The 245,799-nt window shown below is 33.4% G+C and overlaps 13 protein-coding genes, 1 long non-coding RNA gene and 1 other non-coding gene across 17 annotated transcripts in view; 4 read left to right on the forward strand and 11 right to left on the reverse strand.

Annotated features, from left to right (window-relative positions):
• The window catches only part of LOC134241824 (C-Maf-inducing protein-like), a 28,997-nt gene extending 1,280 nt beyond the window's left edge, over positions 1–27,717 (reverse strand). The window contains exons 1-19 of the mRNA XM_062723848.1: positions 27,132–27,717; positions 24,414–24,542; positions 20,492–20,542; positions 16,438–16,509; positions 16,097–16,186; positions 13,639–13,746; positions 13,373–13,453; positions 11,308–11,411; positions 10,996–11,097; positions 10,466–10,552; positions 10,234–10,299; positions 9,688–9,714; positions 9,427–9,583; positions 6,260–6,373; positions 5,567–5,707; positions 5,001–5,195; positions 4,781–4,886; positions 3,756–3,826; positions 1–3,454 (exon numbers count right to left, since the gene is read on the reverse strand). The exon at positions 1–3,454 is cut by the window's left edge and continues 1,280 nt beyond it. Coding sequence (XP_062579832.1) covers positions 3,401–3,454; positions 3,756–3,826; positions 4,781–4,886; positions 5,001–5,195; positions 5,567–5,707; positions 6,260–6,373; positions 9,427–9,583; positions 9,688–9,714; positions 10,234–10,299; positions 10,466–10,552; positions 10,996–11,097; positions 11,308–11,411; positions 13,373–13,453; positions 13,639–13,746; positions 16,097–16,186; positions 16,438–16,509; positions 20,492–20,542; positions 24,414–24,542; positions 27,132–27,491 — 2,115 coding nt within the window. The 5' untranslated portion in view covers positions 27,492–27,717 and the 3' untranslated portion in view covers positions 1–3,400. The remainder of the gene's footprint in view (positions 3,455–3,755; positions 3,827–4,780; positions 4,887–5,000; positions 5,196–5,566; positions 5,708–6,259; positions 6,374–9,426; positions 9,584–9,687; positions 9,715–10,233; positions 10,300–10,465; positions 10,553–10,995; positions 11,098–11,307; positions 11,412–13,372; positions 13,454–13,638; positions 13,747–16,096; positions 16,187–16,437; positions 16,510–20,491; positions 20,543–24,413; positions 24,543–27,131) is intronic.
• Positions 27,718–85,749: 58,032 nt separating this feature from the next.
• Positions 85,750–90,129, forward strand: LOC134241826 (kelch-like protein 24). Its single transcript, XM_062723850.1, has 2 exons — positions 85,750–85,906; positions 88,230–90,129. The coding sequence occupies exons 1-2, from the start codon at positions 85,880–85,882 to the stop codon at positions 90,087–90,089; spliced, it is 1,887 nt and encodes a 628-aa protein (XP_062579834.1). The 5' UTR covers positions 85,750–85,879; the 3' UTR covers positions 90,090–90,129.
• Positions 90,130–101,069: 10,940 nt separating this feature from the next.
• LOC134241827 (plasmolipin-like) lies at positions 101,070–110,620 on the reverse strand. The gene is made up of 5 exons (XM_062723851.1): positions 110,542–110,620; positions 105,249–105,386; positions 104,598–104,765; positions 103,379–103,483; positions 101,070–102,900 (listed from the first exon to the last, which is right to left on the reverse strand). Exons 2-5 carry the CDS (start codon positions 105,363–105,365, stop codon positions 102,736–102,738), a joined length of 555 nt encoding a protein of 184 aa, XP_062579835.1. The 5' UTR covers positions 105,366–105,386; positions 110,542–110,620; the 3' UTR covers positions 101,070–102,735.
• A 4,941-nt stretch (positions 110,621–115,561) lies between these two features.
• LOC134241828 (serine/arginine repetitive matrix protein 2-like) lies at positions 115,562–119,886 on the reverse strand. 2 transcript variants are annotated; one of them, XM_062723853.1, is made up of 4 exons: positions 119,628–119,886; positions 117,218–119,475; positions 116,710–117,166; positions 115,562–116,255 (listed from the first exon to the last, which is right to left on the reverse strand). In XM_062723853.1, exons 1-4 carry the CDS (start codon positions 119,848–119,850, stop codon positions 115,681–115,683), a joined length of 3,513 nt encoding a protein of 1,170 aa, XP_062579837.1. In that variant the 5' UTR covers positions 119,851–119,886; the 3' UTR covers positions 115,562–115,680. The 2 variants fall into 2 exon arrangements, with proteins under 2 accessions (XP_062579837.1, XP_062579836.1); XM_062723852.1 differs by having other exon boundaries at positions 115,563–116,255; positions 116,710–119,475.
• A 1,182-nt stretch (positions 119,887–121,068) lies between these two features.
• LOC134241830 (uncharacterized) lies at positions 121,069–123,786 on the reverse strand. The gene is made up of 3 exons (XM_062723855.1): positions 123,672–123,786; positions 123,077–123,451; positions 121,069–121,383 (listed from the first exon to the last, which is right to left on the reverse strand). Exons 1-3 carry the CDS (start codon positions 123,688–123,690, stop codon positions 121,235–121,237), a joined length of 543 nt encoding a protein of 180 aa, XP_062579839.1. The 5' UTR covers positions 123,691–123,786; the 3' UTR covers positions 121,069–121,234.
• An 86-nt stretch (positions 123,787–123,872) lies between these two features.
• LOC134241829 (RCC1 and BTB domain-containing protein 1-like) lies at positions 123,873–133,959 on the forward strand. Its single transcript, XM_062723854.1, has 15 exons — positions 123,873–123,996; positions 124,352–124,562; positions 124,722–124,829; positions 124,941–125,107; positions 125,587–125,677; positions 126,473–126,540; positions 126,823–126,930; positions 128,568–128,710; positions 128,972–129,162; positions 129,473–129,528; positions 129,638–129,708; positions 129,857–129,910; positions 130,101–130,198; positions 131,930–132,060; positions 132,203–133,959. Exons 2-15 carry the CDS (start codon positions 124,394–124,396, stop codon positions 132,341–132,343), a joined length of 1,596 nt encoding a protein of 531 aa, XP_062579838.1. The 5' UTR covers positions 123,873–123,996; positions 124,352–124,393; the 3' UTR covers positions 132,344–133,959.
• Positions 133,960–137,130: 3,171 nt separating this feature from the next.
• On the reverse strand, positions 137,131–147,711 carry LOC134241837 (beta-1-syntrophin-like). Its single transcript, XM_062723864.1, has 11 exons — positions 147,208–147,711; positions 146,476–146,858; positions 146,089–146,231; positions 144,752–144,989; positions 140,336–140,412; positions 140,014–140,152; positions 139,321–139,484; positions 139,120–139,209; positions 138,572–138,684; positions 137,797–137,865; positions 137,131–137,522 (listed from the first exon to the last, which is right to left on the reverse strand). The coding sequence occupies exons 1-11, from the start codon at positions 147,659–147,661 to the stop codon at positions 137,389–137,391; spliced, it is 2,004 nt and encodes a 667-aa protein (XP_062579848.1). The 5' UTR covers positions 147,662–147,711; the 3' UTR covers positions 137,131–137,388.
• Positions 147,089–154,294, forward strand: LOC134241832 (gamma-glutamylcyclotransferase-like). The gene is made up of 4 exons (XM_062723859.1): positions 147,089–147,097; positions 152,141–152,247; positions 152,451–152,596; positions 153,887–154,294. The coding sequence occupies exons 2-4, from the start codon at positions 152,143–152,145 to the stop codon at positions 154,161–154,163; spliced, it is 528 nt and encodes a 175-aa protein (XP_062579843.1). The 5' UTR covers positions 147,089–147,097; positions 152,141–152,142; the 3' UTR covers positions 154,164–154,294.
• An 861-nt stretch (positions 154,295–155,155) lies between these two features.
• LOC134241831 (ADP-ribosylation factor-like protein 2-binding protein) lies at positions 155,156–159,869 on the reverse strand. 2 transcript variants are annotated; one of them, XM_062723856.1, is made up of 7 exons: positions 159,819–159,869; positions 158,411–158,465; positions 158,157–158,218; positions 157,801–157,907; positions 157,537–157,622; positions 156,814–156,910; positions 155,156–156,423 (listed from the first exon to the last, which is right to left on the reverse strand). In XM_062723856.1, the coding sequence occupies exons 1-7, from the start codon at positions 159,847–159,849 to the stop codon at positions 156,265–156,267; spliced, it is 597 nt and encodes a 198-aa protein (XP_062579840.1). In that variant the 5' UTR covers positions 159,850–159,869; the 3' UTR covers positions 155,156–156,264. The 2 variants fall into 2 exon arrangements, with proteins under 2 accessions (XP_062579840.1, XP_062579841.1); XM_062723857.1 differs by lacking the exon at positions 159,819–159,869 and adding an exon at positions 159,307–159,466.
• An 8,833-nt stretch (positions 159,870–168,702) lies between these two features.
• On the reverse strand, positions 168,703–168,774 carry Trnag-ucc (transfer RNA glycine (anticodon UCC)). Its single transcript has one exon. It is a non-coding gene; the product is annotated as a tRNA-Gly (tRNA).
• A 245-nt stretch (positions 168,775–169,019) lies between these two features.
• On the forward strand, positions 169,020–183,470 carry LOC134241835 (WD repeat-containing protein 7-like). The gene is given in 26 exon segments (XM_062723861.1): positions 169,020–169,145; positions 169,689–169,864; positions 170,175–170,281; positions 170,623–170,701; positions 171,429–171,615; positions 171,799–171,869; positions 171,988–172,104; positions 172,541–172,686; positions 173,303–173,329; positions 174,239–174,326; positions 174,543–174,711; positions 175,237–175,319; positions 175,632–175,791; positions 176,092–176,309; positions 176,678–176,873; positions 176,996–177,313; positions 177,677–178,427; positions 178,599–178,836; positions 179,247–179,460; positions 179,777–179,977; positions 180,311–180,497; positions 181,007–181,277; positions 181,510–181,592; positions 181,844–181,946; positions 182,512–182,616; positions 182,810–183,470. Coding segments are annotated over 25 exon segments (4,467 nt in total). The 5' UTR covers positions 169,020–169,145; positions 169,689–169,702; the 3' UTR covers positions 182,996–183,470.
• A 2,339-nt stretch (positions 183,471–185,809) lies between these two features.
• LOC134241834 (ras-related protein Rab-2-like) lies at positions 185,810–197,293 on the reverse strand. Its single transcript, XM_062723860.1, is given in 9 exon segments — positions 185,810–186,156; positions 186,158–186,208; positions 191,576–191,644; positions 192,542–192,653; positions 192,948–193,040; positions 194,195–194,277; positions 195,846–195,913; positions 196,321–196,392; positions 197,157–197,293. Coding segments are annotated over 9 exon segments (657 nt in total). The 5' UTR covers positions 197,203–197,293; the 3' UTR covers positions 185,810–186,093.
• A 2,661-nt stretch (positions 197,294–199,954) lies between these two features.
• Positions 199,955–204,709, reverse strand: LOC134241840 (GTP-binding protein GEM-like). Its single transcript, XM_062723867.1, has 5 exons — positions 204,639–204,709; positions 201,046–201,287; positions 200,801–200,896; positions 200,464–200,700; positions 199,955–200,285 (listed from the first exon to the last, which is right to left on the reverse strand). Exons 1-5 carry the CDS (start codon positions 204,707–204,709, stop codon positions 200,098–200,100), a joined length of 834 nt encoding a protein of 277 aa, XP_062579851.1. The 3' UTR covers positions 199,955–200,097.
• A 17,352-nt stretch (positions 204,710–222,061) lies between these two features.
• On the reverse strand, positions 222,062–223,299 carry LOC134241841 (uncharacterized). The gene is made up of 3 exons (XR_009986734.1): positions 223,177–223,299; positions 222,313–222,430; positions 222,062–222,224 (listed from the first exon to the last, which is right to left on the reverse strand). It is a non-coding gene; the product is annotated as an uncharacterized LOC134241841 (long non-coding RNA).
• Positions 223,300–237,424: 14,125 nt separating this feature from the next.
• Positions 237,425–243,431, reverse strand: LOC134241843 (turripeptide Ici9.1-like). Its single transcript, XM_062723868.1, has 3 exons — positions 243,300–243,431; positions 237,845–237,965; positions 237,425–237,576 (listed from the first exon to the last, which is right to left on the reverse strand). Exons 1-3 carry the CDS (start codon positions 243,346–243,348, stop codon positions 237,516–237,518), a joined length of 231 nt encoding a protein of 76 aa, XP_062579852.1. The 5' UTR covers positions 243,349–243,431; the 3' UTR covers positions 237,425–237,515.
• Between the last annotated feature and the right edge of the window lie 2,368 nt (positions 243,432–245,799).

The raw sequence follows: 245,799 nt of genomic DNA on the forward strand, positions 1-245,799 counted from the left end.
GCACTCCAATGTGTTAACCATATTACCTAAAATTTCATAAAATAAAATAACTCTATGTGTATGCAGCCTATTAAAAAAAAGTTGATTGAAATAAAACACATATTGCCACAATTAAAAGGATAACACATTTTACCATGATGGATTTTTTTCCTTCTTTTTAATCAGAGTAATAAATAAAATGAATTTAATGACAGAAGTATGAAAATTAAGGCACCATATAGACTAATAGAGCAACTTGTAGTTTATAAGATCATGTGGAAAAAATTGACTAGAAATGCAATATCAATGATAATGCTTTAAGATTTACACAAAACACCACATAGTTAACAGTAATTTGGAAAGTCGGTGATGATATTGGTATAACGACAATAATTTGTGTTCTGTGCATTATCCTAAATATTTTTGGTTTAATGCCTGATTGATTTAGATAAAATATATGAAAGTCTTTCTAAAATAATTACATCAAAATACTCTTGTGTATACATATTTTACGGAACAAGTTGATAATGGTGTAGAGGACAAGATATGGTAATGGCCGAATCTAGCCCTTTATTTTACGCAAAAATCGGAAAACATTTCAAATTGTGACAGCTTGTAGTTAAGAACTTAAAATGATACTCATTTTAAAAACTGTACCAATATTGATTTGAAACATACACGGAGGGCAAAAAAGCGTGCAGAAGTAAGACATTTTTTAAAAAATTTCCTCAGTTATGTTGGAATTCCGTCAAATTTGAGATACTTTTCACTTTGGAAAACATAAAGCACAAGCTTGCCTATGTGAGATTTTTATACAGAAGATGCATCTGATACTTGTGTATAAAATATTTAAATTTGTTAGATAGGCAAGCTTGTGCTTTGTCTTCTGAAACAAAATATACTGCAGAATCGAAAATTTGCATAAAAATGAGAAAATTCAGAAATTGAGATATTTTCTGACCTTCCAGTGACCACGGTGCATCCCATGACTTGAAACCAACACTCATTTTGTGGCAGGGACAACAATAGGTTTTTATTGATAAATTATTGCATCACTCTAAAGAACACCCCAAACCAGGAGGCACAAATAGGAATCTTAGCCTTGTCCTTTGCTGGATCATTATTGCATGCTGATCAACTTTTTGTTCCTTTTTATTATAATTTATATTAAGTGAGCACAATTATGCCAGAAATGTAAAGCATCTTCATAAAGAAATTGGTAGAAATTCTATAAAATAAGTTCTTGGACTTGGGGCAAGTGGGAGAAATCATGATGTTGCTGTATACAGAATCTGTGTAAATCCCTGTATAAATCATATAGAAATGTGTCTGTGTGATAGCTTTGCTCAATCATTACTGCACTATTAAATTTAGAATGATCATAAAATCATACCTTTATATTAAATAAATATACTGATAGTACATGTTGGTGCCTAGTATTCCATAATTCCATAATATACAGCTGTGATAAATTATTTTAGTATGCTGAAATAAATTACTTGTACAGTCTACCCCCTGTAAAATCTGTAGGACTAGAATCAAATGAAAATAAAAGATGAGCATTCCATAACATTAAAGCAACACTGATATAATGCTTGTACATATAAGATAAAACAAGACCAACAATAAACACAAATGGCTAGCTAATGAAGCCTTCAAAACAATCAGTCACTCAATGAGCTTATATGTAAATGGGTACATTAACACTATCAATCAAAATGTCACAAAAAAATGCACACATTCACCCTTCTTACACAAAATACTTTAGATCACAAAGAGGGGGGGTTCCATCAACAATAAGCTATACACTGTATATACACCTGTATATTACCACGTCACAGAGGTTTCCAAATTGACCTAGACCGACACCCTATTGGTCTGTCCCATCACACACTCTGACAACAAATCTGGCATTATGTGACTAGATAATAATAACAATCAATTCTATCCCCAAAACTGAGGAAGAAAACAGAATTACATGAAATGCACTAATGAGTTTGAATGCTCCAAAATGAAATTTGGTTCTGAAAAAATAACTACAGTGGACCTTCAGGTATCCGGATACATCAGTACCCGGACGATTTTTCATTGGAACAGAATTTTTAAATGTTATTTTGTCTTGTTTAACTGGTAACTTAGGTATCCCAACACTTCACATATCCGGACAAATTGACAGGGAACCAAAGCGTCCGGATAAATGAGGCTCCACTGTACTTGTGAAGAAAATACAAGAAAAGACCATACTGTATTATGGTAACTTTGGAGTTATTTTTTTTATCAAATGAATGGTACATTGCCAAAAGTTTAACTTGAAACAAGGAAAATAAGATATTCTGAGAAAAAGATGAATAATGCGAATAAACTGAGTTTGTAAGCCCAATTTCAAACTATCAAAAGTAAAATAAATTTACTCTGTTGCAAATTGGCCCCTTATTCCTTCTGTTTTGTATTGGGAAATGCTTTTTAAAATGTAAATAATTTTTTGGTGAAACAAATAGCACTCTTAAAGAATCAGCACCTGATAAAAAAAGAATTTATCATAGAGACAGAAAGACAATACTTAATATGCGCGATAAAATAAGAAAATCAACATATGGCTTCCGAAAAATATAACAACAAAACAGACACAAACATAAGATGTTTTCAACAAAAATATTTCTACTCTTTAATTTGCGTAAAAAAGTATTGATTCTAGTAGAAAAATGTATCCATGAACTGTGAATAAAAATTGCATGTATTAGACATGTTGTCTAATCCAGGAAAAAAAAACTTAAAGCATATTAAAACTGGTATAATTTTTGCTGAAGTACAGAGAAAAATAACAATTTATCACTCTGATGACAGTCATGAAATTGTACACATTAATAACGTCATTTACAGCTGATGGTAATGAAAGCTACGTACAGAGATAAAAATAGTAACACTACTCTGTCAAAAGATAACAATATTTGTTGACACTCGCTTCAGGCACCTCCCTGTGTATTGGAAAATGACACCGACACTGAATACAACAAAGGGGGATCTGAGCACATTATGCAAATAAATATACATGATAACTTTCTAATAACAAGTAGTTTAAAAAAATCTGTAACTAAATTGAATACATCATCTCCATGAAGCACAGTAATGATCAGAAAACATGACCTGCTGCTTATTATGTTCTTGTCATCAGTGAAGGGTAGAGATGGGGGCCTTCCCGGAGGTATTTCATGGTGGTAGAATCTTCTTCCTTTTCCATTCTCCCATGTTCTATCCTACGGAATACAGCGGAACACATTCAGTTGTAGGGAGTTCTGATTCCTGTTGAGATGACAAACTGCTGGCCGTCTTTTGTTCACTGTCACACAACAGAGGGTGGTCACATACAGGAGACATGAGATAGTAAGTATGACTGTATAAACTGGGGGAGGACAGGGGGACATCACCAGGCATCAGTATATCTCACATCACATTCCTGTAATGCCGGCAGCTTCTCCTGAACAGAGAGACAGGGATACATTTTTAATAGATTATATGTAGGGGCACACAAAACTCAAACAAGTTTACGTCATATACTGTAAACCAACTTTTATTTGTGGTGCGAGAAATTTTTGCATAATTCGCAAAGGACTTGTCATAGCAAAAATTTCTTGCTGCAAACTGATCCTTAAAGTCTCTGTGTCTATTAACAACAGATAAAAAGGCTTGATCGCAAAAATTAATCATTGCAAACTAGTTTAACCCCAACATCAGGAAAGCATTATTTTCTTCTCTTCTTTACTTTATGTTCAACTTACCACAAGTCCTTCAAATGTTAATTTGGATAAACTGGTGCTGTTAAGATTGAGTTTTCTGAGATTCTTTAAAGCTGAAATAAAAATTTAAACATTGTTAAGTACTGAAGGATATTCCAATATGTCATACTGTAAAATCACACATTTTCTAGAGGTCAAATTTTCGAGGTTTGGGTAAAAAATATTGGTTTGAGGGATTTGATTTTCTGGTTAGAAAATGTTGAGTAGTAATGAACATGAAAATTTACATTTCACACTGGTCATAAATTCATGGGTGTCTCAATACCTTGAAAACAATGAAATTGTGAAATTACCCCCCCCCCCCCAAAAAAAAAAAGAGTGATTTCACAGTATTTAGTATTGAAAGCTGGTCACCCCTTGAGATAAATGGGAAATGATCTTAATGCTGAACTTGACCTTGCATCTATTCACAAAACAGACATGATTTGATGTTAATCCCCAATCTCTACCCAGAGTTATAGTTTGCTTTGCTACATTACCTCTGTCAACGTCTAAATGACAAGATTTTTGGCAAACCTTACTTTTACATATTGCATCATAAATTATATATGTAAAACTTCTATACTCTTGCTTAACATGTTAAATGTAAGTTTATTTATGAGAATTAGAATCAGATACCACTTATTAACAATATCTCATAAGAGATTATTTCTCGGCAGGATATTAAGAACGTGGAAAATTTAAAACGCATTGCTGTTAAATATCAACATGGTTTAGTTTTTATACACAAACAACTTGCAGCATTGACACATGTATAGAAATGTACAGGCATTAATCTTCTTGTGGGCCATTTTAAACAACATTTGAAAAATAAATCACGTTCCTCTGCTTTCGTACTACTTTTTAGACGTTGACAGAGGTATAAGTGGAACAATAACTCTGGATAGAGATTGGTTAACCCCCTTCAATTCCATCCCACTCCCTAACCACAACTTTGATTGAGTGTTAATTACAATCTTCAGTTGGATTACTATATCACAATATGTTACATGTAAATTGTTGCTCACTTGATAAGCATGTCAATCCTTTGTCTGTTACAGGTGTTTCACAAAGATTAAGAACTTGTAGTTTCTGTAGATATTCCGATATTAACTGAAGTCCATTGTCTCCAAACTACAAAATCCAATATACATGTATTACAACTAATAGTTCCAATTTCAAAATAGACAAAAGCCAAATCTAACACGTTATTTTATTATCGAATTTGCTAGATGTGAGGATCCTTACTTGTGTGGACCAGAGGTTAAGGTAGCGAAGTGATGGCAGTTTGATTAGGTCGTTAGCACACGCGCTGGTGACGTGTGTGAAGGCTAGACTGAGACACTCCAGATTCCCGAAGGACCCTGAACTCAGCATCTTAGCTAGGTCCGAGTCCGTGGACTTGGAGGGCAGGGTCAGTTTCTTGGGTCCTCCCTTTTGTTGCTGCAAAAAAATATTCACTTTGTTCAAATCTGCCTTGATAGGTAAAGAAAGTCAATCTTCCCATCTGCACAGCATACAAATAATTGTATAAAAAGTTCTTACAAAGTGATTATTAATATTATCTAACTACATGTACTGTACAGGTGGAAAATCAGATGTGGAAATTTGATGTACATACGTGACTCAAAATCTTTTCTGTTTTCACAAGTCAACTTTTATATTCTCATTAAACAGCATTGTTAAAAATATGATTAATTCATCGTAGTTTTCAATCCCCATGTTTCAAAAATATGAAATTGTCAAACTTTGTACCCTTCAATATATACAATGTTAACAGTATCTCTGTTTATGGAGACATTTCCTCTACTTACTAGTTCTCTGAGAGCGATCTGTCTCTCACACAGTTGAGCGTACATGCGTTTGCCTTTACAGGTGCTCTGTAATGTTGTCACCATTTGTAGTTTTAGATCCTCATTTTCTACAACCTCCAGCTCTAACATGGCACAAAGCACCTGTTAACAACAGGAATTCTTCAATAGTTAATTGCAACAAAGAAAGAAGCAATATACCATGTATCAGATTATATTTTAACTGGGAACAAAACTAGAGTTGAAATACTGACACTCAACATTTTAGCAGATTTTCACTGTAAGACTCTCTGCATAATTTCAGTAACTGCATCATTTTTATTTTTGAATGTTGGTGCTTTAATTTTTTGCACCTTTTTTCCTCTATCCATCAAATGACCCACTTTTTTCACCCAATATACAATACATTGTATAATGCCCTGTCGTACATACTGGTACAAGTTAATTAAACTTCACACTACTTAAAAAGACCTTTAAAAGCTTCCTTCTTAAAATATTTTACATACTTATTATACTGAACAAAAACATGGATTTACATTAATGCCCATTAAAATTTTAATTTGACATATAAAAACAAATACTGGATAGAAAGCAATAAAGTTGAATCAATCACCAGTTATTATTCAATGCAGATGCTTTTTAAGAGTTATTTCTCTTAGCTCATGAAACAACTCGTTTTCTAGATTTTATACAGACCTCCATGGCTGCCTCATTCTCTCTCAGGGCCAGCAACATGACTGGACCAATCATTTTATTCAGTTCTGTCAGAAACTTCTTCCTCTTGCAGCAACATCTGATCAGAGTTTTCAACTAAAATGAGAAAATATTCGTTGACATACTGGTACATGTATTACTGTATTAAATATATCATGTACTATCATACAAAATATTCAACGACACAGGAACATGTAATGTAACATAAAACATACCTTCTTACAGACATATTTTATTTCTCCCAAAAAGTAATTCAAAGAGAGAGTAAAACAGAACTACGAAATTATGTACAGTACAAGCCGTTTATTATAACACCGGTTTTATATCATACTCCGTTTTTTATCATAGATATTTAAAACACAAAACCATTTCTTAATAATTCAATGTTAATTTCTAACGTTATTATCATAGGTAAAAGTGTGTACTTCGGTTACTATAATAGAAAATTTTCGTCCGTAATATTTTTTTCACACCTTTTTCACTCTCGAGACAATCAACAAAACAAAAGATAACAGCTGTCAACACCTGTGGTCCATGCACTGTCGCTTATCTATACACAATGGCTTGACTGAGGGGGATTTAGGGGTGTGCAATATTACCGGTATATCGGTATATTGCGGTATTTTCCACCACGATAATATATTGCGATATGAAAATCAGATACCGGTATTTCACGATATTTATAAAAATATATAAAAACTTTAATTATTGTAGAAACTGCTGAAATAATACTTGTAACTTCCTCGGGCTTTTTCAGACTCTTAAAAGAATACTTCGTCGGCTTTCTCTGAGAGAGAGAGAGAGAGAGAGAGAGAGAGAGAGAGCTTGTGATTCAATTAAAATAAATTTTAAATTAATAATTAATGGTAAGACTTTAAAATAAAATTAATATGAAAGAAAATATATAAAACATTTCTACAAGGTGTATACCATGTGGTCTGTGGTTCTCAAAATTTTGCATGGAATCTACACGATGGACATCGCGATGATACATATTACAACGTCAAGTAAATGGTCATCCATGTTTTCACTTGTAGCAGTGTTGCTATAATTTATTTTTTTTAATGACTTTCATGCCATTTTAAACACTGTCATGCTATACCAGGAGCATGTAAATTAAAACAGCTAGCAGATATAGGCCATTTCCTGATCGATGACATAATGTGTAATTAGGTCGGGTTAGACTAAAACACCAAAACGCACGAAAACAGGTCACAATATCTCTCTGGCTTTAATTTTATTCTGTAACATTAATAAAATTATATTCATCTTGTATGTAATGTTTTAATCTTAAATAACATTTTATGCTACTTCACTGAGACAGAACAAAAATAAAATTATACTAAAAAAGATATATTATGTATAATTTTTTTTTCAATTTGAAAATTCTCCAAGAGAGTTTTGTTTTATTATCTAATTAGGTATTGATTAAAAGTAAAGTGTTATTATGTGTGCAATTAATCTTATCACTCCTCCCCCCTTTAAAACTTACAGATAAATTCAAATAGTCTTGTAACTTGACAGCAATTCAAATATTCTGCTCAAATTTATTAATGATAATTAATCAATATTCAAAGTAAAATATTGCAATATATCGCAATATGGTTTTCACTCGCAATACCCAACTCTAGGGGGATTAGTCACACTCCAGCGCACTTACCTGAGCGATGACTCGAAGTTTGTTTATTTCACAAAGTACATTACACAACAACAGGAAACCATTCAATCTTATTTTCTTCTTTTGTTTACGTTGAATTGTACATTGATAATAAATGTGTTTTACCAAAATGTGTTGAATCTAAATTTAGTGTCAATTAACCCAAGCTTTCTTACGCTTGTTGCCTGATCAATGTTCATAATTAATCAAATTTATAAACTGTCCAATTAATTAAGAAGTGTTGTGAAATTAACTTTTTAACCAGCCTGTCCAAGCGGCTTTGATTTACATGCTCATCAGTGTATCAATTAATTTCAATTATACGGCACCATTAAGTGTAAATAAGCGCTTGGGTGCAAAGAAGAAAATAATTGGGCTTGTGTTTGAGATGATTTTTCCCTGACACTTAAGGTCAGACGAGACGTTCCTCAAAATCTGTTTTTTATATCTTCGTAATGTATGGAAAATATTCAAAATTTTAATAAAATTCTGATTTCTAAACCAGTTTCTAAAAGTTTTTAAAAAATCCAAACACTTAAACATTTGAAATTGGAAAATTATTTTTCATCCCCAAAGGATTATATAAGAAAAACTACCCCTGGTATCTTGCAGAAATGCCTGGTAAGATACCTCAATTTTTTGTGAGTAAACATGTTTAAGTAGCAATACTTCAATGACAAACTCCTAGAAAAAATTATCTATTATTGAGGAACGTCTCGTCTGTCCTTAATAGCTTGAATATTACTTCCAGGTTGAAAAAAAAAAAATGAGAAAGAATATAATTAATTAAACAAACAATTTTAATGCATGTGCTGTTATGTTGTAACATTATTTTGATACCGTAAATATTATGTAATTGGTAAGCAAGTTGTGTCATGCTGAAATGTTGAACTTACATCTTTGTATCTGAATGTTTTTTCGTTTGTACTTTTTTTTATATACTATTTATTTACTTTTTATAGACATTTTCTCTTTTAGTTGTGTTTTATTAAATATGCAATGGAAAAAAACCCAACGAATTATTGATAGATTGAATTGATCATAGAAATAAAAAACGAAAGTAGATCAAAATGAAAGTGAACAAGATGGATGCCAAGACATCTAGAAGATTGAGTTCGGAGATTATTAAGCTTTAGGAAAGTGAATTTATTTATACAAAATGTTGAAACAGTAAGTAAAAAATGTAAAATGATATGTTAGCTACCTTGTATTTCAAAATAAACCTAAAAATATGAAATTACATACTATAACACTTATATAAATATAGTGTAAAAACGGCAGGCATCTTATTTATTAAGTCATGTTCATGTCAGACCTCGGAGATGAATTTCAGCTGTCTATGGTTATTATCATAGTCGGTTATTATAAAGTTTTGGCCTGAAAAATAATCTATGATAATAAACGGCTTGTACTGTATCACATTTCTGTTTGCCTTCATTACAAGTAAATAAGAGATTGAAAACTCCATTCTCCATTTATTCGTATACAATACCATGATGCCCCAGAGTTCGCCCTCGTCATCACAGCCTATCGTCCCCGGTAGATACAGGTGGAACCAGCCTTCCTTCCCCTCACGGATCCCCAGGATTGTTTGATGGACGTCACACTTCTCATCTGAGGCTATGTTCTTCAGCACATTCTTCATTTTGCTTTAAGAGATGAAAAGTGATTTAGAATTTTATCTTAAACTCGAAAAGCACTCGCACATATGCATGTATCATTTTCACATCACAAAATTTAAAGTAATACTTACGATGTAAATAATTCATGTGCTAGGGCACTGTAAAAGAAATATTTTGAAATGTTTGTTAATAGTCATCAATAGTAAATGGTTATGCCTCACTGGGTAATCATTTTTAAGTTGACCAATTACATTCTTGTGTTTAACGTAACTTTCAAAGACTGGATAACTCATTTTTCTAAATAAATTCTCACAGACTACATGGTCTATAAATATCATAGGACACACTTAATATCATAAGAAAACAGCATTCAGCAAAACTCGGTTATAACGAAGTCACTGGGACCTATGAAATTACTTCGCTATATCCGTAATTCGTTATGACCATATAAGAAATTCATTAAATTTATATAGCTGGGGATTCCAAGATGACTTTGCTATATCCGTAAATTCGAAATATCCATGTTCGTACTAAACTAGTTTTACTGTATTTATTTTGAAACAAATTAGAAGCAAAGTGCTTACTCGCAAAATTTGTAACACAAAATATCATTGTTACAGCAAACTCTTAAGCTAGCTTACATACAAATAAGTTTGATAAGTTGATAAAGCTCTTACTCATTTGGAAATGGAATTGGTTGTAGAAGACTCCCTAGTACTAATCGCCAGTCTGAGAATGTGGACCTATATCAAAATAAGCAAGGGAATTTTATCACACTTGCTTAAATGCAAGGTTTTAATTCCATGATTCTCAATTTTTATGATAATTAATGAAAGGAAAATGTCAGCCTGTTAATTCGTAGTTGTAAAACAAAAAAAAATGTTTGTTTGCTTTGCATTATAATCTTACATGGTGTCCAACATTCCAATATAGCAACAGAGTTTATTTTCCCACTCCTGCACATCCAACACTACGTTGGTGTTATCCAGCATGGCACTGTAAAATAAAACATAAATTTAAGTAAACCACATCTATTTAGCAGTAAAAAAAGAAATCCAAGTTTTATTTATCTCCCTTGGCAACTGTCATGGAAACAAAAGCAGACATGAACTGTATGCATAAATGTTATAACTGTGATCAGATGTCAGATCAAGAATAAAAAGATTCCAATAATGACTGCTCAAAAATATGCATGGAATCTGAATACACAAGATACGTACTTGTTATGTTAAAGTTTAAAGTGTCAAATAGTCTGATATATTTGTTATACTTCAATTCTATGATACATTAGATTCCACTGTATCAGATTCTTGAACATTTTAGTAATTTCTTTCACAATTCTGATCAAGAATAATTCACTTCAGTATTAATTAACAATAGTCAAAGTATGCATAGATAATAAAATACAATCCTAGACAAGATTCTGGTGTCTCACTTACTTTTTCTTCTCCTCAAAACAGGAGTAGATGGCGGCCAGACACACGGCGACCAGGTTAGGGAGAACACGGGGGTGTGGACAGGCACTGGCCGGGCTGTGCATGCTGCAGAAACAAACACAAATATATCAAGCACTGTGTAAAATATAGGTCAAATGTACCTTCATGTACATTAACATGTACCTTTAAACATACAGTACTTTTCATTTCCTCAAAGTTGTTACAATCACTATCTTTTTTTTAGTGATTATTTATGAAATATACATGGAGTACTTCTGAAATAGGATTAGTTTTATCAGTTAAATTTTTACAAACCTTCTGACAAAATTTTGAACCACATCATAGCCGCCATTTTGACAATTTAAAGCCTGAATGTACTCCTGGACAAATCCACGCATTCTGGGGTATTTTCCAAAGTCCTAAAATACAAGCAAATGAAGATGTACTTCATCAAATGCACAGTGTTACTCACGATTACAAAAATTTGCCTTTAAAGAATATCATCAACATATTTTAGCAAATTTGTCTTACAGAAATTATTGATATCTGACAAAGAAACAAAGGACATTGCATCCCTGCACGTTTGGTCAATGCTCTCTTAAAACTCATGTGTAATCCTACTGCATATTTTTTTTTTTACATTTATGATGATGTAGATTATTATTAGAACTACATGTAAACATCCTAAGAGTCATTAATACCAGCAAGTTTAATCAAGCTGGGGGGGCTAGAAATAATTCATTGTTAAAAAAAACTAACATGGAAATGCATTGTCATCAATTCAGGTAATGCAAAAAAAAAAAAATGTTTCTCTACCTTCCACCGAAAACCATTCAATTAACTCACAAATTTTTCTTCACTTATGATATCATACTTAAATTTACCTGCAGTAAAAGATATACTTAAGCATACTTGCCAACCTCCAGCATGTAAAAATCTGGTCATGACCAGATTTGGAAAGTAAAAAATCTGGTCATAACGCGAAACGACATTCATGACATATTTACCATGATTAAATTTTATACATATATATACAAAGTATTTGTGTAATGAGAATTCTTTTATTGAAAAAGGATTTAATTTACTGTGACAAAAAATTCATACATAATTTGATTTAAATTCATGTTAAAAATGAAAATTGAAGGTTTCATATTACAGTATTGTCCTGAAGTAAGTGTGCATTTTTCAAAAAGTCTTTTCAGTTTCTGCTAAATTTTAAAGTATACCAATTTCGAAATTCAGTTTTGAAGTTATTTTTCCTCTCTCTTAATTAATTAACTACTGCAATATGTTTTAAATGTGAAGTTAGGCCAACACTGTTTTCGATCACTTTATTTTATCTAGAATGAAAGTTTTTTTTTCCAAGATTCCTTGATATGTACATACATGTAAATATCGTTTCTCTTTTTCTTGGTTCAATCAGAGACATGTGTTTGGTTCAATTAGTTCCTGTTGGCCCTGATAACGATCTAGTTCTATCGGAAGCCATTTTAATTGACTTCAAACATGGATTTGTCAAAACAACACCCAGTTAATTGTTTACACCTGCACTGATAATTAATCCCTCGGCATTGTTTACGTAACGTTAGATGACTAGATGGGCCAGATCTAAGCTTGGGTTGTAACTGGAAGTTAAAAGTGCAACCTAATTGACGAACCAAATCCGGAAAATCGGGAGATTTCCGGGATATTCGGCAAAAATCGGGTGATAAGCATGACCCGCCGGGTCATAAAAAATAATCGGGTTACAGGTTGAAAAATCAGGTGTGACCCGACGAAATCGGGTGGGTTGGCAACTATGCTTAAGGAATGTTTTTAAGTTCAGTGTGAGTTACTGGTGTGTAAATCACACAGACTTGTCATGTAGGCATGAAGCGTGCTTCGCTTCGAAACTGGAAACAACTGTTACATATTATGTTTCAACTCTTCTAGCTGACAGTTGTTTATGATTTAGGGAAGGTTTTTCCAGTAAATGGTTATCCCTTGTAAAATTCTGATTGCCTTTTGTGTCCAGACAAACTTGATACTTCTTTACATGAGGATTTATTCATATCAGTACAACTTTTCATTCCTTTGCTGTTCTTAACAAGATATATAAACTAACAGATATTTTTCCTACATATTCCTATGTAAAACTTATTTTCTCTTTGTGGAACAAACATCATAGCCCTTGTGGACATGATTTGAACTAACTTGAATCTGTTAATTCCAAATCAATATGACTTATCATGCCTTCGGCTCAGGTGATTCCAGCAAATATGGAGTCATGGCCATGATGAGGCAAATAATTCTTTTGGAAAACAAAACCTACATAACAATTTCACAGATATTTTTTTTTCTCTCACCAATATGTGTATAACAGAATGCTTCCTATACTTACAGTGTTGTGTTTGAGAATCCTCTGCACCACAGGAGTGAACAATTCTATTACAATGCTGGAACGAGGACTGTTTTTACAATGCTGAAAATAAAAGTATCATAATTTTGGAATCCAATGCCAAATGTACAAACACAACAGGCTATTTTTGAAATAGGTTCATTTATTTAGATTTTTTCTGTGTGGTATAATGCATTATATGCTTGATTTAAGAAATAACATTTTAATGGTTTATGACAATAAAATATGACCGAGACAATCCAACCAACCTTGCTGAAAAATTCACAGATCTCTTGGGTCGGATGGTTGTTTTCCAGAAGAGGGGCTAGAGCAACAATGATGTTTTCATGTGCCACTCGCGTAATAAAATCAGCATTCTGCCAATCAAATTTGAAGCATAAAAATCAAATATCAGCATCATAAAATCAGGATTAAAATACTGTATACAGGGAAATTTCCGCCCCTGTTTTATTTTCGCCCCTTTCACCCTCTCCTTGATTGGGTGAATTTAAAACAGGGTGAATTCAAATTACACATCATAATTTCTTAAACAGAACTATGACTGGGTGAATTTAAAACGAGGCAAAATTGTTCAAAAGGCGAAAATAACACGGGGCGAAAATAACCCTGTATACAGTATATCACAGCTTACATAGTTCTCCTTCTCTTCATTAACAAGTTTATCAAAAACAATTTTGCAATATAAGTCAACATGTCCTTATCCAGAATTTGTGATTTCAAAAGGTTGTGTGGAGAAATATGATTTCATGCTTAATTTTAATTAATGAAAGCATCATGACTTCATTTAATTGAAGTATTGACATGTTAAGATTATTTTCCTAGATAGACGAGTAGGATGGAGGTTAAAAACTCGGTGGATTTTCCAGGATTTAGTATACCAGCACTGACAAGAAAGATTAACTTCATGTAGATCTGCAGTCATCTTTTTGCCAAGCAAATACACAAAATTTGTTTGGAAGCTTGTCAAACACTTCAACATTTTTTTAAGTTTCACTTGTTTAGATAAGCACAGCAACTCCAAAGTTACGCATTCTTTTAAATAAATAATAGCCTGAATAGAAACACTTCATGTATAAGCAGTATTAAAACCTAGAGCGTAACATTCTCCTCTGAACAATTTGTTATTTAGGAAGGAAAATATTAAACCGGGATATATTCAGTACTACGAAATGGAAAACTAGGATCATTGTGTTGATAAACTGAGTACAAACAATTCTGTGCTTTATCACTTTAGTTAACAATCTACTTCATGATTAATATAGATTAGGATTTTTATCATGATCTGTTGCCAGCATCTAGAATCATTTTTTTTTATGTCAAATTACTCCTAAACCTCTATGAACTCTCAGCTAACACCTCAATGTGTTAAACCTACAGCTGTCCAATATATGACACAAATCGGCAATAATCTGAACTTAGAACTGATATCAATCAACAGTTGTCCTGTGCTCCAGACAATCTAATTGTTTTATTTGTATTGGTGGTCATTACCCTTTTATCCACAATTCAATCCTGATAATAAAGGCCCCGTCTTTAATAGAAAATCAGAGCTGGACTAATAACTGCACATACTAAAAACAAGCCATTTGTAATTTCCAATACGGGAGCTCTGTAATTTTACAAAAAATTGACATTGTCAATGCATTTAGACCTGACTTGACCAAATGTAGATATAGTTTATTTTAACTCATTATGATATGAAAAATCCCATTCATTATGATATGGAAAATCCCATAATCATAGGCAATATTTGCCCCAAGTACAAACATTTTAAACTTTGAATTTAAAAAAGCAACCTCTTCACTTCACCTTTCTGTAGGAATGACCTCTTCCACATGCATGGCCTTGACTGAAGTTCATTACAAAATCTACTGTACTGCAGAGCAACAACTGAACAAAATATGTCAGACCTAAACTTCTGTGTTCAGAAGTACCCTCCAGCCCCCTCCATTTTTACTTGTTATGGAATTCATGTAAAGGAAATAAGAAATTAGAAAGCTCACTTTGGCCCTATAGGCTTTGGTAATCTAAAAATCGTGGATCTCATCTCAAGAAGCACACAAGTCTATATATACTGCATATAAGCTACCTTTGGCTATGGCTTGATGATGACCCATATCTAAATATCAGATTCAGTTTTGAAAACATGATCTAACACTTCACAACACGACTCGACTCTATCTTTGCTGATTTGTATTCACCACAGACAATACATTATATCAGATTTTATTATTTCCATTTTGTTAATGATACAAAAATTCAATCAAACCCTTTGGGTAAATGATGACTTGTGGTATCGAATTAATTAATTTTCAATCAATTCATGCACTCAGTATTGCTGTATACGAAAAATCCATACCAATGCAAGTCATTGCATAAACCCAGGAATTCTGATGAGTTTGAAAAATGAAAGCAACTAAACCTTTTTGTTTTTCTAATGACTGACAATTATTGATCAATGTTATGAAAAGATGCGATTTAATGATGGGGAAAACTCATTACTGTAATTATCTAATGACTCGATTTAATTGGAGCCGAAATCTAATCATATGCACTGATCTTGAAATAAGAACTGGATTATCTGAAACTACAGTAGCCAGCCATAAACCTCGTCTGAATATCTTGTCATGGGAGGAGAAAGGGGATATTCTACATGCAGTACGACACCTGGGTAATTTTTTACGTGCTGTAGAAGATATACTTTACCTGCTGTAGAAGATCAGACACAAGGTCCAGAGGAAACTGATACACACTGGCATCCTGGATGTTAGTGGTCAAAGAAACGTCTATCATGTTCTGAAAAAGATCAATGAACACAGTTCAAATAGAGTAGCAGGGAACATGATCAACTAACGTGGACACTGAACATGGCCTATAGATACGAAAATTCTTTCTTACATTTGACCTTTGTCCACTGATTTTTAACACAAGTGCATGTGATTGGGCAAATTTAAAGATAGGGTGAAATCAATTGTTAGAAGGGCAAAAATGATCCTCTGTTCATTGTATAATATGTTTTAAAGATGGTCAAAAAGGTCTTGGTTTACCTTGATCTCCTTGACAAGAACTTCAGGTCGCCTTGCATTCTTTAGTAATTTTTCACATTTGTACATATGTTTCTGAAAGAAAAAAAAATTGATGTCCATGTATTATTAATATTTCATACGTCTAGTCAGGATGCATAGATTTAATAGGTTACTTAGATTTTGTACTTAAATCCACTGTGAACTTAATTCAAAGCTCTGTTACGATGAGTGGAATTAAGAAAAGTGCAATATCTCTTTAATCTCTGCCTTTATTTATAGATGTACATCAAATTAGCAAGTTTGAATTTTTTCATAATTCATCTCATTAGTACAAGTCTGTTACTTTAAAGCCTATTTAAAAGTTTACGCTGCCATTAACCAGGAAGCCTTCTGACATTCATTATTAATGCTAACCTCCCCCTCCTTTCTCTCTCTCTCTCTCTCTCTCTCTCTCTCTCTCGGGTTTTATGTTTTGTACTGACATATCACCAAATTCACATCACAACTTCTGTATCTTATTATATCCACTAGGGGGTGTCCTATCCTGCCCTTTTGACAGAGGGGAGAATTTAGCTGTCAATCATTATTGTAATGAGAGGATAAAGAAGGGGGGTGTTAATACTAGATACAGAATGTAGAAGGCAACTGGGTGAATAATAAATGTGCCCAATGTATTATTGCTTTCAGGACAAAGTTTTAATGAACACAAAAATCAATAACTGAACTGAGAAATGACAAAGTACCTAGGGTTTCAGAATAGCCTTATGATGTGTACAATTAATATTTTTTTTTGTTTTTAATCCCTTTGCAAACCAGTATGGTGTACTGACAAGAAGTGCATGCTCCATAGTTTTATAATTTACTAATGTAACTTAAGAGGTATGAATATAGATATAAAATGTTGAGATGTAAAAGCATGTGTGAGACAGAAATTGATATAAACCTTGCTTGCTGTGTATAGAGCTTCATGGTGATAAGCCAGACAAATGTCTCGTAAATAAAATAAAAATCATATCTAAAAGGACTTTCCTACCGTGCTGTCTAAAATGCATAGGACTGCGGCTTAAGAGGAGTGCGACTGTATGCAGATTGATTACAAATGTAAGCCACCGTGATAGATTTTTGTGCAAAATGGAGCATTTTCCTTCAAGATGTATTACAAATCAATTGTTGAATGCCAGTTTTCACAAGATAAATTGATTCAGTGCAGTTTTATCTTACCAAATAGATGCATTAGAGTAACAATTAATGGCAGGAAACTAGAAAGACTAATGGCCTATTAATTAAGTAGTATTTTTCAAAAATAAACTGGATCTGTCCTCATGGAACTAAAACTCTGTAGGGTAAATAAAGAAAAGGTATATTTTCAAACACACAAACCCCACCCCAAGAGCATTAATTGTTATCTAGATGGAAGTATACCGTATAAGTGGAAATTTTAGTGAGACGCAAATTTAACGATTTATCCTTAAAAATTGGTATTTTATTTTTAGCGAGATGTAATTTTAGCGATTTTAAAAAGCTCACTAAAGAAGCTATTACAAATAAAGCGCAAGTAATTTTTAGCAATATTCAATTTTAGCGATCTTGGCACCCTGGCTAATAATGCCAAAATTAAATCCTCACTAAAAATTCTGCTTTCAGCACTGAGCTCACAAAATAATCACATTATGATGTCATTTTTCTCAAGTCATGCAAGTCTGTTGAAAAATGGCAAAAAATTTAAGCTGTTTTCCAATATTATCCATAGAGACCAAATTGTGATCCAATATGTTGAATAATGTAATAAAGAATTGTTTTTCAAGATTATAACCATTGATTTACTTTTGAATTGTGGGGTTAACTATTTTAATACTCTTTGCCAAAAGTAGTCAAATAAACCCATTTTCTATAAAATTCAAGAACATATTGCAATTTTACAAAACCTGCTTTTCAAAACCTGACTCTTAGAGGAAACTTTTTCATAGGAAATGAAAGCACTAAATCTCTACTTTGTATTGGTAAATGCATTTGAAATGAATAAAGTGAACCTAGCTCTTTTTAGGTCAGAAGCACCATTTCAGGAATATATGCATTAGACTATTCATTCTAAAAATGGATTAAATGTTTGATTTGTTTACATGTATATTGAACTTTTCGTACTCTGGTTTCAATCATTCTCCATTAAATAAAACACTTATGCCCCCCTCACCCACAAATTGGAATTTTTCCACAAATTGGAATTTTTCTAAGTCCAGAAGGGCATAACTCTGTCAAAAATGGTGTGATCATACCCAAAACATACCTTGACCAAGATATTCATCTGACTAATCTGTATACTAAATTCCATTTCAATATATGCAACCTCTCCAAAGAAAATGAACGGAAACTGCAAAAATATGGAATTTTTCTAAGTCCAAGGGGCATAACTCTGTCAATTATGGTGCGATCATACCCAAAACAAAACTTGACCTAGATATACATCTGACTAATCTTTATACTAAATTCCATATCAATATGTGCAACCTCTCCAAAGAAAATGAGCGGAAACTGCAAATAATTGGAATTTTTCTAAGTCCAAGGGGCATAACTCTGTCAATTATAGTGCGATCGTACCCAAAACAGAACTAGACCTAGATATTCATGTGTTATACCTGTATACCAAATTTCATTTCAGTATGTGCAACGGTTATGAAGAAAATGAACGGAAACTAAATGGACCGACAGACCGACCGACAGACAGAAGCAAAGCAATATGCCCTCCCTTCTTCGAAGGGGGGCATAAAAAATATCTGCTGTGGAATCATTACTGTTCGTGTAGGACCACTGTTTGTGGATTTCATTTAACCACGAATTGACATCCCCTGAACGCTTATTTGGTAAACATACTGATTCTTTGAATCTGTCGTAAAAAAAGGTAACCCACAAAATTATGTCCCTCAAACAAGTACGTTAGAACTTAGGTATCTCAAACACTGATATCTCGATCGAATACTATGGATGTGTCGAAGTGATGTGGAAGTCCCAACCACTTATTTTTTTTAGCATTTTACCCTCGACATCTGGAATCTTCGGATATCTCAAAGTTTTCTCTTTGGTCCCATTCAGTTCAAGACAACAAGGGTTGACTGTAATATTTTGCCTGCCCATGAACATTGGCCCCAAATACATTAAAATGATTCCACAGTACCTCGTAATACATGCAATTTCAGTTATATACCACGGTACTTTTAATCCACAAATTGACGCAAATTCTAATCCTATACACCCTGCATAAATGCAGCCGATGTTTACACCTTTGTTTGGAAAATGAGGTGACAGATGACATGTCATTAGCTAATTGGTTAAGGGCGTTATTGCATTGGGACCACATATACTCTAATAAAGCTCTGCTGCAAATTGTCTGTTCAATTATTGCCCTCAAGATAATACAAGTAATTTTGCCAGAAAATTTCATTTGAGTGTATAAAAACTAGCTCCCTGGATTTGAACTGTAAGTCATGATTATGTCAACAAAGATATGGGCTAAAATAAGCAAAATTTTTTTAATCTTATGTTGCAACACTAGTATGCATGCAGGGAAAGACAAAGATCGACTCTCTACTTTGAAAAAAAAAGTGGTACTGTGAGAATTAAGCAAGCTACGGGAAGGAAGTACATCCTTTTTCAGCATATACAGACCGACGTATCTTAGAACCAGGAAGAATTGAATTAAATTACATCGAGGATAAAAAAAAAATGAACCAACACAAAAAAAAACTGAGAAATTAAAATGATTTACTAATTGTTCTACTCAAGTTTGCAAGAAATTTGTCCTAATATTGTAACAAAATGACATGACATCAACTCATCATTCGCTGATTTACATTTGACATCCAGGACATGTGGATAACACATTTTTTCCTCACCCTGCACCTCAATAAATGTTTTTACACAATCATTATATAAATTTATAATATACATTTCCAGCAGCCTCATTCAGCTAATTACCCTGCTTTTTGTGACACTTGGTCAAAACATTAAGCAGAAATATTTCAGGTCCTGTCAAAACAGTCCAGTACATACAGGGGTTACTATACAGCTGTGAGCTACGTACCTTCCAGAGAATTGAATGAAGCCACTGGTCTCGTATGTATGAATTGTGAGCCTGAAAAAAAAAATACACATACGTAAAAAAATCAGGTCTAAAAGAAAAAAACATATGCATAAAAATCAGGTCTAAAAGAAACATGCAATGGTCAAAATGTGGCTGATCTTTCATAAAACTTTCTGTATAAGTTAAAAATTTTTTAGCAATTTTTTTGTATACATTTTGATATGGTCTCGGATGACAGTATGTTTGTGTCACAGAACGTTTGTCAGTATTTCACTATGGAGCAATATAGGCACCATCCAGAATCACACAAATGAGATCTATATACTTATAAATTGAAAGCAAGATCATATTGACAGATATGTGTTTTGACTGCAAGGACTATATTTTAGGCCTTATATCTGTCAACTCAAACATCTTTAAACTATTAAACTAATAAACTATATTGGTTTCAAATACATTTTTAAAAAAATATGATATAACAACTGGTTTTTTTTTACCATTGGCATAAATTATATTGATTTTCTGTTTCAGAGAATGACGTTAGGATGGTGTATTTTACTATGACATATTTTATGTTGTCAATACCTCCTAATAAAGTCACTGAATCCCTTACAATGGGTAAAAATTTTCAGTTGTCATGGAGAAAATAGGTTTATATTTCATTTTTTTTTTCATATTAAAAAAAAATCTTTTCTATAAATAATTGATTTTTAGAACATTGACTTTTGTTCAACAATGCATACAAGAATATTTATCCTTAAAAAAAGTAACAGCTAGCATTCTGCAAGCCCCAAGAGAATGGAAAAATAATTTTAACAATTTAGGATTCAACTTACTGCTTGTCAGCTGTCATAATTAATTGATAAATGGCATGTTTGGGCAAGTGTATTTCACAGAGACAGGAAGTTATGACATTATAGTTACCTACATACATATATATGTATGATTTCACATAACATTACCTGCCTACATGTATGCATTGACAATTCATATTTAGTAATTTGTAAATCATACATTTAACTCATACTGTATTAGTACATCTATACTTTGCATAAATCTGAAATAAAGTTTTGAAAATGACATACAAGTTTCGAGACAAAATTCAATCAAAATTGAAAGTTCTTAATGGCAGACTGATTCTGACCCAGCATTGATAGAATTTTCTGGCCACAGACACTTTTTTACTTGAAGATGGCAATAAAAAAAGAAATTTAAGGATTTATGTGTATTGTAGAGTTCTTGAAACCTTTTTTCTGCTTTCGGCCATTTAGACCAACAACCATCTGGGGCCCGTTTTACAAAAGAACTTACGACTATGACCAAAAGCTTCAGATTATTGTAAAATTTTGCAAAATTAATAGATCTTTTTGAAATTGTTTGTGTAAAAATATCTTACCACATTCCTTTGAAAAAGTTAAAAATAATTTTTGATATAATGTTAATTAAAAAGTTATATGAAGAATTAAATTTGGTCTTAAGTCGTAAGTCCTTTTGTAAAATGGGCCCCTAAACTTTGTCAGTCAACACATATTTCCATCAGTCAAAAAAAATTCCATGACAATTTAAGATAAAAACTGTATTTGAATTTAATGATCATGCCAATTTGATCATCATGTAACAACCAATCTCTCCCCCAGCCCTTCCAATTTTCTTTGAATTCATGTGGGGAGCAATATTCTTCCAAAATTTTTACTTTATTCAATTTAATCATTGGATCTTCCTGCTTAGCCCAATCAAAAACTTTATCGGCCATACAACAGTTTATTGATCAGTTTGACATCTGCGCTCAAAGCCGCTCATTGAAGAAACCATCATGAGGTACAGAAAAGCATTCAACAGATTACGATTTGTGGGTCAAAGGGAATTTGTACGAAATTTAGTCTGATTTTTACAAGTTGCTCTGTCAACATCTACCGGTCATTTGGACTGACACAGAACCTACAGTAATCAGTCCTTAGTTGTTTTTATTTGTCTTGCCGACAGGACCAAAAAATTTCAAGAACATATTGGTATTGTAGCAAATAAAATTTTGGACTAGCATCGAAAAACAATACTTTATATTTACATTTGCTATAATTTTCTTCTAAGCCAAAGTAAGTTTGTGAAATTGATTTGTCAATACCATTTTTGTGTCAACGCACGCGTAGAAATACACATGGAGAAACTTGTGCCTACATGACGTCAGAATGAGCTAAAGCGACGTTAGTAAAAATGCAATGATATAGGACAGTGATAAATTCAAATACTGAGCATATTTTGGGGGCTAACAAATACGTGAAATCTAAATATAAGGAATGTTTTAAAGTTAAGTGAGAATTATTAGTGTGTAAATCACACAGACTTGAAAGCTAGCACGCTTCAAGAAATAGGCCTACTTGACAAGTCTGTGAGATTTACACACTAATAATTCACACTTAACTTTAAAACATTCACAAAAAACTTAAAAACATTCCTCAAATATACGTCACTTGGTAGAGGCTGTTCTTCAGGTCTCTCTATACACTTAAGCAAAATGTTTTAAAGCATTAGAAAATGATATTATGCAAAGGTAAATATTGGGTATATCTATCTTATTTTCAACATAGGGTAGTAATCTTACAGTTTGAAACTTCCCTTTGAGAAATAAGCTTGCTTATGGGGAATGGAATGTTGCTGACTCCCTCATTGATTTAATTAAACTATATTGTCCAGAACACTATTTATTTAGGACAACACCTCCAAAGAGGCTTCTAAAATGGAATCCCAACCATATGTTTCCTACCCAATACTTTAGAATAAATATGTTCATTTTACAGGCGAGCTTTCCAGACCAAGGAAATTCAGGGATTTATCAGTCTATTTTGGGAAACACCATTTTTGGAGAATTAATTATCAACTTTTTGATGAAATTAGGAAATTTGAAATTAAAAGTTGCTGAAATCATGTATTCAGGAGTAATTCATTTAAGAACCCTCTCTACATTGCACACTAAAGAGTTCTGATTCTGGGGTATTTTTTGCAGTTAGAGTAATTCTGTCCTTAGATCTAAATTCAAAAAAAAAAAATAGAAATTGACAGCATATTACACAATTGGTAATCAATTCAAGTATTCTTAACATTTTAAAAGGCCAAGATAAATTAATTGAATATGTTATTTATATGTACTTTCTCCCTGGAAGTAAACAACAGTGATTTCTATTCACTGATACTGTGTAATGTGTTTGATTATTTTTCTTGGGAGTAAATGCCATACCATGTACCTTATATTAAAAATTAATGAAAGAAGCTTAATATTAACACCTTTAGAGAATATATTTTTCTCAATATCCAAAAAAACATTTGCACAGGTGCAGAGAAGGTCCTTAAACACTATGAAGTACACATTTTCTCAAGGTCCCCTTTTAATCTGCATTGAAAATATATTTTTCTATCTGAAATAATGCATACAGTCCTATCATACACTGGTAGATCAATAGGTGGAAATAGCTTAATAAATTTCATATAATTACCAAATATCACCGTTTACAGAAAAGCGCAGGAAATTCGGATTAAAAATTGGCAATGTTTTTGCAATACGTGTTTTTAAACATGCGTTATGACTGTAGCTTTGTTAAATGAGTTAAAATAGATGAAAATTACAGACAATCTGACAATTTTACTTGGTGTTTTTCCAAGATAATTAGTATAAAAGCATTGTTCACCAATTCGGGAAAAAAACTGCCAAATTGGGAAAAACTAAACTCAGTGATTTTCAATTGGGAATGGGTCCAAATTTCGGCCCCTGAGAAGGTACATCATAAATTCCTGTACACGTTTGCATAATGCATGAGATTGATATTGTCTCTGACTTTCTTATTAAACCTTCATATAACGAAGTTTATATTAACACTGACATTACAAATAACAAACCTGTACCTGCATGACCACTCCATGTCATACCCACCTGAATGAGAAGAGAGCCATCTGGTACAGTGATTCTTATACAGAACTTCTGGCCAGCATCCCACCGCGAGATGATGTGCACATCTTCGATGCTGGAGTAAGGAATAGGGTTATCCATCATGCCACAGGCCTACAAACATGACAATAAATAACCAAGTTATTTCAATGAAAATAATGCATAAATAGAGCTATTCTGAAATGATTAGGGCTTTGCAGTTTTCAATGCGTCATTCCCCCAAAATGATTATTAGCAGCATGCATGCTTAGTTCAAACAAATCTAATGATTAAATGCACCTTTGCTTTTAATTTCATTTATTCATTTCTGAATATATATCATGTACTTATGAAAATGGTATTTACTAAATGCAATTCTTAGGAAATAAACCATCTTTAATTTTGTTTCTACATTCATTATATACTGGCAGCAAATATTAAGTAAAACTTTTTCATGATCATAAAACATATTACTAACTTAAAATATCTTCTAATAATGAGGTTATGGAATGCAAAAATGCAAAATGTACTGCAAAAAAATGCAGTAGATTTAAATATTGAATTATTAATACTGGTAACCTTGATCAAAATTGAATATGTAAATTAGTAAATCAATTTAAAACTAAATGCAAAATATTTGATTGCAGCTATTTCCATGGACCTCTAGCACCATGAAATGTGATATAGATCAGAATTATATCAACTTATAAAATCAAACACTGACTTCAGGTTTTGTATTACATCAGAGCACTAAAATCTGGGGAGCAACTTTTTTCTGGCAAGTCCAGAATCAATTCAGTAAATGAGTATTATGCCCAACTCTCCATTTAAAAAAAAAATATTCTAGAAGAAATTGAATTATAATATTCTTTATATAAAGGCAATAGCCTTTCCATTATAGATAAGCCATGGTCACTCAGTAACTAATTAAATTATTCACTAATTGGGTAACTTTTGGATACAAAGAACCCCTATTTATCAACATATACATATATGCTTTATCTTTCTATTTTCATCAGAATTGTGTACATCCTAACCTAAAGAAACAAGTTGAGGAAAGTTTAAAAAGTACACAAAAATTATTGAACTCTATAATGAAACATGCCTTGCTAAATACTTCGTGATGTAAGAATGAAGAAAAAAGATCTAACATGAAGATAAGTTCAATGTAACATAGCTTGTAGACTACAAGATAAATTGAAGCTGTATTTCCAAGAAAGCTGATTACTTCACATTTTGTTTATATAAATAAAATGTTGGAATGTTCCTTGGACATTTTGTTTTTTCTAAATTGTCGAATCTAAATCCAGAAAAAGACCTAGGAAACAGGTCTGATGAATTCTGAATATGTAATTTGGAATATTCCTGATACACACCAACTTTCACACAAAATTTGTAGAGTTCTCACATTTAAAAATAGTGTTTCTGGGCTCAAAGCCAGTGAAATATTGACATTCAGTCTAAATTTATGGATTTATATGTATTCAATATTGGATAAAAATCAAAAATCCCCCAAAATACATGTTCATCATGAAAACTTTAACTTTAAATGAAGAAGGTTTTAGTCAGATATCATAACTAATCAAAATTACATCATGGAGAATATATTCATTTTGTTGACGCACCCTCGTCTAGGGGTGTGTGGTGGCATCCTTTGAATAAAATTGATTTTTTTATCAAGTCAGGAACTGAGAAAGTTAGTTTTCATTTTTAGGTAAGTCTTATTGAGGGACCCTCTAGTTCTGAAAATCAGCAAATTATGCCAGTAATTTATGAATTTACAGAGTATTAATGAATACATTTATTCAAGTCTTCAATATTTTTTCAAATCGGAATGAAAGCATTGTCATGCAATCTAATTGAAATTTGGTCAAGTATATTTAATTAAGATAAAAAAAAATAAATTACAAAACAGACTACACTATTTTCATACATATGAATCAATAATCAATTGTATATTGCTTTTTGGACTAATTCTCTCAAATTTGGTTGTTGTACTAATATTTTATGTAAATATTTTGTACTTTTATGTCACCTTTCTGTAAAAACATTTCTATGACCCTTCTAATGGGTATCTGTTTGAATAAACTTGAATGATTGAATCCCCTTCACTCAGAGTTACCCTGTAACAATAATTAACTATTTTAAGTCTAGTAAAATTGACTTATTTGAATCTAGAGAAGAAGACAAAAATGTGAATAGTTTACATTTGACAATTAAAAGACAAAGGACACAATTCAACCAGATAAGTTGATTTTAGTTTTCGATTTCAAGTGAGCTAAAATGTTAATATATCAATATAAATTCAATATCAATATTGTCACTCTGTGACTCAGTGTTTTCATTTAATTGTTTCATCGATGACAGCTGAAAAAATAGTTTGAATTTTTTTTTTGTATTCCGAGTAAGAACAGTTTCATAGGGGATGGAAATGTTCACTACACTGTGTTTCATCTTTCTACATCTCCACAAACACTCTACTGACCTCAAGCATTACCTCTTTATCGAACATTGACATGTGAGCAATTTGTTTTATGTTTGCAATGCAATGAATTATCAATCAAGAGTGCTGAAATAAATCACAATAAATTTTGACAGTTCTTGGTTGTAATAACAGTTGAGACACAGTCATTATTACATACAATGATAAACTGACATAACACAATATCAATATCTTAAAATATAAAAAAAATAATGGATTTTGCTTTGTTTACATTTACTTACAGTGCATGAGCGGATCTCATTTCTGTCCAAAACAATACGATGACTCTCCCATCGCCGAAGATATTTTGAGTTCATTATTTTACTGACAATAGTTCTGGTGTGATTAAGACGACAAATCTGTATATCCCCTTCATGTATCAGTTTAAAACGGGGTCCCTGGAACGGCCGGGCAGAGGTGGAGGAAAGTTTAAGACTATTTAAGCTTGTTCCACTATCATTCCGTATGAACGGCGCTGGTAAAGGGGGTGTCTCCACAGTCAACTCATCCCCAGAATCCTGCAAATAACCATTAATCTGTTCGTTAGTTATAAATGGATCCGTGGAGCTACTATCTTCACAAACGTCCTCGATCGTCGCCATGTTGCAGTAACGATCGCTCGTCTCTTCACTTTGACGTTTAACGCCAACCTCAGAAAACACTACACCTGTTCTACAATAATTATAAATACACGCCAGTTTGATTCTTTATGCACTTAATCAAACAACAAAGAATTTGGAAACCTATTAATTCCTATTCTTTTGTAAATGGTATTGATGAAAGATAATATCGAGGATTCCATTAAAAATGGCAAACATAGTCACGTGACTTTTTCCAAGGAGCTTCTTCCGGAAGAGTCAGTGACGCGTTGCGACGTCATCATATTCTCCATCAATACACAATATACAGATAAGGACTAGAAAAAATATTATACATGTAATTATAAGATTAAAGTGTATTATACTACAAAGAGAGTTAAAACTTCGATTAATTGTTATGACGGAATCCGCATCTAGAAGCCATTTATACTTTTACATGTTTTAGCTTTTTTTTTTTAATTTCAGTAGGCTTAACGTTACACATTTTTATTTGAAATTTCAAACAATACGAAAGTTTCGAGATAATCTCCCTTGGTGCGCTCTTTCGTTGAGGAGGGGAGTTTTGTTGCCACGTAAACAAACAGGTGGGACAAATATATGATTTTATATATTGGATACATTGAATCATCGATAATATACTGGTTTATCATAACTACATGATTGTCAGGATGCACTCTACATTTCGAGAATAACCAAATTAATTTAAAGACGCCATTTTTTAAAGCAAAAAAATCGTAACAAAAAAGAAAATGGTGGTGGATGTGAGACTTTTCAGACGAGGGAAGAAATTTGGACCTCTAATAAAAACGGTATACATGCAATGATCATTGCACGTAGGCGATCTAAATGACACATTGATTCTTTTCCTTATTATAAGTTCAAAAAACCCACAAACTTTTGTACAATAAAGAAAATTGGTTACTTTTTATTAAGACTACGACGTTTCTTTCGTTTTCAAGTACCTATAATTTAAAAGTAGATTTGTAAATATGCATAGTTGAACTTGATAAAATCATCAAATGCATCACTGCTTAATATCATTATCTTTTAATAACATTTAATAAATTATAAAAGCCATAAATATCGTTCATTTATATATGTACGTTTGTATACAGAAACAACCTGTCCCACCTCCCTGCCGAAATGGATACTTTTTGTGCCTCCATCGTAGGAGAGTTACAATCTCGAAACTGGCGTATTGTTATAAGTTAACAGATGAAAAGTTAAGAACTCAATAAAATGAAAATCGAAATGAATGACATTGTTCACATAAGAATTAATTAAATTATCTGTAGAAGGAAATGAGAAAAAATTATTGTAACAAAACCGGCTACTCAGGTGCTCTATTTACTGAGTAAGCCAGGCCGATATCCAAAAAACAAATCATTACACGATGATAATGATGGAATGTTTCAAAGATAATTAAGCAAAAGTTAAAATGTTCATAGATAATAATTATACAAAATTTTAAGGCATATAATTTCATAAATTTATCTGCAAGTCCGACTAATTTTATGATGGGAGTTCGTGTCGTTCTGTATGCATTGAAAATACATTCACGGGCGCTTGGCGTTTTTAACCTTCTTTTCATAAATAAAATGATATTCCCTACACTATTATAATTATAGTACAGGGGATATTTTTATTTATGGAAAGAAAGGTTAAAAACGTCTTAAGCACCTGAGATTATAAATATGACATGCATTTTTATAAAAATGAGTAAACAGAAAATGTTAACATCTGATAAAGAACGATACTTACATAAATTTACTCTCTTAAATTAAATATTTGGTCATCTGTTAAAACATATATCGCCAACCCCCTAACTACGCCAATACCCTAATACTCCTTCACTTTCGGGAAACTTCACGCTGTTTGTACAGGAATGCGATTATGACGTCATTTTTTTATGCCCCCGTAATTGAAGATTCGGGGGTACATAGTTTTGTCGTGTCTGTCCGTTTGTCTGTCCAGCTGTCTGTTTGCAGGCACGTAGCAACAGGGGGGGGGGGGGGCAGGGGGGCCCCCCCCCACTTTTCCTTTGCCAACAATACTTTTACTATTGAAAATGTTCGCCGAAAGACTGGTCCCCCCCCCCCCCACTTTATACTAAAGTAAAGTAATATGAAGGAAAAATATAGTATTGTAAGCTTATAAAATGGATTTTGAAAGGAATTGGAAGAACTGAAGTTAAAAAATTTGGCCTCTACCCCCCCCCCCCCCCCCCAAGACATAGGATTTTCAAATTTGGACAATTTTCCTTTTTTTTTTCCTTATAAACTTTTTCAGGTAAGAAAAAAAAATTTCTGTGGCTGGCCCCCCCACTTTCAAAATCGATGCTACGTGCCTGTGTTTGTCCAAAAAACTTTAACCTTGCCCATTACTTTTGCTTTCATGGAACTATGACTTTCATATTTCACATGTGTATTCCTTGAGACAAGACCTTTCTTTGTGTACCACCAAAGACCTTTGAGATTTCAGTACTTATGGTAAAACTTTAATCTTGGCTATGACTTTTGAACGGTAAAGACTAGGGCTTTCATGCTTTACATATACACTCTTAAAAAAGTTTTACTTAGTAGTCATTTTTTTACTTGAAATAACAAAGATAAGTAATAGATCATTACTAAGCATTTACTTAAAATTTTAAATCAATTACTGAAATATATGTCAATTACTAAATTCAAATGTTTTACTTGATTCTTGTATTTTAAACAATTGTTTTACTTACAAACTAAAAAGTTTTACTTAGTAATTTATATTTACTTAAATTTGTGTATATAAGTAATAACATTACTTGGTCTTTACTTACATTTTAACACTATTTACTATATATATAACTATTACCAAAATATTTTTTTAAATTGTATTTAATTGATTTACTTATAAAACAATTATTTACTGAATCAAGGAGAATTTAGAGCAGCTACAGTACAAATAATTACTAAATTGCATATAATTTTACACATTGTTGATGCATGCGTGGTGTTGTAAATTTTATAACTATGTACCTATATGCATTATGTAGGGGTACTTTAAGCCATTTGGATATCCATATGGTATTGAATAATAAATTTTTATAAAATTACAAAGCTGTTTCTTCACATAATTAAGGGGTCCCGACCCTCTGCTATAAATTTCACTTTAGAAAATTTGAAATTTGTAATATTGATTTTCATAAGCAACAATTACATTAGAGCCACAAGGAAAATAGTTTAAAGTATGAAGCGCTGCTTATTTTCTCAGAAATGATTTTTATGTCAGATCATAATATGAAGAAATTGAACACAGAGAACAGAAAGATTAACGATTTTTTATGACATTAAATTTAATATATGAGGTGCATATGAAAATAATACTTAGTATCATACCTATTAAAATCATGTTAGAAAACATCATGAAGCGATGCTTCCTAAGTCAGAAAATCGCAATGTTGTATGTGGTTGTAAGAAAAAATACATCTGTGAGGAGGAGTTATCTTTCTTCTAAATATTTCTTCATGTGAAAAAAAGTCATACTAATCAAAATGTTGTATTAAGTACTTGAAACATTAAACCATTTTTAAAATTGTCCTTAAAAAGATACAACTTATTCAATTTATAAGGCTTTTGATGTTGGATTTAAATGTTTTATTGTTAAATATAATAAAACAATTACAAAGAAATAGGCAAAAGAAATAGAAAGTATTGTTTCCAACACACACATATATATATATATATTCTGACAGACTACTCCGACTTCTCAATTAGGAAACTATAATCAAGAAAACTGTGAGCAGTATTCAGACTTTGAACTTTGAAATTTAAAGTTATCTCTCTTATCAGAGGGTCGGTACCTTGCAGTTTTTCTAGTAAATAATGTGGATATTAGTAAATATGATAGGTATTTCATTTACTTAGTATTCTTTTAAAGAGGCTGGGTGGTCGATCGTGGCCATTTTTAGACTATTCTGGTCTCCTTTAGAAGAAGAGCTTCATATAAAGATATAATAAAATGATCAAATTTTAAAACTAAAATTTATAAAATTTTTCTTTGCCAAATGATAGTTGACAGCTCAAGATATCATATCTAAAAAAATAAGTTATATCTGGTGGTTAATAAATAAAATAATCTGTTGACCCTCTAGCCTCCTTAAGTAATAATATTCTAGATTTTAATATATGTCAGTATTACATTTACTTAGCAATAATTCTTAAAATTTAGTAAATAGAAAGCATATAATCTCTAAATTAAGTAACAAGAGGCCCAGGGGCCACATCGCTCACCTGAGCAATTGGCTAGGAAAAAGCACATTTCAGATCAGAACTGAAAGTTTACTGAGGTTGGGGGGGGGGGGTTATGATTTGAACAAACTAGAATCTACACTTATATTCCCTCTAAATATCACTAGGCATACCTGTGAAGTACTTGAAAAGAAGATTTTAAAAGGTTTCCCTATATATTCCTATGTAAAACTTTTATCAGCCATTTGCCCCCCCCCCCCCCTACCCCCAGGGGAAAATTTGAACAAACTTGAATCTACACTACCTGGGGATTTTCCACATGAGTTTCATCTTTCCTGGCCCAGTGATTCTTGAGAAGAAGGTTTTTTTTAAAAAATTCCTAAATATTCCTATGAAAAACTTTGAACGGCCATTTTGGCCCCACCCTTCCCCGGGGGGGGGAGGGGGGTCATGATTTGAACAAATTTGAATCTACAAAATGTATACCTGAGGATGATTCCACATGAGTTTCATCTTTCCTGTCTCAATGGTTCTTGAGATGAAGATTTTTAAAGATTTTTCCTATATATTCCTATGTAAAACATTGATCAGCCATTTTGGCCCCATCCTGCCCCGGGGGTCATGATTTGAACAAACTTGAATCAACACTACCTGAAGATAATTTCACACGAGTTTCATCTTTCCTGTCTCAATGGTTCTTGAGAATAAAATTTTTAAAGATTTTACCTTTATATTCCTATGTGAAACTTTGATCAGCCATTTTGGCCCCACCCTACCCCCGGGGGTGATGATTTGAACAAACTTGAATCTACAGTACCTGAGGATGATTCCACACGAGTTTCATCTTTCCTGGCCAAGTGGTTCTTGAGAAGAAGATTTTTAAAAATTTTTCCTATATTTTCCTATGTAAAACTTTGATCGGCCATTTTGGCCCCACCCTACCCCCAGCGGTCATGATTTGAATAAATTTGAATCTACAGTACCTGAGGATGATTCCACATGAGTTTCATCTTTCCTGGCCCAGTGGTTCTTGAGAAGAAGATTTTTTAAAAATGCCGTTAATTTTTCTCTAATTCATAATTATCTCCCCTTGAAAAAGGGCGTGGCCCTTCATTTGAACAAACTTGAATCCCCTTTACCCAAGGATACTTTGTAGCAAGTTTGGTTGAAATTAAATAGAAGAAGATGAAAATGTGAAAAGTTTACAACGACAACAACAACAACATCAACAACAACTACGGCGACAACGACAACAACGACAGACAACAGACAAATTTTGATCAGAAAAGCTCACTTGAGCCTTTGGCTCAGGTGAGCTAATAATAATTAACCAAAATTGAGTAGTTTACTTACCATTTACTAAGTAATATAATTCCTATTGTTTAAGTAATTGTGTTGATACTTAGTAAATCATTTTATAAGTAAATGAATTCATCCTTATTACTAATTATGTTTACAATTACTAACCATGATAGTCATTTACTTGCTATTCTGACTAAATGGATTAAATAATTACTTGTTTTTCTTAATCTAATATCTTATTTTAAAAACAACAAGTAAAACTTTTTTTTAGAGTGTATGTAATCCTTGTGGAAAAAAACCTTCATTAGATACCAAGAACGTTGACCAGATACATGTATTTTCCTATATTCTCTGTAGTTATATATAGATCTCTGTACAACCAGTGAACTAAAGATACATCCCCAAAAACATTTTTACATTTCCTCCATCATCAATTTCACTTTCACCCATTCTCAATATAAGGGCTCAAATAATGTCGCCTCATTTTCATTTAAAAGAAATACCACTGATGTAATTTTTAAATCAACATTATAAATGGTCATATAACAATAAAAAAGAATTCATATAATTATCGATCTGAAAGGGTATTTAAGGAGTTCCAAATTCAAATATAGTAGCCAATTTGAAATGTACGTTACTGTCGCCGAGGCAAATATTATTCTGAATCCCCTCTGTGTAATATATAGTTTTGATTCTTAAGTAAAAATTTTCTGATAAGTTAAACCTTGTATCATATATATTTCTTTTCATAACAATAAATACATTTTCTTTGTAATAATAAATAATTTTTATTGTGCAATGTCCCTGTCGCTTAATTCCATTTCAGCCACATTACAAGCAAACACAAAGATTATACACCTGATAGTTTTGTTCTCCTTTATTTACTGATGGGCTAAATTTGAAATTTCAAAGGATTAATTACTCCTACTTAGATAATATAGCATGAAAATGAACAATTTGAGCAACTTTTATAAATATGTTTACGGAATGAAAGATGTTTTCAATCGTAGAGATAAGAAAGAAATGTACGTTACCCATATTCTTCTATTAAGAATATATATTAAGTGGAAAATATGAGACGACTCTGAATAAGCAACCCCTTGTATCCTGTAAACTGGCAAAGACGTTTTGCTTAACACAATTAAAAATTATTTTTTACATGAAAAGTGATCATTTGAAATGTACGTTACTGAAATGTACGTTACCATGAAATTCGAATTAAGTGAATTTTTCACGAATTTTCATGTATTCTCATACTTTCACACACTCAAATGTGTACACAAAGGAAAGTTTCAAAGGTTGGAGGTCGGCTAAATCCCCAAATTATTGAAAAGAAACGTTTCTGCTTAGGAAAAAAAAATATTAAGGTCAATTATATGTAATATAATTTTGATACCTGGTATATATTTCTGAATACGAAACCTGTATGATGCATTTCTTATGATATGCAAGTTCAAATAGTATCAATATATTGCGTGTCTAACGTACGCTTGTGGAAGAGAATTGATTTTTATATTTGAAATGTACGTTACGTATGGTAACGTACATTTTACGTATTTCTAACTGACATTTTTTTTTTAATTTAGTCAATGAATTGCGTTTACACGAGCGAAACAAAATTATCGTTACAATCCATTTGACAACTGGCCACATAAATCCATCTAAATGCACCCCCAATCCTCGTAAATGTGGTAGACTGTTACCACATGCTGGGAAATTTATTTATAAGTGTTTTAAATTCATCTTTGGCAACGTTTTTGCAGTTTGTTTACTTTTAATATGCGACTTAATTGTTGTTGATGATTTAAAACAATGTATGCATAGTCTTATAATTGGTAAAAAAAAAAAAAAAAAAAAAAAAAAAAAGAAGAAGAAAGAAAAAGAAACAAAACAAATAAACCCAGAACACAAGAAGGTCACGTACATTTCAAATACTGAAAGGCACACAATACCCAGTTTTGTTTGAATCATTGTATTTGGGTTATATATTTTTCCAGATCTGCTGAAAAGCACGTATGTTTGTGATTTGAAAAACGATGTTGCAACATATTAAATGAAATTGTTAACAAACTGTCGATGGATATATTTGGAATAGATTTATGTTAAGTTTCAATGGCCAAACACGAACATTTGTTAGATCATAGCAAAATATACCTGACTCTTATATTGTTTTGTCTGTACCCTTGCACACAGTTAGAAGTAACTAGGCTACGACCGGTGTCAATTTCAGCGAAACAGCACAAAAGAATGGTAATGAACTGGGGTGGAGGGGACTCCCCAATCATATGTGAAATGAACGTTACCGAAGTGACGTGACATTTATGTAGTTGATGACAAATAACCTCGTTTGTTACATTATGATTTCTTATATTACTGCCTTAAAACGCTTCATTGAAATGATTTTTATGTCAATAATTGCTTTTTTTCAATATTTTCTTATTACTAATTTACATATTATTAAAAGCTTGAAATGTACGTTACCTACTCATATTCTGAGGCAATCGTGTCTTTATAGTGGTGATTGTGACATATAACACAATGTGATTACTTAGAGAATCTTTTTGGAGTAAACTGAAACAAAACAATGAATTTTTAGATGAATTTTAAGCTTTTTATTAAACAGAAATTTATCTTGAAATGTACGTTACATTTACGTAGTTTTCTAAATCGGCATGGATATATGTTAAAAAAGACAGTAACTACAAAATAGAATTTTACTACATGTACATGTTAGGTTCCAGTATCTATAGAAAATGACAAAATTCCAATCTGATCGCTCTAAACAAAACAGAGAGAGGAATTTAAAGCATATATTTAAAAAATGTTTTTATACATCTGGATCAAAAAGTAACCTTTGTTTTTTGACAGGAAAAATCAAACGCACGTTCGTATACCGAGAAAATATGTTGCTGACAGAGTTGGTAGGATGTGCTGGTGTTAAGATGAGATATTCCAATTGTGATTTGAATGACTACATTTTTTTTACATATCTTTTTGGACATTGAAGAAAGAGTAACGTACATTTCAAGCTACATTTCTGAATAAAATTACCCTCTACTTTATCGTCTTGTCATTATTCCATGTATTAAAATTTGATGAAGAAAATCTGGAAACAAAATCTTCAGATACTTTCTTTCAAAGGTAATTGATAGAAAAATTGTTATCTTGAACTTCATTTTTTAAAAAATCAGAGAGGCATTTGTGCCCTTATATTGAGAATGGGTGTTTGTCCAAATGACCTTGAATCATTGCTGTAAAATATCCTTAGGTCACTTGTGGATCTATTGAAGCATCTAGTAATTTCTCAATTTTTATACTAAAATTTCTGTAATGAAAAGGGGTGAAAAAAAGAGTGATTAGTATGAAAAAATCTTTGAACAATACAAACTGGGTAGAGGGCATAAATATGGACTGCCAAAAAGAACTATGTGCGATATATTGCATATTTCCCCCAAGTGAAGTAATATTTAAAAAATTCTTGAAATGTGCTAAATTTTATCTAAATTAACAGAGAAAAAAGAGGAAAAAATATGCAAAATTTGCTCAAACTTTACTATAAGATTTATAGAGCGCAGGTCTGCTCAAGAATAATATTTACATACCAGGGGTATTTCATTGATATTACATGTATCATTCTACACATTACATGTATATCAAAATACTGAACTTGAGCAGACCTGCGCTTTGTGATTTTTGCTCGACATATTGACGAAATATACTCGTACGCTTTCTGCAGAAACCATGGAAATTTTAAACTTACGTCATTTTCCTGACGTCATATCAAACATATTTCACATATTTATCTAAATAGAAAAATTGATTCTTGTCTCCCAATCATATTTTAGAGGAAATGTGAAGTACATGTAAGGGATCAATAAGCTTCTCAATCTGACATTCCGGTATTTCATTGTATAATGTCGCCTTGATAAATAAATAAGAGAATAAAAAAAAAACTAGTGGAACAATTAATTTTCAGTAAGGACTGAAACAAGTGCTGGCGGGAATTGGCACAATTTACTTTTCGGACCAACATTTCAATTCTGTCCAGCTGTCTGTTTGTCCAAAAAACTTCAACCTTGCCCATTACTTTTGCTTTCATGGAATTATGACTTTCATATTTCACATGTGTATTCCTTGAGACAAGACCTTTCTTTGGGTACCACCAAAGACCTTTGAGATTTCAGTACTTATGGAAAAACTTTAACCTTGGCTATGACTTTTGAACGGTAAGGACTACTCTCTTATCAGATTGAGGGTCGGTACCTTGCAGTTTTTCTAGTAAATAATGTGGATATTACTAAATATGATAGGTATTTCATTTACTTAGTATTCTTTTAAGTAATAATATTCTAGATTTTAATAAATGTCAGTATTACATTTACTTAGTAATAGTTCTTAAAATTTAGTTAATAGAATGCATATTATCTCTAAATTAAGTAATAATAATTTACCAAAATTGAGTAGTTTATTTACCATTTGCTAAGTAATATAATTCCTATTGTTTAACTAATTGTATTGATACTTAGTAAATCATTTTATAAGTAAATGAATTCATCCTTATTACTAATTATGTTTACAATTACTAACCATGATAGTCATTTACTTGCTATTCTGACTAAATGGATTACTAATAATTACTTGTTTTTCTTAATCTAATATCTTATTTTAAAAACAACAAGTAAAACTTTTTTTTAGAGTGTATGTAATCCTTGTGGAAAAAACCCCCTTCATTAGATACCAAGAACGTTGACCTTGACCTTAGAGTTTGACCTACTTTTTAAAAACAAACCTTGACCATAACTTTTGAATTTGAAGGGTTAGGGCTAGGTCTTTGATACTTCATATATTTTAATCCCTTTTTCAAGACTTTTCATTTGATACTAAGAGCTTTGACCCTTTGACCTTGACCTTGGAGTTTGAACTTCTTTTTAAAAACTTTAATCTTGACCAAAACTTTTGAACGGTTATACTTCAAATATGTAATCCTTTTGTCAAAACCTTTCTTAAGAAATTAGCCAACAACTTTGACCCTTTGACCTTGGAGTTTGACCAACTATTCATAAACTTATCCTTGGCCATAACTTTTGAACAGGTGGTGCTAGAGCTTTCATATTTCACAATTGTATTTCTTGTGAAAAGACCCAACTTATATATATACGGTACCAATTAATATATTTAATTTGCATTTAATCTTCGCTATGTTGCCATACCTTTTCTAAAAATGCTATTTAAAATTTTTGTAAGCTTAAAACCATTTTTTACGTTTAAAGATTTAAGAAAAAAGGTGTAAAATATTAACCTTGGATTTTTTTTTACTTCTTTGGCATATTGTAAATAACCCTGGTGACGGAGTTAGGGTACGTTGAGCGAAATGATACTGGCGTAATGCATGTTCTATATTTAGTGGTGTTATATTAAGTCCAGTAAGTCGGTAACTGTACTTTTTTGCTAATATCACTAAAATCAATGTTCAAGTTTATATGTGCAGCAAACAAGAAACAAATCAAAATACTAGAGGTACTGTGAGCAATGAGCTCACAAAATGATACCCCTCGCCTCCCATATGATTATAATGGAAAAGTCCATGTTTTGCTGTGGCCGGGAAACCCAAAATATGTGCCGCCCGTCTGCCTGTTACGCTTTAGGGTACCCATCTCTTATCCGCAACTCCTCTTATATCACTGAGTGAAATTTAATGAAACTTTCACAGAATCTTTATTACATATTGCCATTGTGCACCTTCCTATTCTACTTTTTGATCCGACACATATATTTACCCCAAAGCGTAACAGACAGACGGACGAACGGACCTACCGATTACAGTATACCCTTCCCCTTTTCAAGCGGGGGGTATAATAACCTAATACGGCTGTTGTATGGAGGAACATGTACCCTTAAAACTAGGTAGACAATAAACATTCCTGAGAATTTAATGATAAACATTGATTACGATAGTATTATACAACTACATGTAGATTGAATGCGAACCGATATCACAATTTCTACACCATTTTTATCTGGAGTTTGTTTGGCACCAGTTACATGTATTTTCCTATATTCTCTGTAGTTATATATAGACCCTGTACAACCAGTGAACTAAAGATACATCCCCAAAAACATTTTTACATTTCCTCCATCATCAATTTCACTTTGTCCAAATGACCTTGAATCATTGCTGTAAAATATCCTTAGGTCACTTGTGGATCTATTGAAGCATCTCATAATTTCTCAATTTTTATACTAAAATTTCTGTAATGAAAAGGGGTGAAAAAAAAGAGTGATCAATATGAAAAAATCTTTGAACAATAAAAACTGGGAAGAGGGCATAAATATGGACTACCAAAGAGATTTATATGCGGTATATATTTTTGCCCCCAGTAAAGTAATATTTTGAAATTTTTTTTGAAATGTGCTAAATTTTATCTAAATTAACAGTAAATACACGTATTATAGTTTCAACGTAGGTTATTGACAATTTTTGTGTTCATGACGTCACAAACTATACTGATTTTGTATCAATTTTCAGAGAAGAGAGAGGAAAAAATATACAAAATTTGCTCAAATTTTACTATAAGATATATAGAGCGCAGGTGTGCTTCAGAATAATATTTACATATGTCATTGATATTATCATTCTACACATTATATCAAAATACTGAACTTGAGCAGACCTGCGCTTTGTGATTTTTGCTCAAAATATTGACGAAATATACACTTTCTGTAGAAACCATGGAAATTTTAAACTTACGTCATTTCCTGACTTCATATCAAACACATTTCACATATTTAACGATATAGGAAAAAATTGGTTCTTGTCTCCTAATCATATTTTAGATGAAGTGTGAAGTACATGTACATGTAAGGGATCATTAAGCTTCTTAATCTGACATTTCCATCCTTCACATTTTTGAACACGTTATTTCTCATTTTCTGTACATATGCTTTAGTTATATTTCCAGAAACATAATTATGTTTTCTTTCCTTTTAAAAATATGTACCGGTATTTCATTGTATAATGTCGGCTTGATAAATAAATAAGAGAATGAAAAAAAATTTAGTGGAACAATTAATTTTCAGTAAGGACTGAAACAAGTGTTGGCGGGAATTGGCACAATTTACTTTTCGGACCAACATTTCAATTCTTCACATTTTTGACAAGGTTTACTTTTCATTTTCTCCACATATGTCCCACTTAGTATTATGTAAATATCTTTTTTCTATCTAAAAGTGCAATTTATATCTTAAAGTACACTGGTGACGAGATACAATGTCAATTTGATACAAATAAACAAGGGAATGAAAAACATGTTGTATAACTATATTTTTAGTGGAACAAGGACTGAAACAAGTGTTGGCGAGAAGTGGCATATACTTTTCGGCTAGACATTTCGTAATATTGCGAGTACCTTGCAGTTATCTAACTTACTACCGCTCTTTTGTGGGGGAGTTGAGAAAGCTCTAAATCTTGCAAGATTTCTGGGGCACATGACATTATTACAATTTCCAGCTAAGCTTGGACTTTCAACTAGGCGTGGCATTCTCGGCGCAAAGTAATTAGCGTCTAAAATTTACACAGCTTTCAGTCAAGGTTGAAATGAACATGGGATAGAAATTTCGGGCAAATGTCAGCGAGGGTATAGAATAACGAATAAGATTGTATCTTCCGGCAAAGAGGTGGAGCTTAAGTCGCATCATATCTATTTTGTAACGCTGGTATTTTTCATAATGTTTTTTTGAAAATCAGCGCACATGCTAAAAATAATAATAATAAAGTACCACCTTCTGCTTCACATGAAATAACCACAGCATAATATAATAAAGCACCATCTTTTCACGAAATGACCACATAAGGCAACTATGGCGTTCCATAAAAAATAACATACGATATCTTCAGATGGTGCTCAGGTGCATCTAAGAGAACAATAACCTTTTGTTAATTCAATATATAAAGAAAAGAAAGCATTCACATTGGAGCTGAAAAATAGATTCCAAGTGCTAGAAGGATTGAAAAGTGTCGAAGACAGTAAAGGTTACAATAGCTGCAGATCTGTAGCGTTATGGGTTTTTTATTAAATGATCAGGAATTGTAAGTGCTCTCTGATTGGTCTAGACGCCTTTTCCTGAGATGTACCTCAGAGTGACTTCACCTCATATGACGTTCGGGGGTGGGTGGGGTGGGGGGGGGGGGGGGGGGGGGGGGGGGTATTCAGGTTTTCCCTCTTGACCAACCATAGATTTGCTTACAGTTTTTTCGACCAATCAGATTGCGTGTTTCAAAGCATGTGTCGGTTGTGAATGTAAACATGTCAGACCATTAAACGCTTTTGAAAGTAAATGGTTGAGTATTGATTGTTTAATGATATTGTTTTCCATTTTCAACTACTAGTTGTTCAGCTTTTGAAGTATAGCAACATGTGAAAAGTGTTTTTACACTTTGCATTTTATTATGAGTGCATGTTTATATTTGATGGAGGCAAGAACGAAAGTGTCAAAACTGAAAAGTGTTGTAAAATTCCTGATCATTTAATGAAACGGTTATTGACTTTTGGATTCGGTCTACTCGAGTACTCGTGACGATAAGACCCCATCAAAACTCAATAATTGTATAATATAATTTGTCTTTGACCATAACGCTACAGATACCGTAATGCAAAAAAGGTGCATTTTGGGGAGAATTTCTCCACTTTCAAGCAACGGTCAATTAAATACCTTTCACTCCCTATTTCTAGGCACATTATTTGTTTTCGATAGGCCTAAATTTAGCGAATGTTACCTCCCGTTGGTCGCCATATTGGAGGTCGACTTAGTGATTTTCCCTCTCTGTCTTACCAAGTTTAAGACGTTGTAGCAGATATATTTGAAGGAAAATCTTTAATAAGTAATTTTTTTAAAATAAATAAGGCTTCCAAAAATTTATATATTTCAGAAAAATAATGATTTCTAATTCAAAATAGCAAATACAAAAATTTTAAATTGCTTGAACAATGAAGGAATATGAGCATTTGGACCTCCAGTATGGCGGCCAACGGGAAATAACTCCTGGTGTATCGAAAACTATCTGTATATTTTATCCATCTCCCAACCCTTTATAGTCGTCTCTACACAGGCACGTAGCATCGATTTTGAAAGTGGGGGGGGGGACAAAAATTTTGTTTTTACTTACCTGAAAAAGTTGACAAAGCAAAGAAAAAAAAAAGGAAAATTGCCCAAAGTCGAAAATCCTATTATATGGGGGTGGGGTGGGTGGGGTGGGGGGGGGGGTAGAGGCAAACTTTTTTCACTACCAATTCCTTTCAATATCCATTTTTTAAGCTTACAATACTATATTTCCTTCATATTATTTTACTTTAGTATAAAGTGGGGGTGCCAACCAGCCTTTCAATGAACATTTTCAATAGTAAAAGTATTGTTGGCAAAAATGTGGGGGGGGGGGGAGGCCCCCCCCCAGTTGCTACGTGCCTGCTACAAGTGATAAACTCACTTGATTAAAATTAGTTGTTAGATTGCTGAAAATTCACTTCAAGCGAGTTTATTGCCTGTAGAGACGAATATAAGTGGTTGGGAGGTGGATAAAATATAAATATTGGCTACAGAATGTGTCTAGAAATAGGGAGTGAAAGGTATTTGATTGACCAACGCTAAAAAGTGGAGAAATTCTCCCCAAAAGTGCGCAAAAAATATTGCGCCGTAAATTGCACCTTTTTTGCATTACGGGATCTGTAGCGTTATGGTCAAAGAAAAATACAGTATATAAAACCATAACGTTACAGATCTGCAACTAGTGAGATAATAAATCTCTGCAAATGGTAGCCTATTGAATTGGCCACGTACTGAGGATGGATAACGCCAGGAAATGTACAACTGCACTGACATGACATCCAGAAGGAAAGAGAAAAGTAAGTCGACCAAAAACAACTTGGAGAAGGACCACGGAGCAAAATAGGCTACAACTGGGATGGAATAGCTGGGCGTCAGCGGGAGAAGCGACCAAAGACAGAGGCAGGTGGAGGCAGTGTATTGGGGCCTTATGTGCCAGCGGCCACGATGAGGATAGGTGAGGTGAGTTCAATATGTCCCTTTAAATTATAAATAAACGATATAGCAGAGACTGACACATCTCTTTCTTATATGCATACAATACACAGGGGAATTTTCGCCCCCGTTTTATTTTCGTCCTTTTCGCCCTCTTTATGATTGGGCGGATTAAAAGCGGGACGAATTCAAAGAACACAGCATAATTTTTTAAACAGAACTATGACTGGGCAATTCAGTTTCCTCATGCTATTAAATGTGTGAATTTAAGATGAAATGACATGAAACAATGCAATTTGTTTATATGATATATAGCGCTGTTTACTCTCTCTTGTAAGGTAATGAATACCGGGTAAATACGTAACAAAATATCAGTAAAATTTGATAATTTAAAATTTTCTCAAAGTTCCTTGAAAAATTTAAATATCCACTTTTGTTTGACACCACCCAAGTAAACATATGATTTTATTTTAAACTGTGCTTATGTAATTTATAAATGTAAACACTGAAGAACGAAGTAGAGCAGACATGGTCAAATTAAAAAAAACAACTACGAATTGCTAATCCCTAATATATCTTTGAATGAAAATCAGATTTCGCTGAACTCAAAATATTTATTAACCAGGTTAATAAAGAAACATCGATGAGGCAGAGACAGACCTTGAGATAGAAACTGGCTGCATTACGCTGAACGAGGTAAAACAAGTAAACAAAGTATTGAAAGAACTGAAAGCTGGGCTTTATAATTGCTCGAGTATATTGTCTGATCCGAAATTAGTACATTTTTTTCCTTTTGGCCATTGATTTTTATCAGGTAGAGTTTGTATGATTATGATTTAAAACAATATCCCATATATCAGTAATTAAAATTAACAGTCCAGACCCCAAGATATGTCATGATTTTAAAATTTGATGAATAATATTTCCAAGAAATTCTCGCATATTTTCTATTCAATAAGCATTTTTTTCTCGTAATTTAAAAATACAGTCTTGGAATAGTTAAAATAATACACATGTGTATTTTATAGACATTCTTTCAGTTTCAAACAAACAGTAATTTTATCGCCAACTACATGTACAAACACTGATACATGTACATTGTCAAGCGACTTCATGCATGTTAATTCTTAGAATTCCAATTCACTTTACTATTGATTTGCTTAAAATCAAAACAGAATACAACCACTAACTTAACATCGACGAAAACGATATAAAACATGAAACTCTTCAACAATTTCAACTTTGCGAAAAGCCCGTGCTGTGAACAAATTGTCATATCACGATTATCCCAATAAAGCAAATATCTAATTTTTCTTTCAGTTTAATTCTCAAGCAAAAATATTGATCATTAACTTTTCCAACGATTGGGATGTTAAAAATATTTGTTTGAATATCGTCTCGCAGTGGGACTATTTTGTTTATCAGAAGCGTCTGCTTTGACGCTTTTTGGTTTTTTGTTTACTATGCTATTTATAGTAAGACAGTCGATCATGATGCCTATAGTCAGGATTTTGCTTTCTGCAAAGCCCGGCTAAAAATGGAAAAGCTCCAGGAGATCCGAGAAGATGATGTGTGCCCGGAAATATTGAAATCAGAAGAAAGAGAAACACCTTACATACTGCAGCGTGTCATTCAAGATATAAGGAACAAAGAAGATATCCCAGATGACTGGAAGAAAGGAGTCATAATCCAGCTGCCCTAGAAAGGTGACCTTGGAGACTGCAACAACTGGCGTGGGATTACACTTCTCTCTCTCTCTCACCAGCAAGGTCTTTAGCCACATCATACTACAACACATCACAGCTGCTGTAGGTGACATACTTCGGCAGGAGCAGGCCGGTGTCAGAAAAGGGAATTCTTGTATAGACCATATTTTTGTACTACGACGAATTTTGGAGCAGTCGTGAGAGTGGAATAACATTCTATGCTGTATTCGTGGATTTTGAGAGGGCTTTTAACAGCCTACACGGCGAATCTCTCTGGAAGATCCTGCGTCACTATGGCATCCCACAGAAACTTGTTCACATCATCCAGTCCCTCTACAACAGCTTTGAGTGCCGAGTTATACATAACAGCCAACTCACGGAGCTCTTCGCAGTGAACACAAGGATGTACTCTGTCACCTGTGCTATTCTCACTTGCAATTGACTGGGTTATGAAGAACGCCACACAAGGAAAAAGACAGGGATTGCAATGGACACTGACCTTAATCCTTAAGGAACCTGGATTATGCTGATGACCTCGGCCTCCTATCAAACAGACACCAGGATATTCAGCAGAAGACAGAGATCCTCAATGAAACATCTAACAAAATAGCATTGAATGTGAATACCAGAAAGACAGGTTTTACGAGTAAACACTACTAACAGTAATCCAGTACTGATCAACGGCAAGCCACTAGAGGATGTTGAGTAGTTCACATACCTGGGTAGCAAGGTCACCGCAAAGGGCGAGTGCGACAAGGAAGTCGACACCAGGATTAGCAAGGCAAAACAGGCTTTTGCAATGTTGAAACCCATATGGAGATCCTCATCACTCAACATCAACACCAAGATCAGGATATTCAACAGCAATGTCCTCAGTGTCCTTTTGTATGGATCAGAGTGCTGGAAAACATCTCTGGCGATAGAAAGGAAACTAGAAATCTTCCAAACCAAGTCCCTCAGACGCATCTTCAAGATCTTTTCGCCTAACACCATCACAAATGAAGATCTATTGGAAAGAACTGCGATGCCAACAATATCACAGACCATCCCAATAAGACACTGGGGATGGCTTGTTTATGTCCTGCGCATGCCTCCCAACTCATTGCCCAGTGTTGCAATTAGATCGACACCCCAGGGCAAAAGAAACAGGGGCGGCCTAAGGAGACATGGAGAAGAACTGTCCTGAAAGACCTGAAGAGCATAGGTCTAACAGCTGCAGACTGAGCCAGGTGGAAATACCTTGTACTCGCCTCAAGCACCTGATGCACAAAGTTGAGTGAGTGAGTGAGTAATAAAGAAAAAATTAAAACATGAGTATTTTTAAAAGTCTTCAGGACATTTTCACTCTTTTGTGTCAAACTTTACCTACAATGTATACACGTATGTATATGTTTACATAGACTAATATAATATTGCGGATATGTGAAAACGAATATGCAGATATACATATTTCATATACAGTAATAGTCCTACAAAACCTAATATATATATATATATATATATATATATATATATATATATATATATATATATATATATATATATATATATATATATATATATATATATATATATATATATATATATATATATATATATATATATATATATATATATATATATATATATATATATATATATATATATATTCGTGCGTGCTTTTATTAAATTTTTCTCCAGTCTATATTGAATTAAAATAAAATATAAGTTTTGCTGTACTTTACGTCTTCTTTTATATATGCACATTTAATATTTTCCTGTACATGTACCTAAAATCCAGTGTACATCGTTTCATGGGTCCTACATGTGAATTTTCTTACAGTAAATGATGCAATTTATATGACAGAGATTTTGATCACACGTTTGGGAATATTTTAAAATATAGGTACTGTGAGCACTGAGCTCACTAAATGGTACTCCCGCCTCCCATATGATTATTATGGCAAAGTCAATGTTTTGTTTTGCTCTGGGAGACCCAAAATGCAGAAAGTTTCAGATCAAACAGTAATATAGGAGGTACACAATGGCATTGTGTACTAGTACATGTAATTAAGAATCTATGAAAATATTAACTTTTATTCTGTAGTATAGGAGGAATTTCAGATAAGAGATGGGGAGCCTTCAATATTATGGAAAGAATGACATTTCCTATGTTTTGCCATGGGAAACCCGAGGAATGTTTATGATCAAAAACTAAAATAGAAAGTGACAATGGCAATTTATAACATTTTTCATTAAATTTCATTTTTAATGGTATAAGAGGGGTTTGGAATAAGAGATGGGTATCCCAAAGCGTAACAGAGGGACATCCCGACCATTGTATACCCTCCAACGTTATAAGCGGGTTTATAATCAGCCACTGCATTATTTGGATTTCTTACAGTACTTATTTTAACTTATTGCACATTTCAGATTAAAGTAACTGACATAACGGTATCCCTTACAGACAAGTTATTGAAACAACGTGTGAAAAATATCCTTTTTGATATGCTAAATTTATTATATACCAGACACCACTTGGAGCTTTTACATAAGCCAGCATTGATATAAGCTTTACTGAAATGGCGTTCACATCGACATACACAGTTGTATAATACATAGAGTAAAATCAATTATTTACTTTCAGTCGTTAGTGAAATCAATGCAAAGCTGATTACTTTGTTTTTAACTGTTAAGAAGAGGCTATATTTGAGTTTTAATATGATATATCGCGCACTGACTCGGCCGAGGAATCAAGCAAATTATATTTGCTCTTATCTACCATGCATACAATCAAAACCAATAACCTCAAATTGCCAACTTAACTGAAATGCTACATCCTGTCAAAAATTGTTGTTTCAAATCAAATAAATACATTTTTAAAATCTCTCTCTCTCTCTCTCTTCAGTACCTCATTTAATTTAAACAATATTTTATTCACAGATGTTATTGTGAATGGGATTGGGCAGCGGTCTCAGCTTATTTTAGCCCTCTTCCTAACTCATTCATTAATGATATGTACATGTATCATATTTTCACCCCCTGATTGAAAAGCGGGAGGGTATATTCATGTAGTGATCGGGGTGTCCATCCGTCCGTCTGTTACGCTTTGGGGTACCCATCTATTATCCTCATCTTATACCACGAAATGAAATTTGTTGAGACTTTCAGAGAATCTTTATCACATAATGCCATTGTGCTTATTTTACTTTTTTATCCGACACATAATTTGGATTTCCTATCGGAAAACATAGACATGCACTGCCATAAAATTAATATGGGAGGCGCGGGTATCGTTTAGTGAGCTCATTGCTCACAATTCCTCTAGTTTTATGTACCATTCTTTTATCCAGAGGATTGTTAAACAGAAAACATTGTTTAATCTATTTTAACTACTAGGTAAATTTGACGTTACAAACCCCTCTTGTTTCCGCAAATGTTTGAGTTATCTCTTATATGAGGTGTGTTATAGGAAGCAAGAATTAATTGAAGCTTTATTGAAACATTATGATAATGCTAATGAGTAGATGCTAGATACGTAGATATATTTTCGACTATGTGTGAGAGACATCCGCCTTTAATATAAAAAGTATCAAGATGACACTGTGTTAAACACATAAGCCCCGAATGGCAGCTTCTAGCGAGGCTTGAAGTTTCTCAAATGCAAGTTTTACCCCACAGGTCAAAATGGTTGGTCTTGTCACAAGAAAACACATGAAATATGAAAGCCCTAGTACCTACTGTTCAAAAGTTAAAGCAATATGAGCTGCAATTTTGATGTCGGGATTTTTTGGTGCAAAAATTGTGATTAAAATAACTATTTCAATGACAAAAAAAACATTAATAAACGTCTGTTGTTCATATTTGCGACAGAAGAACTATATATTAGCTTTGCTTGAATTAACATATCATTATTGTCGTCCTGTACAATAATGATTTCTCACATAAAACTGTATATTTGATTTTGCATAGACGTCTTTATTCTGCTTTATTTCAGTCTAATTAATGATAAAGGTTTAAGTTATATAAAAAATTATCATAATATTTAACACATTTTAACAGCAAAATCAAAATTTCAAAAATGCAGCTCATATTGCTTTAAGGCGAAGGTTAAAGTTTTAAAAAGTTAGACAAACTCTAGGGTCAATGTCGAAAGGTCAAAATATTTATACCCATTGAAAGTTTTTGTCACACAAAATACACAGGTGAAGTAAGAAAGCCCCAGTACCATCTGTTCAAAATATATGGCCAAGGTCATCGTTTGGAAGTATTTGGTAAAAGTGGGTCAAACTCCGAAGTTCAAGGTCAAAAGGTCAATTGGTGGTATCCTAATTATCACAAGGAATACGCATGTGAAATATGAAAGCCATAGACTCGTCCACTTAAAAGTAATATATGGACAAACAGATAGAAAGACAGACGGACTGACAAGGCAAAAGCACTATAAATCTTCTATAACGGGGACATAAAAACAATCCATTTCAGTTCATTTTTTATGAACCTAGTAAATTCAAAAAGTTTTGATTTAGATTATCTCTTAAAATAAAGATAGGACTTTACAAGCGCAGAATAACTTGAAGTTGGAGGATATTCATTCTAATTAAAATTAGATCGTCCATCCGCTCCCCATTTTTTTTATGTCTCGGAGGAGGGCCTGTCCGCCTGTTACGCTTCTTGGGTATTCATCTCTAATTCGCAACACCTCTTATATCACTGAATGAAATTATGATACTTTCACAGAATCTTTTTTACATGTCAATGTGCACCTCCTCTTTTAATTTTTCGATTGGGCAAATATTTCGGGTGTCCCATTGCAAAATATGGCTACTGCCATTCTTTCTATAATATTGAAGGAATCCATCTCTTATCTGCAACTCCTCCTATACCACTGCATGAAATTTTATGATACTTTCACAGAATTTTTCACCGTCTTATTTTACTTTTTGATCCGATACTTATTTTGGGCCTTCTAGACCAAAACAAGGATTTTGTCATTATAATCATATGGGAGGCGGGGTATCATTTATTGAACTCAGTGCTCAAAGTACCTTTTGTTTAATTGGTACGACTAACCACAGCATTGCATTTCAAAATATATCTAATATTTACAAGTAAAGCTTTGATTTATTAACATTGGTCAGAAAGCTCTCACTTAAGTTTCCCCGACGCATTGGCTCTGGAAAGAAATATCTTTAAGTTTGCCTCGCTTTTCTCTCATTGGAATTGGGCATAGCCCTTCAATTGAAATTTATATTCCCATTAGGCACAGAAACTGCGACAAATATGACTGAAATGCCTAGGACGTTTTAGAGAGAAGTTTGCCACATGCAAAAGAAAACAATAAACAAATTTAGATCGAAGAAAAACTTACTTAACTTCAGACTTACATATTGTTATTCTTTTTAATGAGATTGATTGATTGTATATCGTTTAACGTCTCATTCAAGAATTTTTCACTCATAGAGAGACGGTGAGGGGCATCAAATTTAGACCTATACTCGGCACTAAGGGCCATTGAGCATTGAGGGTTCCTTATCGTGCCGACGCCTACCATGACACGGGACCTACGCTTTTAAGGTCATATCCGAAAGACCCGTGACTTTCACTTCTGGTGCCGAGCGCTTGGCGAAGGAACAGTGACTCCCTTTGTTTACGTCTTACGTTTGATGCGGCGTCGCGAACGAGAATCGAGCCCTCAATGAAGTATGGGAACAGGTTGCTTTTACTCCTTTTGGTGATCTGTGAGAGTTTTCGTAAACTTCTTGTCCTGTTAATATTAAACCTTTACGGGTTGGCAGGAATGTTGTGTCGGTGTTCGAAATATAAACAATTTGCAAAAAAAGTTAATGATATGATTTATAATTTAATTGACTTTATATGTTTATATTTTTGCATGAAATTCGTTATATTTTTGTATGAAATTCATTAAAACTCCTGACATTAATAAATGTGTAAATTTACGTGTATTAGTAATGACAACAAAGCAAAAAAAGGTTTAAGAATTGAGTACATGTACCATGAAACGCATAGATATCTCAAGAACATGTCCTCATTAAAATAAAAATCAAAAAGAAATCACAGAGTTTTTCTATATATCTTGTAGTTTCTGAAAAAATTGCTCCTTTAAACTGAATTCGCAATTTATTTCGTTAAATTTCAAGTACAGGGACTCTGGGTGACTTTGTGACTGTTACCAAATACTTTTTTTGTGTGTTTAATAGAAAGGATTAGATAAAAACAGACGCTATATTTCAATTTATGGAACATTTCCCATTCTTGTATTTTAAAGATAGTCAAAATCAATTAAATTTGAGGCGATTTAATGAATCACTATGATGTTTAAAAAAAGCCATCGGAGTACGTGTACATACGACAGTGGGAGTAAAGTCAAACCGCAATACATTCGATAGATTATATAATTCATTAATGATATTAAACAAAGGTTAATTATTGTTATTTATATACTATTTACCATCTTTAAAAATAATTCATGTCTGAATAATGAAACGCATTTTCACAGTAAAAATTTACTTTTATCTGCCTCTTTCTGCACATAAGTCCATCGATGACGCCAAGTCGTCAAGTGCAGTGCGATCAGTAATTAATTAACACCTTTGACTAGTGATAAAATGAATGCAGTGGTGAGTCTTGTATTAATTAAATACACAATTAAACAGGTCCTAACCTTTTTTGTACCTTTAAATGTTAATTTTCTTTTGAAAATTGCCCCTACCACACACATATACCATCGAACATTGCATGATAAAGTCCTGCATTTGTTAACATACTGAAAAGTCCTAAACTTACCATACGAAATTGTAAAATGTTTTGCTTGTCTTCTTTTTATTAGCTTCCCTTAATTTTTTTTTAAAAAGCTTTGTTTTGGACAAATTTTCTATTTTCTTTTCATTGTTTTGATGATGAAGAAATAATTTATCAGAAAAAGTATTATATATACAGGTAAATTTTGCAAGAATACTGGAGTATTGACCAAGCCATGTACATTTTTTTTCAACGTGCGTTAATATGGTCGATATTAAGGCACTTTGAAATTTTTTTTTACTTTTTCAAAGTGCATTGACTTGGTCCCACGCAGTTTGAAACATTTTTTAATGTGTGTTGTAACAGCGGTCATTGACAGTTCTCCCAAACATGTAAATTTATCTGTTTTGTTTGGAAACATTGACTTTCCAAGCTTGTAAAAAGTTTTAATTGAAATAAATTATGATTTTACTAAAGTAATCAAGATACTAACCCCAAACCCCAATTCACCCCTTAACATTAATCAATTTGTTTAGTTGAATACAATCCCCAACCAAGTAAGATAGAAGAGTGTCTTTGATTGCAAAATGCTTCTCTGGGAAGCAAAGGGCACCTTAAATTTTTTTTTAAATAACTGAAGTTTGTATAAGAGACGATGCGTGGCCAATGCAAAAGAATAAATGAAACGTCACGTTAGAATCTGAAAACTTCTGTTGCTTTTCTCTCAGGTGTAGCTATAAGAATAAGAATTGCAAAGGATATGTGCGATAACTCTTGGTTGTTCTCAGACTTTTTAAAAATATTTTATTTTAGAAATATTTCAAAAACAAATTTCCAGTCGACAGATACAGTAAATTTACTAGAATATTCACGGAGTTTGTCATTTTTGTCTTTATCTTTTTTGTAAGATGAGTTCAAAAACCAATCGTTTATTAAAAATCAAGACAAAACGACTCCTGTAGTCTCGAACATTGTGTCATAATTTCACAATTTATCATCCTCATAATCAATATCTCTAAATAATTAATTTCCGTTATTAGTATATGAGAAATGGTTTCGTGGGTTAAATTTAACAGTTCCTGATGTCTCCGCGTCTATCACATCCTCCAGTATTTAGAAACAACATTGGTAGTATATGTGACGACATTCTTCTGATTATCATTCCTGCTGATTTGTTTGGCGTGAATGGATTATCAAGAAAAAAATGCAAAAAAAAAAAAAAAAAAAAAAAAAAATTCATCGAAATCCATTCACGTCAGACAAATCAGCAGAAATGACGCACTTGAACATCTCTATATATGCATTTTGTTACAACTTCCTCAAACAAAACCATTACTCTAATCCCCAGCATCCATATCTGAATTAAAAAAAAAGAACTTGAATCGACTTGGCATGAGTGCTTTTGCAATTAAATAAGTATGCAGAAAGTGAAGACAACAAACAGAGACGACCAATCTCAAAATTCAAGAGAGCTTGCGAATCATGAACAGAGAAAACACATAGACCACGGCAAATTCCAGCGAATGGATAACGTGCCTAGGAGGAGTAAGCATCCCCTGTCGACCGGTCACACCCTATGTGGGCCCTCTGTACTGATCACCTAGAGTGATTGACTAATTGGTTGAGAGTCATTTTGATTCGTTGTGTCATCGTTCGTGGGCAAGCAAAATTTTATTGGTTCGTGTTGACGTAATTACATAGGTTACTCGTTGATACGGTAGTTTGAATGAACCAATATGTTTAAAAAATAAACATTCGTGGGGATGTTAATTCATAGGAAAGGACGACCCACTAAATCCCTTATCACTGGTCCACCAATGATGATTCCACAGTAAATGTAGTCAACTGTATGGCTTAAAACCACGTTTTGTCCTGAATGTACTTAAATGATTGGTTCTATATTCCAGTTTATTTATTATTTTACGGCATATTGCAAAAAACGAAATTTTATTTCATGAACTGTATATCTAAACCAGAACCTTGTTTTTTCCAACTTCAATCTTTCTCTGAAAATATGTTTTAGTTAACAACTAGAGTTATCCCACATATTCTTAACAATTGATAATTCAAATTTGCATGACGTGTTGTTTTCCTACACCAGGTGAAAATTGACGTCGGTGATAGGATTCCTACAATGATGCATGTACATTGATTTTGATTAGCCATGCACCTTTCCCAACAATTTACATGTAACTGTATCCCACTGAGCCATTTTCAATCAAACTTGGCACAAGGTTTCTTTGGATATAGGTGATATAAATTTCAAAGCAAGGAGGGGGATCAAGAGAACGCTTAAATAGTAATAAAAAGTAATTAAATTCTTCTCAAAATAAAAAAAAAAAACTTTATTATACAGGTACTCTGGTAGTAGAGGTTCATCAAATTTGAAATTTTAAGCAGATAAAAATCTGAAATCGCCAAACATATTTTGTATTAATGCATGCGAACAAAATATCTTTTCTAGAACAGTCCTTGTTCGTTACATTGATTGTATATGATGACATTATCAATCCTTAACGAATAAGAAGAGAGAGCAGTGCAACACTTCTGGCCACAGTAGAGGTGGGATCAGTTGCCTTGAAGGAGTAATGAAATATGAAGGTATAACTAACAGTGATCACACTTTAAAGTCCCGAGACCACAACCTTATATGGAAGGCAATTTTTAACACATGACGATATGTCTTCGTCACACCCATTCTCCAATCAAGTGAATGAGTTCCAAATTAAAGCGTGACTGTTTACAATTCAATCGTCGGTTTACTGTACAATATTTACATCGTCACCGGAGAAACCGTAGAGCTTCTTTATGACTTTATAAGACCGAAATTGAAAGATTATATTCCAAAGACACTGCTCCATGCTCACATTTAATATTGAAGTTGTTTAGATGATTAATAGTTGCCTCAAATACCGTACAAATGCTTTGACATTTGCATGTACATAAAAACTTTTTGATAATGTTGATGGGTTAAATAATAACTGCGCACCTTTTACTGCTGTCTAAAACTATGTACACATATATCACGTGAAAAAAAATAATTGTCTTTCATAAATCTCAAAAAGAATTGAAAATGAGTTTCCAAGGGACAATTCAAGTTGGCCTTTATTTTCAACACAACAGAGGACTTGTAGTAACCCATAATGCATTGCGACTCATTCATCAGTGGGTAAAGTAAACAGATAGCTAATTTACGTGCAACTTTATATGCTGACGTCATAAAATCTAGTGGTCTCGATCTGTTTAAACAATACAAACTGCAGAGCCAACATGAACCTCTGAAAACGGAGGTGGAGGCATCAGTGCCAGGGAGGAGTATGCATCTCCTGTCGACTGGTCCCACCTGTACCGTGCTCTTTGACAAAATCATATCAACAGGGGAAAATACTATAAACTAGTCTGCGAAAACAATGGTCTAAACAGTTGTATGAAAGACGATTTAACAACGCAAATTCTAAAATTCTAAATATTCATGAGATGAAACATCGTCGCAAAAACACGGCAAAAATTACGATCCTCTCCCATTCTAGCCATGGGCAGGAGAGAGCTTTATGCAAACTCGATCCGGACCGTGGGTTGATATGATGTTGAAGTATAGAAAATTTCTATGGATATTGTTGCACCTTTGATCTCCTTCCCCGGGAGCATATTTTATTAGGAATGATTAAAAATATATTTCCAAAGAATACCAAAGACCAAATTTAATTGAGTGACTCAAACCTGCAACCATTACATATTAATGAATACGGCAAAGAAATACGGCGTGGACCCTCAGAATTTCTTAGGTTACAAAGTTCATGTGTCTATGTAATATATAAAGATAACAAACAGTATTTAAGCTCAAAAGACCATCAAACAATACAAATTAAACTAGAGGTACTGTGAGCAATGAGCTCACTAAATGATACCCCCCTCCCATATGAATATAATAGCAATGTCCATGTTTTGCTATGGGAAACCCAAGATATGTGTCGGATCGAAAAGTAAAATGGGAGGTGCATAATGGCAATATGTGATAAAGATTCTTTGAAAGTTTCATCACATTTCATTCAGTGGTGTGAGAGGAGTTGTGGATAAGAGATGGGTACCCAAAAGCGTAACAGGCGGACGGACGGACGGACGGACATGCCGATTACTATATATATATCCTCCCCCTTTTCAAGTGGGGGTATAAATAGGAGCATAGCAATTAAGAACCTCCAAAACATAAGAGGCGCCGTACGTGTGTTCCTTGTCATAGTCGGAAAAATTCTTCGACAATTCAGTGTGTAAATAATTGCCTAACAATAAGTATGAAAAACTTCCGTCAGCATTTGACTTAATGATAAATTGTATATGCTGACAAGGTCATAGTATCGACCATAGAACTTACGAAATGATGACTTTAAAAGAGACTGCTGATATTCTTGTTTAAGCAACTTATTTGTCAATAACTTACCTCTTTTTTAAAAAGTGTTCATACGTGGAGCATGCTTTTGCGTATTGAATCAATTGAGAGACATAAACCCCGTAAGCTGGTGATAAAGGTTTATTGCTGCATAAGTGAGAGAAGTTGACGATTGAAAAGTGAAAGTAATCTATTTTGTCATATTTAAAGCGTGTTGCTACATTACCATTAACGTCTTTTTCAAGTAAAATATCTAAATGTGAAAGAGATGTGTCAGACTCTGTCACAGTCTGTGGTATTATTAGCAACTCTGCGTTCAAGAATTGATCGTACCCAGACCATTGAATAAGTTCTGAGATAAACATAAAATGCAGATGAATGAAGTGGTAGAAGAATATTACGGCATAGATAAGAAAAGTTAACGATGGAAAGCTAAAGTCAGCTCGTTTGTTACATGATTTAGTTTGTAATATGCCTTTATCGACTATAGTCAGTAAAACAACATCTCAGTATTCATGGAACAATTATGATAGACTTTGTGCGTGGAATGTGCGGACTATGTTTGAAATAAGCAGAGCAGCACAGATTGCTAAAGAGATGAGGCAATATTACATCAACATTCTGGGTATAAGTGAAGCACGGTGGACAGGCTCTGGAAAAACGACTTGTAGTAATGGTGAGACCATCATATACTCAGGGAAGGATGAAGATCACCAGAGCGGCGTTGCAATAATGATGAGCAAGGAAACAGCAAAGACATTGATAGAGTGGTATCCAGTGAACGACCGAATACTAAATGCCAGGTTCGATTCGAAACACATCAAGCTCAGTGTGTTTCAGTGCTACTCACCAACTAATGATGCAAATGATGAAGAGAAAGATATCTTTTACAATCAACTGCAGAATGTATTACATCGAACTCCAAAACACGATATGGTGATAGTAATGGGAGACATGAATGCAAAAGTTGGAAGTGATAACACCGGCAGGGAGGCATGCATGGGAGTACATGGTATGGGACAGATGAATGAAAACGGAGAACGCCTAATGGACTTTTGTGAGATGAATGGGTTAGTGGTTTGCAACACTATCTTTGCACACAAGGACATTCACAAGTATACCTGGATTTCGCCAGATAAGAGAACAAAGAATCAGATAGATTACATCATGATCAACAAGAGGTGGAGGAGATCAGTCATAGATGCCCGGACGTACAGAGGTGCAGACATTAACAGTGATCACATACTCTTACGTGCTAAAATACAACTTAAGCTAAGAGCAGTGAGGAAAGTGCAAGGACGAAGGAAGTTTGCAGTGAACAAACTTAAACAACCTGAGATAAAGGAAGCCTTTAAGCTGGAGCTGAGGAATAGATTTTCTACATTAGGGACGATGGACGAAGGAAACAAAATAGATGAAAAGTGGGATAACATCAGGGATTGTCTAGCTTCAGCAGCGACTGAGACATTGGGATTTAGGAAAAGTGTGAAAGAGGAGTGGCTAACATCTAATACATGGACTCTTATATCAGAGAGAAAGAAGATCAAATCAAAGATCCTAGACTGCATAGACAACTCAGAGCAGGAATTCCTATCAAAGTCCTACAAGGAAAAGGATAAAGAGGTCAAAAGGAGTGCGCGGCGAGACAAACGGAAGCGTATAGAAGATAACTTGAGTAGAGCTGAGGAAGCAGCAAGGACTGGAAACATTCAAGAACTGTATAAGATCACCAAACTGATGTCCGGAAAATTCACCAACAGCTCAAACGTCGTAAAAGACCAGTATGGTAACATCCTTTCAAAGGACAGTGACATCATGGAGAGATGGGCAGAGCATTTTAGATCAGTTCTGAATAGAGGAAACCCAACTCAACCACCAGATATTGAAGTCAACAACAACATAGTAGAACTTGACATCAGTGTGGAGGAAATCAATGTGGAGGAAATACAGAAGGCCATCAGAAAGATGAAAGACAACAAAGCTGCAGGAGTAGATGACATACCAGCAGAATTACTTAAGGTAGACATAGAAGTAATATCAAAGGTCATATATAATCTGTTCCAAGACATTTGGACAACCAACATGGTACCAACAGAGTGGAAAAACGGACTGATTATAAAACTACCAAAGAAAGGAGATAAATCAGAATGCAACAACTGGCGTGGAATAACACTTTTACCCACAATCAGTAAAGTGTTTACCAGAGAGCTATTAGACAGAATAAAACAAGTCGATGCACAACTGAGAGAGGAGCAAGCAGGGTTTAGACCAGGAAGATCATGTTGTGACCAAATTTTCGTATTACGAAACATCATAGAGCAGTCAATAGAATGGCAGTCTTCTCTATACCTTAACTTTGTGGACTTTGAAAAGGCGTTTGATAGTGTACATCGGGAAAGTTTATGGAAGCTCTTGAGATTGTATGGTCTACCTTCGAAGATCATTGACATCATCAGGGTACTGCATGAAGGATTTCATTGTAGTGTGATGGTTAACAATACCAAAACAGAGTGGTTCCCAGTTACATCAGGACTGAAGCAGGGCTGTATGTTATCGCCTCTACTCTTCTTAGTGGCTATAGACTGGGTCATGAGAGAATCCACCAGAGATAAGAAAAATGGCATTAGATGGAGAATGGACAACAAACTGGATGACCTGGATTATGCCGATGACCTATGTCTCATCTCATCCACCTATCAGCAAATCCAGGAGAAAATGAACAAACTCTATACAACAGCTAGATGTCTAGGATTAAACATCAACTTTAACAAGACCAAAATAATGAGAATCAATGCACGGAATAACAACCCCGTACAAGTTAATGGAGAGAGTTTGGAAGATGTAGACACCTTCACATACCTAGGCAGCACTGTAACAACATCTGGAGGTACTGACGAGGATATTACATCAAGAATCAACAAAGCCCGTCATGTGTTTGCCATCTTAAAACCAGTTTGGGCCTCCTCCTACATGACCACTAGGACAAAGCTTAGGATCTATAATAGTAACGTAAAATCAATTCTATTATATGGATCAGAATGCTGGAAGCTCCGGAAAGACCTCGCAAGGAAACTGAGAGTGTTTGTAAATCGTTGCCTACGGACCATATTTAAGATCAGGTGGCCAAAAATAGTCTACAACAACGAACTCAGGGAGATGTCAGGACAGGAAGACATAGTGGTGGAGATTGTAAGAAGAAAGTGGAAATGGGTTGGACATGTGCTCAGGAAAAACCATCATAACATCACAAGAGAGAGCATATTCTGGACAGCAGACGGCAAGAGAAAAAGGGGCAGGCCAAAAACAACATGGCGTAGAACATCAGAGAAAGAGCTAAAAGAAATAGGGATGACATGGAAAGAAGTAGAAAGAAAAGCAAAGGATATGACTGGGTGGAGAGAATGTGTGGCTGCCTTATGTGCCACCTGGCACGAAGAGGCCTAAGTAAGTATAAGTAAGTTGTGTTGTCTTTAATTTTGATTTTGACTGCCATTTTTTCATATCATCTGCAAAGTACTTGTGTAGAATAAGATTTTGCCAATATATTTTTATGATGACAACATTTCTGAGTTCAATAAATATTTTATGGAAGAAGTAGTTGTGTTTTATACAAAAACGTGCGTGATTGTTCGCGTAACGTGAGAGATCGTGCGTGTATTAGAGTTAATCGTGCGTGATCGTGCGGTAAGAAATTGTACGGAAGCGTTCGTGTAACGTTAAAGTTTGTGTATGTCGTCAACAATAACGTTCCTGCCAATGTAGAATTACCCCCTGTAAAAGTTAATCTAAGTTCTTCTAAAATACATTTTATATAACGAGCCTTACAAAGAGAGAGGTATTCTTACCTTTTTGTCAGCAGGGACCAGTACTTACTGATTGTGTGATCTTTGTAAATTTTTTTTCAATTCTGGATTATTGAATACTGAAGGATAGATAGTTTTCATATTGCCCCTCAATCGCTTATTGCACGATTTTAACATAAATCTCATACATTTAATCCATTCTGACAAAGTGTCAAGGTCTTCTTTGAATAAAACATGTAAGATGTTTTAATAAATATTCTCGAGATCAGGTTACTAACTTAAAAGTTTTTTTGCTGGGTGCTTACCACTTTTAAATTATATGAATATGATAAGAAGATATTTTAGCTTTAAGAAAGCTATCTAGAAGTCACGTTCTTTTGTTTGTTTGTTTTTTTTTATGTATAGAACGACGTTTTATGTTTTTTTGTACAGAAAGAATACCAGTTATCGGTTTATATCAACCTCCGTATAAATTTTAAAAAATACATCCATGCACAGTAAATCATAACAGTTTAATTGTATGTTTTGCAAGGCATTTGACCGGCCACAGTATGAAAACAAAAAAGACATTGAACCGATCACAAAATATCCTAAAAATGCTTACCTTTGTAAAAGTATCTTCGTGTAAAATTAATGAGTTTGATGTTTCATTGAAATATGACCACACCTGTGGGAGAAGTAGCAATTTGACTGATACTCACAAATAGTGCTATTTAGCAACAACAGAAAACCCGATAGTACAAAGAATTATGTATCTATGGGAATATGCTTTTATCAAGTTTTATTAATATCTAACGAAATCTGTATAACAAGAGACCCAGCCTGCTGTTCTTTCACAACGGCTTTCTCCTAAATCTATTTCACTGTAAGTTTTGATCACATACTGTTGCCCAAACCTTTTTCTACTTTACCTGATATAAATCTGACCTAACATCGCTTTGCTTTTCTTGTCAAATATTATCAAGAAGATTTTTAAGGATTTTTCCTAAAACATCTACTGTGATATCACTAATTTTCGTGGGGATTTAATTTCCGTGGTTTTCAAGGTATGAAGAAACCCACAAATTTATACCCACAACGAAATGCAACTTTTCGCATATATTACTACTGAACAATTATTAAACCACGAAATCAAATCCCAATGGACTAATAAATTTTCCTCAAACCTCGAAAATTTAATCCCTCAAAAATGTGTTATTTTACAGTACATAAAACTGTAATCTCACATTGTCATGATTTGAACAAACTTGAATCTACACTATATAATGGGTCTTTTCAATAAATTTGATCTTTTCTTGTCCAAGTTGATTTGGTTTGAATGGGTTAGGGTTATGGCAAATCATGTTCATTCATTTGTAAGTTACACACTTTTCCAGAAAGTACATGTCTATCCGAGTTTTTTTCCTAAAATGTTCTTTAGAAGATGGACATGGTATATCCGCATTTTTTTGTAAACTTTGGCACGAAACATCAAACAAATCTATAACAAGTTATGATATTTTATAATCCATGGCTTCTTTCATTGGTCAATGTGAAAACGCTATATTTCAACTGTTTTGTTTTGTGTCTATAAAATGATAAGTTTGTGAAGTTTATTTCTAGTTGTAACGGTGTAATGCTAGACCAACTAATAACTTTCTTACTTCTTTATATAGCTGAAACCAATGGAATTATTCGTGCTTCTTTTCATTTTTAATAATCAGCAGTTATTAGATCTTAGAGTCAGGTTCGTCATTAAACGTCATCAGGAAAATAGGTTCTATTTTTTTCTTTAATTACGAATACTCGATCAAAAACCAAGCGGACAACCGGTTAATTTCGATGGATTTGATAACTCTAGTAAACAGATATTTCTGTTTTTTTAAACCATTAATCAAGCATTACTTTTGGCATTGCCCTTCACTAATGAACTATATATGTATATTTATTAAATATATATGAATGATCTATCGATTTTCTGTCATAATTTGACTAAAAAAATGCTGAAAGAATCTGCAGACACGTTTAGACAAAAAGACATCACACCGTTGGATATATGATTCTCAGTGCTTGATACACAGTGCATGTAAAGGACACTAAAAGAAATATTTTTAATAAGGACAAGATAGGCTAAGACCTATTTTGGGCCTCTTATTTCTGATGTCTTTTAGTATAATGCATTTTTATAATTAAAAACCTGTTGTCACTCCTGCCATAAAATGAGTACTGGTTTTAAGTTATGGGATATACAGAGGACACAGAGGGTCAGAAAATGTCTATTTTCGAACTTTCTCGTTTTGTGCAAATTTTCATCCATTATACAGAACATTTTGTTTCAGAAAACATAGAGCACAAGCTTGCCTATCTACCAAATTTATATATTTCATACACTTGTATCAGATTTTATTTTATAATATTATGCATTTTATGTATAAAAATCTCAGGTCGGCAAGCTTGTGCACTTTGTTTTCTGAATATAAAGGTATTTCAAATTTGTCGAAATTCCACCAGAATTAAAGAAATTCGGGAAAATGTCTTACTTCTGCACCCTCTTGTGGCCTACGTGTAAGATTTGAATAAAAAAAAATTAGTGCTGGTTTTAAATCATTTGAAATACTTAACTACAATTTATCACAATTTTAATTGGTCAAATTTTTACGTTCATTAAGGGGCAAGAATCGGACATTACCATACCTCAAAGGATATCAAAGGAACATAATATATTGCGAAAACACTTATAAATGAATTATTAGATGTACACAATAAATAATTGGTGTAAAATATAATGCGCCGTTTTGGTATTTAGTGCCATTTAGTGATATCATTCCTGTGAATAGATTATATAACGTATTCGAATAGATGATATCGCCAATCAAAACATATTAGATATCACATATCCAAATAGCTAATATAAACCTATTCGAATGGGTGTTACCTTTAGGAAGCAATGGGTAATATCAGCTATTCAAGTGTGATATCACCTATACGAATCACTAAATGATATTCCCTGCTTCCCATATACCATAAAAATTTTGATTTTCCATGAATGTAATCTCAAAGATTTTTGTATACCCAGTAGTACACTAGTATATTTTTTTTTGTAAAATTGATAAAGTTTTAAGTATCATTTATTATGCTTCGATGTATCATCCCTTTGTCATGATTTTTAAATCTAAGTTTTCGAGTGTATATTTCCCTATAGCTAGTACGTCATGATTTTTACCCTGTGGTACTTATGTGCAATTGGTATTATACAAACGATACAGACTTGTGATAAACCCTCAAACTCTTCTGTTTTTATGTTACATTAAAGACTATTTACAAAACATTATCATGTTGTAATTTTTCATGCTTATTCGGTTTAAAGTCTGTAAAGATTATATGCAATGGGTTAACATGTGCCATTTCCGTTTCAGGAACAATGACCGACCGCTCCCTTAAAAACTAACTGGAATTTATGTAACCTGATTTCAAAAGGAATTTGGAAGAAAGTTGAGAAATTGCATTTAAAACTGATTTCTCACATTCAAGCCACTTGATGCAGTAAAAGAGAAGATCCAGAAATTGCGTGGTTGTGCTTTCATCTGGAAAGTTTACACCATTTTCAGAACCGAAGGTAAACAGCTATTAGTGAATGGATCTTATCAATTCGAACTGGACAAACAAAATAGGAAGTACTGCCGAAGTAATAGTCTACATTCCTTGGACAAATATTAAATTAAATTCATTAGAAATATTGTAGCATGGTAGCAATTTTAAAAGATAATGCTTAATGAAATAGAGGAATGTGATTCCATGGTGATTTTACATTTCATCGTGACTCTTTGACAAAACACCCAGAGATTGTTGTTCATGTTATTACAATTCAGAATATTTCATACATTTACCAATATTTTATTATATTTCAAATTTCCTTTCAATACTTTTCAGTAGGTATCTTATATATATATTTACAAAACATTTAATCAATTAATATAATCCATCAATTTTTTTGCCGATATGAGAAGAAAATCCAACATTTATTCATGTTTATTAATGCATCTAAATTAATGTCTCTTTACATTAGACGAAAACTGCACGAGGAAAAGTCTTTCAAAGTTATTAACAGACTATTTTTTTCTTTAGAATCCTATATAATAAAACGTAAACTAAAAATATACAGGCTTTAATATTTATTAAGTCTATATTCATGCGAATCTCGAGCAATTCTAGTAGAAAAAGAGGGTGTTGCAGAAACTCGCGATTATTCCCTATATCGAGAAGGACATTTAAATACCCTCGTTATGTCTAAATATAGATACAGCTACGTAGAGGACTATGTTTACGGCGGGTATTTCCTGCTCGATACAGCAAAACATTTTTTGTCATTTTGCACGAAAAAGGTTAGAGCAACAAAAAGCATTTTGAAAGATATACTGTAGACATCGTGTGAAAATATTTTTTATGAAATAAAACTGCGTCCCATAATCACACTGCTATAGTTCTACATCCAAGACATTCTATTTGTTTCAAATCAAATTTTGGCTACTAACTAAGAGACCAAAATTGAAATAACTACATTATGTAAAAAATATATTAATTAAACAATACAGTAACTTTATTTTTCCAGGAAAAACTAAATAAAGCATTAGTTTTAAGTCACAGCATATCAAGGAAAACGATTTAATCCTGCATTTATAATATATAGATTAGTTATAACTCAAATAATTTCTTGACATCCCCCCACCTCTCTTTAAAAATATATATAATTTCATTTAACTACCATTACATATGGAAAAAAAAATATGCAAAAACGATCCATACCAGGATTCGAACCCATTCTCTGGTAAAAGTACTAACTGGAAGCCCACTAGCATATCCACTAGACCATTTCTGACACGATAATTTTGCAGTGTTATTTAAAGAACACATTTTGCATTTCGTTTGGAGAATAATTTTTATTCAATTTTTGCGTTTTTCAAAAATGTGCCTCTTTGAAACAAAAATCGGAGATGGGAGTTTTGCAGAGAATTCCTCTCTCTTTGTGTATATATCAAAATTATTTTGTTTCAAGGAGGCACTTTTTCAGAACAATTGGGATTTCCTATTGAAAAAATGAAAAATCTGATGTATTTTGCCGTAAGACTAATTTTCACGTTATTTAATGGCAAATTGAAAGTCAATACACACCTTCCAAATATTGATTCTCGTTGTGCTTTATATATTGTTGAATTTGAAAAAAATAATATGAGTTTCTGTAACATAAAAATTCTTCTTTTAATCTGCTACACATTTAGGGAAAATAACAAAAGAACTGCAACACCCTCTTTAGAAAGAAAAGTAGAACCTAAACAAATAGGCAGTCATACACTAAGATGGACAAGAACTCTACAATAATGCGTAAATACGGTAAAAAAAATTAAAGAGATAAATCATAGATTGCAAAATAGGATTAGTGAAACAAATTGAATGAAGATAAGTTTTCTAGGTAAACTTACATCGGTACAGGATGGGGCTTCAGGGTCGGTAAAGAATTCCAACCTCAAGGATTCACAGGATTTGGTGAAATCTTCGTCTTTTCGTGGAACACGAATTTCTATATAGTGACCATACATTGTCCTTTCTTCTTCGAAGATTCTCAAAAACGATGATTCCTGCAATATAAACCCAGTATCGATCCTGCTGGATCACGGTTTACCGATTTTGTTATTCACAAGTTGCTTATATATATGACCACCTGTATGTAAGAAATTCAGATATTGTTTTGTTTCTTGTCTAAAAAAAAAAGAAGCATTAGAACAATTCCCTTAACACCTTCGTGAAAAACGACACCTAAATGACGTTATTAAAATGGGATTACTTGCGTATAGGTAAAAACAAAGTGTTGATAATTGTATTGAACAAGGGTAATATGTCTCCCCCGCTTAGTGAAAAAAAGAAAAAAAATAGAGGTACTGTGAGCAATGAGCTCACTAAATGATACACCCCGCCTCCCATAGGAATATAATGGCAGTGTCCATGTTTTGTTATGGGAAATCTTCCTCTCTATATTGTTTTACGGTAACGTGTAAAACAATCTAATTAAAAGAACTATATGCGGTATTAACCAACATTTGCCCCCCAAAATCAAACTTTGATGGAGTAATATTTAATTAAGTCGTTAAACAGGGGAGTATATGCTGACTTCAAAGCACTGAATAATTTCATAAGTAATGACGTCATATGTACTGACGTCACAAATATGACGTAAAATATAATTTTGCAGAAAAATGTACATATTTCGTCGATATTTTAAATAAAATGCACCGAGCGCATGTGTGTTCAGGATTAATATTTTGATATAATGTGTAGAATGATAATATCAATGAAATATGTCAATATTGTTCCTGAACACACATGCGCTCTATAAATTCTAAAGCTTAAATTGTTGAAATTTTGTCCATTTTGTCCTCTTTCTGAAAAAGGATATAAAATCGGACTAGTTTGTGACGTCATAAAAACAGACATTGTGAATACACTGCTCTGGAACTATAATATTTTCTGTTAACTTATATTTCTCGTACAATTTATTGAATTCAGCACATTTCAGGAAGTTTTCAAAATTTGACTTTTGTGGGGGCAAACATATGCAATATACCGCATATAGTTCTTAGATGTTAGATCCACTCGCATACTCGTTACACTAACAGTTAGGGTAGCGAGTATGCGAGTGTATCTAACATCTAATTTTAATTAGATTGCGTGTAAAAAGAAATAACTCGAGGTATCCCATGTTATTCAGAAGCCGCCACACCTCACGTCATAGGTAAGAATATAATGGCAGTGTCATGTTTTGCTCTGGGAAACCCAAAACATTAGTAAGATCAAAATGTAAAATAGGAGGTGCACAATGGCATTATGTAATAAAGATTCTCTGAAAGTCTACCAAAATTTCATTCAGTGGTATAAGAGGAATTGCGGATAAGAGATGGGTACCCCAAAGCGTAAAAGACAGACGGACGTACAGACGGACGGACATCCCGATTCCTCTATACCCTCCCGCTTTTCAAGCGATGGGTATAACAAGAGAAAGAAATGTATTCAGATGCCTTTGGCCTTAACGAGGTTGGATACTGATATTAAAGTCATAAGAATTTTTTGTTGAGCATATATTTAGTATCCACACGCATACTTTAATTCAAATTCAAATCAAACAAGAGATGTTTGTAAAACACTGATGCCCCCTTCCTCAAATAATTGGAATATTAAGTTCAAGGGACATAACTCTGTCAAAAATGGCTCGATCGAGCCAAGACGGACCTTGAGCTAGATATTCTTATGATAAATCTTTATACCAAATATCATTTCAATATGTGCAACCTTTGTGAAGAAAATGAACTAAAACGGACGGTGGACCGACCGATAGACATACAGTAGCAAAGCAATATGTCTCTCTTTTAATGTATAGAGGGGTATTATTTCGTGGAGCAACTATTTTGGGTTTTTTCCTATTGTACATATGAATAAGTGTAATAAATTTATTGTGTGAAAAAAAAAATGTCCAACAAGACTCGAGGTTGAATATTGGAGGGGGTGTCCAGAAGTACATGTGATAAATACGTCAAAACAGAAAACTTAAACGTTTTTTTTCTTTGAAAAAAACCTTTCACCACAAAATATAGCTCCAGGCTTAATCCTATTTGAATGACGAATGAGATAACGAACAGTATTCAAGATCAAAAGTCCATAAAACAATACAAAATAGGAACAGAGCAAACACTCACCTGCAAAACATCAGAGGTGGGATGAGGTGCCATGGAGGAGTGAACATCCCCTGCCTACCGGACACACCCGCCGTGTGCTCCTTGTCATGATCGGGAATACAGGAAAATCCGTCGTCGATTCAGTGTAAAAATAATAGACTAACAATTTGTATTGAAAACGTCAGTCAGCATTTGACTCAATGGTAAATTGTATTTGCTGACAAGGTCATTGTATCGACCATAGAACTTATGACTTTATACGAGACTGCTAATATTCATGTTTCATCAACTTGTTTGTCAATCATTTACCTCGTTTAGAAATTGTTCATACGTAGTGCATGCTCTTGCGTATCGAATCAACTGAGATATATAAACTCCGTATGCAATTGATGAAGGTATATTGCTACATAAGTAAGGGAGGTTGACGATAGAAAAGTTAAAGTCATCATGTTTATCATAGAGCTTGTTTGTTAGATTACCATTAAGGTATTTTTCAAGTAAAATATCCAAATATGAAACAGATGTGTCAAACTCTTGGTATCTTTATTCTCAAGCTCACCAGGATATATCGTATCGACATAAAAATAGAAATTACCTTTGTTAATTGACATTACATCGGTCTGTCTGAAGTTGAAGGCCACAGCAAGTGTTTTCTTCTTTTCATGCATACGATTCTGCACAAATTATGCTTCATATGAATACAAATATATGTCTTCTAATAACGGGTCTCAGTTGGTACCCATTGGGAATTCCAATAGATTGTTGGAAAAACCTGGTCTCCAAAAACAACATAGATATTGTCAATCAGATTCTCAACCATCTTTTTTATGTCAACTTCGAAATGAATTATGAATTATGGTTTCATCTTTAAATATTGTTTGATTTGCATTTTAGAATAAACAATTGTAAGAACTTATGTATGATGCAGAGTTTTAGAAGTAATGGTTCATACACCATGTACTTTTTGAGAACTAATTTCTAGTATATCACCACTTATATTTGTTTACAATGACCTTTTGAATAAGTAATTAGCAATAAAAAAAAATCCAATTTAGTATTTCAGGATCCCAGGACCAAAAGAGCTACCCAGTAGACTGAGTGGAGCCCCCCCCCCTTTACTTAACTGATAAATAACTACAATACTAACTGAAGCAAACAATTTCATAGATTTAACGAAAATTGTACCCACGTTTTGTTTTTCTTTAAGAAAAAAGTATTTAATGATTAGTTTGTTTAAATAGCCCCAGCATTTAGTAAAGACTTGAAAATTGAGGCAACAAGAAGTTGGGTGGACTAGGTACAGACACTAAGGCCACTTGGTGACTACTGTAGGTGCTCTGATTGTCTATTTCTGTATATTATTTGATTTTTAATTGAGTGACTCCTTCTGTTGCAACCTCATGAACCACCATTGGCAATATCCAACTTCATATTGGACAAAAAAAGGTGCACAGTGCCGTTGGAAAATTGGCTATTGGGCAAGAGGGCATTTAAGGATCCTGTCGTGTCACCAAGGCATGTATCAATCCTACAATGTTGTGGGGGGGGTGTCTAATAGATATACCAGTATCGATAGTGTATATGTATTAGATATTCGAGTATCGATAGGAAAATGTTTAACTTACAAATAAGAATAACAAGCATTGTTTCATTGTATACTATGTTTTTGAAAGAAATCTGTATTATTGACAAAATTCCTAACAGCATGGAATATCATGGATTAGGGTGAATGTTTAAGCAGTATATGAGACTTTAAAAAATGCTGCATGAATACTTTGGATCAGTGTGGTATTAGTACATGACAGATATCATGTAGATATTTCCTTTATATTACGCACCAAGAACATCAATTTAACCGCTCCATATAGCGCTATGTGTGACATTATATCACGAATCTGGCTTCTTCTTTCTAAATGAAAAGGACATCGGCTCAAAAAGGAGGAAAGAAGACAAAGAACGTTCTCTCTTTGTCCTTACTATTATTAATTAAGAACGTGACTGTTATTTTGTTTGTTTTACCTTAAATAACCTGAGAAAGGACATCTATCAACCATAATGATACATAAAGACTAAAGACTTGTTTTGTCTACTTAGTAAAATAATGATAGTTCAGGGAATTCAATACATTTTAGAATAAGGAAGCAACAATATCTGTCTGTTCCAAAGGTGTGGGTGTAGAGAAATCTCTTTAAACTTACGCCTATTGAATTCTGCGTCATTTTTTATATTAATAAACTTCGTTTAATTAAGGAAGATATCAATTAGAAATGAAAGCATTTTTAAGACAAACCATTCACTTTCATTTTGTCGGCTATATTCCATAAATACTCGTATATACAAGTATGTTCATATAAGTATATATATGTTCATATAAGTATATAAATACATCGGTACATTGGATAAGTAAAGGAGAAATTCCGAAAACTATCCATTCTATGGGAGGTAGAACTGTTCGAGGCCCGAACGGTCCAGAATAGTTCATTCCCTCACAGAATCGACAGTTAGAGGATTTATCAGCCAAGCGTCTTTCTTTACTCCTCACTACGATATTTACAGTAGAGAAGGAAAAACTTTTAGAGTACTGTGCATCAATATAATTTAAATTCAAGAAGTGGTGTGAATCAGATGTGGATACTCAAAAGTTCCAAAGAACGTTTGGACAATTTGAAATCATAAGATTTTACCAAAATCTACAGCTTAAAAACGACTTTTCAACTTTATACAAAAACCATTCCCCACGATGAATTAAAGTCCGGGATTTTTGATTTCACTGACAGCTGCTTTTTCAATAAAAATGGAACTCGTAAATTTCCTCACCATTTCCAAAATTATTTTGTTAAAACACATTCTGATAGCACACACAAATACTCTGACGTTGATATTAAAAAGATGCTTGATTTTTTTTTGATTGACAATATCTGTGTGGTTTTTGGAGACCAGGTCTTCCAACAATATATTAGAATATAAATGGGTACCAATTGCGCTTCGTTATTAGCAGACCTATTTTTGTATTCATATGAAGGAGAATTTATGCAAAATCGTATGCGTGAAAAGAAGAGCTGTTGTGGCCTTCAACTCGACAATTAGATACATTGAGTCAAATGCTGACGGATGTTTTTTATACTAATTGTTAATCCATTATTTATACACTGAATTGACGATGGATTTTTCCGTTATTTCCCGATATTGAGATGGAGCAGAAGGCTGGTGCGAACAGTTGACAGGGGATGCTCACTCCTCCATGGCACCTGATCCCACCTCTGATGTTTTGGAGGTCCGTATTTACTCTGCTCCTATTTTTGTATAGTTTTATGGACTTTGATATTTAATACTGTTCGTTATCTCCATATCCTTAATCCTACTTAAAACATTTTCTTTATTGTAAACTTTATATAATCTAACCCATGCGATGGTTAACACACTAGATTGTCTTGAGATTGCGGGTTGAAAACAAAAAGGGGTGCAGGTAAATTTAGATTAAACAGGTCATTTGACTTCTGACTACGTAAAGGTTGTAGGCCAAAAACTTTCTTTTCTGTGAGAAGGGAGAACTGTTGGAGGGCCGTTAGGCCCGACAATACTAAGTTCTTTCTTCTCACGGAATGGACAGTTTGAGGCCTATATCCTACTTAAAACATTAACGCTATTGTTGACATAATGTACTCCCTTAGAACTTTTTCTCATCCACGTTGCCTACTTCATGGACTGTCTTAGGTGAAGGTTATTTACAATCAAAAGAAACTTACATTCATTGCAATTTTTAACTTAATTGACAGTTACGGTAAGTGTTAATTTTTAAACAACCAAAGAACATTTAATAAAAAAGCATGACAACACCATTTTGTTGTGATTGTGAATGTTGAAAGCATGTCTTCCTCCTATGGAGAAAGCATATTTATGATACAAATTCAGATAAGAAGAGCAATGCATATGTCATTCACAAAAGATATTTTGAATTTCGAGCCTAGGGTTGTCCAAAAAATGAACTTTTAGATCAAAGTGCCTGGACTTTTTTCTTTAAAAAAACTTTTTTTGGTCAAGTCATTTCAAAGAGAACAAAGAAAGATTTGGCGCTGAGTGTTAAAGATATCAACAAAATTATAAGCCTTTTGTCGTTGAAGTCAGAAACGAATAGGAAGAGGAGTAGACAAGACTATTGACCAAACACCCTTGCATTTCTGTTGTTGAAAACACGATTGATGTGCTCCTGCAGAAAAATGAGCAACATAATTAAAGTCAGTTCGGAGATATTTCCTTCAAATTAAATTGTGATATTCTTTGTGAACTGGAATATAATTTTCATCATTTAATATTAGAATAATTACAGTTTCAGTTTATTTATTGTTTCTGTAACTTGGAATAGGTTATTTGATTACAATTTGAAACATGTTAAAGTCATTGCCTAAAAAATATCTATGTGTTTATTTGTGTTGTGGTTTTGTAATCCAACAAGTTATTTTTAATCATGGACAGTTTTTTTTAATTATTGGACAGTTTCAGGTAACTTATCGGACTGTTTTCGGCCTTGATAGAAATAAAAAATACTTAAAAGTACAAAAGATGACTTCATACTAATGTTTTAACTGCTATTAGTTGTTCCTCAATCCCAGCTTCATACAATCGGTTCACCGCAGTTTTGATTCGGATCGTGTCCCATTAATAACAAAGATTTGCAATAGCTTTTGTCAAAACTTGTACGATTTAATACTTGAGAATCTGCATACCTACGTATACAGGTTTTGGCGTTTACTACCCTAAGTTTGTACGGTATTTCGATTAAGTTAGAAATATACTTTCTCCATCCGATACATGGATGGGAAAGAAACCCGGCTTCAAATCTAACAGAGTTTGATTCTATAAACAAACCAACGATGAACAGTAGCAGAGAGTTAGTGAAAGAATTCATGGAAATATGGGGGGGGGGGTTCAGTTTGAGATTCAGGTGATGACAAGTGTATGAAAATTTGTGATATTTCTATCCCAAAAATGATTCCGCCTGCAGTGCATCTAGGGAGATTATCATTTCATCAGAAAATGTCTTTGACTTTTGAAGGATAAGATAGGCTAAGGCCCATTTTTGGCCCCTGATTTGGAGTATGCAACAATTAAGATAAAAACCTGCTGTTACCCCTGCCAAAAAATTAGCATTAGTTCTAAGTTATTGGATATACAGAGTTCACAGAGAGGTCAGAAAGTTTCAATTTCCGATTTTATCATTTTCATGCAAGTTTTGTATCGATTTTACACCAAATTTTGTTTCAAAGAAGATAGAGCACAAGTTTGCCTATCTACCTAATTTATATATTTCGTACACTACTATCAGATACATTTTATGTAAAGAAATTTCAGATAGGCAAGCTTGTGCCCTTTGTTTTCTTCATATGATTTTTTTTTAATTTGACGAAATTCAACCAGAATTGAGGCAATTCGGGAAAATGATGTAGTTCTGCATCCTCTTGTGGCCTCTACGTAAGTTTTAAATCAAAATTAGTGCTGGTTTTAGAACAAGCAATACTTTAAGCTCTTAACTTCAAACCATCACAATTTTAAGTTGTGAATCAAAATTAGTGCTGGTTTGATCTTACATCCATGTACAAATGTTATAAAAAGGATGGGACGTTTGTTTATCAATTAAGAAAATTCTGGACGTGCCTGTTGTACATTGGATAATACATGATGTGATTTTTGCATGTGATATTTCATCTTCAAATATAATATACTGTTGAACATTTCACATACAAGTCTTTGGTATTTATGTATAATTGTGTATTAAATAAAAAAAGCAAATTCAAAGAATTGGGGTCCCCCACTTTCGGTGTCTTTGTGGGTGAGATGTCATTTTTAATGACATAATGTGTCAAATATGAACGCCCTATCATGTGTCATATAGAAAAAAGCACCGAAGTTGTTGGTTTCTTAAGAAAGGTCTTGTCACAAATACATGTATTAGATATGTGAAGTATGAAAGTCCTAGCACTTACCGTTCAAAAGTTATGGCCAAGGTTAAATTTTAAAAAAAAGGTCAAACTCCGAGGTCAAGGTCGGACGATCAAAGTTCTTGATATCTAATGAAAGATCTTATCACAAGGATTATATATGTGAAGTATGAAAGCCGTAGCCCTAACCCTTCAAAGGTTATCGTCAAGGTTTGCTTTTTAAAAGAAGGTCAAATCCGAGGGTCAAAGTTCTTGTCATCCAATGGAAAGTCTTCTCACAAGGATTACATATGTGAAGTATGAGAGCTCTACCCCTAACCCTTCAAAAGTTATGGCCAAGCATGCTCGGAATTATCTTGTCAGAGGTAATGCACATGTCATATATGAAAGCCCTATCTCTTCTCAATATAAGGAACAAAATGTGTTTGTGAAACACTGATGACCCCGAATGGCAACATAAAGAAGAAAGTTTCTTAAATGCAAATTAAATATACGTATTATTACCCAAAGTAGGGTTTTTCTCACAAGAAATACGATTGTAAAATAAAAAATCCCTAGCACCACCTGTTCAAAAGTTATAGTCGAGGATAAATTTTTGAAAGGTAGGTCAAACTCCAAGGTGAAAGAGTCAAAGTTGTTGGTTTCTTAAGAAAGGTCTTGTCACAAGTAATACAAATGTGAAGGATGAAAACCCTAACCGTTCAAAAGTTATGGCCAATGTTAAAGTTTTTTATAAGTAGATCAACTCCAAAGTCAAGGTCAAAGAGTTAAAGTTCTTGATATCCGATGAAAGGTCTTCTCACAAGGATAACATATGGGAAGTATAAAAGTCCTAGCCTTTACTGTTCAAAAGTTATGGTCAAGGTTAAAGTTTTTTCATAAGTACGTAAATCTCCAAGGTCAAGGTCAAAAGGTCAAAATTGTTGGTATACAATGAAAGGTCTTGCCACAAGAATTACATATGTGAAATATGAAAGTCCTAGTACCTACCATTCGAAAGTTATGGCCAAAATAAAAGTTTAGAATTTTTGTGTAAAAGTGGGTCAAACTCCAGGGTCAAGGTCAAATTTGGTGGTACCCAAAGAAAGGTCTTGTCACAAGGAATACACATGTGAAATATGAAAGTCATAGCTCCACTAAATCAAAAGTTATGGGCAAGGTTAATGTTTTTGTGACGGACGGACAGCTGGACAGCTAGACGGACAGACGAATGAGATTTAATGCCCCCTCGCTTTCGCGAAAGCGGGGGACAAAAATGTTTTAAAAGAGCTTCAAGATCGGCGAAGAAATGCAACTGAATTTGTCATATAATATTATCGGCACGACGAGTCGTGATATGCTGACGACAGAAATATCCTTTTATTTTATGTGTATATATATAATTTTAAACTGAACACGCTCGTGACTTTTGTGCACAAAACGCTGTCCTAAAATCGTGTTCTTAACTTCCTGAAAAATTACATTTCAGAGTGTATGGTACAAATTCTTATAAAAGGGGCGGAAAGAAGCTACTGCTGATTTGAGAGACAGGCTTTAGCCACAGGCACCTGCCGTTACTTACCCCCCCCCCCCCCCGCTTGGAAATTTGTAGGGTATATAGAGATCGGTATGTCCGTCCGTCTGTTACACTTTTCAGAGTACCCACCTCTTATTTGCAACTTCTCTTTCACATGGACTTTGCCATTATAATCATATGGGGGTATCATTTAGTGAGCTCGGTGCCCACAATACCTGTAGTTTTTCTTATTTAAAAAAAATAATAACCTATACCTAAAATATACCTGTATTATTTGGTATGGGTTATTATTTTTATAAAAAAAAATGAGTACCGTCAGGTGCCCGTGGCTTTAGCAATTATGACAGATTTATTTTGCCATTTCAGATGTGGAGGACACGAAGTGTTTAGTCATTAGTGTCTGATAATCCACTGCAAAACCTTTCAACGTCAGATTAATTTAAATGGTGAAGAGAAAAAAATCATTAATTGGCTTACTGTCAATGTTTTGATATGAATACGTTTTTTTCAACTGGAGGTACTGTGAGCAGTGAGCTCACTAATGATACATCCCCCCACCGCCTCCCATATCATTATAAAGGCAAAAACTAAGTTTTGTTATGGGTGATTCGAAATAAGAGTCAGATCAAAAGGTACAATAGGAGGTGCACAATTGCACTATGTAATACAGAATCTTTGAAATTGTCATTAAAATTTATTCAGTGATATAGGAGGACTTGCGGATAAGAGATGGGTACCCTTCAATATCAAAGAAAAAAATGACAGTGTCCAAATTAAATTACCAACATTTGGAAACCCAAAATATGTATCTCATCAAAAAGTAAAGTAGGAGGTCACAATGGTACTATGTAACAATGATTCTTTAAAAGTCGCATTAAATTTTATTCAGTGGGATATAATTTCAGAATTGCGGATAAGAGATGGGTATCCCAAAGCGTAACAGACAGACGGACGGACGGACGGACGGACGGACCGATCAGTATACATGTACATTGTATACCCTCCCACTTTTCAAGCGGGGTATAATAACCATGACTTAGTTATGCCATGACCAAAAGTAGAAGGGGACAATGAGCCTTTTTAAAAGCAGATTTCTACAAAGTATAATTGACTTTTCAAAATCATGGATTGCTTTACTGCTGCTTTAATGTGTTTTACGCAAAAGTTTTATGTTTATTCGAGAAAGTTACGCGTAGTCTTCGGCATCGGTCTTACAATAAACCTTCAATACACGATGTTTCTTTTGATTCATTACTGCCTTATGTAAAAAAAAAAAAAAAAAAAAAAAAAAAAAAAACAGTTAGGGACACATATTTTAAGCTTCCCAGAGCAAAACATGGACACAGCCATTCTTTCTATGTTTTCTATTGAAGGGTACCCATCTTTTATCCGCAACTCCTCCCATATCATTTAATAAAATTTAATAATACTTTCACAGATTATTTATTACATAATGTCATTGTGCATGTCCTATTTTACTTATATTTCGAGTCTCCCAGAGGAAAACATGGACTTTGCCATTACAACCATATGGGAGGCGCGGGGGGGGTGGGGGGGAGGTCATTTAGTGATCTCATTGCACACAGTATCTCTAGTCTACCAAGCCTCTTTCATTACTCCTCACTTAAATATTAACAGTATTGGAGGGGAAATGACAGGGGTACTGTGCAACAATATCAACAATATATTCGAGAAGTGGTGTAAATCACATTTGGATACCTAAAAATCCCAAGGATCTTGAAGAAAATTTGAAATCACAAAATTTTACCAAAATCAACGGCATTGAAACTTACGACTTTTCAACTTCGTAAACAACCATTCCCCCACGATGAATTAAAGTCCAGGGGCCCGTTTTACAAAACAACTTACGACTAAGACCAAAAACTTCAGATTATTGTAAAATTTTGCAAAATTAATAATTCTCTTTGAAATTGTCTGTGTAAATATATCTTACCACATTCTTTTTAAAAAAAATAAAACAATTTTCGATATAATGTTTATTAAAATGTTATATGAATAATTAAACTTGGTCTTAAGTCGTAAGTCCTTTTGTAAAACGGGCTCCAGGCTTTTATATATCATTGACAGCTGCTTTTTCAATTAAAAATGGAACTTGTAAATCTACTTATCATGTGTCATTGGTCATTTCAAAAATTCTTTTGTTAAAATCATTTTGAATGTACACACAAGTACTCTGAAGTTGATATTAAAAAGATGCTTAAGTTTCTGATAGACAATATTGATGTGGTTTTTGGAGACCAGATTTTTCCAAAAGTCTATTGGAATTTCAATGTGTACATTTTGCGCCCCGTTATTAGCAGACCTATTTTTGTATTCATATATGAAGCAGAATTTGTCCAAAATCTTATACGTAAAAAAGAAGAAAACACTTGCGATGGCCTCCAACTCGACATTTAGATTTATCGACGACTTATTGTCAATTTACAATGGTCATTTCCGTTCTTATGTCGATACGATATATCCCGGTGAGATTGAAATAAAAGATACCACATAGTCTGATACATCTGTTTCATATTTATTTATTTTACTTGAAAAAAGCCGTTAATGGTAATTATGAACAATTTTTAAAACGAGTAAGTTATTGACAAACAATTTGCTGAAACAAGAATATCAGCAGTCTCGTTTAAAACCATCATTTCTTAAGTTCTATGGTCCTTGCAACGGTTGGCAGGGAATGCTCACTCCTCCGTGGCACCTGATTTCACCTCTGATGTTTTGGAGGTCCGTGATTACTCTGCTCCTATTTTGTATTGTTTAGTGAACTTTTGAGCTTAAATAATGTTCGTTATCTCCATAATATTACGCAAAAGTTTCGCGTTAATTTGCGAAGGTTGCTTGTATAAACGCGGAAATTTCGCGTATTTATGCAAAAGTTTCTCGTTTATTTGCGAAACTTGCGCGTTTTTTGTTTGTTTTTTTTGGCAAAATTTTCGCATTATGATGCAAAAAATATCTTTTTTTTTTATTTACGAAAATGAGTTCGGTGAGCCTTCGTAGAATATAAATTTCTCTGCAGTTGTTGTAAGATTTTGGATTTCGAACCTATTCAGACAATTTATTTAAATTTCATGTGCTTTATACTATGTCTCTCAAAACAGTTACCTTTAATCCAATGATGTTTTAGATGAAGAACGACTTCAGAGTTTATCGGGTTATCTTTCTTTATGCTTTAAAATTTCACGCTATCATAATGAGCAGACGACAGAGAAACAAACTGAATTTTGAACAGGTAAAAAAGTAATAAATTTTATAAATGTAAATGTTATAGGTAGAATACATGTGATATAAATATACATGTACGTCAGAAAACTCTGCAAATTAAGATCGATGTAATTGGCAAACAATATGCTTAAATAAGATTTTGGAATACTGAACTAGATTCATTAAATTGTAATACGGATGAAATTATTTCCATTTATTTGTAAATTTTGTCTTCAAATCTGTTTTCTCGGAATTTTTTTCCCAATCTTGTTGAATGACTTACTTATCTTATTCCTCTTCACTCCTTGAGGAGCATAGGGCCGCAACCACACTGCGCCATCGGACTCTGTTTTGGGCTATGTTTTAGCCCTACTGGTCAGAGACCAGGAGAGCTTATGCTATAGTAATGCGTCTGTCCGTCTGTCTGTAAACAATTTTTCAAAATGCTTCTTCTCCCACAGTTTTGGTTTGATTTCAATATGACTTGGCACTCAAGTAGACTACACTAAGATACATTATTCTGTGTATCGGTTTTTGATTTCGATGAACGGTATTGCCGTGGATACTAAAAATAGAAATTTCTGTGAAATGATTTCAAAATGCTATTCTTCCTACAGTTTGGGTCTGATTTCAATATATCTTGGCACACAAGTAGACTACACTAAGATACATAATTCTGTTTATCGGTTTTTGATTTCGATGAACGATGTTTCCTTGGTTACTAAAAATAGAAATTTCTGTGAAATACTTTCAAAATGATACTCCACAGGCACGTAGCATCGTTTTTGAAAGTGGGGGGGGGCCAACCTCAGAAAATTTTTTTTTACTTACCTGAGAAAGTTGACAAGCAAAAAAAAAAAAAAAAAAAAACCAAAATTAAAAGTTGCCCAAACTCGAAAATCCTATTTCGTTCGGGGGGGGGGGGGGGGGGGGGGGGGGGTAGTACCAACTTTTTCAAAGCCAACTTACTATCACTTCCAATTTTTTCCTTACAATCCTTCCTATCACTATACTATGGTTGTAAAGTGGGGGGGCCAACCATCCATGATCCTATCAATGAACATTTACTATAGTAAAGGTTATGTTGGGAGAAAAAAAGTGGGGGGGGGGGGGGCCAGGCCCCCCCTGGCCCCCCCGGATGCTACGTCCCTGCTCCAAATACAGTTTTAGTCTGATTTTAATATAATCTGGCATGCAAGTAGACTACACTGAGATACATAATTATCAGTTTTGTGTTTTTGATGATTGATGTTGCCATGGTAACTAAATTCGAAATTTCTGTGAAATACTTTCAAAATGATACTCCAAATACAGTTTTAGTCTGATTATGATATAATTTGGCATGCAAGTAGACTACACTGAGATGCATAATTATCAGTTTTGTGTTTTTGATGATTGATGTTGCCATGGTAACTAAAATCGAAAATTCTAAAGTTTTATTAAAAGCTACTCCTACAGTTATAGTCTTATTGCAATCTTGCCACAAAAAGAGACTTAATCAAGGATCTTTTTTTTTATTTATTGCTTTTGTAAAGGTTTAAGTCCCATCTGCTACTGTTCTCTTCCTTTATTATAAGTACAACCCAATAGAGCCACAGTCTCGACAGAGACGTCTGGTTTAATTGGGTCCAGGTAAATCCAGCTTCTTTTGCTTCCATTTCTACAGACTGTCTCTATGTTTGTCTAGGTCTCAAAACCCTCCTCTTTCCTTGTGGATTCCAATCCAGAGCTTGTTTAGTAATGTAGTTTGAGGGTTTGCGTAAAGTGTGGCCTATACAGCCCCATTTTCTCTTCTTGTTGTCAATATCCATAATTATGATTTTGGTTGGTTCTTTCCCATAGGCTGTTGTTTGATATGGTGCCAGGCCATCTCATGTTAAGGATATGGCGGAGACATTTGTTGATAAAAGATTGTAGTTTGCTGTTAATTGTTTTAGTTACTTTGCAGGTCTCGGGACCATATAAGAGAACTGCTTTAACATTTGTGTTAAAAATTCTGATTTTGCTGTTGATGGTGAATGCTTTAGATTTCCAGATTTGTCTGAGGGTGTGAAAAGCATGTCTTGCCTTATTAATTCGACTTTTGACGTCGTCATCTGCTCCACCATCCATCCTTGTTGACAATACTCCAAAGATAGGAGAATCTGTCAGTTTCTTTGATGTTCTCCCCATTTAAGTGAATTGATGTCTCTTGTTTGTTGTTTATTCTCATCACCTCTGTTTTCTTAGTATTTATTTTAAGGCCAGTCTTTTGGGCTTCTGATGCCAATCTTGATCGTTTCTCTTGAGCATCTTGTAGCTTGTGCGAGAGCAGGTTAATGTCATCTGCAAAATTCAGGTCCTCAAGCTGTTTTGTGAAGGTCCACTGGATTCCATTTTTACTGCCCTTTGTGGTTTCCTGCATGATCCAGTCGATGACTATCAAAAACATAGTAGGTGGCAGGATGCAGCTCTGCCTTACTCCTGTTTCCCCTTTGAAATGATCTGTGAGCTTCCCATTATGGATGATATGACATGTGACATCATCATACAGATTCCTGATGACACTTATGAACTTTGATTGAATTCCATAATGCCAATAATTACGAGGGCTGTTCAATAAATAATGTCCTCGGTGCTCGGACAGAAACAAAAGACGCTTTTCAATGATTTAGTCTTCATGATTTAACTTATTAATCTCTTTTAATTAAAACACATGTCCATAACATTTTTTATCCAATTTCTGATTGTTTTTAGAACTCATTTTTGGGTATGACCCTTAGTATACTGGAAAATGGCAGATCCAATGATTTCCTGCACTTGTTTCTTCCTTCTGAAAGGTGTTTTTTCAAGTTTAGAAATAGAAACAAGTCAAAAGGTCAAAGATCTGGCAAATATTGTGAATGTGAAAAAAACATTAACTTTCTGTTTATCCCGAAACCCCTTTACTCTTCAGGGCGTGCGGGTTTGGACGCTTTCATGAAGAAATTAAATGTAGTGGATTCTTGATTCTGGGTCCTTCCTCTAATAAACCTTTCGATTTTTTGCAAAAAATTTGCTTTCTCGACTTCTCCAGAAATTAAACTGTCTCACCGAATACGAATTTGAACAACAATACCACTAATATTTAATAAAAATGCATATAAATCTGTCTTTGTGCTCATGCAATTCTTTGCTCTTGTCAGACCTTTGCTGTTTTTATCAAGTACATCTTATGGTAAATTTTGTTTTGAGAGTTTTAATCTGTCTTTGTGCTCATGCAATTCTTTGCTCTTGTCAGACCTTTGCTGTTTTTTTTCTAATCTTTGTGCTCATGCAATTCTTTGCTCTTGTCAGACCTTTGCTGTTTTTATCAAGTACATGTACATCTTATGGTAAATTTTGTTTTGAGAGTTTTATTCAAGTTCCATTATCTTTTTGAATATCAAACAAACGTGGATAACTACGATTACTGATATTTTAAAATAATTGTTAAGGCATTCGTACACGCTGTCGTTTTCACTCATTTTTCAAAATATAGGGTTTTTTACCGTCAAACGTTTCTTAAAAACAGTGTAAAACTACTCCCAAAATGATGTCTATCAAATTTGCTATGTGTCTTAAAGTCAATCATACATCATCAAATATTATTTGTTGAAATTTGTCAAACAGTATATAACTTGTTATAATTTTTTGTTGGCAAGGACGGTACCCATTTTTGATGCCTATTATATATTTTTTATCATTGAAATCCACCTGCTCATTTGTCTATAAAACAGGCATTGGTTGCTGTAAATGTCGCATATTTCATTGAATATTTCTTTGGGATTTTTGATAAGTTTTACAGCAGTTTAAATAAAGCTTTTAATTTCATTCTAGTTTACTGATTCTTTACCATTTATTTATAATGCAGTGTCTCGAATAGCCCTTGTTTTCCAGCTTCTCACAATGAAACAATGTGATGAAAAGTTGTCACATAAACTGTTAAAATTCATTAAAGATTCAATAATGAGAGAAAGTCAAGCTAAATGTCATATGATATCTGTATTGTATGTCATACAGTTCAGGACATTATTTATTGAACAGCGTATTGTCATTAACGTCCAGATGTTTGACCTATCCGCACTGTCAAAGGCCTTCTCAAAGTCCACGAAGATTGAGTAAATAGGGGACTGCCATTCAATGGACTGTTCAATGATAATGCGTAGTGTGGCAATATGATCTGTGCATGATCTGTTCTGGCGGAACCCTGCTTGCTCTGATCTAAGCTTCTTGTCCAATGCTCCTTTCATTCTTTCCAACATTATTCTTGTAAGGATCTTACTGGCAATGGACAAAAGCATGATGCCTCTCCAATTTCCACACTGCGACAGGTCCCCTTTCTTAGGTAGTTTAACCAATTATCCTGTTTTCCATGCATCTGGTACTTTTTCCTTTTTCCATATCTTTTGCAGAAGTGGTTGTAACATCTCTGCCGACTTTGTTTGAATGCCGCGGGAGGGAAACCATCTGGACCAGCTGCCTTTCCATTTTTCAGTGTCTTTATAGCCTTTGTGATTTCTATTCTAGATGGTGGTCCTGCATTGATGTGAAGTTCTTCTTTCATTGGTGGTATATTTGCAAGACTGGGTGGTGGTGGTCGATTTAGAACTTCTTTAAAGTGCTCCACCCATCTAGCTCTTTGTCCGACATCGCTAGTAATAATTTTTCCTTGTTTGTCCCTCATTGGGCTGTTGGTGTTTAAATTTTTCCCCGAGAGTTCTGATTATTTCTTAGACTAGCTTTTTCATATTGTTCTGTCTGGCTGCTCTCTCTGCCTCGTCAGTCATGTCATGAACGAACTGTCTTTTGTCCTTCCTAGCACTCTTTTTGACTTGTTTGTAACATGTTTGTTTCTCTGTATTCTGATCTCAGTTTCTCCATTTGTTGAATATTCTTACATTGGTTTATTTTTTGCTTCAGCTCTTTCCTTTCTTCCACTTTCCCCCATGATCTTGTTGTCATCAACTCTTTGTGCTCTGTTGCAACGCACTTTGAAAAATTACGCACTTTGAAAAAAATTTTCAAAGTGAGTTGAATTTGTCCCAATTTTAACGCACTTTGAAAATTTTTTTCAAAGTGCGTAATTTTTTCAAAGTGCGTTGCCACAGTTGTGCTCCCTCGTTTTCTTTCCTAGGATTTCACAGCATGCACTTTTCCAAGTGTCTTGGAGCTTTAAGCTACCCAATGATCTTCTATGGTTGTCTCGTGTTGTTATCTCCCACCTTTGCATTCAAATCTCCCATCACAATTTTCATATCTCTGCAAGGTGCACGGTCTAACAATGACTGTAGCGCAGAATAAAATTCTCCTTTCTCCTGCTCCTCTGCTGCATTTGTGGTGCATACATGTAGCATTGAATGATGGTAACCTTCCTTCCCTAGGAATTGAACCTGGCTGACATGAGTCTTGAAGACAATGGTCCCGACGCTTTCAATGCTTTTGTTGCTTCTGGTGACAACATTAAGGCAACCCCATTGAGTGTGTTCATGGTCCTGTTTCTCATGTCCTGAGTAAATTATGGTCTCTCCTGATGATAAACAGACTAGTCCTCTTCCATTCCACCTAAGTTCACATAATCCAAGTACATTGATGTTATATCTTTTCATCTCCTTAACTATTTGGGCAGATTTTCCTACCTCGTATAGGGTTCTGATGTTCCAGGTCCCTATCCTATAGTTTTTGCCTTAATCGACAGAAGAATTGTCGGTGAACTGGCTTCCTGATGGCTTTCACCTGAACACGTCATGAGCTCTTCTTGAGATCCATCTTCCAGATCTAGGTCTCGAACTTGTTGTGGTGTTGTTGTTGCGGTTTCTGTAGCATAGCCTTTTTTATGGGATGGAGTTGCTAGCACCATGCCCAACCCCCTGGACCCGGAGAACCGGTAGTTTTTTGTTGGGGTTTTCCTTCCCCTAGTCACTGGTTCCATTTATTTAAAGGCGCCGGAGACTCGCTTTTTGTCACTGTCACTCAGCTGCCTAAGCATTTCCAGGGCCACCAAACGAGGAGGTGTGACACGTGACTAGCTGGCAGAACCTATTTGAAACAGTGGGCATTAACTCGAGGTTTTTGTGATGACACCTAGTGACATTTAGTGTTATCCCTCGAGACCCATACCAGCATTTGACCCCATCTTGTTGAATACTACTTTCAAATGATTCTTTATGTGAACTTTTCTAGCATAAACAAATTATGTGAAATGCATTTACCACTGAAAACTGGCTACAAAGAGGGTCCGTGTAACACTTAACAATTCAAATTTTTAAAATGATTTAGAGTATTAGAATGCTAATATATAAGTTCAAATTTCTAAATTTCAAAAACTCACACCGATTTTTGAGTTTCATGTCTGTGTGAACGATATGACGTCATTTATTTTTTTTAATCAATTAAATATACCTCCGGAAATAAACTTTAATGAACAACTTGACATATATAGCTGTTTAAAAGTTAGAATCAGTTAGGAGTGTAAACCCAATACTACAAAAAGAATTTCTGAAAATTAATATGTTTCAGGAAATTTCCTCTCCGTTTTATGGCAAACACTCTCAATTTTATTCATAAACGGACGAGAGTTAGTGAAGAGGAACTATTTCCAGATTTTCAATTGTTGCTTGTTGATGTGAATGTGAACTGAGGGAAGGCACAAAAAATCAGGTTTGTGTTTTATTTTGCACTGTAGTGTGTAAGGTTTTTTTTTTCTTTACTATTCTTCTGTAAAGGTACAGTTGTAATTCATATATATATACATATAATATACAGTACATGTAAATTGTAAAAAATATATTATTTTAATATCTTGAAATAGTGATTATAATTATACTGTGTCGCATTCTCTTTATATACTAGTATACCGTAAGGCCAAATATATACACCCCATATGAGAAAAAACACACAATACAGGAGTCCTGAAATTGATAAATTTGTCGCAATTTTTGAATTTTGTAAATTTCTCCAAATAATTCTGTACAGTAAGTTTTATTGGGTGTATTGTAAGCATTTTATCCGTTGTTTTTGCTTAAGAACAGATATTTCTTCTATTAAAGCAGTTTAGTTAGATCAAATCATTTGAAGGACGTCATTTTTATGACTTTTAAGCTTGTGTTGTATGTTTTGGTTTGTGTGTTTTTTGTGAATAGGTAGGTAGGTTTTTGAAAGATGAGTGGACGCTAAACAGAGAAAAAAAACTTGGAATGGCCTAAACGGACAATCTCTAAAACTTGACAAAATTGGGAAAAGATAACAAATATCGAATTTTTGGTACTATATATATATATAAAGTTAGCTGCAGAACTGTAGTTCACCGGAAAAAATGTATTGACAGACTCCGGTCTATCAATATTTTTTTCCGGAGAGCTACAGTTCTGTAGCTACTATAAAGTATGATTGCATGTACATGTATATTTGCTAAGTAATCGTTTCAAAAAGAAAAAAAAAATCTCAGTCAGAATATTAGGGGGGTCACACCATAGACCAATTATTCGTCAAATGATTGTGTTCACTTAGTAATTTACGAAAGAATAGAGGAAATATCTTAAAGTTGAATTGTTATCTTTTCAGCCTGTAGTACTTTGAGGAATTCGATTTTTAAAATAAATAAAATTCATATATAGAAACTCGGACACCCCATAGCTCACGAATAAAACGCAGTCTGTGTTAGCTAATAACTTCGTCAGTCTGACTCATCTAAATGTTTACTTTTATGGGTGTTAGTATTTTTGACGTTAAATACAGCGATTGTGTTTTGACAACAGGGATCAGCCAAACTGACAAAGGACAGTCACAGTGCCCCGTGTAAAACGTTAATGGACAAATAAACAAAGATGACAGAGGAATTGAACTGTGTTGAGGTAAATATTTACCTGTACAAGTTAATTGCTGACCATGTATAAAAGGCTTTCAGAGTAATTTCGGTCTACGATCTCTGTGAATAAACTATTGATTGTTCTTTGCGGTAGACAGTTATCAGCTGTTCATTAAATATCCAGACATATCTGTTCCTCTTGACTGGTTTTCTTGATAGTCACATAGCAGAGTGTATATGCTTAGCACTCGTCGTTCAATCTAATATCCTTATAATCCTGGTCGCCCCTTGGATTCAGTTTTACAGAATCACTATAGGCTCTAAGTTTATATAAACAGATGGATCTTGTACTATCAGCTGACAATCTATACTTAGCTTGAAAAACCTAGCTTTTTACAAATTTGAAGTAACTTTATCTATGTATTTTGATGTCAATTTTTACAAGCTTTCTTTTCATTTAAAATAGACAACAATGGCAAGACTACCTGTATATGAATATGTCATTGTGTCTAATATTTGTTTAGTTTTTTTAAAAAAGCAACACACCAGTCAGAAAAGCAATATCATTGATTGTTTAACTTTAATTGTCCACAGCCTTGTGTGCAGTGAGACATGGATAAGTATAATTACTTACTGAATTATATAACCAGTCGATATATCTTAATCAGAACTGGTCATCTTTGTTAAATCATTGAAGAGGTAACTGTTTTGTCACAATAACTCAGTAATTCACAAATACATTGTACATACCAGATATTCTCCAATCTTTGAGATCCTTGATTGCAAATGCACTAAAAGAAACACACTTTCATTTGCTTTCAGGTCAGTTCAAAGTAAAATTTAAAAATATTACTACATCAAAGTGTGAATTTTTTGTAATCCATGAAAAAGGTTTATTTAAGAAATAACTATGATTAAGAAATAATTATGATTTAGCACTAAAATAAAGCTACATCAGGTAGATAAATAAAGCAATGTAGGTAATTCAAGCTACAAAGCAAAATATAATGATTGAACAATTGAACTGGTAGTGGACCTGATAAAATATTTTCAGGAATCTGTATAATAAGTGAAAATCAGAAAAAAGGGGGGGGGGGGGGTGCAGTTAATAATTGAGTTTTTATTCCTATAAATATTAAATTCTGCATTAAAAAAATTCCATATTTAAAGAAAATTATTGAGTAACTTAGACTGTAACTTTAGGTTGAAAAGTTACATTATTTAAATGTTTAATTAACATAGGTGTATCTAAATTTGGCTATTCATCAAGGTTAATCAATTTATTGTGCCAGATTTTCATTGTGACAGGAAATAATTTCAGATGAGAGGTGCATTGATTAAATGTGTACGGTACCAATTCATAGAAATTTCAAAATAAGTATCAAATTCATAATTTGATATTCCTGTTTATCAAATTTTGGATAACCCGTTTTCTGGAAATATTTATTTTTAAACCTTGAAGTGTGTGAAGACCAAATTAATTGCAAATGTAAAATGGCACTCGCAAAATTGAGATATCAGGGGGAAGTGAAATGCACAATATAAATTTCCTTAAGTTGATGTGCCTGTTTATGACACCCACATAATTTCTATGAATTCCATTAAATCCTTAACTTCCTTTAATAATTATTTCTGTTAATTAATTCAATTCCTTTTGCTTTTTTTTTTTGCTTTGCTAAAAATTGCACTTCATATGAACACGAATTCCTGTGGAATTTCCATTTTAAACTTTTACCTCAAATTTTAGAAAGGCTTTACATCACATGCATGTATTCACCAGATATTACAAAGGTAGGGTCGATACACTCTTCCCAGGGTGTTCCAATCAGATGAATGTTTTTTACTTTGTATATTTAATAACCATGGTAAGTGAAGCACCGAAAATCCTTGCATGTGGGGGGAAGTTCACTCCCCTTGCCAGACAAGTCCTCGTACCGTATGAATTTTTTATGTGTCTTTTATATGTACTTTTAAGAATAATTTTGGTAGCTCAACAATTTTTAAAACATTTGTACGAAATGGATTGGTTGGAGTATAAAGTTTAAGGGGGGATAACAAAGAATAATCGATCCAAACAAATCTATAAACACTACAAATGTGTGAAAAGGGCATAAACACGAAATTCCAGGGGTGGGATTAGATGCGTAGGAGGAGTGAACATCGTCTGTTGATCGGTCACACACGCCATTAGCACTTTATATATCAATCAGGTAAACGGAACTTTCTATAGCCAATTCAGTATAAAAGTAAAGATGGCGAATTAAAACTTCAAATACGTGTAGTATATGATATTCCAGTGCCATGTATTCTTTAATTTTATTTGTATGTAGAATACTCACAGAGTTAATCATGGAAATGTATATTTTTAGGAAGTGGACGCGCCTAGCGCCACCATTCCTCGGTTACAGTTCCTGTCGCACCTCTCCAGCGGTTTAGAGGGAATCCTGAACAGTACACAGCACGCTGACGTCACTATCCAAGTGGACGACCACGAATACCAATGTCACAAAGTGATATTGTCAGCTATGTCGCCATATTTCGAGGCCATGTTTACCCACGATATGAAAGAAAACCGTGAAAGTGTTGTCAGATTACACGACATAGAACCCGAAATATTTCAAAATCTTCGAACTTTTATGTATACAGGAAAAGCCACAGTTAGAGAAGACAACGCGGAAAAAATCTTTCGCGCCTCGTCGCTAATGCAGATACCATGTTTGCAAGAACGATGCGAAGATTTCTTACTTTCTCAAATTTCGCACGAAAACTGCATTGGGATATGGAAGATTGCAAAGGCGCATGCGTGCCAAAAACTTTGTGAGAAAGCATGGGGCACAATTCTGGAGAATTTTCAGATGGTTTGCACCACAGAAGATTTTCTGCATCTGGATATAGACGAAATTGTTCTTATTTTCCAGGATGACTATTTGAAATCTCCTTCAGAAGAATTTATTTGTGATGTCGCCAACGAATGGATCGACTTCGATAAAGATCGCCGCTGTCAAAATATCTGTGAAATTCTTCCCGCGTTGCGCCTTCCTCTCGTGTCCTCAGATTACTTGTTTCATGTTTTTGACTCTAATATTGTGGTCCAGAACAGTCCTCAGTGTAGGTCGGTAATGCGGGAAGCTATGAGGTACCACACTTGTCTGTCTAAACGTCAAGATTTTACATCCCTTCGCTGTAGCAGAAGAATGACCAGTAAAGTCGACGATGTTTTGATCGTTATCGGGGGCTTGTTATCCACCACTCCTCGATACCAAACGACAAAAGAGGTTCTTTGCTACAGCTTCCAGCAGGAAAAATGGTTTTATCTCCCATGTTTGCCGTACGATCCTGGATACGAGTTCGCAGCCTGCACACACGGGGACAGCATATTTGTCTCTGGCGGTTGGTTAAAACTCCAAGGCCTTGCAGAATTTAAAACTCACAAAAATGAATGGAAGATCTGTGAAACCATGACAAATGGAAGGTGTGGTCATGTAATGGTCTCAGTAGCACACTCTATCTTCGTTTTGGGCGGAAGAGATGGGCGGGCACCTGCTATGACGAATATAGAGGAATTTAATCTACAAACCGAAAAGTGGTCCATGGCTGGCGATCTCATACTAGGAGTAAGGTCTACATCTGCATCGACAATCGGGGAAAAAATATTTATTTTTGGAGGAATTACAGAATCAGATAAAGACACAATGTCTGTACAATGTTTTGATACGCGACTGCACTGCACTAGTATAATAGGCGATCTTCCCTTTACTTGTCGACTCACCCGAACCGTGAGTTTAGATATGTCAGTCTATGTACTTGCACCAGATGGTAGAGTTCTTGAATTCTGTGATCCAACGTTGAGTATCATTTCTCACAACGTTTCACGACCAAGGTCCCGCTGCGATTCCTCGGATTCCACAGATGTCACCGTGACGTCAACAGAACCATATACGGTAACGACAACGTTATCACCAGTGCTGGGGAAGCTGTTATGTCGAATTCCAAACTTCAGTCAACATCACTTTGAGGTGATCCAGCATCGCGGGAACATCTTGCTGGTTGGCGGGAAAACACCCGACAACACAATTCTGAAGAACATTATACAAGTTAACGTTCGTTGTAAAGGGGATGTCAAGGTCACCGATCAGTCACCATTGGAGATGCCCTCAGCACGTTGGTGCTTCGGATGTGTCAAAACAGTTGTACCACGTGACTACCTAAACAATGAAATGAGGAACTGATATGAGGCACTGGAAGCAGTTGTTTTTAACAAAGAAAATAGAGGCTTCGTGCAACGTACTGCGATGAGATACGTGCATAGAATGTTGCTTATTCTAGCTAAGGATACTATTGTTATTGACTGATGAATTCTTTGTTTATGTACTTGTTTCTTCGATAAATAGTTATTTGGTGTCCAAAGTCGTAATTTAGATTTAAAGAGTTAAGGTTTTAGAAATGGCATAATGTCTTTCAACTTTAGTGCAATGTATATGTTGTTTGTTGAGCTTCTTTTCTGTTGTTTATGTTTCCATTATTTATCTGCTTAGCTTGCCCGGCGAAATTCTGAAGAACCAGCCTGTTGTCTACAAAATAATTGCAGGAATTCTTTCTTTAACAAGTTCTATACCAATTCGAATTTAGACCAAAATTGAGATTATTTTATTTTATTTATGTACCGTTTTGGTTTTTACATTTAAAAAAAATCCTAATAATGTTGGTTGTAAGAAATGGTTTATACTTTGATATTGTAACATCCTCATTCAAAAACATTTAGAAAAAATGTTTCAATTCATCTTTTCTGAAAATCTAACTTTAAAACATCCTTACCTCCCATTCTGTTTTTTGATAGGTTTGCGTGTTGTGTCGGTAATGTTTCATGCCTTGCAATCGACTTTTTTCTTCACATTTTTGTGTTTCAATTTGATTTTCACTTGATTGTGGTGCTCTTTAAAATTAATCAGATTCCCTGTAATTTCTCTTATTAAATGCAAAGGATTTTTATACTCATTTTAACAGGATGTAATATATAAATGATAGTTATTAGAAATAAACCTTATGCAATACTTTAATAATTTTGTAGTGTACCCCCCCCCCTCGTTTAGCTGTTACATGTTGCCATTCGTCATTTTAGTAGAGGAATAAATATCTGTTGACCCAAGTTCGTTGTTGTTATTTTTTCTGTGTTGTGAAGCTAAATGCTAATTTGGTCAAACAAAAGTACAGTGATAATTTGATAAATCCATAGTCGATGGTTTGCTTTTATAAAATATGATGGAATAATACAATCTCAATACGAAAAAAAATCATCGGGTGAAATTCAAATACACACTGTAACTATGGATTGTGTAATAATTTTCTGACAAGGCAGCCGAGACAAGTTAATCGTATCAGAAATGTATGAGCACCAGCTGAGGAATTAAGATTCTAGGTTCGATTCCTGCAGTCTTTTCGTGGTCACTCATGTTACATTGATGTCCTGATTAACATGTGCCCCGATACTCGTATGAACTTTGGCACCACTATTTCATGTGGCAAAAACAATATACCACCGAGATCCACGGGCATAAAAGTATGGCAATGAGACAGGTTTCTCACCAGTCACTAGAAGGTTTAGTTTGTAGAACTCATCCTGTGTCATCCAGGCGTATAGCCTTGTCGAGTCTATCTATTTTAGCCCATTTAAGACGCTGTTTAAATAGAAAACGGAACATTCCGTTGTCAAAGAGCTCGGTTCACTTTATGCATAAAACGGCCCTGTAGATATACCAATTTATTTACTAACATTTTATGTTCCATTTTAAACATCAAAATAAAGTAGAGACTAAGTACTTTCATTTCGGTTTAAAATTTTTTTCCTTAAATTCCAGGTCTAGGAATACAGGCTTTTTGGAATTGCAATGTTCTTGAATTTTAATGTAAACAGGTATATTTGAGTACTTTCAGAGAAGAAAAATATGAGCGCACCCTCTGATCTAAAAAATAAAACATGTCTTGTACTCTTCAGAAAAGGTTCTATCATTTACTTGTTGCTTATTTTAGATCAGAGGTTGCACTCTATATTAAATATTTAAAAATAGCTATAAAAAATATATTTGCTACTAAAGTCATTATAACAACCATAGAATTTACTATTTATTTGTTAACTAAAATAAGCCAGTTTCAGTTTTTCTGAAATTCACAGGGCCAAAAAAGGCTATAAGTGAACTTTGTTCTTTAGTTAAGAAAAAGGCTCAACAATATTGGTATGTAACAAATCAGCCAAAATACGACCGATTGATAGTATTATTTGCTACTAAAGTCATTATAACAACCATAGAATTTACGAATTGCTGACTTTTGAAATAAAAAGGAAAAGTTGACTGTTGAAAAGTTGGTCTTATTGTTTGTCATACAATTCAGGTGTTGGTTAGTCTTTTTCTCTATAGTCAGAATTTTTCGAGTCATATAAATGGAAATAACCACTGTTAATTGATATTGATATGGGGGAATTTTATTGGAATATAGGGGTATAGATTTTTTTTTCTCATGTTAAAGTTTTTGAATATAAATTCTGCTTCTCTGGAATATAAAACAGGTCGGCTAAGAAAGGAGCACAATCCGTTCCCATCGGAATTCCAACAGTTCCGGTCTTCGAGGACTACAAAAATGTCAATGAAGAAATCCAGCATTCTTTTGATATCGACTTCAGGGTACTTGTGTGTAGGATAAGAGTGATTTTTTGACAAAGTAATTGTGTTGATGATTAGTCACGAGATGTGAACATATCCGATTTCCCTTTTTATAGAAAAATCAATTGTTCAAGACATCAAAAGGCCAAGTTCTTAATTTTAGTTTGAGGAATACATGTACATGTAATTGTATTCGTGTCAACGTTAAAGACTTTTGAAAAGTTCTTTAGGTTTTTTTTAAGGATATACATAAACTCTATGTATATAGGTGTGGTACGTCTTTTTTAAACGTGTTTTTTCTTGCCTGAAAGTGTCAGGATCTTTATTTTAACAACTTTTAAGTGTATTTAAAGAAGATTCAACATTTTAAAAATTTATTTTACATTTAACAATCCGGAAGACAAGCCCCTATGTCTCTCAAGATAACTAGTAATTGTATGCCCTTAAATCACTGATGTTTTTAATACTGCCATTTGAAATGTACCTCTCTCTCTCATCTCTCTCTCTCTTCATCTGTAAACTCTCTCTCTCTCTCTCTCTATTCTCTCTCTCTCTTCTCTCTCTCTCTAACATAAAGCATTTTACTCTTAGTTCCATCGTCTCAAGCCACGGTCCGGAGTCCGCTTATAGCTCTCTCCTACGGAGAGGATCGTACATTTTGGCCGTGGTTTGCGACGATGTCTTAGTTCATGAAGATAGTATTGGAATAAGTCTTTGATCCCTAACAGAATGGGGCTAATTTTTAAACTCGGCACTTTGTCCGTGTCCATTTTCTGAAGAAGTTTTATTATATTATATTTAACATCCACTGAATGTCATCTCCTTTACTTTCATGAAACCCATGGTGGTTTATCAATCTGTAAACGCTGCTATGCAAACCACCTCTGTAGATTTCTTGAACAACGGCTTTTCCATTAATGAGACATGTCAAAAATATGATACTAAACATGCTTCCTTTTAAATTATATATTTTTTGAAAAATAAAGCAGTTTATATACAATTTGGTTAGGAGTAAAGATACATATAGAGGATGGGTAGAACATTTGCTGGAACCGGCAATGCATCTTTCTTTTTTAATCCAGTATTATAGTTAAGATAGAGCGAACTCACTTTGGTCGACTGATTTTCGATAGAATTAAAATGATGGCTTCTAGTAAATTTCACCGATGTTCTTTATACTGCCATTTGAAATATACTATCGTGATAAGAACATCTGCTGATCCCCGTGGCATACTGTAAATCAATAGATTTATACATCGTTAAGACCTTGGTATTTTAAAGTTTGTTTGCTTTCTAACATAAAGCATTTTGCCACTGAATGTCATCTCCTTTACTTTCATGATATACTCATGGTAGTTTATCATTCTGTAAACGTCGCTAAGCCTTGTAATCACTTCTATAGAAGTGATTGAAGTGAAGTGATTCTGTTTTATAAGATCGTGCGGATTTTTTTATAACCCCCACTAGAAAAGCAGGAGGGTATATAGTAATCGGTATCTCCGTCCGTCCGTCTGTCTGTTACACTTTGGTGTACCCCATCTCTTATCCGCAACTCCTCTCATACTGAATAAAATTTAATGAAACTTTCACAGAATCTTTATTACATATTGCCATTGGGCACCTTCTATTTTACTTTTTGATTCAACATATATTTTGGATTTCCCATAGCAAAACATGGACTCTCCCATAATATATATATGGAAGGCGGGGGTATCATTTAGTGAGCTCTTTGCTCACAGTACATGTACCTAGTTTTTTTCTCGGTAAAACCCTTTCCTCAAACAAAAAAAAACCCTCAGCTCCTTCCCAGTTTTATTCAATTTATTTCCTTATATTGGGGTTTATGAAATGCAATTTATATGGGTATACGTCTTTTTCCGTGTTGTACATTTTTCTATAAATTATGAATGTTGAGGCGAAATCATTCCCGATAACAACATGCCTCGAAAATATTAACAAATGTTTTTTTTTTTTAAGGGGGGTGTGCGAATTTATTCATTTAGTTTTTAGTCTATTTGTCTACAGAAACATTAATCTTAGCTAAACCTTTTGAATGGTTGGTACTAGTCCTTTCATATTTATACCCCCGCTTGAAAAGCGGGAGGGCATATAGTAATCGGTATGTCCGTCCGTCCGTCTGTCACGCTTTGGGATACCCATCTCTTATCCGCAACTCCTCTCATACCACTGGATGAAATTTGATGAAACTTTCACAGAATCTTTATTACATATTGCCACTGTGCACCTCCTACTAGTATTTAACTTTTGATCCAAAGGTCACATATTTTGGGTTTCCCGTAGCAAAACATGGACACTGACATTATATTCATAATAATGGGAGGCGGGGGGTATCATTTAGTGAGATCACTGCTCACTGTACCTCTAGTTAACATGTGTTTTTTACTTCTGACTAGATTCTTCATTTGGTTTCAACTTTTTTACCTTGACTTTGGATCTTGACGTTCCTGAGAAAAATTGACCTTCAGTTGGCTATTACTTCTGAACAGTTGGTGCATGGATTTTCGTATTTTGCATGTTTTTCTATGATGAGACAGTCTTTATGTACCATAAAATTGAAACTCTGATCTTGACCTAGGAGTTTGACTACTAGTAATTAAAAAAACATTTTGGCTATTACTTCTGAAATTGGTTCTGAGGCTTTTATGTAACACATATGTCTATGACTTTCTTTAGATACCAACATTTTGGATCTTAATTGATCCTTGATCCCAACCTTGAGCCTACATTTGAAAGGCTTAAACCTTGGCAACGATATGGCATACAAAAATGTACTGGGGCATCAGTGTTTCACAAAAAAAGTCCTGTTTTCTTCAAAATAGTATTCAACAATTTTTCGGGAAACAGCTCTATGAATTTGGTGGACTTGTGTATAAAGCAGCTTTAAACATGTACCCACCAGATTACCAGGTACATAAATACACGGTGTTTTAATTGCTTTAACCTTTTGGCTTTGTTGAAAATGAAAGACTAGTAAGTATACACGACTATATATTTTGCAATTTTGTGAACGATATTTTATCGCAATTGTTAACTATATATTTCACTCAAATATGTATAAAAAAAAAAAAAAAAAAAAAAAGTAAAATTAATTACATAAATCGATAAACACAATTTATATTTGCATGTATGACCACGTCTTCTTTTTTTCGATTTGTATAAAACAGATGCGTTTATAAAAAAATGTTTTTCGTGTCCACAAATACGTTCTTTTAATTTTAAGAATAAAGTGCTGAAACGAAGGACGCCAAGAGTTTTCAGCTTGAAACGAATAAACAGCAGATAAAATGAACGAGATTCTCGATGAACTCGAAGATGCTTGGGGACCCCCCCCCCCCCCAATTCCCTCTTCGTACCTCAATGGTTAGATACCTCTTTCAATACCCCCGCTTGAAAAGCGGGAGGGTATTTAGTAATCGTTATATCTCCCTCCGTTTTGGGGTACCTATCTCTTATCCACAAATCATCACATACCACTATCATGCTAGTTATCATGTTGTAAATTTTGCATTTACCTCCCTCTAGTAAATTCAAAATTTACAACATGATACCACTGAATGAAAGTTGATGAGACTTTCACAGAATCTTTATTACATATTGCCATTGTGCACATCTTATTTTACTGTTTGATCCGACACATATTTTGGGCCGGTTTCCCGGCCACAGCAAAACATGGACTTTGCCAATTAACTATATGGGAGGCGGGGGATATCATTTAGTGAGCTCATCGCTCACAGTACCTCTAGTTTTAATTAAATGAACATTCAATGATTATTACACGCACGAGTGTTTTGTTTTAAAATATTTGAGGGAGGGGTGTCAAATGTAATACTTCGTCAATGCGTCTTAAAGAAATATTTTATATATGAGGATATGATTTGATACTTTTCAGCCAGATATATTTATACATGTATATATTTCATGAAGTGCTATTACAAACTTTGTGTAGTATCATGCAGAAAAGGGCATCAATTAATTAAGGGCGCAATATTTCGCGCATCATAGTAAAATGAAGCGTATTTACTGTTTTAATGCAACTTTTTTCGCTTAATTGATAAAATAAAACAAAACTAAGGAATTACAGGTTTTAAAATATAATTACAGTTTCATATAACTGATCTTTAACCATTTTGCAATTGATAGGTAGGTTGACGCTGTTACAGTGTGTTTTTGACGTTATGATAAACTGAAGCTCTCAAAGAAAGTGGCAATAAAAATGTTATAAAATTAAAGAAAAAGTAATAAACATACGCGATTGAAATTTAAAACATTGAAATTTGAGATTATATCCATTATTTGTATTCTGTTTTTATATAAATTCTTTGCACCCGTCATATTTTGTAGTACTCGATAAAAACAGGAAAATTCGTTAATTTTTTGCCTCCTCTAGTAACAAGACGGTAGAATTTTGTGTTTCTTACATATAATGTACAATAAAGGATTAGTCATCAAATATTATAATTTGAACAAAAACTCTATTGTAGTATTTGCTTTGAAGTGCAAAAAATTGGCATTTTCCTGTATAATCCTATAGTAAATTGCCTGTATTTTGAGACGGTCCCTTAACAAGAGGCCCAAGGGCCTTGAATCGCTCTTCTGATAAATTGTACAACCTATCACTTCTATTTGAAGCCTCTAACCCTAAGTATTCTAAGAGCCAAGTTGCATCAACTGACAAAGTTTGATGATTCTTAGCCAATTATAACTGAAGATATTTTAATAAAGCTATTAAAAAAAAACCATAAGTAGGTCACAATGACCTACTTTAGGATTGAAGTTTTCTGAGGACTCAAGATGCATTAAAATAAACAAAGATTGAAGATTCTAAGCCAATAAGTATGTGAGATAGTCAAAAGTAAGTCACCTTGACCTACTTTTTCAGCTACATTCTTGGAAAAACCAAAATGCATCAACTGACAAAGTTTGATTATTCCAAGCCAATAAGTACTGGAGATACTTAATTATAGCCATAAAATGTTAAAAGTAGGTCACTGTGACCTAATTTTTAGTAGGTGATTTTCGAAAGCCCAAAATACATCAACTGACAAAGTTTGATGATTCTCAGCCAATATGTATCCGAGATATTCAAAAGTAGGTCACCATGACCTACGTTTTGGTCATCACTCTCCGAAAACCCAAGATGCATCAACCCACAAAGTTTGATGATTCTAAGCTTATAAATACCTAAGATACTTAAATAAAGCTATAAAATGTCAAAAGTAGGTCACCGTGACCTACTTTTTGGTAATACTCTCCGAAAACCCAAGATGCATCAACTCACAAAGTTTGATGATTCTAAGCTTATTAATACCTAAGATGCTTAAGTAAAGCTATAAAATGTCAAATGTAGGTCACCATGACCTACTTTTTGGTCGTCACTCTCCGAAAACCCAAGATGCATCAACTCACAAAGTTTGATGATTCTAAGCTTATTAATACCTAAGATGCTTAAATAAAGCTATAAAATGTCAAAAGTAGGTCACCGTGAAAACTTTTTTTTCACTCTCCGAAAACCCAAGATGCATCAACTCACAAAGTTTGATGATTCTTAGCCAATAAATACCGAAGATACTCAAATAAAGCCATAAAATGTCAAAAGTAGGTCACCGTGACCTACATTTTAGTCAGCATTTTTCAAAGTCCCAAGATGCATCTGCTGACCAAGTTTGATGATCGTAGGTCTGAAGGTAATCAAAATATTCCTTTTAAACAATATGAAAACATATGCCTGCAAAATTCAAAAAGTAGGTCACAGTGACCTACTTTTTCATAAATATGTTTTAAGGTCCCAAGATGCAGCAATTTACAAGATTTGATGTTTCTAACCCTCTCAGTGTCTGCAATAATGGGATTAAATGTTTTAAAAAGGATAAGTCATAAAGTTCAAAAAGTAGGTCAAGGTGACCTACTTTTAAGTTGACGTTGTTCAAGGACCCAAGATGCATCAACTAACAAAGTTTGATGATCATAGGCCTTAAAGTGTCCAAAATATGCCTTCAAATCAATTTGAAAACAAATATATTTAATGCCCGCAAAATTAAAAAAGTAGGTCACTGTGACCTACTTTTGATTTAACATGATGTGAAGTCTTAAGATGCATCAACTTACAAGATTTGATGATCCTTGTCCTTACAGTAAGCAAAATATAAACGTTTTTATCAATTGTAAATTTAGGTCAACTTTGAAGTGACCTTGAGACCACGCCCTCTGCCCCAGGGTCATGCCTTGAACAATTTTTAATCTTCAACATATTCTGATCCTTGTGTGTAAGTTTGGTGAAAATCTGCCTGGTGGTTCTGGAGAAGAAGATTTTTTAGCAACCAGTACTTTTGGTTTTGTTTTCCTGATTATCTCCCCTTGTTTAAGGGTCCTAACCCTTATTTTAGTATAAATGGTAGCCCTTGGGCCAAGGATACCCTGTGACAAATTTGACACTGATTGGCCAAGGCGTTCTTGAGTTATGGCCCATTTTCTAAAAAGTTAACGCACACCGCACACCGCACAAATGGCCATAGCATTAGCTCTTTGAGCCTTTGGCTCAGAAGAGCTAAAAATACCTGGACGGTAGATTTTTTCCAAACTTGGCATGTACACTGGAGTTATTAACCCCACTCGCCCCCCTTTAATTCAAAAATGTTATGTGTAACTGATTTTATATATGAATTCCAAATCAACAACTTCCCATCATCATCTCAAGCTACGACTTCCCGTCGACTTTGCGACGATGACTTTCCATTTACAAAACTAAAGGCCGGTATACACGATGAGATTTGTAGTATAATGCAAGTATTATAATACTTTTGTATTATAATACTTTCCTGTACTCACGCTAATACATATCTTATAAGATTGTAAATAAACTGCGTATTCCAACGTGTTTTTCCCCGCCATATTTCTCGCTCTGTCAAAGTATGAGGCTCTGATAGCAATGTCTATCACTGTACTATGCACTGCGTGATATACACTAGACAAAATTGCTAACGCACCACTTAAAATTCTTCTTTGTGAATTGAACAGTTGCCTCAACGGTATGAGTATGTTTAAAACGCCATAATTTCCAATACAATGGGATTGGCAAATGTCTTGCTATCAGAACTAAACCCCCAAATGACCTTCTTGCCCAAAACCAATTTCCTGACATGCATTGCGTACCTCATTTTTGCTCAGATATATGCATTGCTTATTACCCGATGATGGTCCTTGAGGTTACACCAGAAACAGTCTCCCAGTTAAATAAAATCAAATAATATGCAGTGGCTGACTATTATATCGCCTGCTAGTCATCCAATGCATTTGTGTCCATACCCAGTCCACTCAACTTCCTGGTTGCCCCAATTTTGTGGAACAACATTGAAATTGTGGTGTGATGTTTAATTAATGGCTTGGCTATATAGAGTGAACATTTTTATGTCGACTAATCTATTTGCAACAAAAATTTTTAACCAGAAGAATAAATATTGTTTTCAATGTTTTAATTTTTTACATATCTTTCCAAAGGAACCCCCTGCACACACCATACTGTCTGTTTTATCACGTTCATCTGAGATCAAATTTCGCACGCAGTACAATTTTTTCTGATTTTCTACTTCGTGCAAACATAAAGAACAAAAATGCAAAGATAAAATTTGAAATTTATCCCTCCAAATTAGTATGGACACGATTTTCACGGTTTTAATGATATGGTCAAACTTCAGTTAACATTGTAGTTATTTTATCAGTTAGGACATTTAAATGCTTCATTTTTTGATTTTGTAACATAATAATATATCAAATACATCTTAAACAAGTTTTGAAAAGTAAAATATTACTTTCATGTGGTGGTGCGTTAGCAATTTTGTCCAGTGTATTTCCTATAAGTCCTTTTCCCCTTCCAATTCAGCCACGAGTTTTTCGATGTCTTTACTTGTAAAGTCGACCATTATTATGTACCATGTGCTTTTATTAGTAATAATAAAAATAGGATGACACCTAGTGTCATTACATTTCACTGGTTGAAAGTGATATGTAAGTTAAGACTTGTATTAGGAAATAGAGCATTGCTCTATTCTTAATACAGTTTTGTAAGATTCGAAAAATCTTATGATACACTGTAGTAAGAGTGTATACACAGTAAGATTTTTATTATAATACAAATCTTATAATACAAATCTTACCGTGTATACCGGCCTTTACTATAGTCCAATGTCCTCAATGTTAGTGAGAAAAGTTAAATTCCGAGGGGTGTGGACATTGGATACACGAACCTTTGATACGGATGAATACCGATACAATGGAACACTAACTTCTTAGTGATGCTTATTATACAAAATCATACAGATCTGCCCACCATAGGATAGGATTTCATTACATTTTGTTCCCCGAATTACACTGCATCATGAACTTCTTTTTTTTTTGTCTCTCTAAGATTCCTGACAAGAATTCTACATGAGACAGAAAGCAGATTCTTCTCCAGTTACTGGTTTTAAAAAAGCAAGCCATGGTCATCAATTTCCTTCTGGCTGAACAAAATTATTGAGATAAAAGAAGCTGTCAAGATTTTTTTTTTGTTTTGGTTTTTATTAAATACCGGTTTATCTCATTTAACACACACATCTAAGGGTAAATGATATACACACCAACACCTGCTTAAGGACAGCTGCACTAAGCAAGAGAACTTTACTAAGATAAAATAGCAATACCCTGTAAATTACTTTAAATCACATTTAGAGTGGATATAATTGGGGAAAATTTGTTCAGTATAAATTTTTTAGTCAGCAAAAAATTAAATTGTGCATCCTTGATTTTTTTTCACCCTTCTTATACCCCTGCTTTAAAATTTCAAACTGTATCAAAACATTTAAAATTTAAGATTATTTTTGTCACATTGAAAGGACATTCTTGTGTAATGATATAATTCTTGATTATCGTAAAAAAATTAATTTACTCTATCAAATAGTTCCTAGTTTTAATCAGGAAAAAATACACTAAATAAACTAATAACACATCACACTGCCTAAAGAGTTCATTATGCATTAATTAGAGATTTTTAATGAAAATATTATACATCCAGTACATTAAATATATTCCCATCGAGATTATACAACATTCATTCATAAATATGATACATGCATTGCAAAGACTCTATACAACATGTATATATCTGACATATGATGTGTATTTATGCAAGGGAGTCAAATTTTCCTGGGCATCATTATTACATACAATGAGAATTTTCTTTTTGTTCTTTTCAAATGTTCTCTGAAGTACTACAAGTACTTGAGCATAAATTGCCTACAATTGCAGTCTTTTTATTAAACATTTAATTTCTTCAGCACCAAAAACAGCAATACAATACCTAATGGAGAAATCACTCCCTTCACAAATTACTTTGTATATTACAAATATATTCTAACTGTTATACATGTACATGTATATAATTTCAAGAGCTACATTAGTTTGGATAATAAACTTTGTCTATGGGTAAGCCATCTACCTTATTATTTTTTTTTTTTGAAAAGAACAAGCAATCAGCATTTAAAAAAAGAGAATGGAAAATCAATTATTTGAACAATCAGACTCAGAGAGAAAAGGTCATATGGAAATTCATGGCACTCTTTAAACTTTGTCAGTTTTAAACAACATTCCAAAAGGTCATTTAAAAGACTTTTTAGTCTGCTTAAACAGAACTTTGCCATATAAGTAGCTAACACATTTTTTGCTCCACTGTCAGCAATTATCAACTAATTTTATTTATTTTTTTTTACTTTCCCCCCATACAATTAATCTGATGGTAACATTTGGTTTTTGACAAATACTTTTCCACTATATTGATTTTTTCACAACTTTTTGTATTGATCTATAGCTGGCTCTCTGATGTTACATAAGAAAAACGTCAATAAAGAATTTCCACAATAAATTCCCGTTTGCTGGTGTGAATTGACAACGAAAGACATTTACGTACACATATGTAAATGTTGTATTAAACATGTACAAAACAAATCACCTCAAAATTAAATCTTTGTCTAATCTCCAGTCATCAACAAAAAATGTAAACTAGAAAAATGGCAACAAAGTACCTGGATGGTAAAAAAATAATAATAACAACAAATTAGTAACTCTATGTAAAAAAAATCATCAAAATTAAATTCTACATTTTTTTTCAGATCTTTCACTTCATCCTTCATAGTTCATATTTGAGGAATGTAGAAGTGACCCTGACATTTTAGTACTGGGTTCTGGTTTCATAAGTGGTGTGGCTGGTGGTGGTAGTGGTTGTGGCCCCACCACTGCCACTTCCTGAGGTTCCAGCATGCTTAGCTGACTGCCAATTCCTGAACATGAACCAGGTGTCTACGATGTACACAGCCAATGCAGCCATTCCGAAAATCTAATGAAAGATTAAAATAAACAGGTAACTGGAAATAATATATCAATATCAGCAAATACATTTTTTTTTTCATAACTGACACTGATTATTTTCAGGTGTCTGACTTACAATCAATCAAATATAAAAGTTTTTTTCATTCTAAATTGTTTGATTAGATGTTGTTTAAGGTCCGTTTTGGGAATTTTTCACTAATATGGAGACGCCACCACTTGTCGGTGGAGAGCTGCAAATTTTGTCCTACACTAGGCACTCAGGGCCATTGAACAGTGAGGCATCTTTTTCGTGCCAGCATCTACTGCAACATGGGACCACGGTTTATATGGTCTCGTCTGAAGGACTGGTCTGCATGTCCCACAGTGGGATTCGAACCCACAAAGTAAATATTGACTCCTTACTTCGCAATTCTAGAGAAAACGCTCTAACCACTGCTGCATTCTCAATTGAAATTTGCTATTTTCGGCTTTCCCCCAGTACTTACTGTGGCTGCAATGATTCCCCCAAGGCTATACTGAGCTCCCCTGGCCAGGCAGACAATGACAGCAATAAAGATGAGAACACAGTACACCACATAATAAACAAACTCCTGTAAAGGCATGCAACGTCTGATTTATAAGATGTATATTGGAAAATTATAAATGTATACAGTAAACAATAGAAAAGCATTTTTTATTCTTTGTTTTTTTGACATCTCTGAAGTTACTAGTATTTTTAAGGACTGACTGATTGTCAAACAAGTTATTGTGATAATGTGATAAGACCAACTAAGCTCCACCGAGAAAAGAAAATCTAACTAATGTTGCTTCAATATTACAGTCTGATGAACACACTGATGGTTATTAGAATAAAATTCCTGAAGTTGGTTTTCAGAAGAGATAGGGTTTTTCATAAATAAAGTTCATTTAAATATACCATTTATCATTACCTTAACCCCACCCTAAGGTCCAATGTCTGGAGACAATCATTCAACACATTCTTTGGTAAAGGTTAAATAAACTGCTTACAATAAATAAAATTTTCTATGATATAGTGAATTTCGATATATGGCCTATATAACTATTACTTCATATACTGTTAACCAACTTTTTTTCGCGTGCAAGAAATATCCGCGAGTTCCGCGATCAACTTTAACTCGCGAATATTAATCGCCGAAAACCAATCATTTTACTTAATATTTGTAGAAAGTGTTTCCTCTGTCACGAATATTAATCGTCGCGGATTAATTTCAAAATGACGAATCGCGAATAAAAGATGATGCGAATAATAGTTGGTTTACAGTATTCAATTGACTTTTGAGATAAATGACTTATTGCTTATTTTCATCATTCCAACAGTTGGACTGCTTTCATGTATTCAGGAGTAATTAGTGGATTTTTGAAGTCTGCATGGATTTTGATGGTTTATTGGCCACTAACCCTCAGGTTCCAGGGAGGAAGAGATCATGAAGTTCTTATCTTTCTTTCCCATTTACAGTCAAACATTGTTATCTCAAACTCAAAGGGATATCTAGGTTAAAACTCCCAGAATACTTCAAAATATCAATGACTAGGGGCCCTCATTTTCATTGGACAAATTGTTTCTGACATGAAGCACCAGTTTGTTATGAATGTGTGTTATTAATAATTATGAGAACAAGAGGATAGAATGGATACAAATCCAGATATGGCTTGTGAGAGTGAATGGATGTAAACAAAACTTACAATGAATATCCATGGGCCTGGGAGCTTGGAGAAAACATTGAAGAGATGAAATATAAAAAAGATGAGAGTGGTAATCAGAGCTGATATGAAGACAAACTGAGCCCAGCCTTGTCCTAAATCAACCCACCAATTCACTGAAGCACAGATGAAGGCAATCAAGTCCAACACCTACAATTATCAAAAAAAAAAAATCTTAATGTACAGATAGTTATGAATGCATAATAATTTCTTCTTTTACATGTTATAATCACCGGGTACCACGGGTAAGGTAAACACTGAGTTATGGACAGATGATTGTTTCCTATATTAATAATGCAATACATACAGTATTTTTATTCTATATTTGAATTTCTACTCAGATGCCTGCTGCAATCATATCTTTTATTATGCAATATTGAATGGTATGATAACTTGGAGAAGAAATACATTAAGAAGAGATCACCTCTCTGATGCTTACATGTCTAATGACTGTCACAGTAAAATTCCATGTTTTTTGAGTCATCCTTACCCATGAATTTACATCCCCACAAATATTTATTTTGTATATATATAAATTCATCAAATCTACCATATAAACAAGACACCCACAAAATTAGGTCCCCACAAACACTGACATCCACGAATTAAAATGATTCCACAGTATATATGTACCATTTCTGCGATTTTGAGGTACCCTGGCAGAGAGCGGAGGAAGCCACTCTGGAAGGAGATACCACTTCCATCTGAGGTGGTGGTGGTCTCTGTTCTCTCCACATATTCTGTACTCATCTTGGATCCTTTCTACTCTGTCTACAAACAATAGGATCAACCCTGATCAATAATAATACTTTTACATGTATCAACTTTTGAGGAAAATTGTGAAGAAGTGGCAAGCTAGTAGCAAAAATGCCTTAGTTTTTACCTCATGGTAACCTGAGCTTAAGCTAAACACCTTGAGGGTCGCAACATGAATATATGGACATCAACTTTCATATATAACCATCTCAAATGACTGTATGTGTGGGAGGCAGGGTAAGATGCTAGGAACATACAAAGAACTCAGATACCCAAGTATTTTATATACTGAATGATGAATGTCCAGTACTTTGATATGATGAGTTTGAGAATCTTGTCATATTTCAGTCTTTTGGGGAATGTGATGCACTGCATAGATATTCAGAAAATAAGTTGATACTGTTTTATGTGTTTCCTAATTTCAAGATTACATTGCACATAGGTAAAATTTAAAAAATTTTGTAACATGTCAGAGCAAATTCAGTACAATCAGTATTTTTGTAAATGTCTCTTAAAAAGACACATAGTATACCTGTGAAATGTAACACCACCTTTTATCACCTGGGGTTATATTACAGAGTGTGTGTATCATTAGCAAAGGTTGTCCAGTACGGTCAACTGTTACACAAGACTTACTCTATTTCACAAGTCACTGCTCAACAATTTCTATCACAATACTTTATCTAATATTAAATCAAAGCTTTTGAAATGACAATTAAAGAATGTACGTGCAATATCCTTTATATGTGTGCTTTTTTCAAGACAATTAAAAGTAAAATATATCCATTACGATGTATAACTATAATTTAATTACATTCTTCTTATAGGCATTAAGCATGGGACAAAAATTATTTATTCTGATCAAAAGCTACTAAGTACACTATAAACTTGCTACTCTAGAAATATTTGAATGCATAATGCATTCACCCAAACTACTTCATGTTACACTAACAGTCTTCTGATAGCTGGAAGTTGTTCAACATTATATAGAAAAAAAATATGCAATAAATATATAAAATGTAATTAAAAGGCATCAATCTAAAAATACTGCAATTCATGCACATTCATGACATCAACACAATCCTGTTAGTTTGATGATAAATACTTGGTGTTTTATCAATGTCCTTGAGTAACTCTTCAACAGGAACTCTTAATTTCCTATACTTCCTTTCTTCACTTCTCATGACACATTACTTACCAATAATTTTTCAAGTGGTGAGTTTGAATCATATTTATCAATAAATTTTCAAGTGAAGTTTTAATCATTCATATAAATCTAAAAATAAAATATTTACGAGCATCATTCCCTTACTTTTATTGGAATCATGCACTTTCAATTTATCTGAAAAGTCAAGATCTTAAATGATATATGTTCCAGAAACATACATGTAATTATAAAGAGCTAGATTTAGTTATTTTTGTCACTGGTGGGCTATCATTTCAAATTTTTAATAGTCGACTGAGTGCTTTTACAACTCCTATCCCTAGATTTGAAAGAGACTTGCCCCAAACATAATACTGTTATAACATGTATAATAGAAACACTGTGTTTATATTGTTTTACTTATAATGGTACAATCAACAAAACAATACATGATTATTATAGAACTTGATACATAACCATGTCAAGTTTAGCCCAACCATGAAGGAATTTTGTAATGCATAAAAACACTGACCCAAGGGGCACATGCTCCCTATGATGCACTTGCCCATATTAAATATTCACAGACACTAGACCAATGGGTCATCAATTATTTTGACCTGTGTGTGTAATTATTGACTCTATGACCTCAAAACCTACAGAGGTCATCTACTCCTTAGGGGGAACCAAGATTGTGTGTCAAGCTAAGAGTTTTAAAAATTGATGGTCAGTATCTTCCTATGCCTTGTTTGACCCCGTCATCTTTGACCTTGTAACCTCAAAATCAACAGAGGTCATCTACACCTTAAAAGAATTTACCAATATTTTAAGTTTGATGCCTGTCTAGTAAATGGTTCTCAAGATATTGAACAGACCTTGACCTTTAATCTTGAAAATTTGTTGAAGGTTACTGTGCACTCTCTACCAATGGGCAATCTTAAGGTGAAGTCTACTGATAAGAATACACTTCTATATATGTACTTTCAATGAGGTTGAATAGCACAGATTTTTTCAAGATTAATTTGACTTCATAGAATCTGTTCTCACTGGTCTATTACTTTCTTTCTTTAGAATAATATTTAATAACTGACCAGAAAATCAGATTCATAATCTGAACAATTGAACAAATGCAGCAAAACCCGTTTAGTAGGAACATGCATATTGCCAATTCATGGATACTGCAGTTATCTTGGATCCCCTGCTATAAAAATTTAATGAATTCCTTATATATAACGAATTACAGATAAAGTGAAGTAATTTCATAGGTCCCAGTGACTTCATTATTAATATAACTTAGTTTTACTGTAAATGCAGAATGTTATTTATGATGGACTAAAAAGTAGGATCTAATAAGCATGATAAGTAGACAAAGCCAAGTTCCATGCCTTTAAACATTAGAGAGCTACTGACAACAGTTTTAAGGAATATTATGTCATAGGAGCACTATAATAATATGCTAATACCAAGATCATACAAGCTAGGAATTTTTTGGACTTCATCTTACATCCCAATTTTTCAGACCAGTAAGCTACAATCAATGAATTCAGCTGAATAAATTTGTTTGTTTGTGTTTTTTTAAAGTTAAATCTCTAAATATGGAATCAATTCATACTCAAACAAGTGAAAACAAATAAAATAAGCATTACTCTCAAACACCTGTTTCATACAGGGCTCGAGCTGTGATTCGCCATTGTCGCCAATTGCGAATTTTTTTCAAAAGTGGCGAAAATGATTTTTTTAGATGTACCATGTACAAAATTTTTGTAGTCCTGGTAATAGCTCCTTTGTTTATTCAATGTACACAGATAAGTCCCTTTGTTTACTTAATGCAGCAGAGGTGTGAAAACTGAAACCTACATGTAGGAAATCACGTCTCGCTTGAACGAACAGAGCTGACTCGGTAACTAACCTGGAGCAATAATGGGTTACATAATTGCTTGAAATAATATAATTTGGATTAAACAAGTGGGAAAGTGTTATTGGGAGATGAAGTTAGTAAATGAAAGATTTTTTTCACCAAAATCTGGATCTATGTTGATCGTTTTTTTAAAACCGAAAGTAGGGAAACACTAGAGGTACTGTGAGCGATGAGCTCACTAAATGATACCCCCCGCCTCCCATATGGTTTTAACTGGTGAAAAAGTCCATGTTTTCCTGTGGCCAGGAAACCCAAAATATGTGTCGGATCAAAAAGTAAAATAGGAGGTGCACAATGGCAATATGTAATAAAGATTCTGTGAAAGTTTCATCAAATTTCATTCAGTGGTATGAGAGGAGTTGCGGATAAGAGATGGGTACCCCAAAGCGTAACAGACGGACGGACGGACGGACGGACGGAAATACCGATTACTATATACCCTCCCGCTTTTCAAGCGGGGGGTATAATGAGGAAAATTGTAAAGAATGGCTTCAAATTTTACCTACTGAAAATTGAAAAATGTGTACATTTATATACCATTAACTTACAAAGAGTGAAAAATAAATTAGTTTGGAAACAGAATTATCTTTAGTTAGTAAATTACACTGAATTATTTACAATAACATGAGCTTGCATATTAAACCCTGGAATCTCCAAGTTGTTAAAAAATAAAGTCGAGTTTTAAACCTAATTTTCATTACTTTTTAATTTACTTCTTTTCACAATTAATTATTGAAATGATAAGAATTTCCATTTTTAAAATATGTCATATTTTTACTAGGTCTGTAGCCCCCCCCCCTTCCCCCCCTCCTTCCCAGGCGAAAAAAAATATAATCAAGAGGACATTTTCTGTCAAGAGTTGGCTGATATCAATACAATATTAAATTAATTGTGTAGTTCCAACATTATTTTTTTTCTTTTTCTAAATGGATACTACCATAAGCTTTAAACATTACAATTTTAAAACAATGTCTATGTCAGATAAACATTAAATAAAAAAAATTGAATAACAAAAAGTGCATAATTGCATTGTCGATGAAAAATCAGATGTAAGTATGCCTTTTCTTAAAGCTTGTGTCGCGAAAAGTGGCGAAAAATATTTTCGGTCCAGCGGGAGCCCTGGTTTCATACAGTATGCTACTTTTCTACATATTATGTTATTATATAATATTTACATTTCCAATGTCTTTATTTGAGATATAATTACAAAATATGTAGTTAATGCCTGTTAATGGACTTTATTTCTACATAAATGTACTGGTTCATCGATAGGCATGCTTTAAAAAAAATCATGTGCCAGGTAGGACAACTAGAGACAGAAGCAGGGCTTAGAGCAGTTTGATTTGTGAAATCAAGAAGTTGTAAATATAAGGAATAATATTAACTGTCAGATTTTTTGATTTCATAACGCTGATCAATCGATTGTCTTGCATGAAATGCATTCGGCATTTAAACAAATTATCACACATGCCACTCAATGATCACATCATGAAACCAAAAAATTAGACAGTTATTCCTTAACTAGTAAACTAGCATACTGTATGAAACAAGGACATGTGGCATAACTCCTGTTATATTTGTGTCTATAATCAGGAAATAATGGAGAGTAAACATGGTAAAACAAAATGTTCAAAAGGAAATAAGACCGAGTAAAGACACTATTTTGGGAATACTATTATGTAAGAATACAATTAAATGACAAATCCATTGCGAAAATACATATCCCCCAAAACAACAGTTCCCCCCCAAAAATGTTGATGAGTTAATATTGATATATTTTATCATAGCTCATATATATGCATGCTTTAATGCTTTTACTAACAAAATTCAAATGAAAAAAAAAGATCAGCTACAACGACCTTACAATTTCATTGTTTTGTCGTCATAATAGAAATATAAAACGAATCAAAACACAAAACATAGAAAGTTAGGCCAAATTAATGGTTTTACATGAATTTACAGTGTCATGAGACCGGTTTCTAGTGACTCATTATACTAAAGATAAAATTATTTTGGTCTGGACAATAACAGGGATATGCATTCTTAATGATAGAAATAACGAACACAAAGCATACTATACTGATTAATGAAAAGAATTCGTGCTGCAATACCTTAATCAACACGAAAATATCTCTCCGCCTCCTCAAAACTATCTTGTTTACAACCGGAAGTTGTTGTACAATACACAAAGAGAAAACGGATATTAAAACCCGAAAAATAGATCTATATCTATACCAGATCAGCACTTGTTTCGGAAATAATTTTTAACCCATGTTGCATGGTGTAATAATACCCTGAGTTTAAAAAAACTATTTTTAAAGCAAGTGCCCGTGCTTTCAATGTAACACAGGCACCTGAATTCAGCATCTAAAACTTACATGTGCATAAATTTAAAACTACATCAAAGCTTATTCTGAAAAAAAGCCCCCCCCCCCCGGTACTACGGAGAGGTGTGAAACCGTCCTCTTTATTAAAATATCCCCATACTAAAAGAGTATTGTTTTACACATGTACTCCCTTTGAAGACTTTTTATGCATGTCCCTATAATTACTTCAACATCTTCCCAAGTCAGGAGTTTCTGATCCGCTCCGCACCACATATAATCAATTTTTTTACCATTGTTCATCAAGGATTACATTTTGACAACAATTTTATTGGAATAGAGATCGATGAGTGGAGAATCTGTCAAAATCTTCTGGTTATTCACGTGAGCCTTGTGTTTCAGGGCTTCCTACTTTTTTTATTGAATTATCATGTAATGAATTTTGAATTTACCATGCAGAGAATGTAAATGATAAATGTACCATAGTAAATTCACATTTACAACATCATAATTATGATTGTGTTTGTAAGTAAGAGAACCTCGTTGATTATATACTAAAAGATATTTTTCGATCTAACCGTGCACATTATACGGTTTTAAATATTTTTAAATGTTAAAACGATGTTTTTCCTCATCATATAACTGTTTTTCTTCCCGTTTTCTGCAAATAATTGACTGTTTTATCTTTATCAGATATGTGAACATTACTACTACCTAGCTATTTTTTTTCCACAGCTTCGCTAGCCAAAGGTTCCTGCAGACTGTTCATATATATTATTTCCTCATCGTAACTCGTAACTACATGTACATGTATATAAGGAAACAAGCTAATTCAGAGAATTCGTGTCCCCCGCTTAGGGAAAAAGTCGGCTCCCCCTGACTGAATTTGTAGAATTATTAAATGTATACATGTATACTGAAGGAAATAAAATACATGTATGTCAATATGCATATATAGATTTGATTGCTTATTCTTTATTATGTGTATAGAAGATTTTTTTATATGGAATATTTATCACACTGTAATGATGATTTTATAACCTCATAAATTTTTCATTTCACATGCTGAATACTATCATTTAGTAAAAAAAAAAGTATTAAAAAAAAAAAAAAAGAAAGGTACGACCGAGATTCGATCCCGGGACCTCTCACAATTAGACCGAGAGACATAACCACTCAGGCGCGTAGCTGCCTATACGCAAGTACGCAAGTGCGTACACATCATTTTCCAAAAAAAAAAAAGAAAAAGAAAAGAAAGAAAGAAAAAAGAATAAAAAAGAAAGAGAGATTTATTCGGAGAAAAGGAGGCACTATCTGTCTTTAAATTATTGTATGTTTTATTGTTTCTTTTCAAATTCTGTTTAGAATATCGTTAATATCCAGTCTTTTACAAAATGAATTCCAAAATTCTTGAGAAAGAAAATATTGTTGAACCAAAATTTTCAACTGTTAATCCACGTAATCCTAATTATCCGGACAAATACATGTATTTGATGAAGGAAAGTGATCTAAGTTACATTGATCTCAAGAAAAAGTTACAAGGGTCTTGGACAACTATACCAGAATTTCTGTTGAAGTAATTTTTAAATATCGATAAACCAAAAAAAAAAAAAAAAAAAAGGCAAAATTCAAATTACTGAATCAAGTAAATAAAAATATAGATCATTTATGAAAATCTTCTTTTACTGATGTTACCAATTTATAGAATTTAAGTACTCTCAGGGGGAGCCGACTTTTTCCCTAAGCGGGGGACAACGAATTCTCTGAATTAATTGTTTAAGCTATCAGAATATAAAGGTTATCAAAAGACCCACACTCTCGTTTATAATTTGAAATACTTTAACTCCAATGATAACTTATTAAATTCCTTCTTTGTTTTATCTTGTCACACTTGGAAACTTTTTTCCAATACCAATATATTCGTAAATTAATTTGATCAAATTATTCTTCTCTTCCTGAAGTATCCATGGAAGTATAACTTAGCTAAGTGTTTGCTTGAGAAAAGACATGTAGCGTGATTTCTTTTAAAGGAAAATGACTGAAAAATTTCGTAAAATCCAGAGGCTCCCGGGGGCTACGCCCCCTGGTAAAAAAAAGGGCTTTTAAAACTGGGGGCCTCAGAAAGGCCCCCAGACCCCGACCATTTTCTGCGTACACTTTATTTCAATGCTGGCTACGCGCCTGCCACTAGACCACGGAGACGCTTTACACGGTATGAAGTATATGCAGAATTGAAGTCACATACATGTATATATTCATGTTTTCATGTTCGGTATTCTCAAAATTTACACAATCCATGGTGTTTGATTTATTTAGCCTTTATTAAACAGTTATAATAGATGTAATAAGAACATAAAGTCCGCCGAGAACCTGTTTTATACGCAATAACTCTCCTCATGCCCCTGCGCTAAAAATAGCGACATGTAATACTATAAATACTAATAAAACAAACGGGGCGGGGCACTTTGAGAGGGGCGAGAGACGTCCTAGGGAGTTTTGGTATAAAATTACTTTGCATAAGCTCAAAATCTTCTTGAAATATCGCCCGGAAATGATAGTGTTACACACAGACAGAATGTATAAATTTACGACCTTGAACTTTGACCTTTTGACCTCAAAATCAATAGGGGTCTTCTTTAGGCCACAGGGAGTTGTTATGTAAAATTTCATTGCGATAGCTCAAATGGTTCTAGAGATATCGTGTGGAAACGAAAGTGTTTTAAGAGACAGAATTTGCTTATTCATGACCTTGACCTTTGACCTTTTGACCTCAAAATCAATAGGGGTCTTCTTTAGTCCATAGGGAGTTGCTATGCCAAATTTCATTGCAAAAGCTCAAAGGGTTCTCGAGATATCGTGTGGAAACGAAAGCGTTACAGACAAACAGAAAGACGGACGGACGGACAGACGGACGGACGGACAAACCCAAATTAATATCCCCCACTTTTCAAGCGGGGGACAAAAATTGTAGCACCTCTCTATATATGGGTGGAGTCTATAACTTAACCCAGTCAGGCAGTTCGGAAAAACGAAATTCGGTGGACTCCACCCTATATATGTCCACCACTTGCATTAAATCAATTTTCAAAATTGAATTAGGTAATACTGAAGAACAAGAGGCCCATGGGCCACATCGCTCACCTGAGCACATCATTGGCTATGGAAAAAAGCAAAGATCACTTCAGTATTGAGAAGTTTACGGGGGGGGTGAATTTTAAACTACCTGATGTTGCTTCAATATCAATACAACAAATGGCGTTGCTGTTTTTAAGCAGATCATTTTTTCCTATTTATTCATTTGACCCCCCCCCCCCCATTGTGGCCCAGTCTTACCCCTCTGGGGCCCTCATTTGAACCAATATGACTTTGCACTAGCTGGGGATGCCTCCATATCAATATGTTTGAACATGGCTATTCTGTTCTTGGGAAAAAAATTCCTTGATATATCTATGTAAAAAATTGATCCCCAATTGCGGCCTACCCTACCCCTCCCCCTTTTACTCCCCTGGTCATGACTTGAACAAACTTCAATCAACACTACGTGAGGATGCTTCCATAAAGATATGACAAATCATCTTTGTGGTTCGTAAAAAGAAGAATTTTGATAAATTTTCCGATGTATTCATTCCTATGTAAAACTTTAATCATTTATTGTGGCCCCTCCCTATCCCTGGGGGTCATGATTTGAACAAAATTGTATCTACACTACCTGAGGATCTTTTAATATAAGTTTCATCTTTCCTGGCCAAGTGGTTCTTGAGAAGATTTTCAAAGATTTCTCCTAGTATATATTCCTATGTAAATCTCTGATCGACAGTTGTGGCCCCACCTTACCCTCAGGGATCATGATTTGAAGAAAATTGAAGCTAAACTACCTGAGGACGTTTCCATATAAGTTTCATCTTTCCTGGCCCAGTGATTCTTGAGAAGGAGATTTTTAAAGATTTTTCCTATTTATTCCTATGTAAAACTTTGATCGTCAATTGTGCCCCAGCCCTACCCCCGGGAGTCATGATTTGAACAAACTTGAATCTACACAACCTGACAATGTTTCCGTTCAAGTTTCATCTTTCTTGGCCCATTGCTCCTGGGGTCATGATTTGAAAAATTTTTTTTAAATCTACACTACCTGAGGATGGTCTCATATAAGTTACATCTTTCCTGGCCCAGTGGGTCACGAGCCTTCGGCTCAGGTGAGCTAAAAAGTCAGCCCCCAAAAAATATCATTACAGGCATGTAGAATCATTATTGAAAGAAGGTTGCAGAAAAAAGTCCCGCGTTCGATTCCAGGTTCAGCCATACATTTCTCTCTTTCCTGTTACAGATTTGGTGCCGTTGACCACCCCTGGAATTGCGGATGAAAGTCCTGCCAGCGGCTAATAAGAACTTGGGTTGTGTCTTGCAGGGCGAAGACCATTTAAGGAGGGAGGAATTTAATGGTTTGACCGTGGATGTTGACCACCCCTGGAATTGCGGGTGAAGTCCTGCCATGGGGCTAATAAGAACTTGGGTTGTGTCTTGTAGGGCAAAGACCATTTAAGGAGGGTGGAAAGTAATGGTTTGGCCGTGGATATCGACCTGGATAACTCAGTTGGTAGAGCACGTGACTAGTAAAAGAAGGCAACTTGTCTGAGAAAATTTCGAAAGGCAAAAAAGAAAATGTGTCTAAACACGAAAATTTTATTTCCTGAAGGAACGATTTAGCTGGAACACACACCCTCACACACACACCTCGCCCCTATACTACATGTCTGCGTTGATTTTGTTTTGTTTTTTTAATACCTTGATAATGTAGTCAAAATTTCATTCCATACAATGTATAACGATCATCAGTTTTTCTAAGTCAAGATCATAATAAAAAAGTACATAAAACATTTACAAATTAATTTATTTTCAATGACAATAACAAGGTTATTTACCACATAACTACCACATGAACAGAGGACGTTTGTCTTCATATGCTAATAAACATAAACAATCGAGTAAAACTAACACATTATTCAGTTCCTTCTCATCCTCAATTAGCTGAGAAAACAACACCCGCAAAACCATTGGATCCTCCAATCCTAACTCAGCTACCATTTTCCTGCTTGGTGGACCACTTAACAGTCCATACTTATTGACCATGTCTTGTGAAAACTCCCCATGTTGATCCAAATTGTATCCCAGTTTAGCTAAAGTTCTGACCAAATTTTCAAACCGTTTGCGCATTTCTAGCTCTTTTCGGGCATCTCTAGAACCATCTGGTTGAACCGCCTCTTTTTGAATCATAGAGCCAATATTGGCAATACTGAAGCCATAATAGCGCCTCTTCTTTGCATTTTTGCTGCCTGAATCCCAGGCAAAAACGTATTCCAGGATTCTTCTATCCATCTGAAACGCGATTTCTCCGATAAGTCTCTTGTTCTTCCTTATCATGGCAGCCTTCAGCCAGCGCGCTTGTGTCATCGTGGGATCGATTCCAATCAACTGGTCTATAGGGCGACTTATTGGAGGATTCACTAAAACGAAAAATAAATAATCTTAAACATTACATAATATTCAAAACTATGGATGGGTGAATAATCGATCCTTGATTTAAGAATAGACTGATCGATGCTTGACTCCATTTTCATGTGAAATACTAGTAATTTCAATAAATACATGTATATACATTTAAAGGTCCTTGGAGTTATAAAATAGCTACTTGATAAAATCACGAAATATTTTGATTTTAGACTGCTTATTTCTTTTAAAAAAATTATCTTGCGTTACTTAAAATAACAAATTCACAGGTTAAATGTTTACTAGTGTACAAATGAATATAATATTTTGTTTCTTCGTTTTCTTTGTCTCTCCGAGTACTTTTATATTTCTCTTTTCTAAAAACAAATGTTTGAATTACATCAATGAACAATATGCAAAATAATGGACCATATACATGTAACTAGCAATATCAGTAATACCGGTATATACCTTTGTTCATAATACTGTCTGCTAATTTTTCTTCCCTGGTTTTTGGAGTAGATGTGGCTATCGGTTCCCCCACACCTCTCTGAGTTTTTGGAGTTGAGGTAGCTATAGGATCTCCAACTACATTTCGACCTGTGCGGTCTTCGCCAACCGATCTTTGATCAGACTTCGAATACACGGACAGGTTTTTCTCTAAGGAACTATCATGCTGTGGAACAACTGCATCTGAGTTATCATTAACTTGTTTTCTTTGCTGGCCTGCGGATAACATATGGTCCATACTTTCCAGCTCCTCTATTCCATAATCTGACCGTTGACTTCTCTCTGGAGTGGGAGATTTGGAGAGATTGTTTGTCTCTGCACTGACTCTCCTTTCAGATCTCGAGTCTCTGCTTCTTTTATCATAATTCTCCTGGTTCTTTGGTATACCCTGCCCTATTTTAGTCTCTGTGACATATTTCTGTTGCGGCGAATAACTCCTTTGTTCAAGATTTTCTCTCTTTCTCGGTACATCCTGTTCATTCAATGTAGCCTCTTTAAAACATTCCTGTTTTGGCGCAAGACTTCTTTGGTCATACATTTCTCTGTTTCTCTGCTCTGACATAGGACTTCTACTTTCTTGATCAAATCCTTCCCTGAAGCTTTGCTCTGGCATTGGAATTCTGCTTCTTTGATCAGACCCTTCCTTGACTCTCTGTTCTGGTATGAGATTTCTACTTCTTTGATCAAATCCTTCCCCGACTCTCTGTTCTGGCATGGGACCTCTACTTCTTTGATCAAATCCTTCCATGGCTCTTTGTTGTGGCATGGGACTTCTACTTCTTTGATCAAATCCTTCCATGGCTCTTTGTTGTGGCATGGGACTTCTACTTCTTTGATCAAATCCTTCCCCGACTCTTTGTTCTGGCATGAGACTTTTACTTCTTTGACCAGATCCTTCCCCGACTCTCTGTTGTGGCATGGGACTTCTACTTCTTTGATCAAATCCTTCCCTGACTCTCTGTTCTGGCATGGGACCTCTACTTCTTTGATCAAATCCTTCCATGACGCTTTGTTCTGACATTGGAATTCTGCTACCTTGATCAAATTCTTCCCTGGCTCTCTGTTCTGGCATGAGACTTCTACTTCTTTGATCAAATCCTTCCCTGACTCTCTGTTCTGGCATGGGACCTCTACTTCTTTGATCAAATTCTTCCATGGCTCTTTGTTGTGGCATGAGACTTCTACTTCTTTGATCATATCCTTCCCTGACTCTCTGTTCTGGCATGAGACTTCTACTCCTTTGATCATATCCTTCCAGGGCCCTCTGTTCCGGCATGTGACTTTTGCTTTCGTGATCATATCTTTCCCTGGTTCTCCGTTCTGGCATTGAAATACTGCGTCCTTGATTAATTTTTTCTCTGGCTCTCTGTTGTGGTATGGGACTTCTACGTCCTTGATCAATTTTTTCCTTGTCCTTTTGTTCTGGCATGGGACTTCTACGTCCTCGATTAAATCCTTCCATGTCTTTCGGTTCCGGCTTGAGACTTTTGTTTGTTTGATCATAAATTTCCATGATGTTTGGTTCTTCTCGTCCAGGCTGTGTATCGTATCTTCTCTCCATCTCGAGGCTTCTACTTCTTTGGTCATAGTTTTCTCTAGCTCTCTGATCGGACATGGGAAATTTGCTGCTTTGATATAAAAATTCCCTGTTCATCGGTATGTTCTGTTCTGGCTCTGCAACATACCTTTGTTGAGAGAGTCGGCCGCTGCTTCTTTTATCATACATTTCTCTCACTTTCTGTTCCGACATTTGGTCTGTGCTTTTTTGTTCATATCCCTGTCCAGCTCTCTGATCAGGCATTAGAATTTTGCTTCTTTCATCGAAATTTTCTCTTGTTCTCTGCTCCAGCATGTTTCTCCTGCTTCTTTCATCATATCTTTCTCGGGGACTCTGTTCCGGCATAGGACTTTTGCTTCTCATATCATAAATTTCTCTGGATATTTTTTCCGGCATAGGACTTTTTCTTCTTTGATCATATCCATCACCAGTTCTCTGTTCGGGCATGAGACCTTTGTTTCTTTCATCATAAGTTTCTCTGGGTGTTTGATTCGGCATAGGACTTTTGGTTCTTTGATATTGACTCTCCCTATCCCTTGGCACCTCCTGTTCATGCTCTTGTTGATAGGACTGTTCAGATAAACTGGGTGGATGACTGTTGCCTTGAAATGTTTTTTGTGAATCCTTTTGATTATATTTCGATCTATTGTCTTCGAAAGGTTCTTGGTGAAATGTTACATCCCTCCCCGTTGACCCTGAATCGGATTCTTCTTGCCGCACAGCTTCGTGTTCTGGGAAATTTGGTTGAATTAATGGTGCGGTTTTCTCTGTCCAATTTCCACTAAAATCTACTGTTGGCTTCTCATGTTGGGATATTTTACTTTTATAAATTCCAGGGGATTTCGGTCGAGATGGACCTTGCCTAACTTCCAATCGATTAAAAGTTGGTGGAATGATTGAGCGTTGAGAAAAAAAATCGCCTTTTGAGATCGCGCCTCTTTGAGACAGATCGTAAGGGCTTTTCAGACGTTCGCTTTCAGGTATGATGATTTTCGGTTTAAAAAATTCAGGTACGGGAGACAAGGCTTGTGCTAGGTTTTGCGATGCTGAAGTAACTATTATTTCTGGCGCAGGCTTGTTTTGACCATCAAAAGCTGGGGATATGGGTCGAAAAGCTGATTTTTCCTTATGTATACCCACACTTTTGGTGGATTCGGGAATCGTCACACCTACCGACAAAAAAGTTTAAAATAAAACAAACTACAATTAAATTTATATATTTGCTTTATCCAACGAGTTGAAATGACATAAAATATTTAGAAAGTTGATGAAACTTCTTTGTTGGGAAATGAAATAATAAATATATTTTTTTTTTACTTACTGCACTGAAAAGTTTCCACCATATTGTCTACCCAGATCACAAGTTCAGATATTAATTTTGCCGTTCTTAGGGTAGCATTTTGCTGTAATAGTGACAGAGAACGTCGCAGTGCTCTATTCTCATCTGCAAGTTTATGAATATCCGCTATAATTTTACGTTCATTTTCTCTCGAGTTATCCAAATCCCTTGCAAAAAGTGTTGATATTTCTTCTTCATAAGACATACTGTATCATGATTTCACTTGGTTTCCATTTCATTGTGACGTCACAGTGTAATACTCTTGCTTTCAGTATTGTTACGTCATGATATTTGACGCTCTTGCGCCCTCATTATTGTTACGTCATGAATGCAAATAAAAAAAAATCACCTTGTCCGCATCGTCGCAGGCCACGGGTTTTGTGTCCTTTCTTATTCCACTAAATCATAGAATAATGGACACTAAACCAGTGGCTTGCGACGATGCATTGTCCGATGCACCTTACATGAAGTCTAAGAGAAAAAAACGTTTTAAAAAATAGCGATTTTTTTTCAAAAATAAAATAGACGTTATTGCAAAAATCAAAAAGAATGCCACTTTTTTTGTTATTAATTATCTTTCCACTATATTTCTTTAAGCGGCAAATTCCCTCATTTTCAAGATCGGCGTTTGTTGGTGTGAACGCCGGTTTAACGAAGAATTTTGACCCGCATTGAAAAATGATCCGAGATTCGTTTTCAACCGCGGGTGTTTTACCTTCATTGAAATTAAAAATTGTACCCGAAGTCAGTTTTCAACTGTTTGGTTGTTGTTGTTTGTTTTTTTCAATGCACTTTGACTTTTCATTCTATTATTTATTTATTTAATTAATTAATCATTCCAAAACGTGGATTTGACCCATCCAAAAGTATTTAACTTATAAAAATATCAATCATAATTGTGAATATCAATTCAGTTTGTTCTTTTGATGCTGAATTTAAACCCGTATTTATCATTCCTATTAAAAGTTCATTATGCGGTTCAATATCAATGGGTTAGGGTCAAAATTCAACGCCACTGGTTTCAATAACCAACATTGAAAAGGGTTAAATATAAATGTATAAATTTCTACTACAGTAATTGTCGAGATCAAAAGAATGCCGCGGACATTATTCTCTAAATAAATCACGAACATCATAAAAAAAAATTATCAAATCAGACCCACCCCCACCCTTCCCACTGGATTTTTTTTTTCTTTGGACATTTAAAATTTATTTAACTTTAAATACTCTTGCAGTTGATCAACACATAATGTATCAAGGCTGACTCAATCAAAAGTTTAACAAAAAAAGTCCTAAACAAATCCCAACAACAAATAAATGGATTTTTAAGTTTCTGTTATTTATATACTTGAAATCTTTTTATTTTATGATTATTTTTTTTTTTTTTTTTTTTGCCGAAGGAGATACTGTGGAGGTAAACTAAAGTTCACTGACAAAGAAAATCCAGAAAGATGCATCTTCTTATATTCTTGTAACAAATAACATTGTACACAAGGCAATCTCAATCTATACTGTATATACAAATTACATTCTTTCTTTTGATACAATGAAAATGAATAAATTAAAAGATTTAAAATAATTCAATTTTGTCAGGAGTTTTGGCCCTTTGATGCAGCTTGCATATATTCCTTTGCTAAATCTGGATTTTCTGAAACCCATTTCTCTGCTGTGTTCTTGGTCAACCAGTCTCCATTTTTTATTCCTTTATGCAAATCTCTCATCATATCTTGTAGTAAATCTAAATGAAATAAAATATAAATTTGATTATAAATGTCATTCCTCTTTCATTATTTGTGATTTTTATATCATAATTTATTTGACAAACAACTTATTGTCTTTGAGGATTACTGTGTTTCCCTTATGCTGCTTGGCTCTTTGTCTTTCTTAACTTCCTATTGGTTATGGAAGACTGTTGTAAAATTGTTCATTCATTTGAAGGAATTTTTTTTAGATGGCAACTCATGTGTAAAAGTAACAATTAATATACCCACTTATATGCTATTAAAGGTACTTGGACACAGATTTGATGTTAATATTTTCTGTATAATATCATGAATTATATATTTTAATAGCATTTCACACAAAAATTAATTAAAAATCTTATTTCATTTAAAAGTTATTAAAACTTCAAATTTTTTGGCGGGTTTGATTGACACATCCTTGCACTTTCACAAGTTTTAACTTTATTCTTAATCCTAAGGAAAAGTGGCAATCTTGTTGTGTATTAATGAGAAATATTAAAACTTTAATCCAGAAAAATAATTTTATTCAGATGTTGATGTTTACGTTTCACCGGATGTGTTCAATCGTCAAAGTTTCACCACAACTGCACGGACTGACAATATATTGTGTTTTTTTTTGCTTTTGAACATGTCTACTCTGAATTTCCTGGATTATAGTATTAATATTTTTCATTTATGCACAACAAGATTGCCACTTTTCTTAAGTATTAAGAGTTAAATTAAAATCTGTGAAAGTGCAAGGATGTGTCAATCAAACCCGCCAAAAAATTTGAAGTTTTAATAACTTTTAAATGAAATAAGATTTTTAATTAATTTTTGTGTGAAATAAGCTATTAAAATATATAAGTCGCAATATTGTAGAGAAAATATTAACTTCAAATCTGTGTCCAAGTACATGTACCTTTAAACTCCAAAATAGCAAATAGCTCTAGTTTTTTTTTTTTTTTAAAGATACCATGAGGGTAATATGTTTCATTACTACCGTGTCAAGTTAGTTTTAGGTAAATTAAGCATCCCCCCCCCCCTTGAAGAAGGGAAGGCACATTGGTTTGCTGCTGTCTGTTGGTCGGTCCGTCCGTCGGTCTACTTAGTTTCTGTTCATTTTCTTCACTATTGTTGCTCATACTGAAATAATTTGGTATACAGATTTATCATAAGAATATCTACGTCAATTTTTGTTTTGGGTAGGATCGAGCCTTTTTTGACAGATTCATGCCCCTTGAACTCAGAAAAATTCCAATTATTTGCAGTTTCCATTCATTTTCTTTGCAGAGGTTGCACATACTGAAATGAAATTTGGTATACAGGTTTATCAGATGAATATCTAGGTCAACTTCTGTTTTGGGTATGATTGAGCCATTTTTGACATTTATGCCCCTTGGGCTTAGAAAAATTCCAATATTAAATTTGCAGTTTCCATTCATTTTCTTCGCAGAGATTGCACATACTGAAATGAAATTTGGTATACAGATTTATCAGATGAATATCTAGGTCAAGTTCTGTTTTGTGTATGATCAAGAAATTTGGGACAGACTTACTCCCTTGGACTAAGAAAAAATTCCAGCTATTTGGGGGAGGGGGGCATAAGTGTTTTTCAAACATCTCTTGTTATTATTGAACTGATTGTCACTGAATTCAGTAACCATATTATACATTTGGCTGTGTATTCTATTATCCATTTTAATTTACCTTGAGATTCTTTGGAAGAGGTTGCTCCTTCAACCCGGGTTTCTGTGTCCATCTTATCAGCAACTTTTTCCAGAAAAGAAGCTAGTGAAGAATTTGTTTCAATATTGGAAGCTTCTTGCACTGTATGAGAAGACAATTTAACAGTATCCTTGTCCAACTGCTCAGCAAAATCTGTCATGAGGGAGAGAAGAGAATCGTTTCCATTCTCTGTAATCACATTACCAGCAGCTGTATGTTTTTCCATGGTGACTGAAGTCTGGCTGCTATTGGTAAAGGGTGTTGATTGTTTTTGTATTTTCTCCAAGTCATTGTCAAGTTTGTCTGCAAACTTCATCATCATATCTTCAAGACTTTCTTCATCTGTTCCAGCACCAACTTAAATAGATACATGCACGATAAATCTTGCAATGCTAAATATTGACAATACTGAATGATCAAATTATTGCACTTATTTTAGCAATATAAAATAAAACCAGGGAACTATATAGGTCCCTGATAAAACAGCTATTTCAATTGTGAATTCTTGTGAGAAAAAATTCCTGACATCAACTTTGCTACAAATCTTGAATGTGTAAAATTATTGATGCACTCATACTTTCTTTCACGCCTTCCATTTAAGCTGTTAATTAAATAAATGCGGTTGCAACACTAAGCACATTGTAGTTGTTTATGATCCGGGCACTTGCTTTACTGGAAAGATGAACGCTTTTTTGTCTTCGATCATGCCATTGGTCGATTCCATGTTAGACGGCCTCTGATTAGTCAAATTTAGACCACTTAACCGGATATGACAATTCTGTACATAATGGTTTTGTATTTTTCATTCCATTCATTACATCCCCTTTGAATTTCTTTCTTTCTCAGATTGTCATTTTCAGAACTCTTAGAGAGACGTTTATCAGAAAGACAGGTTAGCTACAGTAAGTAAAAAATATATATATATCTTTCATGAATTAATTAACAATCTTATTGCTTTGTTCCTGGATGCTAAGATTTTTTTTTACTTAAATATGGATTTTTAAAAAAAATTTTTTTTATACATTTTATTGACACAAACAGCTGCTTTGAAATTGATCAATAATTTACACTCTTAATTATACACTGTATTTAATGATCGAAATGTCCATATTACCATTATTTTACATGCCATTTCCTACATTATTTGTAATCCATTCTCTCAGTGATTTTGACACTATTCTAAAATGCATTTAAAATCAATATTAAAAATACAATTTTAATATTTCCATTACAAACAAATTTTAAAATTTTTATCAGGGTTTTTGAAATGGTTTGAGAAGAAATTACGATTCTGCAAAGATGTTAGATGCCAGCAAGTGGCCAATTTTCAGTATTCTTGAGCAGGAAGATTTAGAAAAAATAAAGAAAATTTGTGTGTTTGGAAGCTCAGGAAATGAAGCAATATACATCACAAATGAAGATGAAGTATTTGCCATTGGATCCAACTGCAGTAGCTGTCTGGGATTGGGTACTTAGACGTAGTATAGAAGTATATTATATGAAAAGGAAATACTGTCAATTTAAAAAGACATGATATATCTCATCTAAATTCATTTCACACCCGTGCTGTTTAAAAATGTCTGTGGAAAGTTATTAATTTCTTTTTAACTAGTTTACTTATGTTTAGGTGATGCCCACAGTAGCTTTGAGCCGAGAAAAGTGGAAGTTTTATGCAAGAAAAATATTGTGGATATAGCATTTGGGAGTGGCCCACATGTCCTTGCAGTTTCCAAAAGTAAGTTAAGTATCATAGTTTGTTAGCTTTAATAATATATTATTTGATATTTGATTCAATTGAGCGAGGCTAACACATATGAACTGAAAATGCATTCTGTTTTATTTTCAGCTGGAGAAATGTACAGCTGGGGTCACAATGGATATTGTCAGTTAGGAAATGGGGGATCTGGACAGGGTTTAACTCCTACTCTTATAGGTACAAACATACAGGGAAAGAAGATTTTACGAGTGGCTTGTGGCAGCCATCACTCTTTGGCTCTTTCACAAGAAGGAGAGGTAACAATTCATACTAAGCATGTAGTCTTTGGAATTATTTTTTTTAATCATTGATTGCTGTAAACACACTGTTTTTTCCATGGGGTCATAATTCCACAGAATCACAATATATGTTCTTCATAAGTAGAAAATTACACAGATAACTTAGATTGTCATGATATGCTTTAATAAATCAAATAATAATAGTGTTAATTAAACACTGGGACAAACTTCAGTGGAAAATTTGTGACTACATACATAATGTCAATATCACATGCAAAAAAAGCATTTTGACATTATACTCTGAACCCAATAGAAAGCAAGATGGGCATTATCAATAAGATGTTGCTAATGTGATTTCAGTGTATTAAATAGAAATTTATTATTTATTCAGTTTTGGAAGTTTAAGAGTTATTGTTTAACAGTGAAAGAAAGCTTTAGTTTAGTTCATTCATAACAATTTTCAAAAATATAGAATAAAAGAATGTCTTCTTCCTCAGATATTTGCTTGGGGACAGAACAATTGTGGACAAGTTGGCTCTGGAACAACAACTAATCAACCAACCCCGAGAAAAGTTGTTGCAGTCATAGGTTTGTTAAGTTTCAGAATCATAGATCATATGTCAGAGAGGCTCCTAACATACTGTACATCATACGTGTACATAATTTGGCATATTTATTTCTAAATTTAGCACAATCACTGGGTATGGAGTTGTTGGCATAATCATGAATTAGCGCTACACATGTGCGTTCAGTGTATTGTATATGTATATGATTTCTTAGCGATATTCATGAATTAGCGCATTGTTGTCTACACCAAAGCCGCTAAAATATGAAGCCCGTTTTTTAATGTACACATACAGTAATTAGAAGCCTTATGAATCTATTTAATAAACACCAATGCCTGGCATGCTTTTCTCCATGAATGGTGTACATTTTTTTCATTAACAAAAAAGATGTTTTTATGGAATGTTTTAAAGTTTTGTGTGAGTTATTGGTGTGTGAATCACACAGACTTGTCACGTAGGCATATTTCATGAAGCGCGCTAGCGCTTCAATAAAAATATGCTTATGTGCAAGTCTGTGTGATTCACACACCGATAATTCACACTAAACTTAAAAACATTCCTTATATTTACATTTTACACGCTTAGAAGCACTGAAAATATAGTCAATATTTGAATTTCTTGCTGCCCTATATCGTTATACTTTTACTAACATCGCTGTAGCCTTATTGTGATCGTACGTTAATGCACGTTTCTCCGTGTATATTTCTACGCATGAGTATACACGAAAATGGTTTTCAAATCAATTTCACAGTTAGTCTAGTAGAAAAACACAGCGAATGTAAATATTTGAATTTGCTATTGGTCTGTTTTATTATAGGGTCCAAAATGGCTTTGTCAATAGCCTGTGGCCAGACATCATCCATGGCTTTACTAGACAATGGAGAGGTAACTGAATACATTATACACAAAGATTCTGCTCTCTCTTTTCCAGAACTGTATTTGATTTTTTTTTTCCCCAGATGGAATTTATTATGTTGATACATGTATATGATACTTAACGAACATATTTCATTCATCTCAAAGTAAAACCAAAGAACAATGTCTTTTGTTTTTAAAAAAAATTACCATTGTAACATTAAACTTTTTGTGCATAGTATAAATTTGTGTATTGATGAAGAAGTAATGTAATACATAGATGCACTAAAGTTCAGAATGTCTAAATTGTAGGTATATGGCTGGGGTTACAATGGCAACGGTCAGCTAGGACTTGGTAACAATGTTAACCAACCAAATCCATGTCGAGTTCAACAACTGCAAGGTGTCATTATATCCCAGGTAAAGGGAATTATTCATCTTTATGTATTAATGGCCAGAAAAAATTACCTGCTTAAATGCTTAGTCAGGTGTAACATTGCGAGGTTTAATATATTTGAGATGTATATTTTATGTGTGAGGTATGTTAATGGAGTGTGAGAAATATTTCCTGTTTTTCACTGCAATCTTTTATTTTCAAGTACATTGCACATAAACATGTACTAATCTCTGCAAATGTACATTTTCTTTTAAAATTATTTTCTCATTCACAAAAAATATTAGTCAAACAGTTTCAAAGTGATCAAGTGCAAATAAAGTTGTTGAAATAATAGCTGACTTGCAGTATCAGTCCTCCAATTTTTATATCACCTCAACAACTTGAGAGAAAATTATGCTAAACTTTGGTTTCCAAGTCGACAGGACTATACTGGCACTATATAAAAGATGAAGGATTCATTATCCAGCATATTACCAGATGCTGAATCTGACATACTTCTAAGTAATAACATATATACATATAAAATTTCCCTGGACTAAACTAATCGATATGTTTCCATCTATATTGACCATTTAAGCTGGTATGTGGATATGTTCACACTGTTTTAGCTGGTGTGTGGATATGTACACTGTATTATTATCCTTCAGAATTATACAGTCAGTCTGATTGGTTTAGAGCAGGTCACGTGCAGGGAGACAACTTGTGATGTCTCCCTCACGCGCAGGGTGACAACTATTATCTCCCTTCAGATGACGGGTAAGCGAGCATGCAGGGTTACAGCTGTGTTGTCGCCCTTGGAATAAAACTGCAGTGGTTTAAGCAAGATAACTCCAATTAATAAGTACAATGGCTAAATGTGCGGGATCGGTAAACAATAAATTCTAACGATGACGTCAAAGTTGTCTGTTGACATATTTTGAAAGTATGGAATCGGAGCAGAGTAGAAGAAAATAAGAGGTTTGATTACTATTTTCTACTGTATCTAATCGATAATTGTATATTCTTCAGGATAATAAAACTATTAATGACTGTTTATTATCAGGTCTGAGTAGGGTTGTCACCCTCGGGCGCAAGCGCCCTCAGGTGACAACTCTACTCAGACCTGATAATTGGTGATGTCTCCCTTCTAAACAGTCCATAATTGTATATTATACTGACTATTTTAGCTGGTATGTGGATATGCCCACACTGTATTATATTGACTATTTTAGCTGGTATGTGGATATGTCCACAATGTATTATGTCCACTCTTTTAGCTGGTATGTGGATTTGCCCACAATGTATTGTACTGACTATTCTAGCTGGTATGTGGATATGCCTACACTGTATTTTATTGACTAATTTAGCTGGTATGTGGATATGCCCACAATGTATTGTACTGACTATTTCGGCTGGTATGTGGATATGCCCACAGTATAGTATACTGACTATTTTAGCTGGTATGTGGAAATGCCCACATTGTATTATATTGATTCTTTTAGCTGGTATGTGGATATGCCCATACTGTATTATACTGTCTCTTTTAGCTGGTATGTGGATATGCCCATACTGTATTATACCGTCTCTTTTAGCTGGTATGTGGATATGCCCACACTGTATTATATTGACTCTTTCGACTAGTTTGTGGATGACTCACACTGTATTATACTGACTATTTTAGCTGGTATGTGGATATGCCCACACTCTGGCCCTGTCTGATGAGGGAAATCTATATTCTTGGGGAGCTAACTCTTATGGACAGCTGGGAACTGGGAACAAAGCTAATCAGGTGTCACCATCCAAAGTCATCATCAATGGTGAAAGGTCAGGTTCTGGGATGATATATTCACAAATAAATAAATTCTAAATCTTGCATTATAAAAATTCATGATTTCAAAAGAAAAATATAATATCTTATGTCTTTCTTTTCTTTTTTATAGTTTTATATTTACATGTTTAATGGAAATCCTTGTTTAATGCAGTAAAAATGGTACCAATGAATTACAAAAAATTGTTGAGCTTCACGTTATGGCAAAGTAGAGAAGATATAATAATTGAAGGTCCTTGATTTTGAACAAATTTCAGGATGGTAGAAATAGCGGCCAGTCACTATGCCCACATCTCTGCCACCATGACAGAGACGGGGAAGGTCTATATGTGGGGTCAATGTCGGGGTCAATCTCTGACCTCCCCAATGCTGACCAAATTCACATGTACCGATGATGTGTTTTCTGCCTTCTCCTCTCCATTAGTAACATGGAGGACCTATAATGTGGGTAAGTCATATAAAAGTTAAAATTAGTAGAAATTAATTTGTTTGATGTACATTATTGTGGAGAACTTTACCAAGGAATTTACAATCTTCAGCAAGAATGGCGAGTAATGTCTTTTATAAGTAGCTGGTCTTCCAAAATTTGTCTCCCCTTAAACCTATAAATTTTTAGAAAATTTCAGAAAATCATCTTGAATTGAAATGATTCCTTAGCACAACGGAAGCAGTTAAATATTATTGTACACTATTTTATGTGACCTCATTAGATAAAAGAATTTAATTAAAAAACAAAAAATATTATTTTATTCCATCAGATCACATCAAAGGTTCTAGTATTGTAGAGAGTTTGTCCAGGGCATTTGATGACCCGGTAAGATTTGTCATGTATTAATCTAAATTTATCTTCACATCAATTAAATCTAATTGAAACATAAAACGTATAAAGCTTATTTTAAATCTTTCAATTTATGGCCTTGCAGATAACTTCTGATGTGAAGTTTTCAGTCGAAGGACGAGATATTCATGTCCACAAATCTGTGCTCAAAATCAGGTAAAGGCTCTTTTATTTTATTATTACCTCTTCAATACATGTAGTCTTAGTCTGATTAAAAAGCATGGCATTTATTGACAGACAGGGTTTATGTAGCTTGTGTTTCGAGGTTCACATTTACATTTTTTTTTTAAATTTTTTTTTACAGATGTGAACATTTTCGTTCCATGTTCCAGTCGTGTTGGGACGAGGATGGGAGAGAGTAAGTGACCTGTTCTTGTCTAAAAATTCAAATAAATTAGTTCTTTGATTAATTAAATTCAATTTTACAAAAATTATAATCTCTTGATTTTCATTAAATGATTTAAGCTGGAAGAGATAATCTGAGCTCCTGGCAGTAGGATGCTATGTGTAGTACCGGTACTACATGTAAATTTTCTTTTTATTTTCAGTTCCATAGAAGTGAGCCAGTTTTCCTACTCAGTTTACAAAGCATTCCTACAGTATCTCTACACAGACCAAGTTAATCTGAAACCTGAACAAGCCATAGGTATGACATGGTTTTCATGCATCATACAGAAATTGAAAATGTCTCTCATCTTGAAACATAGTTAACAGACCTTTCTCTGAGTGAAGATTTTTCAACACACATACAGAGCTGTTCTGTATTGCCAATGTAATGGGATAATCTAAGCAGGAACCTATATATACATGTATATTTTGTATCTAAAAATTCACCGATGGATTGGAATTTTGCTTTGTGGTTACATTGCATAAATTCAATCACATTGACATGTCAATAATATTTTATGCAGTATTTTTAGCAAAAGCGAATGTGATTGGCACATTAGCTAATATAGATCTTATGAGTTCAATTTATCACACAGAGGCAGTATAAATGTTTCATCATTTACCTCTATTCAAGCAATAGCAACTTAATGTCATGATATTGCTATCTCGTTTATAACTGTTTTCTTTTTCTCCAAAGTTATGAGTACCATGTTCAAACAAGTAGTGTATTGGAGCCTTATAAATCTGGATATAAGTAATCTAGATGTTTCACCTTGTAGACAAAATGGGAGGGACAGAAATTTCATCTGTACGAGGGTTGTTTCGAAAAGTTCATGGACGATGTCAATCTTCGTTACTTTACTCATTAAGAATTTAAAATAAGCACAATATAATATGTAAAAATATTTGTTTTGTTGATGTGTGAAGTTTCATTCCATTCGATTCAACAGAAATCAATTTACTTCATTTTAAAATCAACATGTTTTGTACCCGCGGAGCACCCTTAACGGCAATGTAACGTCACAACATAGCGTCAAAAATTTCTAAAAAAAAAAACCGATCCCTATACATTTCACATGGTATAATCCAATGCCCACTCATAAAATCCTTTTTTCTAATACTTGACATATATTTTTGAAGAATTGCTCTCGTTGTGTAAAATTTTCTTTGTTAACATTTTAATTTCGTTTAATACTTAACTGTGCTTTCACAGGATATACGCAACTCTGAAGCACCTGTCTTTCCTTGATGTTCCAACTTTTTAAAGTTTTTGTTCAGATTTTTACAGTTCAACCGTAGCTTTAAAGATTATCCTCATCCGATACAGAGTCTCTGTCACTCAAATACTGTCTGTACTATTTGTACACACATGCACAACTCGCTTGTGACATATTTTCTTGATTCATCCAACATTTTTAGAGTTTATTAAGAGTTTTTCCCGAGTAAAGCACAAAATTGCATCGTTATCTGCTGCTCCGTGACGTTCTAAAACGTCATCATTTTTGTCATTTTCAATTAGGACTACCTATCTCCTCAAGTTGATTTCTTTTCAACAAAGCAAAATAGAAAGCCATAATTTGGTATACGAATCAATGTAACAATTCTTAATTTAAATTTTTAGGTTGTTTTTCGTTTTTGTTCCATTTTACAGAGAATATGACTACAGACATTATATAGTGTATTGTCTGTAACTTACTAAATTTTGACCTGCTCCGCGATCCGATTTTTGCATTTTTAAAATCTGGATAAGTTTTGAATAAATCGTAATACATGTATTTGGAAAAATTTAATAGAAATCATTTGGATTTATTGTTAAAATATTTCTACCAAATTTGGATAACATTTGACGTCAAATAAAGAAGATATAACAGTTGTCCACGAACTTTTCGAACAACTCTCGTATTATATTGAAATCTTAGTCCTTTGGTCAATACCTATTACATGTATTAAATCAGTACACTCAGTATGAGAAATTATTGTGTATTGACAGGGCTGTTAGACCTAGCTAATGCCTATTGTGAGCCTCCATTGAAGCGGATCTGTGAGCAGATCATTAAAAAGGGAATAACAACAGACAACGTGGCCATGTTATATGCTGCTGCTGTCAAATTTGAAGCAAAGGTTGGTTCTTACACGTAATAAAATGAATTCAAAAGAACAAACCTCAGTAATACATGTACCATTTGACTGCCAAAACAGGTTCCCAAAAAAGTAATTTCCATAAAAAAATCTTTGAATCTAAAATTTTGTTGTAATTTTTCAGGATCTTGAGGAGTTTTGTTTCCGTTTTGCTCTGAACCACATGACAGCAGTGACTCAAACACAGGCATTTAGCCAGTTGGACGAATCTGTGCTGAAGGAATTTATACGCAAAGCAGCCATGTCAGGGGCTTTTAAATACTGACAACTGGAATCTGCAGAACAGAGTCACTGTTCTGCAGATTAGGAATTTTAAATGATGAACAATACAAACCTTAAAATTATTGATAGTTTTGAATGAAGACAGAGTTGTACGTTTTGTTCATTTTAACCATACTATGAAAGTCTCTGTTGTGATTTTAAAATGGGTGGAAAATTACCTCCCAAAGAAACATGAATGTAAACTTTTTTTAACATTTGACAAAAACAAATGCTTAGCACATTCTGTACATGTATTAAATTTAGCGTAAACAATATTTGGCGGAAATTAATTTTTGAACAATTTAGCATAGAAATGATTTAGCCTATTTCTTAATGATCTCATTAATGTTTATGTACAAGACATTTAGCACTATACTTGAATTAGTGAAAGTTTTTATCCGCCAAAGATGCTATTAAGAATACACAACCAAATGTATCATGTTTGCAGTATACAGTGAGATATGAAGCTTGTTCATTTTACAAACGGAAGACTTCACTATTCATCATTCCTACTTTTTCACTGTACCCCCTTTGCAACCAGGTTGCAATGAATATAATAACTGGCCCATGTGTACATAAATTTGCTTGCATGACAGTATTAATTCTCCAACCACTCTAAGTGGAACCAAATAGAATTTGGAGGTTGGTAAGGGCTTGCCCCAAAATTCAGAGAGTCAGATTTTGTAAACATCTTGTTGCCTAGCTTTTCTTTTAGAGGTCTGTGTTTGGTCTACTCCCAGTCTTTATTGTTTCAGTGGATTTTTGAGCTGATTACTGTTAGTATTAATATCTTTAATTTCAAAGATATTTTTATATGTAGTGTTTTTCAGAGTCATTGGTGAAACCTAGTTACAGTAATCTGTCTTGAGATGTTAAACTGGGTACGTAGGACAGCATCATTTTATAACAAGAGGACATTGTATCCAATTGACATGTTTATTTTAATGTTTATACAGTATATTTGAATGAAATTTTAAGGCAAAAATAAAAATAATTAGAGGTGTTAGTATATAATAATTTGTTTAAAACTTTTAAATTTTAGCAGTTTTGACATTACTTTTGGATTTCATATTTGCAAGGTTTCGAAAATTGCTGAATCCATATACAAGTACATATAACTATAAGTCTTGCCAAAAGCAAAGGGGAAAATTTGATTTGGCCAATAATATAATGTACTAGAAAACCAAGGCTAATTTAGGATGTGACCTCTTAGTTTTTTGGCTTTCAGCCCCCCTTCTCCATAGAATGATATTGTTTTCTATAGGCATGCATTTATTGTAATTAGTACTTTCAAATATTATGACAGATTTGTAAAATAAATGGGTAGAGATGCATAGGCACCATATGCCAATCATTATACAGCAGATAGTGGTTTTGAATTATTAAAGGTTTTAATTTTTGGTGTTGAGCTAAAATGGCTTTGAAATGTGCTTGTATTATATTTCAGGAAAGCAAATAAAGCAGACTATCTTGTTATTTTATTTCCAGATTTAAATAAATACTGGATTTGGTTTGTGCAATAATGCCATATACCTGTTTAAAATGATACAACGTATGTCATTATTAACAAATGTTGTTGATATTTTCAGTTGTTTCATAAATAAAAATGTTTAATTTACACATTAGCTTCATTTGTAAATCTATAAAGCATTTCTACACATATATGTACATGTACCGAATAATCCCTGTTAACCGCCCCTGCCCCTATAAGCACCCCTCTAGGTCTTTTTTAATTGTCAGGAAATAAGGGCCCCCTGTACAGTGATTAAAATCATCTAGAATTGTATCAAAAGTCTGCCAAGATTTGGAGAAAGTGAAAATGAAACTTTCTATAATCCAATTTCTTGGTGGAAAATGAATCATTTAGCATAATATGGATGGGTTATCTTCACTTAAAGTAAAGTTAGACATATTTTAGTGTTTCTTTGAATTTATTTTTTTTTCATAAGATTTTTTGAAATGAAAATATAACATTAAATTTTAGGAAGAGAATATCAAAATAACAGCCCCCTTTTCGTTATTTTCTAAGCGCCCAGGGCAGTTGATAGGGATTATACGGTATATACATGTACATGTAGTAGTACTTTGGATCCAGGGTAACAAAATGTGGTTCCTGAGAAATAATATGTACATTATGAAAATTAAAGAATTAGCAACTCAAGTTGTACTGTATAACCTGGGTTGGGGCAGTTTACGCTTTATAAACCAGAACAGGGTAACAAAATGGGGTTCCTGAGAAATATGTACATCATGAAAATTGCTGTTACACATTTACAAATATTTTGAGTTGTGTATCAGTACATAATATTCCCCCATTTCTTTGTGCTGAAAAGCAATTCTTTTGTTTTGATACTGTTAACAGTCTCTGGAAACACTAGCTCTATGTCAGAAGCTGTATTCAAAGCCAGCATTTCACAAGACAGAAACAGAAAGTTTTCTAGAAATATATAAGAAAATTCTTTAAAAATCTTCTTTCCAAGAAGACAGACCTGACCTTTGTTTATAAAACAGCTCAGGAACTTAGATTGAAGTTTGTTATCTTGAATACCATGGGTATATCGAAGTGCCAAAATGGAGGTCCCAATCCCATTTTCATAGAAATATTTATCCAAAATTATTATTTTAAAATATTTTAGATCCTTGGATATCCAAAGTTCATCGTCTTTATTGAAGTTCAAGATAATGAGGTTTGGCTGTAATTAAAACTGCTACACGTGTAATATGCAGGATAAATTGGACAAGTTTTTACATGAAATATATGCAAGTTAAAAACCTTCCAAAATAATTTATTATAGAATGCTGAGTATGTAAATTAGTTTGTACACAATCATGTCTATGTTAAACATATACAATATATTTTTTATCATAGAAATATATATATATAGGAAAATTCTTTAAAAATCTTCTTCTCAAGAATGACAAAGCCATAATTCATCATATATATATGGAACATTCATCAATATGAAAAATTTGAATTTTGTTCACACACAATCACCACTTAGTCAGGTAGCACTTGTCTCGTTTTACATTGATATATGGAAAATTTAATGTCAATCACACACAATCTTCTTCTCAAGAATGACAAAGCCATTATTCATCATATTTATTGGAAGCATGTTGGCTGTGTAGATTCAATTTTGTTCAAATCCACACCCGGGGGTATTCATCAAAATTTCCGACCAAAGTTTAACATAGAAATATATAGGAAAATTCTTTAAAAATCTTCTCAATCATTTTCTAAAAAATAGCAAATCCATGATTGGTCATTTAACATAACATTTCATATTAAATTGCACGTTTCGATTATACTGTGTTTTACAGTTTAACATATGTTTACACGAAGGTCATTATCAATGTCTATCAGCAATAAAGTTTAACACAAAAAAAATTGTTTTATTAAATAATTTACAAAGAAACACCGTCTTTGGCCATTTGATGCAACAATCTAAACCGGAAACATATTGAATGAAAATATTAAAACTCGAACACAAAAATTTTTCCGAGTTGCTAATACTAGCATGTTTTACGACACTTGAAATATAAAACTTGATATATTTTGATTAAATAAATATAATACATTTTTAAGTCTTTGAAAACTTCATACATTCAGCAGGTCCTGTTTTACTTTTTTCGAGATTTTCCATCTTTACAATTATTTTTTCTATATAACCAAATAAACCAAGCAGTTGGGTGACGAGGTGCTTAAAAATGAAAATGAGGTAAATATAACAGAAATTAAATACAATGATTTTCAACAATAAATTTGTAATAACAGCTTTACTTATATTAAAGTGAAAGAATTGATTATTAGTTTCATCCTTTTTATGAGTAGCCATAAAAATCCAACATAGAATATTTCCCTTTTTAAACGGTACCGTTTCGTTTACTGCTAAACGTTGTACAAAATTTTTAAACGTTTCACCCTTAGTCATGGGACTACTTTTGGATTTAAACTGTTTAAAAAGCCATTTTATACTAGTTTACCCTTGGTGCTCAGGTGAGCTTAAATGTGGCCCATTGCCTTTGTTACCTCAATTTTCTAAGCGCCCAGGGCGGTTAATAGGGATTATATGGTATATACATGTACATGTAGTAGTACTTTGGATCCAGGGTAACAAAATGTAGTTCCTGAGAAATAATATGTACATTATGAAAATTAAAGAATTAGCAACTCAAGTTGTACTGTATAACCTGGGTTGGGGCAGTTTACGCTTTATAAACCAGAACAGGGTAACAAAATGGGGTTCCTGAGAAACATGTACATCATGAAAATTGCTGTTACACATTTATAAATATTTTGAGTTGTGTATCGGTACATAATATTTCCCCATTTCTTTGTGCTGAAAAGCAATTTCTTTTGTTTTGATACTGTTAACAGTCTCTGGAAACACTAGCTCTATGTCAGAAGCTATATTCAAAGCCAGCATTTCACAAGACAGAAACAGAAACTTCTACATATGCGAGATTCATTTATACCCTTCCTTGTTCCTTGAAGCAGACCTGACCTTTGTTTATTACTACAGCTGAACTTCAGTATCTTGAAGACTGGTATCTTGAATACCATGGGTATATCGAAGCGTTTTGGAGGTCCCAATCCCATTTTCTAAAAGTATTTTATCCAGAATTATTATTTTACCTGAATATTTTAGATCCTTGGATATCTCAAAGTTCTTTCTTGGCCCCATTGAGTTCAAGATAATGAGGTTTGACTGTAATTAACACTGCTACACGTGTAATATGCAGGATAAGTTGGACACATGAATATGCATGCAAGTTAACCTTTCAAAATAATTTATTTAGAATGCTGAGCATGTAAATTATGATACACAGTCATGTCTATGTTAAACATATACAATATATTTTTTATCTTAAATAAATTTTCACATTATTGCAGTTTTTTTTTTCGCCACATCATTTCCAATACATTCATCAATATGAAAAATTTGAATTTTGACATCAATCACACACAATCACCACTTAGTCAGGTAGCACTTGTCTCTTTTTCATTGCCCTTGGTCTTGATGTCAATCACACACAATCACCACTCGATCAAGTAGCGCTTGTCTCTTTTTCCTTGGCTATGGCTGCCGCTGCTAGAATTTTTTTCTTCCACACCTCGTATTCATCAATTTCCTCCTCTACCTCCTGTTCTTTCTTCTGCTGCTTCTTTGAAACTTCCTCATCTACAGACAGAAAAGGAAGATGAACCACATTTAACATAACATATTCATATTAAATTGCACATCTGAAGCTGTGTTTTGACCCACATCTATTAAAGATATACTTACGGAATGGTTTTATGATGTGATCAAGCAATTAGCTTGCATGGAGGGTAATGATAAATAATTAACAATCTCCCATGTTGTTTACATTGTGTAATCTCACACTCTGTCTATTCCAACATAAAAATTTTCTCTTAATGCATGTCGGATTAGACAGATTTCACTATAAATTTACCTTGGAGGTGTTTTTCAACTTCATCCAGAAGTCCTCTAACTCTTTTCTTCTTTTCAACTGTCTTTGTTTCTATATAAAATAAATGATTGCTTAAAAATATACAAAATGAGGTAAATATAACATGAAATTAATATAAATTATTTTCAAAAATGTTTTCACCACTTTTTTTTTTTAACTTTCATGCAAGGATACTAGCTTGCCTAGTTTCATCCTTTTTATGTTTTCTTTTTAACAGATTGTTTCCCTTTTTAGAACGGATTGTTTCCCATTTCTAACAGATTGTTTCCCATTTTTAACAGCTTCCCATTTCTAACAGATTGTTTCTCATTTTTAACAGAGTTGATTCCCATTTTAAACAGTTTATCACTTAGGCCATCTTAAAAAAATTGTTTTGTTACCTCTCTCGACCGACTGACTGAAAATGACCTGACTCAAAACTTTTTTTACATTCCAGGACACAATATTTTTGTTCTTTTTGTAAAAATCAATTTTATTCATTATGTTTTTTTCTGGGAAAAAAACTTAACACTTACCTACCGGATTGGAAATTTAAAACATATATATTTTTTAAAACTTCCAATGTAAGGGCCCCTGGGCCCCATTCCCAAAATGGTGTGGAAATATGAAGACCTCTTAGGAGGCATTGCCTCAAAACCCATTTGTATTTTTGTTGAAGAAAAACTACATATTCCTATGTAACAACTTACCTACCGACCGAATAATTTTACACAAGTCAGGAGAGGGCAAGCAAACATTATTTTAAAGATGGCCTTACCTATCATTTTGACTGCATGGATTTCCATTTCTGTTACGAGCCTATCATAGGTTGATCTTTTGATACTGCACACTTCTCGCAGTTTATTCCAGTCTATCTTTATCTTGAGTTTTCTAATCACAAGTAAAAGATACAGATTGCAGAATAATGCCAATTCATGAATTACCTAAAAACAATACTTTGAAATCTTTTAAATTTAAGGGGGCCAATGTTCATTAATAATTTAATTTTTACTAGTTACTGGGAACATATTTTCATGGGTAACTTGTACATTGTATAAATCAACAGAAGCTTTCATAAACCAATAATGAAACTTACATAAATTAACAGATTCTATAAACCAATACAATTGTGGGATGCAAATTCATGAGTAAGAATGAACCATGAACATTGGTCCCCCATGATAGTGATGATTCCTCAATAAACAGAACAGGTTGACATTTTCCCATTAAGTTTCTTTACGAAAAAAGCTAGAAATATTAAAACTATGTATTATTTATTTAGAAGAATTTGATTACTGTTCATTTATTCCTGCCAGTTGTACCTACCTACAAGCTGCACAAAGTGCCGTAGCTTGAAACATAGGCGATGAGAAGTCCATGTCTCTACATGACTTTGATTTGTAGTCCTCTTCATAACTTCAAATTAAAATTTCACTTAATTATCAAGATTGGAAAAGAAACACATGATAAAATTGAAATTGTAAGCTTGGCCTTATATTATTGTGCAACATGTAGTCCATGTAATACCTGTTAAGTGTTTTTGTTGCTAGCTCAGTGGCAGGTGTACATCCAAATTGTATAGCAAGATCTTTAACAGTGACCTTGGTTGATAGATCCAACATACTCTCCAGGGCTTTCAGGCCATTTGCATAGACTTTCTTATTCACTCCAGATAATTTCAAAGCTTCTTCCTGAATGGAACAAAAAAGAGATTGAATTGCTTTCTTAAACCATTGAAAGGTAAATCAACATTCAGGAATATTAAAGAGTCAAATGTATGGTTAATTATTGGATATCATTTTTAAAGCTTAGGAAAACATAAAATATAAGCAATAATACCTGAAGTGAGCAACATAAAGCAGCAGCGTAAATCAAAGGTTTTTTACACCATATGGATCTGTAGCTCTCTGCTTAATAAGTCCAAATTTTCACAAGCAGAGAGCTACAGATCTGCAGCTATTATCTACATCAGTCAGACATCTAAGAAACTTTTATCACTAAAATGGGACAGTTATAATCATAGTTAGATGACTCACAGGAGTCTATAGAAATCACTTGATTGACCAAGCCATGAGCTATGTGTTAGCAATGCGAACCCGTTTGATATGCTAACAGGCTAATACATGTGATGACTCATGGCTTGGTCAATTGAGTGATTTCTATTGACTTAATTGGTAAATTTGCGAACTCTTGTGGTTGACATTTGTATACACAACCTACCTTGTTAATTGACTTTCCTACAGTATTAGCTGCTAATTCCAAGCACATGACAACAGGACAAGAGCCCGTCAAATTCAGAGCATTTAAGGCCTGACTCCCAACTTTTATATCCAACATCTGGGATAGTTCTTCTGCTTTACTTCAACATAAAGATATCCATATACGTAAAAAATTCTCGAGAGGGAAGTTAAACAACAAATAATAAATCAACATAATATGAACCTATTATTATTTTTAATATAAACACTCAGCTGTCCTCATTGTCCTCTACGTATATTATGACACATCACTCAAAAAATACGTCCACTGAGACTTGACCTACCTTAAAATTGTGGGAGAAGTTATTTTCAACTTCTGTGAAATATTATTCACATGTTTACTGCTCATTTTAAAGCGTCTCTAGTTACACTTGCATTCAGTGATTCACTAAAAAAAAATTTGTCATTTCCCGCGAATATTGAAAATTCTGCGGATTCCGAACCCGATGATAATTATAATATGGGCTGTTTTGGCGAAATGATATTTATAAATTCTTCTTTTATAAAAAAAAATTAATGATGTTTTGTTTAGTTTGTGGTCCTGTGATATTCTTAGTATTTTCAGGGACCTATATACTAACTTAGTATATAGGTCCCTGGTATTTTCCATCTTTGATCTATATTTCTCCTTCCTTTCATTATGTCCGTTTATAATTTTATACACCTGGGTCAGCATATGGACATTTATTAATAATTCCTGATTTTTGTTCTGTCCATTTGTTGAATATTTAATCCAATAATTAACTTGGAGCTATAAAAAATTAAATTAGTGACATCATTATTATCATTATTGTTGCATGAAAGTGTTTGAAATTTAATCAAACAGGTCTCTATGAAAGATTGTGCATTTCATACTTCAGTGACCATAACTACGTAAAGTAGCAATAAAGGAATACAAACATAATGCATTGCACATCGAATCCATTCACCATTAAGGTTTACAATCTGCTCTCTTGGAATCTTGGAGACGAGGGATGGATCCTACACTGCTGTATTTTCTATCAAAATTTAAACTTTTATGAACTTTTTCTAGATATATCAAAACACAATAATGCTGTAATAATTAAATCTGCATGTCCCCAAGACTTTGCTATATCCGAATTGTACTGTAGTGCTCTATCACGAAGAAATCATTGGAATGATTGAACTATATTTGAATAGAACAATAAGATTTTCTCTTAAAAAAGAATTTGTCTTTTATTTCTCTATTCTCATACAACATTAACATAAAAAACAACTTAATGAATTCAAACATATAATCTATAAACAACAACAATTTTAGGAATCAATAACAACATGAAACCTGACTAAATGACAACTAAGCACAACCAATCCCATCTTTTAAAACACAAGGTAAATGCATGCATTCAAAGCACATAATATTAACAAAGTATTTATGCTAGAATTAATTCAGAAATAATAAATTAAATGTTGTCCTATCTATTTGTATTGCAAGTTGTAAAATATGAGCTTTTAAGACCATAATTAACGTCAAGTCTCTCTTCACTTACAGATAGCCTGCTCTGGGGATAACAGAAATGTTTTTACAGTACAAAAAGAACACACTGATATTTTCAAATTTCCTTGTTTTTTCTTTCACATAAAAATGACCATAATTGCATTAGACATGCCTAATTAACTGACCAAAAAAAAAAAAAATAAAAAATCATTAAACATGCAGTAATATAACTTGCTTTGAGAAATAATAAACTGTATAATTTACAAATTTTCTTTCAAAAATTCAAGTTTTTAAAAGAAACAAATTGAGTATTCTTTTAATACATGAAATTATACCAAACTCATATTTTCCATGCACATTCTTTTAAATTAAATTCTTTTTTTTTTTTAATATCAATTGATATCATGCCAAATGTATTTGAAAATTTTAGGGAATTTAATGAAAATCTTTTGTCTCACTTGAAAACAACTACACAAATGTGACTTCTTCAGAATTAAACAATACTACATAATTAATTTAAGATACTAACAGTATTGCATCATGTCAGAATAATGCAAATGACAAAAAGATTTGAAATGCAGTGTAATTGACCTTTTATTCTCAGCGGAGTATTTTATTACTAGATTTTTTTTATCCCAGTAGAGAATACTGGTACACTGTAAATGCTACAGAATACAAAGATATTCCTCTAAGGTACAATTTAAAACTAGAACTGTCCAATAGGGACAAATACCCCCGCTGGATTTTTCAGAGTAGGTGCAAATTCACAAATATTTATAGAGGTGTTCACTATTTTCTTAGAAACAATTTGAGTGCTCATTATATCTTTTTTAATTAATAAGTGTAAATACTACCCATCATGTACACTCAATGCTGAAATTTTTAAGGCATATTGTTAACCAGAACTGTAGCTATAAATATACAAATTCAAAAGTAATACTCTGGTATATAGTTAAAAATTTTTTCCCAAAGAGCAAACAAATAAATGCTAGAACAATGTTAATAATGGATTTCCTACATATATATTTCAAATTTTCTATACACATTCTCTGTGCTTGTTTTATGTACCAAACTACCAGCACCTAAATCATATATACTTTATTTATCTAATATATGGACTATAGGGATGCATAATATCTTCAATGAAACTGAACACATACTGAAAGAAGTGTGATAAAAAATTTGCCTCAATAGGACCACTTTGTGAAATTCCAATATAACTATAGTCGTTTTGATTACCAAATTGATTTTAAGAAATACACCTGTACATATACATGTACTAAATTTGATGGCATTTAAATCTGTCACCTAAAATTCACCAAGGACACAAATTTATTCCTTGAATTTTCTATACATAATTGTTATAAACATCTCCTGTGGACATAAACTTTAATTAAACAAATAATCATCACTAATTGCATTATCAATGAAATTCTTAATTACCCTTATTGTAAACATACAAAATGCATTATTGTCAAAATACATAATTCAACATGTGGATGAAAAAAAATCTGAAATTTGTTTCTTAAAGCTTGTCAATTATAAAAAAACAAATTTTAAAATGATTCTGAATTTCAGAGTAATCTGCAACTATAAAAGAAAAACTGTCCTGATTTAGTCATATAAAAAATTGATTTGTGAAATTTGTGTCATAATAATCAAATCATCACAACCTATAATTATTTAATTGACCTAAGCTTTGTTCAGTTTGAAAATCTTATAAAAACAGCAGTATTAGTATACAAAATCTTAAAATGAGATCTGTTTGGCTTCTGGGACATCTTTGGCACCAAAACATCTTAAGTTATCTCCTTACATTAGAACTCATTAATTTCTTTCTGACAGAAATGTGTGCAACAATTTGCTTATCAATTGGTTTGACATGGATTCAAGATAATCTCCTGTCCAAAAAAAAACATAAATGGTAAATGTATTATGAAAAAAAAAAATTTTAATGTAAAACAATGTGTTAAATATGATTCTGTATTGTAATTCAATATAAAAACAGATTTTTTAATTTGTTAAAAGATTATATACTGAACACACAAACATAAAAAATTAACACTTAGAGTGAAGTTTTCTATCATCCAAACAAAACAATTTTTAAAAAATAAAAACATTGTAACATGCATAACAAATTGCACTTACAACAAAGTAAAATAGGTGCATCTACCTTCCTAAAATTACTGTATGAACATTTTTTAAAACTTCCAGCCATGAGCAGCCTGTTTATCTGGGATTTCATATCATAAACTTCTCGTATAAACCAGGTTTCGTGGAGCCAGTAGGTTGAGGGTTCTGTGGAGCAAACTGTGTGGAGGGCATCTACAAGTCGTAGTGATTGACAGGTCCATTAATACCAACCCTGCCATTTTACAGCCAAAAATTGAAATTGATATATCATTTAAATACACAATTTACATATATTTGAAATATTACAACAATTGTTTATCAGGGACAAACATTTACAAAGATATCAGATTTCTCAATATAAGGTAAATTGTAGAATGGGACATTAAATTAATGAAATTCTAAACACAATACATGTATCTATATATACTTGCCAATCCCAATACAATTAAAGTTATGTTCTGAATTCATGATCATATGAAATGTCCCCTCCTAAAATTTTATTGAAACTCAAAATAGGAACTAATTTTTTCTCTCTAATTTGACATTGCAACGTTTTGAACTTTATTGGGTTCTTCCACTGTTGAAAACACCTGTGTGCAATGTTTTAATTATACCCAGGAGAATTTGCACCTTTTCTAAAACAAATTTTAAAATAAAATCATGGAATTTATGTTTTGTAATTTAACTGTAGTATATCTTTGAAAATAAATGCAAAAATTTTGATAATTCTGGTATATTTAATGGTTCCTGGTAACACAAGCTGACTTATTGTTACAGCCAATATAATGGGAGATTAAATTTAAATCAATCGTAGTAAAAAATCGTAGTTATTTATTCCTTAAATCAATTTTTTTGCCATTACAGCTGAAACACATGACATACAAAAATTGATTTTTTTGCATCATTAACACACTTCATACAAAACACTGAAATATATGTCAGACAATGTAAAAAGGGATGAAAGATATTTTCTAAAAAAAAAGTCAGAAAATGGATAAATTTTTATCAAAAATTTAAAATTTAAGGTAACTAAAAAAAAAAAAATTTCCAGAAAAGATCATCCAGTGTCTAAAATTTTTGCAATTCAAATACACATGTATTTATATACGGCCTTCATATGGTGAAGTATCATAATTCCGTCAAACTCACGGCAAGTAACTTCTTTGATAATGGCTGCTACCCCATGAGACCCCTGGACTAACGCTCTGGACCAGTAGGCTAGATCTCTCTGAGTCTCCACTCTAAATATGTGTGTTTCAACACCATTTCGAGTGCCACACCTTGTACCAAAAGTCAGGACATCAGTCCCTGCATTCGGATTACTGAGTCTACCAGAATGTACCAATCTGTATAAAAAGAATAAAAAAACAAATTTATTATCAGGTTATGTCCCCAACTATATACCGGCTAAGCATCATCATTACGAAAAGAAAGCCATGTACCGAGTAATTATAACCACTTCAACACACCAGGATCGTGTGATACAGTGCAAACTAGTTTGCTTGTTCTGAATTATTTATTTTAATCTGATACTCTGCCTTCTTCTGTGGTTTCAATAAATCAATATATTAACAGTAATTGCATCTATACGTTCATCATTTCATTCAGAACATTGCATAGAAAAATTTAACCAAAGACTCATAAGCCACAATGCTCACCTGAAAAGTCTACATATAATTATATACATGTATATTTTTTTACCCACTTTCAGCAAGAGTGGGGGATATTAATTTTGGACTAGTTGCATGTCCTTAAGCTTCTGTCTGTATTAAATTTTGTGATTTTTTTTTTATATCACAACTCCTGATCCTTACCATGATTTTTTGTCTGTCAATTCATAACTTCACATTCTAAATGTCACTTATAGTTTCTTGGATGATAGGACAAAAAGGTAAAATTCAAACATTATTAATATCAGTTTCCAGTTAAAAACTTAAAAGTATCACAACTCCCATGGCCTAAAAAAAGTCTTCACTGACTTGGTGAAAAGGTCAAAGTTTAAGGTCTGAAATGAAATATATTCTGTTGTGTGTAATACTTTAATTTTTAAGACAATGTGTCAAAAACCTTTGAAGTTTCAATAAAATTTGATTTCACAACTCAATTCATTTTTTCAAAAGGACAAACGCTGGTAAAATCATACATGTAATTACAGATTATATAAAGTTTTCTGAGCTTTTTGAATAAAGTATTTCTTAAAGAAAATTACTGAATTTTAGGAAAAGGTCAAGAAAATTGAACATGCAAAATAAACTTTCTGGAGATAAATTGACCTTCCTTATGGCCTTTAAATAGTAATTCAGAACATATAGTACTCTCATCTTGATTTGTGGTCAGAAGGACAAAGTTTAGTTACAGAAAATGATAAAATAACGTTCTTTTTACAAAAAAAAAACAATTAAACATTTTATCCATTTTTTGAATTGTTTGAAAAAGTCAACTCACCTTGTGGCAAGCAGGGGGTGGCTTTGGAATGGAGTAGCCCATTCTTCTTTACTCCAGGGAGCTGTGTCATACAGGAGCATGTCATTGTCTGTTAATGCTATAAATACTGGCTTCCAAGTCAAACTTCCCTGCTCATTCATAAGCTGCCAAAGAAGAAACTTGATAACTTTTATGTCAATAAATTGTAATGATTATAATACAAAAAGTTCTTACTTTGTTTTACTTTTATGATAAAATCAAGGATACATATAGCTGTTTTTGTTTTCACATGAAAAATATAGTTACTGACTTGATTAAATGTATTTAAGGGCTTCCTTTTTAGATGTGAGGTCCAAACTGATAAGAATAGATATTAAGTAATACTGCATCTCTGGACAAGTCACAAACCTGTTCTGAGAGCCATCCAATATGTTTAATTTCTCTGGAGTTTGGAGCTGAGGACATAACTTGGTTTGCTTCTACGATACACTGACTTAATAATAACGTGACATTTGAATGAATGGCATTAAACCAATCACTGGCAATGGCTGCATCTGGAAATCTTATAATGCAGGTGGATTTTCCATCAGGTGAATGTAATTCAATAGTGCGTTTTTCTGGGTCAGACATACTGAGATTTCGACATAGGTAGCAAAGTTTCAGTGGTATAGTTTTTGTTTCTGTCCAATTAGCCCTGGCTGCATCCCTCTGGGCCTCCTGACTTCCCCATCCTAATTCATTTAATGCTGAAATCTTCCGAAAGCAGGGACTGAAATCTGTGATATATTTCACTGTCAAAAAGAAAAGAAAAAGATTTCATCAAAGTGATTATTAAATGATTAAAGGGGGATAATTCAACTTGAAAAATGTCAAAATATAATGTACAGCTACAATCCCTGAGGATTCAACATGAATTGTTACTATTTATCATTAGAAATACCTATATGGAACATGTTCCATTTCTTCACATTCACCCCCTAAAATTACAGATCCACCCCCTCCACATGGAAATCCTTACCCATAGTCACAGGTAAGCAAATAAATTTTCCCAGCAATCATGTATGACCAAATAAAGCAATCTTCAAATCTGTCCTATAAATTAAATTCTGATTGATTCACTGTTTAATTCAATATCTTTACCCTCAAGTTCCACGATTTTCTTGGCCTTTTTAAGTGCTCTAACAGCTTCGTCATGGGTTGCCTCTCTCAGATCTTCTCCATTAACTGATAAGATGGCGTCGCCGACGTACAATTTTTCTGTTTTATCTGCTGCCATCCCTTTAAATATTTTACTAATGAGTATTGGCATTTTGTTTTCTTTGCCTCCTTTGATGCTAATTCCCAGTCCATTTTGTTCCTCCTTGATTACTCTCACAAGCCGCTTTTGTCCAGCAATAGATTCAGGTAATTGGTCATGTCTAGAGGTCGTGCTGTCCGCACTGATGTTAAGGGGAAGTGACTTATTCAAATTTTCATCAAGTGCCAACGTTATACTGTCTTCATTTAAGGTTACAAATACTTTACACCACTGCTGCCGTATGTATACCTCGAAAGATCCCGACCTCGGCGAAATGGCCGCCATTTTGACAACCATCGTATCACGTGACTAATATTTGTATCACGTGAGCTTGAAGACATATACGCGGGAAATGTTTGTAAACCCCTTTCTCTTCGTTTCTTCATTTTGGGATATAGAATAAAATATATTTTATTTGCCAGTCATGGTCTCACTAGGGTTTTACAGAATTACAAGCATGATTTTTAGCATACAATAGGAAAAAAAGCCACATCGACAAAATGACTAATGGATAATCATATCGCGCCACTTTTATTAGGCCTATACCCCGACTTGAAATATGGGAGGATATATAGTGTCCGTCCGTCCATCTAGATGGGGTACCCATTTCTTATCCGCAACTCCTCTTGTACAACTAAATGAATTTATTGAGACTTTCACAGAATCTATGTTACATATTGCATTGTGCACAGGTCTATTTTACTTTTTGATCTGACATGTATTTTGGGTTTGAGCAAACCATGGACACTGCAATTCTTTCTATACTTTTGAATGGTACCTATCACTTATCTACAACTCCTTCAATACCACCGAATAAAATTTAATGATAATGTCAGAGATTCTTCATTACATGCACATAATGCTATTTTGCACTTCCTATACCTTTTGATCTGTCACTTAAATCTTTAATATTTCGGGTCTCCCAGAGCAAAACATGGGCTTGGCCATTAATTAATATGTTTTACGGTGTGACCGTTGGGGCGAGCGCAGTTGTACCATCAAAAACACTTGAGATATACTTCGAACGTGTGCACGAGATATCTACTACCTGTGACGTCATACGACGTTTCAGCTTACAGAACTGCCGAGCGTCTGATGAAACTATAGAACAAGTGCAATTTTTGTCGAAAAACATTGCAGAGTTATTTCTTGTTTCTTTGAAAGATTTTTACAAACTGAAAGTCTGATATATGCTTTACGTCATTATTTATTTATTTATTCGGCAATATTCGCGAGGACATTGGGTAGTGCAGGAATTTTGTTGCACAGAGAAATTTTTGTATGTACAATTTTCCGAATTTCCTCTGTTCTTACACGTTAGTTGAGCTCGCTTGGAGCGTCGCTTCGCGACGCTCGCTGCGCTCCTAATTCTACGGTGTGACCTATACATTTTGAAGCTGTGACGTCATACGACGTCAAAAAGCTCGACGGAGCTTATACAGCCAGCGTCTGTGTGTAACACTATGCAATTTTTGATGAAAAACATTGCAATAAATCTTGTTTCTTTGAAAGATTTCTACAAACTGAAAGTCTGATATATATGCTTTACGAGATTTATTTATTGGCAATATTCGCGCAAAAACATCTGGGTATGCAGGAATTTGTGGAATGTTGCACAGAGAAATTTGGCTGACGTATGTCGCCCATTCTCAGTAATAATGTGCAATTACGGTATATCAGAGACGTAAAATTCAACTTGAGTATCATTTTTTCCTGCAAAGTTTTTTGATAATTCTGAGTTGTATGGTAAAATATCCATAACACCAATGTGTTGATGACAAAATTATGACAAATTGAAATACATTGCTTTAAAATCACCCCAATATATACGTTACTGTGTATATTGATTTAGGAAATACAATGTCACTTTAGAAAACATTTAATGCAGGAATATAAATCATGCAAGGGCAAATAACTTCCCTACTTTTTAAGGCATAAGAGTCAATAAACCTCTTTTTTATGTCAACTGAAGAACACTTTGAATAAATACTGAATAAAGTATCTTACTTACTTATTACTTCTAATGCTTTCATGAAAAACATGACCTGTATTAAATTGAAATTTGGACATGAAAAATCAATAAATTTAAAAACAATCATAATTATAATATTTTTAAAGAATAATATACGGTTTCAGAATTGTGTACGTCTAATGTAACGTAAGATTAAATAAGGTAATTCTGTAACATCTCCGTAATTAGATTACACTGTTTGAATACCATATGGATAAGTTTACTCTATTTTGAAAATCCAGACTATAACTGAATCAGAATATGAAAACAAATGATAAAATATTACGTTACTGTTTGAACGTAAAATGGCATTTGTACTAGCTATTGATTTCTTGGGTTAAAGTTTAAAATCTTGCAATTTTTGTGTTTTTTCTTAAGGTATATAACTATCAAATTGTGTTTCTATTGAAATAAACTGAAATTTATAAACAAAGCAAAGAGCAGATTTTGTAGTGATTGTCAACTATAATTTAAAATTAGACTTCTGTCAACATCTCTCTAGTTAAAAAAAAAGAAATGAAAAATTAAACGAAAATCGAACTTTAAGATTTACTGATATGCATGTACTACATTGATATTTATTGCATATCTGTATTTACAACCATGATTTTCTTACTTTAAACATCAAGTAATGAGGTACATCATGTGGAAATGTTCAAGAATTGCGTAATATTCTTTCCGTAAGTATTGGTAACGTATGTAAATTCCGGTAAGTTAATACACTGTACATCAAATGTTAGAATGATTTAAAAATGTGTATGCAATAAAAAATATGAACCATTTCCATCATATAAGCACCATTAATGGCCTAACACATTTATATACTTTTAATAAATGTATAACGTTATACAACCGACGAAGTTTTATTGCATATAAGTCGTTTGAAAATATTTCAAGGAAAGTTAATATCAGATAAATTTTACAAGATAGTCAGGTGTCTCTGTTTGATTTTCTTGAAAATGAAAATATATTTCATAATTTACAAGCTCAGTTATATGATGGCGTTACGTAGGTATCAAACAACTGGGCGACAACGACATGCTGCAAAATATTTGCCATTTACATGTGATTTATGTTTTACTTTTATATACTCTCATATGGTGTGCAGTAAATTTCTGTGCATAAAAATACACGTTTATTAGATTTGAGTTTTTCAATTATGTTTTATTTTTGAAATACGGATTTGGCGACAGTAACGTATGTATTGTTTTCATAAATTCAGAGACGTATTTATCCGGAAGACTTTTCCCGAAAAGATGTTTCACGGACCATAACGTTGGTTTACTTGCTCGTGCTGAAAAACATTCTTATATTATTAACCCCCCATTAACCACCTTATTGCTGAGAACCATTTCCGAATTTCCTCTGTTCTTACACGTTAGTCTATTGAGCTCGCTTCGCGACGCTCGCTGCGCTCGCTATAATCATATGGGAGGCGGGATATCACTTGGTGACCTAGGTGCTCAAAGTACCCTTAGTTTTGTAATTTGACTTGACAATATTTGTTTCATGTGAGCTGTCAATTATTTTCTGCTCTCTCTTTTGAAAAACGATACTACTAATGATACTTGGTGTCAAATGGAGATCAGTTCAATTGCCTAAATCTATATCGGACATCAACTGGTACCATAAATGAATTATGTTTGATAGTATTGATCATGCGCAGATCTGGAATTTGTAGAATAATTAAATGTATATACGAAACCAAGTAAAAGTGGCCTTGGAACCCCCCCCCCCCCACCACCACTAGAAAACGGTGATCCTTCCTCACTACATGTTCTATGTGTATGTGATAATGGTGTGAAAAGTCATTAGTAGGAAGCATCCACCCCCACCCACCCCCACACACGCGCGAAATAGGTATTTCACATTTTGGAAAGAATTTACTTTTTTTTGTTTTTTTTTTTGTTTTTTGATCATCCCTAAGGCAAATATGCTGACATCTCTCTCTCTCTCTCTCATGAGGGGGGAGGGGTCCGTTTTACTTCATCAACGTTTTTCAATACGAATTGTTGTCCAGATGTGTTATGCATGGGTTTCAAACATTATAGCATCGTTGAGTTGAATTATTTCGAATATGAAAAAATAACACTGAACTGTATTTTACGATCAAAATATTTCAAATTTTAATTCACACTAAAGTCTTGCAACTCTTTTCCCATTTATTTTACAGCAAATATGCTGACATCTCTCTCTCTCTCTCTCAATATCTCGAGAACCCTTTGAGCTTTTCAATGAAATTTTCTAGCTCTCTCTTTGGAAAAAGAATTACTAATGATTTTGGTGTCAAATGGAGGTCATAAATAAGCAAATTGCCTAAAAATCTATCCATCACATCAACTATTGCAATGAAATTTTTTTTCAGTATTGATACAAAAGGTCAATTGTAAATTTAAATTCTCTCTGTGTCCAGATGTGTGGCTATGCAATGTACCCCCCCCCAAAACCCCCCACCACCACCACCACTCAGAAAAGTCCTTCCTCACGTTTGTTCTATGTGTATGTGATAATGGTATGAAAAGTCTATTTTTAAACATTATACACACGCGCATAGGTATTTGAAAAAAATATATACATGTATGTGAGTTGCAAATATTACATCTCTCTCTCTCTCTCTCTCATGAGGAATATGTGTGAAAAAAAAACATATACAGTGTGATAAATACATGTGAAAAAATCTTCTATACACTGTATTTTACGATCAAAATATTTCAAATTTTAATTCACACTAAAGTCTTGCAACTCTTTTCCCATTTATTTTACAGAAATGACGGGCACATTTTTGTACTTTGCGTATGGAAGTAATTTATTACGACAAAGGTTGACCCTACAGAACCCATCTGCTGTATTCCAAGGTGTGGGACATCTCAAGGTAGTCTTCATAATTTATAGTTGAAAATCATGATCAGCAAACATTATTAAATGTTTACAGAATTTCCATAATGCAATATCGAAAAAAAAATGAAGGAAAAATATATATCATCTCTATTTCAAATTAAAGTTTCTATATACAATTATAATGTACATTTAGTGAGTAAATGTTTACTAATTTGTAAATAATTCAATTTTTTAAAGAATTTCAGATTGGATTTCAAATCCCCATCAGACCCAAAAGGATCTCGCTGGCGCGGAGGTGCTGCCACCATTGAACCGCATCCCGAGGGGACAGTTTGGGGGGTTATATGGATGTTAGACATTAAAGATAAATCCAGTCTTGACCGGTGCGTATATTCAGTTGTAAATCTTAAATAAACTGATTTGATTTAAAAGACCTGTGAACCGGTCAGCTTTTGTACATTGCTTCTGTATTTTAAAACCCATTATCATTTATCAGGAGAGTTTTTCTGGCCTTGATTCAAGGTCATACACCCAGTACAGGGACGTAGAACCGGGGGGGGGGGGGGGGCTGGCACTTTTTTTTTGTTCCCAACATTACTTTTACTATTGGAAATGTCTACTGAAAGGCTGGTTAGCCCCCCCCCCCCACTTTATACTACAAGCTAATGATATCAAGGAAATGTAGTACTGAATGCCAAAAAATTGGTACTGAAAAAAGTTTGGGGTAGAAAAAACTTTGTCTCTAACACCCCCCCCCCCACACACACACACACCACGAAATAGGATTTTCGAATTTGGGCAATTTTCCTTTTTTGTTTTTTTTTTTTTTGCTTGTCAACTTTTTTAAAGGTAAGTCAAAAAAAAAAATTTTCTCCGGCTGGCCCCCCCACTTTCAAAAACGATGCTACGTGGCTGCAGTACCAAGGTCAATGAGCAGCGAGATATTAAAACATGCAAATCTATACTTCTGGAACTCTTTAGTATTTATTCTGGAAATGCATAACTTGGGCTTTAACCTTATAAACCATATTCAAAATGGATTTAAATTCATGTACTCTATGTCATATTGACCAACTCTGGGATCGTTAAGAGTAATGCAGTCAAACTAAACCATTACTCTTCATGGCCTAAAGACATACATGTATTTACTCAAATGTTAAGCTTGCAAAACACCACAAAGTAACAATCTCCATCATCCAAATTCTGTCAAGGAATATACCGGTATCTGCATCATTACTGGATATTCAGTATTTCATGATCCAATGCCACCTTTTTGAGGTTAAACAGTGCTGGCCTGTGGTATTGCAGGCATTTTCATGTTTTATAACAAAAAAAAACAACATATTTTTGTCCTTCTTATGAACTCTGTCTTATTTTATCACATTTACTCCTTTGTACAGTGGATAGAGCTCATTGGAAATTATTTTCATATCCACGGTTGTGACATATAAAGGGTTTTTGTATGAATTAATTTGATCTAGTTTTGTGGATTTACATACTATAGATCCTTTGGATTGTAAATGGATATGTTTTTTTTTTATATTATTCATTGTCTATTTATAAATTCAATCAATAAGGCTTAGCAATAAAAGCACACAAAATGGATTAAAAAAATCATATCCAACCACCAACCAAGGGATACCCCATCTACAGATGTACATTGTATATTTCAGACAAGAAGGAATATATGATGCCATAAATGTGGACATTATTTCTCCTGACAACAAAATATACAGTAACTGTCGTACCTACGTCATGCAGAAGGACTACATCACTGATCGCTATGACAACCGCCCCTCTCCAAACTACAAAGATGTTCTAGTTCGGGGAGCTCAGCAGAACAACATACCTCAGACTTATATAGAATTCCTACAGACTTTAGAAGACAATGGATATTCTGGCAACATTCCAGTGTACAATCAAGTTTTGGATTCTCTAAAACAATCTTAATTGTTGACACAGATTTTTCCTATAATTTGGTCATTATATGGAACAGGTCAATGGCTTATAAAAATCTGTAAAAACTTGTGTATTTATATGTGATTTGATTTTTTAATATCAAGACAGTTTCAATAATAAATAATATACCTTTTTTTCAGAAATAAACAGTGTTCACACGAAAACAAAGCATCACTTTCATAATTCATCACTCACTCACATTCTCAGGGTTGCAAATAACCACTCGCCCACTCGCAAATGCGAGTAAATTTTCTTGTTGGCGACCAGCTCTTGAGAATATTATCGCCCACATGGCGAGTAAGAATTTTATCGGACCTTTTCCAGAATCAGATCGTAGTTTGGTTCAACTATTCCATGTACTTTCGTTTTCATATCCCAGGCGGATTTTTCTGTGTTTGATAATTCAGCTGATTCCATTTTTCAAATATTAATTGTAGCTTTATTTGAGATACAAAACATGTCAATCTAGTCAACGTTTACCTTAAATTTAAAGAGTAATCATTATTGTAACAAGAATTCCCCCATTCTTTTTCTGCCGCTATAGGCAGCCATGTTGGGTGTCCACTGTAAATATAACACCTGGTTAATTCAGTCCAGGTGTGTTTGGCTCCATTATTTATTAAAAAAACGACATACTGACCCTTGGTTGTTTGGGAATGTTACAAGAATCAAATATTTTTTAAGCCTAATTCAAAATACATGCCCTGAAACAACTAAAATCAAGAGAGGCAAACTTGAATTGAATGATAACATGGAATTTCATACATTTAGTAGTGTAAAAGTCTGCAGGAAAAATTTGAAAAGATATAATGAAATACTATGGCCATAAAGTATTTTTCTCTTATGTTTTCATATGAAAAGATTTTTTAAAAAGTGAAAAAAGATTGTGGGCCCCATAAAATCAATGTGGGCTAGTAAAATTTGTGAAGTTGGGGGCCCACATGGCCCCAAAGGTTTAAATGTTATTTGCAACCCTGATTCTCTTCAAGTACAGTTAAAACATTTCTCTCCCACATAATATAATACTACACACACACACACTACAATATCTCACTTTCACTAAGCAATCTTACTTACTTCACAAGCAGTTATACAAACTGATTAGAATAAACAGAAAAGAAGACAACAAAGCTGACTGTTAGCTACTATGTGATGTACATGGATAATAAATCTTAGTGCAGTAGGAAATTACAGTACATGCACCTCAAAACTAAAGGATATTTACTGACAACAGAGTTTTACAGACTCGAATGTACAAATACACTTGTAAGCTACTGCCTTTCAATATACCAATGTTCTTCACAATAACACAAATCTTGCGCATCAGCTGCCACAAAGTGGCTTCAAAACAAAGCAGGTATACAGAACAGTCCATTTTGAAAGCACAATTTAAATATGGACTTGATAATTCAAATACTTCATGAAAATCAAAGAAAGTGTTGAACAAGAATGTAAAACAGTCTATAAAATTGTATTTTTGAGAGGAAGTTAAGCCCCATTTCTTAATAGAAATTATGTACTATTCTGCAAATGAAATGTATATGGACGGATACATTTGTATAAACATGCTACTGTTCCACGGGTTAAAAAAATATGCAGTAATAAAGTTCATTATCTTTAAGTTGATAATCTGTTAATATTGAATGGACCTTTGTGTGAAATTATTTTTCATATTCATTTTTTTTCTTAGTTTGAACACATTCAAGCTCTAAATTTTTAGGAAAAGGCACATTCTGAGTTCAAAGTAAAAGTACAAGATACTGATGAATTTTTCTCGCTAACAATATTCATTAATTTAAGCTTAACCCCCAGGAACAGTGCCAACTTTTCTGGAATGTACTCTTTAAAAATCCTGCCAAACACAGAAAATGCGTTCAATAAACAAGGAGGATATCGATATACAATAAACCTTTAAAATCAGTGATCAAAGGAATGCAGCTCTATTTTAATTATACAGTATAAATAAACAAAAGTTTACAAAATATTGGACGGAGGTAGAGATAAAAAATTGTGTTTTGCAAAAAAAAAAAGACATACAATGTATGTTGGCAACGGAGATAATTTGAAAAGAAAACTACTAAAATTCTAAGTATCAGTGTTGTTGTCCAAAAGAATGTCCCATTAATGAAAATCCTGCACCGATGTGCATATCGTGATCATTCATATCATGGTCGTCATCGTCCTCCGGCCCTCCGTGCATCGACGTTACTGTGATCCCCATACTCAGATCAACATTGCGACCTTCCTTCTCCTGATCAAAAAAGATACAGACATGATCATAGAGGTCAAGCAGTATGTTCACTAAAGATATACATGTATATTTAAACTCTGTAAAGGGATATGGTTCAGGAAAAAATGCATCAAAGCATTTAACATAAACTTATTACAAAAAAAATCAAAAACCTGATTTTACAGCTGACTGTGAGCTGAGAAGTGTAAGTTGAACATTTTTAGGACCGCTATATTTTCCTTCAATACGTACCTTGGTGTATCAATGTGCTGAAGTATCAATTCAATTTCATCACCTAAACTTAGGGTATTTTGCAAAAAATTCATCTGCTAGAATCGCCCACGATGGTTTTTAAAATAATTTTCTCATTTTCAAAACTGCTAAAATATTCTTTAAACAATAAATTCTTACAGCTCTGTAATCCAGAAACATTTCCTTGAATGCCATAAAGTCACTGAATGTCAGCAGCATCTCAAAGATTTCTCCCTCCAGCTCATTTTTTCGTTCCCTGTAAAAATATTTCATCATCATTTTCATATTCTTTTAAAGAAACTATCAAAAATACATACATATACATGTATGTAGGTTTAAATCGCCAACTATATTGCAGTGTGGTGGGTTTGTGTAATAGACTGATAAAAAAAATGTCCAACACCCCAGATGCCCATTTAACAAAAGAATTTATGACAAAGAACAACATTGAATTCTGCTTTTAAATTTCTATTTACATAATTTTGAAAAAGGTTTTTACTCTTTAAAAAAAAATTAAATTAAAAAAAAAAATGTTATGGTACCCAGGGTAACAATTTTAAACAAAATAATTTGCAAAGTTTTATGATCAAATTAAGGTTTTGGTCTTTATAGTCATATGTTCTTTTGTGAAACAGGATCCAGACTGATAAAATTATTGTTGGTGAGAAAATAAATCAGATCACTTTGCTGAAGTGGTATATGATAAAACAACAAGGTCTCATATACATGTAGCTAGCATGATAGATGATTTGTTTTTACAAGATGCACAAAAAAGGAGTTTTGGCTGGTGTAAAAATGTTACTCTGGGACTCATGATTTTGCCTATTGATGAAACCTTTTGAGCACAGACTAAGTAAAACAGTGTACATACTGAATACTTACATGATTGTTTTAGTGAACTCTCCCATGGAAAAATTTTCAATTCTTTTTGATAATTCCGCTTCTAGATACTTTTCTACAAGTTCTATCTGTTTGAAATTCAAAGAAAAGGGATTACTATCACAGAATTGAGGTAAAATTAAGTTTTACTACTGAAAATTTTTAAAACATTTAAAGTATCATTTTTCTCATTCCATAATGATATGTTTGTGTGCATGTAGTGGTGTGTAGGTTGGGGTTGAGAGGGGGAGGGGCTATTATACTTACATATTCTCTGTGAATATCTGTATAACAGAATTTGTTTTCTTCTGTGTCCTCAAATTCAAGGTAATATTTTTCCATAAAGTCATTCTGTAAAGTCTGAAATTCATCTTCTGTGAAGAACAAAATTAAAGAAATATACAAGCTCTGTTGTAAATTATGAAGTAAAAAGAACAAGTTTCATTTCAAAAGTTTAAAACTAAAAAAAATTACATACAACTCCAGATACGGTGTACATGAATATATGGGTAGATACATTTTGTACATTTAAAGAAACACAATTGTTTAGAGGGACTCAAGTTATATTTCAATTTCTTTATCAACGAATTGTTGACTAAGAAATTAATGCAAGATTGTCATACCCATTATAATATCTTCAATGTGACCTACTGCTTCATCAAACTTTGTATCTATGGCATTGGAACTGTTAAAAAAAGGATATTTTAATTTTAAAGTACATAAGTGTGGCATTAAGGAAAGATAAAAACAATATATTTTGATATTTAAAAAAAAAATGCCACGGAAGTGAACATTTCTGAAGACCAATATGTAACAAAACAAATAGAAGGGGCTCTAACAAAATAAATCATACTTAAAAAATTATGACTAAAATTACCTTGATATGGCTAAGTCTTCATCAGGAAAGGCAAATTCCATAGGTTCAATTCCATCTGTAACAAATAGATCAATTCAAAACAGCTATGCTTATTGCTGTAGGTTTTATTTAGTTTAATTTTTAATAATAAAATATGTTTGCACAATTAATTCAACCAAATTAAGATTCAAGTAAGCCTATTGACCTAACATGTAAAGATTTTGTGTTGCAGACAAATCAAATTCTTAACAACCGCCCGCTAAAATTCTCAAATTCAGGATAAAATATGACTACTTAAAATTCAGTATTGGCCCTTTCACAAAAAATCTTAGGATTAAGACTAAACCTCCCCCCCCCCACTTCTACTATTAAATCAACATATATCTAACTTAAAGCTGAAAAATCTTATTTTTCCATAGCATATTACATTATAAATAATTTTTCAGAGAAAAACATCTTTATTGACGTATAAAAAATTTAAGAGAGGTAAAATTTTAGTCTTAGTCGTAAGATTTTTGGTGAAAAGGGCCATGTTCCCTTATCATTCATTTAAAATTTATCAGTTGAATATATGTTTAGCTTGTCCAGGACCCACTGGGGATCTCCATCTCTCCTAACTTATTACCTCATGCCAAGCTTTGCTTCTTTGAATTTTAATGAGCAAAATTATAAATTTATTAAACAAAACCACACTGAGAAAAGTGTAAGCTAATATTATGATTTATATGCTTTATAATTTCAAAGAATTAAGATAGGGGTTCAAAATAATAATGTCTCTTTGTTGTACACTGTGTGTATTCGTAACAGACATAAGTATTATAATCTGTTGTATTATGGTGTTTTTTCATTACTATCAATCTTAATGGTAAGACTAAAAATTAATTCAAACAAAAATGAATATATGTCCAAGTACTTACACACACAGACACTCATTTTTACAATTGTAATTTCCAAAATATAATATCCTGTATTTCCTAGAGTTAAGTCTTAAGTGATATAGTTTATGTTGACCTTCGCGACTAGACCTGTTTTTAAAAGCCTAATCGATCTCGTGTTCGAACAAGTTCATGCTTACTTTCTCAAATCACAGTAGTGTTTCACGCGCGTACGGTCTGTTTACAATCGACTCCCACTGGGAACTCCAAAGGAGAACTTAGCAGGTGTCTGAGGACATTGTTACAAACATGGAGTGTATTAGTGAATTAAACATTCATAATAATACAATAGATTAACTAATTAAAAAAATAATTAATTAGAATTTAAACTTGTAAACATGATAACGTTTCATGGATCTAATTTTAAGCATTCAGTGAAATACAACAATCAAATACTTAAGATACGTGTTTAAATCTTATGTATAAGTAAATTGATATACGTTGATGTCCACTAAATATTTGAAAATGGTTTTAATATGAGAAAAATTACATACCCGGTTTTTCTTCTTCAGCATTGGACGCCATGCTGGTATTTAACCGGAAGAATAGTTTTTATACTATTCGGACAAGTTTAAATTATTTTCCGGATAGAAATTATTTTTTGAATATTAAAATTAATAAATAAATAAAATCAATGGGAAAAATAAGAGTTAGACAAAACATAAATTATGATAAAACAAGATAATCCTAGAGAGAGAGAGAGAGAGAGAGAGAGAGAGAGAGAGAGAGAGAGAGAGAGAGAGAGAGAGAGAGACATTTTAAATAAAACTCCTTGTTTCAAGATCTTTCTTTGGGTACTACCAATTTCATTTCAGTATGAGCAATATTCGACTCATGAATTAAAATTGTTTTTTAATGCCCTGTTTGTCTTTTTACACTGTGCGTATGTGTATATGCTACGTAGAATATCATCTTCACGCGACCACAGGTGCTTGAGGACAAGACCCCCCCCCCCCAAGTATAGACCATCCGGGCGATTAGGTGCCATGGAAGAATGAGCATCCCCTGTCGACTTGTCACACCCGCCGTGTGCTCTATAATCGGGAAATAACAGAAAAATCCGTCGTCAATTCAGTATGTATATGAGTCATTTTCAAAATTTGTCCAAATTCCAACACCAGTATTTTGCAAAAATAAATGTGGCGATCTAAACTTTTTAAAGTTTTATTTTAACATTCAAACATCATAGATGCCTGAACAATGTTAAAGCACAAAGAATTCTATTAACATATACTAAAAAAAACATTATATGTACATGGACCCAACAATAAATGTCCATGCCCAAGTGAAAAAAATCCTCAAACAAATCACTTTAAGAAATCACTTATGAATCAGTGATTTGAAGATGATTTGTAAGTGATGCAAATTCCCATGCAAATGAGCTAACAAATCACTCCTAACAAATTGTAAGCAAATCACCCTGAAATCACAACGAAATCACTTTGAATAAATTGTGTAGAAATCACTTCTGTTGAACAAATCGCAACCAAATCACTCGAAATAAATTGCAAACAAATCATTTCAAATAAATTGCAAACAAATCACTTCAGTTTAACAAATCACTTTCAAATCACTCCAGGTGCATACACACGTGTGTGCATGATGCTCATGTAACCATCCCTCAGCTATTTGAAACACACATGCATGCATATTTGTTGTATATTAACAAAAATACTTTTGGCAAGAGTATTTTAAAATATAAACTTTTACTAGGATGTGTCCTAATTACATGTAAGATGGCATCATGTATTTTAGATATACACATATGACTACTTGGCTCCAAATTCAGAATATGCTATAAGCATATAATTGTTGACTTTTAGAAGTTGGTAAATGCTAATATTCTTATCTGAAATAAATATTTGTGTAGACACTTTGAAAAAGCCAGTACTTTGCTGAAGGTCATAGCTTTACATAAATTTTGTTTTAAACATTAATTTCCACCGACTTTGTTGTTGGTCTTCTGAAGAACAATAAATTGCATGTAAACATATGGAATATTAACTGAATCTAAGGAGGAAATTATAGCATAATACAGTTATACATACCTTAAAACTATATTTTGCATGGTTATGGAAAAAAACATCAGTTTCAACACAAGAAAAGAGGTATGAATCTAGAACAGCACCATCTAACTCCTTTCATTTCAATTCAAATCTGATAAATGAAAATTGGCGGTAGAGTTCTAATACTGACCAATCAGCAAGCCAGGCGGAAGTTGTGAAGTAAATCACTCTCAAATCACTCTGAAGAAGGACCATGAGATCAACAAATCATTTACAAATCATCCAGAAGAAAGTTAACAAATCATCTTCAAATCACTTTGAAGAAAGACTAAGTTCCAGAAATCATTTTCAAATCACCTTGAAGAACGGCTAAGTTCAACAAATCATGAAGAAATCACTGTAACAATTTCCTAAGTTTAACAAATCACTCAGAAATTGTTTGAAATGGGAAAGAAATCACAAGCAAATCACCCTTTCATAACAAATTGTAAGCAAATCATAGTCACCATTTTGGTAGAAGGTGATTTAAGCATGATTTGTTAAATGAATTGCTTACAAATCATTGAAACAAATCACTTTTAAGTGATTTTGAAGCAATTTGTAGGCAATTTGTAAGTGATTTGTTTGAAAAAATTTTCACTTGGGTGGTGTTACTTAGTTAAAAGTCATAGTAAAATCATAATTTAAAAAAAAAATTAAGGTTTTTAGAATAACAATATCAACATAGTGATAAAATTATTCTATTGAATCAAACTGAAGTTTCATAACACAAAATTATCAGATAAAGTATAGCTGGAAGTTGTAAGTGTTGTAACTTTTGTATATATCTTACACGTTTATATACTTAAGGCATACATCATTTACCTCAGCACAAAATACTTGCTTTGCAAATAAACTTAGTATTAGAAAATGACAGTATTGTGTTGCAAGTTTCGATAAAATTGTATAAAGATTTAGAACATAAATATAAGAAAAATGTGTTGGTAACACCAAGGATATTTGCATAACACAAAGGATATAAAGGTTACACTAAGGATATTTTGTGTAATAGTTAGAAAGAAATAATAAAGTTGTTCTACTTCCTTCCAAAAAGGATAGTAATGAAATTACCCTAGAGGTGAATATAAGAGTATATGGTTTTAACATAAAAATTTGGCGGGGGATTTCTTTCATTATACATTTTGAGTCTGACTAGTAACACCAAGGATAAATTAGTAACAACATAGACATAACTATCCAATCATAAGATATATGACAGTAGAAAAATGAAATCAAATTGTTATGCCCGAATAATAAATAATTACTATCAAATGACTTTGAATCATTGATCAGTACTTGTTAGTGTATTTACATATCCAAGCAGAAGCTGTAACACCAATGACAAAAAATAACACAAAGGACACCTTTAAAAGACTCAGAGGTTTACATAGATGAGTCATAGATCAGCTAGAACTAATTTTTCAATGAAGAAATAATTGTGAAACTAGAACATGTACATGTATTTGTAAATGACCAGATTTCAAATATATAGAATGCATTAATCTTTTTATGGATTTTTTACATTTTCATTTCATTTATCTACAGCTAGCCTCTTTCCACAATGAGCTCTCTACATAATACACATCTACAAGATATGATGGTGACAATATTATTAAAACATTAGCAATGCTATACCAGCTTTTATCTTTTACAGTTTTTGGCATGTTAAAAAGGAACATGGTTTTAGGTTCTGTCTAATCCCGTGCATACATTTAAGTTCATTTTTTCTGTATCTTTATCCAGTCTCTCTTCCAAAGGATCTGATTTCTCTTCATCTGTAGTCTGATGTTCATTATTGACTCAAATTCTTTCTCTTCCGGGGTGTCAGTCTTTTCAGTTTCTTTAGTCGGATTTCCTATCAGGAACTCTTGACTTTTTTTAATTTGTAATCTTTTTCATTTTTTTCATTGATATTTTTCTGCCCTTTTTGCTCTTGTATCCACTGATCGTTTGCCAAACTCTCATTGACAGTTCTTCAGGGTAACAATCCAACAAAGTGGCTTGAAATGTAGTGGTCTGCCACCATATCTGGCCTTGTTGTTGTCCAATGCTGCCTCGACTGTATAATCTTCACCACCACTTTCCAAAAGCTTATGTACATCCAAGGTTAAAAACTTCTTTCAGCACCAACTTTTACAGGATGTAGAACAGTCACGAGGGATTTCAGTTGGACAAATCTGAAGAACATCCTCAACTAAATGCACAACTGTATTCTAGGGTAATGACTGGTACATTGTCTCCTTGAAAACATCTTTTGAAATCCTTTTAGAACAGTTATGAACAATTTGTGACTTTTTCATCTAAGGGTTTACATGATTAAAGGACTTTAAATGCATTTGCAAAGAAATGTTCCGTATCTGTTATAACTTTAAAGATATTTTCAATTCAATGATATAAATCTATCTATTACATCTTGGATTCTATTGGCTTCATTGCAACTTTTTAATGTGTCTTGTTTACATCATCTTCATCAAGAGAACATAACTAGAATCCTCAGACTAAAGAAAACAAATCATATTCTGCCTTATTTCACATTCCCTTGTGTTACCTAAAACTTCCTTTGTGTAACCATTTTTAACCATCATATATTTTTAGCACTTCATTATTTATTGTTACTTGAATTGCAATATCCCACCACTTTCGTTTTCTGCAATACAATGAACACAATTACCACTCCATATGCAATACGCTTGTTTCATTTTTCTATCTTTAATCCTTGCTGTGTCCCTTGAGTAACTGAATTTGTCTATGGTGTTACCATAGGTTACTTTAAAGAGCATAAAAGGGGATATGATTGCATTACATAATGAATTTTGATATTTCAATTTATTCAAAAGGAATAAAAGTTGTAAATTTTCCTACAGAAACAAAAGAACATGCAAGAGTATATTAATAACATAAATATCTAATCGTTCTTACATCCATTGTGTTACCAAACATTGTCCTTTGTGTTACTCAAATTATTTATTGAATTAATTTATAGCTCATGGAAACATAATATGAAAAATAAATGCCAATTTGATAAAAATATTTCTGTTATTTTATATTGTAATAAACTTTACACAAATGTTGTATTAAAATTGGCAATTTAAAGGTTTTTTTTTTTCAATTGGTCCGCGGAGTTACCCAATTCTGTCCTTTGCATAACCAAGACTGCAAAATCATATGATTTTCAAATGGTAAAAACATTTAGTAAATAATTTGGCATTTTAAAACAAAATTAGTTATAGGTTAGTTTTAAATAAGGGAGAAAAATAAAACATTTGACTCCAACTTTCATTCTTTTTAATTATTTTCTATGTAAATTGTCCATGGAGTAACTAGATACATCCTTAGAGTAACTTTTCTTGCAGTAACAAAATGGACAGTAACACCAGGGAATTATTACATAAATAATTGGAAGTATAAAAGCAATAACTGACTTATGAACATAAAGCACAGCTCCTAGATGATAGGTATTTTGTTATAAACTTGCTCAATGCATCAAAGAAATGGCAAATTAATTTATCATCACAATATCGAAGTAACTCCTAGGACTCAAAAATAAATTACTATTGCAATCAAACTTGCCTTCAACCACATATTGTGCCTATGGTATAAAAGATCTGTGTAAAGTGTCTCATGATATTTTGGCAGGAACAAGACCAAAAGAGGGAGGCTGATAGTGAAGAGTTTCTTTAGGAAAGATAACTGTTACAGATAACTTTTATGTCCTGGTTACTCCAAGGACACGGCAAAAATAACACACACTTATCATTAAAAAAATCATATTCTTACTCTTTTTCAATCACATTTTAGCATGCATTTAGACAGTATTAAACATGTACAACACAATAAAGGTCATTTTACACTGCTTAATTATATTTACTACATCAATAATCAGAGTTGAAGTCAATCATTCGGCGAAATCACAAGCAATTCTCTTTAATTTTACTCAGGTTGAAGGACTTTTTTCAGTATTCAAGTCAATTTTTAATCGCTCTTAATTTTTTTCTTGACTTATAGATTGTTGTTAAATTCATTGGGTAAAAAAATTTGATTTTTATTGCAAAATTTTCAAAAAAAACCTTGTATAACAGGAATTTGGACATTTTTTGAAAATGACCCATATGTAAATGTAAATATTACTAGTGGTATGGAAAATCTGAGTCAGCATTTGACTCGATGTTAAATTGTTTTGCTGACAAAATCATTGTATCGACCATAGAACTTACGAAATGATGACTTTAAACGAGACTGCTGATTTTCTTGTTTCATCAACTTGTTTGTCAATAATTTACCTCTTTTTAGAAATTGTATGCTTTTGGGTATCGATTCAACTGCGTATGCAGGTGATGAAGGTATATTGCTGCATGAGTAAAGGAAGTTGAGTAGTTGACGATTGAAAAGTTGCACGTTTATCATAGAACTTGGTTGTTAGATTACCATTAATGTCTTTTTCAAGTAAAAAATCCAAATATGAAACAGAATGATGTGTCAGACTCGGTGGTATCCGCTTTAATTTCAAGCTCACTGGGATATTTTGTATCTACATAAGAATGGAAATAACCATAGGATTGATAAATGACGATACGTTGTCGATATATCAATGTCGAGTTGAGGGCCACAGCAAGAGTTTTCTTCTTTTCACGTATAAGATTTTGGACAAATCCTGCTTCATATAAAAACAAAAAAAGGTCTGCTAATAACAGGGCGCTATTGGTACCCATGGGAATTCCAATAGATTGTTGGAAGACCTGGTCTTCAGAAACATATACAAGCAGATATATTATTTTCAATCAGAAACTCAAGCATCTTTTTGATGTCAACTTCAGATCGAGTCATTGTGTGTACAATCAGAATGTTAATGACAAGGTAAATAAATTTACGAGTTCCATTTTCATTAAAAAGGCAGCCATCAATGATATCAGAGAGCCTGGACATAATTTATCACGAGGAATGTTCGTGTATAGAACTGAAAGAGTTGCAAGTTTTTAAGATGTTGATTTTTCTAAAATCTTGCGATTTTAAATCATCCAAAAGTTCCTTGGAATTTTTAAGTATCCACATCCGGTTTACACCACTTCTCGGATATATTGTTGCACGGCACTCTTGAAGTTTCTCCTTCACTACTGTGAATATCTAAGTGAAGAGTAAAGAAAGAGGATTCGAAAAATCACTTTAACATTTTATTATAAATTATTCGATAACAATAGGGGCGTCGGAAGGTTGTAAACATTGGGGAGGCTATAAGTATTTTTTTCCTCTTCAGTCGTATAGCACCTGGTGTTTGAATCAGTGGAGAGGTACGTATAACTAACAGACCCCCCTCCAGAAACCAGACGACGGTCATATGTTAATTAAATAATTAAAAGAATTTTAATTTAAAATTGTAAATTTTACTGAGAAGGATCAAAGAGATGGATTTGTTTATATATAAACTGCTTTGCTCTAGGTAACGAAAACATTATAGTAAATAATTATATTAGCTTAAATTGTGAATGACATTTTCTTGACCCAGGGCCTAAAATAAAAATAAGTTTGTTTGCAGTTGCCTACCGACCCACTGAAAATGCACCCGACCCAAACTTTGTTTTTAGCCATTTTGTAATTTAATCCTTTTTTTTTCAATTGTTCAGAATATTGAAACTGTATTTTTTTTTTTTTTTCAAATTTTGACTTTTGTTTTATCAGTCAGTGGTAAATCCAATGTATACTAGTATGTATTTTCCTCACTTTTTTCCTCAAATTCCCCATGCACTGTTATGGATTTTCTAGGTTTTCACACAAGCACTTCTTTCTGTTATAATTTTTTAACCCATACTCAAGTTTAATAAATTATTCGGCTTTGGATTAAAAAAAGATATTACAGAAACTTTGAAGTGTCTGTGATACATACATTTAAAGTGTTGCATGCTCAAAGATTGATAGGAAAGATAAATGTACATAAACAGGACTGCGTCCTATACTCTGTTTTAAGCTGATCCATAGAAAAAGCTTAATCAAAATAAAAATAAAGATTAAAATATATGCAAATTCTAATAAAGTGATGAATGGTAATTGAAATAAAAATTAATAAATATTAATCAATAATTAATTCAGATTTTTAATATTTAAAACCCATTTATAAGAGGGGTTTGATTATCACTGATTCTGAGGAGATATTAATTTAGCATATATCTTGGGGGAGAAATATATCTGTATTTGTGATGTTTACTGTTCCTTTTCATAGATAGAATAAATCTGATAAATCACGTTGGGCGCCATTGTCACGGGTCTCCCATCTCAGGGAATGATAATGCAACACAATATTCCTCAATGAAAGTTCCACATATTTTATTAATTGACAAATTATCGTCAAGATTAAAAAGGAATAGTCCGTGCATAAGTAATATACCAGGACTCACACATGCGTACATAACTACGACACCCCATACATACTTCTTCTGCCATTTACACCCAGGATAATAATACACCACAAGACAATCACGTGACAACCAAATATTATCGTTTTACAAACAGCGTGACAGTTTGCTTGATAGGGCGTGCTAAAATTCTGTATGCTGATTATCATTTTACTCATCGATTGGATGTTTGATTTCAATGGAATCAATAATAATTTGCATATGAAGCCCAGAATACAACAATATCCTGATAATATCGGCCAATCACATTGAATGATTGTTCACCAGTGCGGCATTTGTACTCACCAGCAACACGTGGTCTGTCTAAGACCGCTTTCTGTCTTCAAAAAACGCGTGTATTATATTTGTTGTGATTTGACCGCATGGGGTTTTATGTAGGCCTACGTGCATGTATAAGAAAACTCAAAGAATGGAATTAGTAAGCAAGGCTACTCGGCCACTGTTGTACTAATGTAGCTATCATTTTAGGTTGTAAAACTTGCTTTGTCCGTCCACATGTAATTGTTGTTTACTGCATACTCGTAAACATGTCGTTCAGTATTGTCAGTGGTATTGTTGGGTTCTCTGTTTCATATGCAAAGTATTATTGATTCCATTGAAATCAAACATCCAATCGATGAGTAAAATGATAATGGGCATACAAAATTTTAGCACGCCCTATCAAGCAAACTGTCACGCTGTTTGTAAAACGATAATACTCACGTGGCACGGAACACCGGACAAACAAGAATACAATACAAACACGATGACAACGAATGACCAGGTATGAATGAATGAATGAAAGGAATTTACTACAGCTATCTTATCAACTACAGTAACTTAATATACTAGCTGTACTAAATAATTATACTAAATAAAATAAAAACAAGTAATTGTCACCCTGTGACATTCTTGAAAAAAAAACTTTAAAAGAAAACAAGACAAAAACATGCGTCGGCCGGGAATTGAACCCGGATCGACTGCTTGGAAGGCAACCATGCTGACCATTACACCACCGACGCTTGTACAAATAAGCTGCGTAGGCTAAATATAAAGATAAAAAATCCAATCCGGAAGTTGGACAAAATTTATTTGATATTCATACGCACAATCATTTTTGAAATTAAAAAAAAATTTACCCAGTATAATTGAATTCGTATTTTTTAAAATAAAAGAATAAATATTTTGATATCATTCGACATAAAAAGACGTCAAGTGTAAATCGTCATTCAATTAGCACTATTTTGTCATAGCTGAGTTGTTGGGTCAAGTAGATTGACAGATGAGAAAATCGATGTAACTTTTTCATGATAGTGTACAGATAATAATTACAACACCATAATATGCTTTTCTTTTTCTGAAGAGGCAAAAATAGTTGAAGAATATTATACAGGTAGTTTCTATTTGCATTTTTTGCTATAAGCCGACCGAGTTGCATGTTCTAATTCTGATTTTTGAGTAAATTCGGGATAGAGGTATGTTTTTTTCTTTTTTTTCCAGTGGATTTAATTTTTGTTAATTTAGCAGTCATCCTGTGATTTTAATTACAAATATATAAATGCAGCTATAAACACAAGGAGTGTAACAATTTTTTGGATCAGTGATACATTCCTCTATTTGATGTGTTTTCAGCTGTCATTTTAGATACATCTATAATCAACTGGATATTTAAGTAGCTGTGTGAATTGCCTTTACAGATGTCCATCTCTTATAATTATGAATCAAATCCTTCATAGTGCACTGAATGACATATTTTGGAAAGATAACTGAAGCTTGCACAAATGAATGAAATTGAATGTGTATCTCACACCGGTGAAAAAAAACTTCCTGGGATAAAGGAAAAAATATGTTCTTCTCGTTAAAAATATTAAGAGTTGATGGAAATCTGAAAACAAATATTTAAATTAAAACTTCTCTTCTATGATGAACAATATAGGAAACAGAGTGGCAATGTCAACAAGCAGTAACTTGGTAGTACCAGTGGTACTATGGGGAAGAAAGCCACCAACCCACTGTATTGCTGCAATACTGATGACCCCAGATCAGAAGAATATAGTGACAGGATGCAATGATGGACAGATTGCTATTTGGGATGTTGCTAAGAATTCCCAGGTCAGTACAGAGAAGGAACTTTCAAATTATAAAAATGACATTATTATTATTTTTAAAAATTCATACATGTAATTTTTTTCAATAAAAGTAAATTTAGCAAGAGGTATATCCTTCTGGCCAGGGTCATATTAGGTCAACATGCTTAGTTTTCTTCATTATTAACCAATTTTATCTAGTTATAATGGTGATTGTGGTACAGGAAGCATTACTTTTCAACAGGATATATATGTTTGTTAATGCATCTTTTAATTTAGAATTTTTCATTATATGCTGTGAAGAACTAATACATTTCTTGTGTTAACCATTACAGATCTTCCCACGCAGTATGTTGTTTGGTCACACCGCTGCCATAAGCTGCCTGGCACTAGGTAGTGAAAAAGCAGATACCCCTTACATTGTTAGTGCTTCAGAGAATGGGTAAGAAACCAAGTACAGTCAAACCTCCTTATGTTGAAAACAGTGACTAAGAAGAAAAAAATCAAAATATTCAATATATTGAGATTAAAACACAAAAGCAAACAAATAAGTGTTGGAGAATTTAAAATCATTTTGTCATGATTTCATGGTTTTTGAGATATTGAAGTTCGAAATTCCAAAGTTAACCTGTACTTTCATCAGAATTAGAAAAGTTTTTAATTCATTTTCCATATGAGTTTAAATCCAAAATGATTACAGTGTATCAGACAGTGCATGTAATTTATTGAAAAACATATTTTCACCATTGAGATACTAATCGTCTTCTTGATTAATATTGCCAGAGAGATGTGTTTATGGGACATTAGTGATGGTAGGTGTGTTGAAAGTACAAAGATGCCCCACATCCACACCTGTATGCAGGTAACTTTTTAGTTCAGTTTGTACTGATTTATCCATTTACTTTTACTTTTTATCATGTCCTCAGATCTGGGGAGAAAAACATGTTCAAACTATTGGACATAAGAGTTTTTGTCTAAATTCAAATTCATCTATGTTTCATTGAAAGAGCGATATATGGTAAGTGTCTCAATTGGCCCCTTAATTAAAATGAATATCTTAATTTTACTTCATATATAGCTTTAATTTGTACAGCTATATATGCGACCTTTATTGGTCATTTTCATTTTGATCAAAATGCCGTTATTTTAGAAATATGACATATAAAAAATCACGTTTTCCCGCCATTTTAGCATATTTTGTATAAAACTGCTTATTTTCAAGCAGTTTTTCTTCCAGAAAATATAGAGTGCAGCCTAGAACAAGCTTTATATTTTTATCAAAGATGTATCTATCCAATACTGATTAGTGACAGAAAAATTATGTGTGTTCTACACTGCGCTCTATGTTTCCCATAAGAAAAAACATAAAAAGGCATATTTTTGGCTTTTTTGTTAGATAGCAAAAATAGCATTATTTCTCAAGTCATTTACAGCTAGAGAGTGCATATAAATGTGAAAAATATATTAGAAATATTTCTAATATAATATCTTCTTCAAAATAAATATCAATTAAACATATCTGATAGTCATTGTAAAATATTGATTTTTAGGGGGCCAAAATTGGCTCTTATCATATATACTCCTTTCAGGCTTACCATTTTCAAGTATCCAAGGATGTTCGCTTAGTGTGTAATGGTTACTATCCAGAGATCTTTATCATTAATCCTAACTCCTTAGAAATCCTTTACACACTGTCATCTAAGATAGCACCAGACTGGATCAGTGCCTGTTGTATCATTCATCCAGTCACAAAAGATGGCCGCTCTGTTTGTCAAGGTAATACAATGTCTTTACAGCAACCACATTGAATTAAATTACAAGAAAATAACTGTGCTTGCCTTTAAAGAGAATTAAATTTAATTTCTGTCTAGGTCAATTTTTCAAATCTTGACAATTTATTAGTAAGAAAAACATACACCATTTGCTCTCAGAATTTTCAAACACATTTGTGCATTTTAGATGATGTTGTGGTAGCCATTTCAAACTCTGGAGCTGTTAAGGTTTGGACACTGACTGGCAATGAAGCCATGGTAGGTACAGGGAATAAAAATAATTCGTTATTTTTTTAAATTAAAGAATTTTTGTCAGGGATGCATAAACTTCTTGCAGATTGTAAGTTAGTTTAAATTTATTTTGTTTTCCTTCCAGACACAGCCAGTGTATGAGAACGAGTCAAAACAGATCCGCTGTCTGAATGCTCAAACTTTGACATGCTGCCCATACAATCAGAGGACAGTTCTTATTGTTTGTTCTAAATACTGGCAGGTAAGAAACATGCAACTTATTGAATCTATATCTAAGTTCCTCAAATCTGATAATGTATTATGGAGAAATGTGGAATATTTGTCGGCTGATCAAAGCCAAAACTCAGTACATTTTAGAGCAATTTTACAATTTTTGAGCATTCATTAATCAATATTTATCATTTCCTTGGACATCAGTTATCAAGATTTTTTTTTTGTGGGGGGGGTGTTGCTTGTGATTTGTTTGCAGATTTATATAGCAATTAAAATACATAATATGAAGACTTCCTATTTTTTTTGCAGTTGGAAGTTCCTAGTTGTTATGAAGAATGTTTTTTTTAAACTTAAAAATTAACTTTCTTACAGTATAGGGTAAAATAGTTTGGTGTTTGAAAGGACAAAATATGGTGCAAAAAAACCAGTCAAGGATATTCCAAAGGAAATTGTCTTATTTGTAGATATACGATGCAGGAGACTTCACCCTGCTATGTTCGGAGTCTAACAGGTGTGGTGAGCGTTGGTCAGGTGGAGACTTCATTAGTGTGGACAAAGTCATCGTTTGGAGTAATGAGGGCAAAGGTTACCTGTATAAGCTGCCTGTCAGGTGAGAAAAAAACAAGGAAACTGGGATCAAGTCTGGTAGTGCTGTGTTCTTATAGTGAATAGAAATATGCTCCAAAATGTGTAATACATGTATGTTGAGAGTCTTTTATTATTAACCCGAATTCCAAACTTTTTATTGACAAATCTTTGTAATATTTATATATATATATATATATATATACACAGAAATATACATAGTGTGCATTTCATCAATCTTACTAATGTCATTACAATGATTCGTGCACTAACCATCATATGGGTTAAAAAAGAAACTTGTTAAGTTGAAGGGGTATGTTACATGAATTAGTATAAAGGTATATGCTGTGTTTATAAGTAAAAAAAAAAAAAACATACTGTACCTATATTTTTAAATGGAGGTAAAAAAAAATCCAATAAATTTTCTCCTCATTTTATTAAATAGCTTGTTTATCACCACATTGCAGTTTATTGAGATGCTTATATAAATGATAATATAATTTCACCTTAAAGAATTGAATGTTGTTTTGTTTAGAATCATATTTTGTTGTCCAGTACATGTATATTCATTTGTCATTGTAGAATTGCATTTTGTTTAATTACTCATTTTAGTAACCATTAGATTTATTTTCACTTTCAAGTTTGCTTAAGGGGAAAGTATTGGAAAGGTAACTGATGCATTCTTAAAAATGAAACTTTAAATTTCGCTTAATTTGATATTTTTCAATTTTACTGCAATAACCCTTTACATTAACCTCTTTCACCAGTCATTCCTGGGTTTTCAAGTCTGACTGGCTTGTATCATGTTTCAAACCTTTAATTTTTCTTTTATTATTTTTTTAAGCTTCCCTATTATAAAAGAATTTTTTTTAATGTTGTTTGACTTTTTTTCATTTTATTTCCCACTTGATTTAAGCATATTTGTAATAACACATTTTGATTTATTTTTAACATACTGTCAGAAACTATTAACAAACAAAACAGAACTTTTCTGTCTTAGGCACACTGGATCTTTCGCTAGAGCTACATGTTTTATGCTGGTATAAGGACTCGCATCAAGAATACAATGTTTAACAGAAGCTAGCATTGATACATGTATAGATGCATTTGTTTATATACAGATATAGTAACTATGAAATGTACTGTTGTTGCTGGGGAATTTCCTGTTTTTGTACTTGTGCTGATTGTGATAATGTTGACATTGAATGTGATGGCCTATAATACAACTTTTAATAATGTCTTGTCATTAGTGTTTGCCTGCTTGTTGTTCTGTACTGTTCTGCTTATTAGAAGCAGAGGATACTTCATTCAGTAATGTCAGTAGTGCAGTGTATGCTTCAGAAAAGACCGTTTAAATTAGACAAAATGCTAGAACTTTTGAAACTTCAAAAAAAAAAAATCAACTTCGGATTATAAGGTACTGAGTATTAAAAAAACAAAATGAAATAATCTGCAAATTTAAACTTTGAAAAGTAATCTGTTATTTTAAGAATTTGGTCATACACTTATGGATAAAATATTTGTAAATTTACAAATTAACTGTATAGCTTCTTAGTTTTTGTTATTTTTCTTTGCAGTGCCAATGCGGAGAGTGTGGAGTACCGTAAACCCTCTAATCAGACCTCACCACATGCCTACTACATCCTGGACATGTTTTCCGAGTCTGTGAGTACTCAACTCAGTCATTACAATTCTCATTGTCTTTGGGGATTTTTTTGTCCTGTCTTGCATTTACTGTCTGGGAATGCTGTTTTCCTGAAGACTGTGAGAATGAAAACTTAAATTTCAATCTCATATCTAAAGGAACAAATCTAGGAAAAGATTAGAAAAGGTTTCTATTAGTGTCAATGTTTGACTTTAAAATTGACCTCTGTTTTGCAGTCCATGGCTTGTTCTCCTGCTATGACATTCCATATTGGTAGAAGTGACAGACCGGGTCGATATTTGCTCCGGGGAGACTCGGAGGGACAGATTGTGATGTGGACCCTCCCCGAGGTCACGGAGAGACAGATGACCTTGGTCCGCCAGGAGAGCTTTGACAGATTACCAGGTTTGTTTTAGTTATCAGTGCAATCTGTGTTTATCATATTCATTACACATGAAGAAGTATTTGTAGTTTTTGATTTCAATTTTTTTTGCACATACCTGTACCTGGACATATACATTACTTGTATACAGAGAAATTTTCACCCCCTTTTATTTTCACCCCTTTCTCCCTTACCTCGGTTGGGTGAATTGAAAATGGAGTGGATTCAAAGAATACAGTGTAATTTCTTAAACAAAAGTGCAACTGTGTGAATTTAAAAATTGCAAAATTGCAATAATTGTTTGCAAGATTGAAGGGCGAAAATAAAGCGGGGCGAAAATGACCCTGTATACACTTATAAGTTATATTTTCCATAATATTGTAACATTGCTTTTTGGCAATAGTCTTTCAAAGTACATTTATCAATTATTGGGTGAACACAAAGGTGTTTGATTACTCATGTTGTCTGAATGCCTTGTAAACAACATGACAGTGAATCATCATGAGTGTTTGCCATGATACTTAAGGATTTTTTTCTCCCACTAACAGCTCTGCCTCCACGATGCAGCACCTCCCTGGCTGATGTTTGGGAAAATCTACATTATCCTCCAGCAGGCATCATTGATGGGCTGGTAATGGAAAAATCATGCAAAATTCAGTTATACAGTTATACTGTTGTCTTTCCTTTGAAATAAAATAAAATAAAACACAAATATTGTAGCATACTGCTTCCGAATTTGAGGTACATGTATACATATATAGCTTGAATTACTGACTACAAGTCCAGATGAATGAGGGCAATTGTATATTGTAGATTTTGGATTTATAAAATTCACCATTAAACTAAGTAATTTCTCATAACATCAGACCAGAATTTAAAGATGAACATTTTGAAGGGGGGTGTAATTAACATTTTGACTTTTAGATTGATGCTTTATTTTCAGTGTGACGAGAATAATCAGCCATTAGCCATTACTTCTACTATCTACATTCCATCACAAGGAAAAGTGGCCTGTGGTAGAGAGAATGGCTCCATTGTAATAGCACCAGCCTCACAGAGCATTATCTTACAACTTCTAGAAACAGAGGAGTTCAAACACAAAGGTGATTGTCTTCTAGAAATATATAAAGTACTAAAAATGCAGGGACTAACAAGTCTTCTATGGGATTCTTGACAAATATACATGTACATGTATATATGGATATAAAGAATATTAGTTTTAAGGAAGTAAAATCAGAGGTCCAAATCACTTTCTTAAATAGTTTATTACATATAGCTTTGCCATAATCTTTTTTGCTGATTTTTTTAATGAAAGCTTGTCATAATTTTTTAAGTTTTCAAGTGTAAGTGTTTTTGTATATTTATGAATTGTAAATTTACAGTATATTTTTGACCAATTTCAGATGTACCAGTAAAGATTTTACATGGACACCATGGTTGTGTGACCAGCCTACTGTACCCATTCAATGAGAGTACGCGGTATGAGCCCCAACACTTACTGTCTGGTGGGGCAGACTTCTCTGTCATGCTGTGGGACATCTACACTGGCAGTAAACTTCACACCTTTACAGTCCATGGAGGGGAGATCACTCAGTTACTGTGCCCTCCAAACAACTGTAATGTAAGTACTGATTAAGCGAAATTCCTGACTTTCGTCATTATTTGCATAGTAGATGTAGATGTGTTTAACGATGTTAAACTCTGTTAAAAACCAACTGCAGAATTGAATAATGATCATAACAGAAATGAGGTACTGTAACCCAACTTTTATTAGTGACGACTTTATTTCACGATTTACCTAAGGTAAACTAGTTCGCGAGAATTAATGTTTGCGAGCAAGCCTTTTCATTCTGTTGTTTATAGACACAGAGACTTTAAGGACTGGTTCGCGACCAGAAATATTTGCAATTACGGAGGCTCGCATGAATTTTGCGAAATTTTCTCGCACAGTAATAAATGTTGGTTTACAGTAAATATTGACTATTTCAGCCCCGGATTCTGCCCTGTGTTTGTTCTGTGGCCAGTGACCACTCTGTGACACTGCTGAGTCTGAGGGAGAGGAAGTGTATTATGCTGGCCGGTCGACATCTGTTTCCTGTTCAGACCATCAAATGGAGACCGCTGGACGATTTCATGGTGGTCAGCTGCTCTGATGGAACAGTGTACGTGTGGCAGATGGAGACAGGTAAGGGGTCATTTTAGGTCAAATTCAAATTTTGATTTGTCAAATACATGTACATGTATTAAGGCCATTTGTCAATAATCATGTATACTGCAATAACAAAATATTTATCCATAAAATTTCAGGTCACCTTGATAGAGTTGTTCATGGAATAACAGCAGAGGAAATCCTGAATAACTGTGATGAGAATGCCACACCTTTGGAGAGCCTCATTAATCCTAACATAACCTTGACCCAGGCCCTTAAACGACGTAACTTGGCAACCTTTAAGAACTTGGCCCAGCAGAAGTTTCAGATTCAGTCAGGGACCATCCCGCAGTCCTCTGCTCACAGGAATGACTACCTTAAACAGCAGACCTACCCAATGTTTATACAGGGTGTTAGAGCCAATCTGAAGGACCCAGACATTCATATCCTCTTCTTTGATACAGAATCTTTGATTGGTTAGACATTTTTTTCATTATCTGTTAGCAGGAAAAGATTAAATACCATAACAGAAGTATAATTACATTCCAAATATGTGAACGATGCTACATGTGTATTAAAACTTGGCTAAGTGACAGGATTCTCTATATAATTCCTGGCTAGGCTATAATTCTTGATGCAGTAATTTGAATCTGTCATTAACCTCAAGTTAGAAATAATATCGCTCAGACAAGGCCAGTGACACTGGGCATATAGAAATGTGAAAATCATGTTCAGGTCAGAGGCCAGAGTTTCTCCAGATAGAGATCATTTTTTTTAACTTTTTATTGATCAAAAGACCAGAGACCTTACCTAGTGTATTTTGATGATTTAAATTACAGTTCAACTCCTGACTGAAGAATATTCCACAATGTCACCAGGAGAACTGGAGGCTAAAGGTTTTCTACCGTATACAGCTGCTAGTGGACAGAACAGTCCTGCTCGGTCAGAATCCAGCTCCAGAGGGGGATCCCCGGCCCACACAGCCTCACCTAGCCACAAAACAGTCACCTACAATGAGAGGAGCCTCACCCTAGACATAGCCCAGCTCTTCTTATCTTGTCTCCATGCCTGGGGACTTGACCCTGACTTAGATAAACTCTGTATGAATAAATTAGGACTGTTGCAGCCAAGGTGTCCAATATCATTCGGATTAATTTCACGCAGTGGTCACATGTCTCTGATGCTCCCTGGCTGGCACAAGCGTTTCTGTCAGGAAGAAATAATGGAAATCATGTCTAATGAATCCGCAACCCCTTCAGGTAAAGTGACATTGATGCAGCAGGCCCGGTCAGCCTCCACGGGGCAGTTTGATAAGAAGTCCATGGCTCTGGCCCAGAGACATGGATTGGTCCAGTCGGATTACACGGATAGTGACCAAGATAGTGATCCGGGCAGTAAGAAAAGTGTGCCAGCGAAAAGTCCAGCTGCTGTCCAGAATGAAATGAAGGCATTCTCTACAAAGGCTCGATGGCAGATCTCTTCTGCAGTGACAACTAATCATCTGTTGTCTATCATCTCTGTGGCAAATACTCTGATGAGCATGAGTCACGCCACTTTTATTGCAGAAAAGAGCAGGAAAAAGAGGAGGGGGTAAGTGATCATTCATAGTTTTATTATCATCAGTTAATAAGTATAAGAGAAAATTACACTAAAGCCTGCATAAAAGTCAATAATACTTTAACCATGCAGCAAATTTACGTGTTTGTTCAACAAAATTTTAGATTTTCCTTTTCTGACTGCAAAGGTTTTTGTTCCTTGTAGAAGCAGAAAGAGATTTACTGGTCACCTGGGTTTAGTTGTGGCTGAATCCCTGGACAGTCCCAGCACTAGTGATGATGAGACAGATGCCATAATGATGCAGCAGTCTCAGATAAAGCAGGGATGGAGTCTGAAAGCGGCTCTACACTGTGTCTTACTGCCAGAAATGGTGGGACCGGAATTCCTCAAACCGCCCCAGCTAGAGATGTTAGCTAGGAGGTGGCAGGACAGGTGTCTAGAGGTAAGGACTATTCATCAAGGTCTCAAAGATGGATGTGACTAATACTGATTTTGTTAGTGTTTAGGGGTGAAACAGAATTTAATGTACTTTAAGATGAAATAGATTTTTTTTTGTGGAAAACAAAAGGATATCAAAAGTTTGTTTCAATTTAGATGTCATTTGCTTGTACACTTTATGCTGACAGGAATTCATATACTGTATGTTCATTTCAGTTTCATGAACACTAATATCTCTAATACTTGTACCTTGTTGGATATGTAAAAAGTATTTGAAATTGCTGACAAACCTCTGTTTGTTCTTGATATATTTTCAAATATCTTGAATCCTCAGTCTCTTTGATTTTTAGATAACAAGGTTCAGCTGTATTTCAATTTCAAATCTGAAAACACTTATTGTTTTGTGTCATATAGATCCGTGAAGCAGCTCAGGCTTTGCTGTTGGCTGAATTAAGAAGGATTGGACCAGAAGGAAGAAAGGAGATACTGGACCAGTGGTCACCATTCCTGCCTACTTACGTAGATCCACAGCTGAGTCTGATGAACGCCGAGTCACTGCAGAAAAATGCTAAAGTAGGTGAGTTACGACTGTACTAGAAGATCAGTTAGGAGGATCCAATGATTAACGGTCAGTTACAGTGTATCCTAGCTAAAGTAGGTCAGTTACAGTGTATCCTAGCTAAAGTAGGTCAGTTGTGTATTCATACAAAACTGCTGTGATGTAATCAGGCTCTAGGGCCATAAAACTTAATCAAGCTCACTTTGAACAAAGGAATGAATAGTAGAAAAGTGGGACTGAGAGCAAAAGTGAGCTCATTGAAATTTAATGACCCCAGAGCCAGAGCTTTAGCTGAGAAAAAGATTTATCTTCATGTAAGACATGCAGGTTTATTATAGCCTCCGTTTATTGGGAAAAAAAGTACCATAATGTTTTGATCTTCCAGATACACCTCTTCAGAAAGCTTCATCCTCATTTGAAAGCAGAAGAAAGCAGGCCACAGCTATTGTAATGCTGGGAGTTATTGGAGCTGAGTTTGGACATGAAATAGAACCAAGTCGACGTAAACCTGAGGATATCAAGAAAGGCAAGAAATCAGCCCAGGAAGGATTTACCTTGAAGAATTATTCTCTTTCCAGACATACAAGTAAGTCTCATTCTATAATATTAATGAGCTTAGAGGTAAATTTTGATGAAAACTGGACTACATTTTTATTTGGTTTTGCATTGATGCAAATCAGAGAAGCATATATAATGAAGACAAATGTTTCATTAATTTATAAATTCTGAGATCAGGATGTGGAATCAAGAGGGGGTAAAAGTTTCATTTTGGAAAAAAAAAAATTGGAAAAATCTCTTAAAATATTTTTCTAAGAATCTTACCGGTGTTTATTGTTGGATGGAATATGCTGTAAAGTTTGGGTTTTAGATTAATTTACATTTGGTAGATGAACCTGACACATGATGTATTTTTATACAGGTAAAGCTTTGACATTCCTTTTACAACAACCTCCAAGCAAAAAGCTTCCTGCATACTCTCCTATCCGCAGGGCTGCAATTGATTTGATTGGTCGAGGTTTCACAGTTTGGGAGCCATATTTAGATGTTTCTGCTGTTTTGTTAGGACTTCTAGAACTTTGTATAGATTGTGATCGTTTAGTGCCAAGGTAATGAACATGTTGCTTTGAACTTTTATACAATTTAATATTATAAACATCAAATCTGTAATTTAATCATGTCCAATCAAAACACAACCTTAGAACAATACAATACATAAAACTCAACATTAGCAGATGTGGTTGAAAATACTTTCTTTAACGATCCTTAATTTTATATTCTGCAATTCATTAAGAAAAAGCCTTTGAAAAGAAACAAATATTTATTCAAAATTATCACTTTGAAACCATACACCTAAAATTCAGCTCTATATCTGCAAACAGAGCCAAAGGAATATGATTCTCCAAATTCAAATCATGGATGCAAAGGCAAATGCAATTGCAGTTTTAGAAACAAGTATAATGTTCTTACAGTACCCAAAAAAGACCAGAGAATTTTTTCATTAAAGTCAAATTGCTTGATACTCAGGCAACTGTTAAGGCCCCAGGACCTTTCCTATGTTTTTCCCAGCTAAGATTTGTAGGACCAATAATAGTTTTTATCAATGGTTTCATTACAGTCTGACATATGGTCTTCCATTGAGCCCTGCAGCTGATGCCTGCCGGACAGCTAGACATGCTCTCTCCCTCATAGCTACTGCTAGACCCCCAGCATTTATCATCACCATGGCTAAAGAAGTGGCTCGACTCAATGCCCTGGCCCAGACAGCTCAGGCTCAGCACTCACAGATCATGAACTCAGTGCTGGTCAGAGGAAAATCAGAAATACTCAAGACTATAGAGCTTCTAGTGGAGAAAATGCCCAGCGATGTGGCAGATCAGTTGGTAGAGGTATGTGGGATGGGGTCCGAGAAGTAATTTTTTATTGTATTAAAATAGGATTTAGTTAAATACATGCAGATGGAAATCAGATAAGCTTCCAATGAGAAATACATTTGATCATTTTTAAAGTACACATTTACTGACAGGTATCCAATCAGATTTACTATGAAGTTTAATGAGTTAAGTTTCATACAGTTTTATACATATTCTGTGCTTAGATAAACTTTGAAATTTATTGTAGGCAATGGATGTCACCATACACTGTCTAGACATAAACCAATTGAAGACCAAAGGCTTACAGGAATTATTCCCTGCTATATGCAGGTAAGTCAATTAGTTCTTTTACATAAAAATACATGTACCTTGTTTTTTTTGTAGCCATGGACTATAATTAATTAGATTTCTCACAGAAAATTATTCTAGGAAAAAAGTGTTTATTATATTCAGCCAATTACAGGTACATGTACTTGGTTTTTTTTTTTTTTTAATTAAAAAGATGATCAGGACATTTGTGTTATCGACACATCTTATTTGTACTCTTTGTTATACTGATTTACATCTCATTGTATCACCAGGTTCAGCATGGTTTGTGTGTGTCCTGTTACCAAGAGAATTTGGGTGGGAGCCAAGAATGGAGGCCTAGCATTTTATGATTTAAAGCAGCATTCCAAGTGTCAGGTATTCCTTTATAGCTCACCCGAGGAGAAGGCTCAAATGATATTTATTGATCAAAATTTGTCTGTTGTCTGTTGTAAAAGCTTCTTTTCACAGTGGAGTGCAAGTTTGTTCAAATCCTGACATCTTGGGGTTGGTTGTGGTCACCATAAGTGGACATACTTATACATGGGAATATCAAAAAAAAAAATCTTTAAACATTGTTGAACAAGAGTTGAATTTATTACCAGAGGCAGTGTAGGGCCAAAGTGGACAATCAAAGTATATACAAAACAATCTTTAAAAAATCTTCAAAAAATAGGAAAGGGATGATAAGTCATATCTATATGGAAACATTCTCAGGTAATGTAAATTGGAGGTAATATTTTAGGTGATTATGTACATACTTCCTTGCTTTGTCATTTGTTTTACTTTTGTTCAGATCAAAGATAGGAAAAATACACATGTCCAACTTATAATACTAAAATGCTAAATAGTTTTATAGAGAAACTCAAAAAGTTAAAAAATCAAGATTATTTAAAAACTTAACATTACTAGGTTAGCATTCTAGTTTCACTTTCCATTTCAGATGATCCAAGCCCACTCGGGTCCAGTGATTGCAGTCTCTGTGTCCACAGATGGAAAGTTTCTAGTGACGTACTCCCACGTGGACAGCAGACTCAAATTTTGGCAGGTAAACAACTATTTCAAAAGCAATAATTAATTTCATTAATTTAAAATTAATATAACTGTCCTTGCATCGATATATTTGGAAGTTTAATCTGTGCTTCTCCCTTTAACATTAATTGACGGAATCAATCAATCTCCCTTTGATATTAATCAACACATAATCAATTACATTGTAATCTCCTTTGATATTTTCCCAGACGGCCTCCTCCTCATTGTTTGGTATTGGATCTCAGCAGATGAAGTGTGTCAAACAGACGGCCACTCCTCCCATACCGGTCACAAACCTGACCAATCTCCTCAAACTTGTCCGCCTGGTGTGGGTAGACAATCGGACAATCGTTATGTTAACAGTAGATGGCAAGGAGAGGAAATATTCTGTGTAATATACATTTTGTAGAACCTGATACATATATAGTACACTGTATATACATGTACATGTATGGTAACTGGCACAAGAACAGAAATATTGTAAATATTCTCCATATATTGTACTGTGTTCTCTCAAGCTAGTTCTCTGGGCATATATTAGATTGTGGACCTGTATTATGTTTGAAATGCTATGTATTTTTTTCTGTTATATTTTGTCATTATGGTTAAGTTGAAAATATTTATATAAAGATGAAGTAAATTGATCATTATGTAAATATATTTATTTTAAATGTGTATGTACATGTACATTTTGCAGTATATATGAGGCATGTAAACTAACAGGATTGCATGATGCATGTATGACCATAGTGACTGCGTTTCTTTTTCATAAAATATTTTAATGTTTTAGATTACATTCCTTAAAATGTAATAAAGATGATGTTATTTTATTACATTCCTTAAAATGTAATACATTTTATGTTATTTTTATGCGCCTTTCAGGGCATATATTGTTTTTGTCCTGTCTGTCTGTCTGTTTGTCTGCAAACTTTAACCTTCGCCATAACTTTGAACCATGAAAGATAGAGACTTCATATTTGGTTTGCATACTCCACTTGTTAAGCTCTTTCAATTGACACCAAGGTCAATGACCTTGTGACCTTGACTGGCCTATATGCTAAAAGTAGCCTTTTTTCTGCAAACTTTAACCTTCGCCATACCTTTTGAACCATAAAAGATAGAGACTTCATATTTGGTATGCATACCTTGCTAATTTAGTTCTTTCAAATGACACTTAGGTCAATGACCTTGTGACCTTGACTGTGACCTATATGCTAAAAATAGCTTTTTTTTCAAACTTTGTCGCTGTAGGGCACATAGTGTTTCACAAACACATCTTGTTCCATTATTCAATTGTGCATGTACTTAGGTATTCAAAATGTTTAAAAAGAACAATTGTTTTGCATAAACTGCAACACATACTTTCTGTTGGGTGCAATTTGTACATAATATTTACTCGACTATCATAAAATGTGAATTGTTAACCATAGTAGGGTGATGTTACAATTATTGTAAAAAAAATTCTGTGATACAATTACATGTTGTGTAATACTTTAGTAACCCCACCTGTTTTGTTTACATAAAGCATAGAGACATATTTATGTAGATGTAGCAGCGGATTTCTTCATTTAATATGGTAAATGTATTTCAAGTGCGTGTTAAAATATATGTCGGAAGTGGCATGAATTCTAGTCATTTGCACTTTGTCAGAGGAGCAAATTGTAATAAACTGAAACAGAGGTGCAATAAATTGTTTAAAAAGAAATTAATGAGTACTTAATTTGTTTTTTTAGGTAGTTTGTGGATAAATTTCAGTTTTGTTTGAAATTAACTACGAGTACATGTATTTCAGGAACAAGTCACTCATTGACAACCCAAGTTAAAACAGATCACTGAAAATAAGGATCAACTAGCATATTAAATTACTCCAGATTAATGTACAGTAAATCAGGAAGGAACAATTTTGCTGTACATGTATCACAGGCAAAAACATTATTTGCTGTATCTGTTAAGTTCATGATATGCCGGTAAGTTTGAAAGTTACAGGAAAGACAACTACTATGGTGTAAGAGTTACTTTAATATGAGTCTGTGTAGCTTCCTCTGCAAGAAATCATCATTACATGTCCACTTGGTCTTATACCTTAAGGATATGTTGCACACACCTCTTGTTTCTTAAACCTCAAATTTTTTTTAAAAAATTGTTCATTATGCTACAGATGACAGATCATTTACCTAAGAATCAGTACTAGACTGCAGTCCTTATTTTACTTCTCTCAAAAACATTCCTTGCATTCTTTAATACGAGGTTATCAAATAAAAACAAAAATGTGTCACATTTAATGGCCTTTAATATACTTTTTGCATGTAGAAGTTTGAACTTGAATTCACAATGAACTGTACAACACTGAGGACATTATATAAACTGCTAGTTTTTACCAGACATTGCTAGATAAAAAGGATATCATTTGGCATTGAAGAAAAAGTATGTGTAAAAATGTCAGAGATGTCATAGATCTACAAAAAAGTGAAATTTGATTTCAGAAAAACTGTTTGTACTTTTTTGGCACAAATATATGTGCAAGTTTTAAGAAAGAAATATGTTTCTACTATTGGTACTATCTGCAAAATGCAGTGTACTTACCAAAGGAATCTAATGCAAGATTTTTAATGTATATCAAGTTTTCATATTAAGTGATTTAGTTTCAGAAGAAACAATTAAATCTTTAATTTTATTTAGCATTGTCTGATTCTTTATATTATCATATGTTCACTATTATATAAAGCTAATAAAAGTAAACTTACAAATTGCACATAATGCGGACATGATTTGAAGTTTCTGTGTTTTTTGTCAGTTGTGTTGTAAATATGAAGTATTGCAATTACAGATACATGCAGCATTGTTTTAACAGAGGAAAAAAGAGATAAACACATATATAGATGACTATGAAATAAAATCTATTATCTTAAACCACATTTTACAACCATAAAAAAACATCTTTAACACACATTAACCACACTCAATTTCATGATTTTTCATTTTGAAGGTGAATATTCATCATAATTATAACATACACCTGTTTGTGTTTTCTACCATACTCATATTTAATTCTATGTTTTAATTACCCTGCCCAAACTTGGCCATCAAATGAAATTTTATATTGAAAAGGAATATTGTAACACTTGAAATGTTAGGTCAGGATACAACATTATTTTTCTCAATTCCTATTGAAAGGCAATAAATTTATCATACATGTAGGTACAAAGAATCAAATGTTAAGTAAAATAATAACCATAAAAAAGAGAAATATTGGAGAAGATGCTAAGTCAAATGTTTTATATATTTTAAATGAATTGATATTATGTTTCTTTAACAGCAGTATATTGTTTTTTATCCATTAGATAAAAATAATATCAAAAACTTGGATTTCAAACAAACAAAAAAAAAACCATAATAACTTTTCCTGTAAATATTTTTCTACTGTGTTAAAATGTGATCAGAATATTCCCAAATGCCAACAGAATTTGATTTCCTAGGTTGCCTCCCCTTCCCACTAGGAGGGATTTCCTTGTTTTAACAACATCACACCCCCTTGTGATCCACCACCTGACGAGGAGGGCAAGCTTTCTGCTGGGGGAATGCTGAGGTCCAATCTTTATACCATTAGCCTAAAATAATCAGAAAATGCTCATTAAATTTGCCCACTCTCTCAATAATTCATAATCTACACACTACTGATATACGAGTAAATGGGTGTGAGAGGATAGCAATCTCATTTTTTACATTTTTAGAGATACAAAAAAAATTTAAAAAATAAATTTTTAAAAAATCACTAAAATTAAAAAGACTTAAAACTGTCAAAAGTTTTATGTGTAAGTTGTGAACACTTTGTAAATTTCAGTGCATATATTTTAAATCCATAAAATAGCTGCACAGCTTCTGGTGCACATATGAATCTGAACACAGACAAAATTATTTAATTTTTTAAGGCAATCACTACATTATTCATGAAAAAAGAAAATTGACTACATTGTATTTAAATTTTGTGTTTCATCTTGATAATTTCTCATGCATTCATATATGTGTTTGAGGCTATAACAGTTCTTTATGTTAATGATACTCAGGATTGCGTATAAAAATAATAAACACATATATAGATGACTATGATGTTAATCTATGTCAAAGTACCACATTTTACAACCATAAATAAAAATCTTTAACACACATTAACCAAACCAATTGTACCTTTTTTACAGGTGAAATTAAAATTACAATGTGAAATATCTTTTAATTCTAGATACTTGTCTGAAATTTTATATTGAAAAGGAATATTGTAACACTTTAAATGTTGTCATGATGAATATATTTTTTCAATACCTTGGAAATGAAATAAATTTTTTTACTTTTGTCAAAAATTGTTAAGTAAAAACATAACCATAAAAAAGAGAAATATTGAGAAGATGCTAAGTCAAATGTTATATACATGTATATTTTAAATAAATGATAAGTTTCTTTAACAGCAGTATATTTTTTTTTTATCCAAAGATAAAATATAATATCAAAAACTTGAAATTTTACAAACAAAAAATAACATAATAACTTTTCCTGTAAATTTTTTCTACTGTGTTAAAATGTGATCAGAATATTCCCAAATGCCAACAGAAAATCCCTTTTTGTGCCTAATTACTAGGAGGGATTTCCTTAAGATATCCACCACCTTAAAAAATATGAATGCTGTCCACTTTATACCATTAGCCTAAAATAATGAGAAAATGTGATAATGATATCTCTCTCTAATTCATTTAAACTACACACTACTGATATACATGCATTGTAAAGCAGTGTGAAAGAATTAACAATCTCATGGTATATATCCTAAAGATAAAAAAAATTTTAAATGAAATTCACTACATCGCTATGAAAGACTTAATGTCAAAAGTTTTATGTGTAAATTGTGAACCCTCTGTAAAATTCAGTGCAAATTTTTTAGAACCAAAAAATTGCTGCACAGCTTTTGGTGCATATATGAATCTGAACACACACAAAATTAACACACAATTTTTTAGGCAATCACTACATTATTCATGAAAATCGAAAATCGACTATTTAAATTTTATGTTTCATCTTCAGATAATTTCTCATGCATTCATTTATGTGTTTGAGGCTACATGTATAACAGTTCTTTATGTTAGCACAGATAATGATACTCAGGATTGCCTCAAGAATAACCTAGAGAGTCAGCTGTCTAACCTGATGTTAGTCTGTCAACGTAACATGTATGTAGAAATACAGAATGCACAGAATAGCAAACCTTTTGTAATTTTTTTAGCATAGACTTTAAAATTTACATGGAAATATCTTTTCAAGTTCTGGAAATCTGTCATTCATATTCAAGTACTTATCATATTGATACAGCTTACTCCACTTATATTGAACTTGGTTATTTGAAATTCCGCTTTATTTTGAAATAAAAATAAGTCCACAGTTTTTTGACTCTCATATTCTTTGCATTAAAATTAACGGTTATACTGATATCGGTTTATATATTGAAATATCGCTTATATTGAAGCCACTGCTTGGTCCCAAGAGGTGATAATGAGTTGTTTTCATAATGGTTATATTAGTACTCCCTGGCAGCTGTCTTACGGTTTGTGACAGTAATTATGCCTGTCTGACCGACTGATAAACAAAGGTGTGAATAATAAGTCTTCACTTTATGTGTTTTTATGCTGCATGCTCTTACGAAATAAAATTATTCACTGTTAAATTCTTTGTTTCCACGTATATAAACGGAAGCATTGAGGCAAACGCAATATAGTAACCCCCACAGATCTAGAAAAAATCCTTAACTTTGAATTTCAATTCAGTCTGTTAATGGCTATTGATAAGACTAAATTTGAAATATCCAAGGGATTAACCTGAGTTCATTATGATGAAATATGCAGCGCCGGTTCAACAGTACTCATATGACTTTTCTCCAAAACGTAAATAAATGTGATTGGGGAATAATTTATTGGAAATTGTCTTTTTAATTCAACAGAAAGAAACAATTTTATTCAAACTTTCAAGGACTAATATTCCATGTAATCTGTTCACTGTTATAGGTAAACAGAATTAATTGTTCGGGTTTGTTGTTCATTTTAGATTGGGATTGAACTTTTAATAAAAAGTGGCGGCTTCACGATTTCGCTTATATTGGATTACGGATATATTGAAATAATTTGCATGGTCCCCTGCATTTCAATATATCCAGAGTAGGCTGTAAAAATTTTGACTTTGAATAAGTTTCATTTTTATTGCAAAGTTTTTTGACTTTTGTCAAAATTGTTTTAAATCTGTTGCTCATTTCAGAGTTTGACCTGTCTCTTACCAAAAGTTAAAATAAACAAGAGGCCCACGGGCCTTATAGGTCACCTGAGTATCATGTAACAACTTTCCAGCGATCGTATTTTGTTCGTGTTTTAATCCAAAAGCCATGAAAATCACAAATTTTGAAAGAGGCACCATTGCTTATCAAAGGGCAGATTTCAAAGCATTAATTTATTTTTAGTCAAAGTACCCCCATGGTACCCCTGACCCAGTGGCCCCTTAATTTATCTATTTTGAAAGAGGACCCTCTCTTCATTATAAGGCCAGCATTTTTTTTTTATGTTTAGGTTTAGTTATGAACATGAGAATAAAAAAGTCCCGAAGGAAAAGGAAATAAAAAAAAAAAAATTTTTGATAAATCAATTGTACATTCTTTTTTTATGCTATCCTAATAGGCTCCTTACCACTGAACACATAATGCTTACAAATAGTAAAGTAGAACATTTTTAAAAATTGCTTATTTCATCATCTGCCAGTTTAGGCCAGTTATATATTGTGATGTTGGCCAAAATATATTTTAAAAAATCAATTCTTTAAAAGTCTTTCAATATATCTTCATTTTTTTAATATGTGTTAGGTGAAGGTGTAGACATTGTTCTAAAATTTACTTGATGCCTAAAATTATAATTCCTATCATAAAACAGACAGGGAGTATTGGGGAGTACGGTGAACATTTTTTCAATTAAGTGTAAAATAATTTCTCTGGCTGATACAAATGATACTACATGCCTGTATATATTTGTATATTCTTGCCTTTTAATAGTTGAATTTTTTTTTTATTTCTTCAGGTTATTGTTCATTTCTTCTGACCTCAAATGGACTTAACTTCTCCCATAGTTTTATTCATTACATCTGATGCATAAGCAACCCTTATCTGAAGAATGATGCTTAGACTGTAAGCTATAACAGAGACCTAAACAATGTCGCTGGCAATATGCAATAGCTACCACGGGCAGTTTAAAACCTGGGGGAGGAAAATAATTTACAGACAGAAACTTTTGAAACGAATACATAATTACCGTATAAGTAGAATTTTTAGCGAGGATTTAATTTTGGCATTATTAGCGAGGGTGCTGAGATCGCTAAAATTAAATATCGCTAAAAATAAATTGCATTGTATTTGTAATAGCTTCTTTAATGTGGCATTTTAAAATCGCTAAAATAACATCTCGCTAAAAATAAATTACCAGTTTTTAAGGTCAAATCGCTAAATTTGCATCTCGCAAAAATTTCCACTTATACGGTATCTCACCAGCATGTCATTGTGCAACAAAGTCGTCAGCATTTTATTTGTCCTTTGAACGGGTGAAACGTTTTGAATGGCACTCGTATCGATGAATTTTACACTAAACCAAGCTAGCTTTATTTACCCGCCGCTTCATCTTAAAACCGGAAGTGCGAGTTCGTAAATTTGAAATCTCGATCCCGACTCATATTTGACATCGGAAAGAAAAAAATTGTTTTATTTTTTTCTGAAAATTCAAAACCTTGAGCGGAGGCTTTGTACAACTGAAAATAAAATAAATCCTGGCCTTAAATATGTAATTAGATCATTAGCATATTAACCAGGAGCAAAGGATAAGATGTTCAAAGAATTCATGCAATTCACTATATAATCATTAGAGCCCCACCCTAAAACAAGAACCCCTGACCCTGGGGCCATAAAATTCACAATTTTGGTAGAGGCACTCTTGCTCATCATAACTATGTACTTAGATAGTTTATTTAATACCCAGGAGCAGAGAAGAAGATTTTCAAAGAAATAATGTATTTTCACTATATAATTAATAGAGCCCCGCCCTAACACCAGAACCCCTGACCCTGGGGCCATAAAATTCACAATTTAGGTAGAGGCACTCTTGCTCATCATAACTATGTACTTTGTTGGTTTATTTAATACCCAGGAGCAGAGAAGAAGATTTTCAAAGAAATAATGCATTTTCACTACCTACTTATTTAGCCCCGCCCTAGCACTAGAACCCCTGACCCCAGTGCCATGAATTTCACAATTTTGGTAGAGGACTCATTGCTGATTACAATCATGCAAACAGTTTGATTGCTTGATGTCCAGGAGTAAAGAAGAAGATTTTTAAAGATTGCATTAATTTTAGTGGTTTTGGCCCCACCCCTCAGGCCCCAGGGGGGCAGGGATCATGAAATTCACAATTTTTGTTCCCCTTCACCCATAGATGCTTTGTGCCAAATTTGGTTGAAATTGGTTCAGTGGTTGCAGAGAAGAAGCTGAAAATGTTCAAATGTTAACGCACGACGAACGACGACAGACGAAAACGGATAGCAATAGGTCACCTGAGTTTACTCAGGTGACCTAAAAAATGCACTAAATTAATGAAAGGTTACAATGAAATTGTTTATTATCATAAAGTTTGAAATATTGTATGCAGAAACTGAAATTGTTATTATCAATTCATGATTAGCAAAAATTATACATCAGCTGGATAATTATCAATTTGCACTTAGTTGTTTGTATTCTTTTTCTCTCATTAAGTTGTGACTTGTACTACAAATGTTAATCCAAAATGTACACATACTTATAATCTGTGAATCTATGACAAGTATCATACGAAACATTTATGTCTGTGTCATACATAAACCAAAATTATACTCTTAATAAAAAGATCTCCCTAAAACGAAATTTTCATACAAACCTCATTATTTATATCAAACACACCATCTTGAATCTTTTGATAAATTTCTTTGGCTGTATTTATAAAAGCCTGCAATAAATAATAAAATAAACAAAGTCAGAAATGAGCAGCATATACTTCACAGTAAAACAAGAGATGTTTGTAGAATACTTATGCCCCCCTCCCCCTAAATTGGAATTTTTCCAAGTCCAAAAGGGCATAACTCTGTCAAAAATGGCGCAATTGTACCCAAAACAGAACTTGCCCGAGATAGTCATCTGATAAATCTGTATACCAAATTTCATTTCAGTATGTGCAACCTCTGCAAAGAAAATGAAAGGAAACTGCAAATAATTGGAATTTTTTTCTAAGTCCAAGGGGCATAACTCTGTCAAAAATGGTGCGATCATATCCAAAACAGAATCTGATCTAAATATTAATGTGATTTATCTGTATATCAAATTTCATTTCAGTATGTGCAACTGTTGCAAAGAAAATGAGCGGAAACTGCAAATAATTGAAAATTTTCTAAGTCCAAGGGGCATAACTCTGTCAAAAATGGTGCGTTCGTAACCAAAACAGATGTTGGCCTAGATATTAATGTGATATATCTGTATACCAAATTTCATTTCAGTATGTACAACGGTTGCGAAGAAAATGAGCGGAAACTGCAAATAATTGAAATTTTTCTAAGTCCAAGGGGCATAACTCTGTCAAAAATGGTGATATCGGACCCAAAACAGAATTTGGCCTAGATATTAATGTGATATATCTGTATACAACATTTCATTTCAGTATGTACAACGGTTGCGAAGAAAATGAACGGAAACTAAGTGGACCAAACCGACCAACAGACAGCAGCAAAGCAATATGCCCGCCCTTCTTCGAAGGGGGGCAAATAAAAGAAAGCCCCCTTAAAATTGATGGAATTGGTTGATAGATACAAGCTTATTTATTAATTATCCTGGAGAGAAATATCCTACCGACCTCTTCTACATTTGCTGCTGTTTTAGCAGAAGTCTCCATGAAGATAAGGCCATGTTCTCTGGCAAACGCCTCACCTTCTTCTTTCTTCACATCTCTTCTGGCCTCCAAGTCACTGATTCATACAGAAAAGAAATTGTAATTTATGACTAGGCAAATATACTTATAAAATAATGATCAGGAATATTTTCATTCTCTATAAGCTTTTTCCTTAATCTGTTTACATGACTCTGTCATGTTAACTTCCTTGAAAACTTTTTAAAACATTGTAATTTGATTTATGGTACTCAATTTTCAACTCAACATTTGTTTGTCTAATTTTTTTTTTACAATAATTGACTTCCTTATTTAGAAAACTATAAAATATCATCCAACTACTTATTTCCTAACTTTTCCACCAAACACTGACCTTTTGTTACCAATTAACATGATGACCATATTGGAGTTGGAATGTTGACGGGCATCCTCGAGCCAGGTTGTCAGGTGGTTGAATGTATCACGCCTAGCAAACAATACAATTGTTACAATATGGTTTTTTTTTATCTAAACCATTGCTTTTACTTCATATTCCAATAATGAAAATAATACATATATATCAATAACTTTTTCTGTGTCAATTGAATAAAAATTCCTTATGTTAAGAAAAAAAGCCCATGGCCACCATTTTTATCTTAAATATCTTAAGTTTGTCATATCTTCCAGAAAAAATAGAAACATTTTAACATGTATTAAAATGATTAAGTGAACACATGTAGTACAGCTAAACAAAACCTTTTACATGTATTTGGACTTGAATTGTAAGTTTTAATTTTTTTTTTTCTGTATATTGAGACTTGATGTGTGGTTTTTATCGTTTTGTTCTTTTAGAATGCTCTAAACACCTCTGTGTAAAACTTTACTACACTAGTGTGACTCAATTCTAAACCACAGGGGACCATTCTACATTTGAATCAACACTACATAGGAATGTTCACCTATATGTGATTAATTGAATGTTTGCTGTTTTTCATCACATTTTATATCTTAGAAATAAATTTTACTTAACTGTTACAACATAGTTACAAAACTACTTTAAACTTTAATGATGATTATATTGGAGTACAAATAAGATTTCAAATGATCTAAAGTATTTATGTTCTGGTTTTATGAGGCAATAAATTCTAATGTAACATGTTTTGAATTCCACGTCATACCTCTTTTGTTGCCCATGCCTAGCACTGTGAGGCCATTATTTGAGCAAATTTAAACCTACAGTATTAAGGCATGTTCACCTATGCATTTGATAAAATGAAGAGCTGATACATGTACTCATGAGAGGATTTTTTTTATTATCAACAAATATCTCTATAACCATGGAAAAATAAAACCCCCCCCCCCTCCCTCTTCCCAAAATGGGCTCATCCTCATATGAATGGGGGTATAAATTTAAATCCCTTCAACTGAAAATGAATATTGTCCAGTAATTTTAGTAAAAAGGTTGGAAATTTTTTTAAGTTTCACTTTCTTCAGTCAGATATATCCAATTTTAGGCTTTTTATATTTAACTCTGGCACTTAATCATTTGTTAATGTTTATTATGCTTTTTTTTCTTTTTTACTTAACTTTATAGCAGTATTTTAAATGTTCTTCTTGACAGCGTTTTTAGTTCTACGTTACCTTGTGATGTCGTACACTAACAATGCCCCTGCTGCACCTCTGTAGTACGACCTTGTGATGGAGCGGAATGATTCCTGTCCTGCCTGTAATGTAAAATTAACACTGATATAAAATCTTCAAGACTAGTAATTTAAACATTCTGTTGTACACCTCAGATTGCCTTCCAACTGGGAAGGGGGGAAGAAAAACTATACACAAGCACACAGAGAAACATTTCTCCAAAATGGTTATACAGACCACTCTCATAATTGTGATCAAAGACATCAAATCTTTTTCTTTTTAGTACATATCTCATGATTTATGACTATTAAGTGTTTGTTTTTGTCTAACTGACCAAATAAATAAGTCTCATTGTGGGTGTGACAAGTTGACATCATGGGATACTTACACCTCCTAAGCACCTGTTTTTCCCTCTGAAATTTCCAGGGGGGGGGGTCTTGGATTTTGGTTACCCTGTGTGAACACAGATCTGTTTTCCTTGTACTTTTTTGGAGATTGATCATTTTTTTATCTTCACTCATTTCATTTGCCAAAGTTATTCATTTATACTGGTATAAACTAAATTCGGTAGCCATTACTGTTAATTCACATTTGACAGACATCGTCTTTTCTGTCTCACTAAGTCTTAGTCATGTCAGTGTGTAAAGGTTCAAAGTCAATTATTAGCAGTTTTTAGCCAAAAATATAAGCTGTCATATTCTCACACTACCTCATGATTGTCTTATCAATACAGTCAAGTATAATTGGAGGATTAGTTTGAGTGGTTCAACAACCCCTACCTTCTGCATCTATTTCATTTTAGCACAATTAAGTATATATTCATATATGGCTATCATGTGACGAGTGTTGTGTCAGATGGTCAAGATAAAATACAAAGTCTTCTCAAACCAAATTAACAAATTGTAATTACATGTACATGTGCATTTAATTTTCTAGCCTTCTTGGTCTTCAAAACTCTTATATAAATTATGAATGCTAATTTCCCTGTTATCTTTGATTTTTTGGAATGATAGTAATTTTTATAAAAAATATGCTAATACTTATAATAACAATGTGTTCAATACAAAAGACATGCATTATTTAGAAATCCTATGTAAATAATCACCCAACCCTGAGATTCATGATTTGATGAAAGGCCCATGGGTAGGTTTGAAATAGCTAGGAATAAAACAATGACTGGCTGCTGATAATGCACATGCATACTAACCAGTTTTGCTTCAGTTGTAAACAGTTTATATTAGGAGCTATGAAATGCTAGTTATTTTGATGAAATCAAGACACAGAAAAGAAAAGCAGCAGCCAAATGCAAATAATATATGATAACATTAAATTCATGGTTTGCTTTAATACTAATATTACTCTTATCATTTTGACAACAAACAAGAGAAGGCTTGAACTTCTATCTTGTTATCAACATGCCAAAAACATCTGTCTTTGAAAATCAATTTTGGTCAATCACACAGTAGTAATCCACAATCTTTTGTAAATAATCAATACAGTGTGAACATGATGAATGGCCACAGGCTAACATCTGGACCTTATCATTTCAACATGACCAAAACAATGAATAACAGAGAAATTACAAGCTATATATACAATGTACATGTAGTGATGTACTTCAATTCCAAATAGTCAGACTATGTAAACTCACTGTATCCCAGATCTGTAGTTTAATTTGTTTTCCATCTATAGTTATCATTCGAGCTCCAAATTCCACACCTGTAATTCAATACATATATACACTTTTACTATATAATATCAACTGCAAAAAACTCTATACAGTAATTAAACGAAACAATACTTTGATACTGACATATTTACAATCAGTCTTTTATGCTAGCTGTAGCACTACTCTATTGCAGGGCAAATTAATAATGTTTGGCGAAATAATGAAATGACAGAGTGTATACTGAACATTTGTTTTTATACCTTATATCTGAATACTTCACCAAAATGTATCAATTTGGACTGCCAAAGACCGAAAGAGTAGTTCCTCAGTTATCATGAAATGATCTATCCTTCAAATTTTTTTACCACCCTTATTCATCTGCAACCTTATAGCATCCAAAGGGGTTGACTATGTAAAAGCTTTCTTTAAATCAGTGAAATAAACACAAATAAATTACCTATTGTTAAGTCATGGACGGGTTGAAATCTTTTGTCTGTGAACTGAAGCAGAAGACATGACTTCCCAACTCCTGAAATAATATATGACATTGTAAACATTATCCCTGTAATTTAATTACTGGGTACATTAAAATTTGATCTTATTCTTAGAATAGCATACTAAAATTTTACAGGGTGTTTGAAACTCATCATAAAATAAGCCAGACATACAGGGCTGTCTGCTAGTCAGTGGTCAGCACCGCCAAAAATCAAGTAGCAGCCCGAGAAAATATTTGTCTATCATATCTTAATAATTCATTTTAGCAACAATGAATTTTAGGACCCTGAATAGAGTTTCTTAAGATCCTTGTGTAGCGGTCTATGTGAGTGGATCAAAGGATCTGATTTTCATCAGATTGCGGTGCATGCAAATCTGTCCACCCGCGACAAAATTCGCATGTCTCAGGTGGTCAGGCACATAGTTATTTCAAACACTGTTTTATGGTATGTTAGGGGCAAAGCAGTGATTATTGCAAATGTCAAGCTTCCCATCAAGGCAAGTACTACGTGACACTGATGAAGTGGAAAATGCACTAAATATATTCACTGACAAACTGTCAATATGTATTTACCCCCAATCAAAAGACAATAGTATAATTCTAATGAACTTTTAATTCATTTTTTTAACATAATTTTTCCTTGGGTTGTTTAAGAGACAGCCATTTTGAAGCCAAAATCAATAATCTTGCAATCAATGACAATGGCATCATAATGGAACTTCTGTGTCGAACGTTAAATTCCCCTTCTCTGCTATATTACATGCCAAATCACGAATATCTTAATGAAAATATATTACCTGTATCTCCTATTATAATGTACTTGAAAAGATATGCATATGACATTTTCTGCTTCTTTATTATTGGCGTAGATCCTCGATTTGTTGATGAAAAAAAGTTTGACGTCACGAGAACACCGGAAGTTCTAATACGTGGAAGACATTCTAAACTCTAAATAAGTTCCGAGACCAAATCCGTTTTATTATTTATCACAAGGATTTTATCAAAAGTTTAAATTGACGGAAAATTAATGAATTTTTTCTTTAAAAGTTCGTATAATTTTATTTTTAAAAAAAGACGTATGTAATTTTTTGCAACAGATGAATGAGTTACCTAAATGAATGATAGATCAGTAAAGCTTTTGACTCTTTTAATACCCTGTTACTTGAAACAAATATTTATCTGTTTATAGAATATTTCAATAATAATCACATTTTTAATTATCGTTATGAAGAATGTCAAGCTTGATCTGGAGAAGAAAAACTGGTCATAGAATCATTGCTGCATTGCGCCCACTTTAGATATATATACACTTCTTGTATAGTAATACATGTAATGGGAAAAAAAGAAACATTTAAAAAGCAAGCAGAAAGAGTACAATTAAAATTTTTAGGAAAAAAATCATTTAAATTCCTCAGCAATAAACAAAGGACGAAGTATTTCTTCTCCTTCTTTTTTTTTTTTAATAATTTTAAATTGATTAAAATATATCTAACACTGTACTAGCCGAATACATTTACCACCTAGTAAAATAAAACGAGCCTCTTACATACATGCAGAGCACGTGCATGAATTTTTCGGATTCCCCATGTAGATGGATGATCTACACATCGGATTCCCGATGAAGATAGACTAATATTGATATCATAAATTTTTTTTAAGCCAATTTCTTGTTTTTGATCGCATCTTTCCAAAAATATATATTTTAAATAGGCATCTTCACCTGAAATGTTTTTACTGTTCCAAATCAAATTTTTTCTTATTAATGCCAATTTACGTATTTTCATTGATTTTATTTTACATCAGTCACTGCAGGTTGAGCTGTGTTAACAAACAATTCAATAAAACATGCCTACTCAAAATTTAAGGAAAACTCACCAATTTATTTAAGGAATCACTGTCTAGGTAGTATTGTATGGCAGGGCATCAAATAGTGGGAAACAAGGGATAATTTGCATTACGGGCGAAGCCCGTTATGCATAAATTATTTCCCACTATCGATGATGTCCATGGCACACTACACTAACTAGACAGTGATTCCTTATATTTTATGAGGTGCCGTTTTGGTATTTACTGGCAAAAAGTGATATCACCTATTTGAATAGGTGATATCACTTATTCGAACAGGTGATATCACCTATTCGAATAGGTGATATCACCTATTCATTTCCAACAGGTGATATCACCTATTCGATTAGGCGATATCACCTATTGGAAATGAATAGGTGATATCACCTTTTCGATTAAGCGATATCACCTATTCGTGCTGAATAGGTGATATCACCTATTCGAATAAGTGATATCACCCATTCGAATAAGTGATATCACCTATTCAATTTGAATTGGTGATATCACCAATTCGAATAAGTGATATCACCTATTTGAATTTCTTACAACATTAAATAATGAATGCTCCCTATAATACACAGATTACCACTAGAATCGAGAAAATTCGGACACGACAAAAACTATATAACGCAGAAACTTCGTTTACGGGGGCATAAAATTTAGAAATGGAAAATATAAGGATCTAACTGAATTAGTTCTTAAACTGGATCCGGCCACTGATGAATATATCAAATTAGAAATTTTAATTGCCAAATGATACAAATTGGATTATAACCCATGTTATGACGAATTTTATTAAAAGTTTCGACTGGATGGTGCTTGGCCTTTCATTCTTCTCATGTGTATTCACTGTGAAAAGACCTTTCCTTGGATTTGCTTTTTTTTTTTTACCTTTTCACCATAACCTAAGAGATCAACCCACTTTAAAAAATTAACCTTGGCAATAACTTTTGACAGTTTGACTAGAGATTTCATATTTCACAGGTAGAGGTATATTTCTTTTGACAAGTCCTTCCTTTGGATACCAATGATTTTGACCTTGGAGTTTGGTCGACTTTTGAAATACTTTAACCTTGGCCATAACAGTTGGTGGTAAGGTTTTATATTTTACAAATGCTTTTCTTATGACAAGAATTTTCCCTTGGTGTCATTAATTTGACCCTTTGACTTGACCTACGATATACCAGTCCTTTCTTTTGGTAGCATAATTTTGATCTCTTAAACTTAAACTTTGGAGTTTGAATTGCATTCGAGAAACTCTTTGACGTAAATTCCCATACAGGGGCACCAGTGTTTCACAAACACCACGTTCCTTTTTCGCGTTATTATTTTGGTGTTTTTTTTTTTGTGATAATTCTTGGACAATTCAGTGTGAAAATAATTTCCTAACAATTTGTATTAAAAAAAAACTTCATTGCACTCTTTTATTTGCTAACACATATCATATGTGACGCGCCAAGCAAAAACCTCCCTTAAGTGAAAATTTTGACAATTTCAGATTTTTATTGATTATTATAGAACTTTTCCTTCTGATTCTAATGATATACAGCGTTACATAATATTATGAAGAATTGACTTTATATACGATATTGCAATATTCTTGTTTTATCATTTATTTGTCAACAGCTTACCTCAATTGTAATTTTTGTATTTTTACCACCTTTAAATGAAAAAAAAAAATACAATAATACATATAATGTTCATATGCAGGTAATAAGGGTATAGTGTTAAAATATAAGAAAAATCGAAGTCAAGGTTTGTCATAAAGTTTAGTTGTTAATTCATATCATATTACATTCAGTCATAAAGGTAGTATATGTAAAAATTCACATTTTACAGATAATCATTAAATATTCTTTTAACACAAGTTTTAATGTTTTGAAAATTCTACTTTCAGGACGTCGAGGCAAAAAAGCGCTTGAAAACACATTTCTGTATGCTGCCAAAAATTGTTGTCGATTTTCTACTTTGGAGTGGAATAAGGGCCATTAATTCACGTAAAACAAATCTGGCCTCTCTGTGGCTGATAACAGAAGTCTCTAGGTACCGACAGCCAAAAATTCTTGCAACATGGAAAGCTTCTGTAAAAAAAAAATTTAAAAAAAAGGAAATCAAGCATAAAAAATCCTCTATTTTCAACATCTTCATACACCAACAATATCTTATATTATTCTTGAAAATTATTATGCTCACATTGATCAGATCAAATGATTTTCATTCAGCCATAATTTATTGAGATTTTGAAATCAAGATGAATACCTGTACGAGTGACTCTTCGATTCTGGATGGCATCCGATTTGTTTCCCACGAGAAAAATTGAAACGTTTTCATTGCAACAACGTTTCAAATCCTGTACCTTCCTTTTGGCATAGAGAAATGAAGTCCTGTCGAGAAGTGAAAACATTACCACACACACATCCGGATCTTGAATTGCTGAAACTTTGTCATTAGGATCTTTAGGTGACTGAAATGAAAGCAAGTAAGAAATTCTGAAACCTATTTGCAATTCAAAATGAATTTTCAATTACATGTACACGAATTATAAGAATTAGTATACCATATGTATACTTGAGAATTACCGAGAACCGTATTATACCATATTGAGTATAATGTAATGCTCTTACCTTGTTTAAGTGTTGATCCATGTTTTTTAATTGAAGAACATCATTCTTTAAACTGACATTGAAATAACCTAGAAGAAAAAAATCAACAAATATGGTTAACTATAAGTCTGCTCAGGAATAATTGTCTAATGTTTCCTTCAAGGAACATGCATTTTTAAAACTACTTCTTTAATTCTTTGTTTAATAAGTACTATTATCTTTAAGAATGAATTTGTACCTAGGTCATCCAATAAAACATCAGAACTCTTTGACAGTATATGCGATATCAAGGTTTCTTTCCCGACTTTATGTTGACCATAGATGTCGACTCTTCCAAACAGACCTGCTGTGCTGCTTGAGGAAACGTCTTCCGATGAAGCAACTGATACATTTCCGTCTTCTTGTCGGAACATACTATGTTGGTCTTCCATTTTATGTCTCCTTTGCAATTTTTTCACCAAAGAAAACTTTGAAGTCCATCTGTTTTCAAATTTTCTAACAGATTTTGATTTTCCAGTAGTTCCTCTCCTCATTAAAAAATTACTCAAAGAGGGTTCGCTTATGAACTTAGTGTTTCTATACATTGTAAAAAAAACCTCGTGGATGTTGAATGGTTAAGAAATCATCACCCTTTATAGTATTTTGAAATGTCATCTTAATCACGTTCTTCATTAGCACATTCAATCTAGTCTTAGCTTGACAACTCCCGCTGTAACCTGATTTTTTAAATGGCTGACGTAATCGTTACAAAAAATCTTTCTGAGGAATATTCTTTTATGAACAGGAAGAATAAATATTATTAAATACTATAAATATGTGGAATTGTGCTTACACATACAAGTTAAAGAAATATAAAATAAGGTGTTAGAAAATTAAGTTTAATGACCAAAACAAAAAATAGTTGCACATATTGTAAGGAATTTCTTTATAGTTTGTCGGATAGGTATTAAATTTGAGAAAAATTGCACTTCTTTTCATTAAAATTCAAACTCTTAATGAAATACAGTGTATCATTATTTTTGTATCAAATCCAGATGGAGAGTTTGGATGAAGTTCAAATTAATATTGGGTTCATTATCTTTGTATGCTTTGATTTGCCCAGAAATCTAGGTTTAAAAATACTACATGTAGTGGTGTTGCCACCATGACCTTGAAGGGTAAGCTAGCTTAGTCCCCACTTTGGGGAAAATGGCATAACAAACAATTCAAGTTCGGCAACAAAAAAAGGTATTCCAAATCTCGTACTTAAATGTAACCGAGTTATCCATTCGGGAGAATTAGATTGACTTATGTTGAACACAGTGCAGCTGTACAACCGAAAGAACCCAAGAATCAAAGACAAAGTAATAAGAAATGTGGATCAATGTGCCCCAAACACAAAGGTTTTCCCCTGAGATATGGTATAGGTAAAGTTAATATTATATATGTTCAAGTATTTTAAAATAGTTTTAAGGAATTCAATACTTTCCAAAGTGATTATGCAAGCGAAGGGGACCTACGAAAACGACGTTCAACTATAATATGTGGAATTTACATTAACAACGACATTCATCATGTAATTCGTTTTTACTTTCCAAATAGGAAATCCTTAATGGTTTCATCTTTATCCAAATCTCTTCATTTGTACCATGTCAAAATTTCTGCAAAAATATGACTTATAATCCTCTTCGTTCCTTGAACACAAAAGGCCTCCTCGAAGGATCTTTATTTCTGCCTGTCAGCTGTCATTTGCTGCACCATGCCCAAAGTCGATCCCCGATCTTTATCTCTTTTCCCACTGACTGCCACCATGTTTCCTTTGGTGCCCTCTGATTTTTTACCTGGCAGAGTTCACATTAAGGCTATCTCGGTAAATATGATGTCTCCATTTTACTTTTCTTTTATCAAGTCAGATTGCTTTGTGTTCTTTCATACACCCCCTCTTTGCTGATCTTTTTTAGTCATGATGTGTAGGATATTCTATGGTTTGTTTTGGAAATCCTTATTATACCCCCGCTTGAAAAGCGGGAGGGTATATAGTAATCGGGATGTCCGTCCGTCTGTTATGCTTTGGGGTACCTATCGCTTATCCGCAACTCCTCTTATACCACTGAATGAAATTTAATGATAATTTCACAGATTTTTTATTACATAATGCCATTGTGCACCTCCCAATTTACTTTTAACCTAACACTTAATTCGTCCTCCAAGAGCAAAACACTGACTTTGTCATTATAATCATATGAGAGGCAGGGGTATCATTTAGTGAGCTCGTTGCTCACAGTACCTCTAGTTATACCCCCCGCTTGAAAAGTGGGAGGGTATACTGTAATCGGTATGTCCGTCCATTTGTCTGCACGTCCGTCCGTCTGTCTGTTACGCTTTGGGGTACCCATCTCTTATCCGCAACTCCTCTTATACCACTGAGTGAAATTTAATGAAACTTTCACAGAATCTTTATTACAATTCCCAGATAGCAGGATGTTATTGGACCTTTGTTGGGCCAACAACGCTCCTTATGTTGGGCCACTGTTTGAATTCAACATTGGGCCATCGGTAATTTGCTCATCGGCCCTAAATCAAACCAACTTGTTGGCTTATTGTTGGGCCAATGTAACAGTTAATATTGGGCCACTGTTGGGCCAATGTATTATTTCAATATTGGGCAAACGTCATTTTTGTACAATTGGGCCATTGTAAGCAACTAATGTTGGGCCAACGGTAATTTGCTCATCGGCCCTTAATCAAACCAACTTGTTTTTTTGAGCCAATGTAACAGTTAATATTGGGCCACTGTTGGGCCAATGTATTTTTTCAATGTTGGGTAAACGTCATTTTTGTACAGTTGGGCCATTGTAAGCAATTAATGTTGGGCCAACGGTAATTTGCTCATCGGCCCTTAATCAGACCAACTTGTTGGCTTATTGTTGGGCCAATGTAACAGTTAATATTGGGCCACTGTTGGGCCAATGTATTATTTCAATATTGGGCAAACGTCATTTTTGTACAGTTGGGCCATTGTAAGCAATTAATGTTGGGCCAACGGTAATTTGCTCATCGGCCCTTTATCAGACCACCTTGTTGGCTTATTGTTGGACCAACGAACGGATATTATTGAGCCATTGTTGGGCCACTTATTATTTCAATATTAGGAAAACATCATTTTTGGGCCAACGTTGGTTTGTATCTTATTGGCTCTCCATCATGACAACTCATTTGCTCTTCACTGGTTGGCCATTTGTCCTCAAAATTGACAAACAAATATATACAATAAGGTTATACTAGTTTTGTAGTACAGTTTAATGGTAAAAGCCCTTTAATACTATCTTGTATGCTATATATGCTAGATTAATAGTTTAATACATATTCTCAATATCTCATAGAATTGCCATCAACAAGTATTGCATTGTAAGTAGCTCTACATTAATTAAATAACTGAGGAAAAAGAAATCAAAATATAAAATTAAGTTATAACATACTATAATTTTATTGCTCAGTGCATGAAGAAAACATTAATAAAGAATTAAACATCGATGCTCACTTCAAGCGATACATTGTACATGTAGGGTTACATGACTGTATTACTCCCTCTCTGATGTAAATTATGCCCAAGTTCAGTAAATTACAGGTATCAATAAGCACGTCTAACAAATAAACAAAGCCCTCCTGTTCTTAAAATAATACTAAAATGAATCCCGTCATTTTGTTTACTTACACAAAAATGTTTCTGGCATCTGCATCGTGTTTATAACCGACAAACAGACACAAAAAAGGGTAGAACTACAGGTATGTCACACTATATTACAGTAAAAAAGTTAGGCACTGCCACTTTCCATCTGATCGCTCTCCTACGTCTCCATTTCCTCTTCCCGAGTCTCTTCCTCCCCCTTCTTTTCCTCTCTGTCCGTTTCTTCCTCCCCCATCCCTGTTCATGGCATACCTTAGCCATTCTTTGATTGTGTTCTCCTTGTCTTTTTAGAATCTCCAGTAACACTAAAATTGTAATATTTGGTACTTAATACATTTGTTACTTTTCTCAGTAAAGAGTAAACATACGATTAAATTTACAAGTATATCACTATATGTTTAAGCTGTCAATTAAAAAACAACCGTCTTTTTTGTTTCATGGTGTGATTAAGTGATTAGCTTGCGTGATGAAGGCATTTATGTATAACATTTCTACGCTTGATCATCATCATCACAACGATTTTGATTCAATGTTGCCCCATATAAAATACATGTATAGAAAATTTGTCGTTACAATGAACAAATTTTAAATGAAAGAACCCAATTTATGTTTAGTACTGAATAAATTTTGTTTTATCTTCAGCATGTTCATCATTTTCAAAATGTTTTATTATGTACTCGACGTTAACTGTATATAAGTAAATTAAGTTAGACTTGGGAAATGTATTCTACTATAGACACAAATTTCAATTTAAATAAAGAGCAAATTATTTATTGTTTTAAGTGTATCAAAACACATTTTTATACTTTCATTTATTTTTCTTGTATAGAAACAAAAAAAATTAATCACTGATAATTTATTTTGTTTTGATAAATTATAAGAATTTTAATATTTTAGCTAGCTTGATTTTTCAAAAAGGATTGGTTGTAGATTTATTTCTGATTGTAGAGATGATCAGATTTGTTAATATACAGATTTGTAACAATTAAATGTTTATACACATTGGCCCAATGTTGGTCCAATATATCGGGCTAACATTGGGCAAAGGAGCAAAATGACACTGGGCTAACGTCATTTGCCAACATCGGCCCAATGTTCTTGTTGACATTTCGCCAACAATGTCGCATTCATTGGGCCAATGTTGGCGCAACGTTGGGCCAATATCTGTAGACATAACACTCTACATTGGGCCAACGTTGGCCCATCACATCAGGCCAACATTGGGCCGATGAGCTAACTTAAATTAGGTCAATGCCATTTTCCAACATTGGCCCGATGTAACCGATTACATTGGACCAACGTTGGCCCAATGTTAGCATGCTATCTGTACAGTATTGACCCAACAGCAACTGGCCTCTGCACTTCCCCGTGTCTGATTTACACAGATTTGTACATGATATCGTTTAAAAACTAAACGTTAATTCAGCTGTGCCGAGGCAAACATATTATTAATACTTACAAAGTTAATGCAGATATGCAAGGTATCAGTCTCATTACGCTCGCTCGTGTCAGATTAAAAATGGCGCGGATATTACAAGTAGCCCGGTTGTGGTCTACCCATGATCCTCAGTCAGATTCATGGTATATTGGACCAACGTAGGGCCGATGCCAATCCTCAAACAAATATTTTCTCTCATGATTATAGTTTTATGATATAATGCCAACAGTTAGCTCAACATTAGCGCACTATTATACATAACCAGCTATCAATATTCCAAGTTGGGCCATTGTTGGCCTAATCAAGGTAACCCAACATAGATAATAGAACCATAATGTAAGATTTGGCCAACGGTGTTCCGCTATCTGGGTTATTACAAATAAATAAGCATATACACAATTCAAAAAATAGAATAAAACACTCTTTGGTGCTTGATCACTTAAGTGCAAAGTTAAAATGTTGAAAATATCATATCTAAACAAAAGCAGTCATCCAATGATAAGCATGGACATAGAAAGTCCTTTTAATTATTTCAGAATGTGCCAACCTTGTCCCAACGTAAAGCTCAGCAGCTAATTATAAAATTAACACCATCCATTAGTTGGAAGTATAATAATTGGGCCAACGTTGGCCCAATATACCGTAAATATCCCATCTTTGAAAGACCTAAAACAAAATAACACTTGTGTGTATTACAAACATTGTGCCAACGTTGGGCCAACATACTACTACCAACTTGATAGGACACGTTCTTTAAAGGTGTATTACAAACAATGGGCCAACATACTACTACCAACTTGATAGGACACGTTCTTTAAGGGTGTATTACAAACAATGGGCCAACGTTGGGCCAACTTACTACTACCAACTTGATAGGACACGTTCTTTAAAGGTGTATGACAAACAATGGGCCAACGTTGGGCCAACATACTACTACCAACTTGATAAGGCACTTTCTTTAAGGGTGTATTACAAACAATGGGCCAACGTTGGGCCAACATACTACTACCAACTTGATAGGACACGTTCTTTAAGGGTGTATTACAAACAATGGGCCAACATTGGGCCAACATACTACTACCAACTTGTAAATACACTTTCTTTAAGGGTGTATTATAAACATTGGTCCAACGTTGGGCCAACGCCATGATCCTTCCTTCTTTGGAAGCTAAAGTGAATGGAAGTTGCTTACGTTGGACCAAGGTTGGACCAACATAGGAATTCCGTCATGGTCGAGAAGCTTGACTTGGTAACATTGGTCCAACGTTGGCCCAACGTTGTTCCCCCAACGCCAACCATACAACCTTTAACAAATGTTGGCCCAACATAGTCATGCTATCTGGGATATTGCCATTGTGCACCTCCTATTTTACTTTTTGATCCGACACATATTTTGGGTTTCCCGGCCACAGCAAAACATGGACTTTGCCATTATAACTATATGAGAGGTGGGGGGTATCATTTAGTGAGCTCATCGCTTACAGTGCCTCTAGTTTTAATTTTTTTGATTCTGCACGATATAATTGAAGACTTCCAAATGTTGCGTGGGTGTCCAAAGGTGGCACGGGTGTTTTGCTTTTCTATTCTCAATGTCTCAATTTCCAAATTATTCATGTCATGGTAAAGGTCGATATTCATCAAATAAAATTGTTGTTAACATCATTTTTCTTACTCAGTAGAACATTTCCTAATTTCTCAGATGCATAGATGATTATGACCCCCTGTGTCTGAGTACACCGTGAGAATGCAGATTATAAGCTAATAATAACGTCCATCTGACATACTTAAAATTAGATAAAATTAACCTAATCTGCAAGAGTGTAAATTTTATTAAAGAATAGAAATGTCAATCCGCCTTCTTTATTATTAGTCCTTAACTAGAATTAACCATAACTTCTCGTTGATGACGTAATTTCCATATATGGCAAAAATGTTCAATAATCGCCTTTGTAAAACAATATATGGACATACTCTCTGTTATGAGTAAAGTTAATCCCCGACTCTTTATAGAATTGCATGGGATTAAGGTATCCTATCCATATTAGGACATGATTTTCTAACCTTATATATCCATCCTGTAATGCGCACAAAAAGTGCGCTGTTTCTCGATTTTATTTCTCTATGTTTTTAAGACTGTCATCTCAAATTATTATTAACCGCGTGTTCCTAACATATTCTTTCACTGTTTCCACAACAAAAGTTAATCCCCGACTCTTTATAGAATTGCATGGGATTAAGGTATCCTATCCATATTAGGACATGATTTTCTAACCTAATATATTTGTAATGCGCACAAAAAGTTGCGATTTTATTTCTCTATGTTTTTAAGACTGTCATCTCAAAATATTATTAACCGTGTGTTCCTAACATATTTTTTCACTGTTTCCACAACAAAACATTCCTTATAATTGTTGTTTTAAAATAGCCCTCCTGGCCCTTAAATTGAGATTATTGAAATTTTCGCCTATTTATACTGCCATTTTGGTTTGCAAGATAATTCGGTCCAACGCTCTTTGTACAGATGTCAACATAGGAGTAAGGAATTTTTCTAAATCTAGCTTTTTTGCAATTGAGGTAAGAATTTTTCATGTAGAAACAATCGCACTTTTTTAAGCGCTATAAATACACAGTTCTTTCAATGGGTGGCACAGTAGATCTCCGCTCAGTCAATATATTTTTTCGGAGAGCTACAGTTCTGTAGCCACCTTTCCCCCATTTACCATTAATAAAGTAAATAATTAAATATTTAGTTCTTTATCTTTGTACGTTTTGATTTTTTCAGAAATCTTGGTTCATCAATGTTACGACTGTTTTGCCATACCGAACTTGCACACAAACCAGTAAAACCCTTAGTTAAGGTAGGATTCTTCTCTGGTTTCTGACTAGATGAAACATTCAAAGCATATTTGCTTATATGTCTTACATATTGAAGTGTAAGGAATTTAAAAGAAATTTTTCCTCATCACAATTGTACAACTTTAAATAGAAATGGTAAACTGTGTTTGAAAATGGACTATATTTTTGGCGGAATGGTGGCGTATGAAAATAACTTCTTTTCTGCCTCTCAAAATTGTAATAGAACAATGAATTTAGCTATAATTTTTACACAATCAAAGACTTGGAGATATTTGACTAAACTTTCAAAATATATCAAATAAATATGATTTTTCAAATAAACTAGAACTTTATTAGCTTTTAAGCGCTTCATATCAAAGTGCAAATTTGAGCCAAAAATCCATAAAAAGTATTTTTTTCTCACTAAAATCAAAACTTTTTGTTTTTGTATCATTTTGTACATTTATAAGACCTATATTATATGTGAAAATAAGAAAAAGTTAAATATAGGAAGCATATGAAAATAACTAATATCTAAGAAAAACTGATTAGCCAAAATCCTTATCCAATATAGTAATATGTTTTTATGCAAAAAGAACAATCATTAAACTTGTGAAATAGAAGTAGGTATCACATGATTGGCAACAGTTATTTTTTATTCTTAATGTCAAGGAGAAAGATAATGACCTTGACCTGACCTTTAATATATAAGAATTTTTAATTTTTGAAAGAACATGGTGCTCAAAACACAAAATTTTTCCCTCCGAATCATAAACATGGTAAAGTACTAGATATTTCTGTACCATCTAGTCATATTTTAATCTCTTGGCAGCTGTCTCTGTTCCACTTTCCTCGTTCCTGGTGAAATTCATCTAGAGGCTACCTTTAATAAATAAGAATTTTTAATTTTTGAAAGAACATGGCCGATTCAGTTTTCTTCCATCTAGTCATATATGGCAAGACAGCTCCTCTTTGTTGATCTTTTTCAGCAAGAATTTTCTATGGAGGCCTTGTTTTGTGTGTTGTTGATTTCATGTGATGTTGTTTGTAATCTTTTAGAATTCTGAGTCACAATGGAGGACTCCAGCAACATTTACTCTGAAAATCCTTTTTTGGTTTTCTTTCTGATAATTGAAGACTTCCAGATGTTCCGTGCGTTGGTATGGGCTTTTGTATTTCTTTTTTCAACGTCCCTGGTGGAATCTTTATTAGCCCTGATCATGTTGCCTTGATATCTAAATTTTGCTAAAAAAAAATAATATATGATTATCATATAATTTTACCATATAATATTTTTGTTCATAAAAAAAATGTCTTATTTAAGAGGACCCCCCCCCCCCCCCCCGAATTTTTAAGATGCATAGGGCTGATGATTAGGATTTATATCCTTGAGTAGATTGGGAGTAATTCATTATGTTGGAGAATGGTTGTTCGGTTGTTGACTAGTCATACCACTTGATCTCTCAATTCACATGAGGTGAGATGATTTGTTTGTACTCTGTGAAAAACATGAAACATCAACTGAATGATCTGATTGCCATACAGTAAAAATATCTCTATTATTAAATTTTAATTTTATCAAGCGATGACCTTGAACAGGATTTTTTTTTCTTCTCATGGGTAGATGGCTTTGAACATGCTATGATATAGTGAATGAATGTTGGTAAATTATCTCAAATAAATGTTAGTTTAAAAGAATACAGATTATAGGGTCTTCTGTCATACTTAAAATTTGATCAATATGCCCTCACTTGCAATATGTACATTTTATCAAAGAGTAAAAATGTCAGCCCGCCCTCGTAATTATTAGTCATTCGCTATCATTAATCATTACTTCTCTTAAACTTTAAAATTCGTGTCTTTATATGGCAAATGTTCAATAATGGGCAGAGAGTACATACTGTCTGTCGTGGGTAAAGCTGATCCTCGTCTCTTCTTGAAATTACAAGAGATTAAGAATAGCCACTCGTAACAGCACCATATGCTGCATCTTTGCTAGCTTCTCTCGTCTTCATCAGGATAGGAGCGGATCACAAACTTTCATTAGCAAAGATGCATACTTATGCCGAACCTTATGTGCATTCCAGAAAAATGCATACTACATTAAATTTACATTGAGAGATTTTACCAATATCAAATTCCAGGCTTTTTGACATCATTGACGGCTGCCTTTTCGATAAAAATGGAATTTGTAAATTTATTTACCTTGTCATTGGCCATTTGCAAAATTATTTTGTTATGAAACATTCTGACTGACGTTTTTCATACTAATCATTTGGCTATTATTTACACTGAATTGTCGTTAGATTTTTTCAGTTATTTTCAGATCACGACAAGGAGTACACCGGCGAGCGTGACAATTCGGCTGGGGATGCTCATTCCTCCATGGCACAAGATCCCACCTTTGTTGTTTTAGAGGTCCGTGTTTGCTCTCCTTCAAAATTTATATTGGTAAATGGACTTTTGGTCTTCAATACTGTTCGTTATCTTCATTTAATTCATTCTTTTATAAAACAGTAGATATTAGTACTAGTAATTCCGAAAATGTTCAATATGGAGTTTTCTATATGTTAGTATTGATTTGGTAATTGAACAGATGTAATTAAACTTAAAATAACATTTTTAAATATTTTGTGAAAGACGCGAATTCATGGGTTTCTTCTAATCAAGAAAAAAGACGAAAATTCCTCCTGAAGAAGATGAGCGATTTCATAGCAATAGAACACGCTATAGCAATCTCGCCTGTTATATCAAGCATGCATATCTTATTAAATGCACCACGCATCATAGCTATTAAGCAGTTTCCTTTTTATGCATCACTTGTAGGATACGACATGGTGAATCTTCACTTCCTATATCTAGCACTTACCGTTTATTTTCAAAAAAACATTTATTTCGCTTTGAACTTTACTGTAAATTCCACTTGCTTCTCAAGCAGTTCTGTTAAAATTCTCTCGTTAGACACATTATGGTAATATTCACTTGCTATACCAAGCAATTCTCAATTTCAAATTCATACAAGGAAAAATGCTAAGATAAAAAATATTTATCAAGCTCAAAAGTCCATTGAAAAGACACAATTTTAGAGCTGAGCAAAGAAGGAGCTCTAAAAACATCAGAGATTAGATCAGGTGCCACGAAGGAAGAAGCATCCCTGCTCGACCGATCAAACCCGTCCTGTGCTCCTATAGTTGTGATCGGACAAATGAAAAAAAACCAAGGCAATGACAGTGTGGAAATAATAGTCTCAGTCAACATTCAAACACAGGGGCATCTTATCTACTCTGTCCTCTACTTCACATAAAAAATACACTTTTTATGTGAAGTAGAGAACAGAGTGGATAAGATGCCCCTGTGATTCAACCTCAACCACAGATTTTAAGTCAATGTATCGGTTATATAATTCACGAAATGTCGACTTGATGAGACTGCTGTATTTCATGTCCAAACAATTTACATTTACTCAATTTAACCGTCGATTAACAATATACATATTCAAAAGTGAAACACAAGTACAGATAATTTAAAATCAATAGAAATAATTCGTAAACCAAGCTTTAACAGGAAAAAGTTTTTTTTAAAAATTTATTTTCAGTTTGTACATCAGTTTAAGACATTTTTCTAATTTTTTATTTAAATGAAAAAGGGATTTGAAGAATATTTAATTTTATGTTCTACATAATTATTAATTAAAAAATAATGTACTTTTATTCTTTGTTTCACACGGTATTTCTTCTGTTAATCATCATTTAATTTGTACAGTTATCATCTTGTTTTCGTGCCTTGTTTCTTTATTTTGGATTTCTTTTTTTCTTTTAAGTACTCAAGTTATTTTCACTTCGCTGTATAAATGGGGTTTTTAATGTTTTCCCCTGTTGTTCGATCAAAAACGCTTATGTATTTTTAAATCTTTGATTCTTTGATTTCCTGAAGAAAACTACATCGTAAGTAAAATTGTGTTCCGTTTAAAAAAGAGAAAAAAAAAATTGCGCTCTCTGTCTCTCTCTGAAAGAGAATATCTCTGAAATTCCGAAATAGGATCGGGATTTCAGCTATTAAGTTGTCATGAAAATGTCAACTGGCAACACCTTCATTACATGCAATAAATTCAATGTGTTAATTGCACTTAGTGTTGTTATACGTTTATAACGCTTTCGAATGAAGAAATTTAGACCACATCATTACCTGTAAAAATTGATTTTGGTTTATGTAAATATGTATTCTGTAGAAAGATAAAAATGAAATCACACAATGAAGTAATTAGAAATTTCTCACTCACTGCCATAGCAACCATTTTTTCCCCCTTACTATGTTGCAAAAATCTTTTCTAATATCTAAATATATTTGAATGTAATTAACAGTTGTTTTCACATCTTCCACTTATTTATTCCAATATATTCAAAAAGTTCTGTAAATCAGATGTGGATATTTAAAAATTCCAAGGAACTCATGGAATATTTGAAATCTCAAAATTTTATCAAAATCAACAACATAAAACTTAGATTTTTCATCTTTATATATTTTTCCTTACGAAAAATTTAACTCCAGATTTTTTAGATATCATTGATAGCTTCTTTTTCAATAAAAATGAATTTCATAAATTTAATTAAGTTGACATTAGTCTTTTGCAAAAATTATTTTGTTAAAAACATTGATTGTACTCACAAGTACTCTGATGTTGGTATTTAAAAGATTCTTGAGTTTCTGATTGACAATATCTATGAGGTTTTTGAAGTCCAGGTTTTCCAACAGTCTATTTGAAATCTCATGGGTACCAATTTCGCCTCGTTAAGAGCAGACCAATTTTTGTATTCATATGAAACATAATTTGTCCAAAATCTTATAGGTGAAAAAAAGAAAACACTTGCTGTGGCTTTTAACTCAACATTTAGATATATCGACGATGTATTGTCAATTAACAATGGTAATTTTCATTTTTATATGTCAATACGATATATCACGAGGTGCTTGAAATAAAAAGATACCACAGAGTCTGACACATCTATTTCATGTTTTGATAGTTTACTTAAAAAAGAAAAAAAAAACTGGTAATCTAAAACCGAGCTTTATGATATACGCGACAACTTTAACTTTTCTAAAGTCAACTTCCCTTACTTATGCAACAATATATACCGTTGTCATTTTGTTAATCAATTTTTATTCGCGATATCTTTATTTTCGTGTAATTACGCGAGACAGTGTGCTCGTGAAAATATATTCTCGCGTATAATAGTATTCCTTAGAATTATCTAGAGCAATTACCACTATTCGTGAAAATTTTGTCTCTCATCAAGAGTCAATGACTTTTCCCCGAAAATAAGGAGTCACGAAAATTTTGTGATCTACTGTACTACATGTTATTGTTAGGCCATGTCTTACACGATGAATTGTCAACATTTTTTTTCAGTTATTTCCCGATTATGACAAGGGAATGTTTACTTCTCCATGCCACCTGACCCCACCTCTGATGTTTTGGAGGTCCATGATTGCTCTGCTGCAAATGTATTGTTTAAACATTTTTGAGTTTGAATACTGTTTGTTATCTCCATATACATTGTATCTTCATTTCACCATTAGATTAGCATAAGAAGATAATACTTATAACTGTAAATTTGAACTAATGAGTGATTTATTGTATACAGTGATTATAAGATGTTTAATGCCCCATTTGAGAATTCTCCCCCCATATAGAAAAGTCACCATTTAATAGCGAACGGCTTTAGAATAAAATCTATACATTCAAGGCTACTGAGCAGTGGCGGTACTTTGTTGTACTATCACTATTGTGAAACTGGATTTTGTTTTGAAGGTCTCTTTCGAAAGACCTGGCTGCGACTCTGCTTCTAATGCCTGCCTTTTGGCAAAGGAACAGTAAGAGGACTAAAATAGGTTTTGCCTATTTTGTGAATAAAAGTTTGTATAAATAAAAAGGAACAGTCAACTCTTTTTTTATATCTGACAAAACCCTGGACATTCCAATCTTTCAGGAAAAACTATTTGGTGTTTACGATACTACTAAGCTACTGTTTGAAGTAACAGTATAGACATTTTATATTGAAAATCGGGTTAACCTTCCTTAATTTTCAAGGATTATGGAGGTGTATTGAGAGATGACATTTGTTTTCCTCAATTCGACAATTATATTAACTGAACAACACAAACAACTTGATATTTGTATACACGTAGTGGTGAGAAATATACCTTCCCCTGAAGTTGCTCATTTGTTTTGTCATGTTTTTCGATTTGTCTAACTTTCGTCATTGACATTTCTCTTGAACAATTGGAATCCCATTGTTGGACGTGGAGACCGGTCCTTCGGATAAGACCGTATAAATCGAGGTCCCGTGACGCAGTAGGTGCTGGCACGAAAAAGTTCCCTTACTGTTCAATGACCCTGCGTGCCGAGTATAGGGCTAAATTTGTAGCTTTCCACCGGCAAATGGCGTCTACATATATATGAGTGAAAATTTCTCGAGAGTGACGTTAAACAATATACGATCAATCAATCTCTTGAATAAAACAAAATTCTTCAAAATCTTTGAAAGTCATCAAGAATTGTTTACGAGTAAATGCATTTCTTTATAGGCGGGGGGGGGGGGCAAATTTACCATTAGATATAGATTTTTTTATTAAATGATATTTCAAGCTGTCAACAATCATTTGGCAAAGACAAATTTCATACAATTCAGTTTTAAAATTTAATCATTTTTGTATATCTTTATATGAAGCTCATCTTCCGAAGGAGATAAGTATAGTATAATGGCCACAACCACCCGGCCCTCTTCAGTGCTTCAGAGGACATTTACTTATATGTTAAATTGTGAATTTTAGGCTTTTACTATTCAATTTTTATTCAAGATTGATTGATTGTATGTTTTTTTTACGCCCCATTCGAGAATTTTTCACACAGTAGAGACGTCATCATATATACCGGTGAAGAACTTCAAATTTTTACCTTTATTCGGCACTCAGGGCCATTGAGCAGCTGAGGAATCTTTAAAATAGGGCCATTGAGCAGTGAGGAATCTTTATCATAGCGACGCCCACCGTGACACGAGCCTCGGTTTTTAAGGTTTCATTCGAAGGACCCGCAACTTCCGCTTCAAGTGCCTAGCGCATTGAGAAGGAACAGTTGCTAACCATTTTTTATCGACTTAGGTCAGTCGCGACCGGGATTCGAACTCACGATCTCCCGATCACGGAGCGAGCTGATACACAAGAGAGAGAGGGAAAAAATGCTTATGTTCATATGAGGCATGTTAACCCCGCTGTTTATCTGAAGATTCTAAAAAATTTTCCCCTATGTATTCCCAAACAAAAAAAAAAATTGGCCTAATATTGTGGTCTATCAAAGAAGAAAATAACAAAACTTTAATTCTCGCAACAAAACCTGAATTCTTAAGGATTCTTCAACTTTTTAAAATATGCCGATATCAGTTTTTTTTTATTTTGGATTCCAAAATGTTCAAAGCTACTTGACATTCAACTATTTACCTAGAGACCGTTAATGCAATAAGTAGCGCATATAAGAAATCATACAAAGGAAAAAAAAGAAACAAAAAAGAACAGTCAAGATGAAGATAAAAGTTTTTTTTAAATCTCTACTGGTCAGAGTTCTTGCCCTACTAAGGTATCCGTCATATGTCTGTTTGTCCGTTTGTCTGGAAAAGTCTTTCAAAACGTTACTCAAGTATATTATAATATAACAAAGTAAAATGATTCTAAGTACTAGTATCGGCTTTTCATTTTGACAGAAGGTTTTGTCATAGTCACTTTAATATGAATTTATTTAAATTCTTTTTTAACGCTACTGTTCCCACAGTATTGAAATGACAAGACTTCACAGACAAGTAGATAATGCTACACCATACTGTAAATCACTTCTTATTCGCGATTATCTTTATTTTCATGTAATTACACGAGACAGTGTGCTCGTGAAAATATATTTTCGCGTATATTAGTATTCCTTAGGATTATCTAGAGTATTCACCACTATTCGAGAAAATTTTGTCTCGCTCATCAAGAGTCAATATTATAAACTTTCTCGCGAAAAATTACTGATCTACGGTATATTTTGTTTTGGAATTCTAGAACCAGTATTGCCATTGTCACTAACAGAAGAAATTCAATGAAATTCTTTCAAAATGACTCTTTTCCAACAGTTTTGGCCTGAATTTAGTAAAGCTTGGTAGACTTTACTAAGAGACATGATACCATGTATCAGTTTTTGCTTCGAAAAGCAGTTTCGAGAGTTATGTAAATTTTTTCACAGAATTTTTCGCCTACTGTTTCTGTCCCATTTCAATAGACAATGTTACACAAGTAGATGAAAGTAAAATCATAATTGTTTATATGGGATTTTGATTAACACAAAATGGTTTGCTTAATGAAATGATGTAATCCATCCTCCTACAGTTTAAATCCGATTTCAGTAACACTTGGTACGCAATTTAATAGACTAAACTTAAACAAATATTTTATTTACTGGATTTTTGTGTTGCCTGCTGAGCAGAGCGAAGATTAAGAATCATTTGACGATAAATAGTTAGTTTTCCTAATTTGGTCAGGTGTACCCCTATTCCTTATGTTTACCTTATCTTTGAATTACCAGGCCTCTGTAGAGATAATGGATTTGATATTTTGGTAATTTATTGCTTCGCTCACTATGGTTACCCATTTAAAGGATTTCTGTCCTTTCATCACACTAGCTTCTTTCTAAATCTATTCCTACATTTTAAGCAGCTCATCTTTTGAAATGTGATTAGTTGTGCCCTGCAAATGTGCAAAAAGATTGAAAGATTTTCATTTTCAACTAGGGGAGCCAAATCTGGTGGGGTGTATCAAACTTATTGTATTCTACCTGGTTCCCTAAACAAACCTGTCTTGCCCATACATATTTATGTCATGATTTGGAGTACCCTGAGATGTACATGAAAGTTTTAAAGGGGGGTTGGGCGTTGTAAACGTTATTTTTATTACATGAAACAGTTTTTCTGAACTATACTCTTACATTTCTTGCAATTGCCAATTCATCTTTAAGAATGCTGTTGGTGGTCTCCTGTGGAAGTGTAAGAAGATTTCAACTTATTGGTTCTACCTTTGGAAAAAGTGTTTTTACAAAAACCTCAGTCTCTGAATTTCTCTTACTTTTTTGCTAAAAAAACATAATATTAGTTATATGTACATGCATATTTGACAAGTTGAAATTGGTGTTAAGTTACATATTCTGTGATTTTTTAACCTTTATGACTAAAAACTAAAGCAAGCTTTATTTTCTGTGTTTATATGAATACAGTAGGTTCCTCGTGTCTAATAGATTTTTCACCTTAATAGGTATTTTTCAATAAATAAAATGATCTCATATTTTGACTAAACCATAGAAAACAGTATGACTTTACCGAACTTTTCACAAAATGGTATTTTTCTTCATTAATATGATTAGGGCTGGATATTTTTATCAAATATTTTTATTTATTTCAAAAAGCCAACGCTTATAGGAATGAAAGTCTTCATTTTTAGCTCTACTGGAGCTTATGCGATAGTAATGCGTCCGGCGTCCGTACATCTGTCTGTCCAACTGTCTGTCTGTAAACAATTTTTCAAAATGCTACTCCTCCTACAGTTTTGGTCTGATTTCAATATAACTTGGCACACAAGTAGACTACACTAAGGTACATTATTCTGTGCATTTGTTTTTAATTTCGATGAACAGTGTTGCCATGGTTACTAAAAATAGAAATTTCTGTGAAATTCTTTCAAAATGCTAGTTCTCCTACAGTTTTGGTCTGATTTCAATATAACTTGGCAAACAAGTAGACTACAATAAGATACATAATTCTGTTTATCAGTTTTTGATTTCGACGAACGGTGTTGCCGTTGTTATTAGAAATAGAAATTTCTGTGAAATTCTTTCAAAATGCTACATCTCCTACAGTTTTGGTCTGATTTCAAAATAACTTGGCACACAAGTAGACTACACTAAGGTACACAATTCTGCATACTAGTTTTTGACTTCGATGAACGGTGTTGCCGTGGTTACTTAAAATAGAAATTTCTGTGAAATTCTTTCAAAATGCTACTCCTCCTACAGTTTTGGTCTGATTTCAATATAACTTGGCACACAAGTAGACTACACTAAGATACACAATTCTGCATATCAGTTTTTGACTTTGATGAACATTATTGCCTTGGTTACTAAAAAATAGAAATTTCTGTTAAATACTCTCAAAATGCTACTCCAAATAAGGTTTTAGTCTGATTATAATATAATGTGGCATGCAAGCAGACTACACTAAGAACATAATTAGACTTAATCAAGAATTATTATTCTATTTATTGCTGTTGTAAAGTCTCAATTCCCAACTGCTTTTCTCTTCTTTTACTGTAAGTACAAATCAGTATAGCTTCAGTCTCGACAGAGACTTCTGGTTAATTCTACCTGGGCGTGTGTTAATACAATTAGCACATAACAATACCTACCCATATAAAGGGAACTAATAGGAACATGACAAAGATGCTGATTTCCGCAACTTTTTATCCCTACTGTTGGAGACAGTTTATGCACTAATCAAGTGTTTGTCGTGTGTCATCTATCTGGGCAATCAGTATAATATTTTTGTTTCATTTTTAAAGGTGGGTAGGTAGGTAGTTATTTTTTTCTGCTTTGTAGTATTGGACGAAATAATAACTACAAAAATCACAGACTCAGATTTTTTGGTTGTTTTTTTTTTTTTTTTTGGTTTCCATTACACTTTGGATAGTATATAGATTTATTATTTATTGCAATAAAGCTCCAATCAAAAAGAATCCTATATACAGCTAGAGAATTTATACTATGGAAAAGGGGAGATTCAGTGATGAAAAAAATGATTGGGTAGGGGCGATTTTGACGAGCACATCAAACAAATATTTTTATTTTATTAGCCCTGCCATTACTAGTAAATATTTTCGAAACGCCACTCTTCAGTTTTTACTCAACTGAGCTGAAAGCTTATGTGAGTTTTTCTGATCACTCACTGTCCATCGTCCGTCCGTCCGTTTGTCTGTAAACTTTTCACATTTTCATCTTCTTCTCAAGAACCACCGGGTCAATTTTAACCAAACTTGGTACAAAGCATCCTTGGGTGATTGGAAGCTTAAATTGTGAAAATGAAAACCTAGCAGTAGGAGAAGGGGTGAAGAGGAGTTATACCTCTTATATTGAAAGTCCCCTTGCAAGTGGAGATACTGAGTAATCAAGAAAAGACAAAAATAGGGTGGGGTCATTAAAAAAGTCTTCTCAAGAACCACTGAGCCAGAAAAGCTGAAACTTATGTGGAAACATCCTAATTAAGGTAGTGTAGATTTTTTTTTAATTGTTAAAATTATGACCCCCAGGGGTAGGACAGGGCCACAATAGGGAATCCAAGTTTAACAATGAAATACGTAGGAAAAATCTTCAAAACTCTTCTTCTCAATTGGGCCAGAAAAGCTGAAACTTACGTGGAAGCATCCTTGGGGAGTGTAGAATCTAAATAGTGCAAAACGTGACCCCCCCCCCCAGGTTAGGGCGGGGCCACAATAGGGAATCCAAGTTTTACATTGAAATATATAGGGACAATCTTTAGAAATTTTCTTCTCAAGAACCACTGGGCCAGAAAAGCTGAAACTTATTTGGAAGCATCCTGGAGTAGTGTAGATTCTAAATTCTTAAAATCATGACTGGGGGGCTAGGGTGGGGCCACAGTAGGTATTACAAGTGGGGGAATCTGGTAAAGAACGGCATCACCAAAATTATTCAGGTGAGCGATGTGACCCATGGGCCTCTTGTTTGTTCAGATTTCTTTATTACTTGCATACTAGGTTGATGTCACTAAGAAAAAAAATTAATATAAATCTAATTTTTTTTTCTATATTTCAACAAATGGCCCTTGCGCTGCTTTGGTTACTAGAAATATTTTTTGCTGAAATGCTTTCAAAACGCTACCCTTTCTACTTTTATATTTAAAACTGTATTAAATCGCCTGCGTTGTGCTGTGAATAGAGTGCTTGCTTTAGCGTTTCGAAATAAGGAATAGATGCTAACGTCGAAGTTTCAAATCCAAGTACGGGGCGCGGAGATCGCGGTCCCTTGGATGAGACTGTGTAAACGAAGGTCTCATGTCGATGTAGGTGTAGCTGCATTTTTCAGCATTGGTCAATCAACAAATCACTCCCCAGTTCTAGAAACATTCTTTATCCATCCTGTATATATTAATCTACCTCCCAATCTCTGTAAACAAATAATATCCCTTGTTTTGAATAAAGCATAAAAAAAATCGGCAAAAAAAACCCCAAATCAGTGAGTTTTTTTGGTTTGTAGAGACGATTATAAAGGTTCGGGAAGTGGATAATATATACATGTCGTTTTAATAATATGTTTAGATGCAGTAAAGAAAAAGCTAGGGCTTCAGAATTGTCATTTTCACCCTAGGGACCAAGTAGAAGTCGAAAACACCGTTTTTCAACAAAAACCTGTTTCCTTGAACTTTTTTTTTGCACAAAACAATTTATATTTTGGAACATGATTTGGAGTGTCTAGGAGATCTGAATAAGATTTCAATTTTCACTCTTGGGACGATTTGGAATCTAGTGGTGTCGAAATCGATTTTCTACAAAACCTGTTCCTTTGAACTCCTCTTACATTTTTTCGCAGAAGCTCATTCGTTGTTTGAAATATGATTAAAAGTGCCCTTCAGTTTTTACTTGTATAAATTTGTATTAAGGTTTCAGAATTTAGATAAGTGTAATAGTTAGGGGATGGTTAAGGGATAAAACCCGTTTTTCTAATTAAAACCTAGTTTCCCAAGCTTACCTTACAATTTTATCGGCTACGCCAAGAAATTTCTTGGATGGAAAATGGTGGGGTCCTGAAGATGTGATAGTGTCAAAATTTTTATCTTCATCCTGTGGGCCAAATGGGGGGGGGGGGTCGAAATGGTGTTTTTAACAAAACCTTGCACCCTTAACTTATGTTACTTTTTACACAGTTGCCCTATTTTGGAATAAATATGGGCGGGTCTTCGGAATTTCGTTTCACCATACAAGAGAACGATTCGTGCGATTGGGGGACTGAAAACAGACTTCTTTGTAAATTATAGAATTATTGTAGGGCCTTCTCTGATTCTTCAAATATGAAGGTGAGTACATTCACAGGTAAACACCTTTGTGTGGGCATAACAGCAATGTGACAATATATAGTTTAAACTTGCACAAGTATTGTAAATGATTGGAATATTTTTCTGTTTGCACTGGAATGTTGTTCTTCCAATGTTCTCTAATCTTCAATTATAACAATTTGCTCCAACTGCATAATTTTACTTAATTTGTTGTTCCTCATCAAATTAATAACAATGGTATTTCATAATCCTGGCCCATTTGGCTGATTGCTGTTGCATCTTAATTGACTGTATTATTCTTACATGTACCGTCATGAATTTTCACAACCTTCAATTTAAAGCTGAAAAATAAGTGAAAGAATGTTATGCATGTGCAATTATTCTTCAGTTTTAATGATTTCTGTCTCTCTTTAATTGCTTATAACTCACAGACAATTGTAGGCATCGAGTTCACACTTGTTGCTGTAGGTGTGTCCGTCTGATCCACAAAAAGGCATCCAGTTCATCGGGCAAACCAATGGGCACTTCGTAGGCGGATCCATACAGTCTACAAATTTCGTGACATTTTGAAAGAGAAAATGTACACTGTAATACGATTAATGCATTATGCTACTTCATTAACCATGGTCGGTTTGTCAAACTACTCTCCCAACTTATAGTTGAACCTTGTAGTGGAAATTCTCTTTTTTGATAACAAAACTGTTTAAAAAACTTTATAAAATACAATGGTCTTGCAAATGAATTATTTTGTGCATCTTTCCACGAAAATTTAATTTCATGATTTTCATCAGAGTTTTAGAAATATTTTTTAAACGTAAACATTTTCCATTCACATTGAGTTAATATACCTTTAAGTAGTTATACAGTTTAATATATTCTTACAATATCTAGAATAAACACAGTTTGCAGTAAATTTAAAAAATGAAACAGACTAGGTTTCTTTTATCACAAGATTAATCGATATATTACATGCTATCATCGTAATTCAAACCATGTCTATTCATGTTCAGGTGGTTTAGAATTGCATAAAAGTTATATGGAACTTCGCATTTATCTTCTTTGACAATTTGTTTTTGTTATTTTCTTATTCCACATAATGCCAAGACCCCTTTCATTCTCTTCCCCTTTCAAGGATTTACCAATTTTATCAAACCAGACAGCTACAGATCTGCAGCTATTCTGGCTGACAAAATTTCAATTCATTTATCAGAAATATTAAAATACATATAAGAAAAGAATTCAATACATGTGGATGCAATATATTAATTTACATCTAGAGAAATTTGTACTTACAAGTATGGACAAAAAGAACAATTATCAATACCAAACTGTATGTCTTCATGCTGCTTCTTTTGATTGTCCTTGCTGCTGGTAGTTTTAACGGTAATCACTGTCTGCGCAGTAACATTTGTTGAACAACAGGTGGGATATTTCGCATGTTTAATCTTTATTTCAAATTATTGATTGGTTTATAAAAAGAAGAGGTCCATGGGCCACATCGCTCACCTGAGTAACTGTGACCATGGTCTTCTTTAACAGATTTCCCCCCTTGTAATACCGATTGTGACCCCACCCTACCCACTGGGGTCATGCTTTTGACAATTTAGAATATACACTACCCCAAGATGCTGCCCAATGGTTATTGAGAATAAGATTTTCAATTATTTTTCGTGTATTTTTCAATGTAAAACTTGGATTCCCTATTGTGGCTCCACCCTACCCCTGGAGGTCGTGATTTGAACAATTTTAACTCTACATTACCCCATGATGCTTCCATGTAAGTTTAAACTTTTCTGGTCCAGTGATTCTTGAGAAGATTTTAAAAGATTTTTCCTATAAATTTCAATGTAAAACTTGGATATTTCCGTAAAACACTGATATTTTCGTTTTGCAGCTCATCGCAAAGGTTAAATTTCTCAGAAGCAAGTCAACCTCCAAGGTCAATTTGCTGATCATTGAAGCAATCAAATTGCTAGGTCAAGAAGTAAAATACTTTTATTTCCAAAGATCTTGTCACAAGGAGTATATCTGCAAACAGCAGGATAGCTTGGCAGACTGGACAAAATGTATTCCTCCTGATCTTCAAAAACGGGGCATGAAAATTAAAATATGTTAGAATCTTACCAATGTGTTTTGTGTACGTTTTAGAAAACTGTATCTTTAGATTCATTCAACTCATCCAATCTTTTTATGCTCAAGTAATCAAACTTTGGGGGTATATAGCTTTTGTCCTGTCCGTCTGTCTAGTTCGTTTGTCCACAAAAACTCTAACCTTGTTTCATAACTTTTGAGTGGATGGAGCCTTGGGAAATAGTCCTGGCCTTGGGGAACTGGAATCTTGCTAACCCCCTCAATGATATACTTTAACTGTATATTACTTATGTCACAATATATACTTATCATCTGCTTTTTTCACGCAAGAGCACGCTAACAATATCTACAGTGAAGCGAACCATTGCGAAACAAGATAATGAAACAAAGATATCAATAATCTAGTTTAAGGTCATCATATTACAAGTTATATGGCCGATACAATGGTTATGAGGCCAATTTTTGGACAGTTAATTGTCTCTGGCTCCCCCTCACCCTTTTTTAAAATGGATCGTAACAAGGAGCACACGGCGGGGCTAATCGGTTGGCAGGGAAATTCACTCCTCCATGGAACCTAATCCTAGCTCTGGTTGTTTTATAGGGACATGGACACAGTTTCAATAAATTTTTTAAAACGAATTTTAATTCTTACAATTCCAAACTAAGGCATCATCTAATGATCAGCGAAAATATGCAAATCATTTGTTGATTAACAAACAAGATACAGAACTTGAAGTTCTTCAAGATATAAACAGGGCTTGTGACTTGTTTTTGTTTAGTTGTATAAAATATCTTATTTATAACAAAATGAAATTCAGGAAATCACTGGAAACTGTCAAATTGTATTTAGAATTAACTTCTTTATTGAAATTATCTGCTTTGAACAAATATATATATAATATATTAATCTATGTAAACAAAACATGACATGGACCCCGTATACATAAAAAAGGTTTGGAGCTCTAAATCTGTTCTGTATCTCGACAACTGCAGTCAAGATTTTTGATGATCATTAGAAAGACCCTAGTTAAATATTTGTAAAATGGAAAAACAGATTTGAAATTTTTTAGCTGAAACTGTGTCTGTGCCCCTTTAAAGGTCCGTGTATGTTCTCCCCCTGATTTGTATTCTTTGAATGGACTTGCTCGTATAAGGTTGAATGCTGTTTGTTATTTCAATATTTCACTGTCTCCCCTGGGAGCCATAACAATTCAAAAAAAAAGAATATACATTTTATGTACTTTCGATCAATTTTAAGATGAGCAGCGTAAGTGTACTTGAACGAAAAAAAAAACCCTAATGCCGTTCTTTTGCGCTTGTACAACCTCTGATCAAGTTTGATATTATGTATGTATTATTTTTCAATGGGCGCATCGGAAAGTGCAGATGGTGAAGAATCATGTGAATCTTCTGAGTTTATGGACATCAAATATATCCAAAATCAAGGAAGGTAAATTGTCAAGGGAGTTTAAAATACTCTTCAAATCTGTTCCTTCTGTTGCCATTTGATCAAGTTAAATAGTTGTATACTAGTACCTCTACAACTGCAAGTAGTTGAACAATTAAACATTACATTAAATAACAAGAAAACATTGATGTAACCATCAATTGTCGCCCGGGAAATATATAAAGTAAACAACAATGAGTCTTGATCATCAAACCGCTTTGATATGTGTGAAAAAGCAATCGGCAATCCTCGGCTGACTCCGCTACGCTCCATTCAAACCTCGGATGTGATTAGTGGAGGAATACGCAACAGATCCTTACATTTCTCCGCCGGAAACTGCCTTATCACTCATTTCATATTTCGCTCTGCATAACGTTCTTCGAAAATGTTTCTTAATTTGTGCAATTCCTTATCGTAAACAGGTTTTGATTACATCCTCATGTTAATAGGCTTTGAAAGAAAGAAAAACCTGTTGAGTGTGCCACAAAATAACTCCGATTTCAAATGTATGACATTTGAAAGAAATTCAAATAAGATCACATGACTGGACCAGCAAGATGGTAGATCACCGCTGACGTCCGAGGTTATGTGCGAGGTACGAGTCATCCGAGGATCTCCGAGTGGTGAAAAAGGCATGCGTCTTAATGATGGAGACGATAGTCGAGAATATTTTGAAAACTTATAGTCGGATGAAAATCGAACAAAAACGTTACCCTTTTAAACTTTTTCAATTCCCCAAGTAAATGTTGGCTGTATAAAATATAAATTGAAACCAGACGCATACATCACCTATATTCAAAATGTATTCCACTTGAAGAATATAAAACACGAACTGCGTGGAGTATGTTTTTATGCGATAAGTAAAATTTGATGTTCTAAAAAAAGGGACCTGTCATATTGTCGATAGTAAATGATAAGCAACTTTATATATTAAATATGAAAAACATATATATTTTTGCAAATTCACTTTATGGCAGTAAATATATTATGTATCTCGTAATTTATAAAGTGAAAGAACATTCTGATCAACAATCTTTTTAATGTTTAGAAAACCTTTAATTCTGAATAACTTCTCCCACCTCAATCCCCATACACCAACTCTTAAACTTATATGTATAGAGCAGCCCGGTCCTCCGGGCTGCAATAACAAATGATAACGTCTCTGATATTTTTTTAATACTTGGTAACGTTAGTATATATACATGATTCAAAATATTTAGTTACATTCTCCCATAATTTAAATTAATTTATATATATTAGAGCTGAACTGGTGTTTTTAATTTTAAAAATGATCTGATGATTTACAAAGTAGGTATACCAAATGTAAACTAAAATATGTCTGTTAATTTACACTAATTTAATAAAATAAATGTGCTTGTTACATTGATTTCTGGTGTACTGTTTTTAGATAGTAGCAGTTCGGTCTTATAGACTGAGACTTTTTATTTCTTCATAATAAAAACTGTATATAGACCTTTATGGTCACAGATAAATGTTTAAGTCAAAATTAAATGATTGATAGGAACAACTGTTATACTTCAGAAATCAAGAAAATAAGGATGTTCTTGTCGATGTTTATATCCCCTCGCCGCGGTAGTGGAGATGGTATAAATGTAGTAAGAACAAATCGTGAAAAATACTTACATTGACCCACAACAACAAAACTTTCGTTTACACCATTTTCTGATTTTTTTTCATTCTCTGAAAAGGAAGAAGAGGTTTCAATATCAAAGTCCACAAAACACTACAAAATAGGAGCAGAGCAAACACGGACCTCCGAAACATCAGAGATCAGGTGCCATAGAAAGAGATAATTCAAGTCACAGGTGTTTTTAGGTATAATAATGCTATTTTGTATAATAAAATTGACTTTAAAATATATCTGTATGTAGTTTAATCAACTAATGATTTTACGTTTAATGAGCTATAATAGTCTTAAGAAATACCCCTAATTTCTTTGATTTGTTCTTTTCTTCTTTTGGACTCTTTTCTTCTTTCATCTTTAATTATCTCCTGAAATTTAAGAAACCCCAAAACAATTACACCCGCCAGAATTTTTTTTTCTCCAGGGTTTAGGATAGAATATCCGATGATAAAATTGATTTCCTTTGTTTGGAAAGTAAAGGGGCATAAACAACTTAAGAAGCATGATTCCAGTTTTACCATAAAACACCAAGTTTGTTTGAAATTGGCCAAGTGGTTCCAAAAAGTCAACCTTTTACTTCTAGAAAATAATATCAGGCAACAGATAAGCTTTAGAACAAGATGTCATTGAATACATATCCGAGTTAGCAATACATTTATCTAATCTTCATCCTTTACTAGTATTCAGATTTCGCATTTAAATGCTTTGCTAATCCATTCAACATAACTGTCGAATGTAATGGTTTGCTGTTTCCTAAAATTCAGAAAGACACACGGAGAGGTGTGGAGATACATAGAGCCAAACCTTAACAAGTTAGCTATTCAGAGAGCTTATCAGAGAGACACACAAAGCCAGACCTTAAATAGTTACTGTCTCTAGAGCTATATCAGAGAGACACAAAAAAACCAGACCTTAAATAGCTAGCTATTCATAGAGCTTATCAGAGTGACACACAAAGCCAGACCTTAAATAGTTACTGTCTCTAGAGCTATATCAGAGAGACACACAAAAGCCAGACTTTAAATAGCTAGCTATTCATAGAGCTTATCAGAGAGACACACAAAGCCAGAACTTAAATACTTAGCTATTCATAGAGCTTATCAGAGAGACACATAAAACCAGAACTTAAATAGTTAGCTATTCATAGAGCTTATCAGAGAGACACACAAAGTCAGACCTTAATTAGTTAGCTGTTCATATAGCTTATCAGAGAGACACATAAAACCAGAACTTAAATAGTTAGTTGTTCAGAGAGCTATATCAGAGAGACACACAAAGTCAGACCTTAAATAGTTAGCTGTTCATAGAGCTTATCAGAGAGACACACAAAGTCAGACCTTAAATAGTTAGCTATTCATAGAGCTTATCAGAGAGACACATAAATCCAGAACTTGAATAGTTAGCTATTCATAGAGCTTATCAGAGAAACACACAAAGCCAGAACTTAAATACTTAGCTATTCATAGAGCTTATCAGAGAAACACACAAAGTCAGACCTTAAATAGTTAGCTGTTCATAGAGCTTATCAGAGAAACACACAAAGCCAGAACTTAAATACTTAGCTATTCATATAGCTTATCAGAGAGACACACAAAGCCAGAACTTAAACAGATACCTGTCTATAGCGCTTATCAGAGAAAACGAAAAGACAGACATTAAATAGTTAGCTGTTCATAGAGCTCATCAGAGAAACCGAAAAGACAGACTTTAAATAGTAAGCTGTTCATAGAGCTTATTAGAGAGACACATAGAGCCAGACCTTAACAAGTTAGCTATTCATAGAGCTTATTAGAGAGACACATAAAGCCAGACTTTAAATAGTTTGCTATTCATAGAGCTTATCAGAGAGACACACAAAGCCAGAACTTAAATAGTTAGTTATTCATGGAGCATATTAGAGAGGCACATAAAGCCAGACTTTAAATAGTTAGCTATTCATAGAGCTTATCAGAGAGACACACAAAGTCAGACCTTAAATAGTTAGCTGTTCAGAGAGCTATATCAGAGAGACACACAAAGTCAGACCTTAAATAGTTAGCTGTTCATATAGCTTATCAGAGAGACACACAAAGCCAGAACTTAAACAGATACCTGTCTATAGCGCTTATCAGAGAAACCGAAAAGACAGACATTAAATAGTTAGCTGTTCATAGAGCTCATCAGAGAAACCGAAAAGACAGACTTTAAATAGTAAGCTGTTTTAGAGCTTATTAGAGAGACACATAGAGCCAGACCTTAACAAGTTAGCTATTCATAGAGCTTATTAGAGAGACACATAAAGCCAGACTTTAAATAGTAAGCTATTCATAGAGTTTATCAGAGAAACACACAAAGCTAGACCTTAAATATTTAGCTATTCATAGAGCTTATCAGAGAAACACACAAAGCCAGACCTTAAATAGTTAGCTATTCATAGAGCTTATCAGAGAGACACACAAAGCCAGAACTTAAATACTTAGCTATTCATAGAGCTTATCAGAGAAACACACAAAGCCAGACATTAAGTGGTAAGCTCTCTCTTGAGTTTATGAGAAGGACACACAGAGGAGAAGAGACACACACAGTCTAGCTGTTTTAAGAATTTATCAGAAAGACATACAGAGAGGGATGGAGGCACACAGAGCCGGACCTTTTAAAAATGGTAAGCTATTCAAAAAGTTCATTACACCTTTAACGTTTTTTAATTGTGTTAGTGTATCTATCTTCTTCTAATCAATACCTGACCTCCTTTTCTAGATTGAAAATAAAAAAAGAATTTGGTCCAACCTTGACACATTTGTTGTTCAAGTGGCATCTAAAGGCCCGCTGCATAACAATTGCAGCTTCCTGAAGTATATTTAGCCTCCTATCTCGGAAACCTTTATAACCCGACTGGAGCAACACTGTTGCCTTCTTGATTTTTTGATACATACATATTGTCTTATAAGCTTTGTAAAATATCTGAATAACAATAGTTGCTTCTCGGAGGGTTAAATATTGATGACGAACAAGTCGTCCATATACCTTAGCCCGATAGTGCCATTGACTCACTTCGGAGTATTTCTTCAAGTTATTAAATTTCTGTACAGCAATACGCTTTCTGACCATAGCTTGGATACGGATAACTGCTTGTTTCTTTCCATTGTAGTTTAGCTGCTGACGATGCATTCTATATGACGATGCTTGAATTTTGATGGCTGCGTCCTTGGCAATTAAGAATTCCTTTCTAACTTTTGCTGCACACAACTTTTGTCGAAATTTTCTTTAAAGTCCTATCACAGTATGTTTCAGTTTTCCATATCTGCTCTGGCAGAGGATCTTTCTGGTACCTGACTGTAATTTGACAATGGCTGCTTTCTTCTGTCTATATTCTTGACGTATTAAGTGATACCTAAAGCAAGCTTGAAGTGTAATGACAGCTACCCTAAGAATAAGGTATTTCTCTCGTGCCTGTTTCATTTCAACGTAAGCTCTATATTGTCTTTGTATAATAAACACCGACTTCTTGATTTTAATGTACCTCTTCTGGACTAGACAATGTCGTATAAAAGATTGAAGTTTAATGGCAGATGTCTTCATTTCTTGGAATTTTTGTTCGGCCTGACACTTTCTGCAGGATGCCTGCAGAATAATTGCTGCCGCTGTCTGAAAAAAAATCTTTTTTTTTAAAATAGATCGGAAGAAAAACCTTGTGTTTTTTCTCTCCTTTACTTTTTTCTATATTCGCACTGAATCTAATATTATATCTACAGATATCGTGTTTTATTTTATTTCGGATTTAATGGATAAATGATATTTATAGTATACAGTTTGAGTATTGAGTAGACAAATTCTTTTTTAAGCAGTTTATATATTAATATAAAGTATTGCTTCACTAAATACTACTAAGAAGGTACCTGTGTCTTTTTGTCAAAATAATACCAAGACTCTGACATCAGAGCAACGAAAGGGGATGGTTCATCCTGAAAAAAAGGAATACTCTATACAAAGGACCACAAGCACTCGTTGCATATTCGGGACGCCTTTGCCTGATCCAAGAGATGCTAAGGAAATTACTGTGCTTTCAAAATTTATAACATGTAGTTTGGAGATCTACACCCTAACTTACAGAAAAAAAGGAAATTTTTAGATTCAAACATATTTTATTGAACAGTTTAGTTGAACCCAAAGCATTTTAAACTAGACTGTCCTTTTGAAAGAAAAAAAATTAAAGATGCCAGAATGCTGTTTTAACAACCATAAGTGTTTTTTCTTCAATCTGAGTAATCATGTTCTTATGTTCACGTTTGAAATTGATGTTCATTTTTTAATGTAGGTCAAACTTCAAGATCATGGGGTCAACAATCACAGTTTATTTGGAAAGGTCTTGTAACGGGTAAAAAAAAAACATTTGAAATATGAAAACACTTTAAACTATTCTCTTTCTTATCCTATCAATTCTTACTCACCATCAGAGCTTGGACAATTTTGCGTCTTAGATCATCCCTTATCTTTCTGTGTGTTTTTTTCCCTTTTCTTCGTCATAACGAACAAAGTCCTGTTATTTAAAACAAGATATAATGCACATAGTATAATAAATGTTGTAATTAGCTCAATTCTAGAAACAAACGTCCTTGATATGTTTTGGGGGAGGGGAAGGTGTTAAACTCATCTGCCCTCAAGGGGGAATATTAACATAATTATTGAATTCCATGCATTTTAAGGTATCCGATCCATTAAACCACATAATTTTCTAACCTTAAATATCCACTCTGTATTAAATACTCTGAAACTAATTCAAAGCAGTTTAGAGTAGAAAAGGATTTACCAGGAGAATTTTTTAAAAATTGTATTACCCGAGCAGTAATTAAGTAATTGAGAATGCATTTAGGTCTATGGGAACAAGCATTTTTTTTAAAAAATAAAAATTTAAATGCTATGAATTTTAAAAAATTCTATGATGGAAAAATGTATATAATCATTAAGAATAGATGAACGATCAAAAATAATTTTTCACCGGATAGAATTTTTTGAAATGAATTTTATTGATTAAAAGCAAAAGGGGATAACTCTGCAAGGACGGGTCAAGTAAAAAATTAGGGCACATTCCCCTCTTACATACTGAGACTAAAACATGAAGATTATGTCTCCATATACTGAGTATTTAGCCAATATACATCTGTTGTGCATTAAGATTCATTGAATCTGAGGCTGTTATGGATCGGATATCTTAAAAATCTTTTACTCTCAATAATTGGTACACCAGAGGAGATAAAACTTATAATGTGAAAGTTGCTTTTAATTATATAATGTAGATCAAGTTTGATTTGAACATATTTTATTGTAATATAATTACAAAGGGATTGAGCACAAGTTCTGAAAACTTATAACGCCATCTCCCTATACATATAAATTACACATTTATATTGTCACAGTTAAACATGCTATATAAAGTATTCAGTATTTGCAAAAGTAAACAAATTGATGCATTTTGCATATATGTATAAATATATAAAAAGTTGAACAAATTCATATATTAATATTGGTACAGTATTTAACAAGGAAATCTACCAGAATGCTTAATAAATGTTTGAACAAAAGAAAAGAGACGTTCATTCTCTGCAGCATTCAGTGAATCAACCCCCCATAATAAGACATGTGTATCTAGTATGTGGATTTGATCAAATTGTAAAAAATTATGTAAAAATTCATTTCTGGCGTTCGCATACTTTGGACATACAAAAAAATAATGATATGTGTCCTCAGCTTTACCGCACGTGCACATGGGACTTGATATTAAATTGCATCTATAAAGGTCGTTATTTAATACACAATTATGTCGTAGTCTGGTTTGAAGAACATTTAGTCTTCTGTTACCGTAATCAGAGTAAAAAGGTGGAGCAGATCTAGATTCTTTATTACTAATTTTAGATTTGAATTTCGACATTGACTGTAAATTTCGAGTTTCGAGTGGAATGGAGTTCCATTCGTTAACTACAGTAGGAATAAACGTAGACTTATAAGTTTGTAATCGACACTTTGGAATATCATAATTTTGAGAATTTCTTGTCGAGTAGATGGATGTGTTACAGCGCATATTTGGAAGTATGTCCATTAAGTATTCTGGCACTAAATTATTATGGAGTTTGAACATTGTTTTTAATCTAGCTTCTTGTCTTCTACAACTAAGCGGTTCCCATCCCGTTTCAAAATAAAGTCAATCTTTGGAGGCTATAGTTGTTAACCCTGTTACAATTCTAGCTGCATAAAGTTGAAGTTTTTCTAACCTATCACTATCACCCTGTTGACAGCTACCCCACACCACTGAAGCGTATTCAAGTTGCGGTCGTATGAATGATGTATACATGAGTGAGAGTGTTTTTCGATTTACTTTAAATTTTAATTTTTTCAAAAGAGACAATTTTTTGTAGGCAATAGACAGTATATTATCAATATGTGGTGACCAACTGGCATCGTGTGAAAATAGTACTCCGAGGTGTTTGTGTTCAGTAATGAAGTCTAGTTCACATTGTTGAAAAAGAAGCTTAGGATATTCTATATTTTTCTTTATGCTAAACTTTATTACTTTAGTTTTAGAGGGATTAAATTTCAATAACCATTTTTTAGACCATAGTTCCAGAGCATTTAAATCTTTGTTTAAGTCTCTTTCAATTCTTTTCATGTTATGAGACGAATGCTGCAAAGAATTATCATCAGCAAATAATCTACAAAAAGTAACCATATTATCAGCAACATCGTTAACATAAATTAAGAACAAAAGTGGTCGTAAAACTGAGCCCTGGGGAACACCAGCATATAAGGGTTTGGGTGTTGATAATAAGTTACGATGCATCACCCTTTGGTACCGACAATTCAGATAATTCTCAAGCCATTTATACAAACTACCAGTAATCCCATATGTCTTAAGCTTAAATAAAAGACCTTTGTGCCAAACACGATCAAATGCTTTTGATAGATCACAAAAAATCATACAGCAAAATTTTCCATCTTCAATAGCTTTAACAATATTATCATATGTTTCTATCAGCTGGTATACTGTTGAATGCCCAGGTAAAAAACCAGCCTGGTATTTATAAAAAAGATTATTGTCATGAAAATAATTATAAATATATTCAAACACAACTCTTTCCATGATTTTCCCAACACAACTCAACAATGACACTGGTCTGTAGTTAGACATCACAGAAGGATCTTCTTTTTTAAAAAGATCAAGATCAAGTTTATTCAAATCATGACCCCTGGGGAGGGCGGCACCACAACGGGGGATCAAAATAATGCAAGAAATATAAAGGAAACATCTTTCAAACATCTTGTTCAGAACAGTAAAATCATTACGTTTGTTCAAAACATGATATCGTGATGAGAGTTGGGTGCATGATAGGCGCTCAAAGTTATGTATATGAATTTAATTACAGGAAATGACTCTCTTTAGGAAAAAGTGTAAAAATAATAGAAGATTAAAGTTTGTTCAAATCATGACCTCCTTGGTTCGAAAGCAAAACTCCCTCACTAATATCGTCAGTCGTGCTCAGTGTTCTTTTCAGAGTTTAACAAATTGAATATACCCGTGAAACATAAACTGGTTTTGTAAACAGGGCACGAGTCCTGTTTTTGTTAATGTTTACGATTCACCGAGTGTGTTCAGTTGTTAAAGTCTCATTAGTCTGAACACACCACTGACAATATATATATGCGGGTTTTCCTTTCGAACACTTTCACTCTAAATTTTCTAGATTATAGTTTCAATATTTTTCATTAATAAACAACAAAATTGCCGCTTTTTATAAGTATTGAGAATAAAATTATAATTTGTGAAAATGCAAGGACATGTCAATCAAACCCGACCAGAAATTCGGAGTTTCAATAACTTCGAGATGAAATAAGATTTTAATTATATTTTCTTGTGAAATGCTATTGCAATATGAGTCGTAATATTATGCAGAAAATTTGAGAAAATATTAACTTCAAATCTCTTTCTATGCACCTTTAAGAATTACAAGTATGTTCCCACTGAAAACTTTTTCGATCTGCGGTGAAGGTGACAATACATATTTTCATGCTCAAAAAGAAGAGCAGTGATGTTGCTCATAATCGTTGAACTTCGAGTAATGAACATGTAGTTAGCAACTCATATCATATAATACCGTTTATAAATAATAAATAAAATGTATTTCTTACAGCCGAAACAGATTTAAAAATTGAGTGAATAGCTATAGGCAGGCCGTTTTTCTTTTTGTGGGACAACCGTTCGAGTCTAATATATTACGACTGACACTGAAAGTGTTACACTGCAAAACAAAATGTGATTTTAAAACACTGATGCCTCCATATATAGCTACATAGCGAAGGTTAAAATTTTGATTTTTTTATTTTCTAGGTGCGGGTAAATTTGACCACCATCTAGTCAAAATTTACAATATGATATATTTCCACTTGGATTATCTTTTTTTCGAGGTAATCTCCAGTCAGAAATCTCAAGCTTTAGATCATATATGTGTACCTTTTATCTGAGTAATGTTAAAACAACGATTTATGTACATTATGTGTTGCTGTCTAGTATCTATCATTAACTTTTGGATGCAGAGATAGTTAAATCACATAAAGACAAACATAACAAATGGCATCACTTGTACAAAACTCTCCCAATATTAATAAATGGTACTCACGTTTAGACAGTTTGGTTGGCCGACATCCATGATGATTTTGCTGTAAAATCTCAGTTTATTAGGAAATCTTTCCTGACAATGCGCCAATAATGAGGTATTGTTACGTATGCGTTGATTATGACGTCTTAATAGATATATACGAGGGTTGTTCGAAAAGTTCGTGGACGATGTCAATCTTGGTTACATTGCTCAAAGGAAATTTAAAATAAGCCCATTTTAATATGTAAAAATATTTGTTTTGTCGATGTGTGAAGTTTCATTCCATTCGATTGAACAGAAATCAATTTATTTCATTTTAAAATCAACATGCTTTGTACCCGCGGAGCACACTTAACGACAATGTAACGTCAAAACATAGCGTGGAGAATTTCTAATAGATACTATCCCTACACATTTCACACAGTATATTCCAATGTCCATTCATTAAATTCTTTTTCCAATACTTGACATTTATTTTTTATGAATTGATCTCGTTGTATAATATCCTTTATTAAGGTTTTAATTTCCTTTTTTTTTTTTACTTAACTCTGCTTTCACAGGATAAGAAACTCTGAAGCGCCTATGTCTTTCCTTTACGTTTCAACTTTTAAAAGTTTTGTTAAGATTTTTTTGGTAAAACCATTTCTTCACAGATCATTCTCATCTGATACAGAGTCTCTGTCACTCAAAAACTGCCTGTACTATTTGTACACATATGCACAACTCGCTTGAGACATATTTTCTTCAATCTTTTTAGAGTTTATTCAGGATTTTTTCTGAGAAAACACAAAATTTCATCGTTATCTGATTTTCCGTGACGTTCTAAAACGTCATTGTTTTGCCCTTTGCAAAAAGGACTACCTATCTTCTCAAGTTAATTTCATTTCAACGAAGCAAAATATAAAACCATAATTTGGTATACGAATCGATTACATGTAACAATTCTTAATTTGAATATTTAGGTTGTTTTCCGTTTTAGCTCCATTTTATGGAGAATATGACTACAGACATTATTTAGTGTATGGTCTGTAACCGACTAAATTTTGACCTGCTCCGCGATCCGATTTTTGCATTTTTAAAATCTGGATAAGTTTTGAATAAATCGTAATATTTTGAAAAAAAAAAATAATACATATCATTTGAATTTATTGTTAAATATTTCTACCGAATGTAAATAGCATATGACGTCAAATAAAAAAGATATGACAGTTGTCCACGAACTTTTCGAACAACCCTCGTACATCGGGTATTCTAATATTACTTTTTAAAAATGTAAACGGAAATACGGAAGCCCTGGAGGGACATTGACTTACTTTTTAAATGTTTTGACTTAGTTCATATGACTTAATTGTTATTTTAAATTTCTTATCACACATTTATTTAACCAAAAAACGTGGCATACAAGATAGAGGCTATGTGTGGTTTCAGAAATGTAAAAGTAATATTTTGCCTTTGAAATTGTTACTAACGACAAGATAAAAAAGTAGTTATAAATGTTCTTGTTTTCAATCATTATGCGACCATCAGAATGTCCGAGCGAAACAAAAATCTTATTTTAATCAGATTGTCAAGGAAACGTCTTGTCACAAAGAATACTTATGTGATATAAGAAGGCCCTAGCACCAATTGTTAAAAAAGTTATGGCCAATGTTAAAGTTGGGTAAATTCTTGCAAATTTGGATCAAATTCAAAGGTCAAAGTCAAGAGGGTGAAGGTATAAATAATAATAGTTAAAAAAATTCGACAACAGTTTATTTTAATTTGATGATTTTCTTTATGGTGTACATCAAATACTATGAACATTACATCAATCTTGTGATGCTTTTTACCCGAGAGTATTCAGGTCACACGGCCCCTCGTGGATTTTCAATACGTTTGATTTTTGGCTAAAAAAGACAAAAAAGAAAACAAAGTTGGATAATTTTTTATAAAGTCTAAATAAATCTGAATGATAAACAGTAAATGAACTTATACATTACTATTTAAACCTTTTTCTAATTTTGTTGTTAAAGTGATCAAAAATACGCTATTGTTCTCTCTTTCTCTCTCTTTCCCTCCCCCTCTCTCCCTCGTTCCTTTAACTGCAAGTTAGCGTCATATTTCCATTTTCTTTAATTAACTTGATGATTTTTTTGTGTTTACACAATAACTTACAGACAATTCTGGACTGTGAGTTCACACTGGTTGCTGTAGGTGTGTCCGTCTGATCCACAGAGGGGCATCCAGATCATTGGACAAGCCATTAGGCAGTTGGACGACGCCCGTTCCGCACAGTCTACAAAGTGTCGTCATGATTTAAAGGAAAAACATTCTACCTTTCATGGATCATGATGCATATTGTTTAGGCTTTCACTTTATTTAATCAATGGAAAATATTTGATCTCACATATAAAAATGTGTTTTCTGTATCTTTATATAATGTAGAAAATCACGTTGTCTGCACTGACGCAAATGAATTATTAGTATCTCAACGCCAAATGAATAACAACATGTTTTATCCAATGGTGGTATCTACGATACCTACTGGCTAATTTTCAATTCAGAATGGTGTTGAATGTTTTATTTTTGGTAATGTATAAAAACACTAAAACATATACTGTTACATTTCTTTTTTAAACAGTGATCCAATAAGACGCCATATTCGATTTCATTTTCTCTCGTGCAAGATGACCTTGGATCGTGACCATTTCTTTATCTGAAATGGCCCTCTTAACTGAAATGTTAATGTTGACATTTTGTGGCACAGAGCAATAAAATTCTACAACGAACGAATTTCACACAAAACAACCAATGTTTTACCCCTAGTTTAGAGGAATTGAATATATTTTAAAATTTCATATCCCCAAGGTGCATAAAAATGATATTTTCACCTGAGTGGACGTCGTCCATTCAAGTCGGATGTAGATATAGTTGAATCAGGCACATAGCAACGGAGAAGGAGGGGGTCAACCCCGCCCATTTTTTTTTAACTTAACATTTTACGTCATTTTCTATTATTGGAAATTCTCATTAAAAGGACGGTTGCCCCCCCCCCCAGTTTTGTTGTATTATAGGCAAATGTATTAAAGTATTAAAGGCAAATGTATGGCAAGCCCTTTTACTATTTATTCGGAAAATAAATTTCATCTGAAAATTACAGAGATATCTCTCATTTTAGAGAGATATCTCTTAAAAATAAGAGATATCTCTCAACTTAAAGAGTTTTGTTAAAGAGATATTATAAGAAAGAGATATCTCTTAAATAGAGAGTATTAGAGAGATATCTCTTTTTATTAGAAGGCAAATGAGGAATTTGTAGTAGTGTCTGAAAAAAGGGGTGTGTTTGTGAAACACTAATGTCCCCGTATGACAGCTTATGTCAAGGTATGGAGTTTTTCTAATGCAAGTCTTACTCAAAGGTCAAAGTCAAAATTGTTGGGATAGCCCCACGCACTCAAAGGTTAAAGTTGTGGCCAAGGTTAAATTTTCGTGGACAAACAGACAGACAGCTAGAAGAATAGGGCAAAATATATACCCCCGAATCTTCGATTACGGGACATAAAAATTGTACTAAAAGAAGCTGGAACCTACTTCAAGTTTTGTCATCTGGGTTAAATTGAGCTAAAGGACTAGACTTTCAACAATTTTCAGTTTCTTTGGTAATGTATGGCAGGTCAAACGTTGCAATATTCGATCTTTTCCATTTGTATTGTAAAATTTTCCATTTGTATTGTATAATTTTTATTTGTATTCTATAATTTTCCATTTGTATTGTATAATTTTTCATTTGTATTGTATAATTTTTATTTGCATTGTATAATTTTCCATTTGTATTCTATAATTCTATGTTCAATGCAATGAAAAATTATACAATACAAATGAAAAAATATACAATTCAAATGGAAGATTATAGAATACAAATAAAAATTATACAATACAAATGGAAAAATTTACAATACAAATGGAAAAGATCGAATATTGCAACGTTTGACTTGCCATAGGTTATGCGTTATATATTAAATATAAGTGAAAAAAATAGAAAACATTTATATATGAAAAAGTCAAAATTTCCTTTAGTAAATAAGGATACTCACAAGCATGGAAGAAAAGAAGACTTATTAACACTAAACTGATTGTTTTCATGACTGTCTATGAAGTTCGTAAGTTTTCCGTTTATCACGCGAAGTCACTGCAATAAAGCTTGTTACACCACAGGTGGAATATTTCGCACGTTATTTTGCGCATTTCCATTTCTAAAGTTACATGTACAGTTGAACATATGTCAAATTATTGATTAGTTTATCAGATTCGTAGAATGTTTGAGGATTTGTGGACAATTTGTGTGTGTGTGTGTGTGTGTGTGGGTGTGTGTGTGTGTGTGTGTGTTATATCTTATTTAATATTTCCATTTCTAAATTGTTTCTCTCTGATAACTCTTTGAAAGTTAACAGAGTTGATTTCTTGATAATTCTACTGGAATGTTAAATAGGCAGGTCGATAGGTCAGAAGCTAAGGAGGCCTAATTTGCATGCAAATCTCGTGCGCATCTGTCTCTGTGTCCGACGCTAACGAGGCCAAATATGCATGTAAATCTCGTGCGGTTGCCTTTGTGTTTGACGTGTTGGGCGATCGAGGACTATTAAAATTGGCATGGGAGTCCTCGTATAACTTAAATCTATGTCAACATTTAAAAAATATAAATCTACAATTTTATTTTACAATGAAATGGAAATATAAGAAATCACTGTCTAGTTAGTATAGTATGCCAGGGACATCAACGATAGTGGTAGCTGCAGATCTGTAGCTCTCCGAAAAAATATATTGATAGACCGGAGAGCTACAGTGCCACCCATTGAAAAAACTGTATATTTATTGCGCACAAAAAAGTGCGCTCGGTTCTCGATTTATTTCTCCATGTTTTTAAAACTGTAATCTCAAAATATTACTAACCGTGTGTTCCTAACATATTCTTTCGCTGTTTCCACAACCAAACATTCCTCATAATTGTTTTTAATAGTCCTCCTGACCCTGATATTGTAATCATCGAACATTTCGCTTATTTATACTGCCATTTTGGTTTCGAAGATAATTCGGTCCAATATGCTTCGTTCGGATGTCAACTACGAGAGTACTTGATAGAAGATAAAGAAATTTTTTAAAAATCTTTCCTTATTTTCAATTTTGGTAAGAATTTTGAAGAATTAATCAAGAACCGAGCGCACTTTTTTGTGCGCAATAAATATACAGTTTTTTCAATGGGTGGCACTGTAGCTCTCCGGTCTATCAATATTTTTTTTCGGAGAGCTACAGATCTGCAGCTACGATAGTGGGAAACATGGGATAATGCAAAATTCAAATTATCCGATGTTTCCCACTATAGTTGATGCCCTGGCATACTATATTAACTAGACAGTGATTCCTTAATTATACCTTTCATTTTATTTTATTTTTTGACATACATGTATTTCGCACTGTCTTCCGTGATGTAACATCAGGTCCGGAACATATGACATGAGGGTACGTTTAATTTGGGATGGGGATGGTGTGTGTTGGGGAGAGTCAGGGGCTTCTCAAAAATTCTTTTTAACTGTCATTTTTACCCCTGATGATGAACCCTCCTTTCAAAATCGATCCTATTTTATAAAAGAAATTGGTACTTTTTTTTAAGCAATTAAAGTAAATTTCAAAAATTCCAAATTATCTATAATTATGACTGGTTACGATCCTTTAACCCTGCTTTTCTCATTGCATTTGGAAAAAATTGGGACTTCAGCGAATGTATTAACAAGTAAGATGGTAAAAAAACCGAGTAATTTTAAACAATTATTGTTTTTTCAGTCAATTCTAATGATTAAGCCACCTTCGAAGTACAATATTAATCTCGTCCTTCGGGATCGGTGAATATTGTACTCCTGGCTAAATGATTTTGTACTTTTTTTTTTTGGAGAAAGTAGGAATTATTTTATTTTCTTTTTATATCTTTTTAATTTTATTTATTATGTATCTGGATGGAATGCCATATACGACAGCCAACTGCTTACTGCCAACTGCTGACTGCTTATTGCCAACTGTCAGCTGCTTACTGCCAACTGCCACACATATCTGAATAAATTTTATATTTGTATTAATATTTATATGAATTTTCACGAAAATGGCACGGATCCAAGACATTCTTTTTTCCAAGGGGGCCACCCTGGTAAAATTAAATTGAATAAAATGACCAATATGTTTTATCTTATGTAATATTCAATATATGCGGTTGATAAAGTACATTGTTTGTTTTTTTAATTTGTTTTCCTATTTGAAATAGGTAATAAAATGACTATTTTCAGCTTTTAATCTTTAAAGACCCCCCCCCCCCTCCCCCGGAGACAACAAAACCTTTCAAAAGAGAATAATAATAATAAAAAAGATTTGTCGTTTGTCGTTTCGCAGAGAAAGATGTTTTGAAAATAAATTTCCGTTTTCCATTATATTCTAATAGATCGGGGGGGGGGGGGCATTTAAAATTTGTACAGTCATACGTTAAATAAACTATAAACGAACTACCAGTATAACTGACCTTGGACCCTCCACTGAACATTTATATCTCTTTGTTTGTACAAATAAAATATGTTTTACACGCATAGATCTAGAGAGAGGGGTCCGGAACACCCCTCTGAAATTTGTAAAGTTCTTTAATACACAAACTAAACCAACTAAAAGTTCTTTAATGTATAAAATAAATCAGCTAAAAGGTACCTTAGACCCCCCTCCCCAACCGAAAATGTGGATTTGTGTTAAGTTGGTATGAAAAATGTCATACACATGAAGGTATGACGCATTAGAACCCCCTCCCTCCGGTCGAAATAAATTTTCACATTTAGGAAAGGACTTCATGTATTTTTTTTCTTGTCAAGAAATTTCTGGGTTGGATTTTTTTTTTTACCAGAGTGAATCTCTTGGAAAAAATGTCTTATAGATCCGCGCCTTTTTTTTTAAATTTACATAAATATCAATATAAAAATAAAATTTATTCAAATATGCGTGGCAGTTGGCAGTAAGCAGCTGACAGTTGGCAGTAAGCAGTCAGCATTTGGCAGTAAGCAGTTGGCTGTCGTATATGGCATTCCATAATCTGGAACAAATTTCACATTTTTTCTAAAGTAAATGTTTTTTTTTTGTTTTTTTTTTTTTGTTTTTTTTTATTTTTAATTTTTTTAAATTTTAACATTTGTAAAAAAAAAAAAAAAACAAAAAAAAAAAAAAAACAAAACATTTACTTTAGAAAAAATGTGAAAGTTGTTTCAGATACAAAATAAATAAAATTATAAAAATATAAAAAGAAAATAAAATAATTCTACTTTCTCCAAAAAAAAAAAAAAGTACAAAATCGCAATCCGGAAGTTGAGTGTGTCCGTTTAGATTTTATCGAGAAACAGGAAATATTTCTTCATATTAATTAATATTCCCTAATTTTCCTTGTTAGTGGTCTTTTTTCCAATTAAAGTGTCTAGTGATTTATATTCTTTTAATTTTAGACCGACAAAGCGGGTCAGATCTGCGATATACATTGTGCTTTTTCTTTGAGATTTTCCTACCAAAAATTTGACGTCATCAATAGTGGCCTACGCAAGGATTTGATACCTACCAAAATAAACTTCAATGAGTTGACCAGCCCCGAACAGGGCCGATTCCATGATGTCGAAGGGATCCAAGTCTTCGCTTCGTGGAGATGGTGGATTAGTGGAAGTTAAAAGCAAGGTAACATCTAACGAGATCAGTCTGGTGAGATAGCGTAGTACAGTAAGGTAGACGGGCACCTGCACCTGCCATTATTGCCCGTGTATCTATTTATAGGGCCCCTCCCCAACCTATCCTTGATGGAATGAGAAGATTTATTTGTAAAGTAATAAATTTAAACCATGCTAAACCGTATCATGTAAAGCGTATGTCGTTTATTTTTAAAGCATAGCTATGTAGCGACAACTTTGTGACGCATTCTTTAAATATTTTCTACAGTGTGATACCTGGATGTGCACACCTGTCAGTTATTGTGTCATACTGACCTAAATATTTGATAAGGCTTAGAAAGAATTATTATAACGGACAGCAATTATATTGTCTGTGGTGACATTTTCATTTTCTCCTTGTATGTTTCAGGCCAATTGATCAATAATTGTTGACTAAAATAATATTGACAAAATGGGTCAGGGGAATGAGTCATAACAATGCAGTGATAAGGGACTCCACTATTGTTGTTGTTATGTAATATCATTGTTAACACATATTTGTTACTGTTTCAGTGTTTGCAAAGCCAATATTTTCTCTGTAATCAAGAATTAAATTCAATTATTTCGATGGAATGCATGGACACTAAGTTTGGAAATATGCATTCATCATGATTTCTATAAAAAATTATTCAGCGACTCTGAATAAGTAGATATGATCATTTCTGTCAGATGCTAACACGTTTGAAAAATGAGGACTTAAATTTTTATCATATACGACTATAATCATGCATGATTTCTAAATATGTAAATATCCTTGTACTTATAGATCACTGTTGTATTGTTTATGAAAGTTTTATTTGTGACAAGTTAAAAATAGATTAAGTTTACAAAGATGCATGTATGGATCCTTTAGAGAGTTTTTACTTGGCACCCACTTCTGAGTGATATGAAATATGTTCACATGTCAGTGACTAATGTCATGCATCTACTTATAGATTGAAAAATAATCAATATTTATTTTTGCAACTTCCTTATATGACACATTTGAAATAATTAAAAACATACATGTACCCCCATTTATCTTTAGTAATGACGTTTTTCTTATCTTGCAGCATGATGCAGAATTTAGAAGATTTTCTGTGGACAAAAATAAAATGAAAGAATATGAAAATTTTGAAAATCTCTTGGCCACACTACACAGTATTGATCGACAGAGCTTTGTGATTACATACACAGATATCCATGGAGATTTATTACCTATCAACAATGACGATAACTTTCAGAAAGCTTTAAGCACAGCAAAGCCACTGTTACGCATCATGATTCAAATGAAAGGTAAATAGTTATAATTAATTAACAGTCAGGCCTAGAAAAAAAATATGTTTGTTTCCGCTTTCAGGCTGAAAAAATATAGGGTAGGTAGGTAGCCAATTTTTGAAAAAAATTTTTTTGCTTCTTTAACCAAAACGTGTATAGAAGTAACATTAATGACAAAAGAAATGGTGTTTTCAAGCATTACTGTGACTTAACTTATAATAGAAAGGTGACCCAAACTTCTTTCTGTCTTGAAAAGCTTGCAAAGTTGGAGGCTATAATTCCCTGGTTGAAATCTTACACATCATGGGACAAAAGCATTAAAAAAATATTTAGGGTCGGCACTATAAATTAGGGTCGGTCGGGAAAGCGGAAACATATTTTTTTTCTAGGCCTCATTGCATGAATATCATCTACAAAATATAAACATTAAAAATTTGGACTACTTGTGCTGAATATTGCTCTGATGGAAAGAAGATGGGGCGATAAGGCGGGCAGAATGCCTATAGCGCGACAGATAAGAAGTGAAAAATTTAGTCTCAATTATATCTAAATTTTATTTCATATTTCATCTAATAAAGTATACTTAAGTAAAATTTCTATAATTTACAAAAGTCTCACAAAGATTGAGAATATTTGCCTATGAAAAAGCATACACAGACTTAAAAGAACAAAAATGATCATTTTTTCATACTTTAACAAAATTTTTCAATATGAGTGGGTCTTCACTCTATTTTTTTGAAAGATAATCCTTAAACTTTGCGATAAAATAAATATTTTTGGTTTACAAAAGAATTGAGCGAAGACCCACTTTACCTTAAAAGTACACTTTTATGACAAAACATTCGCATCTTTCCAAGAAATACTTCAAGTCAGTTAAGTCAAGGGTCATATCACAAACATGATTTATGTGAGCCATGTAGCATAGTGGTTAGCGCGTTAGTCTCAAAACTGTATGATACTTTGGTATTTTATTGCTTGGGTTCGAATCCCACGTATACCATCTAATATTTTATAATTAAATGAATTTTTTTCAAAGAGATTTATTTTCTCTCCAAAAATTTTTTTTCTCATAATTTCATAAATTTCAATAACGAGGGGTAA

The sequence above is a fragment of the Saccostrea cucullata genome, unplaced genomic scaffold, assembly GCF_032062105.1.
Source record: "Saccostrea cucullata isolate Sc308-1 unplaced genomic scaffold, CSIRO_AGI_Scuc_v1 ctg7, whole genome shotgun sequence".
Taxonomy (NCBI): Eukaryota; Metazoa; Mollusca; class Bivalvia; order Ostreida; family Ostreidae; genus Saccostrea; species Saccostrea cuccullata.

What these genes read in the sequence shown, in the direction of transcription:
- LOC134241826 (XM_062723850.1), top strand. Translation starts at nt 85,880, where the DNA reads ATGACAGAGGAATTGAACTGTGTTGAG. An exon ending in AGGAATTGAACTGTGTTGAG is followed by an intron (nt 85,907 to 88,229) that starts GTAAATATTTAC and finishes GTATATTTTTAG; the next exon opens with GAAGTGGACGCGCCTAGCGC.
- LOC134241827 (XM_062723851.1), bottom strand. Translation starts at nt 105,365, where the DNA reads ATGAGTACAGAATATGTGGAGAGAACAGAGACCACCACCACCTCAGAT. An exon ending in CAGGCCCATGGATATTCATT is followed by an intron (nt 103,484 to 104,597) that starts GTAAGTTTTGTT and finishes ATGCCTTTACAG; the next exon opens with GAGTTTGTTTATTATGTGGT. An exon ending in GGGGAATCATTGCAGCCACA is followed by an intron (nt 102,901 to 103,378) that starts GTAAGTACTGGG and finishes ATCTTTCATTAG; the next exon opens with ATTTTCGGAATGGCTGCATT.
- LOC134241828 (XM_062723852.1), bottom strand. Translation starts at nt 119,850, where the DNA reads ATGTCTTATGAAGAAGAAATATCAACACTTTTTGCAAGGGATTTGGAT. An exon ending in GGTGGAAACTTTTCAGTGCA is followed by an intron (nt 119,476 to 119,627) that starts GTAAGTAAAAAA and finishes TTTTGTCGGTAG; the next exon opens with GTGTGACGATTCCCGAATCC. An exon ending in AGACAGTATTATGAACAAAG is followed by an intron (nt 116,256 to 116,709) that starts GTATATACCGGT and finishes TTTTCGTTTTAG; the next exon opens with TGAATCCTCCAATAAGTCGC.
- LOC134241830 (XM_062723855.1), bottom strand. An exon ending in CTCTTCCAAAGAATCTCAAG is followed by an intron (nt 121,384 to 123,076) that starts GTAAATTAAAAT and finishes TATTTCATTTAG; the next exon opens with ATTTACTACAAGATATGATG.
- LOC134241829 (XM_062723854.1), top strand. Translation starts at nt 124,394, where the DNA reads ATGTTAGATGCCAGCAAGTGGCCAATTTTCAGTATTCTTGAGCAGGAA. An exon ending in CAGTAGCTGTCTGGGATTGG is followed by an intron (nt 124,563 to 124,721) that starts GTACTTAGACGT and finishes ACTTATGTTTAG; the next exon opens with GTGATGCCCACAGTAGCTTT. An exon ending in CTCTTTCACAAGAAGGAGAG is followed by an intron (nt 125,108 to 125,586) that starts GTAACAATTCAT and finishes CTTCTTCCTCAG; the next exon opens with ATATTTGCTTGGGGACAGAA.
- LOC134241837 (XM_062723864.1), bottom strand. Translation starts at nt 147,661, where the DNA reads ATGGTTGTCAAAATGGCGGCCATTTCGCCGAGGTCGGGATCTTTCGAG. An exon ending in GCACTTTGTGCAGCTTGTAG is followed by an intron (nt 138,685 to 139,119) that starts GTAGGTACAACT and finishes ACTTGTGATTAG; the next exon opens with AAAACTCAAGATAAAGATAG. An exon ending in CCATGCAGTCAAAATGATAG is followed by an intron (nt 137,866 to 138,571) that starts GTAAGGCCATCT and finishes TATTTTATATAG; the next exon opens with AAACAAAGACAGTTGAAAAG.
- LOC134241832 (XM_062723859.1), top strand. Translation starts at nt 152,143, where the DNA reads ATGACGGGCACATTTTTGTACTTTGCGTATGGAAGTAATTTATTACGA. An exon ending in AAGGTGTGGGACATCTCAAG is followed by an intron (nt 152,248 to 152,450) that starts GTAGTCTTCATA and finishes AATTTTTTAAAG; the next exon opens with AATTTCAGATTGGATTTCAA. An exon ending in GATAAATCCAGTCTTGACCG is followed by an intron (nt 152,597 to 153,886) that starts GTGCGTATATTC and finishes TGTATATTTCAG; the next exon opens with ACAAGAAGGAATATATGATG.
- LOC134241831 (XM_062723856.1), bottom strand. Translation starts at nt 159,849, where the DNA reads ATGGCGTCCAATGCTGAAGAAGAAAAACCGG. An exon ending in GAAGACTTAGCCATATCAAG is followed by an intron (nt 158,219 to 158,410) that starts GTAATTTTAGTC and finishes TTTTTTTAACAG; the next exon opens with TTCCAATGCCATAGATACAA. An exon ending in CATTGAAGATATTATAATGG is followed by an intron (nt 157,908 to 158,156) that starts GTATGACAATCT and finishes TGTTCTTCACAG; the next exon opens with AAGATGAATTTCAGACTTTA.
- LOC134241840 (XM_062723867.1), bottom strand. Translation starts at nt 204,709, where the DNA reads ATGGGGGAGGAAGAAACGGACAGAGAGGAAAAGAAGGGGGAGGAAGAG. An exon ending in ATTACATTATACTCAATATG is followed by an intron (nt 200,701 to 200,800) that starts GTATAATACGGT and finishes AATTGCAAATAG; the next exon opens with GTTTCAGAATTTCTTACTTG. An exon ending in TCGAAGAGTCACTCGTACAG is followed by an intron (nt 200,286 to 200,463) that starts GTATTCATCTTG and finishes TTTTTTTTACAG; the next exon opens with AAGCTTTCCATGTTGCAAGA.
- LOC134241843 (XM_062723868.1), bottom strand. Translation starts at nt 243,348, where the DNA reads ATGGAATCGGCCCTGTTCGGGGCTGGTCAACTCATTGAAGTTTATTTT. An exon ending in ACTCATTGAAGTTTATTTTG is followed by an intron (nt 237,966 to 243,299) that starts GTAGGTATCAAA and finishes GACACTTTGTAG; the next exon opens with ACTGTGCGGAACGGGCGTCG. An exon ending in CTCACAGTCCAGAATTGTCT is followed by an intron (nt 237,577 to 237,844) that starts GTAAGTTATTGT and finishes TGTCTTTTTTAG; the next exon opens with CCAAAAATCAAACGTATTGA.